Below are 282,853 nucleotides of genomic sequence, written 5' to 3'. Positions count from 1 at the left end.
GCCCAACCTCCTACCTACACAAATGCACAAATCCCTTCCAAAACATCTCTGACAAGTGACCTCAAACTCCTTCAGTGGTGAGAATAGCCCTCTCCTGGTCAGCCACCTCCATTTGGTGTGATGGTGGATAAGCCCACAATTCATATTTTAACAATGTAGAAAGAAGCAAAGCTGGTGGGTTTGATCCTCTCTTTCCTCTTCTCTGCCCACCCCATGGGAAAGGAGACCTGTATTATTTTCCTGTTGCTGCTGTAACAAATTAATGCAAACTTACAGCATTAAATCTACACAAATGTACTTTCTTACAGTTCTGGAGGTCAAAAGTCTGAAATGGGTCTAACGAGGCTAAAATCAAAGCATCAACAGAGCCGTGTTCCCTCTGGAGGCTCTCGGGAAGAATATTTTCTTGCTTTTCCAGCTTCTAGAGACCACCTGCTTTTCTTGGCTCATGGTACCTTCCTCTGTCTTCAAAGCTGGCAGCACAGCATCTTCAAACCCCTCTGACTCTCAGCCCTCCCTATTTCATTATAAAGACCCTTGGGATTACATTGAGTCCTCTCAGATAATCCAAGATAATCTCTCCATTTCAAAATCCTTAACTACATCTGCAAAGTCCCTTTTGCCATATGAAGTTACATATTCACAGTTTCCAGATATTAGGACACGGATGTCTTTGGGAGCCATTAAACCTCTTTTCTTTATAAATTACCTCGTCTTGGTTTTAAAGGCAAGTTGATGGAACACCAGGTGGAACCCTCGTAGGAGCTGAGGAAATAGAGGGCAGGCTTGCAGTGGTAGAGGAAGAAGTAGATGCGACACCCCAGTATCCTGGGAAGAGCCAGGAGATGCTGGATGTTTCACGATGCTGGTAGAAAGGAGCCCTAGGCTGAGGACTCTCAATCTAATCCCAAAGAGTCCTGTTCCAAACTTGGCACAGAAGCAATACAGACTCCCTTCAAGGGATGCCAGAACTTAGACAATGAAGATATCAACAGGGCTCAACGTAGGCTGGAGAACAGGGAACTCTGCCAGAAAAAGCTCCAGGGCTTTTGCATGGCTCAGATGGTGATGAGGGAGCCCCATTGATGGCTGGAGTGGTTCTTCTCTGCATCCTAGCAACTGAGACTTGGGCACTGAGCATAGTGTTAGTATGATTCAGAAAGATTAAATAATGCAACATTTCTTTACCTGAGTGTAGAAATCCCTGATCTACAATTGTGCTTCATTAATGGTTCTACACTGTTAGAATTGCAGCTAAGAATCAGCCTCAGTGTTTTCTTCCAATGACAGCAGCAGAGGGGCAATTCAAGACCCACCTCCAACCCCACCTTCTCTAAATGTCTTCCCTACAACTCTAGCTACAGCAACACCTCTCTCCTCCCCTAGCATTTACTGACTCTCCTAGTATTTGGCATTTGGCTCACATGCCCTTGTGCTGTACTTCTATTGTGTGAGGACACACTCAATATCCCACCTTCTCAATCTAACTGTAGACATTGAGAAGGGCAAGTGTACACGTTGTGCATCCCTGAGTCCCCTTTCAGTGCCTGTACTACCACTAGCATGGTAGATCCTAGAAAAAATGTTTATTCACAATGAAGATTCCAAGGAAGCCCAAGAGGATCACATCTGGAAATGGAATCACAAACCTGTGCAATGGAAACAAGAGCACATGGAGTGATTTAGGATTTGTGGCTTTGGGCTTTGTGACGTTTGGTGTATAGTTTTTCCATTGGCTTAGATTCCCATATGCATTAGGTCATTCTTGCATGACTATAGAGAAATACCGAAGACTGGGTAATTTAAAAAGGAAAGAGGTTTAATTGGCTCACGGTTTTACAGGTTATACAGGAAGCGTGGAGCCAACATCTACTTGGCTTCTGGGGAGGCCTCAGGGAGCTTGCAATCATGGGGGAAGGCAAAGGATCACATGGCAAGAGCAGGAGCAAGAGGGAGTGAAAGGGAAGACCCTAGACTTTTAAACAACTGGATCTCACATGAGCTAACTGAGCAAGAACTCTTCACCAAGGGGATGGCGCCAAGCCATTGATGAAGGATCCGCCCCCATGATCCAGTACCTCCCACCAGACCCCACCTCCAATATTGGGTACACATTTCAACATGAGATTTGGAGGTGACAGACATCTAAACCATAATACCCACTACGCTCCATTCTCCATTTAACTCTTGGCCTGGATTACACAGTATGATCCCTCCTTCAAACCATCCCTTTCCCTTCTCCTCCACTCCCTGCTTCCAGTCACAGAGAACTCCCTCATCTCTGACAATCCCAGCACCTTCTCACAACCCCACACCTTTTCCTACACCCTCTCTGGAAAACTCCTATGGACCATTCATGCAAGCCCCTCTTCCTGGGGAAGTCTGCAGCCCTTCCCCAAGTGGTCATCTCTCCTGACTCAGTAATCAGTCCTGCCCCAGTGCTTCTCAGACCTTAGAGCATGCAAATCCCCCAGGAGATCATCTTAAAATACAGAGCCTGATCCAGGCAGTCTGGGGCTGTGGGGATTCTGCCTTTGTAACAAGCTCGATGATGCTACTGGTTCAAGGCAAGCTCTGAGTCTACAAAATAAACAATGACTTAGTGCATTTTACTATCATTTGTTTGTATGTACACTTCTACCAGAACAGATCCCCAAGGCAGAAACTTGGGTTTCCTGATTCATTCAACCAATATTTGTGAATGGAGGAGTGAATCTCTGGGTCTCCAATGTTTCGCTCTGTGCCTGAAACACAGCAGGTGTTCATTAGGTGTTTATTAAGTGGAGAATAGATGGACTCTACAAATTTTAGGAACAGCTGCCTTTAAAATAATTGGGTTAATTAATTCCATCATCACTTTTCAAATAAAAATATTTGGGAGTACACTTGCATGCTAGACTATCAACCCAGCTTTCCATTTCAACAAGAATAAAAATAAGACCAACTATTTAACTAAAGAAACAGGATATGTGGGGTTTTGCCATTCATTTTAATGAGAAGCAATAACAGAGGCCCTGCTTTCCTCTGCTGGAGTTAGGGCATTAGGAAAGATGACGATGGGACCCTTGCTTTCCAGAATCTTCTGTTCTCCACCAGCTGCTGCCTAATGCCCTTAGTGCCTCTGATAGCAACCTGAGGTCTGGCTCTCTGTGGCTGTTGAGGTTTAACTGTCAACAAATGAAGCTATAGGTGGTCTGACTGATTTGCATATTTCTATATCCTTTTCCACCAACAGGTATGTTATAGTTAAAAAAAACCAACAAACAAACGCCAAGCATACACACTAAAAAGGGATGGAAATTTCCCACAATTTCATTTTGATAAAAGAAAAACTTCAGCTGAATTAAATGTAAAGAAGTTTAATTGAGCAATGAACGATTTGTGAATCGGGCAGCCCCCAGAATCACAGCAGATTCACAGACTCCAGCGCAGCCACGTGGTGGAAGAAGATTTATAGACAAAAAAAGGCAAATAACATACAGCAATCGGAAGTGAGATATACAACGACTGGATTGGTTAAAAGTTGGTGTTTGCCTGATTTGAACACAGTTTGAACACTCAGCAGTGTGTGAATGGTTGAAGTACGGCCGCTGGGATTGGCCAAGACTCAGCCGTTGTTACAGGCACATACTCCTAAGTTAGGTTTTCAATCTTGTCTACCTATTAAGCTACCTTGCAGTTTGTCCACAAGGACTCAAATATACAAGTACGGAGTCCTTCTTAGGCCATATTTAGTTCTCTTTAACAATTTGAAGACCACATTCTCTGGCCCTAAAATGTGTGGATAATAGGATCCTGCTTTTCTCACTTAGCTCCTCCCCAGTCCGTGAACAGAAAGTGCTACAGTTGGGAAGAAGGAGTGAAAATGAGACGCACTGGCTGAGGAATAAGTACAGCCCCCCTTCTCCCCACCCTTAGGATGCGCGTTAGTCCAGGTGCTTTGGTCAAAATCAGTAGAAACAATCTGGCCAACTTGAGCAGAAAAAGAATCGAATGGAAGACGGGAGGCAGCTGATAATCTGGGAGGAAGCCGAAAGGATGAGACTCAGAGCAGACGCTGGGATCTAGGGTGTGGGAACCAAAAGGCTGTCTCCTCCAGAGGCCGCTGCCTGGACGAATCACCCTCCACCATGCTTCATCCTGGCGTCACTCAGCTCAAGACCCACATTCCCTGGCAGGACATTCTGACTGGTGCAGCTTGGGTCACAGGTCCGTCCCTGGAACAAAAGTGAGCAAAGTCCTTGACTAAAATGCCATCAAGCACACCCAATGCAGGGTAGGAGTTTCTCAAGAAGAACTGAGCAATACTGTCAGAAAAAAAGAGGCAGGGAGGCTGAAGCAACAATCGTCTCCCACCACGCACAGCGCTCGACGTCACTCCTAGTGCCTAGAAAGAGGCAATGCTGAAGTAGGGCACTTACAATACAGTCAGTCCTCATTATTCACGAGTTCCGTATTTGTGAGTTTGCCTGCTCAAGTTTGCTTGCTCACTAAAATGCATTTGCAACTCCAAAATCAATACTGTGGGTGTTTTTGAGGTCATTCACAGACATGGGCAGGGTGGTGAAAAATTCGAGTTGCCTGCCACTTACCCAGCTGCAGTGGTACAAGGTAGCACTCTGCCTTCTTGCTTCAGCTCCTCTGCTGTAAAGCAAGTGTCCTTTTCACCGTCTATTTCATACCACTCAATGTTTGTGATTTTGGTAGTGATTTCACTGTGGCCCCCAAGTGTAGTGCTGAAGTGCTGACTTGAGTCTAAGTCCAAGAAGGCTGTGATGTGCCTTACAGAGAATACTCATATGTGTATTAGAGAAGCCTCATTACAGAATGAGTTATGGTGCTGTTGACTGTGAGTTCCATGTTAATGAATCAATGATATGTATTCGATTAGGTGTCTTTAAACAGCAACACACATAAAGCAATGTTATGTATTGGTCTGTTTATGAAAATGTGACCAGAAGCTTGAAGGAACCTAACCCTGTATTTCTCCTGGGAGCAATAGATCAGTATTCATTAATTCAATGTTCAAGTAGCTTTATGGAATATAAGTGCTATGAATAATGAAAATTGACTGTATATATGTTTAGATTCTTGGTCTTTGGTTTTTCGCTTTCTATGCTATGTTTTCCTCAGATTTATAGTTATTTCATTTTACTTCAAACCAGCTCCTTCTCACAATTCTTGCACATTTATGAATTTATTGGCATTTAATTAAATGCCATGTCAACATCTTGAGGCTTCTCACCCTAGGGTAGGGAGAAGAAGAGTTGATTGGGGAGACAGGCATAGTCTTCCTCAGAGTGAGTGTCTTCCTATCAGGTTTAAAAGATGACAATCTTTTTCCCATTTAAGGAAAGCAATCAGCTCAGCTCACACAAATGCTGCATTTCCCTTGCAAATGAACTTCATTACCAGCTTGTTTTATGCTTTTTCTCTTAGCTAGAGTGAGCTTCTTTCTTATGGCTCTGTGTCATAGTAGAAAATGGTCTCAGCCCTGAATTATGTTCCCATCTATAGCCACATTTAATTACGGGTTTTGCCAGGAGAATGTGCTATGAATGCTCTGTGCATGAGCACTTCAGAAGGAGCTCTCTGCTCCTGTGAGACTTCTCTCAGGATTCTCCTGGATTTATAGAAAATATCCTTTCTACATATTTAACTTATCTTCAATGTTAAACCTATTAATTCCAGGCTTATAATTATTAAGAAGCATTAGCAAGTGGCTTGGCTTGAACTAAAATCAAAACCAAAGTGAGTCCAAAAGTCCCAATCTATGTAATTATTCCCTAATGGTACCATGTGACAATTATTAATACTCTAGTCCAGGCATAGACCATTATACAAAATTACTTGTTTGCTTAGGGGGAAATTTTCCTACAATGGTATTGATAGAAAAATTTATTTTAAATACCAATATTTTCTATGTTCAAGCTATCTCATTCTATACTCATTATAAAAACAGGTAATAGGAATGTGTTAGTAATTTACAAAATAAGAAACACGGGTAGTCAATTAACATATAAAAGCATGACTGAGCTAGCCAGTGACAAAATAACATACAAATTTAAACAGGCTATAATTGTTTACCTATTAAGTGGATAAATACTGTTTATTAAGTAATATTAAACCAGTATTGATGGGTGTGAGGACAGACAGGCACACTCGGAAGTTGCCAGACAGCAAGGGGATGGGACAACCTCCTGCAGGGAATCAGGCAGTGTGCGTAAGCACTGTGAGTAATGTACATCTCCATACATTTATCCATGGGAATGGTCATCAGCCATTTGGTTAAACAGTTTTGGTCAAGGATATTCAATGAAGCATTGCTTTTATAGTAAAAATTTGGGAACACACTGCATGTATGATAATAAGGGAAGAGTGACTACATTGTGGCCTCTCCTTGTGACGGGATATTATACATCCACTAAAATTGCATTTTTGAACAATGGGTAAGTGCTAATTAAAACCACAGTGATCTTTACACATTGTATGAATGTATCACATTAGCACATATACCCTGAAAATATGAACAGTTATTATGTATCAATAATAAAAACACAGTGATATGTCATTTTACACCCGTCAGACTGGTGAATATTTAAAAGCCTGAAAATCTTGTGTATTAATAGGAACTTGAAGCAACGAGAATTCTGTACACTGCTTGTGGGAATAAATCTGTTACAACCACACAGAGCTCTGTTGAGCAGTAGCCAGTTAGATAGAAGACACATCTGTCCAAGAATCCCACTCCAGGTATGTTCCCTGGAGAAACTGTCCCACGTATGTGGAGAAGGAAGACGAGTCCAGGAATGGTAGTGGCAAGGGTGTCTGCACCCGAACGAACATGGGGGACATTGAGCATGTGCATGAGCAGGGTGGTGGAAACGTTGCAACTCATTCATACAATGGCACACTGCACACCTGGGAGATGAATGGCCAGGACTGACACACCTCTACATGGATCCATCTCCCAAATAAAATAGTGGAAGACGAAAAGCACACTGAGGAAAAATATGTAGAATAAGACACCATTTAAGTTTAAAAATAATGCTGCATCTTGCTTAAGAATACAAATGTACGAGGGAAAGGTATAAAGAAATGTTTAGGATGATCACCCAAATATAAAAAGAGGTTGCCTCTTAGTTGGGGAAACTGATGCCAGCTGGGAGGTGTGCACAAGGACCTTCAAATGTATTACAGTATTTTATTGCTTTGCTGGAGGGCAACTACAAGAATGTTCTCCCTCTCTTTTTGTAAGCGCTAAACAATGCAAAATATTTTTAAAAGAAGACACAGTGGTATGAGAAGATACAATATAACTGAAATAGGCAAGTACATTCAATAGAATTTCACATATGTGTATAAATGTACATATGTATACACACAAAAATATGTCCATAGCTATTACTTCTAGGCATTGGGCTTATTACTCATGTTCATTTTCTTTTTCTCACATTTATGCATTTCTGAATTAAATATATTATTTCTATCACAAGAAAAAAAGTATTGAAATGTTTTTAATTTAAAACTCGTAGCCTCTTGGGCCCTTGATCAGTGTGTATTTAGTCAGACTCAGGTTAAACTGCAAGCTTCCGGGAGCTCTCAGCAGACGTGCTTCAAGGTCCGTCTCTAATACTGTGGAAGCATTTAGAAAAGGCTCTTAGTGACAAGACACTATTCCCCTCTGAGACGAAAATAACCCTAGCGGTCAGGATTGGGGAGAGACACTTATTAGGAGTTATAAGTCTTAGAAAAGCCATTTATTGAGAGAGGGAAAAACTACATCTGGGGAAAGGGAAGAATGCTGATCTCAGTCATTTTAAATCCCTGCACACTTCCCCAGGAAGCTTCTAGAAATGGTTAATAGTTGGTGCTCTACGAACTGAAGGAAACCTTCAAAATGCTTTTCAACCTGGCTTTGTTTTTCTCTAGCACCTCTTCTTCAAAAAGCGTTCATCCACGACAGAGGGGTTAGAACAGAAAGGAGTGACTCAAAGCCACACACTGTTGAGGGTAGGAAAGGGCCTGGTATCCACCTTCTGAATATCATCGGATGTCAGGCATGGGAGTTTGGGGCAGTTTCACACAGAGAGGCTGGGACTTAGGCAGACTGAGTGATCCCTTGTGTGCGCCTGTTCTGCACAGACCCTCCCTTCGGAATTCTGTTTTAGAATATGTAGGTCACACAAACAAGCAGAATAATAGGGTTCAGTTAGCTCTGCTTATAAACTGCAAAACATTTCCAGTGTGCTAAAAATGCAACATGCATAATTGAGCGAGAGCTACTTTGTTTTCAAATCTGCTCTGGTGATATCTGAGACTTGGAGTCTGGGAAAACTGACAGTATTTTCCTCTCATTTGTCCAGGGTTTTCCACAGTTCTTTTTGACCTGAGGTATACTCTCAGCCAGTGTGCCCAGGTAGTGGCTGCTGGGAACTTGGCAAACCATCACATTTGCCCATTCTGAACATCAAGGATGGGCAAAAGGTGGACACCTTGTGCTGTCTAGGGAGACTCGAGATGTCCAGTGTCTAGCTGAAGAACAAGATGGGGGAAACCCCAAGAATGAATGCTAGTGATGCTCTGATTTGTAAAACGTGATGCTATGTTTATTTGTCAATATTTTACTGAAGGGTAACAAATACAGATGATTGTGAAAATCATTAACATACATCTCAATACATTTTCAAAAGGTAGCAGCAGGTTTTAAATGATGATATGTGTGGATAAGGCAGTGGCTCATCTTTCCTTTTGTCTTCAAGGGAAAACACAGGCTCCTTATAATCATGCCCACGCAGCCTGCACCAGAGGTGAAATCAAAGCAACACAGAGTATTGTACTGCATTTCAGTCCAGGAGGCTCAGTGCAGCCTCTGCAAAATGTATCTGTGAAACGGTCCTCGGCAAATCCTTAGCCCCAAATGTCAAGCCAGCTGGAGCAGCCACTGCCTCCTGCAGACTCCAGGCTCTTGCAGGATAGCTCCTGCCCAGGCCCCTCGTCTCTGCTGCCTCACTCCATTTGGACCCTGGCTTGGCGAGCTGCAGGAGAGAGAGGGATGGTGAGAGAGGAGATCTGATTTGTGTGCTGCCACTGCTCAGGGATGGCGAGGAGAGGGGTAGTGGTGGAGGAGCCAGCAGGGAACACCGCCTGCTCATTCCTGCCCTTGCTGGACATCTCTGCAGCTCCTCTCTGGCTGTATTTCCCAATGTTCCTTCCGCATCCTTCTCTAGTGGCCTGGGCGAGTAGAGCCAAATGACAGTGTGGCTTCTGAGCCTGTGATGACAACCCTCGGGGACGATGTTGAAGGCGGCAAGGATTTCACTTCTTTTCATTCCCTAATGCAGGCTTTGGATGAAGAGAAGTGGTTGGAAGGAGGGAAGTGGAGCATCATGAATGGCTAGACAAATGAACACAGCACCTGCCATGTGCCAACCTTCAGACTGCTGCAGACGGCACCTGAAGCATGATTTTGCCTTACCTTAAAATGTCACCTGTAACAGATCTATGGGTCCTCTGCCTTATCCTCTCGGTCCCAGGCCCACAAAGACTCTCCATAGCCCCTGCTGCGAGGGCTGCCTCGAGGTGCACACTCATGGCCAAGGACTGACAGTTATGAGGGCATAAACCCTGCAGCTTTCCTGCCCCCTGATCAGACACCTGTGGGCATAAGCCTCACTGTCCAGAGCTCCCTGTGGGATTGAGTGGGCATAACCCTGCCTGGGTCTTTGTTGATATTGCAGCTGGTTGGGCTTTCATCCCTCCTCACTCCCCAACAGTGGGGTTTTCTTGTCAATGCTCTCTAAGAAACTCCTTTGAGATGTCACCTCAGGGTCCACTTCTGAGGAAGCCCAAACTAAGACAGTGCTATTTTGATTCCTCATAAATATTTTCAATCCTCCAGTTTTGATTCATGAAACTCAGAAAATGAATCTTAAGTAAATGTCTGCTATTGTCACATCCCATGTGATCTCTAGTTTTACTTTCTTAAGGATTTTCATGGAAACCCTGCCTCGAGGCAGAATTACAAGACGAGTGATATTGAAAAGGAGACAATCTATTATCCACATGACTGTTTTAACCAAATTGCCTTCTAAGTTGTGACACAGGGTCCCTCAAAATTTGAGAAAGAATTTGAGTTCTTGTCATCTGTATTAGTTCACCGAGAATGAATCCTCAAATGATAAATGAAGGGGTAAGAAGATGTGTACAAATGCAAGGCTGCCCTCTGAGCCCCACAGGGTGGTGTCTGCCCTGTACCAAGAGACCCCCTCACCAGGGCCTGCCTCTGCAGCTCCCGTGATCACCAGCAAATCCACCATCCCCCACCACAGACTGTCTTTATTAGATAGAAGTGAAGGCGCAGCAGAGGGGAGCAGGTCTTTCTCCAGCCACTGCACGCATATGTGATCTTTGACCTCATCCCCTGTGCCACCCTGAAGCTCAAGAGAGGCCCAGATGCCATTGATTTTCATGTGCTGATGTCGCTTTGGTACAACAGTCCCCTCAATATATACAATTCATGATTTAAAAAAAATCAAGGCTAAATTTATAAGATGAATTTGCCTAACTCTCTGGTTTTTAAAGCATATTACAGTACTTTTATTGTTGCCAGGAAAGCTGTTGACTTAGGCTTCCTGGTGATGCCATGGAGGTAGGTGAGTTCGTCCAGAGAAGGTAAAAGCTGTAAGAGTTCATTCTTTTGAGCTTTTATACTTTACGCTCTGTGATGTAAAATTTGTAGCAAATTCCCTGTACGTGTTTTTCTTCAGAGTACAGGTGACACATTTCCTGATACCTGCTAAAAGTTGATTTTTAACAGAGTAAAACATTTTGGAAGAAGGTAGCATGGAGTGTCGTGTAAAACTGCACTCTAGACACCCACACCTGCTGCTCTGAGGTGTGTATTCTATTTGATTATTAAAGTAGGGTGGAGGTGTTTGTTAAATATTTGGAGACATGTGATGCTTAGGATGTGTTTGTTTTGTTTTTACATATATCCCTGGTTTACAAGGCAAAAAGATTTTTTAGTATCTCCAAATTATTGTTTTTCTCCATTCTCTTCACCCAATTTCTTTTTCCACTACTTTTTTTCATTTAATCCTGCCCGTAATCTGATATACGGACCACCAAATCATCTCCATTGCAAATCACCTGAGCTCGCTGACTTTCCAGCCAACATATGGACAGCCACTTGCCCCTTTTACCCCCCACACACATGGTGACGGGGCCATTGTTTTACGGCCCAGTTCTGGAGGACATTTTCTCAGTCATCATTCCACAGGCTTTCAACGGGTCTCTGAGAAATATGCTCATCTTCTGGAAGGATAATTTTTTTTCTCTTGTGATAGCCTGAACATCAGTCTTTGGATAGTAATTGTTGTGATTTTTATGATTAACATATTTGGCAGCTCATCCCTTTATTCACTTGCTTATTATTCATGCAACAGGCCTTTATAAGTTTGCTGCATATCATTATTAGACTTTACAAATGGCTGCCAAAAATGACCAGAAATCTTGCGGGATGACAGCACCAAATAGCTCATAGGAAAAGAATAGGAAGTGTGAATTGATCACCTTCCTAACACTTAGGGGTAAACCAGAGAGTTAGCCAAAGAAAAGAAGAAATGAAGATAAACCTAGAATCGCATCCCTCTTCAGATTTGATATACAAGAGACCCTCTTAGCCCATCTCCAACCAACAGGCCAGCTGGACCAATCATCCTTCATGATTTATTGCCCTGGAAAACACACAGACTCAGGCCCAGCATTGGGCTTGTGGCTGGAGGGGCCCCTCCAGGAGACCTAGGTCTGTCTGACCCTACTTGTTGAATCATATGTGTCCCATAAGCAAGTTGTGTTCATTCCCAACTCATTTATGTCCTTTCTTAAAATCGTTCTTTTTCTTATTTATTTATTTATTTATTTATTTATTTATTTATTTGAGATGCGGAGTCTCACTCTGTCGCCCAGGCTGCAGTGCAATGACATGATCTTGGCTCATTGCAACCTCCACCTCCCAGGTTCAAGTGATTCTCGTGCCTCAGCCTCCTAGTAGCTGGGACTACAGGTGCCTGCCACCATGCCTGGCTAATTGTTTTTGTATTTTTAGTAAGAGACTGGGATTCGCCATGTTGGCCAGGCTGATCTTGAACTCCTGACCTCAAGTGATCTGCCCGCCTTGGCCTCCCAAGGTGCTAGGATTACAGGCATGAGCCACCACACCTGGCCTTAAAATTGTTCTTAAATGTTAACTTATTCTTAACATTGTATAATTTGTTTAAACATCTCAACTTATGAAATAGGAGACCAAAAGAAAAGAGAAAAGTTGCTTGAATAAAAAGTAAGTCGAATGTTTGGAAAGAATCATTAGCACTAACCTCAATAATCCACAATTAACTTACATTTATAACACATCGCATACAGACACAGTTCGTAATAATAAAAGAAAACTCTGGGCCAGGCGTGGTGGCTCACTCCTGTAATCCTAGCACTTTGGGAGGCCGAGGCAGGTTAATAACCTGAGGTCAAGAGTTCGAGAGAAGCATGGTCGCATGGTGAAACCCTGTCTCTACTAAAAATACAAACATTAGCCAGGCATGGTGGTGTGTGCCTGTAGTCCCAGCTACTCAGGAGACTGAGGGAGGAGAATTGCTTGAACCTGGGAGATGGAGGTTGCAGTGAACCGAGAGCATGCCAGTGCACTCCAGCCTGGGCAACAGAGTGAGACTCCATTAAAAAAACAAACAAACAAAAAACCCTATGGAGTTATTTTTTAAAAGGTCAACCATTTACATTTTTTAAAGGTTAATATAATTCACAACATAGGCAAATGACAAGAAGAACCAGTTCATAAAAGAAGCCACTATATATTACAGGTAAAAACTTTCATCATAAGTAGTTACTTTAAAAATGCAAATTAAAACTATATTTACTGATAAAACAGGCAGATGAATATTAAAATAGGACTCAGTGCCACATTCTGATTCACTCTTGAGATAAGTCCATCCTGGAAAAAGTTTTCTTACAAGCAACTGGTCCATATGTATCAAGAGCCCTAAAAACCATTAATTCCTTTAAATGCAGTGATTCTACTTCCAGTAATTTATTCTAAATCAATACTCAGATATTTGGCCAAAGATGTATGCACAAAGACATTCATTGTAGCACTATTACAGCAAAAGATTTGAAGTCACCCAAATGTGCTAAATTAGGAGAAATATACTTATGTGTGTGTATATAAATATGTTTTCCATATCAATATATATTATCTCTCTATACACAAAGGTATACAATATATAAATATGTTTGTTGAGTATATATATGAATATTACATAGTCATTAAAAGTTGGATACTTAAACAATAGAAATGATTCATGGAACTGCTCATTTTATAATTTTAAGAGAAAAATAGTTTCTGAAGTTATATATTCAAAATTATACCATTTTTAATTTAAAAGTTACTCTAAAGATTTCTATTTCTAAATTGAAAAAAGAATAAGAAAATATACCAGAATGTTGACTAGGATGTTGAAATTATTTTTCTTCTTTTATATTTTAATTTACTTTTCTAATTTTCTGCAATGAATATATGTATCATATTTAAGAGAAAACTATTTTATTTTTTAAAAGGTGTTAATAAAAGATCTCTCTCTCTCTCTCACACACACACACACACACACACACACACACACACACACATGCTAGGAACAGCTGGTGATGCTTCCTAGTCCAAAAATCCAGCCATGGTAGTTAGAAATGGCAGGTGTCAGAGACAAGGCTCATTTTTGTGCTGGGAAGAACACTGGGTGGCTCTAATCTGGGTGACCACATGATTTCACAAATATTTCCAAAGGCCTTTTTCAGATTAATTTCACTTTCTATAAAGAAAAACACATATAACCATGTTTACAGAACAACTCATTTAAAGCCAGTTAGTGGAGGGTTGAATAATTGGATGCTCCCTCATATTTCACTGGCATTGCAGTCATAAATTCCACCGATTCTCCTGCCTGGACCATCGAAGACTGGAGCCTCTTCCTTGTGACTGTCTATGGTCCCAATGACTTGAACTAGCAAATTGGAATACAAAGACCTTGGTCTGCATCTCAAAATTAAATCCAGCCTAGAGTTAATAATAAAGTGCTGGGATGATTTGTTTCTACTTAACAACTTGATAAATCACCAAACAAGAAATTTACCAAAAAGTACAGAAGGATTTGAAAATGTCTGCAAATTCCATAACTGCAAAATTTAATCTGTGAATCCCATAATTAATTTTGTTTCCAGTTAAGCAACCCAGAAAGCAGCTGAATGCTCCTTTCAATCAACATCACTTAATTACTTGGAGTTCCTTTGTTCGATTATCCTGGTTTTTCCAAACATGACAGTCTGATATGTTTGGAATAGTATACACATTAGAGAATGAGAAATGGGTGAATAGGATATTGGTTTATCTTTAATTCAGAGTTCCAAAGATCTTAACTCCCACTTATCCACATAGAAATAAACTGATTTTAGAAATGGAAGTACTAAAAATTGTTCTTTTTTTAATTAAGTGAAAATATTATTCAAGCAACATAATATTCAAAAGTATAAAACAATTCATACAAAATTTCCCAATTCAAAGTAACCAGACTCTTAAGTAAAATATTTAGAAGAAGCTGGTCCATTTGATTCAATAAAAATTTAAATTAGAAAAACCTCATGCCTGTTAATGGAACTGGGAAGACAACTTGCCTTTTTCTCTGAAAAGGACGTGGGGGCTTTAGATAACCATATGTTTGCTTGGAGTCAAAAATGAGTCATGGCTGCCAAAAAAAGCCAGAGCGATATTAAGCTGTATTAATAAAAGTACAGTGTCCACTGCGAGGGTGATAATAGTCCCTTTGTGGTGTGCACTTGTTGGAGCGCGGCCCATCTGGGGCACTGCAGCCGCTCTGACAAATGAGGCTGCCCGGGCAGAGGCCCCAACGTGCTGGCCGCCTGGAAGGCAAGTCAAATGGTGAGCAGATGCGAGGGCTGGAAAAGGCAAGGGGAAGCAGGGTGGCATGTGACATCCGTATTCTAGCATATGAGGAGCTGTCATGGGGGAGGCGGATTCTGCAGACTGTGTGGTTTCCAGGGCAGAACTAAGAGCCAAAAGATGGAACGTGCAAGGAGGAAGATTTCAGCTCCCCATAATCAGGCTTTGCAGCTCTTAGAGGAAGAGGAGTACTGAACCCCCATCGGCAGAAGCATGGGTGATGGTGGGGACTCAGTATTGGAAATGTGAGGGATTTTGATTCTATAAACTCATCTTTTCTTACATGGAAGAAAACGCAAGTGTATGTTAGCAAAATATTAGTGTTGGAGGAGACCTTTTCATATTTTTTATTTTATTTTATTTTTTTAAGTTCCAGGGTCTATATGAAGGCTGTGCAGGTATGTTACATAAGTAAATGTGTGCCATGGTGGTTTGCTGCACCTATCAATCCATCACCTAGGTGTTAAGCCCAGCATGCACTAACACTTTTCCCTGATGCTCTCCCTTGCCACCCATGGAAGAGACCTGTAAAGATCTTCTGAGACAATCTCCTCACCTTACAAGTGAGAACAGCTTGGCCCACAGCTGTAAAGATCACACACATGTAACTCAGAGGGTTGAGAGGAAACTGGGACCCGCCTCTCCTGATGGTGAAGGTGGTGGCCTTCCATGACCACATAGCATTACTGCTTTATTTTCATTGAAAATAGACAACATTTGCCTCTCCACCTCACATGTTCACATGGGATGCAGGTTGAGCTGGGGATGAACAAATTCTCTAAGTCTCTAATATTTGTGAAGGATGCTGCTCGGCCATAAAATGTGAATGAAAGGTACATTAGGCTAACTCTGACAGTGAAGAGTCTACCATCTGGTTGGAAAGGAGAGAAACTATATACGAGTCAAAATAATCCCATGGCAAGGCAATTTATAAGAGTCAACTAGTCAGTTTGGATGCCAGATGCCCTAGTATTTCAGAGGAGGAGAGGCTGGGCTGGATGAAGGGAGATATAGGACTTGAAGACAGAGTAAGGTGCAAAGAGTAGGTGCAAGGGAGAAAGGCTTAGAGGAGGGAAGGTTGGATCAGGGTGAGGAAGACAGCAGGCGGTCAGGCCCAGGGCAAGTACTTCCTTCCACTATCATTACACAGTCCTGTGGTCATTAAGTAGAAGTGTTCATTAGGGAGGAGTTAATTCACAATGTCAATAGCCAGGAAGATATACCTCACAGCACATTGTCCACATCAAACTCCTCCTTAGGGCTTGCTATTATGTGACCCCCCCCCCCATCAGGAGCTCTCAGGCTCCAGGAGCTGAACGTTTCTTGCCAGTATGGTTTGGACATCACACCATGACCCGCTGGGACCTACATGCAACAATGTCCAATTGGAGAAAGAGACCAGCACATGGAAAATACGTTCACTTTACCCAAACTCGATCAGGCGAGAGATGAGGGTTTATGGTCATCTGAAAAAGAATCTCTGTGGGATTTTTTTGTGTGGCTCCCGAAACTCCAATTGAAAACCTTGACTATTCCCAGCCACAGTGTGAAGCCTATCAGGATGTGATACTCCATTACAGGTGTAGCCAAAGGAAGGCAAGTAGTATGCTTTGTTTAACCAGATAGATTTGTCAAGGCAAAGTAGACAGTAAATGATGCAATCCAAAAGCCAAGGCAAATGGAATGATCAAGAACTATCAGAGTCCTTCTTTCCCAGAATTTTTCTCTTTCCCCGAATACTTAGAACGAGAGCAAGACAGTAAGTTTGAGACTACATAAGCTGCCTCTCATGCACGGTGCATTTTCTTTTTTCCAAACTGAGGCGACAGTGATGGTCCCTAACCCTTCATCATGTTGTAATCACAGGAAGCACAGCTCTGTATAAACATTCCAGTTGATTTTCAGAACAGCCCATCCCGGGTGTCTATAAAATAGCTGTAAGGAAATTCTTGCAAATGAATAACAAACAACTCCAGGTGTTCAAATGAGGAACGTTCCCTAGATGCTAATGCCCAGACAAGCTCGGGTAGTTTTTCCAGGCAAAGTTGGTATTTTTAGTTTAAGAAACCAAGAAATAAAAAATGAAGGTCTTGTTTATACTCCCCTCTTAGTTCTTTGCGAGATCTTGAAAGGGGTGACTGCAGAGGCTGCATTTTAGGGACCCTCGGCTCTTTGAGAACAACACTTTTCTCCCCGTTACAAAGCACTTGTTTGTATTTATCTCCAAATGACACAGTGGCGGTTTATTCAGTGACAATCAAAATCGCAGTTTCTGAAGGGTCCTGACTCCGGGGAGAGAGAGGTCTATTGTCGTCCTCTGTCCACATGCCTGACTGCTTTGAGAGAAAATTAATGACTTTGGAGACTGATATTTCTGCAGACCCCAAGAAAATGACAATTTTCTGTTTTTGCTGACCGGAAAACTCTGGCATGTGATTATTGTACCACAAATGAAACTTCTGGACAAGGATGCTACTTTACCAAGCCTGGGATGGTGCATAACCCACGCGGTGAAGGAAGAGGACTCTGGCTTGCTAAGTGTTTGTTGCCTTGCATTTTCTTGCAAAGATGAGCCGTCCCAGTTATGGTTTCCCAGAATACTGAAAGACACATCCCACTTACTCATGCCCAAGGAGCACAAGCAAACTCCACATCCTTTATTGCCTGGAATGAATTACAGCATGAGAAATTGGAGGGGGAGGCAGGAGTGAGGCGATGGGTTAAGGCAGCTGTGCCTAAATTAAAAATTCACTAGACTTGGCGTCAGAAAACCTGAGTGCGAAACGGTGCCTGGCACGCAGCAGATGTTTAATTCAAACAAAATAATGTCAACAACGAAGGCACAAAACTCACATTTTTAGAGAAAAGCAAACAAAATACCAAACAGGATGACTCGAGTAAGATTTGGCTTCCTTCCTACGAGATGTTTCTTTTTTATTCAGCTTTTCCCAATTTTGAACACCATGGTATTGAACCACGGCAGCCCTTTCTCTTTTCAGACGAATCGGTGTGGACCTCTGTGGTTGCTACCTAGTCTCAGCTGGTTTCAGTAGAAATAAACCTGCATTCAAAGCCGGACTCTGCCACCTCCCAGATGAGTGCCTCTGGACTGCTAACTTCCCTGCTTGCTGCAGTGTGGGTAATAAACCCCAAACAGACAGGACTGTGAAGAATCACTGAGATAATGGGCAAAACGGTGCTAACTATGTGCTCATGGAAGTTCTATGAAATTATAAAACGTGAGAATAGAAGGAGGAGAAAAAAGGACTACCTGTTTCTGGCTGGCCCAGGCCCGCATTTTACTCAAACCGGTGGGCCTCTTGTGAGGTGTGGCGAGCCCAGGGGATCCGCCTTTTGCCACCCCTCCCTGTACTTTATTCTGAGGGCATTTATTTAAAGTGGGTCATCATTCAAGACAACTTTGCTTGCAAGGCCTTGAGAAATGCTTTGTGCTGCCCATGCAGCCACGGCAAAGAGAGGTCCCACCGGGATGGTCTCAAGGTCCCCAACTCCCACATCCAAGGGGGCACCCAGTGAATCAGAGGGAGAGGCCCCTGCTCCCTCTCCTCCCACTCGGGCTCACAGGGAACATTCACTCCCCCACTCCCATCATCTTCATCCACTCCAGCAGAAGCATGAGCATTGCTTCTGAGTCCTGTTACATTCTATCTTGGAAGCAGAAAGCCCACCCCAGGCGGTAAGCATGCTCAGTCGCCAGCATGTCCGCCAGTGTCTCCGGGACCCACTCCTTAGCAGATGGCTCTGGGGACACAGAGAATTTGCTCAGAAAGCAAAATTCTGTTGTTACACTCTGTAAAAGCTTCTGGGAAAATCGTCTTCGGAGTTGTCTTTTAATTAGGGAGTCTTCCATTTTTGCTCGTCTTTAAAATCCACATCACAGTCTGGACTGCTTCCTTCACAAGAGTCATCAGCCTCAAATGAGAGACCACAACGCGCCCTGGGGGCGCAAGGTGTTATGCAGATCCTCCCAGTCACTCTCCCTGCTTCAGGGAGCCGGGTTTGCAGGGCCAGTGTCCCTCTCAGATGATCAGTTCCTGAAAGGCTGGGTGTGGGGGGAGAGGATTCTTATTCATCTTTTGACTTCCCATTTTCTAGTGCACACCTGCTACATAGGAATTAATAATAAATGAATGTGAATGAACAGGACTGTTGTTACACAGTAAAGACAGGATCCAAACAGCTAGCAAGCTGAAGTCCTTGTCGATCAAGAGACAGGAGGCATTGCAGCAGTCAATATGCCTCTTTAACTGTGCACCTACTACATGCAGAGAATATTCCAAAAAAAAAAAAAAGCCTTCACCAGATGTCCCTTATATAGCTTAGACATATATTTTCCAAAAATAGTTGTTCTAAAGCATTTCTCTCACATTGGTTTCTCACTGTAGTCTTGGAGAAGGTATTTCTATAATGTTTAAGGCATGGGAGAGAGGCAGTGAAGAGAGAAAGAAAAACTGGAAATTACTCATCTGATAAAGAATCTATTTTAAGACTCCCATGGACTAAATGAGGCTGCCTCTCACTAAGCTCCTAGCACACCTGATTTGTTCTGTGAAATGAATGCTGCCTCCTCTCTTCAGCTAGTCATAAGGGTGTTAGGATTTGTTCTGCATAGGGACACATCCACTTAAACTGTGATTTCAGTAACAGGAATGTAAACAGATCAATGGCATGACAAACGCCACAATAAACTTAGTGCCTTTAAGCCATGCTACGAAGGACAGCAGGGAACTCTAACATCTCTCCACACCTTTGAGATCATTGATTTCTAGTACCCAGATGATGAATAAAACCATAATCGTTAAGATGGAGCAGATAGGACTCACAACCTTGCTAAATAAGTATTGGCAGTGATCTGTTCCCAGCTTGCATAGAAGGTCCGTGCCAGAGTGGAGAACATTATTGATCTATTTGGAAAGAGTGTGGCTTTCATTTATTTTAGGTCCTTAGCTATTTATCTTCAGGCCTGGCTGGGGGCCGGTAAGACAGGGCCTGGTACGTAATGATTAGAAAGAATTACTTGGCGTGAGGGCTCTGGGCTCAGCCCCAGCCTCTGCCTCTCCTCCTTCTACTTGCACATTGGAAAGTCTCTCAAACCTCCAGGTGTGCAATGGTCAAATGGGAAGAGCAAAGAGCTTTGCACACAATGCAGTTTTGGTCCAATGATAAAAGGCAATGATTCCGGGAGTGCCGAGCATCCCAGAGGGGGCAGCCATATAGTCCATTGCAGTGGGTCTCGGGCGTGTGCTTGCATGGAAATCACACAGGGTGCCGGCTCCCTCCTCCTCGGGCTTCTCGTGCAGTAGGTCTCAAAGGGGACTGAGAACCTGCATTTCGAACAAGTTCCCAGGTGATGTCTGAGCTGCTGGTGCAGGAACCACCTTAAGTACCCCCAAGTCTAATGGCTTTAGTAACCCTAGAGTTGGGTAATGCCTGATTGAAATCCCAGCTCTTCTGCTTCCTGGCGGTGTGATTTTGGCCAACCTTCTCATCCTCTCAAAGCCCCAGATTCCTCATACGTAAAATAGGTAAGAACCCCCACCTGCCTCTAGGGTGGCTGTGAGAATTAAATGAGACGCTGTGAGCAAAGGCCAGTGCCCACGGCTATTCACAGTTCAATATCGCGTTTGTTGCTCCTGTCTGCCATTCCGATGAAAAGTTAGGAGGCTGGGGAGTTTGATCAACTTTGTTGTCCACAGTGAAGTTCAAACACTGTTCCAGAATTTTGTATGCGAGGAATGAATGAGAAGGAACGGAAGTCAGGGTCTCTATGATTGTTGAGGCTTAGACTAAAGCAGATCGGATGCCAGGCAGGAGGACAATGGAATTCCCCGGGAGCCAAATAAGGTGCACAGTGCAAGTCTCAGTGCAACCTTGTGTTGGCAAAGGACCCGCCTCTGGAGCCAGGAGGCCAGGCTCTGGTCCCAGCCTCCCCACTGACCCGCTGTGTGAGACCTCAGTTTCCCTGAACGTCTCTGGGACATGATTTCCTGATTCACAAAATGGGGAGGTTGAATTGGATGACCTCTTCTGCCTCTGAAGTTCCAAGAATCAGACATGGAGAGCAAGGCAGGAAGGAGTGATTCTTGAGAGGGGAGGAGATGGCACAGCCCAGGCCCTGGAGGAGGATGAGGAAGTGCTGGGGCGGGGAGGGAGCGGGAAGGACACAGAAAGGGGTAGGGGAAAGGAAACTGCCTTTGTAATTCTTCCAGCCTCCAGGAAAAAGGAGCATGTCATCTTGTCTCAAGCTGGAATTGGACTGGATTCTGCAAATGGCTCCCATGTCTGGTAGGTGCTCAAGACTGGTGCAGCTAAACCCAGGACAAGTTAAGGCTGCCAAATTACTGGAAAATGAGAGGGACCACAGGGACTACATGCCAAGGCCAATGTCCTTGAGAGGGTTCTTTTTGTTCCAAAAGAATAAAGGAAAAGGACCGAGGTTCTGACAGTCCTTTGGGGATATGTGTGGTCCTTGCAGAGCCAGCACCATCCCAAGAGACCCTGAACACTTGGTGAAATGTCTGTTCTGACCACTTACAGTTGAGATGTAGCTAGTCTTTAAAAAAAAAAAAATGCTGGGCGCAGCGGCTTACGCCTGTAATCCCAACACTTTGAGAGGCCAAGGCGGGCTGATCACCTCGGGTTAGGAGTTCGAGACCAGACTGGCCAACATGGTGAAACTCCATCTCTACTAAAAATTAGCCTGGCGTCATGGCAGGCACCTATAATCCCAACTACTCAGGAGGCTGAGGGAGGAGAATCGCTTGAACCCAGGAAGCCAAGGTTGCAGTGAGTCGAGATTGCGCCATTGCACGCCAACCTGGGCAACAAAAAGGGAAACTGTCTCAAAAAAAAAAAAAAAAGCTGAGCTTTTTGAAAAATATTCCTATTGTGGTTCCAATTTTGCTTTTCCTTAAGGAGAAGGACATGCAATACAATGTACTGATAGAACACAAGCCACCGTGCTCCTTCAAGCCGCTGTGCTCCTTCAAGCCACAGTGCTCCTTCCAATGGATTGAGCTCCAGAGGGCTCTAAATTCATAATCAGCAACTCTTTACCCTCCAATCTGATGAGGAAAGTTGGAGATAGATGATAACAAGAGATCTCTGTCCTCTAACGCCCCTCTCTCTTTGTTTCCTAAGTTCATCTCTCACATTCCCTACATTTGTTCTCTGGCACCACCTGCCTCGGTTTCACACCTCATCTCCTCTGCTGGCCACCTTCTGTCCACCTTACAATCCTGGGACCCAGCAGCCAGCACCATCTCCCTCCTGTATGCATCTGCTCTCCATAGCAACCATTAGCTCTTTGTTATATGAATAGATTATCCTATTCCCTCTCTGTGCTGGCCGGTGTAGCACACTGTCCTATCTAGCTAATTATATGCATAGTTACATCAAGGTAGGATAGCTTACCATCTTGTCCCATGGTTATAACATGTGCATGTGTGTGTTACCTAGCCAGCTTGTTTAAGAGTTCTTCCAGGGCTATACTTTGTAAGAGCTAGTGCAAATGTGAAAAACATAATTAAAATAATAGCTGCAATAGCTGGACAAATAAACTGCGGCACATCCAGTAAATGAAATAGTATTCAGCCCTGAAAAGAATCTATCAAGCCATGAAAAGACATTTAGGAACCTAAATCCATATTAGTAAGTGAAAAAAGCCAATCTGAAAAGACCACATATGGTACAATTCCAACTATATGACATTCTGGAAAAGACAAAACTATGGAGACAGTAAAAAGATTGTTGGTTGTCAGGGGCAAGGCGGAAGGGAGGGATGAATAGGTGAAGCACAGAGGATTTTTAGGGCAGTGAAAATATTCTGTAGGATCCTAGAATGGCAGATACATGTCATGCTACATTTCCTCAAACCTATCGAATGTGAAACACAAGAGTGAACCCTCAAGTAACCTATGGACTTTGGGTGATAATGATGTCTCATTGTTACCTCATCTAATGCAGCAAATGCACTACTCTGGTGGTAGATATTGATAATGGTGGAGCTGTACACATGGGCGGGCACCGGGTAGATGGGAAATCTCTGTAACTTCTGCTCAGCTTTGCTGTGAATCTAAAACTGCTTTAAAAATAAAGTTTATTCAAAACTGTATAATTAGCCAGGCATAGTGGTTCACACCCATAATCCCAGCACTTTGGGAGGCTGAGGTGGGCAGATCACTTGAGGCCAGGGGTTCAAGACCAGCCTGGCCAACATGGTGAAACCCCGTCTCTACTAAAATTAAAAATAAAAATAATTAGCTGGGTTTGGTGGCACACACCTGTAGTCCCAGCTACTTGGGAGGCTGAGGCAGGAGAATTGCTCGAACCTGGGAGGTGGAGGTTGCAATGAGCTGAGATCACACTGCAACACTCCAGCCTTGGTGAGAGGGAGACTTCGTCTCAAAAAAAAATGTATAATTATAAAATGGCTAACATGTATTGAGGACTTCCCCACGCCCTCATATAAAGCACTCTATATGTTATCTCTTTCAGTCCTTAAAACAACTCTCTGAAGTGTATACCATTATTAACGCTGCTTTATATATATGGAAAATAGGGCCCAGAGAGGTTTAGAAACTTGTTCAAGGTCACACAGAAAGGACTGGCTCCATAAGCTAGAGAATGTGGCTTTTTTTTTTTTTTTTACAAAAAAAGCATCTGAGCTAGCATTGAGCACTGAGTTTTCAGCAGATCCTGGAGGCGTCTGCCTCTGCTCTGCATGGATGATGAGCAGCTGATTGTGCTGTCTCCATGTGGATGCAGATGAAGTTTGTTACAGAAAACTGAAAGTACCTCTCCTTGCCGTTGGTAAGCAAACAGTGAGTCACTGACTGGAGCTTGATGGAAATAAGATCACCAGGCACTTGTATATAAACAAGTGTGCTTCTCTCGCCATGACAATGATTCATTTTGAGCAGAGAGCTAGAATTTCTATTCCCACGAGGCCTAACCTGTATTTTTGTGTACGGTCTGCTTCTGCCCTGTTGTTTAGGATAAGCAGCCTCTTAGGTGGTTTAGCCCAGCGGTCCCCAGCCTTTTTGACACCAGGGACCACTTTGGTGGAAGACAATTTTTCCATGGACAAGGGGGTGGGGGGTGACAGTTTCAGGATTATTCAAGCATATCACATTTATTGTGCACTTTATTTCTATTACTGTTACATTGTAATATATAATGAAATAATGATACAAATCACCATAATGTAGAATCAGTGGGAGCCCTGAGCTTGTTTTCCTGCAACTAGACGGTCCCATCTGGGGGTGATGGAAGACAGTGACAGATCATCAGGCATTAGATTCTCATACAGAGCATGCAACCTAGATCTCTTGCATGGGTAGTTCACGATAGGGTTCTCGCTCCTATGAGAATCTAATGTTGCCGATCTGATAGGCGGTGGAGCTCAGGTGGTAAAGCCAGCCATGGGGAGTGGCCATAAATACAGATGAAGATTCGCTTACTCGCCAGCAGCTCACCTCCTGCTGTGCAGCCTGGTTCCTAACAGGCCACAGACCAGTACTGGTACCAGTGTGTGGTACAGGGGTGGGGACCCCTGGTTTAGTCAACTCCTGATTATTCCTGAAAGGTGTTTTATGTGGTACATTGGATTTTCTTTTGAGTTTTTCTGGAAAGTTCTTTCCCAGTTTTTTAGTTGTTAAAATGCACTCCGTAAAGTTTGTTATCCTCATTCCCTCTTTTGATTTCAGTTGAACATAAGCTGTGTAGCCAGTCTCAGGCTGGAGAAGGGTGTGACCAGGCATGTTCAGGGGAGTTTCAGAGGCCTCGTGGTCCAGCCTCACAGGATGGGGGAGCTTTGGTGCCTGTCTGGTGTGAGTGCCTCACTTGTTGATGAGGGCCCCAGGGAGGTTTTCTGACCTGCATAGGCCTCCTCAGTCAGGGACAGACAGGTTTAAAACTCAAGGTCGACCAGGTGCTGTGGCTCATGCCTGTAATCCCAGCACTTTGGGAGGCTGAGGTGGGCAGATTGCTTGAGCCCAGGAGTTCAAGACCAGCCTGGGCAACATGGGGAAATCCAGTCTCTACAAAAAAATATAAAAATTAACCAGGTGTGGTGGCGTGTGCTGCTAATGCCAGCTACTCAGGAGGCTGAGGTGGGAGAATTGCTTGAGCCCAGGAGGTGGAGGTTGCAGTGAGCCAAGATCATGCCACTGTACTACAGCCTGGGCAACAGAGCAAGACCCTCCTTCAAAAAAAAAAAAAAAAACCTACCAGCTGAGGGCTGCTCTCATGCTATGCTCTTTCTCTCCAATTGTCCTCTGAATCTATCCTGTCTTCTCTCACTGTACCACGTGAGTTTAAATTCTGAGCCTTTCAACTACACCTGGGCAGGTCTGCAGGTCCGGCCCGTGCTTAACCCTCCCCGTCTTATCTCACGGCCTGCCCCACCTGCCTGGCTTACGAGCGCAGATGTTTTCAAACTGCTAGGTGCTGAGCAGTGAGTTCTCACCAACTGCTAGGTCAGCTCCCAGAAAGGAAACCAAGTTCTTTATGGACAAATGAAATTGAGCCCTGGAAAGGGCCTTAGCTGGCTGTCCAGTATATTTGCTCCTGGTCTTCCTCGCCACCACAAACCCCAGGAGAGGGAAATTTATTCCAGCGAAGGGAAAAAAAAATTCCCATAAAGTATCTGCCCTAAAATACATGTCTTAAATAGTGACACTGAGTTGCTTGAAAGATCTTTGTTTCATTTAAAGATAAAGCCGCATGGGCGAGCCAGCCAGCTGAGGCTGCGTGCTGGGCCTGTGGCAGCTCCGGAAGCCACAGCAGGACCAATGGAGATGCCTCTCTGAACTGAGTATCAGCTAAGCGGAGACAGGGGTTGCCTGGGTAGAGAGGGCTATTAGCGATTCCTGCTTCCCAGGAGTGGTTTGGTCTTAGACGCACCTAAAGGAATTTTTCACTCCCTGAGCTCTCCCTTAGAGCAGGATGGAAGCAGCTGCTCTTCCACTCCAGGGCTGGATTCCACTGCTTCTCTCCTGCCTCCCCTGACTCTTTTCCTAACCCCTCCAGTGTGGGTGTCCCCACTGGTCCTATTTCAGTTTAAATCTCTCCATGGCAGGAACATACATTCTCAAAAGTCCCGTCTACCTGCAGCCCTGCTTCTTGTCGCTAAAAGTTTGCAATTTGACTGCTGTGGCCTAGCCACCACCCTTCTATGGCCATCAATATGGGTACCTCCCTTGACTCTGCTACCTCCTACTCTTTTTTCCAGGTTTCAGCTCTTTGGAGATGCAGGTAATAGGACTAAGTGTTGAAGGAGGCCTCATGGCCCGTTAAATAAGGCACCACAATTTCATGGCTAATATCTACTCTGAGCTACCTCTAAACACTATTTGTATTAAAAGGGCTGGAGGTGTGGAATTTAGAATTACATCCCAACGGTGACTTGAGGATTATGATTGTGATTGTAGCACTTCAGAGATGTGTGTACTACAGATGGGTGCTCGTTTTCTATCCTGAGCATGGTAAGGAGTGTATGTGTTTGTGGTACCCATGGTTGGGGTAGTGGGTAAGTGTATAGGGATGAAAGATTAGTGCCACAGCCTCCTGGGAAATGGATTTCTGTAACTCAGAGCATGTTCCATGCTGGAACCTGAGACTTTGGTCTGCCAGAAAGTTACAATGGCCTAAGGCCTGGAAAGATAAGATATCACATTGAATATGCTCCTGGGGCAGCCAATTGCATGGAAGCAGATGTGGTTTCTGTAGATAAATGAAACCAGATCCTGACAAGATGACCTCTATAAGATAATCTGAGAAGTAAAATGAACCAGTTTAAAAAAAAAAAAAAAAAGATGTTCTGAGTTTTCAACTCCCCTGCCAAAGCAATGGTAAACCCCTTTTTTCTTTCTTTCCTTTTTTTTTTTTTTTTTTTTTTTTGGAGACAGAGTCTCTGTCATCCAGGCTGGAGTGCAGTGGCATTATGATAATAGCTCACTGCAGCCTCAAACTCCTGGGCTTAAGCAAACCTCCCACCTCAGCCTTCCTAGTAGCTGGGACTATAGGAGAAAGTGACCATGCCTGGCTAATTTAAAAAATTTCTTTGTAGAGACAGGATCTTGCTATGTTGCCCAAGCTGGTCTCGAACTCCTGGGCTCGAGAAATCCTTCCACCTCGGCCTCCCAAAGTGCTGGGATTACAGGCATGAGCCTGGCCTGAAACATTTTTTTAAGTCAAGTTTTAAGGAGGTACTCCCATCATCCAAAATACAACCTACCAAAAACAAGACTCCAGGGTTTAAGTTGGAAGAATATCCATGCAATAATAGAAAGCCACAGGTAAATGAGAAGGTATTTTGTTTATAACTATTTGCTTCATTGTTATTGTTTGTTTGTTTGTTTTTGGAATGTGTATTTGTAGTGATTCTTCTTGATTTCCAAATGGAAGGTCTATAAATACCAGATCTGTTCTTAGTAATCAATATCAGAAAAATCTGGCTGCATGCCGGGTACAATGGCTCATGCCTGTAATCCCAGCACTTTGGGAGGCCAAGGCAGGTGGATCAGTTGAGGTCAGCAGTTCAAGACCAACCTGGCCAACATGGTGAAACCCCATCTCTACTAAAAATACAAAAAAAAAAAAAAAAATTAGCTGGGTGTGGTGGTACACACCTGTAATCCCAGATACTTGGGAGACTGAGACAGGAGAATTGCTTGAACCTGGGAGATAGAGGTTGCAGTGAGCTGAGATTGCGCCACTGCACTCCAGCCTGGGGGATGGAGTGAGATTCTGTCTCAAAAAAAAAGATCTGGCTGCTGAAACTAGTCTGTGAATTGTGGAATTATAGGAGCAGCTTTGAGGAAAACTCAGATAAAATCCAGCTTTCTTTACACAAGTCTAACCGGCTCATGAGAAAGTCATATGACATTATGATCACAGGCTGTAAATGGAATTTTCAAGATGTATCCTTTTGTGCAAATCTTAGTGTTTAGAGAAAGCCTTTGTGATTATATGATCAAAGAAGAGTCTCTTTGCTTTCATTATGACTGAAAAGAGAATTTTGACATAAAAATTTCCATTGCAGTCTAGCAGGGTCCTATGTGGGTCAGGGGAAGGGAAGGAATTCATCTCAGCCTAACTTGAGCTCAGTCTAATGAGCTTCTCTGACTTAATAAAACAACCTTTGTTCTAAAGCTATACTGAATTTTAGCTAAATATTTGGTAAATAATTTTTTCTATAGCATGTCTTATTCATTCTTTGAAAATTTTTGAAAGTTCTTTAAAATCAATTAAATATAGGTTTTTGGTGTAAGCATAAAATTAAATATTTGAAAATAAGTATAACTTATAAAATAAGCAAAGTAATTGTTTTCATAAATTTCTTGCCACATTTTCCTTGAAAGGCATTTAAAAAAGAAATGCTGTGTTTTAATCTAACAAAGGAATATAGAATGCATTTTAATAAAATAAATCTCTATGATCCATAATTTAATATATTTTTTAAAGGCAACTTCTCAAATCTACATGCATTTCATACTAGTAAAATATCATAATGACATGGATATTCCAATACTTTTTCCTTCTCATTTTAAAAAAATTACCTTAACTTTATAATTAAAATTCCAAGGAGGCAAAAACCATGTAATTACAGATCATTGCCAGAGAAAGAATGACTTGCACTTTTAAGGACAAAAACAATTTGAGTGAATCAATGTATTGCATAACAATTGTATTCTACTTTCACATTTTTCCATAATATCATGCAAATAGAGATGGATGGTAAGTACTAGTGTATCTGTTGGGTCTGAAGAGGAGAGAAAACCAAAGTCCACATCCTCTGATATTACTTGTTAAGGAGACTTTTGTATTTTCAAAAAATGATTGGAAAATTATCTTGCATTGGATGGCATCTAATGACATTGTCTTCAATCTCTTCATTCCTAGACATGGAGTTGCAAATGTTCTTGAGTGGGATGGGAAAAACCAGTGATCGACCAGGCCTTGCCTATGTGTGTCTTCACTGTTGCCTGCGTTATGGTATAGGCATGTAGGTACATTGCGAGTTTTGTACCTTCAACCCCAGCCAATGTAGAGGCCAGGGAGAAGCTACTGATGGAGCTGCTTCAAGAAAGATCCCAAGTCTATGCAAATCCATTGAACTCATCCAACTTCTTTTACTGTAGAAGGTAGGTGACCCAGCACTGACACTGCATGGGATGTAGCCAACTGTGAGCAAAAGTCCAGTAGGACACAGAAGACCTTCTTTCTTTCTTTCTTTCTTTCTTTCTTTCTTTCTTTCTCTCTCTCTCTTTCTTTCTCTCTCTCCCTTTCTTTCTTTCCTTCTTTCTTTCTTTTTTCTTTCTTTCTTTCTTTCTTTTTCTTTCTTTTTCTTTCTCTTTCTTTCTCTCCTTCTTTCTTTCTCTCTCTCCCTTTCTTTCTTTCCTTCGTTCTTTCTTTCTTTTTTTTTTTGACAGAGTCCTGCTCTGTTGCCCAGGCTGGAGTGCAGTGGTACGATCTTGGCTCAGTGCAACCTTTGCCTCCCAGGTTCAAGTGATTCTCCTGCCTCAGCCATCCAAGTAGCTGGGATTGCAGGCACATGCCACCACACCTGGCTAATTTTTGCATTTTTAGTAGAGACAGGGTTTTTCATGTTGGCCAGGCTGGTCTCAAACTCCTGCCTGACCTCAAGTGATCCACCTGCCTCGGCCTCCCAAAGTGTTGGGATTACAGGCATCAGCCACCGCACCTGGCCAGAAGATCTTGTTTCTAGTCCCATTTCCAACATTTAATTGTCCATGAAACTTTAGGCAAGAACTCAATTCCTTGGGGATCTTGGTTTTTTCATCTCTAAAATAAGGCGATAGGTCTAGATGGTTCCTGTAGATCTTTCCAGGGGTAAAATTCCATTCTAATTTAAAATAACTGCCATCCAAAATTATACAACGAATAACGTAGACCTAGTTGCAGACCAGTCTCTGACTGAGCAATAATTTCCAAGCATTAACGTATATCTATGTTAAACTTGTTAAACATTAATTTTCCTAACCTAAAGTGAAAGTTGGAAGTCTAGGAGTTAATGCAAAGATGCATAAGTTGTACAAGGAAAGCTAATGGGGTAAGCCATACATCAAAGACATTAGGATTGGGGGTACCACATCTCATATTTTTTAGATAGACTATGTGTTTTCATGGTACAATTCATTGCAGCCTTTTAGTTAAAGGGAAAATAGGGTTGTTGTTTTTTTTCTTATTATTTCAAGTGTCTGTTTTTTTCAGTAACCACTGTCTTCAACAAAGAATTTCTGTTTTTAAAAAGTGCAACTTTAAAAGGATTATACACCATGACCAAGTGGGATTTATTCCTGGAATGCAAATATGGTTCAACATATAAAAATCAATCCGTGTAATAAATCCAATTAACAGAATTAAGGAAAACCCCACATAATCACCTCAATTGATACAGAAAAAGCATTTGACAAAAGTCAACACCCTTTCATGACACAAAGAATCAACAAACTAGGAATAGAAAGACTACTTCAACATAATAAAAGTCATATCTGAAAAGCCCACAGCTAACATCATACTCAATGGTGAAAGACTGAGAGCTTTTTCTCTAAGATCAGGAATAAGACAAGGATGTTCACTCCTGCCACTTTTATTCAATATAGTACTCAGAACTAGATAAAGAAATTAAGCCAGAAAAAAGAAATAAAAGGTATCAAAAATGGAAAGGAAAAAATAAAATTATGTCTTTTTCAGACAACATAATCTTATATGAAGAAAACCCTAAAGATCACACACACACACAAACTGGTAGAACTAATAAAATGAATTCAGCAAAGTTGCAGGACACAAAATCAACATGCAAAAATTAGTTGCATTCCTATACACTAATAATAAATAATCTGAAGAGAAAATTTTAAAAATTCCATTTATAATAGCACCAAATAGAATAAAATACTAAGAATAAACAACCAAAAATACAAAACGCTTGCACACTGAAAACTACAAAACATTGTTGAAAAAAAGGTAAAGAAAGCAAAAGTAATTGGAAAGACAGCTCATGTTCATGTATTGGAAGATTTAACATTGTTAAGATGTTAATACTGCCCAAAGTGAAAAATGAAGTGCAATCCCTGTCCAAATGCTAATAGCATTTTTTCAGAAATAGAAAAATCCATCCTAAGATTCATATGGAATCTCAAGGGACTCTAAGTAGTTGAAACAATCTTGGGAAAGAAGAATAAAGTTAGAGGTCTCACACTTTCTGTTTTCAAAACTAATTATAAAGCTAGAATAATCAAAGCAGTGCAGTACTAGCATAAAGACAGACATGTGGACCAATTGAATAGAATAGAGAGCCCAGAAGTAAACCCTGATGTACATGATCAAATGATTCTTGACAAGGGTGCCAAAACCATTCAATAGGTAAAGGACATTATTTTCAACAAATAGTGCAGGAAAAATGGAATATCCACATACAGAAAAATGAAGCTGAACCCTTACTCCACACCATATACAAATTAACTCAAAATGGATTAAATACCTAAATGTAAGAACTACAACTACAAAACTCTTAGAAGCCCACATAGGGGGAAAACTTCACAACATTGGATTTGGCAACAACTTCTTGGATATGACACCAAAAGCACAAGTAATAACAAAAAAAAGATAGATGAAATGCACTACATCAAAATTTAAAACATTTGTACATTTAAAGAACACAATGAATAGAGTGTAAAGGCAGACTACAGAATGGAAGAAAAATATTTGAAAACCAGATGTCTGTTAAGGGCTTAAGTATTAGTCCATTTTCACACTGCTGTAAAGAACTGCCCAAGACTGGGTAATTTATAAAGAAAGGAGGTTTAATTGACTTAACAGTTCTGCATGGTTGGGGAGGCCTCAGGAAACCTACAATCATGGCGGAAGGGGAAGCAAGCGCATCCTACATAGTGGCATGCAACACAGCGTGTGAAGGAGGAACTGTCAAACACTTATAAAACCATCAGATCTCATGAGAACTCACTCAGTATCATGAGAACAGCACGGAAGAAACCACCGCTATGATCCAATCACCTCCCCCCACCAGGTCACTCCCTCAACATGTAGGGATTATGAGGATTACAATTCAAGATGAGATTTGAGTGGGGACACTAAGCCAAACCGTACCAGCTTAATGCCCAGAATATATAAAGAACTCCTATAACTCAACATCGTCATCAACAACAAAAAATAACCCAATTTTAAAAATTGGCAAAGTACTTGAAGAGACATTTCTCCAAAGAAATTATACAAATAAACAATACACATATGAAAAGATGTTCATCATCACTAATCATTAGGGAAAGGTAAATCAAAGCCAAAATCAGATTTACTTCCACCCATTTGGATGGCTACTATCAAAAAAACAGAAATCAAGTGTTGGCAAGAATGTGGAGAAATTGCAATCCTTGTACGCTGTTGGAATTATAAGATGATGTAGCCGCTATGGAAAACAGTATGGAGATTCTTCAAAAAATTAAAAATAGAATTACCACATGATCCAGCAATTCCACTTCTGCATATATGTCCACAAAAATTGGAAGCAGAGACTTGAGAAGATATTGGCACATTCATGTTCATAGCAGCATTATTCACGTAGCCAAAATAGAAGCAACCCAAGTGTCCATGAACAGATCAATGGAAGAGCAAAATGTGGTATAACAGACAATGGAATATTATTAAGGTGTAAAAGGAAAGGAAATCCTGTTACATGCTGTAACATCGGTGAACCTTGAGGACATTATTCTAAGTGAAATAATCCAGTCAGAGAATGACCAATAGGACTTATAATTCCACTTATATGAGGTACCCAGAGTAGTCAAATTCATAGAGATGAATGTAGATTTTAGAAGGCACATTTTAATTTTAACAGTATTTAACAGCACTGAAAAAATACTATTAACATATCAATCACATAATTCCACTGATAGCTTAGTTCAGCAAGCATCATAAATATGCAAAAATTACTGTAGAAACACTGACCAGAGACACCAGAACCAAGGAAACTTTGATGCTTGGAACAGTTTTGGGAACTATGGTAGGCTTGGTTGGGGGCCGCCGCACAGGGTTTAGAGAGTTGTGTGGGTACTGAGCAGGAATGTAGGGGCCAGCAGGAAGGAATGTTTCCAAAGACAATTTCACGCCCCTCATTCCTCCCTACTTCTGTGGAGTTGCGCTTCCCAACATTCAGACTCCCAGCTAAGTCGTTCTCTAATTCAGTGAAATCATATGTTCAATAGAATTGGTGTTTCATTCACCACATCCCCTTGTTATAAATCCTAGACTATGATGACAGAAAGTAAATCGATGGTTGCCAACTCACAGAGCTTGTGTTGTTGTTGTAGAATGTCATTTGGATGGAAATGTGAAGGTTATACACTCTCATGTCTTGCTCCTTTTGTTCAGCATCATTATTTTGAGAGTCATCGTTGTTATTGCATGAATCACTAATTCATTCCTCAATATTGCTGAGTGTGAGTGCACAACAGCTTGCTTGTCCATTCGTCATCACTTGACGAATATTTGAGTTATTAGGTTTTAGATATTGTGAATAAATCTGTTGTAAACATTTTTGTACAAGTCCTTCATGGAAATTGGTTTTCATTTTTTTTTAGGCACATACCTAGGAGTTGACTTACTGAGTCATGCTGGAGGTGTTTTACCTTACCAGTAACCATCATAAACTCTTCCAAAGTGGCTGTACCACTTTGCACTGCCACCAACAAAATATGAGAGTTATGTTGCTCCATTTCCTCACCAATATTTGTGTTGCTGTTCCTTTCAATTTTAGCCATTGTAGTGGATATGAAGTGGTGGATTTTTAAACTTACATTTCACCTTTCCATGGACTTCCTGTCCATTCATGCATCTTCTTTGGTGAAGTATCTGTTCAAATCTTTTGCTCATTTTTTTAATTGTTAGTCTTTTTTAAAAAAATTGATTTGGAGGAGTTCTTTACATATAAATCCTTTGTCAAATATATATATATATATAATAAATATCTTCTCCCAGTCTGTGGCTCGCATTTTTATTTTTTTAGTGATCCTGTAAAGAGCAGGTCTTTAATTTTTATGAAATTAAAGTAATATTTCTTTTGTGGTTAGTTCTGTTAGTGACCTTTCTAAAAAATGTTTACCTACATCAAGGTCATGAAGACATCTTATGTTTTGTTCTAGAAGCTTTAGAGCTACAGATTTTAGGCTTGATCTATTTTTCTTAAGTTAACTTCTGAGTGTGGTACGAGGTGGGAGTCTTGTTCCTCCCTCACCCCCTACATGTACATAACATACACATTTATCCAGTTGTTGCAGCATCATTTTTTAAATAGGCTATTGTTTCCTCATTAAATTGTTTTGGCACATTTGTCAAAAATCAATTGACTACATAAGTGTGTCTAATTCTGGGCTCACTGACTTCTTTGTCTGTCCTTATGCCAGTATCACACCATCTTAATTAATGTAGCTTTACCCAGAGTACAAGCTACATAATTTATGTAGCTTTATCTTGGAATCAGATAGCATGAGTCTTCCATTGTTTTTTTTTCAAGAATTTGGCCAGTCTAATCCCTATGCCTAGAATTAACTTGTAAATTTTAGAATAAGTTCTGTGGAATTTTGATTGAGATTGAGTTGAATTCTAGATCAAAATGACATCTCATCAGTAATGAGACTTCCAAATAATAAACATGGAATATCTCTTCATTTATTTAAGTAATTAATTTAATTTACTTAAGTTATTAAAATAATTAAGAAATTAATTCATTTTAGCAATATGTCTGTGTACAGGTCTTACACATCTTTTGTTAAATTTAGTCTGAATTATTTTATGGTTTTGATGGGACTTAATATAGAAATAAAATAGAATCTAGGAAATAAAATTGCATAAAGAAATTTTATTAAAAAATTATTTTTGTATATTGACCTTGTATGCTGTGATCTTGCTTAATTTGTTAGTTCTAGCAGTTGTTCTGTAGACTTCAAAAGATTTTTCTATATACACAGTCACATCATCTGTGATTAAAATCAATTTCATACCTCCTTTTAAATCTGGGTCTCTTGTTTTATTTTCTTGTCTTCTCACAGTTAGGGCCTGCAATACAAAGGTAGCTTGTTCCTGAGCACTCAATATTTCACCGTTAAGTATCTATAGAATTTCTGTAAATGCCCTTTATAAGTTTAAGAAAATTCTGTTCATAGTTTGCTGGGAATTTTGATCATGAATGGTTTTGGATTTTGCTGACTGCATTTTCTGCCTCTATTGGGGTAATCACCTATTGTTCTCTTCTAGCTTTGCAATATGATAAGTTACATTGATTGATTTTTCAATGTTAAATTCAGATAAGTCAAACTCCACTTGAACATGATAAATTCTCTTTCAACACTGATGGACTTGATTCATTAGTACTTTATTAATGCGTTTCATTTTTATATTCATGAGGGATATTGGTTTGCAATTTTCTTTCCATGTGATCTGTATGTCAAGTGTGAGTATTAGTGTTATAGTAGCCCACAAGTGTATAGTGTATAGTAGGAAGTGTTTTCTTCTCTTCATTTTCTGAAACTTTGTGTAAAATTGGCATTATTTTTCATCAACCAATTGATAGACTTCATCAGTGAAATTATCTGAGCCTGGAGAGTTTTTCCTGGGAAAGATTTTGATTATGAGTTCAAGTTCTTGAAAGGTCACCAGTTATAGCCCTATTATGAGTTTTCTATTTCTTCATATGTCAGTTATTTCAAGTTGTGTTTTTCAAGAAATTTGATCATTTCATCCAAATTATTGAATTTACTTACATAAAGTTTTCTATAATTTTTTTATTGTCCTTTAAATTCCTACAGGATCTATAATGATAACATTTCTGATTTTCTTAATTTTGTGTTTTGTAACATTTTATCATAATTAGTCTTGCTAGGGGCTGATCAATCTTATTAAACTTTTTCAGGAACTAACTTGTGACTTTGCTTATATTCACTATTATATTTATGTTTTCTATTTCACTTACTTCTGCTTTTATCTTTGTGATTTCCTTCCTTCCATTCACTTTGGCTTTAATTTATTCTTCATTTTTGGCTTCTTAAAGCAAAAGCTTAGATTGTTGATTTTAAGCCTTTCTTCTTTTCTTCTATAGACTTTTAAGCTAAACATTATCTTCTAAGCACTGTGTTAGCTGCTTCTTCCAATTCAATATGTCATGCTTCTTCCAATTCAGTATGTCACGTTTTCATCATTATTCAGGTCAAAGTATTTTCTAATTTCTCTTGTGATTTCTTCTTTGATATATGGGCTATGTAGAAGTGTGTTATTTAATTTCTGCATATTTGTGAATTTTCTAGAGGTCTCATTTTCATATTTCTAATTTAATTTTGTTGTGCTTAGATAGCATTACTTAATCTTTTGAAAACTTTTGTGCTTTATTTTATAACCCAGCACATTATCTAGCTTCATAAACACTTTGTGTATACTTAAAAAAATGCATATTCTGTCCTTGCCGTCTACTTAAGTCAAATCGGTTGATATTGTTGTTCAAATCTGCTATGTCCACATTGATTTGTTTACCTAGTTCTTCTATTAGTTTCTGAGAAAAGGATGTTAAAAATCTTCAAATGAAATTGTGCATTTTCTATTTCTTTCTTTAGTTCTATCATATATTTTGACACTTTATCATCACATACATACATACTTATAAAATGTATCCCTTTATCTCTGGTAATGATCCTTATGTTGAAGTCTACTTTGTCTGTGATTCGTCTAGCCACATAGCTTCTTTTTGCTTGGCTTTTGCATGGTATATTTTCTTTCATTCTTTTTCTTTCCACTTATTAGAGTCTTTAGTGCATTTCTAGTAGGTACCATTAGTTGTGTCTTCCTTTTTTAAATCCAATCCAACAATATCCACCTTTTAATTACTGGTTAGTTTAACTACACTAAATTTAATTAGTTATATAGTAGAATTTAGGTACACCGTTTTGCTATTTATTTTCTATTTGTCCCATGTGACTTTTGCCCTTCTGTTTCTCCATTCTTTTCTCCTTTTGGGTTAATTGAATATTTTTTAATCCTTGAATTTAATTCTCTGTTGGCTTTTTAATTATATATCCTACCATTATTTTTAGTAGTTACTCTAGAAAGTACAATATACATCCTTCGCTTAACACAGCCTACATAGATTTAATATTGTGCCACTTTCTCAGAAAAATATAAGAAATTATGACCAATAGAATTCCATGTTCCACCTTCATTTGTGCTATTTTTGTTATGTTCCTGTGCATCTACACACCATAAAAACCTCACAATGAAGTGCTATGATTTTTGTTTTAAACAGTCAGTTCTTTTAAAGAAGGCAGAGGAAAAAAATGTATCAGCCAGGCGAGGTGGTTCACGCCTGTAATCTCAACACCTTGGGAGGCTGAGGCAGGTGGATCACCTGAAGTCGGGAGTTTGAGACCAGCCTGACCAACATGGAGAAACTCCATCTCTACTAAAAATAAAAAATTAGCCAGGCATGGTGGCTCATGCCTGTAATCCCAGCTACTTGGGAGGCTGAGGCAGGAGAATCACTTGAACCCAGAAGGCAGAGGTTGCCATGAGCCGAGATCACACCATTGCACTACAGCCTGGGCAACAAGAGCAAAACTCTGTCTCAAAAAAAAAAAAAAAAATATATATATATATATATATGTATATATATATATAAACACACTTACCACTTCCAGAGTTCCTCATTCTTTCCCATAGATGTGATGCCAGTTTCATCTGGTATCATTTCCCTTCAGCATGAAGGACTTCTTTTGGTATTTCTTGTAGTGCAAGTCTATTAGCAACAAATTTTCTCAGCTTTCACTTACCTCAAAATGTTTTTTAAATTTCATTCTAATTTGTAAAAGATATTTGTTGCTGGATATAGAATGTTGAGTTTACAGTTACCTTTTGGGTATGGGGGGTGTCTTTTAGAAGATGTTGTTCCACACCCTTCTAGCCATTGCTGTTTCTGATGAGAAGGCATCTTCATGTAGTGTGTATTTTCCGCTGGCTGCTTACAAGAATTTCTCTTTATTTTTGGTTTTGAGCAATTTGACAATTACGTGCCTACATGTGGTTTGGGGATATTTATCCTTAATTTTCAGTGAGACTCTTAGAACTCTAACTTGATGTTTTTCATCTAATTTGAGATATTTTCCACCATTATTTCTTCAAACACTTTTTGTGACTAATTTTCTTTCTTCTTCCCTTTGGGGACTCTAATTATATGCATGTTAGATTCCTTAATTATGCCTCATGAGTTAATGAAATCCTGTACATTTTTTAAAACCTTCTGTCTTTCTATTGTTTACAGTGGAAACTTACTTTTTATTTGTCTATCACATGTTGCTAAAAGCACGCCATGAATGTTTTATTTTAGATATTGAACTTTCAATTCTAGAATTTCCTTCTTGTTCTTTTTTTAATTTACATTTTACTACCATGTTTCTCCATCTCTTCACTCATGAAAACAATCTCCTCCCTTAAGTTCCTTGAACATCTTTAGGCTAACAGCTTCAAAGTCCTCTACTACTAACTCCAGTCTGGATCATCTCAGGTTCATTTTCTATTGACTGTTTTTATTCTTGACTATGATTCACATTTTTCTATTTCTTCATATGTCTAGTATTTTTTTAATTTTATACTGAACATTATAGATGATACATTGCAAAGATTCAACATTCTTTGTTCTTGTTCCAAAGGGCAAAGAATTAAATTGCTGGCCAATCACCTCAAAATTATTGAGACTTGGTTGTATGCTATGTTAGGGCAAGTCTGTTGTGGGTTTCCCCTTAGTACTAGAGTGAATTCTTAGTCCTGGGGCTCAGTATTTACTCCTAAGGCATGGACTTTCTGGGCTTTCAATGGAAAACTCAAGATATTTACCAAACCTTGCCAATTTGTCAGGCCTCAAATTCCAAATTCTGTCTCTTTTGAGGAGGGCAACAGCTAAAATCTCTGGTCACTTCTTTCAGCCTTCCAGTTGTTGCTTTCTGTTGGACTTTTTGGAGACTCCCACCAGCATGAACTGTTGTTCAGTCAAGGCATTGAGGGGCATTATGTGCAGAATTTAGGATTCATCCATTTATGGCTCCTTCCCTCCCAGGTTTCTTCCTTCAGTTCTAGCTACTCAGGCAGCTTTGATACATCAAATTAACATGTAGCTAAGACTGTAGCTTCCTGCCTTTCCCAGCCCATGGACTGGAAATGCCCTTGGGAAAATCTTTATAAATATAGACCTCACCAAGCATGGTTCCCTTCTTTCAAAATTCAGATCTTTTCCAATTTCTCCCTGTTATTCATTGCTTGCTAGTGCCTTCAAATAATTATTTTATTTACAATTTTATTCAGAATATATAGTTGTTAGCTGCAGGATAGTCCAATATAAGCTATTCCACTATACACCAGATTGCTGACTTTTTACAGCATGCCATCATCTTAGCATACATGGAAGAAATCCTTGTAAAACAAAATATCATGTAAATTACCAAAAAAGTTTACATATACATTTCAAAAACAATTACTATCCCAAGATTTAGGTATGTATCTTATCACCTGAAAATTGGTTTGCGTTTCCTTATAAAATTATCTGAACGTGCCATCAAAAATAGATAGACAGCTATAAAAATGATACATGAAGACATTTGTGTTAGGATTCTATTACTGCATGACGAATTACCACAAATTTAGTGACTTAATACAACACTCATTTCTTGCCTCACAGTTTCTACAGATCAGAAGTCTAGTCATGCTGTAATGGGGTCCTCTGCTCCGGGTCTGACATGGCTTCCATCAGAGTGTCAGACAGTCTGCAGTTCTCATCAGGAGCTTGGGGTCCACTTCTAAGATGATTCAGATCATTGGGAGAATTTAATTCCTTGTGGTATAGAACAGATGGCAGCTTTCTTCTTCTTCAAGGCCAGCAGGAGAATGTCTCTCTGATGCTTTACCTTCTTTTAAAAGGATGCCCCGATTAAGTCAGGCTCACCCCAGAGGCCTGACCCTTTCGATTAGCTCAAAGTCAACTGATTAGAGACTTAATCACAGATCCTGCCTACCCTCAAGGGGAAAGGATTATATACGATATATACACCCATGGGCAGGAATCTTGGCAACAGTCTTAGAATTTTGCTCCACCACAATGTTCATTGCAGCATTGCTTGTAGTAGCAAAAATTAGAAACAACCAAAATATCACTCACTGGGAGCTAGATAAATCAATTATAAGTTATAATAAGTACTGTAGTAAGTTTAGTACTAAACTTACTAAGACAAAAAGGGTGCTTAAGATATTTGAAGTGAAAATTGCTCTCGGATTATTATGGTTAGTATAATTCTATTTGTGTAAAAACATACATATATACATGAGATGTGATACATCTTATGCTGTTATTCAACACATAGAGGCCAGAATGATATCTTTCTGCATTTCTCCATGACTGAGCCCAGTTTGGTTCACAAACCCTCACGTCTGCTAATGTCAGAAGGCAAACTTGCCTATTTTAAATGTGAGAAATTCAAGATTTACATTCAAGCCAAGTCCTGATTTTCCCCTCTTCTTTCCCCCTTCCTTCTCCTGAGGGTAGACCACATTTCTTTTTTTTTTTTTTTTTTTTTTCTTTTTTTTTTTTTGAGATGGAGTCTCGCTCTCTCTCCCAGTCTGGAGTGCAGTGGCGCGATCTCGGCTCACTGCAAGCTCCGCCTCCCGGGTTCACGCCATTCTCCTGCCTCAGCCTCCCGAGTAGCTGAGACTACATGCGCCCGCCACCAAGCCCAGCTAATTTTTTGTATTTTTAGTAGAGACGGGGTTTCACCGTGTTAGCCAGGATAGTCTCAATCTCCTGACCTCGTGATGCGCCTGCCTTGGCCTCCCAAAGTGCTGGGATTACAGGCGTGAGCCACCGCGCCTGGCTGGGTAGACCACAGTTCTAAGGCTTTGTCTGTGGCTGGGCATCAGAGGGTGACAGTGCTGTGCTCTGCCCTAGCACCTTCACTGCTATAGTTCATCACTCCTGGCCTGGGTGCTATCCCACACTGGTATCCATTACCCCCATGGTCCTGGGTCCATAGCAAAAGGGCCCCTCAACTCTCCCATTGCCCCCAGTAGAGGAGAGAGGCTGCCCTAGGAAACTTCTGCCCCGGTAGAACCTTAGCAGTTGCCATATTAGATATGAGATTTCACTCTGACACTTGCAGCCTTCAAGGACACACCCTGGGAAAACCAGATAATCCTTCAGACTTCCTTGAAGTTTTCATTGCATTGCATCCTCCCAATGTTGGTGCCTCAGGACGGGCAAGGATAGGTGCTCTCACTGTGTACGACCTGAGCACATCACCTCAATCCTATGACTCATGGCAACTCTCATTTTCTTTGCAGAGAGAAAATCACTATTGCCCCATCCACATTCTTCTCTGTTCCATGTATTTGGCCATAAGCCTCATGGTTTCAGCTATGAAAACAAAGACCACCCAAATGAGAACAAGCAAAGGCTGTTTGTTCAGAGCTTGCTAGAGCAAGGGAGCCGGCCACCATCACTTGTGTTGGCAGAAACTCAGAGGCAGGCAGAGGAGTGGGAAAGCTTCATGTGAAAGGAAGAAGGCTCCAGGTGTGCCCTGATTGGAGACTGTTGGTCTGGAGGAGCTGAAAGGTCCCAACTAGAAATGGGACCTCCTATGTGATTGACTGGGGAGTCATATTTGGCTTTCTCCTGTGGATCCTAAGTTGGAAGTGGGGTGAAAATTAGGGTAGCTGTCAGTTATGAATCAAGTCTTGTCTGTGTGAGCTGATTGTTATGGGTTTATGGTTGGCCTTCCTGGATTGTTGCTAGAGACAGTGGTCTGACTTCCTACAAACATGACTTACAGGCAGCAGGGTAGATTCCTGGGCTGGTTACTGTAGATATTAGGTTGGCTTCTTCGGACGCAGGTGGTGGGTCAAGTTCTATATATATATATATATATATATATATAATTTTTTTTTTTTTGAGACAGAGTCTCGCTCTGTCGCCCATGCTGGAGTGCAGTGGTGTGATCTCGGCTCACTGCGAGCTCCGTCTCCCAGGTTCACACCATTCTCCTGCCTCAGCCTCCCAAGTAGCTGGGACTACAGGCTCCTGCCAGCATGCCCAGCTAATGTTTTGTATTTTTAGTAGAGACGGGCTTTCACTCTGTTAGCCAGGATGGTCTCGATCTCCTGACCTGTGATCTGCCCTCCTCAGCCTCCCAAAGTGCTGGGATTACAGGCATGAGACACTGCGCCTGGCGTCAAGTTCTTTTTTTATATGGTCTGACCATTGCCTGTTTGTATGCTCAGCCTTTTATATCCTTTAGCTGTTTCTATCCATAGGCTTATCTCTCAGAACAAAGCCTGACTCAGGCAAAATGTATCTGTTTTTACTGCAAAATCTTCTTATCAGCATCAGTCACAACCCACTCTAAGACACAGAACCAACCCTGGATATTTCAAACCCAGGGAATTGATCATGGGGGTGTTGGAGGACCAAAAGGGAACCAGAGGATGCTACCAACAACCTCAGAAGCAGCTCCTGCCCTAGGACTGATGTAACATGGGAGAAGAGTGATGTTACCAGGAGCAAGAATGAGGGCTCCGGTTGGGGAAACTCCAGGTAGCTGGCACGCAGGGCTCTCTGGAAGGCACATGACCCAGAAAGTGTGAGAAGACAGCAAAGCTTGTCTTGGTAGCTCAGAGGGGTTCCAGTAAGGTTGGGGCTGGCAGTGCTGAGAGAAGCCCAAGGCTGGGGCCATTGTCTGCTGCTCCTGGGCAAAGCTGGCATCAGAAATAGAGTGGAAATTCCTTCTCTTTCCTCCCACATGCTTACCTCCCATTGACAGAAGCCAACTGGAAGACCTCTGAAAGGAGGGTCTGGGGAACATATAGGCTGCTGTGTTCCAGGGCAGAGGATAGGCTTGGAGCTCAGGGGTGCTTGGTAAAGGAGCCAGTGCCGTAGCTGAGAGGCAGCTTATCCTGGAGCTGCTGTGACCATCTCCATGAGGATATGTGGAAAGAGAGGGGATAAGCATCCTCCATGTCACAAGAAATCATCCTGCCACTGTAACTTGTAGGAGCTGGCTACACACACATAGATTTCCATATACATAGGATCTGATGAGAAGGATTTGCATATCACGCTAAGAGTGCTTCCCTATGGATAGCAGAGAAGAAAGGCCAGGGGAAGTAACGCAGTTAACATCATTGTGTCGTGCTTGGTTTTTTCACAATAAATATATTAACATTACAACTTTTAAAAACCTCAACAATGTCCCTAGCAATGCACATCAAGGCTCTCTCTGACTCATGCTGGCAGCTCACGGTCACAGGGTGCCATGGAAGGTGTGTGGCAGCAGCCCTGGGTGCTGTAGTTTGGAGCCAGCATCAGCCAATAGACCCTGGCTCTCAGCCCAGCTATGCATGCACCTCCATGCTGAGAAGAAGTGAGACCTCGGTGCCTCCATGCTGAGAAGGAGTGAGACCTTGGGGGATGTTCTGTTCTACATGACGTGCCCATGTGTAGAACATTCCAGAACATCTGCAGGAGCTGTGCATCCGCTGATGTTCAGAGAGTTTGTTTAAAGAAAAAGATATGTGCTTGAAAGGAAATGTTGTGGGGAATATGATTTTTCTTATTTCGATTTTCCTTATTTGCCAGCTTTTCCTATTCCTGCCACCTCTCTCTGTCCATCAGAGCCTCCCAGGGTAATCTCTTATTTTATGTCCCTGAATGAACTCACAGTCCATAGTGTACACCACTGGAACGTGCTTCTCAGACTTTCCTGTGCTGTGAGCACCCTCTCCACTCCCCGCCAGGAGCTCGTTTATAAATGAAGATTCCCGGGCCTCCCCTATGATGATCTCATAAAGGACGAGTAAGTGGGGCTCAGAAATCTGCCTTGTAGACACTCTAGGTAATTGTAAGTCCACATTTGAAAAAACAGCTTCAGAGAGGAAAAAAGTCTAATTCAGGAGTCATCACACCCTGTTCTGACACAAGGCCAACATGATTATAGCAGGGATCCCAACTGTGTTGGCTTTATTTCTGTGGGCTATTTGTTATTTTAAAAATAAAGAGTACTTAATGTATTTTGGCCCTAAACTTATGGCTTGGTGAACAGATTTGAGCTAAGTGAAGAAATTGCCGAGCTGGCTGATGGAGGCTTGTGTTCCCTGGGTCCCATCCGCCTTCCCAGGCTGTGCTTCATCAGCTCCGTGAGTCACGTGGGGCAGCTGTTCTAGAAGTGGTGGCTGTGATGGGAGGCTTCATGCAACAAGGCCTTTCCAAAGTGTCATCCAGCAAACGTGAGTGTGCTCCCCTGCCGTCTGCATTTCACATGTTGCTTTCCCCCTTGCTGACACTCATAAGAGTTTGTCTTTTAAATCACAGCATTTTATCTTGCAGTTAATTTTCTCCTTTCATCCTATGCTGAAGTTGTATCCCTGGAGTGGCATCACTGAATTATGGCCGCTTTCATCCCAGCTGTCCATGGCGGTGGATGCACTGCACTGTAATTTTCCTTGAAGGCTATGTGGAGGTCCAATGAACCCATCCCCACGGGCACATGGGGGAGTATTGTTCTGCACTGTTTGAGCGCCCACAGCATATGAGGCAACAAGGAGGCCCTGGGGAACCACATTCACTCTTTTTTTTTTTGAGATGGAGTCTTGCTGTGTCGCTCAGGCTGGAGTGCAGTGGTGCAATCTTGGCTCACTGCAAGCTGCGCCTCCCAGATTCACGCCATTCTCCTGCCTCAGCCTCCTGAGTAGCTGGGACTACAGGAGCCCGCCGCCACGCCCGGCTAATTTTTTGTATTTTTAGTAAAGATGGGGTTTCACCGTGTTAGCCAGGATGGTCTCAATCTCCTGACCTCGTGATCCGCAAGCTTCGGCCTCCCAAAGTGCTGGGATTACAGGCGTGAGCCACCACACCCGGCCCATGTTCACTCTTGAAGAAGACTCCAGTCAGAGTAACACTGGTGAAGAGAAGCCAGGGTTTCAGGAAAGAAGGAACGTGTTGCTTATGACTAATCTTGTCTGGTTTTGGTTTCCAGCCTGATCAAGTGCTGTAGGGGAAACCCTAAGCTGAGCCTTTCATGGCAACTTGTTCATGGAAGAGACTCTGCAGGATTGGTCAGGGAATATTCCAAAGCATCAGCCACACACCCAGCTCAGTGGGAAACCTTCACATGAGTGACCCAGGAGTCTTAGGCATAGTCTTTGTCTTACAGATATGGACTGTGTATAAAACCAACCTGCCCATACGTGAACGTAGTAATATGAAGCATCACATCACAATACGGTTTAAAGTGCCAGGGGAAAGCAGAATGGAAAAAGTCCCTATGAGCTACAAAGGGAATGCTTTGTGGAAATGGAGGGAATTCAAGACAGCAAAGAGTAGATGTGACCAATAGAAGGAAGAAGCATAAGACAGGGGTTTGGTAATAAAGATGGTGATTTCAGCTTGAGCCACAGTCATCTAACATGCTGGGCAAATGCTCCCCGCCGAGGTAAAATTGCTTCCTCCCATTGAGACCACTGAGTTACACATATAAAAACTCCACAAATGATAGCTTGAACAGGTAAGGGATTTCTTTTTTCACAAAGCAAAGACTTCAGAAATCAGAAGTCCAGGGCTGTTTGAGACTGTCTCCTTGCTTGCTTCAGCAGCCTGTTCTCATAGTCACGGGATGGCTGCTGGACCTCTGGCATCACACCCACAGAGCTGGTGGAATGAGAGGGACATCAAAGACAAAAGGCATATGGTAGCCAAGTCTGTCCATGCTTTTTTTTTTTTTTTTTTGAGATGGAGTCTCGCTCTGTCACCTAGGCTAGAGTACAGTGGCAGGATCTCAGCTCACTGCAACCTCTGCCTCCCAGGTTCAAGTAATTCTCTTGCCTAAGCCTCCTGAGTAGCTGGGATTATAGGCATGCACCACCATGCCTGGCTAATTTTTGTATTTTTAGTAGAGATGGGGTTTCACCATGTTGGCCAGGCTGGTCTCAAACTCCTGACCTCATGATCCACCCACCTTGGCCTCCCAAAGTGCTGGGATTACAGGCGTAAGCCACTGCGCCCGGCAAGTCTGTCCATTCTTAATGGTAAGAAAACATGGCTTTCCCTGAAGCCCCACCCTGTGGTTTCCTACATCATCAGATCTACGTGGCCCTGCTTGCTGGCTGCAGTGAAGCTGGGGAAGGGAGTGTTCTCACTGGGCTGCTCTGAACAAACACAGAGCTCTGTTAGCAAAGAAGGAGAAATCGGCATTGGATGCCCAACTGGTAGCGTCAGACACAGCCGCCATCCACTTTCCGCTTCACTTTCACCAAGCGAGTACTTTGTCTCCAGCACTGGGCGAGAGACTGGCTGAGAATGGAAAGATAAGAACAACAGCCACTGTGTGTTGAGCAGCTTCATGTGTTCAGCCCTGTACTCAACCCTTTGCTCACCTTAAAGTACGTGTGTCCAATCTTTTGGCTTCCCTGGGGCACATTGGAAGAGAAAGAATTGTCTTGGGCCACACGTAAGAGAGACTAACGTGAACAATAGCTAATGGGCTGGGGGAAAAAATCACAAAACACTCTCATGTTTTAAGAAAGTTTATGAATTGGCCAGGCGTGGTGGCTCACGCCTGTAATCCCAGCACTTTGGGAGGCCGAGGCGGATGGATCACAAGGTCAGGAGATTGAGACTATCCTGGCCAACATGGTGAAACCCCTTCTCTATTAAAAATACAAAAATTAGCTGGGTGTGGTGGCCTGTGCCCGTAATCCCAGCTACTTGGGAGGCTGAGGCAGAAGAACCTCTTGAACCAGGGAGTCGGAGGCTGTGGTGAGCCAAGATCGCACCACTGCACTCCAGCCTGGTGACAGAGTGAGACTCCACCTCAAAAAAAAAAAAAAAGAAAAAGAAAGAAAGAAAGCTTATGAATTTGTATTGGACTGCATTCAAAGCTGTCCCGGGCCACATGCGGCCCATGGGCTGTGGGTTGGACAAGCTTGCATTAAAGCATGCATTGTCTACCTTTATCTACCTAGAAGATTTTGTCCTTACAATGCTAAAAAAAAAATTGGAGCCCAGGTCAATCCTTCTCCCAAACTGTATTCTCAATATAAAACACTGTCTCCAAGGCAAATTCCTTGTTCTCAAGATGCTGACCAAGGAGTTAGTGTAATTTGCAATAAATACTAATATATGTTCAAGAAGTAGTTGGTGACAGAGAGGACCAGTCTGTTGCCTAAGACACTGTAGGAAGAATCCTAGGGGACATTTAGTCTTAAAGGATCAACAAAGGGGGCCTATGGGCGCTGGGCAAGGAAGACATCTAATTTGCTAAGGATGTGATAGTGGGTGCACGGGTGGGAAGGCACAAGAAACGTTTCTCATCCGGCAGCTGCAAATACTCCATTGTGACTAGTCTGAAAAAGAGATGTGGGAAGATAGCAGGAAATAACTTCTGGAGGCCAGGTCATCACCCAGCTGGCTCTTTTCAGGCGAGAAATAATGAGCCGAGAGCCAAAGCGAGGCAAGTGAGGAAAGAGGGCGGGGGAGGGGAGACATTAGGAATAACAAATAATTTGAACCTATTTTATAGATTTCTAACACAGGTGGCTGGGAAAAAAACATCTATAAGTAATCAGAGTGGAACTAAATTTTGTATTAGAGAGAAGATCATGAAATCCATGTTTTATCACGGAGCTGGGCTGACCAGTGCAAACAGGGTGGCCCCTTGGGTGTGTAGGGCCCTGGAAAATTCTACATGTCTCTGTGTGTATGTGTGTGTGTGTTTGTGTGTGTGTGTGTGTATGGTCTGTTCCTTCATGTTCTTGATTGTCCAACGTGCCACTCCTGCCTGATTTTGTACCTCCCATAGTGGCCTGCCCTGCAAGGCCCCTTTGCATTGGACAACATGCACTTCCTGTTCTTGCAGCTGTCCTACATCATTTACTCAATGCCAGCTCCGGTGACCCAGGATGCTGCGCCATCCACCCTCCCTGTGCCCATGAACGCTGGCTCCCATGAGCTCTCACGGTTTTGCTGTGCTTTGCTGATGACGGCCACAAGTGAAGGGGTTTCCCAGGCTTGCAGGAAACTGTGAATGATTGTTCATTTTCCAGTCATGTCACATTTGCCACTTGGTATTTTATAGCATAAATGGGAAACCATATATCTTCCAACCATGTCTTCTCTTGAACTCTCTGGTCCATCATCACTGTGTCCCCAGAACAAATGTCATTCAGTAGTGACCCCACCCCTGCCTCCCACGCAAGCCACCAGTAGAGAGGGAAGGCTACTCTTGGATCACCCAGCTGCCACTTTCACTACAGAAGCCTTTGAAGCCAAACAATACTCATCCCCACCACATGAGAAGAGAGGTGTTTAAAAATCATTTACTCTAGGATAGGAATAGATGGTAATAGTCTGTTAAGTCCCAGGATGTTTTTTCCTTGCTCCTCTGAGGCATTCTTAAAGACAAATTCCATTTAACATTGGCTTACTCTTGAATATTCAATCATGTTCTAAATGCCAGGGAGAGGAGTGTAAATAAGACATGCTCCTTATCACCAACGTCAGGATATTTAAAACCCCATATAACTGTTTATACTCCGGTCACTTTCTCCTGTCAGAGGCTGTTGGAACACGGAATCAACTCCGAGTGCTGCCAGAGAGGACTCCTGGGGGGCACTGTGGGGCCACTGCCACCTCTGATGGTCTGTCATGTGTAGTTTTATTTTGGGCACCTGCCCTATATGGGAATATCCATATAAGCTGATCCCACCAGTCAGCGCGAGGCACTGGGCTCTGGTGGTGAAACCTCCACTCCTCCAGCTGCTGACGTGGAGCCTCTGCTGGGGTGAATAAATGCTTTGTCTGTGTGCACAGATGCCTACTTTTGTCTTTTCTTTTCTTCTTTGTGAGAACTCTGTCTTTTAGGGATTGTACTTAAAAGCTCTCTTCGGGATCATCTTCCACCCTGTCTCTAATAACTGAAGGAGAAATACGCAATGAGATTTTCAAGACAGTTGCTGCCTTTGTTTCTTGTAAACCAAAATACAGCACTGCCGATTTTTCAGCCAATGGGAAAATGCTTGTATCTTGATAGAAATAGTCTTTGGTTTCATATGAAGGATACTGGAGTGAAAACCAGGCAACATATTCTCTAGATGCTGTTTCCAGGATTTTGGTCACTAGATCAGGAGAGGTCCTTGAAGTTCTGCAAACAAAATCCAAGAACCTCATACTTCAAAAGTTGGGAAACCAAGTCCCAGCTACTCAGGAGGACCACTTGAGCCCAGGAGTTTGAAGTTTGAGACCAGCCTGGACAACATTGAGAGACCGTGCCTCTCAAAAAATAATAATAATAAAAGAAATTGGGAAACAAAGCTTGAGTTTCTCAATTCTATCCTAACACCTGAACCATTTCCTGAACAAAAGTGTTTCTCTCTAGCTGTTAGCCCAGCACATGGCTGCCACAGATGGAGGATCCCTCAGCACCTTTGCCTCATAGCTTTGCAACCATACACTCTCAGGTCCAAGGCCACTTCTGCTGTACACCTTCTCCCTCCCTCCCTCTCTCTCCCTCTCTTTCTTTCTTTCTTCCTCTTTCTTTCTTTCTTTCATCTTTCTTTCTTTCTTTCTTTTTTGACAGGTTTTCACTCTGTTGCCCGCAGTGGAGTACAGTGGCATGATCATAGATCACTGCAGCCTCGAGCTCCTGGGCTCAAGTGATCCTCCTGCCTCAGCCTCCTCAGGTGCTGGGACTACAGGCACATGGCACCATGCCTGGCTAATGTTTTTTACTTTTTGTGGGAATTCAGTCTTGCTATGTTGCCCAGGCTGGTCTCAGACACCTGCCTTGCTGTGTCGCCCAGGCTGGTCTTGAATTCCTGGCCTCAAGCAAGCCTCCCACCTCGTCCGCCCAAAGTGTTGGGATTACGGACATAAGCCACCTTGCCCGGCCACATACAACTTCTCTTTGAACAGAGAATTCAAATACCTCCTAAGCACTCCTTTAGAAAAACTTGCTTCCTAACTCTCCTGCAAATTTGATTCATTTGTAGGCAATGGGCCTTATGCTATTCATTATTATAAAGTCTTGCTTTATCATTACTGTTGAAGAGAAAAGTATTGAACTTTGGCGTTTTGCATTTAAACTCTTTTCTAGGATCCTTGAGCTGAGTGAATGGAAACCTGAAGTCAACCTGGCTACCCTGTCTTTTTGCAGTGTCCCAAGAGCAGACCCTCAACCAGGAGTCTAGGGAAAGTAGTTTATCTCCAAGGAGAGGAGAGAAGAAGGGATGTGGGACAGGGAAAAGAAGAAACCAATAAAAGGTATGTGCTATGGATTGAATGTTTATGTCCTCCCTAAATTCGTTTGCGGATGCCCTAATCTCAATGTGATAGTATTAGCAGGTGGGGTCTTTGGGAGGTGACTAAGTCATAAAGGTAGAGCCCTCATGATGGGTTAGTGTCCTTGTAAGAAGAGATGTGACACATGAGAGCTTGCTTCTCTCTCCTCCATGAGGGCAGAACAAGAAGGACCATCTATGAGCCAGGAAGAAAGTGAGCTCTCACCAGGAACCAACTCCACCAGCACCTTGATAGTGGACTTCCGGGCCTCCACAACCGTGAAAAATAAATGTCTGTTGCCCAAGCCCCCTAGTTCATGGGATTTTTGCTATAGCAGTCCCCGCCAGGACAGAATGCTATTAAGCATTTTACCATTGAAGGCAACTGGTGCTCAGTGAATCTGGGGAGCTCTGACTTTCTGGAACGTGTGTCTCTCATAGGGTGGAGAGGGAGCTGGGGTGTCTATCCATCAACTCAGGTCAGTGGTTGAAGGTTGCTGGGGCTGGCTGGGGTATTAATTTGCTGCTTCTCTGGATTGCTGAATCTCGAGAGTCCGGGAAAGGACCAGAGATGCAGGTGCTGGCGTTGAACCATCCAAGGCTCTGGCTGCAAGGGTAAGGGCTGAGGAGATGGGCAGGGCACTGTTGTGCCTGCTGAACTTCCCCATCACCAACTCATCATGACGTGCAGTCGATTTTCCTTTCTAAGAATTTGCAAGATATTTAGCAGGAAAGCTTTCTAAATTCCCTACTCTCATTCTGCAACATCATCTCCTAACTAAGACTGGTGGGTGGGTGTGTGTGTCTATATATATGTGTGCAATATATGCCTCTTCTCTTTCTCACATATGCAGTGAGTTATATAATACAAGTCAGGCAAATATCGTCACATGGCATTTGTCTGGAAAGCTCCTTCTCCCCGGAGGCCCTTCCCTCCCACTTCAGCCAGGTACCTCCTACTCTTCCTTCCCGTGTTAGCTCAGTCATCACTTCCTTGGTGAAGTCTTGCTAACCTTCCTTCCTGGTTGGGCTCATTCTTACTAATATATGCTCTCAGCACAGCGTATGTCTCTCTTTTGCAGTACTTATTGGTGCTGTGATTTTTGTTTTTATATTCCCTGGACAGTTTATTGTAACCTCTTGTTAAATCACAGGTGACCCTTAATATCTGGCGACATGCAGGCATTTTGATTTTCCTTTATAGGGGTTTGAGGGAGGAAGCAGAAGGTAGAAAGGTGAAGCTGGAGATGACCATGATGTAGAAAACCAGGGAAGTTGCTGATGGGTGTATTTGTCCACATACGTGAGTGATGTATGTCTGCTGCTTTTGTCACGTGTGCACTGTATGTAGGTGAGTCTTCAGATGACTATTATAATATGGCTGTGTGAGTGCCGTGGGGTGGGGCACCATACTGCAAAGTGTACTTATCTGTTGTGAATTTCATTATCTTGGAAAGCACTAACCCAATCAATTGAACTGAGCAATTTCATTTCACTTACATTTACTCCTTTGTTCTTCCCAATTTTGTCTCTTTTCTCTTCACTCCTGTCTACCTTCTATCCTAGAACATCTTTACAATACTTTAATACTTGAAACCCCAAAAGTCATATGCAAGAAACTATGACACCGATTAGGAATCCTGCTTTTCTGCCATGTAATCAGATAAACATACACTTGGGTTGCAGGGCACCATATGTCCCATATTTCCAGGAGCAGACTGGCAGTGAGAGTTACCCACCCATGCCCCTGAGCACCCACCATTCCCTGCATCCTGGAGACAAACATCTGAGCATTTTTCCCAAGGGCTTCCCTGGCAGCCAGAGACCATTGTGCCATGCTAAAGGCAGGCCAGGAGCTCATGAGAGTCGATCCCACGAGGAGGAGCCCTCAGTTAATGTCCCTAATGGGACAGGGTGGATAGATCCCCAGCTCCCTGCCCCTCTGCAGGGGCACCACTGAGGCATGGCCAACACTGTCTATTGTACTTTCCCTGAAGGCTGAGCCGCACTGCCCACGGGATCACTTGCTTCCTAATGCACCTTTTGTTGGCTTTTGCATTCCCTTCTCTGTCTCCTGCCCATGTTTCCAGGGATCCCCTTCCAAAACAAATGGTTAACTTTGAATCTTCGTCTCAAGGTATGCTTCTGGGGAAACTCAGGAAGAGGAAAGCGATTTACACAAACAAAAGGCCTCATTGGTTCTGCAGTTATCTGGCATCTTTTACTTGCTGAATGTGACCCGTCCTCAAAACCATAACTGCCATCAGTCGTGTTATTTTCCACCTGCTACTTTGTTACGGTTCTTCCACCGGCTACTTTGTTATGTTCTTCTTAGCATAGGATGATTTTTAAAATATCCTGAACTCGTGGAAAGAAACTGTCATTACCCTAAATGGAATGAAAACCAGGATTTCCACCTAACACCTAAGACCTTGCAGACTCACTTCCATCCCTTGAGGTTCAGTCTCTGCCTGGGGATTTCTCACTACTTATTGCTGCTGCCTCCTCCAGCCTCTAGAAAGTGACTTCTCTCTTCACCACTCCGGTCCTCAGAATTCCCCAACACCTAGCTGAAGTCAAGCGGGATATTCTGACAGGACTTTGCAAATGCTACGCCATCAGCGGAATGCTTTTGACCTGTGGCCTCAAAGTCCCTTCATTCCCTTGACACATATCTAATGGGTAGCACTGTGCCAGGTACTGCTCTAGAGGCTGGGGAGAAAGCTGTAAATAAAAGAGATAAAACGCCTGCTTTCTTGAGCTCGAAGTAGGATGAAGCAGTAAGGGAGATTAGGGACTGTTGGGTGGTGCAATTTTAAGTAAGATGGCCAGGAAAGTCTCAGCAGGAAGGCAACCCTGGAGCAGAATCCTGCAGGCAGTGAGGGACTTGCAGGTATCAAAGGGCAGAGCATTGCCAAGACCGGGAAGAGCAAGTGCAGAGACTCTGGGTGGAGCTGCCTGGTCAGTTCTGGGCAAGCAAGGACATCAGTGTGGGCGGAGTATGGCGAGCAGAGATGAGAGCTTAGGAAATGGGTCAAGTGGAAACAGGAGACCTGATTAGTAGGGTCTTGTAGGGCCTGAGGAGGACGCTGCCTTCATACTTTGAGTGAAGAGACGTCATTGCAAGACTTGGAGTGAAGAGATGTCATTGCAAGACTTGAGCAGAGCAGTGGCCTGCTCCACTGCAGGATTTAAAGAGAGTACCTGCACTGAGACTGTACTATAGGGAAGAAGGGTGAAAGCCAGGAGACGCCTTAGGAAGCTAATGCAGGATGGTGCTTAGAGCAGGGTGTAGCTGGAGATGTCACCAAAAGTGGCCCCATTGTGGTTGTATTTTGGAGGACAGTTGCTTTAGGATATGCATTAGAAAATGCGTGAGAAGCTTACTGGCTCCGTGAGCCCTGTTCTTGCTAATGGGCAGGGGAAATTGAGGCTGGGGTTGAGAACATCCACTGGGCTTTAGGAGACCTGGGGTCCAGTCCCAGTTCAGCTCTTACCAAAGATTTTGGTGACATGATTTGAGTCAAAACCATTGATTGCTTTGAATTTCAGTTTTCTCGTCTACAAGACGATGGAGGTCACTTGGACTTCAAAAACCCCATGATTCTTTCTCATCAGTAGCCTCACGAATAAGGCCAAAGCAGCCTTTGGAATGTGTCACTGCTACTAGGATTATCTGCAATGGCAGAACACCACTGTCCCTACAGCCTTCCAGAGCAACTCTACACCACTAAATTGGAAAACCTAGAAGAAACTGATAAATTCCTATAAACTTACACCCTATCAAGATTGAAACATGAAGAAATACAAAACCTGAATAGCCCAATGACAAGTAACAAGATATAATAGAAGCAGCAATGAAAAGTTTGTAGGGGCTGGGAGCAGTGGCTCATGCCTGCAATCCCAGTACTTTGGAAGGCCAAAGCGGGCAGATCATTTGAGGCCAGGAGTTACAGACAAGCCTGGCCAACATGATGAAATCCAGTCTTTACTACAAATGCCAAAGGGAAAAATAATTAGCTTGGCGTGGTGGTGCACGCCTGTAATCCCAGCTACTCGGGAGGTTGAGGCACCAGAATCATTTGAACCTGGAAGGTGGAGGTTGCAGTAAGCCAAGAACACCCACTGCACTCCACCCTGGGCAATAGAGCAAGACTCTGTCTCAAAAAAAAAAAGTGTATAGAGGTAAAACATTAGCCATACAAAGCCCACATTTAGTCTTATCTATTTTTTAAAACTCCAGTTTTGGGGAAGGTAAAGAACTACAGAAGAGACAAAGGGAATATGGGTGTAGGGGCCCCCGAATACCATGTCTTCTTGGGAGACAAGAGATCACATCTGTGGTGGATGGGACAAGAAATTGAGAATGAAGAATGTTTGTTGACATGCAAAGGCTACCAACAGAAAAAAGGAATAGAGGGAGAACCCTCTGCGGAGAGAGTGGAGGGAAACAGGTTGTGGTGTAGGTGAGCAAAATCCTTGTGGGTTGATAAACAAAGAAATCTATGTCAAAGTCTATGATTGAGAGGTATGTTGGTGGCCACATGGGTAACCACAACCAGAACAGGTCAAAGTGATTGTCTCTGGGGAGTGGGCTGGGCCCTGGGCTTTTCCAAACCTACACAGAGCTCTGAGAGCTGTGAAGAATGAAAAAGAGATAACCCGGCTAACATCCATGAGTGCTCACTGGCTGCCAGGAATGGTGCTGTGTACTGTCCACGGCATTACATCCTGATAAACCCATCATAAATTGAAAATATTGTAAGTCAAAAATGCATGTCATACACCTAACCTACTGAACATCATAGCTTAGCCTAGCCTACCTTAAACATGCTCAGAAAACTTACGTTAACCTACAGTCAGGCCAAATCATCTAACACAAAGCCTATTTTGTAATAAAGCTTTGCATATCTCATGTACCTTATTGAATACAGTACACTGTAGAGCACAGCATCGGTGGTTTGCCCTTGCGATCGCTTGGCTGGCTAGGAGCTGTGGCTTGCTGCCGCTGCTCAGCAGTGTGAGAGGGCATTGTATTGCACAGAGTAGCCCAGGAAAAGATCAAATTGCAAAGTTTCTACTGAGTGCATTATCACTGCCGCACCATCATAAAGTTGAAAAATCATGTCAGCGACCATCTGTATTCACTTACTTCATCCTTTTCCAACCCTATGAGGTAGATATTACAGACCCACACTCCCTTTTTGGAAACTCTTAACGGGCAAGATAGGTTTCAGAATGCAGAATTTTTCCAATTTTAGAGTGGAAACAGCATGCATATATTGTATGTTACCCAAGCCCCCCAGCAGAGTGTGGGGCAGCACTTCAGCCACACATAATAGATGGGGATTGAAACGTATGGTATTTATAGTCACTGGGATAAATAAAGAGAATAAATAGCCTCTCACTTGATCCTGTGAGGTTTTTCCTGCAGACTCTTAGTTTCCAAACTCTTTAGATTTTAAAATCATGAAACTGTGCCCCAAAGCGTTAAAGAAACTGATGACTAACAGAAATTCTGAAGCTTCTTTTATAGGGAAGTAGATAGGAAAATATCTTGTTGAAGTCCCTTTCACTTACAAAGCAACAAAGTTGGCTGAAACCAGTTGTGTACAATATGGCTGACTGGAGTCTGTGCAGAATGAGTCTTTTGATGTCATAGGCCAAATTCCCACCACATTTCACACTAACCCCTCCCCAAATTTACACATGTGACCCATGAAGAGACATGATGAGATAACTGTGCATGCCCAGGAGACTTTCCAAACTTCCCCTTTTCCTTCACCAATCACTAACCAACCCCAAAACCCTTCCCCAAGCATCCCTCCCTTAAATATACAGCTTTATAGCCAGTATGGGGAGACAGATTTGAGCCTGTCTCCTGTCTTCTTGCTCAGTTGCCTTACAATACATCTTTCTGTCTGCAAAAATCCAGTGCTTCGGTGTCTGGCTTTCTGATGCATGCAGGCAAATGGACCCAGTTCGTTCTGGTAACAATCGCAGGTGAGGAATTAAAAGATAGTGATATTCCCATTTTGCAGGTTATAAAATGGAGATACAGAGAGGTTATGTAAACCAAAGCCATGATCACAGTTAGAACAGGAATTGAGATTTGAGTCCAGTCAAGCCAGTTCCACAGCTCTCAGTCCCTAAGCTATGATTTCACACAAAACAAAACAAAAATCAAAAAGAAAACAGCTAAATTAACATTTATAAATGTTTTATTAAATGTCTACAAAACATATCGTTATGTCAACCTCATTAATTATTAAATTCAATATGCATGAAAATTTTAATATATTTGAAAGCAATTTGTAGATTTTTTCACTTTGCAATAATCCCCTAACAGATACCATGATTTCTGAGTCACCTGAAGATAAATAATCTCAAAAGTAGAATTATAAAAATATTTTAATATTTTAGAGCCAAAAATTACATTTAATAAAGATGAGGGTGCATTTTAATATTTCGGATACAGTATGTTAGGAATCCCAAAAATAATTATACCTAAAATCTGTAAACGTCTTAAGACTTCTTTTGGAAAAAGTGGGACAGAAAAAATATTATCTTTTATTATGAACTCTTCATTCTCTTTCATTTTGAAGCTGTATATTACATTGATTTTTTTAAACATGACAAAACCCTACAGCAGAGAGCACAACTGTGGTTGCCAGAGGCCAGTTTGCAGGAAATGGGGAGATGTTGGTTCAAGGGTATAAATCTTCGGCTATGCAGGGTGAATGAATTCTGGAGACCTAATGTACAGCATGAAGCTATAGTTACCAATACTGTTTTGTATACTCCAAATTTGCTAAGAGGATAGATCTTAAGTGTTCTCACTTAACAAACAATGAAACCAAAAAGTAACTATGTGAGACGATGGATGTGTTAATTAGCCTGATTGTGGTCATCACTTCACAATGTATATGTCTCAAAACATCACATTGAACACTTTAAATTTCTACAATATTTATTTGTCAATTATGCCTCAATAAAGCCGGTGGGGAAAGGATATTAAAGGAATTACAAACTTTAAAAAATGAAACAGAATAGAGAACCCAGAAATAAATTCAAGTATTTACAGTCAACTCACTTTTGACAAAGTTGCCAAGTGAAAAGAACACTGGGAAAAGAACACTGGGAAAAGAACAGTCTTTTCAATAAATGATGCTGGAAAAACTGGATATCCTTACGTAGAAGAATGAAAATAGACCCCCTCTCACTGTATGCAAAAATTAAATCAAAATGGATTAAAGACTTAGGTGTAAGACCTGAAACTATGAAACTACTAGAAGAAAATGTTACAGAAACGTTGCAGAACATTGGCCAGGCAAAGACTTTTTGAGTAAGATCTCAAAAGCACAGGCAACCAAAACAAAAACAGACAAATGAAATTACTTCAATCTCAAAAGCTTCTGCACAGCAAAGGAAACAGTCAACAGAATAAAGAGACAAATTATAGAATAGGAGAAAATATTTGCAAACTGTCCATCTGACAAGGGATTAATAACCAGAATATAATGGCAGGGTAGAGTGGCTCACACCTGTAATCCCAGCACTTTGGGAGGCCAAGATGGGCAGATCACTTGAGGCCAGGAGTTCAAGACCAGCCTGGCCAACATGGCGAAACCCTGTCTCTACCAAAAATACAAAAATTAGCCAGGGGTGGTGGCATGTGCCTGTAGTCTCAGCTACTTAGGAGGCTGAGGCAGGAGAATCACTTGAACCCAGGAGGCAGAGGTTGCAGTGAGCCAAGATCATACCACTGCACTCCAGCCTGGGTGACAGAGTGAGACTCTGTCTAAAACAAAACAAAACAAAACAAAAACAATATAAAAGGAACTCAAACAATTCAATAGTAAAAAAAAAAAACCAAATAATTTAATTTAAAAATGTACAGAAGATTTGAATAGACATCTTTCAAAAGAAGACATACAAATAACCAACAGGTATATGAAAAAATGGTCAACATTGCTAATCATCAGGGAAATGCAAATCAAAGCCACAGTGAAGTATCATCTCACCTCATTTAAAATGGCTATTATTAAAAAGACAGAAAAAGAGATGTTGGCAAGGATGTGGAGAAGGAGGAATGCTTGTACACTGTTGGCGGAAATGTAAATTAGCACAGTCACGGTGAAGAAGAGTATGGAAGTTCTTTACAAAACTAAAACAGAACTGCCATGTGATCCAGCAATCCCAGTACTGGGTATATACCCAAAGGAAAGGAAGTGAGTATATTGAAGAGATATCTACACTCTCATGTTTATTGCAGCATTATTCACAATAGCCAAGAAACAGAATCAACCCAAGTGTCCATTGATGAATGAACGGATTCAAAAATGTGGTGTATATACACAATGGAATATTATTACTATGGAATACTATTCAGCCATAAAAAAGAGTGAAATGCTGTCATTTGCCGCAACATGGATGGAACTGGAGGACATTGTGTTACGTGAAATAAGCCAGGCACAGAAAGACAAATATCACATATTCTGACTCATACGTGGAGGCTAAAAAAGTTGATCTTGTGGTGGTAGAGAGTAGAACAATGGTACCAGAGGCTAGGGTGTTTGGAGCGGGGAGATGAAGAGAGGTTGGTTAATGGATACAAATATCCCATTAAACAGGAGGAATAAGCTCTAGTGTTCAATAGCACGGTAGGGTGACTGTAGTTCACAACAATATATTGTATATTTCAAGAAGCTACAAGAGAAGCTTTGGAATGTTCCCAACACAGAGAAGAGAAAATTATCTGAGGTGACGGATATCCCAATTACCCTGGTTTGATCATTACATATTGTATGCATGTATCAAAATATCACAGGGACCCCATAAATATGCACAACTATTATGTATCAACTTAAAATATGAGAAAAACCTAGCCTTCATATATTCCATGATGACTCAGAATTACAACTGTTAATTAGCATAAATATTTTATGATCTATTTTGATAAAATATGTATTAACTGCCTTATTGAATAACACACTGAATCTGAATGAAATCACGCAACAGCTGATCTGTGCTGTCTGTGGGAAAAAAATGATTTAGGAATTTTTGTTTCTTTCTGGAAACATCCTGGTCACAGCAGTAATGGTAAGCTTCAGATTTGTGTGGTCACTCATTTGTTTTTCTAATCAGCCTTAACTCCGGGCCTACAGCAGGTGGAGTGTGTCGTAGTTTTAGAAGATAAACTGACACGTCGCTGGTAAATTAACTCTATAAATACTGGGAAAATTAACTCTTGTTGCCTGACAACATATTGTCTGGTTTCAAAGTGGAACTTGTCTATTCCTTACTACGCAGCCATAAAAAAGGATGCGTTCATGTTCTTTGCAGGGACATGGATGAAGCTGGAAACCATCATTCTCAGCAAACTATCACAAGGACAGAAAACCAAACACTGCCTGTTCTCACTCATAGGTGTGAGTTGAACAATGAGAACACGTGGACACAGGGCGGGGAACATCACACACCGGGGCCTGTCGTGGGGTTGGGGGATGGAGGAGGGATAGCATTAGGAGAAATACCTAATGTAAATGACAAGTTATGGGTGCAGCAAACCAACATGGCACATGTATACGTATGTAACAAACCTGCACGTTGTGCACATGTACCCTAGAACTTAAAGTATATTAAAAAAAAAGAACTTGACTATTCCTATCGTGGTACGAATGGAGCAAAGTTAATGTGTCCAATGTGTTCTAAATAATTTGAAGTCCACACACAAAAACAATTGCATGGATGACAATATAGAAGCCACCTAAGGGTGTATGCATGACAGAAATTTGGGGGGCTTCCTTGGCACCTGCCTCTCACATTCAATCCACCTGAAGATCCATGTGGCCCTCCCCACCTCTGGTCACATCAAGCCCCTGCCTCAAACCTTGTGCCTTTGCATTGTGTCGGGAATAAACTAAACCCCTCAACGAGGCCCGCGGGAGCCCTGCAGAACCTTGGTCCTGGCCTCAGCTTTCTCCCTGTGCTTCCATCCCTTCCCCACATTCATGGCCCCTTCAGGCTTCAGTTTACCATGTACCGCCTCTGAGGGGCTGCCCAGACCCCACCCTCCACCTAAACCAGGCCCCATTCTAGTTTCCCTTCTCAGCCCACACTGTCCCTTTGCTAAGCCGCATATGGAAGAGTCTCTGCTTCCTGGGCATTTAGAGATGCATTTCTGGCCGGTCGCGGTAGCTCACACCTGTAATCCCAGCACTTTGGGAGGCCAAGGCGGGAGGATCACCTGAGGTCAGGAGTTCAAGACCAGCCTGACCAATATGGTGAAACCCTGTCTCAACTAAAAATGCAAAAATTAGCTGGGCATAGTGGCGGGTGCCTGTAGTCCCAGTTACTCGGGAGGGTGAGGCAGGAGAATTGCTTGAACCAGGGAGATGGAGGTTGCAGTGAGTCGAGACGGCGCTGCTGCACTCCAGTCTGGGTGACAGAGCAATACTCAGTCTCAAAAAAATAAAAAAAATAAAAAGAGAGCGAGAGATGCATTTCTTTCTTTCTCTCTCTCTTTTTTTTTTTTTTTTTTCTTGAGACGGAGTCTCACTCTGTCACCCAGCTGGAGTGCAGTGGTGCTATCTGGGCTCACTGGAAGCTCCACCTCCTGGGTTCAAGCAATTCTCCTGCGTCAGCCTCCCGAGTAGCTGGGACTACAGGTGCCCGCCACCACACCCGGTTAATTTTTTTGCATTTTTAGTAGAGACAGGGTTTCACTGTGTTAGCCAGGATGGTCTCCATCTCCTGACCTCGTGATCCACTGGCCTGGGCCTCCCAAAGTGCTGGGATTACAGGTGTGAGTCACACATCCGGCCCCGATGCATTTCTAATAAAATGTTACTATTTCCATTTATTTTAAAATTTATACCAAAATCTATGATATATTTGTACTGGTCCAAATAATTGCATCCTCGCAGTCATTATGACAAGTGAAAATAAAATTTAATGTTCATATATTGTTTTTGCAGAGAATCACGATAGAAAGACTCTCTGCATAAAATGTATTTCATTAGGATACAATTCTTTCGGGCAAATGGATTGGAAATGTGAGGCCAAAGGGAAAGACATTACATTTGTGAGTGTTAATTAACAGTTTGTTAGTGTGCTTTTGTAAAGGATGAAAGTAGGTATCAAATCTCAGTGTGTTTAGATTCCACTGGTACATTTAAGACAGTGATGCTACAGCTTTACAAATGCTGGAGATGGAATCCTTTGCAACTATTCAACAAGATGAGAAATGAGGGGAGACATGGAAGAGCAAAAGAGTATCAGAGACCCCTGGGCTGTGAGGTGGCTTTTAGGGGTTGGCTTTCAGCTTTATCTGAGCTCTCTGCCAGTGGGAACCCCCCCACCCAGGGCAGCTGTGCCCCCCAGCTCAGCAGGGCTACCCTCTGCCCAAATCTGCTTGGGCGGAACATCCCTGATTGGCTCAGCGCCAGCCCCAGCACCCCCGCTCTCCCAACCTCCGAGTCCCTCCATGTGACACTGCGAGAAGTCTGGGTCCCTTCCACCTCCTCCAACCCCATAGCATGCTGCCTGTGGAGCCCACAGGGCTGGTGGCACCTCCCCTTGTGTGACGTGGCTGCCCATGCTGTCTTTCCATGCTGTCTTTTTAATGTGCATATGTGTATGTTTGGCATGTGCATGTTGTGTGTGTATATTTTGTGTTGTGTATTGTTTCTGTATGTTTTGTACACACGTTTAATTTGTGTATGGTTTTGTGTGTGTGTTCATGTGTTGTGTATGTGTGTGTATGTTTTGCATGTGTGTATGAGTGTGTGGGTGTGTGTCTTGTGTGTTTATGAGTGTGTGTTTGTGTGTGCGTGTGTGTTGAGAAGAATTGGGGCATTCTGCCTCCTATCCTGCTCTCAGCTCTAAGCCCTAACTTCTAGCTCCGAAACCAGGCAGCTCACATTCCTTACACCTTCATTCTCTTCATCACGTTTGTCAATTGTGTGTGTAATTTATTTATATATCAATCTGTTTAATGTACTTCCTCCAGTTGCTCCAGCAATGGATGGAAGAGTGGGTGAATGGTTGGGTGGATGGATGGATGGATGGATGGATGGTTGGGTGGATGGGGGGTGGGTGGATGGGTGGATGGGTAGATGGTTGGATGGATGGACAAATGGATAGACGGACAAATGAACGTATGGACAGGTGGGCAGGTGGATGGATGGGTGGGTGGATGGGAGGATGGATGGATGGATGAATAGATGAATGGGTTGATGGATGAAACCTGCATATGTCTTTGTATATAGATGCCACATGCTTTTGTACCTTTTATTTATTTATTATACCAGTCATTGGTGAGGAGATAAATTTTAATATCATTCCCACCACTTAACCAGTATTAAACACCACTCATTCTAGACTACTTTTATGACATTGAAAGTAATGAGTTTCACTTCAATGTCTCTGATTTAGAAAAATGTGGAAGAAATGAAAAAGAGCCAGTTATCATTCTAATTTTTGAGAATTTTTAAATGATATGCCAAAATTAACACATGGCAGTAAATGAGAATTTGTGTGTTTTTCTATAAGGCTTCAAATTTTCTGCACTTGTCTTTTTCACTATGTGTCTCCAAAGAAATTCAGACCCATTCTTCTCACCATGCTTCTCAGCCATAGGCCTAACGACACACACCTGTCTAGATGATACCAAACATTTCTTGTGGGATGCGGATAAATATTGAGCAACTGTGAACTGTTGCCACAGGACCCTGGTGCTGGAAGCCCAGAGTGCCCCTGCTGTGATCTTCATGGCTAGGACCATCAGCAAGGCTTATTGTGAGCAGTCCCCAAATCTGTGTGTAAGAGAAAAATGAGTATGGACTTCTTTGGAAAGATTCTTTTCTTTCTCTCTATAAGATAACGGTACAATACCAATGAGGGTAAGTTGGCCTGTTCAAGAGGACTAAGTATAAAAGATGTAAAATAATCTATTGCACATTTCATTTGTTTTATGTCCCCCAAAACTAGCATAAAGGACAGATATCAAGCAGGCCACTTTTGTCATGGAACTTGTACACATATTGTATCATACCTGATGGAGATTTACATGCTAAAACAATTATGGCTTTAATAAGAAGAAAGAAAAATGACTAACCCTTGAGCCACACTCTGGATTCAATTTTGCTTGTAGCAAAATAGACTTAAAAGATGTGACTGCCATTCTGAAATAGGGAAGTCAACAATGTTGTTGACTTTCACTCAGAAGTAAATGAATTCACACTGGTGTCCCAGATCTGATTTCCTATGGAACCAGGTGTCCTTCTAATCTAAAAAGAGAGCTGCAGCCTCTGTGTCTCTCTGCAGAATTCATCTCTGCATTCAGTTTGGCAGTGTTAACTGAGAGTCTACTCTGTGTCTGGTAGATGTTTGCAATGTCAGTGCAGACAGAAAATCCTTACCATTCATGGAGCCTTCCTTTTAGTCGGGGAGGGAGGATGAATGACAATAATGACCATAACAAATAAAAATGCACTTGAGGTCTTATGTTAGAAGGTGATAAATGTTAGGAGAACCTTTTTTCAAAAGTAGGCCAGAGAGATTAGACATGGGGGACAGATGTGGATTATAATTATCTAAAAATGGTTAGGAGGGACCTCAAGGTGACATCATCTGAGCGGCAGCTTGCATGAGGTGAGCCAGCTTGCATGGATATCAGAGGGAAGAATGTTCCAGGCAGAGGGAACGGCCAGTGCAAAGGCCCTAAAACTGAAGGCAAGGGCAACCCCAGATGAAGATCAGAGACAGGGTGTTAGAATCAGTGGATTGCAGACCCTGGTGAGGTCAAAGCGTTTCTGGAATGTTTGAGGCACTAGAGGGAAAAAGCAGGACGACAGGAGGAAGTTCATGAGCCTGACCTCTGCGTGGAAAAAAATGCCAACCTTGGTCAGGATGCAACTATGTTCTGTCCACCTCCTCTGCTTCAGCAGTGAGAAGTCAGGATGTGGAGTTCTGCTTAGTTTGCATTACTGACTGCTTATGCGGAACCCATAAGGATGACCTATGCATCACCTCTTCCCTTTGGGAGAGAACAGCAAGTCTCCGCAGCCCAACGTACAGGACACTGCCTGTGGCTGAGCACCTCAGGGAAGGCCTGCTGGCTCTGAGCACCAGCTCACTTTGGTGCAAGAACACTGAGCTTCGCCCACAAAAACAAGCAGGTGTGTTCAACCATGATCAGTCCTTGGAGGCTTGAAGTCTTGGAATTCCCCTCAGCTTTCTCTACTTGCTGCTGACCAAAACAAAACAAAATGAAGCCTCAGTGTGAGCAGCCAAAGAGTGAAACTAACATCCATTTTATTTATCAGGAAACCTTCTGAATAAATGCATGACTTTCTGGAGTATGTTTTACTGGTACTTCCAGATCCTGGGTGTGGAAATGATACATTTCAATCACTACTTGTTTTCAAATAAGTCTTTCACTAAAAATGTGATGGGCCCTGCTCCATGCCAAAAAAAAAAAAAAAGTTACTTGCAATTATTACAAATTATTGCAACAAACCATGCTTTTCAAAATAATTTAATCAGGGCATATTTTGAAGACTTGGTCTTGGCTGTTCGTTTGAAATCATGAAATGAGGCTGCTCTGTTGGACTTGGGAACCCCTCAAATTAAGATTCTGCAGTTGATAGCATAGCCTCTCAGCATGTCCCCTGCTGTCGGTTTTGTAAGTTTCAGATGTCCTTTAAATTGCTCTACCAGACTGACAAAACATCATTCCTGGAGAATATTTGCCTTCGTATGCTCAGAAAAGATAGAGCTAGGGAGATCTGAATTTCAAGTATTTTTTTTAAACCAGATGCTGCAGATTTAGGGGCAATTTTTATTCTTATTTTAAATTCTCTGAGCTTTGGACCTTTCACTGCTTGAAAACGTGCTTCGTGTTTTAACACCGTTTTAGGAGACATTTTCAAATGTCTTGATTTGGTCTCTATTTTAGGTTCTGATATTCCAATATCAAGAGTTTTGTGCCCATTTTTCATCTTAAGTTGTCCCTCTCGTCTTTTGGCATTTGATCCTGGAGAACAGAAAATTTAAGTTTACGAGTCATCATATCAGCTCCGAGATTGACATTTGGTCACACTAACCTTGGGAAGATTCCTGTGATAACAGAAGTGAAATGGCCTTTATCTTTTTGACAATCCCACTTGATTTTATTTTATTTTATTTTATTATTGTTTTGGCCTTCAAAGTGGATGTCCAGACTTGAGAATGCTGAGTGAATTTTGACCTTCAAATTTTTAGATCAAATCAGTCCAATACTTTTCCATCAACCATGGAATTGTTAAAGTATAGAAGGTAATCCTTCTGGCTTATTGAGGCTAAAATGCCATCCATTAAAAATGACTATATATTTACACATATATATAGCAACTGAAAACAATATATTAAGTATGAGTAGAAAAAAAGTTTTAGATTGAGAGTAGTTGTATATGAAAATTAGTCATCTATGTCTTCATTTTCCATTTTTTTTAAATGAAAGGAAAGATTACTTGGTATGTTAAGAAATCTATGAGTTCTTCCTGGGCAATTAGCTCAGAGAGAAAAATTGGTGCTTCATGGATGAGTAGAAGATAAAATTGTAGAGCATTATGGCCAGAACAGATGATAAAATTATTTAGCCAAAGCCCCTTCTCCAACGGAGGGACAGAAGCGCAGTGGGGCACAGGTAGTACTCTCATCCCAACGCCCTTCATCTGTGGACCCATCCATCCTGCCACTCTCAGACCCAGCATGGAATCCATCCAAAGAGGACCAGCATTTGTGAAGAGGCCTCGCTCTGCCTTCATGCTCAAATTGGCTTGCAAACTTTGAGCCCTCTCAGGTCAAAGGCTCTCCGCCATGACCTGTCTCTCCCTGTTGCAATGGCTCTCAAGTCTGCCAGAGCAACTGCACTGTTTGTACTTTACTGCTGGTTACTGGCTGCCCATGCGAGGCTTTTCCCCAGCACTTCCGAGGCCCACATCAACGTTCTTTCCAAACCACCATACTGCTGGGAAGAAGTAATACACAGACATGGAATAAACAGATCTTCAACCATCGAAGGCCATCTTTCCAAAGGCCACTCTGGGCTCACCCTCTCCATCCCTGACTCAGGAATTCACAGGGAGACATCATGGCGGCTGCTGCCCCATGGCATGCTCGCTCCCTTGCGCTCCAAGTTTCACCAGTCTTGTACCTTGTAAAGCAGAAACATGTGGTTTTTTTCTCCCTAGAAATCAGAAATCCCATTTTGAACAAAACAGTTCCGAATATTCTATGTCACTTGACATTGTCCCAAAGCAACTATCAGAGTATTTTCATTTCGCCCACACCCCCTTACATCTGCTTTTCCAATTAGTTTTCACTTCTAATTTGCCTTCCCCATTGAGTGCAGGTGCTCACACAACAGGTGCTGTCTAATATTGTGCTTGACAGAGCATCTCTTTTCACATGTTAGCCATGAATGTGGAGTTAGGCTTTGCATCTAATTTTGCCTATGACATCCTTGGTAGTTGAACACAGCTGACTCACACTGGGCGGAAGATATTTTTTGGTTCGTATAGTTTCATCCCTCAAGGATTTCTAAAGTACATTCTCACCAAAAGATCTATCCTGGAGGACTCAGGTCTGAGAGCCATCCTAACAGCAGGTATTTCATGGCAGGCTCTCCTAGGCTTGGTAGGCACGTCAAGGAGGTTTTGTTTAACCGCGTCTTTATGAAGATGTGGGCTGAGAGTCAACCTCTCTGCCCTCCCCATTGCGTTCTGTCATCCAATCTTGGTCATAAGTAATACAGAAAGAAGGGGAGATTTGGCAATTAGCCAGCTGATTTGATTAATATAGACAGATTACTAAATGCAAATGGATTTTTTTAGACACTAAGCCACTCTACCTTGCTAGTCACGTACATCTATCAAATTAAGTGGAACAGTGCCAAGACTCTACTTCATGTTGTGCTGTGAAGGTACAGCCCAAGAAATGGACCAGATCCTGGGTTACTTGAGGTCTGCAGCAAGGATCGGATGATGATTTCAATTCTGGATCCATACTTAAAATTAGGGCATCATTTTTGGGGTTTTGTTTTTTTATTTTTATTTTTTGCCCAAAACTTTCACACTGAGTCTTAGTTGTAAAATCCTCATACAAATGGAATTTTATTATTTTGTTTTTGGGGTTTTTTTTTGAGGTAAAGTTTTACTCCGCCACCCAGGCTGGAGTGCAGTGGCATGATCTCGGCTAGAATCACAGGCGGGTGCCACCATGCCTGGCTAATTTTTGTACTTTTTTTTTTAAGTAGAGACGGGGTTTCTCCATGTTGGCCAGGCTGGTCTCGAACTCTTGACCTCAAGTGAACCACCTGCCTCGGCCTCCCAAAGTGCTGGGATAACAGGTGTGAGGCACTGTGCTCCGCCACAAATGGAATTTTAGAGAGTAGCCCAAGAGGTTAATGGAGCTGCTCTGATTAGCCACAGACAAAACTCTCCCTATCCCCACAACTCCCCGAAAAGTGTATTTTGAAATGCACTAATTTACACAAAATGTATCATTGACCAAATCCAGTCATACAGTCTGTGGGGGTCAGGAAAAACAAGAAGGAAAATAGATGGTGCACTCAAACAAGGATAATGGGAGGAGGTTTTATTTACAAAGGGACCTTTTTCGAAGGCATGGTGAAGGGTAGGGAGCCATGAGGGGTAAGCATGGGAATTCAGGCCAACAGCTGCAAGACTGCCATCCAGCTCCCACCTCCAGGCCTGGCGGGAGGAGGGGAGGGAGACGTCGCAGAGCCTGGGAGGGGAGAGAGTCGTGCGGAGCAGGCCACTTTGAGAGGACCATCATGCCTTTTTGTTAATGTTGGGGGAACCAGGAAATAAATATCCCAACCCCTTTCCCGCTCCTTCCTTCCAGTCCCCTGCTGGGCTCCTCATTGGCTAAATCCAACCAGACGCCAGAAGGCATGGAACACATTGATGCAAACCGGACAGATCAACTTTATGGGGAAGCCAGCAGAGTGACGTGGAGATGGAGCTGGGGAGCCCACTTGTCTTCACTCTGTCTAGTTCTTCCTTCCCAGTTGCGTGGCGTAGTCTCATGAAAATCTATTGGCTTTCAGCACTGAGTTATTTCAATGGCTTCACAAGAGGCCTTCCCACTTCCATCTTTCTATTACACCATTGTGGATGGTATGATAGTATGATGGTATGATTGTCTTCAAACATCATAGAAAGACAAGGTTGCAAGCTCCTTAAGATGTTCTAGTTTGTCTCACTTCTGATACTTGAACCATGCTAGAACATCTCCATGTGTAATTGTAAAGCCAACACTTAAATCCCTCTTCACCCCAACAGAAGCCGTATCAGCATCGCAGAACTTGAGAGTTTGATAGGTCCCCTGATGTTGAGCTAAAATCTACTTCTCAGAACTTCTCTGTATTGTTCTTAGTTACAGAGATGCAGAGAAAAGCCAATTCTCTCTTTCACACAAGAGCCATTTGCTCATACATCCTAATACCCAGATACCCAGATATCCAGCGACCACCTGCCTGGATATTCCTGCCTGCCCTTCTGAGGAGTAAATCCCATTCACCTCTCTGCATTCTGCAAACAGTCCAACTGATTGCTTATGGCTTTGAATTGATGTTCTTGGCACACAGAAAGCCCACAACAGATATTCCTTAATGAATGAATATATCCTGTAAGTGATTTCTTCTCAGTGATACCCTCCTATTTCAATTATTTAGGAAGCTAAGTAATATGCAACTGCAGCCTGAGGCTCCTGCTGTTTTATTAAACACCAGGACTTGTTATCTTGTAGTGTTATTCCGAACTCCAGTGAATAAGCTTTTCTAAATATTTTTCAAGTCAAAGAATAGACTCTTAGAAAGATTGAGGGGGTCTTAGCCAGACTGGGTGGCTTAAGCAACAGAAGTTTATTGTCTCACATTTCTGGAAGCTAGAAGTCCGAGACCAAGATGGTGACAGAGTTGTTTTCTTCTGAGGCCCCCTGTGCCTTCACATGGTCTTCCCTCTGTGTCTTAATCTCCTCTTCTTATAAGGACACCAGTCACATTGGATTAGGACCCATGCAAAAGACCATGTTGTAACTTAATTACCTCTTTAAAGACCTTAATTCAAACAAGTTTACATTCTAAGTTACTAGGAGTTCCCAGGGCTTCAACATATGAATTTGGCATGGGAAAGGGAACACAATTCAGTCCCTAACAGAGGGTCACCTAACCTGGTCATTGCTCTAGTGCCCTTGCAGGAATGCCTTCCAAAATATCAGTCATAAAAGTAGCTGCCAGACATCTGCTTGGGTCCTTAAAAAGATGGGGACTTCACCATTTCACAAGACAGCCCTTTCCTTTGCTGGGCAACTTTGAGTGTTGGAGTTTTTGCACATGTTGATCGAAAACAAGGATCTGTATGATATTCCCTTTTAGTTTGGTTCTTACTCCAAGAAAAGCATTGGGAGTTCTGCCCTCTCTTCTACATGTTAGCTTTTCCTTTATGAATAGACTTCACCAGCCCATTTCAGGCAAAAGAAGATGCCTTGATTGGATCCCCAACCGCAGGCACTCAGTTCTGATAATCTGATTCCCCAATTCATAGATGTTCATTACTGAAAAGCCTACAGAGGCATTTTTCTCATTCAAAAGTGGAGAGCCACATTGCTGGACCCGAATTCTCCTCCTAACGCTGCATTTTCCCAGGGTGGCTTCAGTTGGAAAAGACCCCCCTCCCTCCCACACATCCCTTAAGGAACGATCCATTCCTGAGTCCCACGCAGGAATCCAGAATCGACATGTCCCTGTGTGTTCGCCAACATTTTCCTAGTGCTTTCATGTTGATGAGAGTTGAATCAATCCCATAAACCTTGGTTAATTCCCTTAGCCACTGGAAGAATAATTAACAGACAGGGCTTTGTTCTTCAGAATAGAGTATCTGCAGCAAGCTCAAACTGCACAGGCAGGACAAGGTCAGGGCAGCTGCCAGCAGATCGCCCACACTCCCAGCCATCATTATCAGCCCTGGGGAGAGCCTCTGACCTGGCAGAGCAGCGCCAAGGCTGGCGTGCATGCAGGAAATCTCCTGCTTCCTCCTGGCCTTAACCAACCTACATACCAATATTTTCCCTCACTTACATTAATTTTAATATCATGACTGTTTAAACATGTTAAAAGCATGACTCTAATCACAATCCCACTCAAAAGCCTCCAGCGGTTTACCACTGCCTATTGAATTTAGGCAAAACTTTCAACCGTGCCTTTAGTGTTGTGCTGGTTATAATCCATTTGCCTCCCTCCACCCCACCCCATACTCATCCTGGGGCTCTAGGAGGCTGATCTCTGAGGGCAGAATTGCCTGGGCTTTCTCCCCTGTGGCTTCTGGTTGGGCTCAACCAACTGGAAGAAGCAACAAGAGATTGATGGACAAGAAGAGAAAGAGGTGGCGTTTGTCTTGCCCACAACTTCCCTGCTCAGTGCTACTGAGCAGTGACTGGATCCCCCCAAGAGCACAGCCCTGCTGGCTGGCCCCTCCTCCAGGGTTCTGCCCCTTCCTTCCCCAGATCTAGGGGTGAGGGGCTGCTCCCTATTGACACTGTCCTGATGCCTTATTATCTCTTGAGTCCCTTAATGCTGACCACAACCTTTGAATCACCAGAGTCTCTTGACCTGACTTTTCCTTCTAGAACAAAATGAGTATAAATGCCCCCAGGTAAATGAACCCAGTCCACTTCTCCATTCTGCTCTCCCATCTTCCTAACTCGTAGCCTGAACCTCAGTTACACTTTTCTACCCGCTGTACCAAAAGTCATAAGTCTTTCAACTCTGACTGCAGAATAGAATAACTTGAAAAAAAATTAAATATCACTGTCTCAACCCCAGCCTCTGAGATTCTGACTCAGTGGACCTGGAGTGGGGAAGAACTGCATGACTGTGCACCAGCAGAGCCCGTGCCAATGGCAAGGATCTGGCTGGGCAGGGGAAGCCCCCAGCACAGGCATGGCTTGTTTAAAGCACTCCAGGTGATTCCCATATACAGCCACGACTGAGGGCCACTGTCCTATAGATCATGTTCCCTGCCACTTTGCATTAGCACATGATTTGCCTCCTCTGTGGAATACATCCATCTGTCCTGCCCATCAGCACGTCATGCAGTCCCACCTTCAAAGCCCATCTCAGATGAACCTTTGCATGAAGCTTTTTAAGTCTGCCCTCAACCCCATCCCAACCAGGTCCACATGTCTGTCCTTTGAAGACCAGTGGCTGTGGGATTTTTTTTCCTCTTTACTTTATATGAGAGTTGGTGACCCAGGCAGCTTTTTCACACAACGGTCTCCGATGATGCTATAGGCATGTACAAGTGAAAGACCTGAGTCCTCTCATCCAACTTCCCACTCAGTGCAGGAAGCGCAGGCTAGGGCGATACTAGGTCAAGTGTCTCTGGTGCCACAGACTTGCATCCTGCCACCACTTTTCCAAATTAAAAAGGCTGGAATTGATTCCAGTTCAAATTCGAAACCCAGCCTCCTTACATTTTCCTAGCTATTTAACTTCACATTCTTTTACAATGTTTTGTAGAAAATCAATTCTATAATCGTGTTGTAGAAGAGCAGTGTTTTGTTTAGCTGTTACATCTGAGTATTAATTAATTGTTACAAATCACAATCAATAGGTACAAATGCTGTGTTCCAAACAATTCAATATTTTCTGTGAAAACCTTGATTTACTTAGTTTTCAGGCCATACTGCAAATACACAAGAATGTGCTTATTATTTTTTAAAAACAGCTTCTTTGGTTCTGGGAGATGAAGCAATATGACAATTTTTCATGCCAGTCTAGGGCTAGATCCTTCCTCAGTTTAATGGTAAATGAGGCAGCCTCATCATCTTTTTTTTTTTTTTTTACCTTCCTTCTCCTCCTCAAACACTTTATATCCATCTCACCTTGCACTGAAGCCTGTGTGCTAGGCTCTCATGCCATAATCACAATTAACTGATAACAGTGAGTGTGAACAGTGGCCACCTGCCCCTCATTAAGGTCCTCCATGCTTTTCTCACTGGTAATAAGTATTCATTCTTCATCACATTGAGGACACCGGCAGTTGTAAGATGCACCATTATTTTCTGTGCCACTAAGGAAGAAAAAAAATCACTGATAAATAAACTGTGGCAAGCTGTCAACTGGAAGGTGTTGTTGATTGCAGTACACATCACAACGTCAGAGATGTTACTATAGGAAAATATGCATGTGTTGGAATCTATGAAATACAGCATTCCACACTGCTATTGCCTCCTTCCTGTGAGCTCCACAGTGATCCTATTTCTGCCTCCAATTATTGTCTAAAGTGGATTCTGGACACCACAATCCTTAACTGTAGCTGCATCACCATCTTCCTCCTCTTATATCTGTAATATCTCATTAGGTTACCTTGCATCCAAAGAGAGATCTCTATTTGGATCTCTCCAAGGGGTAAATTTTCATTGACATCAGAAGCTTATCTTGTATGGTTACAGCATAGTCAAGGGACTAGAAGACATTGTCTTTGAAATAGTCAAGTTCATTGGCAACATGTTTCAGTCCTGGGGGAGTTCTGAAATACTCAATGACTTTTGGGAGAGTAGCTAAAGTTATTTACTATGACAGAAATGTTCATTACATTATTACTATTTTGAAATGTCACAAATTATTTTTTAGTTGAAAAAAGAGTAACATATAAAAGTGCATATTTATTTTCATGTTACCCACAAAGCTGAAATGATTTTTTAATGTTTTTATCTAAACTTTTTTTTTTTTTGAGACAGAGTTTTGCTCTGTCACCCAGGCTGGAGTGCGGTGGCCCAATCTCAGCTCACTGCAGCCTCTACCTCCCAGGTTCAAGCAATTCTCATACCTCAGCCTCCCGAGTAGCTGGGATTACAGGCATGAACCACCATGCCCGGCTTGTATTTTTGGTAGAGACGGGGTTTTGCCATGTTGGTCAGCCTGTTCTCGAACTCGGCCTCCTAAAGTTCTGGGATTACAGATGTGAGCCACCTGTGCAGAATATAATCGAAAATCTATTTTTTCTATGCCTGCAATTTTTTTCTTATAAGATTTCCCACAGGTGCTAAAATACTCAGAGACATTTAAAAAATACTGAGGACACAGGAATGTGTTTTACGTGATTTGACATGGAGGGGCGATTACTAAAAATAGAACTAGATGCCTATTGTAAGCAGCATGCTGCATCAGATGCTGCAAGCAGGCTTCAGTGCTGAGGCCATCACTTGGCAGCAAATTTAGATTTCTCTTTCCAAACTTAGGTCATGTTCTCTTTTGATGTTTATTATTTTTAAACCGTTTAATTTGCCCTCTACAGTGCTAATTTCTGGTAGAGGAAAAGTTTGAGAACTTGCAAATTAAGTACTTTTTTTTCTTGCAGAAGATACCAGTGAGATAGTCTACATTGTGACTAGGAGTTGGAGACCTGGATTCCGTTCTAAACTCTTCCGATTACAAGCTGTGTACCACTGAGAAAGTTGCTATGAGAACCTCAGTTTCCTCATCTATGTAATGGTGAAAATAATAACTATTTCATTTGGTTGTGGTGGTCATAAAATGGGTTATATAATCAGTAACATCTGTCAACATCTTAAATGCACCTTATATTTGGTTCAGTAATTCCAAATGTAGGAATTTGTATAACAGATATATTGGCACAATTGCACAAATGTTATTTATGGAAAGATTTGATATGCTTCTGAATGTGAAAAAAAAACAGAAAGAGATTAAAAGGCCACCTATAATGTGGGGAAAATCTGGAAAAATGATATTTAATACATGAAAGCTCTTAAAATTAATTCAAGAAAAAATATCATATTAGAAAAATGGGCAAAGAATATAAGTATTTAGATAATTAAAGAAGAAATTTAGTTGATTGCTGTGTTAATATTTACCAGGAATAAACAAACACACACACAAAATATAAAATAACTATATACCATTTGTTCATTATAAAATGAGCAAGATTTATAGAGATAATAATAGTCAGCATTTGCATGTGGAACTAGATTTCTCATGCTCTGTTGATGGGGCTATAACCCGCATAGGCATTCTGTATCATATTTTAACAATATGTAAACATCTTAACTTTGTTTTCCCCCTGGTAAAATAGTTCCTCTTCTAGGAATTTGTCTGAGGAAATAAATACATATGTACTCAGAGAAGCACGTACTTCAAAACAGCATTGACAATAGAGGATAAAAAGAAACAAGTGAAATGTGTAATAAGAAATTGGTTCAGAAAAGATTATGTCAATCATGAAAATACACAAAAGTACAAAACTCACTGTTAGAGCAGATACAGAAATGAGAAAAAGAAAGGAGTCAAATGTTATCACTACAAAAAAACTAACAATTGTAAGGTAGGTAATAAAAGAGAAAGAAACAAGAAACAAAGGATAAACAAAATAATCAGAAAAACAATCAACAAAATGACAGGAGTAAGTCCTCACCTGTCTATATGTAAATGGTTTAAATTCCCAAATTAAAAGATGTTAGACTACTGAATGGATTAAGAAAAAAAAGACCCAACTATATGCTGACCAGAAGAAACTCACTTCACCTATAAAGACACACAGAGACTGATAGTGAAGTGATGGAAAAAAATATTCCATGCAAATGGAAACCAAAAGCATGCAGGAGAAGCTATACTTATATCAGACAAAATAGACTTTAAGTAAAACAACAACAACATAAAAAGAGACAACAAAGGTTATTATATAATGATAAAAAAATAAATTCAGCGAGAGGATATGACAATTGTAAATATATATGTACCCAACGCCAGAGCACCCAGATATATAAAACAAATATTATTAGCGCTAGAGACAGAGAGAGAGAGAGATCCCAATACAATAATCGCTGGGGACTTCAACATCCCACTTTCAGCATTGGACAGGTCATCTGGACAGAAAACCAACACAGAATTATCAGACTTAATCTGTCCTATAGGCCAAATAGACCTAACAGACAATTACAGAATAGTTCATTCGGCAGCTGCAGAATACATTTTCTCAAAAGCACATGGAACACTCTCCATGTTAGACCACATGTTGTCCACAAATCAAGTATCAACAAATTTTAAAATATTGAAATCATATCAAGTATCTTTACAGATCACAACAGATGAAACCAGAAATCAATAAGAAGATGAACTTAGGAAGCTGTCTAAAAATATGGAAATTAAACAACATAATCCTAAACAACCAATGGATCAGTGAAGAAATTAAGAAGGAAATAAAAAATTTATTGAAACAGATGAAAACATGAACACAACATATCAAAACCAATAGGATATAGCACAATCAGTTCTAAAAGGAAAGCTTATAGCAATAAACACATCAAAAAAATAGAAACATTTTAAATAAACAGCCTAATGTGGCACCTCAGGGAAATAGGAAAGAAAGAACAAACCAAAGTGAAAATTAGTAGAAGGAAAGAAAGAACAGGGCAAAACTAAATGAAATAGAGACCCCAAAATAACTACAAAAGATCAAGGAAATTAAAAGTCTGGTTTTTGAAAAGAAAAAGAAAATTTTAAAAATCATTAGATAGACTAAGAAAAGGAGACAGAAGATACAAATAAATAAAATCAGAACTGAAAAATGAAACATTACAACAGATACTGCAAAAATGCAAAGTGTCATTAGAAGCAATTATGGACAACTATATATACCAACAAATTCCAAAACCTAGAGGAAATGGACAAAATCCTGGACACCTGTAACCAACCAAGATTGAACCAAGAAGAAATAAAAAACCTGAAGAGACCAGTAATTAGTTACAAGATTGAATCAGTAACAAAAAGTCCTCCCAACAAAGAAAAGCCCAGGACCAGATGGCTTCACTGATGAATTCTACCAAATTTTGAAAGAAAAACGAACACTTCTCAGGTGTTAAAGAAGAAACAATTCTTCTTCAACTGTTCCAAAAGATGGAAGACGAGGGAATTCTTTCAAACTCATTCTATGAGTCCAACAATACCCTGATACCAAAACCAGAGAAGGACACAACAAAAAAAAGGAAATACAAGCCAATATCCCTGATGAGCATAGATGCAGAAATTCTCAACAAAACACCAGCAAACCAAATGCAATAACACTTTAAAACGATAATACATCATGATCAAGTGAGATTTATCCTAGGGATGCAAAGATGGTTCAATACAAGCAAATCAATACATATATTACATTAAAATAACAGAATGAAGAAGAAAACATAAAATTATCTCAGTAGACGCAGAAAAAAATTGATAACATTCAACATCCCTTCATGATAAAAACTCTCAACAAATTATTCTTTTAAGGAGCATACCTCAACATGATAAAGGCCATATATGACAAAGCCTTTCCTCTAAGCACTAAACAAGGATGTCCACTTTCACCATTCTCATTCAGCATAGTACTGCTAGTCCTAACTAGAGCAACCAGATAATAGAAAGACATAAAAAGCCTCCAAATTGGAAAAGAGAAAGTCAAATTGTCCCTGTTTGCAGATGGCATGATCTTATATATACAAAAACCTAAAGACTCCACCAAAAAAGAAAAAAACCTCATAAGAACTGATAAATGAATTCAGTAAGGTTGCAGGACATGACATCAACACGCAAAAGTCAGTAGTATCTCTATATGCTAACTGAACTATCTGGAAAAAATATCAAGAAAACAATCCCATTTACAATAGCTACAAAACATAAGACACCTAGGAATAAATTTAACCAAAGTGATGAAAGACCTCTATACTGAAAACTATAAAACACTGATGAAATGAATTGAAGAGGACAAAAAGAAATGAAAAGATATTCCATGCTCATGGATTGGAAGAATTAATATCAATAAAATGACCATACTACCCAAAGCAATGTACAGATTTAATATGATCTCTATCAAAATATCAATTATATTCCTCACAGAAATAGAAAAAACAATCCTAAAATTTGTGTGGAACCTCAAAAAACCTTGAATAGCCAAAGCAATCCTGAGCCAAAAACAAAACAAAGCAAAAAAAACAAATAACAAAGCTGAAGGCATCACACTACCTGACTTCAAAATGTACCACAAAGTTATAGTAACCAAAACAGCATGGTATTGATATGAAATCAGACACATAGACTAATGGAAAAGAATAGAGAACCCAGAAAAGATCCACGTGTTTACAGCCAACTTATTTTTGACAAAAGTGCCATGAACATTGGGAAAAGGACAGCCTCTTCAATAAATGGAGTAGGGAAACCTGATATTCATGGAGAAACCTGATATTCATTCCTATTTCTCACCATATTAAAAAAATCAACTCAAAATACATTAAAGACATAAACATAAGACCTCAAACTATAAAACTACTAGAAAAAAATATGGGAAATGCTTCAGGACTTGGTCTAGGCAAAGGTTTCATAGCTAAGACCTCAAAAGCACAGGCAACAAAAACGAAAGTAAATAAATGAGACTGTATTAAACTAAGCCACTTCTGCATAGCAAAGGAAACACTCAGCAGTGAGAAGACAGCCCGTAATATAAGAGAAAATAATTACAAACTATTCATCTGACAAGAAATGAATATCTAGAATATTCAAGGAACTCAATTCAGCACCAGAAAAGAAAAATCCCATTAAAAAGTAGGCAAAAGTTTTGAATAGAAATTTCTCACAAGAAGACTACAATTGACCAACAGGCATATAAAAAATATTCCACATCACTGATCATCAGGGAAATGCAAATCAAAACCACAATGAGATATCATCTCACTCCAGTTAAAATGGCTACTATCAAAAAGATAAAAAAATAAGGCCGGGCATGGTGGCTCATGCCTATAATCCCAGCACTTTGGGAGGATGAGGCGGCTAGATCACCTGAGGTTCGGGAGCTTGAGACGAGCATGACCAACATGAAGAAACCCCATCTCTACTAAAAATACAAAATTAGCTGGGCATGGTGGTGCATGCCTGTAATCCCAGCTACTTGGGAGGCCGAGGCAGGAGAATCGCTTGAACCCGGGAGGCGGAGGTTGTGGTGAGCCAAGATCGCACCATTGCACTCCAGCTTGGGCAACAAGAGTGAAACTCCATCTAAAAAAATAAATAAATAATAAAAATAAAAAAGATAAAAAATAACAAATGCTGGTGAGAATGCACAAAAAACTCATCAACAGATGAATAAAGAAAATGTGGTCCATGTACCCAGAGCAATACTATTCAGCTACAACAATGAATGAAATCCTGTCATTTGCAGCAATGTGGATGGAACTGAATGTTAAGTGAAATAAGCCAGACACGGAAAGACAAATATTACATGTTCTGACTCATATATGGGAGTTAAAAAAGTTAATCTCATAGAGGTGGAGAGTAGAATGATAGTTTTCAGGGACTAGGGAAAGGTGGGGGAGGAGGAAGAGAGGTTGGCAAATGGGTACAAACATATAGTTAGATAGAAGGAATGAGTTTTAATGTTCAATAGCAGAGTAGGGTGACTATGGTTAACAACAGCGTATTGTATATTTCAAAATAGGAGAGAATGTTTACAATGTTACCAACACAAAGAAATGATAAATGGTTGAGGCTATTGATATCCTACTCTGATCACTACGCATCATATGCATATATTAAACTGTCACATGTACCCCATAAGTATGTGCAATTAGTATGTATCAATAAAAAATTACAATAATTCCAATTTTTAAAAAAGCAATTAGTTCAATAGATTATATTGAAACACTATTCAGCCACTTAAAATGATGCCACAGAAAGTACTTGTTGATGAGAAAATATGTCATAATTTATTCATGAAAAAAAGAGGAGGAGTTTCCAAATCTGTGCATGGGCATAGCCCTCCCTGCCCCAGTGCCTTTGCCCAGGCTGTTTGCTTCAACTGGGAGTAGTCTTTCCCCTCATCTCTCATCGTTACTGTGACTCTTTGAGATCTGAGCTCACTCCCTGAAATCCGGGCTATGAAAGCTTCCTATTTCACATGCTTGCTGCACTCTGTATGTCTTTTTGGAGGCATGTTACATAATAGTCATTCAATAATTATTTCTTCAATTGGTTTTGATGAGTGACTCCTTCCGGAGCACAAGCTCTAGCAGGGAAGACAGAAGCTGGCTCTGTTTCTCTCTGGAGTAGCCCAGTGTCCACAGTTTAGCAGGCATGGAGGAGATGAACATTAACATGATTCATTCCGGGGAGGAAAAATCTACATGTGTAACAAGAAAATACTTGGAAATATCACTCTGTGTTTTCTCTCACAAAGTTTTCATTTTTTTTCTGTGCTATTCTTGCACATCTTTTGTTTAGTTCATTAGTGGGTATGTTCTTTTTTTTACTATTTTAGGTAATATCTTCTTTCTTAAATTATATTTTCTGTTTGTCGTTATTGTTATATAGCAATGAAATCTTTTAAAATATAGAACTTTTATTTGGCAACTTGATGAACACTATTATGTAGACTTCGATATTATATGTCAAGAATGACACTTTTTTCTTTCAAATCCTTATACTTGGTATTTGTTTTTCTTGCTGTGTTGGCTAGGACTTCTAGTACAATGTGGATTACAAAAAGTGAGAGTGAACATTCTTGCTTCTTCCTGATTTTAAAGGAATATTCATATTATTTCATCACTAAGTATAATTTTTGCTATAGGTTTTTGATACCTATACTTTATCACTTATGCTAAGAGTTTATATAATAATTAGGTGTTGAGTTATAATATATGCTTTTGCAGTCACATATTAAAATGATCTCTGGTTTTTTCTTAATCTGTTAATATAGTAAAATAATAGAATCTACGTTTATGAGTTTGGCCTATATTTCTTCATTCTTGTACTTTTCCTGTCAAATTTTAGGGTCAATGTTATGCTCACCTCAATGAGCTGGGAGTGATCCTTTATTTTCAGTTTTCAGAAAAATTTTGCGTAAGATTAGGATTCCTTGAATACATGGTGGAACCTACATGTAAAACCATATGGGATTGGTGTTCATTTTGTGGGGGCATTTTAAACTACTGATTCAATTTCCTTAACAAGACATTCCAGTTTTCTATTTCTTTTTTGTCAGTTTTTGTGATTTTATGTTTTATTGCTTTTCTTTTTTCTTTATTATATTTTATGAGTTCTTTTCAGAATATTCATGTGGGAAAGGAAGAGTGGTGTGAACTAGCAAAATTTGTATCTTAATCAAAATGAAGGTCTTTATAATGCACAATTGATTGTGTGTGTGAGAGAGAGAGAGAGAAGAGAGAGAGAAAGAGAGACACACGTGGTGGGGGAAAGCGGGTGTTATTGTAATCTTTACTTTTTCAGCCCATGGAAATCAGCAGCTCTAAAGCTAGTCACAATTCAGACTCTGTGTCCTTTATCCAGCCTTACTAACAGCCTGCTTCCTACAAGGATGGCATGTTCATATGCTCTCTCCATCACTGTCTTCATCTGGGACACAGGCAGGCCCTGTGAGGAGCTGTCAGTTTCCCTCCCGCACTTACACACTGTGGAGACTCACGCTCTGCTAACCTTGCCTGAGGATCGTGTCTCTGTGTCCTCTCCCACTCCTGATTCATCTTCAATGCACTTTTTAGGTCTTGATTATAAATTTTAAGTGGGATTTACTGATGTTGTCTACTTTCTTTTAAAAAGTGTCTTATATCAGTTCTCCTATTGTTTGGGAGATTTGCAAGGGGAGAATGGAGTACAAGGGGAGAGATGGAGTACAAATTCAGAACATCACCTTAAAACTGTATGTCACAGTCTGTGTTCTTAAAAAAAAATCTTGCATCCAAATAGTATGCCTTGGTCTTGGCACTCCTTTCATACACTATTTGCCCCAATATTTGTGACCAATTCTCCTTTTGCACTACTCTGTCATTACAAGTACTGTGATGAGGTTTCTATTTGCCTTCTCACATTGCCTGTCCCTCTGAGAAGTACTAAATCACATAATAAATTCCTTCAACCTTTCCTACTTGCCTTCTTTATTTACAAACAAACATTGAAGCATCTGCTGTGCTGATGAATCCTTCCTTTTCAACAGTTCAGATGCTAAAATTTGACCAAAGATGACAAGGGGAAATCACACCAGTGTTTTTCCCCATGAAGAGTACTAAGAAAGGCAAAAGGCTTGAATCCTAACCATCTGGTTTCAAATTCTATTTCCTCCACTTACAGCCGTGGGATCTCCTTTAGATCCTTTACAAAAAGTTTTCTGAGCCTGAATTTACACAGTTGTAATGTAAGGGTAGCAATGATGCAGAATTTTTTTTTTTTTTTTTTGAGAGTCTTGCTTTGTTGACCAGGCTGCAGTGCAGTGGCACAATTTCGGCTCACTGCAACCTCCACTTCCTGGGTTCAAGCGATTCTCCTGTCTCAGCCTCCCGTGTAGCTGGGATTACAGGCTAGCGCCACCATGCCCGGCTAATTTTTGTATTTTTAGTAGAAACAGGGTTTCGCCATGTTGGCCAGGCTGGTCTCGGACTTCTGACCTCAGATGATCCGCCTGCGTTGGCCTCCAAAAGTGCTGGAATTACAGGCGTGAGCCACCGCGCCCTGCCAGAAATGTGATGAGGATTAAGTGAGGAAAGTCTGTGTACAGCGTCTAGCACGTAGGTGCTCAGAAACGTTCCCCTTCTTGTGTGTTGTCACACCTCAGTAATTCTGTAATACATTCTAAAGGACAGCCTTACGCTATCCTTTCCCTAGCTATGGAGTTTAGCATCTCCCTGTGCCTTCATGTGCGCCCAGATATGAATGAGTTAGCAAGAGCACCAAGGAAAGGAAAGCCCGAGACCCAGACATGCGAAAGGAAAAGCGCAGCTGAGAAGCAGGGGAGGGATTCTGAAGTTCCCACCGCCTCTGCCCAGGAGCTCATTCTGCCTGAAGGGACACAGGGGAACGTGGGGAGCAGACCCTTCTTCTGCAATCTTTGCAAAATGAATTTATCAGTAAAAGTCATTTTATAGAACAGCCAAATACTCCCCACAGATTCAGTTATATGGAATAGAATCTGCTGGTGAATGTAAGAAAAGTGTTGCCTGAACTGCGAGGGGAAAATAAATGATTTAATTCCCACCACCTCTCAACAGCTACCTTCTGTTTTAGAGACACTGGTAAAACTTCTGGGGCTCTTACTTGACATACCTACATCGTATTATAGGCCTATTGGTTTCATCAGAATAACATCCTTTCCTCACATAAGTTATTTCTTTCCGTTACTTGCTTGTAGTACAGATTTAAAGGGGCATTCAGGCAGCCTCCAGATGCCATGATGGATTAACTCTCATGTTACACAGTAATGTAGAAGCTTCTCTTCATTCTCAGACTTTATCTGACAATCACTCCTGTATCCCCACCCGCAGCTGAACTTAACCTGAGTTGTTTTGTTTTGCTTGTTATTGTAGTGAAATATACATAACATAAAGTTTGCCATCTTAACCATTAACTCTCCAGTTTTACGGCATTAAGTGCATCCAAATTACTGTGAAACCATCACCACCATCAATCTCCAGAACTTTCTCATTTTTCCCTACTGAAACCATATACGTTCAACCCTAACTCTCCATCCCTCCTCCCTCCAGCCCCTGGCAGCTACCATTCTACTCTCTGTCTCTGTGAATCTGACTGTCCCAGGGACCTCATATAGGTGGAATCATACCTCTTATTTGTTATTCTGTGACTGGATTATTTCACTTAGCGCAATGTCCTCAAGGTTCATCCAGGTTGTAGCCTGTGTCAGAATCTCCTTCCTCTTTAAGACTGAATATTTCATTATGGGTATAGACCAATGGACATTTGGGCTGTTTCCAGTCTTTGGCTACTGTGAACAGGCTGCTATGAAACATCACCTGACAAAAGTTCACTGGGTGACTGGTGTTTAACTACATGGAACATGGACGTGATTGAGCTCAGAGGACCACTAGGAAGGGATTCAGCTGTTTCTGAGCCTCTGTTCTTACCCACTGCATTGACTCATCACTGGTCTGTTCCCAGTTTTCTTTTGGAAATTATTATAGGAGGAAATTATCTGGGGGAGGCTTAATGGAGGTCTACCATATAGTTGTGTATAACACTATCAAATAGCAGAATCAGCTAGAATTCACCACAGAGGCATTGTCACGTTTGTCACCCAGGAGATACTGAGAACATTCAGACCAAACTTTAACAGCTAACATATTGGATATGAAATTCTCAGTGTGTCCTACCTCGATTCTGGCCATTTACCATTGTGGTTTAGGTTTATATTCTCTTTTAAAAGACAAAAATCAATTACAAAACTATAGCCTCCCATGTTATGGTCTGGTCAAATAGTACCCAAAGACAAAAAGCAATATTAATATGAATCAGAATCCAAATGTTCCAGAAAGAGAGTCTTGTTTTTGGCAGCATTATAGAGATATGTTTAAAAGGTTGGTGATTTGGACTTTATTATATGCAATCAAGGCTTATGTGGAGAGCAAAGTCTGGGGTAGCAGAGATTTTATTAGCTAATATTTGTGTAATCTAGGCAGACTTTGTATCCTTGCAACAACTCTGTCAGGTGGTTTTTATTATCTAAATCTTACAGATAAAGAATCAGACACTCCTACTGATTAAGTGATTTCTCTAGCTTTACGCAGCTGGTAATTGGCAGGGCTGGGATTCTAGCCCAGGTTGCTCTGATTCCAAAGCCAATTTCTTTCCCACCTTTAATCAAGTGCTACTGGATTTACAAAAGGTAAAAGAAATTCACAGTCTATGCTTACGTGGACCAGTGGTTCTCAAAGTGTGGCCTGTGGGCCAGCAGCATCAGCATCTCCAAGGAATTACCAAAAAAGCAAATTCTCAGGCTTCGCCCCAGCATTTTGATTTAGACATGCAGGGGCTTGGCCCAGCATCTGTCTTTGGCTTTTTGGGGTGTGTGTGTGTGTGTGTGTGTGTGTGTGTGTGTGTGTGTGTGTGTCTGAGACAGAGTTTTGCTGGAGTGTGGTGGCTGGAGTGTCGTGGAGTGTGGCTGGAGTATGGTGGCTCAATCACAGTTTACTGCAGCCTTGACCTCCCAGGCTCAATTGATCCTCCCACCTCAGCCTTCCAAGTAGCTAGGACTTCAGGTGCACACCACCATACCAGCTCATTTTTATGTATTTTGTAGAGACGGTGTTTCACCAAGTTGCCCAGGCTGCTCTCCAACTCCTGGGCTCAAGTGATTCACCCACCTCAACCTCCCAAAGTGGTGGGATTATAGGCATGAGCCACCATATCCAGCCCAGCATCTGCCTCTAATAAGCACCCCACCCCCCTGGGGGTTCCAGTGGCCACCAAGTGTGAAAGGCCCTGGAGAGATGATTCCCCTGTCAAGGGGGAGCAGTGAGTCATCTGCTGTTCACTGCATTTGGGTACCAAGCAGAGCAGATGGGAATGGCAGGGAGTGCAACACAGGTAGTGTGATACAAATGCTGGCCAGACAGTATTTTGATCCCAAAGAATTTTAGCTCATTTAAGATTGCATTGCGAGTTTCACATGCGTAAGAGTGTTAACGCTGATCTAAATTTTAATTTAGCCAATTTTCCTCCTCCTCCTTCCCCACCCCAGCTGTCACTTCCTGCAGCGAGTTACCTCAGGCATCTGGCATTTATTGAATAGATACCACCTTCCATGTTTGAGGAATGCCAGTTGCATCAGCAAACACTCTCCTGTGGTCTTTTCCTATGTGTACTCATGCTGGAATTTCTGGACACAGATTTTGCTTTTGTTCATGCACAGAGCTTAAGAGGGATCCCTAGCCAAGGAGACAATGCATAGGGACTACTGATAGAGCCATCAGATTCCTGCTGTTCGTTGACATTCTCTTGAGCATCAGAAACAATAAGATAGAGAAGTTCAAATGTTTGAACAAGATTCAGAGGCAATTTTTAGTGGGTCAGATGTCAACAGTGGTAAAAGAGATGAATATGGGGTCTTGATATTTCAAAACCATACAGACCTGAGGAGGTCTTTACAGAAATGCACTGAAATTTAACACCTTCCAGCAGAGCAGGAGCTGACTTTGACATCCTGACATGCCTCTGTTGAATGATTCAAGGTATTGACTCACCCATGCTGCTTGAGCAAAGTGGCCAGATGTGAGCTGGCGAGGTGCTTGGCAGAGAGCGTAAATGATGAAATTGGAAGGAAAGCATTTTCTGGGGTCACTCCATAGGGCTGGGGCTCAACTGAACAGAGGAGAGGACCTTTGGATACACAATACTTGTCCTGACAATCCTGCTGCAAAGCTAGCTTCCAAGAATGCTTTATTTCAATTGTGCCATGTGTTTGCAATGTCACTGTGAGTCTAATAGTCAAACAGGAAGGGTGAAAATAGCTGTGTTACAGTCACAGTGAATTAAGATCTTTGTATGTGCCTAGTCAACAGGGCTGACTCAGCAGAGGCTACTTGTATATTTAGGAACTGGGTGTCCTTTGATAGGGACTTTCACATCCACAAAAACAGAGGTAATATGAATGGATGGGCATTCGCAGGAGGGTAGCATGGTGCAGTAGGGAGAGCCCGGGCAGCCTCTCCAAAACCTGTCTCTCCTGGTTATAGACTGTGCCATGTCAGGGGCCAAGCACCTCACCAGCTCACATCTGGCCATTTTGCTCAAGTCTCCCTGATTTCTTCCTCACTGTTAGAGGGGGATGTTCACCTCCATTCTCACCTCCTCGGACTGTCAGGTAAATAGACACAAGGTGCCAAGGCTCCCAGCTTGCATTCTGTAACTATCAGTTTTCATCATACAAACATTCAGCCCGGTTATTTGAGAACCAGGTGAGTGTTAAGCATCTCTGATATCAACAAAATCTTTTACAAACCACCTCAGGGTGTGGATTTCTTGTATCAATAACACGTCAAATAGTATATAATATTCCAATGATAAGAAGGGAAATTAATATTTACTGTGAGCATAATGGGTCAGGCACACCTGTGTTCCAAATGCTCAAAGTCCTTGCACACATGCACAAACCCGATGACAGTTTGTATTATCCCTAGTTTTAAAATAAAGACACAGAGGGCCAAATATTAAGAAATGTGTCTTGGGTCACAGAGGGCAAGAATTTGAAGCCAGGACGACTCATGCTAGACACCCTGGAGTTCTGTCACACTCCCTTTGACATGTTCTCATGCACATTTTCCCCCAGACCCACCTACCACCCTGGGTCCCAACCAGCCACCAGACAGGTAAACAAGTTGGGGCTCAGACTTCTCTTTTTACCATATGCTCAGAAACAAATCCGTCACAACCTCTTAAGCTCTGCTTGGGGGAATGGACCTTTCTGTCTAAGAGCTCAAGGTTTCATTTTGCAGAAAACACACAACTATCATTTTCGATTCGTTTATGAGTTGGCTCAACTCCAAATGCCATCAGAACGTTAAATCCCCAGCATTTCAGTGGAGGTCGAAGGAAGACAATCCCAGCGGTACTTTCATTATAACACAAATCTCTAGCAGGTGTATGTCAACTAAAAAGCCAACAGCCAGGTCAGACTGTTACAATCAAGCTCTCTGCAGTTAATTTGGAAGGAAAGAAAAATAATGTACTTTCAATAGGTAAATATGGTGTTTGAACAATGTAACTCAACTACAGAATTCCTCAAAAATGCAGAAGACAATCAGAAGCCCATACCATGGCACAGCTTCTATCATTTGGTGATATTTACCTTCGTGTGTCTTCAGTCCTTTCATTGACAAACATGTAAGAAGATGAGGGAGGTGGCACTCGGCATTAGGGAAGCCTGACAGCCTGAAAGAAGGCTGCCAATGTGGGGGACACCCAGGCTATTTAGAGGAAATGGGGGAGATGGGTCTGGGTGAGTTGCAGAGGGTACAATGGGGACAGTGGCCTAGGTGGAGCTGGAAAGGAGCTCAGGGAAAAGGAGTACTGTTCACTCTGCCAGCCCATTTGATGCACCGTAGACACAGCACCCAGGGTACAGACTCATCTGGACCTTTGAGACCCAAAACCGTAGGACTGTCTCTAAAATAAAAGGAAAACTGCAATGGAAGCAAAGAACGTAACGTAATGCTAAGGAGTCAATAATAACCCAGGCCTTCAATAGTTAAACATTGATATGAACATTTCTTTAAAATGCAGCATGGCTGAGACAGGCAGATCACGAGGTCAGGAGATCAAGCCCATCCTGGCTGACAAGGTGAAACCCCATCTCTACTAAAAATACAAAAAAAATTAGCCAGGTGTGGTGGTGAGCACCTGTAGTCCCAGCTATTTGGGAGGCTGAGGCAGGAGAATGGCGTGAACCCGGGAGGTGGAGCTTGCAGTGAGCCAAGATAGCGCCACTGCACTCCAGCCTGGGCAACAGAGCGAGACTCCATCTCAAAAAAAAAAAATGCAGCATGGCTGTGTCTCATCCACCTGTCTACTCAACATCACCACTTGGAGGTCTGGTAGAAATCTAAACTTCACACATCCACCGCAGTTGGTGACAATTACGTCCTTCTAGTTGCTCAAGCCAAAGTGCTTGGAGTCATCCTGGCTTTCTTTTCTCCACTCACATATATCATTAGGTATATGTAGATCTACCTTCAAAGACAGTCGAAATCCAATCATTTCTTACCACCCTAGTGTGAACCACTACCTTTCACCTAGATGTCTGGAAGAGTCCCCAAATTGGTCTCCATGCTTCCACCATTGCCTGCTTGGTGCCATCCTTAGCCCAGGAGAGGAGCTCTTCCAAAACCCAAGTCAGAGCCCCTAAGCTGCTCAGATCCTGCAATGCTGCCCATCTGCCTTGGATCAGAGCCTCGATGTGCCTGCATGACCTGGCCTCATCTGCCACTATGCCCCGGCTCACTCAACCCACTCCAGCCACAGTGACCCCCTGCGATTCTTCCACATGGCAGGCACAATTCCCACCTTGGAGTTCTGCTCTGGTTGTTCCCTCGATCTGGAGCGCTTTTCTCTCAAATACTCACTTAGCTAACTCCATCACTCCCCTTAAGTCTTTCTTCCAATCTCCCCTTCTCAATGAGTTCCTATTCTGACTGTTCTGTTTGATATAATGACCTGCTCCACCCCCCATCCAACTGCCCTGCAGTGCCTTCTAGCCTACTGCACAGTTTCTTGACTTGTGTTTATTGTTTGCCTCCCACCGCCCCATCCCAACTGAAGCATAAGCTCTGTGAGATCAGAAATCTTGATTTTGTTCGGTGAAGTAGCCCATGCCTCTGGAACTATTCCTGGCTGATGGTTAGCACTTGGTAAATATTTGTTGGATAAACAGTGAGCAAATTAATTTGGCAGAAGAGTGGAAGATTTACTGGAAAAGGATAAGGCATATACAGGTAGAGATAGGTACCTGAAATTCAAGATCATGCTGAAAAGACAGAACTGGGCTGAAAATATGGAGTGGACAAAGTAGGCATGGAGAGTGTGACAGCAAAATTAATGTATGTGCAGTGTTGAATCTTACTTTTTCCACTTAAAAAAAAATCAGTCTTTTTGCTATTTGTTGCAGTTTTCATAAGCATTATTTTAAATGACTGAATTCCCCTAAATGGATACATAATAACCATTTGTCTTTCGTTGGGCATCTTGATTCTAATTTTTCATTATTATTAACGGTATTGTTATGAATGTCTTCATGCATATAACCTTTGCTATATTTTGGATCATTTCATTATAATAGATTGAAAAAGGCTAGAAAAAAATAGTTTTATGGTTCTCCTGAAGGGTTATACCCAACTTCATCATTTCAACCTTCTTGGAACATATGGATTACACCATATTATTATCAACATTGCCAATTAATTTATGGAAATGTTGGCATGGTGTTTTCAATATGTATTTCCTTTTCTGTATGATTTTTATTCGTATCCTTTCCTCATTTATTTACTCGAAGCTTACTGTTTTTGTTTTATCAGTTCATATTAATTATTTGCCAATCTGAGAGGTTAAAATGCTATTTTAATTTGCCATTTCTTATTAAGAATAAATTAATGTTCTGGTATATGTTTAAGAGCTATTCCTGTTTCCTTTCCTATGAACTGTCTGTTTCTTTTGTCTGTGACTTCTGTTTTTCATATTCAATTATTAATTCCATTTCATAATTACTTTCCTATATGATGCTAAGAGTTGTTAAGGGAGGAGGTCAGGGCAGGATAGGAGGCTCTGTTCCATAAGATCATCCAGGGATCCAAGCCCCTTCCCTCTAACTGCTCTGTCATCTCCCACATTTTTGTCCTCATCCTCATGGCCACTGCTGGTTTGCCACTGGCAAGTCTGAATTCTAGGTGCTCTGCCATGGGAAGGCAGAAAGAATGAAGACCATGCAGTTTCCTTTTTAAGAAAGTACCCAGGAAGTTGCACTGTTTACCTTCCTGCCAGAAAGCAGGAGGAATGCAGCTGGGCATTGAGGTGCCCTACTAAAACCCAGAGGTTTATTGTTAAAGAGGAATAGGGGAATGAATACTGGGGAAATTACAAGTCATTGCTACAAGATGTAAGTGAATTTTTCCCCGCAAAGTACCAAACACTTATTCCAACACAATTTATTAAACAAGACACTTTCTCCCATTGTTTACAGATTATCCTCTCTTAATATACTATTGATTCCAATAAAAGAGGGCTGGGCATAGTGCCTTACACCTACAATCCTAGCCCTTTGGGAGCCTGAGTTGGGAGGACTGCTTGAAGCCAGGAGTTCAAGACCAGTGTGGACAACAAAGTGAGACCCCCATCTCTACAAAAAATATTTTTAAAAGTAGCCATGCATGGTGGCATGCACCTGTAGTCCCAACTACTCAGGAAGCTGAGGCAGGAGGATCGCTTGAGCCCAGTAGTCTGAGGCTGCAGTGAGCTCTGATCACACAATTGCACTCCAGCCCGGGTGACAGCATGAGACCATGTCTCAAAAAAGAAAGTCTTGTTTTCTTGGACAATATTCTTATTACACCATTGTCATTACTTGTTAATATTTATCAGAGGAATATATAGCTTGTCAATTTACCAAATTTTGCATAATACTTTTGAGTCACCTGAATCAAATTATTTAGGTTGTCAAAGAGAGAACATTTACCTTTTTACAGATGCATCAACAAAAGCAAAACATTATTTTAATCTCAGCGGATAATAATACAGACTTGAAAGACACTTTAAGATTCCAAACCTATCTTGCCAAGAAAATAATAACATTAATAAAATAAATGTGGTACCATATTTAGGGTAGGTATTAGATCCTCCATTTGAGCCTTGAGTAAAAAAAAAACATGGAACAAAGACATGTGCAAATAGGCTACATTAACTTTCTAAATGTGAGTGAATCGAGGTATCATTTCCCTTTACACTGAAAACGGTATTAAGGAATGGTGAAAGATTAATAAAATTTAAAACTTCCATAGCAGAGGTGGTAAGGGTTGATAAAAACTAATAGAAAGTTGTGTTTCTCCTGCGTTGCCAGGGTTCATGTCTGTCTCTAGTGGTTTCCATAGTTCCTGGAAAACACCATCTTTGCCAGTTCTTGCCATCTTTGCCTGGGATAGGGGACACACTGGTTCTGGAAACATAAAAAATCTTGACGTATTGGTTGGGTTGATATGTGGGCTGAGACTGAACATTATAAGAGCTTTAAAAGTAAAGGTCTATTACCTGAGATGAGCTAACTAAAACTTTGAAAAATGTAACTTTGTGGACTTATCTCTTTATTAAGCCTGTTAAGATTTTCCTTGTCTCCAGTCTGGACAAATGGCTTTCCAGATCCTAAAGTCACTCCTTTAGAAAGACTTTGAGCTGTCATCCAATTCATCTTGCTGCTGTAAGGCAGGATCATAATTAAACTGCTCAGAGAAATGGGAATCCATGTTCACTTTAACACTCTTCAGTGAAGACTAGTTTGTGAGGACTTTATCGACAGGTCTCCTCACTTAGGGATGCATCAAGCTCCAGGTGGCTGGAATGAGAGACAGGCAGAAAAGAGCCCTGAAGGACAAGGTCTGGGGAACCTGGATGTCCTCAGGAAGGCTTTCTGACTGTGTCCCTCCCTCAAGCAGAGGAAGCAGCTCAGACACGACAGCTGTGGGCCAGCAGGGTGACCCCCACGTGGACTGAATAATTTTCACAATGGCAACTCAGAAGATAATTTCCAGGCTGGATACATCACAGCTCCTGTAACTTCCTGACCCTCCCACTGCCTAAATTAGAAAGGTGTCCAGCGCTGCTCCAGAGCCTATAGGTGACTGTGCCAGAGTATTCCCGTCGTTTCTAGCATAACACCGCCAACGTGATCAGCTCTTTAAGACAGCACAAAAAAGGAAGGGGTGGTCACCCTGAGCACTTCTCTTCTTCCACCTGCTGCAGAATAGTTCCTGTCTCTGCTCAAATAAGTGGATGAAGTTGGGCAGATGTAAAACTGATATGGCACAGTGGAGGCCCATGAGACAGGGTGACAGAGGGGATAAGAGGAGAGTCTGAGGAGGAAGAAGGGGGTCTTCACCTACTTTAGATTTCATTTGAAATTTTAGAAAATTTAAGCAGCTAAACACAGAACCTTACATTAAATGAATATAATACTTATTAAAATCCTGGCCGGGCACAGTGACTCATGCCTGTAATCCTAGCACTTTGGGAGGCCAAGGTGGGTGGATCACCTGAGGTTGGAAGTTTGAGACCAGCCTGGCCAATATAGTGAAACCCCATCTCTACTAAAAATACAAAAATTAGCTGGACATGGTGGCAGGTGCCTGTAATCCCAGCTACTCAGGAGGCTGAGGCAGGAGAATCGCTTGAACTCGGGAGGCGGAGGTCACAGTGAGCTGAGATCGCACTACAGCATTCCAGCCTGGGCAACAAGAGTGAAACTCTGCCTCAAAAAATAAAATAAAATAAAATCCTGAGGGAGGAATACAGTCGTCCCTATGTATACTCAAGGGGTTGGTCCCAGGCCTCCCTGAATATAACAAACTCAGTGCATGCTCAAGTTCCACAGATGGTCCCGTGGAACCTACCTTAAGGAAGGGTCGGCCCTCCCTCTGCATTGTGTGGGTTTCACATTTCCGTGGATATTGTATTTTCTATCTGGGTTTGATTGAAAAATATCCAGATATAAGTGGACCCGTGTAGCTGAAACCTGTGTCATTCAAGAGTCAACTGTAGTTTCCTCAGCACAGAAGTAACACAGTAAATCATAAAAGAAAAATTTGACCATATAAATATTTAGCACTTTCCATGGAAAACCCAAGGCAAGAAAGCAAAGGATAGACTGGGATGAATGATAGAAAATTGCTCAACATATTTATTAAATAAAAAAAGGTCATATGAGAGCAGAAGAACATTGTAAGCTTGACAGCTAAATGCCAAAGAATACAAGCAGATCATTCATGGGCAGGAAAATAGAACTAATCATCAAAATATGGGGAAAAACTCAGTGATTCTCACTTGTAATCACTGTTAGGTAAATAAAAACAACAAGGTGGCAACATTCTTTACTTTTAAAATTGAATTAACATTACGTATGCATTACCCACTTCTAATCACAGTGTAGTGAAATCTGTACATTCATTGTGACTGTGTTGTGTGTTTTTTAAAGGAACTTGGAAATGTGTATAGCTTTTAAAAAATCATTTCCGTGGTCCAATAATCCCACTTATAAAATTCTAGTTTAAGGGAATGTTCCCAAACATGGAAAAACATATATACAGGAAGATGATTACAAAAGAGGTTACGTGAAAACGTTAGAAAAAATGTCCAGCAGCTGGACTCTGGTATAGTCACTTAGTGGCACATTGTACACAGCAAGCAGTCATTATAACAATTAGAATGTAACATGAGAAAATATTATTGAGTGAAACAAGTGGTGAGAAATTCTATGCAAGATAAGTGCAATGTCTTAGTCCTTTGGGGCTGCTGTAACAGAAATGCCATGAACTAGCTGGCTTAAAACAATAAACATTTATATCTCACAGTTCTGGAGCCACTGACAAATTCGGTGCCTGGTGGGGGCCCATTCCTCATAGATGGTGCCTTCTCCCTGTGTGCTCACAGGGCAGAAGGGAGAAGAAATGCACTCCTGAGCTTCTTTTATAAGGGCACTGATCCCATTCATGAGGGTTCTACCCTCATGACCTAATCACTTCACAAAGGCCCACCTCCTAACACCATCACTTTAGAGATTAGGTTTTAATACAGGAATTTTACACGGACGCAGACCATGGCACATAATGGACCATGAATGTAATATGTGTTTGGAAAAAAAGACTCAAAATGAATATGCCTGTAATCCCAGCCCTTTGGGAGGCTGAGGTGGGCGGATCACCTGAGGTCAGGAGTTCAAGACCAGCCTGGTGAAACTGGTGAAACCCCGTCTCTACTAAAAATGCAAAAAAATTAGTCGAGCATAGTGACACATGCCTACAGTCCCAGCTACTCGGGAGGCTGAGGCAGGAGAATCACTTAAACCCAGGAGGCGGAGGTTGCAGTGAGCCAAGAGTGTGTCATTGCACTCCAGCCGAGGTGACAAGAGCAAAACTCTGTCAAAAAAAAAAAAGAAAGAAAGAAAGAAAGAAAGACATATGCCAAAAAGATAGTAGTGGCTGGATTGCAGCCATGAAACGATCTGGGATTAACTTTCTTTATTTTCAAAAGTTTTGGTGTAAGGTTTATACCACATTTAATTTTTAAAACAGACGAATATAATAGATTCCTTGAAAGGTGGAAATTAGGAGATGCTGGTTACTCAACCAATCAGAGCATGCGGGAGCTGAGAGAGGCCCCCACTCCCTACCATGACCACCCCCACACCTCCAACAGGGTTAAACATCTCGAGTGACCCTAAATCAATGCCTTTGGTCCATTCTATCTTCAGATCCAATCTAATTGCTATAAAATTATTAATTCAAACTAGTTAAAAGATGCATGTATGAACTTCCCATGGCTGCTGCAACAAATTACTGTGAATTTAGTGGCTTAAAACAATGGAAATCTACTATCCTACAGATGCGGAGGCCAGAAGTCTGACGTGGTTTTATGGGTCTTAAAACCATGATGTCAGCAGAGCTGTGTTCTCTCTAGAGGCTCTAGGGGAGCACTGGTTTCGCTGCCTCCTCCAGCCTCTAGGATTTCATCCCCTGAATTCCTTAGATCTTGTCCCTTCCTTCGTCTTTGAAGTCAGTGTATAGCATCCTTTCTCTGACTGTGCTTCCCTCTGCCTCCATCATCACATGACATTTTCTTCTTTCTGTGGTCATATTCCTTCTACCTCCCTCTTAAAACGACACATGGGATTGCACTTAGGGCCCTCCTGGATCATCTGTCCATCTCAAGATCCTCAGCTTGATCACATTTGCAAAGACTCTTTCTCCATGTGGGGCAGTAGTCACAGGTTCCAGGAATCAGGACGTTAGTATTTCTGGGGACTGTTGCTCAGCTTACCACATGACCTTTCTATGTCTTCCAGCCACTGCGGATGTGGAAGAAGGAAGACCTGTGCATGATATGTTCATTTTTCTTGATGATGGTGATGGTTTCTTGGGTGTATAAATATGTCAAAACTATCAAATTGCATAGTTTTTAAAGGTGCAACTTATAAAATGTTAATTCTCCCTCAACAGAGCTGTTAAAAAATAAAGTATAATTTCATGTTACACAATACACATTCTCTGAAAAAATGTGACAATGTTCTTTTTGAATTCGTTTTGTATAATTTTATGGAGTTGGGGGAGTTGTTGGTATCGCTTCACGTAAGAGTCTGCAGGAAGAGCAGATAAAAATCCAAAACCCAGGGGAGCCTTAATTAGTCTTTAACTGAACTTAATTCTCTTTGGAGGGTACAGTCCCCCAGGTGACAGACACTTAACCATCATGACTTTAATGTGCCCTTAGCAACGCACACACACACACTTTTCCTGAGGTTGATCGGCATGTGCAGGTCAGGGGAAGGCACACAGGGCCCTCAGGGTGGTGACGTCCATCGAAGCTGGCACTGCGGGGGTGTCCATCTTCCTGTGGATCCAGGTCACTGTGGAGCATCACACCTTGCAGGGTCAGGCCATCCTTTACCAGCATCCATGCAGTCATCCTCCACTAGGTGAGCTAACGGACTGCTCCTGCACTCCTTTGGGCTATAGGGAGAATCTAGAGGCAATGAGAAGCTCCAGCTGATTGGCCACAGATGAAAGGGTTTTGCTGCTTTCTGGAGCTCCACCTAAGAAAAGTTGCTCAGGACCCCTTGAATCTCAGGACCCCTCGAATCCTTACACCTCTGTGGGATTCTCTTCTTCCCACTGGGGCATGCTTAGGAGAAGCATGGCAGAGTTTCTCACTATCTTCTTGTTCCCTTCTATTTGCTGGAACAGGAAGCCACCAAAGAAACTTCCAAATCTAGTGGGTTTGTCCAGAATTGCCTCAGATTTCAGTACTGTGCTCGGTGTCCTGCTGTGCCACCCTTCCAGAGACCATGATGTGGAGTTCCCTGCATGCAGAATGAGGCTACAGGGAAATGTGGAAAGGGATGGGGAAGCTTGGTTAGAGCTTCCCAAGACTCACCCTATCATGAGTCAGTTGTGTGCACCTGCTCGTCTGTGCCTCCTCTTACACTGCACAACAGATTAATTTGACCTCAGCAGCTTACAGAGCAAAGGTCCATGAAGAATAAACTATTTATCCATTTATCTCTGGCATAAAGATTTCCATGAAAGGCCAGACGCAATGGCTTACGCCTCTAATCCCAGCACTTTGGGAGGCTGAGGCCAGCAGATCACTTGAGGTCAGGAGTTCAAGACCAGCCTGGCCAACATGATGAAAACCTGTCTCTACTAAAAATACAAAAAGTAGCAGGGCATGGTGGCAGGTGCCTGTAATCCCAGCTGCACAGGAGGCTGAGGCACAAGAATCACTTGAACCCAGGAGACAGAGGTTGCAGTGAGCTGAGATCCTGCCACTGCACTCCAGCCTGGGTGAGAGTGCAGAATCAGTCTCAAAAAAATAAAAAATAAAAAACAAAAACAAACCAAAACAAAAAATAAATAATAAAGATCTGCATGAAAGACAAACTTCAGAAATACTGAGCACAGGACATTCAGTATAAAAGAGTTTGATAAATATAAATATATCCTAGATTGCACCCTAAATACTATTTCAGTTACCAAAAAAATACCAAAAAAAGTTAATTCTCTGTTTTGTCAATGCTGAAAATTTGAAGTTGGTTATGTCACATTTACTTTAAAAAAATACAGTTGTATTAAATAAAAATATTTGTTATTATAAATATTTTTAAATTTGAAAATAGGAAGTGGAGATGCTTAGGAATCACACGAGACATAAATAGAGCAGCCCAGATTGAGCAGCTCATCCAAACTCTCTGTCTGCCTTCTGCTTGCTGTCACTCCCTTTCACATGGTTCTGCCCTTTCATCCTCTCTTGAGTTTTCCTCCTAACCTTTTTCCTTAAGCTTTGTCAGCCAGATTTCATTCAAAGTAGAATGATAAACTCCTGGAGCTTATGACAAGGGAATAGGAGAGCCCAGTATCTCCTATGCACTGACAGAGTTGAGAAGTCCAAAGTCATTCATTTATTTGCATGTTTATAGCAGCACAATTTGCAGTTTGCAAAAATATGGAACCACCCAAATGCCCATCAATCAACGAGTGAATAAAGAAAATATGGTGTGTGTGTATATATATATATATATATATATATATATATATATATACACACACCATGGGATACTACTCAGACATAAACAAGAATGAAATATTGGCATTCGCAGCAATCTGGATGGGGGTGGAGACCATTATTCTAAGTGAAGTAACTCAGGAATGGAAAACCAAACATCGTATGAGCTAACCTATGAGGACACAAAGGCATAAGAATGATACAATCGACTTTGAAGACATAGGGGAAAGGGTGGGAAGGGGGTGAGGGGTAAAAGACTACAAATTGGGTACAGTGTACACTGCTCGGGTGATGGATGCACAAAAATCTCAGAAATCACCACTAAAGAGCTTATCCATGTAACCAGACACCACTTGCTCCCCAAAAACCCATTGAAATAAAAAAAAAATAATGTGTGTTTGAAGAGCTACTTGAAGAAGAATCCTAGCAATCTTGTTGCTTCATATGGAGGATTTGATAGAGGATACGCTGCCAATTGTTTGTGTTATAAGCAGCTAATTACCATATTTCAGAATTTCCCTTATTCTTGGTCAAGAATGATTTCTAAAGACTTTAAAAGAGTGTTTAAGATGGACAAGAAGGACACATTAACTTGCCCCAATTTTTAGTCTTAAGTTTAAAGTAATAAAAGTTTACATATTGGGGCTGAAATTAGTTGCATGTCTTTAGTTAATGCATAGAGCCTTAAAATAGTTCTTGACATAAGTCTTTCCACTCCCTGTAATCTGTTCTGAGGGGAGGCAGGGCAGCTCGAATCTCAGGGGATCAAATTGCTACTGCCACTACAGTCACCAGCATTCCCACAGAATTCCAAAAGCTCTGGCAGTTAGGTTTCATTAAGTCTAGTAATGACTGCAACACTGATGTAACTTTGAGAAAGAGAGGTCTTCACTTGGAGTAAGCCTAGGACCACACATCTGCACTGTGTGGTAATGCTAATCAAGGAGAAGCGAAGCCTTTTCTTGTTCTTTGTTGCTAGTCTTAACAGGGGTGACATTTCATCTTGCATCTTGTCCCCAAATGGAGATTATCATCGCCTCTTGTCTACTCTGCATTTCAGGATAAGAGTTAATTTATCATACCAGTCTTTCCATGTAAATATGCATTTTTCAAACATATATCCCGTCCTTTATTTAACCCCATCATGCAGATGCTATTTTTATTAGCAATGGCAGCTGACAGGTGATAGAGCTTTGCCCAGGTGGTGTTTCTTGCAGCTGCTGCTGAAGCAGGAACCTGGGCCATACAGAGATCTTGTCACTGTCAGTTGCTGCTTTCAGTAGCAGCTGAAGCAAGCACAGGACTGAAATCTGGGTGCACACCAATTAGCAAGCTCTAGAAACTACTGAGGCAGCTAGTCAGGGCTGCAAAGGCTTAGCTGCAGGATACCTGCTGCATGTCAACCCTCATTTGTGGAAAGAATTCTTTTAACCTTAAAAAGTCATTGTATGTGCAGTGAGGCATGGTAACGATCTGACAGGTAGGGACAAGGTATGATTAGAGAGGCAGAGAGGTGCTCTAGGCCTCTCATAGCATGCCTTGCAATTTCCACAGAGCAGAGTTTGGCTCTCGATTTCCAGTTCCTGTGGGACACACAGTAAGACTTGCAGGTGCCTGTTAGCTGGGCGTGGTGGCACATGCCTGTAGTCCCAGCTACTCGGGAGGCTGAGGCAGAAGTATTGCTTGAACCTGGGAGACGGAGGTTGCAGTGAGCCGAGATCATGCCACTTCACTCCAGCCTGGGGGACAGAGCGAGATTCTGTCTCAAAAAAAAAAAAAAGACTTGCAGGTGCCTGATGACAAGAGAGTTGGACCCTTCATCACTGCCACCACCACCTTCATGATCGACTTGGATGGCTACAAAATGCTGGCAGAATCAGCATAAGGGAGCTGTACTTCCTTCTCATTTCAGGAACAGATGAATGCCAGCCATCTAGGCCTACTGTGTGGTTCAGGGCTTACTTAGGTTACTGAGAGGTAGGAAGTGGACTGACTGGGCTAACAGGGACTGAGGGAGAGGCATGAGGTTTCTTCATAACATCTCATGGTAGCTGATCTCTGAGATGACCTCCAAACATCCACACCACCTGGGCTGAATGCCCTTGTGTAATCCACTCCCTGTGAGTGTGGGTTGGGCCTCAATACTTGCTTCTAACACATTGTATTAGTCTGATTTCATGCTGCTATAAAGAAATACCCGAGACTGGGTAATTTGTAGAGGGAAGAGATTTAATTGACTCACAGTTCCACATGGTTGGGGAGGCATCAGGAAACTTACAGTCTTGGCCAAGGGCAAACAGGAAGCATGCACCTTCTTCACAAGGTGGCAGGAGAGAGAAAAACGAAGGAGGAACTTCCAAACACTTATAAAACTAACAGATCTCGTGAGAATTCACTCACTATCATGAGAACAGCATGGGGGAACCACCCCCATGATCCGATCACCTCCCTCCCTTGACACATGAAGATTAGAGGTCCCTCCCTGGATACGCGGGGATTACAATTCGAGATGAGATTTGGGAGGGGGCACAGAGCCAAACCATACCACAGATAGAATATGAAAAAAGTGATAGGATGTCATTTTCACGATTAGGGTACAAAACATCTTTGACATCTGTCTCAGATACCCTGGCTTGGTCTTTTCCTTGGTCATTCTGAGCTGCCATGACCATGCCATGTTTTGAGCTGGTCCACGGAGAGGGCCACAGGGAAAGGAGCTGAGGGAGGCCTCCAGCCAACAGCCAGTGAGGAACTGAGGAACTGAGGCCCCCAGCACAACAGCCTGCATGGAAGCAAATTTTGCTAACAATCAGCTGTGTGAGCTTGAAAGCAAATCCTCTTCCTTCAGTGAAGCCTTTGGATGAGACCACAACCATGGCCAACAGCAGGATAGTAATCTCATGGAGATCTTGACTCAGAGGCTCTCAGCTAGGCTGTACCAGGAATTCTGACCCATGCAAACTGTGAGATACTACATGTGTATCACTTTAAACACTAATATTTTAAAGTAATTTGTTGTATAGCAAGGGATAGCTAATACACACCCTGGGGGCAGAAAGCCGTGATCAGGAATACAGGGTATTTCAATTGTGTGATACAAGGTTTCTCTAGAATCTTTTCATCTCACAGATATTTTCATTTTGCAGCAGAAAAGACTAAAATATTGTCCCAGTCAATAATTCTAAAGGTTTACTCCATTAAAAGCTTTTTGTGAGGGTTAACAAAATACCAAAATTAGCTGCTTTCCTTTTTTTTTTTTTTTTTTTTTTTTGTTCAAGATGGAGTCTCACTCTGCTGCCCAGGCAGGAGTGTAGTGGCACCATCTCAGCTCACTGCAAACTCCACCTCCCAGGTTCAAGCAATTCTCATACTTCAGCCTCCTCAGTAGCTGGGATTACAGGTGCCTGCCACCACACCTGGCTAATTTTTGTATTTTCAGTAGAGACGGGGGTCTCACCATGTTGGTCAGACTGGTCTCGAACTCCTGACCTCAAGTGATCTGCCTGCCTCAGCCTCCCAAAGTGCTGGGATTATAGGTGTGAGCCACCGCACCCGGGTTGCTTCCCATTTTTGTTGTTATGTGTAAATTTCTCCATTCATCTTTCAGCAAAAGTATAGATGGGCAGTGAACTAGACCCACAGCAACTAGCTTGAGGGAAGGGAAGTGAGGAATCATAAACTGGGCGATCCAAGAAGCTGGTACCTCTGATTCAGTGATGGTGGACAGCACCTGGATGGCATCAGAGAAGGTAAAGCTGAACTACAAGACAGGAACAGGTGTGTGTGTGTGTGTGCACGTGCACGCGTGCATTTTCGGGATATTTGTCTAATTTAGGTAATATTTCAGTCTTTTGGAAAATGTAGAAATTTGTTTCAAGTTCAAATTAGAGGAGTCAAGTCTTCAAAAAATGAAAGAACCTTAAAAATCAATTGGTCCAGGGATTTTCAAAATATATTTTACCCACAGAAGCTTTGTACAGAAACAAAACTGTAAGTAGAATTCCAATAAGCGAAACATAAAATCTTGTATTTTATTAGCATAAATGTATTTTATACCTTCAAATTCATAACATTTACTCATAAAGCAATTAATTGAGAACAGTAATATGAATACATCATTTAGAGATTGGGACTTAACAGACGTCAGATACAGTCTTATGGCCCCTTCAGTGTGGTTGTACAGTATAGAAATGATTGTGATTCATCAAGACAAGTAGTTCCAAATAGTAAAAGTTTTAAAAATAGCATATCTTGCAATCTAGGATATCTGTCAATTAAACGAATTCAGAAACTTGATACAGAAATAGGCAAATTGTATCTAACAATATCAAATAAACATCACTATTTCTTAATACTTGTTCAATCTGAAGTAAAATACTTGTTTTAATCATTGCTGGGCAAAAGATAATTTTCAAATATACCTTTTGACAAAAAATATTTTACAAACATTAATTTTTCAAAAATCAGAGTTATATACAGTTCTTTGTCAGATAATAATCTAAATAGTCTAATTTGCTTTGTTTTGCATGTTGTGTCCCAACTTTAGCTTTCATATGCACTGCTGACACTTTAGCTGTAATTTTAGACCTGGTGACATAGGGGCCTTTACATTGCCACATTTAGTTCTTTAAAAATATCACCAAGATATGCAAAGGAATGCAATCATGCTATATTTGAGAGTTTTAGCTAAAGATGCTTCTACTACACAATCGTAATTTTCTGTCTCATTTGAAGTAGTCACACTGATGCCTTGCTGCTGTATCACCAGTGAACTTCAATATGAAAAGTAAATGCTGGAATTCACCCCATTTATCACTGTAAATAACTGAAAAGTTTCCAATGCGAAGACAATCCTTTAATAGCGTTGTCAATTTGTATGACATTATCAAACACTTAAAACACAAAGTGGCCTTCTTTGTAACAGGCAGTGCTTATTATGCAAATACACTGCCTGCACACATACTGGCAATACTTTTATGTGAATTGTTTTTCTATCACTGCTGTCACCCATTATAGAGACATTGCTACATTTTTATAAAGTTGTTTCTGGTGTTATTGGAGTTCTAACCAGTTAAAATGTTCTCTTAATAGGTCTGTGGTGAGTGTTTTATAAAGTGATAAATATCCCTTTCTTGCCTGCAAGAATATATAAAAATACAATCAGAATGGGGAAATTACCAACATCCACACACTCATCTACTTGAAATTTAAAGATTTTACTAATCTCAGTCTTTCAGCAAATTATTTAAGAACCTTGGATCTTCACTCTTAGACTCTATTTTAGACTATGTTGGTGGACAATGATGATTACTGTGTTGTGTAAACCTCCTCTCAGTCCACTTTTTATAGGTGACTCCAATGACACAGGATTCAGGGATATTTTCTGAACATCAAGTAGTGTGAAGGGTCTGAGACTTTACCCAACTTGTAAGCTAAACATTTAGCTTGCCATAGTTTTGTGAATGCTACACAGAAGACACGAGATTCCTGGGTCAGAGACAAAGAGCTTTAGTACTCACAGCACAGCAAGTAGCATGAGCTTCATGTCCACTGTGGTTTCCTCTGCCTCCTAAGTCCCATGGGAATAACATGCAGACACCCAGAGAGATACTGGGCACACAGTGTGTTTACATCACTCCTGAGGAACCCAGAGCTCAGGGAACTTCAATATCTTATAATCAGCTGTAGGCAAACAAACCTGCTCACCATTGCACTGGACAGAAAAATTATCTTTATTACACCGAAAAGCAAACAAACTTATTGCTACATTGGGAGACACAGTCTCTATTCTCCAAGGCTCTTTGCTATACAACATCTTTGAAAAGACAATCTGAGACCAAGGTTGCCTGTACAGAGACCAAGATGTGCAGAAATGTGAGACACCCATGGAGAACTGTTCCTCAATACCCATCGGATTTCTCCCCTTCACCTGCAATTTCACAACTTAATTTGTATGATTCTATAAGTGCCTTTTCATTTTCAGATTTCACTCTTCTCTGGAGAATCCTTCAAGTACTTCATGGGAATCTCACATTTTGAAAATCACTGTTTTAGTACAAGCCCTTATTTTACAATAAGGAAACAGAGGTACAAAAAAGAAGTTAAGTGCCTTGTCCAGGTTACAGGTATTTAAGAGTCAACTCCAGGTAATGAAATTATAAATCTAAGAAGTAAGAAGATAACAGCCAAAATGTCCTCTTCTTTTAGCTAGAAATAAGCTATTTAAAGTGTGCAAGGGTAAATGACTTTCTAGGGCACCTTAATGTGGATTCCTTTATACGCAATCTTTGAGACAAGGATTGGAGTACAAGAATGTCATTTGGAAAGGAAGACAATATAAGGTTTGTTATGAAGGAAGTTATTATTGAGGATACCTGAGGCTTAACCTCACTGGAGAGCTCTGGGACCTACTACAGTGTAGGCATCCCAGAGTTATAAGAGAGGGAGGAGCCAGGTTATTTATCAGCTAGTTCCCATCAGTCGTTGGTTGAGGCAACTCTAGAAGGTATAAATGTCCTAGTGCTCCTGCCTTGCCCTGCCTTTGGGTAGAACAGGCTGTGTTGGGCAGAGAGGGCCCGAAGGTAACGTGTTGCAGGTGGGGGCAGTTGGAAGTTAGGTCTGTGTGCAGGGAATGGTACATTCCAAGGGGATATGGCCAGGCACCAGCTACACCTGCTCCACTAGGCAGGGACCCCCACTTAAGACTTAAAAAACATTTGAGTGAATCTTCCTTAGTCTAATTCTTCATCTCTGCATTCAGGTGAAGGTCTTCACATCTGATAGTGACACACGTGGATGGAGTCAAGATGGCTTTTTAATGAAACAGGATTACAAGAAGCAGGCAAAGAATACAGAAAGTGTTGATCAAGGTGAGGGAGGAAAACCAGCTGATTGGAATGAGGCATATAGGCAGGAGAAGAGAGTAAGATAGAAAAGAGGAAGTACGGGACAAGAATAGCTAGAACAAAAGAATTGATGGCATGGTCAATTCCAGTTAAGGAAGCTATTCTAGGGTTGAGGGGGCTGTGGACAGGAAGCAGATTACAGATTCTGTTCTTAGGTCCTGTCCGAGGAGACTCTGCTGAGTGAGAAATGTCTCTTTGTTACCGATGAGAACAAAGACTCCAACATTTTCAGGAGGAGGATGCCTTTTACAGAAACATATTTTTTTGAAGATCTTCATGTGTTTGTGATTGTATGTAGTTGAAATCTCCTTTGATTAAAAAGCATATGGATAAAAGCTACAATGAATTCAGTAACACTGCAAAATGAGTTTGTGTTTTATTCATCATCACAGCATTGCCTATATTTGAAAAATAGTAGTGTATGCATGTGCAAAATGTGAGCTTTGTGCAGACCCCAGGCTGGGAGAGTGCACTGGTTCTGGGACCCACCAAGTGACCCTCCTGTGAGGACGGGCGACGATCTGAAGTCATGAGGGAGGAGCCTGAAAAATGTTCCCCCAAACTGCTTTAGAGATGTGCCAAGAAAACATTACGCAAGGCCCGGAGACAAACTCCCCTGAGTAATCTGTCTCCTGAATTTCCTTCCATCAGTCAAGATTAGTCGTGCACCCACATGTCTTTGTGTAGAACAATGGCAATGGGGGAACAGAAAACAACTGGGTACAGAGAAACCAAAACTCTTGAGTCCATATGTGCATTCTTTTAAGAAAAAATGCTGCCCTTCCACCTCCCAACTTTACTCTGGGGTGGTGTAATGCAAGGCTGTGGGTTATCTGGCTTGGGATGCTCGGTGGCATTTTCTGCTGTGAAGAACCCCTGCTTCGTCAAACCAGGTGTGTGTGTGTGTGTGTGTGTGTGTGTGTGCATGCGTGTGTGTATTCTTTATAACAACTTTAGACATATGCTGTCTTAATTTGGGTTCCAACCCTGAAATAAGGATTTGGGTATAAGTAATTCAGTTGGCCGGTGTTATGGACTAAATTGTGCCCCCTTTCCCATTCAGATGTTGGAGCCCTGACCCTCAATGTGAGCGTATTTGGAGATAGAGCCTTTAAATAGGTAAACAAAGTTACATGAAGTCATAAAGTTGAGGGCCCCTAATATAATAGGACTGATGTCATTACAAGGTGAAGACACCAGGGATGTGCATGCACAGAAGAAAGACTATGTGAGGACATGGCAAGAAGTTGACCATCTGCAAGCCAAGGATAGAGGTCTGTGGAAACCAGACCTACGGGCACCTTGATCTTAGACTTTCAGCCTTCAAAACTGTGAGACGATAAATGTCTGTCATTTAACCCCTTGATCTGTAGGTCTTTTTTCTGGCAGCCTAAGCAGACTAATACAGTAGTTGTCCCAAGAGGCACAGGGAGTGAGATGGGGAAGGAAGGAAGGTCACCAGCGGGTCCCAGCTTTGGACAGCTGGAGCAGTCTCACTGGGGAGTTTCCAGGAGACTGTATAGAACACACCACAGCATTGTCCCTCCAAGAGGAGAGGATGCTGGGCACTTATGAACAGATGCACATTGGGGTGTTCAGGAACGGTTGCTCCCTGGCACTGCTGCCCTGCCCCTACCTAAGGGCCAAGCACACGCCTATAGCCAGAGAAAGCCCCCAGTGACAGCAACCCAGGGCTTGAGAGAGGAAGGCATCGGTGTATAAGGAAGTGGGAGCCCTGTCCAACAAAGCTGCTGGTGACCCCTAGGGAGGATGTCAGGCAGGCACTGACAGCATCTGCTACATACTTAATCTGCATTAAACAGTCATATCTACTTTTAAATTATGTTGGTGTTTATCAAATTAGTACAGGTTTTAGACTAATTTCTTCAACAGCAACACATTTCCCCCCTCCCTGCTTATACTGACTGGATAGGAGAAATAATTTATTGAAGTGAGACCTGCTTGTTTTCACTTTACCTTGGAACTAATCTTTGAATAACATAGAAATCTAGAGGTTTTGAGGTCTAAGGCAAACCACACTAGGAATGTGTGTATATTATTGAAATCAGGCTTAACCCATTTATGCCTAGTGCTTCATTATTGGAAAGCTAAGCTTGTGGGCATTATTTATATCCTGTTATTCAAGGTCATTGCCAAAGTCTGATTTTTTACCAAAAAAAATTGCAACCCCAGGCATAAATGGGTTAAATGATATTCAAGGTTAGCTTGGAAGAGAAGTTACAAAAGGTGGGCTCAGCTATAGGTGAGACCTGATAGACTAAGACGGGGTTGAGGTGGGGTCTGAGGGCCTGGTGGGGTTGAGGGTCTGGGCAGTACCATAGGGCTGCAGACACGGGGGCTCCAACAGGCTGCTGACTTCCAGAATGACTCACTGTTAGCATCAGCAGCACGCGACCCTCAGACATGGTATGAATATCTCAATCAACCCCAAGGCAGCATCCCACAAAAGTTAGAGAAACTGCCCCCTACCTTGCACCCATTCACTACTCCTTTCTTCAGTAATTCAGAGCAGTTTCAGAAGGTTAGCCTGCAAACTTGATAGCCACAGGGACTGTTTTCCTTGGTTGAGAAAGATGTAATTTCTCTTAACATCCAAATGGATGCCCAGATTGTTTCTGGACCAATCCCCCAGTGAGAACAACTAGGAAAAAAAAAAAAAAAAACAGGAAAAAGTAGGAAAACTTTTGTCTGAAGACATGGCTATGGAGTCAGTGAGAAAATTTTAGGGCCAGTGTCTGGGAGGGAATATACTTATAATTCTAGCTTTTTATCCTTGCATGTTTCACCCTGCCCAGGCTCTCCTGTTCCTCTCTTGGCATCACTCCCCAAATGAACTACTCACATACAAGCCTTTGTCTTGGGTTTTAATACCCAGAAATCAGGACATCTGAGGATTTGAGTCCCATCTGATTGGGACTCAAGGCAAAGCAAGGGTGCCAGGACCCTCATGAGCTTAGAGCAGGCTCTGTTTCTTCTGATGCATCTTCTGGATTAAGCAGAACTATAGAATACACATTCCTCTCTTTTGACCCCAGTATGTAGCCAGCGACTTCGTCCTGTCCAGTGTTACCTCATCTGGACCACACACATCCCTCTCTTTCTGTTCATTTCTAGTGTGACCGCCATGGGCAGGGTTCCTCAATCCCATCCAGCCCAATGCTGTGACCTTCACAGCTTCTGTCTGTCTCCACATTTCTTGCACACCCCCACCTGACAATCTTCGCAAATACATCATCAGCATTTCATGTTTTTATTGATAAATGTGACACACCTGCAGAAAACCACAGGAAGCAAATATATGGCCAAATGAACCATTGTAAAGCAAACACTCTTATGACCACAACCCCCTCCAAATCTCCATCTCTTCCCCATCAAGAGTTATCTCTTTCCTTTCTGTTTTGCATGCATCCTTAATCACTGTGGCTCATTTTCTTTTGGTTATTAAAATGTATTTTAGGTCTCTTAACCTACAGGTTCAATGTCCACCTTTGTTTAGTTTTCTTAGCAACATTGGTGGAAGAAGCCAGATCTTTTGTCCTTCAGAATACCACAGTCTGGATTTTGCTGATTGCATTCCCAGTATAGTTGGACGTGTTCTCTGTCCCCTGTGTTTCCTGTAATTTTGTGGTTGGATCCAAAATATCTTCTTAATGCCTCACTTCCTTATTCAAGAAACCACCAGCCTCCCTAAACTTCTCCTCTTGCCTCTTAGGTGGTGTATTAGTTTGTTTTCACACTGCTATAAAGGACTACCTGAGACTGGGTAATTTATAAAGAAAAGAGGTTTAATTGACTTACAGTTCCACATGGCTGGAGAGGCTTCAGGAAACTTACAATCATGGCAGAAGGCAAAGCAGAAGCAAGGCACATCTTGCATGGCAGCAGGAGAGAGAGGGAAACTGCCACACACTTTCAAATCATCAGATCTCGTGAGAACTCACTATCATGAGAACAGCATGGGGAGAACCACCCCCATGATCCAATCCCCTCCCACCAGGTCCCTCCCCCAACACACGGGAATTACAATTAGAGATGAGATTTGGGTGGGGACACAGAACCAAACCATATCAGCTGGGGTGTGTGACTCATAAATGGAGGTGGGCAAAATAAATGCCCCACCTCCTCTAACCCACAATGGTCATCTGGGCCAGGGCCTCCAGAAAGCACTCACAGGAGGATTGACGTGTCCTCATTCTCTTGTATACAGCAGGCTTATTTCCTCCTCAAATTCTCTCTTCCAGTGGTTCCAGAGGCCAGAATCTCTCCCCTTCCTTCTCATCTTCTCAGTGGCATCCTGGTTCTGCCCATGCCCTCCATACAGGATTTAAAGTCTGTCCATGAATAATGCTCCAGAATCATGACCCCTCAAAGATGCCCCTGCCCACAACCCCGGAGCCTGTGAATGTTCCCTTCCATGGCAATGGGACTTTGTAGAGGCTACAAACTTTGAGATGGAGAGACAGCCCTGGATTGTCCAGATGCCATCACAAGTCCTAAAGGGAGGGTGATCTTTCCGGGCTGCAGTGAGAGAGACTCAGAATTGGAAGCAGGATCAGAAAAGACGCATCGCTGCTAGGTTTGAAGGTGGAGGAAAAGGCCATCGCAGAAGGAGTGTGTGTGACCTCCAGAGGCTGGAAAAGGCAAGGAAATGAATGGTCCCCTAGAGCCTCCCAAAGGTAACACAGCCCCACTGCCACCTTGATTTTAGCCCAGAGAGACCTGGGTTGAATTTCTGACTCACAGAACTGAAGGATCACAACTGTGATGTTTAAGGCCCCAACTTTGTGGTGGCTTGCTACGACAGTCATAGGAAACAATACCCCATCCAGTGTGGCTCTGAGTGCTGGCCTTCAGGAGGGGTCACTTCTCCAGAGTCCTTGCAGGTAAACGTGTCAGTCCTCTCTAACACCTCCCTATGCCCTGAGGCCCCTGGCCCAATGCAGACATGGGAAGTGTCTGATAAAACTAGAGTAAAATGGGTGAAATCAGTAACTGTTAAGAATTCTCAACATGAAAGTGATTTAATAGGATATTAAAATAAGTGCAATTTATTGATCATGGTTGCACTTCTCAGATACTTTGTAAATCAATATTAGATATTTGTAGGAGACATCATGAGAAAGAAATCACAGCCATTTGTTTGCTTTGTGACCTTAGACAGGCTTTTTAAAGCTTTTCAACCTCAGTTTCCTTATCTATAAAATGGGGACCTTCATGCCTCCCTCACTGGGGTTGTCAGGATTAGATAGTGTGCTTGGCCAGTTGTAAGAATGCAACAGATGATAGCTATTAACAACTATTGTGTTAATAATAAAAACTTACAATGATATGTAGCTAAACCCATTTGCATTTAAAAAATGTTATTTCTAAATAGTATATTTTTATCCCACGCCTTTCCTTCAAGAATCATCATTAACTGCCAACTTTGTATGAGGTGTCAGTGAGATACTCTGGGGAAGTCAAAGAAATAATTTTGGTGGTTCATGCCTGTAATATAATCCTAGCACTTTGGGAGGCCTAGGCGGGCAGATCACTTGAGGTCAGGAGTTCGAGACCACCCTGGCCAACATGGTGAAACCCCATCTCTACCAAAAATACAAAAATTAGCCAGGCATGGTGGCATGTGCCTGTAGTCCCAGCTACTCAGGAGGCTGAGGCAGGAGAATCACTTGAACCCAGGAGGTGGAGTTTGCAGTGAGCCGAGATCATGCCATTGCACTCCAACCTGGGCAACAGAGTGAAACTCCATCTCCAAGAAAAAAAATATAATAATAATAATTTTGTCCTGAATCAGTTTATGATCTTAAAATATCATATGGACATAAATTACTAGAAAACAAGGCATTTTTGGCTATACGCCCTGGCAGAGTTTCGGAGAATGAGAGGAACTCCAAGGAAAGATAGCTTATAGCATCATGGATGGGAGGGAAGGCAATGCAGACCACAGACAGGAAGCTACACGGGATTATTCCTCAATGCAGCCTACTCTCCACTGGATTTGCATTGAATTCACAGGAGAAAGCCGTCCAGTGCACTGCAGAGTGAAAAAGAGATTATGTTACAGTGTCTCTAAAACATATCTTCCTATTAACCTATTTGTTCTTTAGTGAAGACTGTGATTTTAAAAAAAGCAACATCCCACTTACCAGTACTCTAGTTGAGAATTGCTTTATATTTTAGAAGTCTTCCCTTTCTTTTTTTTTTTTTTAATTTTATTTTTGAGATGAAGTCTCACTTTGTCTCCCAGGATGGAATGCAGTGGCAGGACCTCGGCTCACTGCAACCTCTGCCACCTCCTGGATTCAAGTGATTCTCCTGCCTCAGCCTCCTGAGTGGCTGGGATGACAGGCACGTGCCACCATGTCTGGCTAATTTTTGTATTTTTAGTAAAGGTGGGGTTTCACCATGTTGGCCAGGCTGGTCTTGAACCCCTGACCTCAAGTGATCCACCCACCTCGGCCTCCCAAAGTGTTGAGATTACAGGCATGAGCCACCGCTCCTGCTAGAAGTCTTCCCTTTTAAAACATGCATGTAAGCACTGAATGACTAGGCTGTAAGTAACTGGAGCCCTCACTCAATGGCAATCTCCTACTCAGCACTTTACTTTCAGAAAAAGGTAGCAAATGCAGGAAAACAAGCAAATTTTATTAACTTTTTAAAAAGTAATTTGAGCACATGGCTCTGACTTAGTACAGATTCTTCCACTCAATCTTCTACACACTTAACACTATAAAATGAGGATGCATGTTCAGAATGATGACTCAGAGACATTATGAGGCACCCCACATCAAAAAGGGACTCATTTCATTTACTGTACTGTGCTTTCCAAGGTGAGATATCTGCCTACAATATACATACATATATTTTTAATTTCAACTTATGTTCCAGCTGAAGGGAATTTCTGGTTGATCTTTAACCAACATGAAAATTTAATTTAGCCAAACAACTCCTTCCTGAGGCATTCTGATTAATTGAGGGTTATTGTAGCTAACATAAATGTCTCATCCATGATGTTCACCTAAGGTGGATTTCAAAATGGCAATTTGCATAAAATTTTAGCTTTTCTAAAGGTACAGAGCTCTCTTAAAATTGTTCCTATCTGAAACTAACTCTGCCCTGCTGCTAACAATCAAAAACAATGTAAAGTTGTGATCATTTTTATTTTTCGGCTCAAGCACCTGTTAAATTTTAAAGTTATGATGTGTAACGTTGATCACCACAGGAAGTGTTTGACAAAACACATACTGAAAAACAGGTCAGTGTTTAAGTGCACTTCCGTTCCTTTTTTTTTTTGATACCCTAACTTACATTCAACTTTATAGTGTTACTTCATCTGTTTTTCCTTTATTTACACAATTAGATAAAGCATAGTTACTTCCTGAAGTCCAGATCACAATTCTTAGATAGAGGCAGGAGAATCGTATTGATCATCCATAGAGGACACCCCACTTTTTTGGGGGGTGTTTATGAACTTTAACTCTTTGTAGTGGTGGTTTGTAAAAAGTTAATCCTGCCAGTCACTGAGAGATGGGTTTCATGTGTTTCTAAGCTGCCCCTTCTTGGGTCTGAAGAGGTAGTGAAAAGGTACTTTGTAGTTTGGGTATGAAATCACCGTGCCGTCTTAAGACTCGTCTCTTCCCCATGTTCTCATGTAGGTGAAATGAAATGCAAAAATCTATACGTCCACTGGTACCTGTTTTGAGATTCTCATAGCGAGTTCCTAATGGCCTCTTTTTAAGTCTCTTCACTAATGCTCTCTGTCCTCTTTGACACACTCGTAAGTGTGGAATTTCCATCCATCGTGAAAGATTTGCAAAGTGTCTGTTCTGTACTGGGTAGGCCGGAGAAGGGTCGGGGCTGTACAGGAAAACCAGGCTTGGCTCCTGCCCTCAGGGCGTTCATATCAATGCTGAGATGAATGATACAATTAAAGAGCAATAGGCTCATTACTCCAGCAGGGTATTTATAGTAGTAATAGCAACTTTTCCAGCACAGAGGTACGTGAGGGCAGGAACTGTGGCTTCCTCATTTGTGTACCTCCTGCAGTGCCCTCTCCATGTAGTAAGTTGGCAATAACTATTCATTACATTTAACAAATGTACAAAAACAAAACTGTTCATCCCTCACAAGCCAGTCCTCCCCACTTTTCTATTTCTGATCTCGGCACCGTTGTCTTTGCAGTTTCCCACATCCAAAGCCTCAGGTTATATTTGTGCCCCATTCTCTTTCTCTTTGGTCCCCCACATCCAAGCAGCTGCCAATTCATTTTGAGCCTCCCCTTCCATTTCTCCTAAAACACTTTCCCCATCTACTCATTCCACCCCAGTTGGGGTTATGAACTCTCCTGGAAATGCGAACTTTTGTCTGCTCTTCCTGTCTCCAGCTGTCCTTCCGTGCATGCACCAAATGAGTCTTCCCGGGCTGAGCCCAGATGATGTCCACACTGAACTGCTTTCCTTCTTGGCCTCGCGATCCGCTCTGTGCAGCCTCTGCTCCATTTAGGCAAGTGGGCCATTCTCTGTCCCTACAGGGTCCTCCCACGTCCCCCTGTCTGCCTCAGAGTTCTGAACTCCTGCCACTGGGAATTTTCTCCCTGTCTATCTCCACCTTTCAAAATCCTACCATTTGCATTATTCAGGGGTTTGGGTTCCAAAAAGAGGAAGTGCCTCTGGGTACCTTAAGCAGAACAGGAGAATTTACTAGAAGAATATCAAGTAGCTCACAGGGGAACTGGAGAGCAGAAGGGGTGAGAATGGAGCTGGCTAATTCCTGTGGGAGGGATGTGCTGGGACTATTTCAGCCATGGCAAATTGAATCTCACCCTCTCTTGTCCTTTTCACCCTCACCAGTTTCACAGTCTTGAGTGGGAGGGTTCCATTGGCCAATCCCAGGCTGTTCACTCTCACAGGGCTTCTGGGAATGGAGGGACCAAGGTGCCCATTCTGCCTCCCTCCAGGGTTCAGACAGGCTTCTCTAAAACCAGGAAGGGGCTAGAGAGGGGGGCAGCCAAATTAAAGGCAGCTTCCCACCATGTAGTCTCTCAAGGTCATTGCCAATGCCACCACCTTTCATAAAGCCTAAAGCTTCTCCTGATTCTCTAGACATATTTTCTTTGGTACTGTTCATGTTTAGTTTTATATTATAGTTATTTGTATGCTGGTTTCATCCTTCCTTTTGGGTCTTTCCTCTCCATTTCTCCTAAACTATTTTCCCATCCTTTCACTCTACTCCAGTTTGCGTTATAACCTCTCTGAATAATGCAATCTTATATCTGCTCTTTGCACATCCAGGTGTTCTTTGGTGTCTGCACCAAATGAATGAATCCTGAAGTGGATCTTATAATGCCTTACAAATAGAACTACACCAGATATGCTTAATTGAATTGAGGGTTACAAGAGAAGGTCATGAGAAAGGAGACATGAGTGTTTATCATGTGCTGAACACACAGTTGAGACATGTTTATATTATCTCCTTTAATTCTCACAACGCTTTGCAAGAGCACTATTAATATCTGAGGCTCAGAGAGGTGAAATGACCCCAAGGCACAGGCTCCAAGGTAGGCTTTGAGCCTCTGACGTATGACTTGGACAACACCCTCAACCTTGCTTTGTGTTTTCCGTGAGTCTAAGGAGGGGTTAGAGAAGGCCTTGAATGGAGCTCTGAAAGAGAAGGACGGGGACAGGGAATTCCTAGCTGCCTTCACACCACAGAAGGCTGAAACTAGTGTGACTCAATGTGGCACTGTGGGCAGAGCTGAGTGACTGAAGCAAACAGCTTATACTGGACAGAGGTAAAAAGGAGATTGTATGGCAGGGCTAAGTTTGAGAGGCCTTTGGAAGAGAGATCATAAGGTGTAATGCTGATGTGATTTTAGGCAAAAGTTTACTGCACCTCCTTCCACTCCATGTTTTTTATGCTTTCAATACTTTGTGATTGAAGACAGTAAAACAGATGTGGACACATTAATGGAGTAGAATGCAGAAAAACCTATATATTTTTAGATAAAACATAAGCTTCAAAGAAATGTCTCCCCCATGTTAAGGCTTGCAGTGGGTTGGATGTTGGCCCCAAAAGATATGTTCACCTGGAAGGTGAGAATGCGACCTTATTTGGAAAAAAGGTCTTTGCAGATGTTGTAAGATACGGATGTCGAGATGACATCATGCTGGATTAGAGTGAGCCCTAAATTCAATGATACTTGTCTTTACAAAAAGAGAGAAGGGAAAGGACACAGGGAACCAGGTTGTGTGAAGACAGAGAGGCAGAGGTGGGAGTGACGCTGCCACAAGCCAAGGAATGCCTGCAGCCACCAGAAGCTGGAAGAGGCAGGGAAGGATTGTTCTCTACAGACTTTGGAGAGAGGCTGGTGTCTTGATATCAGACTTCTGAACTCCAGAACTTTGAGAAAATAACCTCTGTTTTGTCACCTAGTTTGCGGTCATTTGTTAAGGCAGCCCGAGGAAACGAACACAGGCCTCTAAGGGCTAAATACCCCAGCCTCTCTGGCGGAAAATGCTCAGTCTTCAGTCATCAGATAACTTTTGAGGAGACTGTGGTGGGCAACGGGGAGCCATGAGAAGTTCTTGAGCACAACCAGGGACAAATGGAAACAATTTATAGGAAGGTTAGGATGACATTGATGTCCACTGTGAGTCTGAGGGATTTAAGAAGGAAGTAATGGGAGACCAGTTGGAAGGCAGTAGTTGTGGGGAATTGAACAAGAGTTTTGGAGTCAGGTACATGCAGTTCTGACCCCAGTTCTTTGATCCACTGTTGAAGTGATTTCATCTGTAAAATGGGGATAATACTATTGTGTGTGGATTAGAGATGATATATGTCAAGAATTCAATCAAGGTACATTATAACTATTGCTAGGAATGATGTGTAAGTTAGGATGCCAGTGATGGATATGGAAAGAAAGGTGCAGTGGAAAAGACGTTTAAGAATCACCAGGACTCAGAACCATGGGGGTAGTCTTCAAGGGGTCTTGGTGTCATTCAGCGCTCTCCCGGCTTTTCTTGGGGAGAGCTCGGAGAGAGGGAAGGAAAAGCCAAGATAACAATGAGGTTTCTCCCAGGAGCTGAGGTGCCTGGTAGACTCTTGGCCAGGCCTGAAACCGTGGGAGGAGGAGCTGGTCTGGGGAGCAGATGAGTTTCATTTTGAACATGGTGACCTAGAAGAGATGCTGGGCCATGTTTAGGGGGTGCAGATTAGCTGGGGAGCTCTGCAGATTAGCAGGGGAGCTCTCTAAGGCTACAGGCCTGGGGGTTAATCAATGAAGGTTTAGACAGGGAGTGTACAAAAAACAATCAACTCTCTCTTAAAAAAAAAAAGGTGCGTATCAGAGTAAAAACAAAGGGCCACCATCTGCCTTGGGGATATCACTTTTACAGGGTGGGAAGACAACAAACTCTCCAGAGGAGGCAGATGGGCAGGTCAGAAAGGTAAGAGAATCAGAACTGGCTGCGTTTGATGAATGAAAAGATGATGGTGTTTCAGGAAATAGCAGAAATGCCACATATTTCAGAAAACTCCACAGGATAAAGATTGATAAAGGGCCACTGGATTTAGATAGAGAATGACATCGGTGACTTCTAAAGAATCAGAGAAAGAAGAGGCATGCAAGAACCACGATTCAGTGAAAGTTTACAAAGCAAACAAGCTACAAACTGGGTCAATATTGCTATACTTATTTTGAGTAAATGAATCTAAAATTGGGCAGACTGATGACTAGAATTTTTCTTTCCTTATTGTAAAGCTAGATATTAGTGACACAAAGCTTGCACAAAAGGATGAACTGAAGTAGCTTCTTTCACAAGGTCAAAACAAGGAAAAATGAGGCTGTTCTGATTCCCTGAGCTTGTACCTGATCCCTGCTCGGTGTACTGTGCCTCCTTCCACTTACTGAGCTATTGAGGGCTACCTACTGCCAGGGTACTTCACATGGGAGGTAGGTAAATATTATCTCCCCATTTGACAGATTTTAGAAAGGCTGAGGACCACCTGTGCAACGTTACACAGTTCAGGAAGTCAACAGTCAAACACTCACCTGTCTGACTTCGAAGCTACGCTGAGTCTAGTTACCTATCCTTGGGTACTTCCCTTCTGGAAGGAAGCAGGAGATGAGTGAATCAAATAATACAGCCTTGTAACCTTGGGTAAATTATTATTGCCTTAATAGTAAGCAGAGACCAGGAGCCTAAGAAAGAATCTCATTAACATGGATGCAGGCTATCCTGCCAGGAAATCAGAATCATTTGAATATTAGGATTTCTTTTGGGAAACCATATGGGGAGGAGAAAAGACATCCGGATGCATGTGTCTGTGAAAGGGAAACTTGTGTCTTTCCCCTTGCTCTTGGGTTTTCATCTTCCAAGTTTGTTTATAGGCTAGCCACAACTCGAGGCTGGGTGAGCTGAACGGTCCCATCATTAGCGACACTCCTTCTAGGGGCACATTCGGGCAGCTCGTCTTCGGGTTCTGCCCCCATGGGTGTGCAACCAGGATTCCACTGGCTGGGGCTGGCCTGGATGCCTGGGAGGCAACAGAGGTCGAGTTTCTTCTTCTTTTAGGAAGTGCCTCGGACAGGGATGATGGACTAAAAACGTGTCTGGTTGGGAAAGTAAATAGATGCAAAGCAAATAAATAAAAATGCCCACAAGCAATTACAGGGAGGAAGTGACATTTTTATTTAAGTCACTTTTCTGATGGACAACAGGCCTGCTTAGCTGAGTGCCGTGGGAATGCTTCCGGGAGGGGGGCGGCTGCCCAGCAACTAGAGCTTCGTGATAAGAACAACGAACAAACAAAAAAGACGACGCAAAGCCCACCCGGCAGTCATCCCAGGCTGGAAGTTGCCGTCTGTGTTTTCACTCTCCTCCCCACCCACCCACCCTGCCCCCCACCGCCCGCACGCAATTTCGGGCGTGGGGACCCTTTCCTGCCCCCGGCGCCGGGCCCGTGCTGCGCCTCCAGAGCGGAGCGTCCTGCAGCCCCGCGCTATCCCGGCGCCCGTACCGGGACCCGGGCGCGGAGCCTGGCGACGACGGGTGGCGCCCCAGGTGGGTCTCGGGTCCCCGCCCCGCGCGCCCGGGCCTGGGCCGGCCCCTGGGCGGCGTCACGGCGCGGCCGGGGAGGAGCGCGGGAGGAGGAGGAAGAGCGCGGAGGAGGCGGGCGCTGCGCGCCGGGGGAGGGTCGCCGCCGCCGCCGCCGCCGCCGCCGCCGCCGCGGGGATCGTCAGGCCGGAGCCGCGCGGCGGAGCGGGCGGCTGGCGGAGGGGAGGGCTTGGCGGCCGGGAGGCTCGCGGCGCCCGGGCCGGCAGGGTCCTCCCGGGCCGGCAGCGTCCGCCCGGCGGCGGGAGGAGGGACCGGCGCAGACAAAGAGCGGCGCCTGGGCGGGCGCAGCGCGGCCACCGCCCCGGGACCCGCGCCGCTGCCCTCCGGCTCCGCGGGCGGCCCACGGCGAGGTAAGCGCGGCCAGGCGGGCGTGGGGCGGGGGCCACAAACTTGGGGCCGTTGGGCGGAGTTGGGAGCGCGGCGGGGCTCGCGGGCCGGGGTGCGCCCGGGAAGGGGCCAGGAGAGCGGGTCCCCTCCGCGCCTCTCCGGTGCTCTCGGCCCCGCCGCGGCCTGGGCGCCCCCGACCGCGGACTGCCGGGCACCTCCCGGCTCTGCACCTTCCTGCCCGCCTTCCCATCCCCAACCCCCACCATCGGGGGCCGGCGCAGGGGCGGGGACGCCAGCCAAGGGCGCGGGCGAGGATCAGAGCAGGGGGCCCGCCTGCGGGGCCCGGGGACTGGAGACCCCCGGGTGCGCAGGCTGCGCCTGGCCTGCAGGCGGGCGGCCGGCACGGAGCTCGGGGCTAGCGTGGGACCGTGCGGTGGCCAGGGTCGCCAGGGCGCGTGTGCCGGGGAAGAATAGCCGCGGATCGCGGGGCCCCGGCGCAGGGACGGGGGAGGCCGCGATCGGCCGGGAGAACTTAACTGTGTTTATTACAACTATTTATGTTCGCGCACAAAGCTGCTGTCACGTCGCATAAAGGAGGTCCTCGCTTCGGCGAAGGGAGCTTTTGTGCCCGGCTTCAGGCTCTGCGCCCTGCCCCAGATTTACAGGACTCTAACAGCCACCTGAATGAACCAAAGTTTCTCACAATCGCTCGGCCCTCTCGGTTTTTTTCAGGGCGATTTAATCACCGAGTGCTTTTGGAAAAATTTGATGTGTGAGTTTTAAGGCATGGACGGTAACTGCCTTATGAGCACAGTTAGCTTGGCATTGTGTGGAGGGGTTTAATTTGCAAAACGCTTTAATTTGTAGACAATAAGGATCTCTGTGAAGGTCTGCGCTGGATGCTAGGGGTCCTTGGCTGGTGGACCCCAGGCACCTGACTTAAACTAGTATTGTAACAGCTTCAGGGACAAAGCCGAGCGTGCGTGGAGTCGGCCTTGGCCACTTCACACAATTCAGGTTGGCAGATTCCTCTTTATTTGGCTTTGTTTATTTTGCCAACAGGTTTAAGGCTGCTTCTGCCAAGTTTGCATCTGCATAATGGGATGAGCAGGCCCCAGTGTGGGCAGGAGGGGGCCTAAAATATCGCACGGGCCAGCTCCATCCCTCGACCCAGAAAGAAACAACCCTGAGAGGCCGGTGGGCGTGGCTTGCTGGGACCTACAGGTAGGGGAGTCCCTTCCTGGCCCAGGCGCAGTCCCCGCTTCTCGGAAGGGATTTTGTGTAGGAATGAAAGTGATTCAGGGTGTTTTTCATGCCTCTGTCTTAGATGTAGTTATCAAGTCTCAAAAGTGACTGAAAATGAAATTAACCTGGGCTGCTTTAACTTACCAAAACGGAACTGTGCTTGTGAACACTCCCTCAATTCACTTTCCAAGCTTCATAGATAAGCAGGTGAATTCGTAACAGGATTCAAGCCTATGCGAGTTTTACGTAAAGAGAATGGCAGTCATCGGACACGTGGAGAAGAAATTGACTTCACCTGGAGATTGGGCTAGACGTGGAGGGTTTTTGACGTTTGGAACAGGGGTTTCCTGAGAAGCAAGTGTTAACCTGCTTGTGAAGAAGAGAACACAAGGGAAAATCCTACCTCAGTATATTCTGCCCTGGAGGTTGGTTAGATGTAGTTTTGATTGGAGAAGGTGGCGGAATCTTAGTGGTCTTCTGGCGGCTACTTGAGGCTGAAATGGAGAACTTTAGGCATAGGAAGCTGTGGAGGTGCCTGGCCCACTTCCTGTCCCGGAGGCCTCGCCTGGATTCTGAGCTTCTTTCCTGCTTCATAAACATTCAGGGGGATTGGTCATGAAACACTGGATGAAATTGGGTCACAAATTGCCATCAGGAAGAGTTGGCTGCTGCATAACCCCCTCTGTCCACTTGTGGAGAAACTGACCCTGTTAACCGTGGGGCTTGCTGAAGGGGCCTTGCAGGTGGCTGTGCTCAGTTTTCATGCTTTGTGTTTTGCTTAGGACACACTGCATACTTAAATCTTCTTCATCCTTGCTCTGTTTGACCCTGCCATATTCCCAGGCTTTGTCATTTACATTTTGGGTTATTTAGCTTTTCCAACAAACAGCAGATCTTATGTACACAGTACTATATTTGAGAAATGCACTATCATCCATATTAAATACACCGGAAATCTTCCTTGCATGTGCACAGACTGGTTAACCTTTTAAAATACCCTAAGACTCCCGGAATGGCGCAGAATGCACTGGAGTCCTTTACTTGATCAGTTGCACTAGCTTAATTTGCCCTGGATAGACCAGGCTGCGTGGCTCTATGGGACACCCATTTTTCTAACTGCTCAAACTGGCTTGCCATGTGCACTGGGGGAGACAGGGCTTGCGGAAATCATTCTCTGACATTAAAAATGAGGCTTAAAGACTGAAGAGCTCAGAATTGCTTGCTGGAACTACAGGGGAGGGTCATGAGTGATGTTTGGAAAAACAAGTAAGCTAACTTTTTTCACAAATGAACTGGAAACTCCCTACAGCTCACTTCAGAGGCCTAGGAAATTAGTTTTCCCATCCAGAGGGTTTGCGAGTGGCACTTCCAAATGGTTTCTGTTTCCTAAAATGAGTGATGGAAATACTTCACGGCACGTTTTCAAAGGGCCTAAGCTAAAATGTGATTTCATGTGTCTTGTTCCATGCCTGAGTTAAGGCAACTCAGAAGAAGGTCATGACGGCCTTTTAACGGGCTATCAAAAGTATGCAGCTAAAGCAAAAACAGTTTTGCATTTCTTTAGGCCATTTAGTAGCACAATTAAAAAATTAGACTCTTTTCTTTTCCTGCATTTTCCTTTGAACATTTCCCGAAGTATGTTTATTTCTAAAGGTAAATGAACGTTAGCAAGTATTACCTCTGCCCAGTGACACACATCCACATGTGCACTGGCACATACATTCCTACCTCAAGAATCTTAGTCCTTGAAACTGTGGAAATGAAAGTTATTTTGATTGAGGTAGCAGTGTCACAGTGATGTCACACGGTGTCACTGTCCCTGACCAGCCTCTGTGTTCCCTCTCAGCTCCTTGGCTCAGTCTCCTCCGTGTCCTGAGTTCTTACTCATCCCAAGGGTCATCTCTTCTTTTCTTCCCCACATGTTATCAACTCCAAACTAGAGGGGATGGCATCATCTTTAAACTTCCACACCACTTTCTTTGTGTCCCTGATTTGTCATCTGTGACATTCTTTCCTGCAGTTTTTTTTTTTTTTTTTTTTTAAGGCAGGGTTTCACCCTGTTACCCAGGCTGGAGTACAGTAGCACGATCACAGCTCACTGCATCCTTGAGCTTCTGGGTTCAGGCCATCTTCCCACCTCAGGCAATCTTCCCACCTCAGCCTCCGAGTAGCTGGGACTACGGGTGTGCACCACCATGCCCAGTGAATTTTTTTATTTTTATTTTTATTTTGTAGAGACAGGGTCTTGCTGCTTTGCCAAGGCTGGTCTCAAACTCCTGGGCTCAAGTGAGCCTCCTGCCTTGACCTCCAAAAGTACTGGGATTACAGGCCAGAGCCACCATACCCTGCCCTATGGTTTTTTTGCCTTCATCTTTTCTTTACTAAATTCTGAACCGCTTGGGGGCAGACTGGTCTTGCCACTTATACACAATGGGTGTGCAACAAATACTTATTGAATATGTGAATAATGAGTGCCCAGCCTGTTAATATTGGGGATCTAGCCTCCCACTGAGATTCAAGTGGTAAGAGACTTCCAGCATTCTTGTAAATCTCAGAACTTCTGTCTACTGTGGAAGGCTTTGACCTCAGGATGTCCAGACAATGGGAGAATTTGGTCTGTGGGCCTCTCTATTTGGCAAATTTTCTGTCACGTGAGTCATTTGTAGTCCTGAAGCTACATTTAAAAACAACAACAGCAACAACAACAACAAAAAAACAAAGCCAAACCCATACTCAACTGTATTACCTGGTGGGCTGGCTGAATGGTTTACTTTTGTAGGTTTGTGTGTTCATATCAACCTGAATTCAAAACGCTGGGCAGACCGTTTGTGATCCTGGCCTGGTAAGTTAGTTATTTGTGTCACCCCTTCTTTCTACTGTTGTATTTGTAATGTTTTTAAGAGAAGAAGCTTCAAGTGCACTCAGAATTTTAAGTATTGCAGTTGCTTCTTTTGAGACAATTTTGGAAGCTGGGGTGCTTATGCTGCCAAATTGTTAGTGAAGACCGAAAATGCCATGATGAGAGAATGACATGTACTAATGCATGCACGCTCATTCATTGTTTGCAAAGTCCTCTTCACATACACCATCATATTTAATAGTCGAATAACATGGCGCACTTGGTTCTGGCCCTCATTTCTAGGTAGGAGACTGGGGATGACAGAGCTTGAATTTAGGTTAAGTCCTTCTGCAGGCCATACATGAGGAACACCAATGTGTTGCTGGGTAGAGTTGTTTTTTTGTGAGGCAGTTTACAGAACACAGTGTCCTTAGGTATCTGCCTTTGCCGTGTCGCAGCTGTGTGTAGATATTGGTGGAGCAGATTCTGGGTGTGAGTTGACTGAGGTTGAGCGGTGTGAGGGGAGGCCGGCAGGAGCAATGTCAGTCTCTCTTGTCCCCACATCCTGGTTATGGGCCAGGGTTACCCTGGAAAGCCTCCTCAAGTTGAGAAAGCTTATTCCTGTTTAGTGCGTGTATTAGTCAGCTCCAGCTGCCTTAAGAGAATAACACACAGAGGCCAGGCACAGTGGCTCACGGCTGTAATCCCAGCTACTCGGGAGGCTGAGTCACGCGAATTGCTTGAACCCAGGAGGCGGAGGTTGCAGGGAGCCGAGATCACAACACTGCACTCCAGCCTGGGTGACAGCATGAGACCCTGTCTCAAAAGCAAACACACACACACACACACACACACACACACACACACACACACAAAACAACAACAACAGAATGGGTGGCTAAAGCTGCAGACATTTATTTTCTCACAGTTCTGGAGGCTGGAAGTCCATGACCCCGGGGCCGGTAGGGCTGGTTTCTGGTGAGGGTCTCTTCCTGGCTTGTCTTCTTGTGTCCTCACTCATGTAGCCTTCCTTCTGTGAATGCACTGAGAGAGAGGTCTGGTGTTTCTTCCTCCTATAAGGACATCTGTCCTGTTGGATTAGGGCCCCACCCTTATGGTGACCTTTTTTAACCTTATTTATGACCTTTTTTAACCTTAATTGCCTCCTGAAGTGTCCTGTCTCCAAATATAGTCACTTAGGGGTTAGGGCTTTACCATATGAATTTAGGGGGGACAATTCAGCCACTCCCAGTGTGTCTGTCTAGGTTCCACAACAGGGTGATGCTTTTAGGAAGACCTGGTGCTCCCATCATCCAGATCTGGGATCTGTGTTTATCTGGGGACACCTACCAGGGATGGTTAGAGTAGTCACAAGTAAGGAGGGAACGTCAGCTCTTTATATATTGGTTGTAGCACCCCATAACAGGGAACAAGCCTTGGTGCTGGCCTTCCAAAGGCTGGAAAGGTTTTAAGTAGAGTGATTGAAGAGAGAGAAAAATCTTGACTTGATTTCATTTATGGAAACTTCTCTTCAACTTAGGTAGGTAGACACTTATTTGGGGATTGGTTTGTCTTTGATAGAGACCATGATAAAATATCAGTGATATGCAAAGGAAAGTCTTTTCTGAACCCTGGATGAAGAGAGCAAAGCAAGAGGTGGGGCCGATGGCAGCCGGGGTGGAGAGGCCGTCTCCTCAGAGCCTGCCATCTCTGTGATTGTGCAGTCTTTGCCACACGAGCAAACATCACTTAGCAGAATGTGCATGACGGTGGTGAGGTGCACCCTGAGCGTGGCTGGAATGTTTATGACCTAGGCCATTTTGCCTTGTTCAGACATAAGGCAGGGGCAATGCCTGCATGACTGACCTCCCTCTAGCTCCAGATCTGTATGTTCATTGATGCTTTGTTTGCTCATTCATTCACATTCACATGAATTATCCAAGTTCTCAGTGGTCATTTCCACCATCCCAAACCATTTGCAGCTTCTCCTGCAACCTGCCCGCCTTCTCAGTTATATTCCCCATCACCGACTCACTCGATTATCCTTGAATTCTCCCTCAGCTCCCAACTAGTTATCAACCCCTATTGATTCTACCTCCAAAAGGTCTAACATCTCAGCCCTGCTGTCCTTTTTCTGTTTCCCCTGGACATCAAAACCGCTTTTTAACCATTCCTGCCAGTCCATCCCAGGGTGACTGCACCCTGACAGTCAGGTCTGGCCATGACCTGCACACGGTGGCTCTCCATCGTACTTGGGTCGGTGACTCAAGTCCCCAGCATGGCAGTCATGGGCTTGCACGACTGGGCTGCCTCTCTGTTTCTCCCAGCATCTAAATATCCCCTTCCCCATATACACACATGCTGAACTACAAGTCATCTGTGGCCACCCACTGATGGTTTGCTAATTGTGATAACAAAACTAAGTTTATACTCAGTTTGTTTTTAAAGACTCTCTCCATTGGGACTGGTTCAGGGTTCTCCTGTGCAGTAATGGCAGGGCTACCCCACTGCAGCTTTGCGTGGAACTGAGCATGGGCCCGGCTCTCTGTCATGGGAGGAGGAGAGACTAACTGCAGAAAATGGTGGGTATGTGTGTTTTAATGTGGACTGTCTCCCTGCAAATGCCATTTGAACTGATGGATTGTCAAGAGCAGTGCTGACCCCTTGAAATACAATGTGAACCACAAATGCAAGCCCCAGATGTATCATAATGTTCTAGCCACATTAAAAATGTAAAACCAAACAAGTATTATTAATTTTCATCCTATATTTTGCCCAATATATATAAACTCTATGTGTAATCAACATAAAATGTAATTAATAAGATAACTCATAGTCTTTTATTTGCGTGAGGGCTTTGAAACTCAGCATATAGTATATACGTTTACTGCACCTCTTGGCTGCCTCTCGCTGCGTTTTGATTGGCCTTGGCCACACGCGACTAGTGGCAGCCTTGTTGCGGAGTGTGAGTCTATACACTTTTCATGATTTAAGCCTCATTTGCTCTCTGTTTTCCAAAGTTGAGATAGCTAAAGAGACAAAGTGGAAACAATGTAGAATAATTATAATGGTCATTATTATTATGCTTTACTGGGAAAGGTGTAACCTTTTTAAATATGAGGAGTAATGTCATCCTTCAGGCACTCAGCGCATGATGTTTTAGAGCGCTAAAATCAGATTCAGTTAAAACTAATATCTATCATCAAAATACCTTGTTCATTTTACAAATATTTTAAAATGTGGTTTGAATTCTAGAAGTTACCAGTGTAAAATAACATTTTTGTATATCAGTATTCAACACATTTCTTTTTAAAAAATGTGTTCAGCACCATAGGAAAGGTAAAAAAACAACATTGTATACAGTGATGGGGTACAGGTGTTATTTTGTTACATAAATTGCCTAAGGGTGAAGTCAGGGCCTTTATTGTATCCATCACTCAAATAACATACATTGTACCCATTGAGTAATCTCTCATCATCCACCCCTTCCCACCCCATCACCCTTCAAGTCTCTGGTTCCGTCTGGATAATGGCCTCCAGTTCCATCTGTGTTGCTGCAAAAGATATGATTTCATTGTTTTTTTATGGCTGAATAGTAGTCTATTTTCTTTATCCAGTCATCTGTAGTATTCATATTTCTGATACATGTTAAGTACAAGCTAAAATCATGTATTTTAAAAGTGAACATTAGCTTCTCTCCCACACGGACACAGACACACACACACATTGTAATCACTGTTCTAAGCACTTTCCATGTAATAACTCATTGAGTCCTCACCAACAGAACGTGTGGTACTTTCTGTTTGTATCTTCATCGCTAAGGAAAGGGAGGCACTGAGGCTGCCATGTCTTAGGTTCCACAGCTAGACTCTGACCAAGCTAGCCACCATCCCTTCATTAAGATGTATCTGAAAATACATAAAACAGAACCGTAGACTTTTATTATCATGTAAGATTTGAGAAACATTGATGGAAAATCATTGATAGGGAGTGTAGCTTGCATACAGTTTCATTCTGGGAACCCCTTATCAGCCAAGTGGTTGGGGAAGGCCCTGGACTTTGGAAGGGCCTAATGAATAACTGGTACCTTGGAGGAGGGGAAGCCTTGGATGGTCATCACTGAGGACCATTGGCCTGGCTGCTCCTCTCCCCCAGCCCCCTTGCTGTGTTCCGTAGGCTGGTGGTCCTCCACCTGCCCAAGTCTCCAATTCTGCAGGAAACACCAGCATTCCCTGGGGAGAACCGCTGCTGGAGGGAACTGCAGTGGCACTGGATGAGGGGGAGTATTTTCTGTTGTAGTCACAGTGTATTAGCTCAAGTGGCCATGCAGGTGCCATTGTAAATGCCTGTGTGATGTGCCTCTTCATCAGTAGCTGTGTGGTGGGTCCCCACCCTTGTCTCCTCCACACTGGGGGCTGAGAAAACAGGAGTGTGTGTCTTCTCACTCTTCCAAGTGGCCCCCGGACCTTTGTGCTGTTGGAATAGCTTGCACAAGGCCATTTTTGCTGCTTCTGTTTTTCCTTAATGAGTTGCTGTTGTTGAAGTAAAGGTAGGCAGGTAGGTTCTTGCTGAAAACTTTGTAGCAGGACGTACCAAATCCTTTTCCTTTGTGCTTTTATGACATCTGGGAAGGTCTTGAAGAATTCCAAGGTGGCTTTGAAATCTGCTTCTGAGGTTGTGAGAGAGGCCAGGTCAAGTCCAAATGTAGATTCTTGGGAGACTGCTGCTACAGGTCCTGATGGAAACTCCGACACTGGCTGCTCTTCCAAGTGAGTTGTCTGTGCCAGCTTCTCGAACCTACCGTTTTGTGTTAGGAGGGCCACTGGGGCCATCAGAGTGTTGAGCAGCCCTCCCTGGAGCAGATGGGACTGAGATAGGATGGTGAGTCTGGCGTCTCTGTTGGGAGAAGCTCCTGCATGTTCCAAGTTTCAGAGGGGCTGCAATTTGGGCAGTTTCTTTCAACTCACAGGTTTAGATTTGCAGTCACACTGCCTCTCATGTGGCCACTTCTATACATAGCAGGTTCCAGGATATGTGGTGGCAAAGAATTGTTTACTTCAACATGCTGAATTTCCCAGCAATGGTGGGGGCAGCCAGGAAGTGAGAAATGAAAAGTAAGTTAGAAGGTGGTGAGATCACAGGGAGATGCCTAGAAAGACGCCCATGCCCATCTTAGAGGACAAAGTCCATCAATGTCTCCTTCGATTTTCCTTAACGGTTGTGTCTCCATTTAATATCTTAAGAATTTTGGTTGTGTGTTTAAGGATGTCTGCAAGTCAACAAATATTTTAATTATGTCACTTATGAGCCTGGCTACAGGAGAGAAGAGCAGTTGCTGTCTCTTCCATGCTTTCCCTCTCATCAGCTGTCTTCATTTTAAGGGCAATCACTTTAAAAGCTTGTATTCCTGTTTGTGTGTGTCTGTGGGAGGTTGGGGGGAGCTGCTGCATTGGTAAGAAAACAGCTCCCCCAACAACTTTTTTTTTTTAACTGCTCTGCATGATGGAAGCCAGCTTGGAGACATTGACATAAAAACCACAAGCTACTTGAGTATTTTTAAGAGACCAAGAAATAACAAGGGATTCAAGGAGTTATTTTGAGACAGTTTTTGGGAAATTTAATATAGGTGAAGAGTGAATTTTCATCAAACGATTAAAAAAAAGTGAAACAGCCTTGGTAGCAGAATCTAGCAAGATGGTTATCGAAACAGATTTTTTTCTTTCCAGCCATTTCCATTCTTTCTTTCCATTCTTCTGGTTCTCCCCTCACTTTTTTGTGTGTGACTCCCCTCACCCCGTCTCTCCCGCCCTGAACACCATTTATCTTAATAGTGTGTGTGTTTCCCATCTGTCTTTGTTACTGCACTCGTATGACTTTTCTTTTATGTGCTTCTGTTATTGTCTTCTTAGGAGCTTCCTAGCTTGGATTTAGAAGGTTCTCTTCCCTTAAATTAAGCCATCTGTCTTGCTTCAGTTCCCTTTTCATAGTTTCCTTACTAGGCCTATTTTACATGGTTCGGTAGATAAGACCCAGCGGTAACTATGAAGAAACGGTGGCATTATCATCTTTTTTAAAAAAGGAGGAGGGTGTCAGACATCGTGCCATTGTGATTTTCATTTTGAAGCTTTGCTGGGTAGAACTAAAGTTCAGTTGATTGATCACCTATAGATTAGGTGTCTAGTGTTGAATTTGTTGCTTCTTAACTTGATTGTGCCGAGCACCTCATCCCTCAGCCATCCCAGTGGGTGCAGCCGATTCCGTCTTCCATAAGAAGTAGGTTCTCCTTTCATGAACGCCTCCGGTTGGTGAGGGTTCCATGTGTAAGGAAGAAAATACGTTTTCAACACATTGCACATTCATGCATGTGGCTTCTCATTCATTTTAGATCTTATCAGTTATTAGACCTAGATTGGGAAGTAGAAACAATTTACTTGTGCAGGTACACAAATACCTTTTTAAACGTTAGTATTTTGAGAGACTTCATTGAGACCCGAACCCATGTCTATAAATTCGTGGTTCTCAGCTGGGGCAGTTTTGCCCATGTGGACATTTGGCGACGTCTGGAGATATTTTTAATCGTCATGCCTGTGGGGTGCTACTGGCATTTAGTGGGATGCTAGACCAGGGATGCTACTAAATACCCTGCAATGTATAGGACAGCCTCCACAACAAAGAATTAACTAGCTCAAAATGTCAGTATTTAAGCAACCTTGATATAAGTGAATGCTGCTCTGCTTTTTTTAAATGTTTAAGTCAGGGGCACATGCATTCCTTCACACAGTTGCCTTTGGAGATCAATTTCTTTTCTTCCATTTTAATAAACATAGTGAAAAAATACATATGTAGAGATCTAAACACAATTTACACATGTATGCAGTTAAATAGGTAAAGGAGAAACTGTCATGTAACTGACTTAGCCATGTTTTTTGTTTATCTGTAATAATATTAGTGTTAAAGTAATGGCATACATTACTTTTTTATTTTCTCATTCAACATATTTGGACCATCAACATACAAAATGCTGATTTTACGGGAAACATTTTGATATCCGGCTGGGATGTCATAAGAGTACATTCCCCTCAGAATGCCCACTGATGTGGAAGTAATGAGGGAGCTTTTATCAATTACTTTTAATAAGTAATTGATTTTCAGAGTTTGGCCTAATCAAAGACATCTGTTTTCTTAGCTCAGAAGCCTTACGTTGGTGATTGTCTACAGAAGAAAATTTGTCTTTGTTGTTACTAAGGTTCATAGGATTCTAGGTTCGGCCTGATAATTTTTGAGCTGGTCACATATGTTAGCTTTTGAATATTTAATTTCCTTCTTTGTATAATTCCAAAATAAACTCCTCAGGGGAGAGAGACTAAAAATATCACAAATTAGACCTTACGAAGGGAAAAGGAAAGGGGAAATTCTAATCTGGCTGTTAGTCGCTGACTCCCAGTGTCTGCAAAGCTGCCTGTTACCTGGCCTAGTATATGATGTTACTGTCTGAATGTACTTTTTTTCTTTAAAACAGGCCCTTACTTGATCAAGTAGGATCAGCCTAGAGATAAAGAGACCTGTCAGTTAGAAGTTCCCTTGGCCTTCTCACTGTCTGCTTTGTAGAAATTATTTCCTGTTCCATTGTTCTTCCTTTTGACTTTGTTGTTTCTTACCCCTCTCTTCCTGTGCTGTTTCTAGGATAAACATGAAATCATCACTTTGCAAAATTTTGAGCTTTCCTTGGTGGAGATAGTTAAAAGTACAATCAATCTTTTCCTTTCTTCAATCATCCTATCTCATATGGACTGAGAAAGACCTGTGAGAAATTAATAGTAATTCTTTGCACAGACTGGAAAGTTCTGAAGTTGCAACTTTGGAACAATGTGTGTTTCTCTTATTACTTGCACACCTTGTATCATTTGATTCTAACTTTGTCAGGTAGAGGGAGGCCAGTGTTGTTAATTATCCCTTTTTTAGATGAGGAAAGTGTGGGTCCCTCACCAGGGCACACTGACTGGCCCACTGGGGTCCTGTGGTGAGTGGCCATGGGGGAATGTCAGGCCCAAGCAGTGTGGTATGTGGGATGGCCCAGCTCCAGAGCAGCAGGCCCTGGACTTCATTCTGGCTTTGTATTGATGTTATTGAAGTCCCCTCGTCCCTCAAAACATTTGCCTTCACGCAGTGACTGCTTGGCTTTCCATTACAATGGGAGCTGGATTCAAAGAGTATCATTCTGAACTTTTTATTTTTTGAGACGGAGTTTCGCTCTTGTCACCCAGGCTGGAGTGCAATGGCATGATCTTGGATCATCACAACCTCCCCCTCCTGGGTTCAAGTGATTCTTCTGCCTCAGCCTCCCGAGTAGCTGGGATTACAGGCATACACCACCATGCCCGGCTAATTTTGTATTTTTAGTAGAGATGGGGTTTCTTCATGTTGGTCAGGCTGGTCTTGAACTCCTGACCTCAGGTGATCCGCCTGCCTCGGCCTCCCAGAGTGCTGGGATTACAAGCGTGAGCTACCACGCCCGGCCCCATTCTGAACTTTCTTAATGGCTCATGTAAATCTGAACTTCAACAATCTTGATTCTTATGAGGAATAGAGATGAGTCTCCTTTTCCTTTGCTACTAATTTGGCTAAGATTGCGTAGCAAAGTTTTAAACTCTCCTGACCTCTGTTTTGTCTTCTGTGAAACTAGGGGTTGCCTGTAATGTACTTTCACAACCTTTTATAGCCCCAACTTTCCCTGTGTTAAAATTGAGATGGGACAGGTCCTTGATTATTAGGGATTTTTTTTTTCTTCAAAGTGGCATGGGGTGAACTGATCTATGTGTAAATTGATGTTGCTGTTGCTTTTCTCTGAGTGTAGTTAGGAGGGCTGGAAGTATATGGGTGCAGAGATGTAGAAAGGCTACGTTGTTCATCCTGCCACCGACAGGTCAGACTGTTCTCCTGGCTGTGTTTTCGCTCAGTTGTGTACCTGCAGTTCATACCTACATAGGACCAGCCATGGGCCAGGCACTGTGCTGGGTGCCGTGGGAAAACCACAGCAAACCAGACAAACACCGGCCTTTGGGGAGCCTGTAAACCAGTGTGGAGATCTTACAAGCTCACAGTCCACTGTAATCTTAATTAACAAGTATGGAAAATAACTTTCGCCATCTCTGGGTGGGGGAAGCACATATGGGAAGTCCCCTTCGAACCTCTAACCCAACCCCCAAGGCCAGGCAGAATTCATTTGAAGCATTCTGGAGGATAATATTTTCTTCAAGATCCTCAGAAGCTCTTCAGTGCACAGGCAACTCCCAGATACTGGAATTGTCACCTGAGCTGAGACATTCCACATGCCAGTTGTAAGCCAGGTCTCCACCACAGCTGGGGTGAAGCACCTCTATTCTCTCATGCCAGGATGGGTGTTATTATTCCAGGGCCTGGATGAAGCTCAGTTAGTTTGCTTAGGATGAACACATGATTTGTGGGTCAATTTTCAGGTAATGTGAACTCTACTTACATGTTGTTTGTTGCTTGAGAGCTTTATCTCTTAAAAATGAGTTAAACTACTTGGCGCTTTGAGTGGAATGCAGGTCTCAGGTAGCACACTAATACTTCCTTATTTTTTTTTTAATTGATAATGGCATAAAGCCATTATGCCATCACATTTGATATAGAGATGTAAGTAATTGAATCACATTACTTCTCTTGGATTAGTAATGAATATTGCACATCAATCCTGTGCACACTTTTTACAGGTTTGTTTTATACTATTGATGGTTTCATTTGAACTGTGTTTGGAAATTTAGTTTATTTCTTACTCCATTGTAGATGTTTGTTTTTGTATTTTTTTTTTTTTTTTTTTTTTGAGACAGAGTCTCGCTCTGTCACCCATGCTGGAGTGCAGTGGCGTGATCTCAGCTCACTGCAACCTCTGCCTTCTGGGTTCAAGCAGTTCTTCTGCCTCAGCCTCTCGAGTAGCTGGTACTACAGGTGCGTACCACCATGCCCGGCTAATTTTTGTATTTTTAGTAGAGACGGGGTTTCACCATATTGGCCAGGCTGGTCTTGAACTCCTGACCTCGTGATCCGCCCGCCTCAGCCTCCCAAAGTGCTGGGATTACAGGTTTGAGCCACTGAGCCCGTCCCGTTTTTGTATTTTTTAAATGCAGTGTTTCACATTCTTGACTTCTACACAGTAGTCAAGACTGATACTTCTACTGTACTGCTCTGACAGTAAGTTGTTACAAAACTATTTTCCAAAGGTTGGAACTGATTTCAGGGTTTACATTTAAGCTCTGTTTAACATCTGAAACTGAATTAATGCTAGCATTCAAAACTAGTAAAATCATTATTAGTGATTCGTCCTCTATTTGACACTGAACCAGCAAACATTTCCCTTAGCTTTTGGTGACATGGATTAAAGTAAAATGGTTTTGGTGATTTACTATAGTTAATTAGTGATAGACTATAATTAATGCTTAGTGTTTTGAATGAACTTAATTTGCAAATAATGATAATTTAAGATCTGAGTTTGATACAATTTTAAAGGTTGATCGAATACCTAGATTCCTGGTTCTTGGGCCTTCAGAAGGAGAGAATTTCACGTGTTAAGTCCTTATTTGGTCTTATTCAAGGGAGCAAGATTTTGTGTTTGTTTATAAACACATGCAGTATATCATTTTACGTATTCAAGTACACCTAGTATGTTCTCTGGGGAAAGCAGAAAATTGTATTGCATTTCAGCCAGGTAATACCCTCACGTTCGTGTATTAAGCTGATCAATAGGGGTATTATCTCCTTTTGTTGAGCACAGTGTTTTAACGTTTCCAAAGTGTAATTTGTTATTGTTGAAAGTCAACCATGTTACCCTATGCATACAGGCTTTTATATAATATTACACATAAAAACATATGGTATATATTTTTTAAGTAAGCGCTTAATTTTAGAATAGATTTTAAATTTACAGAAAAAGTTTCAAAGATAATACAGAGAATTCTGATATAAACTGTGTCTACTTTCCCCTGTGATTCGCATCTTACGTTACTATAGTACATTGGTTACATCTAGTGAACCAGTATTGGTACATTATTGTTAAGTCCATAGTTTATTTGCCCTGACATCCTTTTTCTGTCCCAGGATCCCATCCAGGGCACGTTTCCTTTAGTCTCCGTAGCGCCTCTGATCTGGGACAGTTTCTTAGACTCGCCTTGTTTTTAATGGCTTGACAGCTTTGAGGAGCAAAACTGCTTTTCAGGTGTTGTGTAGACTGTCCCTCAGATGAGAGTTGTCAGATGTTTTTTCATGATTAGTGTAGAGTTACCGGTTTGGGGAGGAAGGCCACCGAGGTCATGTGCCATTTTGTATCAAGGGTCCATGTGATCAGCGTGGCTTATGATGGTTGATGTTGATCTTGATCACCTGGCCCAGGTAGGGTTTGTCAGGGGACTCCACTGTCAAGTGACTCCACTGTCAAGTGACTCTTTTCCCTTCTTTCCATACTGCTGCAGTCTTTGGAAGGAGGTCATTTAAGGAAGAGGGAGTTCAGCTGTACCTCTTGTAGGGGTTGTATTTACATTAGTTATTTAGAATTCTGTCTGACAGATTTATCTATTCTCCCAAAAGGGACCAAGATTTTCAGTGGGGATAGAAGGCACTGTGGCACAGACAGCCCCTCGGCACTGTTGTGGAGGAGGTGATAGGATAGGATGGTGCCCCAGCATGGGGTTTCCAGAATGTGGTCCTGGGCTGTGGAGAAATGCAAATTCCGGGGAACTGCCTGACTTCCCTCGTGGGATAGGTTGGTCTGGAATTCTTCCTGTTGCACGAGTTCCCCAGGTGATTCTGATGCATATTCAAAGTTGAGAGCCTCTGCTGTGGATTAGCACTTGAACCCCAGGTGTGCCGGCCAGGAGTCAGGCCCTCACCTCCATCCTTGCCGTTCACACCTCTTCCCTGCTGGTGGCGCCTAGCTCTAAGGCTCCCCGTGTAACCACTCCTCCCACAGTTTTGACCACCTCTTGGATCTCTCCATCTCAGGCTCCCTTTGTATCAACCAAGGGTCTTGGCTTTCTGGATAACTTCATCCTTCGTTTGGTGGGCCCAGAGTTCCAGTGAAGGGAGAAACCAGTTACAGCTGAGAACCCTATTGTGGAAAGGCCAGTCAGGGCCAGAGTAGGGAGGTCCCTAGATGCCAGGCTTCTCTGAAAATGGTTTTGTTACATGTGAGAGAGAGAGAGAGGCAGAGACACCGAGACCCCACGTGGACTGTGTTCAGGTTTGAGCAAATAAAAAATCACCAAAAAATCTTCATAGTTTCTACATGTGTCATGCCTTGCGCTTTGGGACACCCGTAGCTCTTGGGCACATTCCCTGGTTGAAGTGGGAGGGCAGTGGCCTGAAGAAGTTTCTTTGGGATTGGGATCTGGGTGGCCCTCATCCTGCTGCCACCTGAGGAAGCCCTGGGCTGTGACTGGGCTCAGGAAGTGGTCCCGACCCAGTGTCTGAGGAAGGCATTCTCCTGTCATAGATGGGGGCCAGAGTCTCCCGTGAGGCCATGCTGGTGACCCTGCCCGCCCACCCTACTGGGCCTCTGCTGGGCAGCAGGGTCGTGCCCTACCCGGGTGCTGGGAGGTTCGGGCGTGTATGGGAGCGGAGGTATGGACGGGGCAGGCGTTGGCTCAGAAGCTGGCGTGGGGAGGGTCTTGAAGTGGTCATTTTAACTCCTGGCTGACTGACTTCCAGAGAATCTTTTTTTGGGAAGGAGAAGAGTGGCTCACCTTTCTCTTGGGTACAGAAAAAGTCAGAGTTAAGGCCATTAGCCTGTTTCTCTTTCTGGTCACTGCCTTCTCCCTCCTAGTGATGGGACGATTCCAGGCTTGGGTGGAAGGCCAGGTTGGGGGACACTACTTCCTGCTCCACCCTTCCCAAACCATTATACATAGATGAGAGAGACTCTGTTGTATTCATTCACATAGATATAATTTATAATAATGCATTTTGTTTATTAAAAAATGACTGGGCCAGGCAGAGTGGCTCATAGTGGCTCATGCCTGTAATCCCAGCACTTTGGGAGGCTCAGGTGTGAGGATTGCTTGAGCCCAGGAGTTCAAGACCAGCCTGGGCAACATGGCGAAACCCTGTCTCTACAAGAAATACAAAAAAATGAGCTGGGTATGGTGGCAGGTGCCTGTAGTCCCAGCTACTTAGGAGACTGAGGCAGGAGGATCACTTGAGCCTGGGAGGTCCAGGCTGCAGTGAGCCGTGATCAGGCCACTGTACTCCAGCCTATATGACAGTGAGACCAAAAAAGACTGAATACAGACATGTGCACTGACCCTTTTGAACATTATTTTCTTTTCAATCTCTGCCTCTGTGTTACAGTTTGTTTTCTCTTTTGTCCTGCGGATTTTTGATACATTTTAAAAATATCTTGTCCTTTTTCTAAGTTTTTGCTTTGACTAATTTAAAGTTGCAAGTGTGGGTTTTGGTGGCTTTGTGTAGATGAATCACTTGACCTGAAAACAAGGACTTTCGCTTTACTAGAAAATTAAGGACAGAGTTTGTGGAATGGACTGCTCTTGGGTTTTCCTTAGAAGAAGCTTGTGAGAAGCACAGTTTCTGTGCGTAAGAGTGGGCTTAAACCAGGTGATCTCCGAAGATTTCCTTCAACTCTCAAGTTGAAAGAGGCCTTGCCGAGGAAACAGGCAGCTAATGGGCAGAGCATCAAACCAGGGGGGTCTAGGTCCAGGCCCGGGCGCTTCCTGCTGTCAGACTGCCTCCTCACATCAGCAGGCATTCCTGGGATTCACAGCAACAAAAGAGCCCTCTGCTTTGAAAGGGGTTCAGTCTGTCTCTTCTGTAGTCTGGACTCTGGAATCTAGAGATTCGGTGAAGCTCATATCCCAGGGTCTTGACATAGTGTGAAGTTCTGAGTGATTTCCTAAAGACGGTGTCCTGAACCATGGGCCTGTGGTGGTGAGTGCATGGAGGATATCTGTGAACTTTGGGGTGGGAAAAAACATCCTTATTTCCACCAGCTTTTCACTGAAATTCAGTATTTCCTTCCTGCATGAATGTAGGTAGCACAGCCCATAGCATTTACAGTCATCAGAGAAATGGTCATTATTTTCCTGTTACATAATAGTGATGCACGTGTGTTGAAAGAGTGACTGCTTTTATCATTGCTCTCAAATTATGGTTGTTATTAGCACTGCTGCTACCCTCTCGTTTGGTGTGTTAATAAGGAAATACGTAGATTACTATGTCTCAAGTTTGTTTTTAAGTAATATATTAATAACTGTGTTCCATATAGTTGCATAAAATGAAAATCACTTAAAAGCAACCTGAGGCCAGGCGCAGTGGCTCACGCCTGTAATCCTAGCACTTTGGGAGGCCAACGTAGGCGGATTGCCTGAGCTCAGGAGTTCGAAACCAGCCTGGGCAACACAGTGAAACCCCGTCTCTACTAAAGAATACAAAAGAATTAGCCAGGCGTGGCGGTATGTGCCTGTAGTGCCAACTACTCAGGAGGCTGAGTCAGGAGACTTGCTTGAACCCAGAAGGCAGAGGTTGCAGTGAGCCGAGATCATGCCACCGCACTCCAGCCTGGGTGACAGAACAAGACTCTGTCTCCAAAAAAAACAAAACAAAACAAAACAAAAGCACTCTGAGGAGGAGTCCCTAGCCCTCACCATTCTGCCAAGGGGAGAGCGGGACCTCGCCAGGGACCAGGTGTCACTGTGTCCTCTGATGACCGAGCTGCTGGGACCGAGGCTGCTGGCCAGAGACAGTCTACACAGGCATTGCAGAAAAGTAGCTCAATTTTGCTGCCTAACAGAACTCTTTCCAGTCATGCAGTAACGACAAAACACACCCCAAGTGGGTAAAATGAAAACCTGTTCTCAAAAGAGAATATAGAAAGAATTTTATTTAAATTGGATAAAAGCCTAGTTGTTGTTTTTATAAATTTTATTTAATTAAGTTGTCACAGTGGGAAATATTCAATTTGTTAGTTGAAAAAAATGTAAAATTGTGTTCTGGGATCTGTGATTATTTACTGTTACAGCAGTGGGGTTGGGGTTGGGTTGTGCATTGGGAACTTAGGGGTTTATAATAACTTCCAGTATCAGGACAGTGTAAATGACTTAAAATCTCTTGTGTGAAAAAGTTTGACTTTCTGATTCTCAGGCGTGTTGTGGCAAAATGGTCCCTGGAGTTTTTGACCCTGTGTTTAAAGAAATATGCTATAAAATAAAAAATAATTTGGAAGAAGAATTGGCTCAGACATTACTTTCATTGTGCCTTCTTGCATGTGGAACTATAAATACCAGCTGCTAGAAGTTCCCTTACGATGATGGACTGTGTGAAGGTACATTCTTAAAGTATTCATGTGTCAATAATAATAACTGATATTTATTGAGCACTTAACGTGGCTGAGCATTTCATATGTGTTGCCTAATTTAGTCCTCTCTACAACCCCACGAGGCTGCCCTCAGCCCCGTTTAACCGATGAGGTAGCTGAGATGGAGAAGCTAAGCAATTTGTCCGAGTGCTAGTCCTGCTTCGCTTTGCAGAGCTCTCACGTGGGTGCATGCTGTTTGCACGCCTGTGCAATGATCCTTGGTGTGGGCCACAGCCTTGACCCTTCAGCACCTGCTGGCCTTCAGCACCTGTGGCACCACAGCCTTGACCCTTCAGCACCTTTGCATCCCCACCCTGCAGGTTAAGGAGAGCCTGTGGGCAGACATCCCACATTCTTAATTATTTTAGCCCTACAGCTCGAGTGGAAATGCTTCCTTCTGCAGGGCTGTCTGAGCTCCACATGTTTATCGCCGGCCACCCTCCTAGGACTGCATCCCTGCAGGAGCCTGCAGCCTGCTGTGCTTCGAGGCTCAGCCACAAAGCTGCCTCAAAACCTGATGGCCTGCCTCATCTGACTGAGACAGGTGAGCAGGAGGCAGAATGATACTGGTCACTTGGCTCTGGTCTTCCCAGGTGGGGTTTCAGCAGTACCAGGTAAAAAGATCTTAAAGTGCAAATCAAACACACAGCTGCTTTATGGAGACCTAGATTCCTGAGATGTATTTTTGTGGCATTGCTTTTTCTTGGTGTTAATTTACTTTTAAAGATAGAGATAATATACTGACTCTTAAGCATAGTTTTTGAAAAGCGAGATGCTTCCTGTAATCTCACCATCCTGAAAGAGAAACTTTTCATATTTGCAGCTCATCCTTGTAAGTATTTATAACTTTTGTATAATTTTCTATTCTTCTCACTCTGAATATTTTTTCCACTTTACTAGTTTTTCAAATCCTTTTTTTCCATGTTGTGTGATATCCCATGGAGTTGAAAGTGCCACAGTTGCATAAGTAGTGTGCTGATTTGGACATCTAAATTTTTGCTCCTGTAGACAAGGTGCCTGTGTACGTCTCTGGGTATATTTCTCTTCTTCAGTGGAACCATTTTTTTTTTTAGCGTAAATTCCTTGGAGAGGGATTGCAGAGTTACATGGTATGGACGTCTTTATGGCTCTTGATGCATCTTGCCATAACGCCCTTACAAAGGGTTGTGCCAGTTTTCAGTAGTGTGGAAGTATCAATTTCACCCAAACAATACTGCTTTTGAAAGTCAGTGTAAATGGTCCCTCCATAAAGGCATTTTGGATTGATCTATTCTAGAGGACCGTGTCTCAGAGTGATGATAAAACAGTGTCACTGCTGTTTTGAAAACAAATTGACGAGAATTTGTACATACTGTGACTACCATGTCCTTTTAAAACAGGCTGACTTTAAAATGGCCCTTGAATATCAGGGACTCTGCCAGTAGAGCTCACGGATTTAGCACTCCATCATGGTCATCCTGAGGCCGGCCCCACGGCCAGTTCTTGGCTTTTCCTTTCGAGCTGGTGGTCCCTTCTTTGAAGGGACTCCCTAATGGCAGATGGAACATTCTCAGCCATGGTATGACTTTTCCCTTTAAGGGTGACTTTAGTTTTTGTTAGACTGTTCTGTGGGGACTTGTTTGGGGCATGATGTCGGTGACAGGGCTGGATTATCGTATTTTTGGTCACTGGCTAAATGAGACAGAGGTAGTGGGTTTTTTTTTTTTTAATTACTAATATGTTCCTTAAAGACATTTTCAGAAACAGTTGCAAATATTTTAGATTTTCACACCCGTAACAGGCAGATAGCCTCCCACAGACACAGCTTAGAATAGGGTGTGTGTGTGTGTGTGTGTGTGTCTGTGTGTGTGTGTGTGTAAGTCTGTGGAGGTATGTGTATTAGCTGTCTTTCATTATATAAAAAATTAAGAGTCTAGGTAAGCCACACCCAAACTCCAGACCCACAGAGACAATAAATATGTGGGTGTAAGCTGCTGAATTTGCAGTGACTTGTTACATGGCAGCAGGTGACGCATACTGCACAGGTATGACCAGTTCCTGGTACTCTTGTCCAGACTTTGCTTCCTGCCAAGCAGGACTCCCTGAAATTGCTACCGTGGATAGTAGAAATCGCTTTATACTGTTCCCTTCAAGAGTGTTAAAGGAAACAAAAGAATGAGGGGAGGCGCAGGTGGGGCTGAGTGGGGAAGTGGGGCCTGGGAAGCACATTCTGGTAGCAGGAGAGCCCGGGAATGTGGGGACTCCCCACCTGGGAAAGTCTGTGTTCTGCATGGCTCTGGGAGGGCCTGGAAGGTGGGGAGAACCTGATGTATTTCTTTCTCCTTCTCTCACCTCTTTTAGGTTTTCTTTTTCTTCTTCTATTTAGGAATGGGGCCTTGCTCTGTTGCCCAGGCTGGAGTGCAGTGCCGCCATCATGGCTCAGTGTGGCCTCGACCTCCTGAGCTCAAGCAATCCTCCCACCTCAGTCACCTGAGTAGCTGAGACTACAGGCATACACCAGCCCCAGTAAAGTTTTTAATTTTTGTTGTAGAGATGGAGTCTCACTGTGTTGCCTAGGCTGGTCTCAAACCTCTGGCCTTAAGGGATCCTCCCACCTCAGCCTCCCGAAATGTAGGGATTACAGACTTGAGCCACTGTGCCTGGCCTAGGTTTTCTTTTTCTCCACTGCTTTGTATCTGTTGACTTGTCACCTTTCAGGGTAGTCTGTGAGGGAGAATCCTGGCGGGGGCGGGGTCTGCAGGTGAACATCGAACCAGCCCTGGCTCTGTCCCCAGACCTTTCCTTTACTCGGCTATCCCTCCATCTTGTGGGCATGCAGGATTTTCGTTCCCTCCAAACTATTTCCATCTGTAGTGAGTAGTGTTAGTTTGACTTACGAATTAATATTTAAGCCATCAAATTAGTTTAGTAACTGGCTGGAGGCTTCTGGCTCCATCTTCCTGCTGCCTGTGCAGTGTTGGTGAAACTCAGGAGTGAAGAGAAGATGTGAAGAGACACGCTTGGGAGGAACTCTTCTCACCTGAGGACACCTGCCCAGGTGTGTCACACCTACTCTTATGGTCAGCTACTCGTATGGTCAGCCAGGTTCAGGCCCACACACACCAGTGCTGGGTTCCTGGTGCCTGCTTATCTCTCTGGAGCCAGGGAGGCTCCGACCTGGAAGCCTGGACCCCCGTCTGTGTTTATCTCATAGATACCATTCCATATTCCCAGGTATATGCTTGTAATGTTATTCATGTCACACATACATGTCATGTCATTGAACCAAATGCAATTTGCTGTTAATGTAATACTGCTCGTGACATGGCCTACTTGGATGTCTGATATGAGCTTAGAAGCCTAACAGGAAGTTCACCTGCAAAATTGGACCCTCCCTATTCCCTTGTTTCCACAATAACCTAGTTAGTATTTTGTGAAAGGTGTTCTTTATAAGTGTTACATTCTGGTACACTGATGATACAGTAATTTATTTAGGGATATCTTTGTGGTTACAGTAGAGGTTGGCAAAGTGGCCCATGGACCAAATCCAGTTCACCTGTTTGGGTGTGAATACAGTTTTATTAGAACCCAGCTGGGCTCATTCATTTCCACAGCATCTGTGGCTGCCCCATGTTGCAACAGCAGAAGTGAGGAATTGTGACTATGTGGCCCACAAAGCCTGAAATATCAGGCCTTTTCCAGAAGAAGAACCGCAGCCCCTAGTGTGCAGCAAGGAACAGAAATCAGGAGAGCTGCATTGGAGTCCCTGCTTTGTCCCTTTATTGGCGCGAGGTTTGAGGTTTCCGTGCCCTCACCTGGGAAAGGAGGAGGAGGAGGAGGAGGATACCCATTGTCTCAGGGGATTGCTAGCATGAAATTGTGGGACATACTGGGTGGTTCCCAGCACTTAATATGCACTTAATAAATACTAATTCCTTCCCTCTCTATTACTCACATCCCCGGCTCTCATCCTTAAGTAGTTGCTGTCTTTCTACATGTGAAAAATTTGAGACAAAAAAATGGACATCAGTACCTGTGTTTTCAGAAATGAAGACATCTCAAGCAGCACTGTCCAGCAGAAATAGAACATAAGCTGCCAGTGTGCGCTAGATGTGTAACTTCACCTCTCCCAGTAACCACATGAAAAAGGCTACAAATTTTAAGTCTTCTGTAGTCCAACATAACCAAAATATTTCGACATATACTCAAATAATTGCTAATGCCATTCATTTGCTTTCTTTGCCTGTCTGTAGAGTCCAGTGTGTGTTTGCCCTCACAGCAAGACATAGCTGGACTCGCCACCCCTTGAGTGCTCAGTGGCCGCGTGTGGCCGGTGGCTGTGTTATCAAACAGGTCTCTGATTCTCTGACACCACCTAGGTGTCCCCTAATTTGGTTCAGTTCTGACACTAGCTTCTCAGGGTTCGTGCCGGCCTCACAAGTTTTGAGGGCTAAGTCCCACAAGACCGTCCCCATTTCCGTCACCAGTTGCACGTCCTAAGCCACCTGTACTTCTGATCAACTGGCTGTAAATTGGGGTTCCCATGACCTCACTTCGGGTTCCATAATTTGCCAGGACAACTCACAGAACTCAGAAAGGCACTTTGCTTATTGTTAGTGGTTCCTATAAAGCTAGATTGTCCAACCCGCGGTCCAGGATGGCTTTGAATACGGCCCAACACAAATACTTAAACTTTCTTAAAACATGATGAGTTTTTTTTGAAATTTTCTTTTTCTCATCAGCTGCAGTTAATGTTAGTGTATTTTATGTATGGCCCAAGATGATTCTTACAGTGTGTGTGGCCCAGGGAAGCCAAAAGATTGGACACCCCTGTTTTAAAGGATGCAACTTAGGAACAGCCCAAAGGAAGCGACACACGGGACGAAGGGTGGGAGTCCCCATGCCCCCTGGGGGAGACACCTCCTAGCGCACCATCCCAATGAGTTCATCACGTGGAGGCTCCCCACATCCCATTTTTCAAGAGTTTTTGCAGCCCAGTCTCCTGGCCCCCCACCCCTCCCAGAGGTTGGGGTGTAGGGGGTGCGGAAAGTTCCCACCCTCTAATCACACGTTTTGTCTTTCTGGCAATGACCAGCTCCCCTCCAGGCTATCTAGGGGCACCCCCCCCAACCCCACTGGTCACCTCATTAGCATAAGCTCAGGTGTGGTGCACTGGGGCTCTCTATGAATCACTAAGGGCACTCTTGTTGCTCAGTAAATTCCAAGGGCTTTAGGAGCTCCATGCCAGAAACCAGGGACCAAGACCAGAGATCTTTTTTATTATCCACCTGGGCAGCCCTGTCAGCCTGCTGCCCCACCCCACCCCTCCCCTCCCCATCCCCAGCTGGCTGCGCCCTATTTAAAGCCCTCCTCTCAGTAAAACAGCTGATGCGGTGCCTATTTTACATTCTTTTCTACCCTGGGTCTGACTAATCATGACTCTCACTGTGCTGGTAACTCCCCCGTTCTTGCTTCTCAGGAAGCAAATGTAGGAAAAATATAGTAACATTTCTAAGGAAGCTTAGAGATACAAAATGTTTAAATGTAGCACAAAAATTGTGACTCTACTTATAATAACGTACAGAAGAATAACTCCACAGTAGAAGTTAGGCATCCATGGCTGCAGGTTTTCTAAGAAATAGGACGTGTGGGTGACCCACTGCACTGCCCACTGCCCTCTGGAGGGAACCATGGGGTAATTAGAGTCATTGGCCAAGAAGGGCCAGGGGTCCACGCAGCTTCCGCCCTGAGGAGTTGCACTGTGCAGTATACAGCCAGGCGGCCACAGGAGCCACTGTGGCAGGGAATGCATGTGTCAGTGTGTCAGGCGTGGTCAGTAAAAGGAGTGTAGAAGGTAAACCGGAGAAAAACTCAGATTTTAATCCCTCGGAGTAATCTTTGGCCTCTCCTCCTTCCGTGTGTGATGTTTCTTTGTTTTTAATTTTTTGACCTTCTGCCTTTTGGTTCGGGATTTTGGAGCCAGAATGCCTTGGCCCCGCCATGAGGTCTGGCTTGTGCTGGCTACTTTACCCTCGGTGCCTCCATTTCCTTCACTGGAAAATGGGTGATTGTGCAGAGTGAAGTGAGTCAAACCATTGAGAGTGGTGCCTGGCACACAGCATTATTTAAGTATTTTTGCACTTAATTTCATGTAACATAAAGCACTAATAAGTAAAAAAAAAGAAAAGAAAAAGGTATATTGCAACAAGAAAAAGGATGGTGCTGTGGACATGGGGTGTGGTTGCTAAAGGAATTTCTAAGAATCAGACTTCAAAAAAATTTTAATATTCTGGACAGAATTCTTTTCTACAGAATTCTTTGAACTTTAAGAGCATGATTGAAATTTCTGTTACAGTGTGACTCCAGTTAGAGGTAAACTTAGTGGCTCTATCTAACGCTGAGATCTTTTTAAAGGATGATGTTTGCATCTGGCTTTGATCTTTTGAGAGGTAGATTTATGTGTCCTGATTAAAAAGTACAGTGCTTTTCTTACAACTAAGAAGGCCTGAAACTTACTGTAAGGTTGTGTGTGTGTATGCAAATGTGTGTTTACATAACTGATCATATTTAAAATCATTTTCTTAGAAGTAGAAGGCTATAGAATATCTGTCATTTTTAGAGTGTGTAGATATGCTCTAGAAACAGACCACTGATCTGTAAAATGATCAGGTCAGTGATTCGGATTTGATTCTTGTGTGAATCACAGAGTGCTATATTGCCTAGGATATGGATATCGATATTTAGTAATCTGAATTATTTTTCATTATTTTAAACTTAAAGATCTTTAACAGGTCAAGAAAAATAATACTTCTGAAAATGTATTTCTAGCCCTTTAAAGTATTTCAGATCCAGGAAGTCATTTTGGGTTAGATTAAACAGTTTGGCATTTCAGTTTGCTTATCATTTCAATCTTCAGTGTTTGGCAATTCTGATGTTAATATCACGATTTCTTTTTGTTTGTTTGTTTGTTTTTGTTTTTGTTTTGAGACGGAGTCTCGCTCTGTCACCCAGGCTGGAGTGCAGTGGTGCGATCTCGGCTCACTGCAAGCTCTGCCTCCCAGGTTCACGCCATTCTCCTGCCTCAGCCTCCCAAGTAGCTGGGACTACAGGCGCCCGCCACCATGCCCAGCTACTTTTTTGTATTTTTAGTAGAGACGGGGTTTCACTCTGTTAGCCAGGATGGTCTCGATCTCCTGACCTCGTGATCCGCCCACCTTGGCCTCCCAAAGTGCTGGGATTACAGGCGTGAGCCACCGTGCCCCGCCCAATATCACTATTTCTATCCCCTTTTATATTTTCCATTCTGACTTTCTAGTAAAAAAACATGAGGGCTGGCGGGGTGGCTCACGTGTGTAATCCCAGCACTTTGGGAGGCTGAGGCAGGTGGATCACCTGAGGTCAGGAGTTCAAGACCAGCCTGACCAACATAGTGAATCCCCGTTTCTATTAAAAATATAAAAATTAGGTGGGTGTGGTGGGGGCGCCTGTAATCCCAGCTACTTGGGAGGCTGAGTCAGGAGAATCACTTGACCCGAGAGGTGAATGTTGCAGTAAGCCGAGATTGGGCCATTGTACTCCAGCCTGGGCGACAAGAGTGGAACTCCCTCTCAAAAACAGAAAGACCTAATTTAGACAAATATTTCAAGAAGTTTCCCATTGTTTCTAATCATGTCACTTAGGTAGAAAGTAATGTTCTTTTCTTATCAATAGAAGGCAGCTTTTTTAAAGCTGATGTTTCTCAAATAGAGGCTATTGAGATTTGCTTTGAGTTCATGAAGCTTTCTAGAAAAAGCATGTACCTGGGTTGACCGCTACTGGCAGCTTTTTCTAACCATTGTTTTCTTCTGTCTGAAGTAAAAACCCTCTGGTGTGAAAGCTGCCATTCCTTTGTGAGGCCTGCCCATCACTCAGATCTATATTTTTCTCCGCAGCTGTTCCCAGAAGCTTCCTCAGACTGAGTTCCTCCCTCCCAGGGCTGTTCCAGGGCCTCATTTTCCACTCCCTCCCAGACACCCTTCAAAATTGGATATTGTCGTCAAAGTGTCCAGGAACTCTTCAGCTCTGAGTCTTTGAGAACTCAGCTTGTAAGCTGCGTCCTGCCTGTGGAACTGCCGATCCTGGCTCAGCCGAGGGCAGTGTCTGAAGGGTGGCGGAGGGGGTAGTGTTTGCAGAGGCTGAGAATGCTGTGTTAGCAGTTTCCACCGGTGTCTTCCCAACAGCCTCTCGGAGCCTCCTGGGAACTCTTGATCTCTTTGGCCCTGAGTTTGAGAACCACAGATTTATTTAGACTGTTGATTTTTAACTTTCTCAAGGCTCAGCTCATTATTTGTTTATTCCCAAAGGAGAGCCTTCTGCCCCATGGAATAAACAGCACTAAGCATCCTTCCCATTTGCCTGTGTTTGGTCAGGATGAGAGCCTAGAAAAAGGAAAATGTTCCTTTCTTTGTTCCCAGGGAATGTGGGCATAGCCCTGGGTTTCACTTTAGCCCACCTGATGTCCTGCCTTTTAGATAGCTGATCTAGCCTCACAGATGTGCTTCTCCAGAAGTGGCCGGATCTCTGGTCCTCCTCCCTCCACAGCACTGGGGTCAGCCGCATGTTACTGATGCTGGGTTAAACATTGAGCCAGTACTTGCCTGTCACCGTTGGCTCAGCATGCAGTCATTATTGCAGAGGACATGGGAAGAAGTCAATGACAAAAACACTGTGCTCTGACTTCAGGGAGGCTCAGAGGCATTAGTGACCTCCTACTAGAGTTTTTCCCCGAAACTCTTCTTTCTGGAATTGACTTAGTCTCCCCTCCCATTTTCACAGTGAGTGCAGCTTCCTTTCGTCTGGGAACCAGAGTCCTCCCTGTCCTTGCCCTGCATCTAGGTCTCCTGGTCCTTCCTTCACAGTGTGTTCCTGGCGACCTCCCACATCATCCCACGTGTCCACATTTTTTTTTTTTTTTTGAGATGGTCTCCCTTTGTTGCCCAGGGCTGGAGTGCAGTGGTGTGATCATGGCTCACTGATGCCTTGAACTCCTGGATTCAAGCAATCCTCCTGCCTCTGCCTCCTTAGTAGCTGGGACTACAGGTGTGTAGCACCCCACTCAGCAAATTTTTTTTTTTTAATTTTTCTGTAGAGACAGGCCCTCACTGTGTTATCCAGGCTGGTCTGCAACTCCTGGCCTCAAGCCATCCACCTGCCTCAGCCTCCCAAAGTGTTGGAATTACAGGCATGAGCCACCTACCATCTGGCCGTCACTCACCTTTTTGCCCGTGAGTGCCAAGGCCATTTTTCTTTAACAAACCAACATCAGCAATTGCAGTTGTTTCTCGAATCCTCTGACACTGGCTTAGTTCCCCTTGTCCCTCTCCTTTCCAGCCACCCGCTTGAGGCAGACCTGTCTTCTCGCCGTCTGGTACGCGTGCCGGCCTCCATCAGTCCATGCACCTTTGCTCATGCTGGTTTTTCATCCCTGGAATGCCTCCTTGTTTCCCACATGCTCAGCTCAGGGCCATGGCCACTGCACCTGGAACCTGCTGGGCAGGTAACTTCAGTGTCAGTAGAAAGACCCCATGGTGTCTGGCATCTGTGCTTCATACTTCATGTCTTTCCTTCCCCTTCCCCAGTCCTCTGTCAGCACCCAATACCATAGTATCCCTTTGACACTATGGTTCATTTCTTATATGCTAGAGCATCCTGGTGTATGGATATTTTTTCTTTGGAAGATTTGAAGCAGCAGTCACCCACTCAACAACTATTTGAGCGCCTACCCTGAGCCAGGTGCTATTTCAGGCCCTGGTGATCCTGCGGTGGAAAAGGAGTACCCAAGTGCTTGCTCCCCTGAGCTCGTGTCTGGCAGGCTGCCTGGAGAATCGGTAGTGGTGTGGACTGTTGTCTTTTGCTCTTATGCAGTGTTTTGGGTAGTCCAGCAGTCTTTTCTTTAACTGTTTTTATTTGCCTTAAACAAGACAAAAGCCTCCATTTATAAGAAAGATGTCAGAGGTACCAAAATGAAGTGTGCATCTAGAAGTCCTCATGTGGAAGATGTGGATTTTTCCAGCTATCTTTTTTTTTTTTTTTTTGAGACGGAGTCTCGCCCTGTTGCCCAGGCTGGAGTGCAGTGGCACAATCTTGGCTCACTGCAACCTCTGTCTCCCAGGTTCAAGCAATTCTCATGCCTCAGCTTCCAGAGTAGCTGAGACTACAGGCACGTGCCACCACACCCAGCTAATTTTTGTATTTTTAGTAGAGACAGGTTTTCACCATGTTGGCCAGGCTGGTCTCGAACTCCTGACCTCAAGTTATCCGCCCGCCTCAGTCCTCTAAAGTGCTGGGATTACAGGTGTGAGCCACTGTGCCCAGCCTCCAGCTATCTTAGTAACAGATGTTTTAGGTACCTGAGTCCTCCTCACAGTGGCTGAGCCCTTACAGCAGGCCTTAACTTGGCTGTGTGATGATGGTCTGACTGGTCTGACAGATGCTCAGTATTTTCTGTGTTGGCAAAAATAAAATTGATGTATTGGTCAGAATCTGGTGGCCCTCCCTGTGAATGGACCCCTTGGGCCCTGGTGTGTTGAACCCCTGGAACAATGTATTTGGGTCCCAGAGTCAGATTTGATCGTCTCAATTTGGGCAGGTGTCCACTGCAGGTCTGGTCATGTGGCTGGGGAAGGCACACACACAATGAACTCTAGACCTGGTTATCGGGGCCTGTCCACTCTGTGGTGCGGTAGGGAGAGGAGGTGTCAAGTTGTCTGGGGCCTGGATGACGAAATCTGTGTTCCACAAGTACACTCAATTTTTAACTCACGTTTATTTTGTAACTTTTGTGAAACATTCATTGGACACTGAGTACTGGGTATCATCTATAAAGCCACTTTTCTTTTTGAGTTACGTGTTTAAAGAAATGTGGCTTAATGAGCCGTGTAGATGTACAACTGAAAAAGCGCTTTCTAAAATCATTACCAGTCCAGGCACCGGTGGCTTATGCCTGTAATCCCAGTGCAGGAGGATCATTTGAGGCCAGGAGCCTGAGGCCAGCCTGGGCTGTATAGCAAGGCCCTGTCTCTACAATGATGATAATAATATAATAATAATAATAATAATTACCAGATGGATTCATGTAGAAATTGAGTCACACCATGGTGTCTGAATACCTTGTCATCTGATGTTAGCTTAACTTTAGTTTTTAAAAAATAGTAATAAGTGGTATTTGTTGAGGGGTGGTTTTTACGTGTTAGTCATGTTGTAAGTAATTTGCACTGTGTGTGGCATGTGGGTGCCTAATCAATGAGAATTTGCCTGTTTCTTTGTGGATTTTTAATTTTTCATGATGGGAAATTTCAAAATTTAAGAATCCTGAATCCTGGTGTGCCTGTCACTGGACATCAGTAGTTAACTCACCTCATTCCCTTCCCTGATCTCTGGGCTCCCTGTTAGATTATTCAGATTCCAGGTAGATAGATAATTATTTTTAACCGAAATTTAGTTTTTAAAATTTAACTTCAGATTGATTTTGTTTGAACTTAATCATTTTTCCTCTGACTTGCTTATTTTTTTCAGTTCTCATTGTAGCACCTTGATGTGTTCTTTCTTATCTCCTTTTGCGTTTTAAACATTATTTATGAATTTATGCCTTAACTTAAATTGTCTACAGCTTCTGCTGTAGACAAAGGAGCTGTTTGTTTCATGCAACCTTTCAAGTGAAGAATAATCAGCTAATTACAACTGTTTGAAAATTAGCTTCCTTTTTGTTTGTTTGTTTTTCCTTCCTGCCCTGGGAGCCTGGCTGGCATCACTGGGAGCACCACACCTCCCGGTGTGGTGAGCTTGGGAGCTACCTTGATTCACTTGGATTCTTTTAATGTGTATTTGTGTTTTTGTGCACTAATCAGGCTCATTATTTTCTCATCTGTAAATGAGAAACTTGGAATAGCTGGTCATCAAAAAGTTCCTTTTTGATTTTGTGGTTACCAAAACCAAAACAAAGCACCACCACCAACCAAAAAAACAGTGCGAGGGATAATTGTTGACCGTCAGTTGCTTAGGGAGTTAATGACTTCCACCTGGGAAATAATTTGAAAAAATGTCCCCCTTGTATTTTGGTTTGGCCCAATTTGGTGTGGCCTGGAGCATGTCCCTTACTGCAGGCCACCTCTGGGGGTGTGGGTGCGGAGCAGGCCATGCCTGGCTGGGGACCTCCCCTAGGAATCTCAGTGCTCTGCCCTGCCATTCGCTCCCACTTCCTGTACGTTGCTACAGTGTCCTGGGTGGGGCACCCCAACTTCCGTCCCAGCGACAGAAACCGTACATCCTGGGTTTTCTGTAACACTCAGTTTCTTACCTTTTGCCCTTTATTTCTATAAGTCCTCCAAATATCTTAACATTTCAACATCTTCTGGAAGCAGCCAAAGCACGTTTGGGGGAGGGAGTTCAGAACCCCTGTCACCATGCATATACCAGGTGGGCCCATTTGACTGGGACAGGGTGGCCGCCCTCCAGGGTGTACAGTCACCCAGCTGTGGTTGGGGGCTGCTTCCTGTGCCATGCCATCTGCTGGCCTACCCACCCGTGGAGGGCTCCTGCATGCTGACAGCCTTGGGTTGTCCCCTGGCCTGGCAGGGGACCTCTATGACATTTTGAGCATGATCAGAAAAAGGAACTTGTGGATTTTCTTTTAGGGTTAGCTGGTGAGCAGATGATGCCAGCTAGCAAGCCACCTTCCTCCTCCAGCCAGCCTCCCTCGTTTTAGCTCAGCCATCCCAGCAGGGCTGGACTTAGTCCAGGCTCCGGGCTCCCAGCTCCTGGCTGCAGGGATCTTTAGCAGTCGGACCACACGTGACTATTTGAGGGTACCATAGCCCTCTGGTTTCTTTCTGGTAGTCAGTACTGCTCACCTCACTTTTCAGATAATCTCTGCTCTACTGTGGCCTTGGGGTTCTTCCTGACCCCTTGCAGCCTCTCTCAGTAAATGGAAACCTCCTAGGGGTTTCATATAGGCAGAATCTAGTATGGGGAGTGGCTTCACGAGAGTGTGAAGGGCTGGACAGCCAAAGGCATCTTCCCCAGAGATCAGAGACTAAGAAAGCTGCCGCTGTCCCTAGGTCTGAAGGGCAAAATGAGGCCTTGAGAGTTCCCAGAGCCTGAGAGCAGGTGCTCTCCTCACTGCTGCTGCCGCCGAGCAGGAATTCTGAGCGCACGGCCCTGCGGCTGTCACTGGGCACTCCACCGATGCAGCTGGAACCTTCTACTCTCGTCGCTGCTGCTTTAGGAACCTGCTGTCCCCATAGCCATGAGCCGGGGTGTTGCGGGGGGGCAACGCTTTGCCCTTCCTCCTGCCTTTTAATGTTGCACCTGGTTGTGTCTTTGACAGAACTTAACCAGAATCCAGCTGGCAAGGGTAGCTTTCAGGTACAGAGGAGAGCTGGGGCGGTCCTTACACCAGGAGGCCACATCTTGCACACAGACTCCCGAGAGTGTGGGTAGAATGAAATGACCCAGTGCTCACCACCTGGCACGGCGTGGGTGGAGAGTGGTAGGTGCTGTGCATTTTCTGTATGGATCAATGGAAATGGGATATTGATAATCATGCAGATTATACCCACACACCAAAATGGAAAAACAAAACAAATGAAAAGTTTAACATGACCTGCTTTGGCCAGTGGAAATGACTATAAATGACTTCAGTTGCAGCTGTTCTCCGGGTAATAGTCTGTGGACACCAATGCGCACAATTCCTATCAAGGTCCTGTGTGTAGAGCCGCTGTGGACACTGTGGTTCTCTGGTGCATATGTTGTGGGTGGAGGAGCAGACCACTTGAAGCCCTGGTAGGAACTGTTTGCTCCTGTCAAGCAGGAAACAAACACGTGCATCTTGAAAATGCCGAGCTCCCTTTGCAGTTCTGTGCTCGTATTGAAGAGAGGATCGGTACTGGGGTGACAGCTCACAGGATTCCAGCAGCAGCACCTTGGTTTCGCCTAGCCGTTCAGCCTTTGCCTGTCTTCTTGTCACGGAAAGTTCTTTTGTTTGAGACCTGGACTTTGTGAGTCTCTCCTAGCTCCCTTATTTGCACCTGCCTTTTCTCCTCACCTTCTTCAGCTGTGCTTGGAGGAGCTGCCAAAGTGGCAGTAAAAGAAACCCCATTGAGCTCTGTGAAGTGAGAGAAATTTGTCCTAAGGACAAGATGTCTTGTGAAGGAGATGTTGGCAGGCCTCTGGGACTGGGTCCCGGGCTTAGAGGGGGACTGGGGACCTAGAAAGCCCCCTGCCTCTCAGCTCTATCCCTCTGCACATTACAGACTGGCCGTCCCTATCCCAGCACATGTGGTTAGTGACCTTTGCCAACATCCTGGAGGCATGTGTCTCCAGCAGAGGCTGGAGCCTTCAGGATCTGTTCTGTATTCTAGCCTTCAGGAAAGAGCTGCTTTGGCCCAGTTTGGTCAGCTGCCCACTCTGACCACATCTGCTGACCATCCTCTGTGGCGTGGGAAGTGGTGGTGTGTAAGAACACACCTGCCCTTAACACTGTGTGCATGGGGACCAGGGAAGGGCGGTGATGGCAGAGGGAAGAAGCCCTTGGTTCTGGGCAGCCTCTCCATGGGGATTTGCCTGCAGAGTGAACTCTCACAGAGTAATGCAGGATGCTGGTGGCTGCGTGAACCAAAGGTGCCCCTATTAACTGGAGTTTCTGCACATTTCTCCTTAGGCTGGGAAATCATGCCCTTGTTACTGCACTGGTTATGTGTATCAATTGAGATAATGGTTATTTTTATCTTCTTTCATTTCTTATTATTTTTGTAGAGACAGGATCTCACTCTCTTGCCCAGGCTGGAGTGCAGTGGTGTGATCATAGCTCGCTGCAGCCTCAAACTTCTGGGTTCCAGTGATCCTCCTGCCTCAGCTTCCCAAGTAGCTAGGACTATAGGCACACACCACTATACCAGGCTAATTGAGATAATGGTTATTTTTTTTTTTCAAGAGCTTTAAGAATGTGCTTTAAGAATATCTTTTTTAAACTTGGAAATTCAATATTTAAATATTAAAACAGAAATAATTGAGAATAATTTTCATTAATAATCCATCATAAGGCTGGGCACAGTGGCTCACACCTGTAGTCCCAGCACTTTGGGAGGCTGAGGCAGGTGGATCACTTGAGGTCATGAGTTTTTGGCCAGCCTGGCCAACATGGTGAAACCCTGTCTCTACTAAAAATACAAAAATTAACTGGGCATGGTGGCACATGCCTGTAGTCCTAGCTACTCTGGAGGCTGAGGCATGAGAATCGCTAGAAACTGGGAGACAGAGGTTGCAGTTGCAGTGAGCCGAGATTGTGCCACTGCACTCCAGCCTGGGCAACAGGGTGAGACTCCGTCTCAAAAAAAAAAAAAAAAAAGAAAGAATCCGTCATAAAATGTGTTTATTAAAATCACTCCTGAAGAAAACAGAAAACACCTAGACTCAAGGCTTTTAATCTTTTTTAATTAACTAAAGGGGATACTTTAAGTTGATTGCCATGTGACTGTTACATATAGAGCTTCAATCTGTCTGAATATGGCTGCATCTCTGCCACCTACCAAGTGGTGGGTGGCTGTGTCCAGCTGAACTTGGCTTCCTGGAGCTGGGTGCAGCCTCCTGGCTGGAGACCTGAAAAGGACTGCCCATTCTTTGTGCTTTATACTTGGCCTTGTGGGCAGTTGGAAAAGAGAGCTTGCTCTCCGCCCACGGGAGATGTATGCAGGTGGAGAGAAGGAAAGAGCTTTGATTTTTTTTCCCCACTAATCAGCTTTTGAATTGAGCCTCTTGGTCAGACCATGATTTAAAACGCACACTCACATACATATACATAGTAATTCCCTAGCAGAAATGTAGCTTTGTAGAGTCCTCATGTTCTGTATGATGGATTAATTCCCTTAGTTATAGGAAGGAGAAACTAATATGGGGAAAACAGCCTGAATGCCATAGCCTACGAGACCGCCTTCACCCTCTCCCTCAGGATAGCGTGTACATATCCACATACTTCACAGCTCAGCGAATTCTCAAGACTTCCTGTTTGTGCTTCCTTGGGTTATTTAATTCAATTCTATTCTTTTCATAAACTACTCTAATTTCCGTTTTTCCAGTTTTGCCTTTACCTTATTCAATGGCATTATTTTAACTGAGCATATTTTGGACGTACTAGAAATGAAGCATATTTCCTTTGTTTTAACATTTCTGGTTGCAAGATTAATCAAGAATAATAAATATTTATTGTAGAATATTTGGAAGGTTTTTAAAGTGAAATTTCTATTAATAAAACCATTGCTTCTCAGCATCTAGATTAAGTTGGGACCTGATAGTCATAAATATTTAGATGTCTGTCACATTTATTTCCATAATATGGGAGATACACACACACACACACACACACACACACACACACACACACACACATTCATCTAAAGGACACACACACATACTCTCTCCCTTTCTGGCTCTCTCATTTTCATTTGGTATCTGGGTTAAAATTCTAATGTTCATCCTCAAATCCTGCTTCTCGCTCATGTCCTGTGTCACATCCATATAGATGTTGAATAAAGTGATAACCACATTTTTGTCATCTATACCTGGGCACTATTGAGAGTGGGAGGGGTGCTGTCTGTAATTATGCTGAAACATCAGTCACCAATCAGAGCCCCTGGTCACTGATGTGGTCTGAATGTGCCCCTCTTATGTTGAGATCCTACCCCCCAAGGTGATGGTATTTGGAGGTGGGGCCTTTGGGAGGTGATTAGGTCGTAAGAGGGGAGCGCTTGCAAATGGGATTAATTTCCTTACGGAAGACACCCCAGAGGGCCCCCTCACCCCTTCAGCATGTGAGGACACAGCAAGAAGCCGCCGTGTAGGAACCAGGAAGGAGGCCCTTACCAGACACCGAATTTCCTGGTACTTTGATCTTGGACTTCCAGCTTCCAGAACTGTGGGAAATAACTTCCTTTGTTTATAAGCCACCATTCTGTGGTATTTTGTTACAGCCAGCCAAATGGACTACCACAGTCACCCAGCCTTGAGTAAGTGACCCTCTCTTTTCTCATTGCCCAAATCTAGATTTTGTCTCTCACCTGGTCATGGTCTTCCTGTCTTCTTGCTTTCAGATTTTTCTCCCTCCCACCCACCTATTCCATTGCTACTGGGGTTGGCTTTCAGAGATACAGATCTAATTGTTTTACTTCTCTTCTTATAAACTATTAGCTTCCCATTTCCTGGAGGTGCCTTCATGTTGTCAAAGCACCTTTAAAGTCTGATCTTTGCTCCACCTTCTACCATTCAGCCCTTGTGAATTTTATGAACATGATTACCCTAGGTATTCCCAAGGGAGCCATGCACTTTTTACACCTCTGTGCCTTTGCAGATCCTGTTGCTGACACAGGGGCAGCTTTCTCCCATCTCCGCTTCCACCTCCACCACTCATCCCTTCCCACACTGCAAGACTTGACTAAATGCAATCTCCCTTTTGAAGCCTTCAGGATTCCCCCAGCCAGAACTAGTGACGCTCCTTGGCCTTCTAGTCCATGTACGTCTGTTTCGTAATATTTCTGCACTCATTCCTGGAAGGCAGTACAGCCTAGCAGTTAAGATCTGGTTTGCTGGCATGAATCATGACCTGCCATTGCCATAGTGTGACTTTGGGCTGGCAAAGGTCTTTGTGCATCAGTTTTATTATCTGAAAAATGGAGACAATAGCAGTCTTGTAAGATAGTTGTTAGGTTTATAATAAAGAGCAGTGCATGAAAAGTACAGAGCCTGTGGCTTGGCAAGTGATAATCCTGCAATTTATGTTGTCTGTGACAGAGCTGTCGCCTCTCTGCAGTACGATAATTTGTAGACATGTCTGTTTCTCCAGTTGGAATGAGTCTATGGTAAGGACTCCGGCCACGTAGTGGTGCTCATTAGGCATTTGCTGAATGAACTGGTATATGTGCATATGTATTCTTCCCTCTTTATTTCTTGCCGTAAATGCTTTTAACTGAAATAGGTACATACAGCTGTCAGTTTCCTGACTATGAAGTTGAGAATGTCCAAATTAGTCCAAATTACCTGAAAACCTGAGGCCCATCAGGTCCCTCAAGCTGAGGGAGGAGCTCCAAGACAAAGACCCGGTTTCCCAGGTTTGAGGTCCATTCCTTCCTTACTCTGTTCTTGCTATGACTGCGGGAAGTTGCTTTTGGGCTTCCGCGAGAGTGGGAGCCTATCACCGATCATCTCTTTCCCCTCTCTTTATAGGAGTAAGAGGACAACCCTCCTGGTCTGGCTGTAGGCAGGCGGGGTGGCCGGGCCCAGGGACTCAGGGTGGCCCTTCCTTCTGGTGTAGATGGATGGATTATCAGGCACATCCTGCTGATGGCTTCCACCAGCCCATGGGGATTAGTGATCTGCCTTCTCTCTCTGCCACTAAAAATCTCCCTAAAACTAGTTCCACTCTCTCCACAGCAGGTGTCAGAGTTGGGTTGATGGCCATTTGAGGACTTGAGAAGAAACAGTCTATATAATGAACGCTCTTTTCTTAAGTATTAAAGTTACTTTAAATTCTACACAAAATCTCACTTGAGGAATGCTGGCTATGTGAAGTGTCTTATGTTTTCATCCTCTCACTCTTGAACTCCATGCATAGGTAGTATGTGGTTTTAGTACTTTTTATTTTGTTAGAGCAGTTTTGTTTTCATGGCTAATTTAGCTCTCCTCATGCAATGTCAAATGATAGAACCTGATCATTTCTGAGAGTGGGAGGATCCGGCCCGTTGAAATCATTTGGCAAAATGGGCTGCAGCTGCCTGTAGAGGCGAAGTGGATGTCGGGGAGAAGAGGAGGTTGCAAAGGCTGTTAGGCTTGTGCTCAGCTCTGGCAGCCACAGCACCTGCCTCTCAGAGCTGGCTTCCAGTGACTAGTACTCACTTACTGTCCCCAACGCTCCCAACTGGAGAGGCGTAGGGGGCAGTTACTCCAGACACTTGCGCTCACCGGCTTGGCGAAGAGGGTGGCAGCCTCACCTTTATTTCCGGTGTCATAACAAGCCCCATTTGCAGCCGAGTTGGTCGACTATCATTTGCAACAGGTAAGCCTTGAGGCCAGAGCCTTTTTGGGTACCTGGGATATAACCGTGGAACAAGATAGATGGGGAAGCTGCCTTAGAATAAGAGTTGCAGAAGGCCAGAGCCCTGGGAGGTGGTTTAACTTTCTCTGCAGCACTGCTTTGCTTTCTGCCGCAGCAGCTGAGGAAGCCAATTTAACTTTGAATTTTCTTTAAGATGATATGTAATCTTTTGAAGATGGAAAGTAATGGCAGTGGAATGTTCTGCGTGCTGTTTGTAGCCTCGCTAGAGCTTGGGTGGGCCCCCATCGCCCTCCTCCTTTGGGGAGCCTCTAAGAGTCACTGGAGGAGACTTCCCTGAGCTTCCTTCCTCAGAGTGAGGCATTAAATTGTGCCTGTGTTCTGGGGTAGCACCGTGAAGGCCGGCGTGGAGCATGGTTTTTATTTAGAGTAAAAACAGCTCGATGCAGCGTTGCCTGTCTGAGCCAGACTTAGCTCTTCATCTTCACCTGCTTGTGGGAAGCTTCGTACACCACCAAGGCACGGGTTAATTTGCAGTATTTGCCACCGTGGGTGCAGTTACTAGGAAGGCAGCCGTTCGTGGAGAATAATGGTGTGTTTTTTCCACCTTGTTCCTCTGAGCATCATGAAATACCTTAGCACGAAGAAACCCTGTAAATATTCTGGGTAATAGCCCTACATAAATGTATTCAGATTATGTTTTTTTTCTCTAATAGGTGAAAAATGATGACCTCCACTCTTTCCAAGAGGGGTGGCCTGTTCCTGAGCGACTTCAGTGTGCTTCCCCACAGAGAGGGTTTTGCAGCTGGAAACAAGGGCATTTCTTCCCAGAAAGTGGGAGTTGTTTCGCTTCTCCCTTTATAGTACTGCCTTGTAGCAATCAGAAATGTGGATATATTTGGAATTTGCACGAGAAAATGAAACACCCTTTCTCTGCAGAAGACAGAGTGCCATTGCCTTTGCAGGTCACTGAGTAAGCAGCAGGACCTGCTGAAGCAGGTCCCTTCTGTGGCACCTGGCTGGCCTCAACACCATGCGTGGCATTGGCAGTGATGAAATTCATTTTCATTCAGGAAAGCGTCACTGGGAGCTTTTCTTTTTTGAGAGAGGCTCTCCCTCTGTCACCCAGGCTGGAGTGCAGTGGCGTCATCTCTGTTCACTGCAGCCTCTACCTCTTGGGCTCAAGTAATCCGCCCGCCTCAGCCTCCCAAAATGCTGGGACTACAGGCATGAGACACCACGCCCGGCTGTTATTTCTAATAGGAAGTTGCCATCCCTTTTCTCACCCCAGTGGCATTTCTGGGGAGCAGTTTTCCCACCTGCTGATCGGACTCCTTGTGGTGGTCATATGGGCTTGGGGTGAATCGGGAGGGGAGAGTTTAATTTGCTTACATGTCAAGCTGTTTAAAACAGCCTTTCAGGCTAGTAAGTATTGATGCTGGTTATATTGAGGTGAAGGGGCATGTTAAATTCAAGATACATTTGTGTTTCCACTATGTGCCAGAAACTGTGCTAGAGTCCACAAAGGAATGACATGTCATCCTTGTGGAGAGTACAATGTAGAGAGGTATTCAGGTCTTTACAATGTAGGTGAGCATAAATGCATTTTTATCATTTCTATAATAATCACATTTAAATTGAGCATGTCTGTGGTTAGGCAGGCAGTTACAAATGCTTGCCATAAAAGATTCTCATTTAGTCTAGTGGAAACTATAACACCATCAAACTTGCCCCTGGAGGAGCAGTGTGTCTGTTGAGGTCCATCCGTTCCTCAGCAGCCACTGTTCCAGGCCCATGTTTCCCACACTTCCCATTTCAACATTCTTAGATAATGCATAAAGAGTGTGTCCTCAGATACTGACAGAATAGGATACACGAGTAAAGTTAGGAACACGCGCATGCACTTAGGCAGCCTCCCAATTTGAAATGCTTTCTGAAGCAGGTAGTTGTTTTTTATGTGTTTTTTTGTGTGTGTTTTCATTTTTGTTTTTGTTTTTGTTTGTTTTGAGACGGAGTCTCGCTCTGTCGCCCAGGCTGGAGTGCAGTGGCGCCATCTCAGCTCACTGCAAGCTCCACCTCCTGGGTTCACGCCATTCTCCTGCCTCAGCCTCCTGAGCAACTGGGACTACAGGCGCCCGCCACCACACCTGGCTAATTTTTTGTATTTTTAGTAGAGACGGGGTTTCACCGTGTTAGCCAGGATGGTCTCCATCTCCTGACCTCATGATCCACCCGTCTTGGCCTCCCAAAGTGTTGGGATTACAGGCGTGAGCGGCAGTTGGTTCTTTACGGTGTCACTGGGAGCCGAGGTGGCCGTGCTGTGTGTGTCCAAGCGCAAAAAGAACCAGAGGACGGTTCCCCCGTCCTGGCCAAGGAGGCTAGTGGGAAGCTTCCTGAGATGTCTGTGGACACAGGAAAAAATTGTCGTTGTGTTGTCCTACAGGGAGACATGTGAGTGTAATTCCTGCTATTCAGAAAGATAAAGTTAGAGTCCAAAGTGACACGACCAAAAGACCGCCAATACAAAATCTAATGCCGCCTGCCCAGTCCTCCTTGTAACCTGGTCCCACTGACAGGTTTCCCGCTGTGAACAGTAAAGGGAAAGGCCCAATCTCCAATAGCACCAATAGAGTGGAAGCCACAGGATTGGCTCTGAGCCGCCTCAACATCCGCTCAGGTGTTCGCAGGTATGCCCAGCCAGGGAGTCTGGGGCAGCCTTGCCGAGGTTAAGTTTGCCTTTGTGCTTTATAAGCCGAAGCTTGGGAGAACCTGATCACACCCAAAATGTCATTCTGAGGGTCAGCAGGAGGTTGGGCGCAGGACTCCTAGTAAGTGCTGAGTCTGTTTATTTAGCTGTTCTCATTTGATGTGCTGAAGAAAGTAAATACGATATCTAGTAGCAGTGCAATACTTTTGGTCTGGATGATGCTCCAGGGAGGCCCAAATTATTTAACTTGGGCGACTGGTTCCCTGGACTTAATACCTTTTGCCTGTTTTTTGTGTTTTCGTAAACGTGTGTGTGTCCACTCTTTGCCCATGTGTCAATTTTCTCATTTACCTTCTGCCTTATTTGCCTTATGCTCACGTCCCTTCCACTGCACATCTCTCTATCAGTTAATTAATCCATTCATCCAGCCAGCCTTTTATTGATCATCTGTTGTGTCTAGGGCAGCATGATTAGCGTTGTGGACTGAACGATAAATTACAATCCCAGCACCAGGGATGAAAAAATTATGTGTACAAATGACTCTGATAACAAATGATGCTTATTTTGAATCTATGTAATAACAGTAGTGATCATTAGCTGAGCATGTGCTATGTGCCAGGCCTGGCTCTGAGCACGGACTTGTTCCATCAGCCCTGGGAACGGCCAGTGGGCAGGCTGGGGACAGGATGGGAGTTCGGGAAGTCTGGGAGTGTTGTCTTGGGCCTGTCTGGAAAGGTCTCTGCCTTTGGAGACTTGGCTGCCAGCCTTGGAGGTGGCCCTGGCCGCTGCTGGGATCTTGTGTCTGCTCCTCCCTAAGCATGAGATGCTGAGTCGGTTCCTTTAGCTCAGACTCATCCGCACCTTTAGGAAAAGGAGGTAATGCCGGCCTCGCGCGGTTATGAGAGCGAAATTAAACTCCACATAGCTGGCTCAGGGTGAGGCCTGATAAGCACTGTGTCCCTGTGGTGGCTGTGGCCTGGCCTGACTCTCCTGGGTCCCCGGGCAGGGCTTCCTGTCTCCATCGCTGTCTCTTATTTCTCTGCCTCCTCCAGGTCCAGCTTCTACTGTCTCCTCCCTTCTGCCTCCCCCACGCATTGCTTCCTCCTGGGTTTGTTCCCCTCTGCCTCTCTTGGGCCAGTGCCTTCTACCAGCCCTGCTCCCACCCTAGCCTTAGGCTGACTCCCTTACCTCTGCTGCTCAGGCACCCTCCTTTCTAAAGCATGGTGATAATAGCACCGTCCAGACTCGAAGCAGGGGACCTGTGAAACTTCAGCTGGCGTGGTGCCGCACAGGTGCTCCCTGGCCTTGGTGGCTCTCAATGGGGCGAGCATGTGCCCTGCTTTCCTCTCTTCTGCCCTTTGCTGCACCTCCTCTGCTGTCTTGCTCTGCCCGCTGCAGGCGTGGTGGCACTGGGCAGCTGCTGTTACTCCCACTGCCCTCACCTTTGACCCTCAGCCCTGAGCACTCAGCTGGATTTCTCTTTTCTGGGTTGGTTGTCCTCACACTGAAGGAAGCTCAGCTCAGCGCCGTGGAAGGGGCAGGACCCAGTCTCAGCTCTGACATGGTCATATCTGTAGGCTTGGGCTGAGTCTTCCACCTGCAAGTGCAATGGACCGAAATTTTGTGTCCCCCAGAAATTCACATGGTGAAGCTCTAACCCCCAGTGTGACTATATTTGGAGATGAGCCCTCTGAGGAAATAGGGTTGAGGGTAGGGCCTCCATAATGGGATTCCTGCCCTTCTGAAAAGAGACAGCAGAGAGCTGTCTCTGCCACCTGAGGACATAGCGAGAAGGCAGCCATCGGCAAGCCAGAAAGTGGCCCCCATCAGACTCTGCTGACACTTGGATTCTGGACTTGCAGCCTCCAGAGCTGCGAGAAATGAATACCTGCTGTTGAAGCCCCCAGCCTGTGGTCTTTTGTTAGGGCTGCCTGAGCTGACTCAGGCAGTGAAGCTACCTCAGTCTCTCCCTGCGGTGGAGACTCCACCTCATGGGGTGTCGGGGTACACTGGTGACCACTGCACCTTCCCCATAGGAGCATCTCCACTAGCCAGGTTCCTTCTTGCTGGAAACAAGGCCCATCTTTTCTTGATGACAGTGAGGGAATGGGTAGATGGGAAAATTACGGCCATAACTTGTTTTGCTTTAATTTTGGGCTACATCCATGTTATAAGATGATCTCATTCTGTTAGAAACACGTGCGTATACCGCCCCCCACCCCCACCCCCCCGACTTGTAGATCCCTGGCCCATTGGCAGAAGTGAGTAGACCTGGGCTTCCTGCCCTCCTGGGCTCCACGTGCCACCAGCCAAGGACAAATCAGAGTTGGGATGTGTCTCCTTCCAAGGTTGGATCTGCTTGGATCCATTTTGGATGCAAAAGTGAGGGTGCTAGCTTTGAAAAAGCTTCTCAATTTGACTTTCTTTTCACTTCCGTCAAGTGTAGGGGATTAGAAGTGAGAGTTGGGGAGGAAGGAGGCCAATTCTAGATAAGTTTTTTCATCGGCTATGTGAATTGGGGACAAAAGCTAGAAAACCTAGGTACCAGTACTGTCTTTTGCTTAAAGGATTTTTGTGCCCTTGAAACTTCTACACCCATAAAATGCATTTTCATGGAGTTAAAGCCATTGCTTAAAAGTAGGTTAAAAGGAGAGGGAAATTCTTTTCTCCATGTCTATCAACGCCATTTAGATGATGATGTTTCAGTCTTTTTTCCATGCTTGGATTTCCTTTTTCCTCTGGTTTGTATATTTATAATCGTACTCTATTCAATGAACTTTTCTCATTAATAGGGATTCTGAAACTACTGTTATCTCCATCTCCTCTTGAACAAGTAATACAAGCAATATATATTTTTGATATTTAACATATCTATAGTTGTACTATATTATTAATACAATTATTATACTGTATATTACTTATATATAGGCTAAAGAAGACACTTCTGTTGGCCAGTGCAGAACTTCCTCATCTCTAAATGCCTTCTCCTAGACTTTTCTATTTTTTTGTTTTCTTTCAATATGCTTTATCCATAGAATGCATAATTTTTTTTTGTTCTCCTTCGTTCGTTTTCTTCATTCTTATATAGCTTAAGTCAGTTACAAACAAGCCACTGTAATCCAATACTCTGTACTTTAAACAAAAGCTATCTGTGTTAATTCTGTTGTGTTTTGACAGAGGGTGACTAGTCAGGGCAGCGGATCTCTTATCTGCTGGTTTGGGTTTCTAAAAATGTATCCTGGTTGCATTCAACTTTTTAGAATTCTAAACTGATATAGACAATTGTTATTTAAAACGTGGTATGACTAAACGATTTAATGCACCCTTCTCTGCCAATCTCCCCCTCCTCCCGATGCCCGCAGCCTCACTTGTGCTCAGAGGGTTCCAGCGCCCAAGCGAGCCCCACCCACCTTCCTCAGCTGAGGGCCTGGGACCCTCGGCTCCCATAGCGGGTGTGAGAGGCCAGGTTTGCAGTTAGATGTGGCACTTCACACCATTTTTTTCTTTTTCTTTTTTTGGAGACAGAGTCTTACCCTATTGACCAGGCTGGAGTGCAGTGGCACGATCTCGGCTCACTGCAAACTCTGCCTCCCAGGTTCAAGCGATTCTCCTGCCTCAGCCTCCTGAGTAGCTGGGATTACAAGTGTGCACCACCATGCCCAGCTAATTTTTGTATTTTTAGTAGAGATGGGGTTTCGCCATGTTGGCCAGGCTGGTCTCCCAACTCCTGGCCTCAAGTGATCCACCCGCCTCGGCCTCCCAAAGTGCTGGGCTTACAGGCATGAGCCACCTTGCCTGGCCTCACAACCTTTTTTCAATGAGAAAAACATTAGCCTCATTTTGTTACACATAAGAGAGTTCTTTCTAGTTGAAGAGATGTTTCCCTGAGTCTTTCTGATGAAAATGATCCTCTTGCTACATAAAATCCATATAGGAGCAATAAAACCTGCCTTCGGAACCAGCTGTAAAGCACTTACTGTCCATCATCATCTGCTGGTAAGGACCTTGCTCCCCGGCTTGTGATTCTCAAACCCCAACTTAGGCTTGCTCCCGGTTAACGGGAGGGCTTTTTCTGACACAGACTGCTGCCCCACACACTCCCAGTTTCTGCCTCAGTGGTCTGGGGTGGGCCCCAGTAATTTGCATTTTTAAAAAGTCCCCAGGTGATGCTGGTGCTGGCCAGGGCACACCTCACCATCAGATAACGAACAGGTTGGATATGAGTGGTTGCCAACTAAATGTTCACGAATGGATGTTGTGTTTTGCCATCACTGCCTGGAGGGGGCAGGGGAATCAGAGTCCAACACTAGCGTGTTCATATATTGAGTGCAAGGGAGCAGAATTGGCTTGTCTTCAAAACATCTTAATTTTTATTGCTTCTACTTTGTGGAATGTTACTTCCTATTTGTAGAACGAGAAGAATTAAAAGTTGATTTGTGAGCTAAAAATACGGGCAGCCATTTCTTCTTCATCAAAGCCCACAAATAGACCTGAACATTTAGACATAAAAGTAAACCATTAGAAATAGTGTGCATGTCATTAGGATCTGTTGATTGGATTAAAATGACAGACTCGTTTCTTGGCTTCCTGCAGCTCTCGTCATTGCCCACCACCTATTTTTAGCAGATCTTGCCCTGCTGACTCAGAGTGGGAACAGTTGCTGAGCCCTGGGCTTCTCAGTGCCATAGGCTGGCAAGTAGCCTGACTCCTAGGATGGGTAGCACTCTATGCCTGGGCACCAGGAGAGTCTGTGCCTGTGAGGAGACCCCTCTGCAGGCAGCCTGGGAGCCCGGCCACCCCCGCCTGCCCCATTTCTTGTTACTTCACCCACTGAGAGGAGCCACCTCTGGAGCCCTGGTTTCCTAGGCCCTTTGAGAAGTGTGCCAGGTGTTGCTGCCTGGAGTGTCATCACTTGATGTGACATCTTACTGCATCCCCTGCACCTGTCCTCATCTTAGGTGAAGGCATCAGGCCAGGCCCTTAGTGCCTCCTTCCTCTGTTCTGGGCACCCCTAGGGGAGAAGTGTACATGGGTGGAGCTTGTCTTCAGGAGACTGTACCTGTTTCTTTAAGGCTGCTGTCCAGGTGGGTCACTCGCTGCCAGCTGATGCACATAGGCAAGACTTGGGTGGAGGGAACGGCCTTTGAGCTGTGCCCGAAGAAGGAAGGATGTGGCAGGTCAGCCCGAGGCAAGGGAGGAGAGTCCTCATCTGCAGGGCTTGGTGAGGAGCCAGCCAGAGTCCAACCCCTCCCCTTTATATCACAGATGCACACTGCTAGGGGAGTGCTCCTCGTGTTAGAACCTGCAAGAGTTGGAAGGCACTGCTTAGAGGTTGTCCGCTCCCACTCAGGAAACTTTGGGGCTCTGGAAATGCCCATGAGCAACACAGCTGAGAGGGTAGGTACTGTATGTGGGAGCCACTTGGAAGCCCCTGCGGCCCTGGGCTCAGCCACTCTGCACCCTCATTTTCTCATTTGTTAAATGAAGAGGTGACAGCGGAAGATCTCTAATCCTTCCTTCCAGGATTTAAATTCTAGTAATTCTTAAGAGAATGTTGATTCATCTAGAGAAACCTGAGGCAGTGATGTAAATTACAGCCACACTGATAAGAAACTGGTCATTTTTCACCTCTCCCACGTAACCTCTGTGCCTTCACGTTTTTCTCTTCACTCCAGAAGAAGAGTGACCAGGTGTGGCGGAAGGCTCGGTGGCTTTCACGATGGGAAGGATATACGGTGTAAAGTTCCTAACAACAATGTAGGGAGCGCACCCTCACCCCGTCGCCGTGCTTACCGGCCAGAGTGCTGCTGCAGATTTCTCTTCGCTCACTGTCTTTGGGATGTCCTTATTTGTTCCGTGTATTACGGTGTAGTTTATTGCATGTTTTTAGAGCACTCTTGTGTTCATTTAAACTTCTCTAGAGCAAGGAGCATTTCGAACTGACTCCATAATAGATCTGATCGTAGTGACCTCTTGAAGTGCTTGATATAGGGTTTCGTTTTTCTACTTGACAATTCAGGCAAATCAGTGGTATACATTCTTCGTAGAGCTTGTGAGTTTTGTCTATAATTTGATCCATGTAAAAATGACGCAGCTGCTGGTGGTGGTTGTGTTTTGATAGGCCACTCAATATTTTCATATCTGTTGTATATTTAACACCCGAATAACTTATCAAGATTTTATTGAGTGAACTGATTTTTCTTTTTGGGAGGAGCAGAGGTCAAGCTACCAAAAATGTTTTTTCGATGTTTTGTGTGTATGTTTTTTAAGCATAATCGGAAACAAAAGGAAGAGCCTTAATGGGTTAGCAGTTGATTCTGAAAAGCAAGCTGTTGATTGTGTTGTGGGCTCTGCACAGAGCCGTGGGAACGCTTCCCCAGTCCTGCCTTGGTGACTGGAGAGATGGATGAGATTTTGGAGACCCCTCCTGCTCAGCCTCACCGCTGACCCGCTCCATGCCCTAGGTAGGGAGGTGCTTTGCTCACCTTCATATGTGGAAGATGGTTTGCTGCTTGGTGGTTTCTGATGGCCCTTTCAACTATCACATTTTATGATGATCTTGACATTCTTTGTAAGATGTGATTTCTTAGTTATCAAGATCATCATATTCAGTGTAGTCCTAAGGTAGAATTAGAATAAATTGCCCAGCTTCAGCAGTTATCAATTAATGGCCGATCCTTTATCTAAGCCCCTATAGACTCTAACAGATTATTTCTGAAGTGAATTCCAGACATCAATTCCTGTCATCTGTAAATATTACGGAATTTCAATAACAATAATTACTTAATATTAACAAGTATGCAGTCAGTGTTCAAATTTTCCCACCTGTCTCAAAATGTTATTTACAACTGGTTGTTAAAGTCAGAATCCACGTAAGGTCCACACATGCAGCTGAATGATCTATTGATTTGTCCAAACTCGTTTTTTTTTTTTTTTTTTTTTTTCACCTTCCCCATGCCAGTTGATTTGTTGGCAAAACCCGGTCTTTTGTCATTTGGGCTTCCCACAGTCTGCAGTGTGCTGACTAGGACCCTGAACTTCCTAGAAACTGCACATCAGATCCAGAGCCAGTCTGGTGCGATTTTCTGGCAAGGCTGCCCCTTAGGTGGTGTGCGTGCATCTGTCAGGCCGAGGCCCATGTGAGCAACCTGGATGGCCGTGGCCTCCACCTGTAATACACAGGGGTTGCAAAGTGATGATTTTCTGATTCAGTCACTCCTTCTGCACTTGCTAGCCAGGTGAGGAGAGTATTTGTCAGCTATTACCCCGACGTGCAGTTTAGATGGGAGTCTTTCCCTTTCTTACCAACCGAGTCAGCTTTTCCCTAATGGTGGGATTCTTTCCTGTCCTGTGTCATGAAGCCAACCCATGAAACTGAAGGTGAGCATCAAGCAGTGCAGGCTTTATATGATGGCCGTGGAATTGAGAAGTGGCAGTGTGGCTCGCAAATTGGCTTCTCAGTCCATGAGAGGTGGGAAGCCACAGATGTAGGACATCTTTAATGAAGGGATTGGGCATTAAAAGCCAGGAGAGGAATATTCATGTATTTTCTGGGAATGGGTGGAGAACGTCTGGAAACCAGAGTGCTGCCTGCTTTTTTGTCCCCTTATGGTTTCTTGTCATTGTCATGGTGATTGTCAACTGTCATGGTCCTAGTGGGAGTGTCATTTAGTATGGAAATGAGATGATAATGAAGTTAAAGGTTCTTCAGAGGTCAGGTGAGCTGCCATCTTGGATCCCACTGGTTTCAGCTGGTCTGGTCAGGCAGGGAACTTCTGACCTCGGGCATCCTGTTTCTGAGACAAGTAGAGTTAAGGCAGGGTAGAAATTCACCTAGGTCATGTAGGCATTGCACTGGCTAACAAGTTTATTTGGCAGTTTTCAGAGTAAATAGTTCTGGTTCCCCAGTATCCACCAAAGTGAGCAATGAATTTGTTTATTTCTTTGTTTTTAGTAGCAATTGTGGAACTATGATTTAAGATATTTTGTATGTATTTTTATCCACTGCAGTTGACACCCTCATTGCTGCTCAGGTTGCCCCAGCCTTGGCCAGTGAAAGCTGCCTTAGGTGGCCTTCGTGTTCTCTTGCCACGTGCCTGTAGTCCTTAATAATCACACCAGAAAGCAGGGAACTGTGGGGGTTCCAGGCTCCTTCAGACAGTGCCTACCCCAGCTGGGGTCTGCGTGCCTTCAAAGAACTGTGGGGACCACTACTGTTTATGGGTTGCTTCTGGTTTGGTCATTGTGTCTGAGCCTTTTCAGTGGATAAAAGCTTTTTTTCTTTGGTTTGGTTTGTTTTTAAACATAATCTATTATAAATTCACATTGATACTTATAACTCAAAATTAGGATTCTAAAATATTGTATCTTTTGATTTTTTTTTTTTTTTTTTGGAGACGGAATCTTGCTCTGTTGCCCAGGCTGGAGTGCAGTGGCGCCATTTTGGCTCACTGCAACCTCCACCTGCCAGGTTCTAGTGATTCTCCTGCTTCAGCCTCCCAAGTAGCTGCGATTACAGGCGCCTGCCACCACGCTGGCTAATTTTTGTGTTTTTAGAAGAATTTTCTAAAATTTCACCATGTTGTCCAGACTGGTCTCAAACTCCTGACCGCAAGTGATCCGCCCGCCTCAGCCTCCCAAAGTGCTAGGATTACAGGCATGCGCCACCACGCCTGGCTGAATCCTTTGATTTTATATTTCCTTTATGCTGAAAATCTTTGTCCCTAGGATCGTTTACGTAATGACTTATTTGCTTGCTTGTGTGTTTTATTTATATACAATATATATAAATGTTTAAAATAACCCCAGCAATATAATTGCCAACCATATAAGTACTGAAAACAACGGAAAATGTTTTTGTCCTTAGGGTTTATCTCACAGGGGAAATACAGTCCAATTATTGTATTTCAAAGTCTTTCAGGATAATTCCTCTCTGTACTTAAGCCACCAACTCAATTTATAGTTTGGTTTGTTTCATTCTGCTTTTAATTTTTGGACTTTAAAAAAGTTAATAGTTTATTATTTTATTTATTTATTTATTTATTTATTTATTTATTTATTTTTGAGATGGAGTCTTGCTCTGTCACCCAGGCTGGAGTGCAGTGGTGCAATCTTGGCTCACTGCAACCTCCATCTCCTGGGTTCAAGCCATTCTCCTGCCTCAGCCTCCCGAATAGTTTATTATCTAAACTGTTCGCATGGTTCCGCAGCCAAAGATGGTTATGTCCAGAGAATGATTATTTTGTATGACTACTCTCTCTATCCTCTTGTTTCCCTACTCTTTTCCATCACCATTTTTAAAAGATGTTTTTTTCTTTCCCCTTTTTATTTCTTGCTTTTTAAAAAAAGTTTTATTTTTTAGAGCAGTTTTAGTTTCACAGCAAAACTGAGCAGAAGGTACAGAGTTTTCTCATATATCCAGTTCCCCCACATGAACTAGCAACATCCCCGACAGGGTGCTGCATTTGTTTCTGTGGGTGAAACTGCACTGACAAAAACCAGTCACCCAAAGTCCAGGGGTTATATTTGGGTTCACTCTTTGCGTTGTGCATTCCATGGGTTTGGACAAATGTATAATATTTATTGCTTTTTAATGTGAGCAAACACATATGTGTATACGGTGATATATTTTTAATATTGTTTTCCTCAAATAAGCAATAGCATACTCTATACACTTTTCCCAAGCAAGAGGTCAAAGGTGGTTTTCTAATTATATGGTATATTGTAACTTAATCATGATATTGAGTTAAACGGAATGGGCCTGTTTATTTAGTTATTTTAAAACGGGTAATTATAAAAACTGCTGCATAAATATTAGAGTCATATTCCAAAAGAGTTAGAAAATACATGGATATTCCTGTCTCATTTTTGCTTTAACAAACTTGGTCTATTTAGTTGACATGTATGCTCCGTCAGTGGTTCTCAGCCAGGGTGATTTCATTCCCCAAGGGATATTCAGCAGGCAGTGTCTGCAGGCATTGTTGATTGTCACAATTTAGGCAGGGTGTGGATTGCTGTTAAACATCCTACAACGCAGGGGACAGCTCCACAACAAAGAATTACCGAAACGTCACTATGCCCCTGGTGAGAAACACTGCTCATGTTCAACCAGGTATTTGAGTTATTATTCCTCCCTCTAGACCTCTCCCTCCTCCCTAACTTCCTTCCTTCGCCGCTTCCTCTCATCTTCCACGCACCCTCCCCCCAGTCTTTTTCAGTAAAACTAGGTATTTACATCTAGGACTTTAGGAAAACATGAATCATTTAAAATGAAAAACATCAACGATATATTCTTTATTACCAGTCTTGTAAAAAGAGCAAAACAGTTTAGCATTTGGAAGCTCTATTGTAGTTTGCTGTGATATAAATCATATGTGCAATCAAACTTTTTTTGGAAAGCTAATTCTGTTTTATGATACAGGTCTCAAGAAGACAGAATTGTATTAGGTGCATGCACATGGAATACCAACTTCAGGGTTGAAAGTGACTGAGGTTGATAGTCTGTATTGGCCGCCCTCTGGGCACTGTGACTTCAGGGTTGAAAGACAATCATTTGCAGGCGTGTGTAAGTATATGTGGCTGGTGGGCAGAGTGGTGGCTTTGCTGCTCTTGCAAGGCTGTTTTGTCATTGATGGCACACAGGAGAGTGCTGGAGGTTAGTGTCAGTTTATCTTATCTCTGTACTTCCTGTTGCCTCACTTTAGGATCTTAAGAAATATTCAATTTCCACTGAAAAGAGGAGTGAACAATTCAATGTTTTGCTGTGTTAAGGGTCATGTATGTAAATATGGATGAATGGGGGCATTGGAGCAGGGAGCACATGGGGTATTATTGGCACCGGTTGCAGAGAGGGCCTGGGGACATGAGTGTGTGGCACAGAACGCAGGTGTTCAGATGGGCAGCGTCTGGACTGAGCCTGGGAGCTGGAAGGCTGGAGATGGTGCTTTTTTTCCTTTTGCATTTGGCAAGGAAGAGTATCCCGTAGTTTAGTGTTATTCCAGAAGTTCTCGGCATCATGTTTATTCCCTTTCTTTTTTTTCCCTTGTACTTTCTCATACCTCTATCAGATAAATTAAATGAATTGGAAAAATAAGCATTTCTCTTTGACGCAGGTAAATGCAGTATACATTTGATTCCATGGAAAGGAAATATATATAATTAGAACACTTACAGACATTAGCGGTGACAGTTCACAGGTTAGTCTGCCCTCTCAGGAGTTGTCTTGATAAAATAAATTTTATTAAGCATGTTACTTGTAAGTGTCAGCACTTATCTGTGGTTGGTTCAGTACCCCTAGCTGGGGTGAGTGTTTGCTATGATGATGGTTACAAGCATAGTCTTGCAGAAATGGATTTAGTCATCACAATCCCTTTTTTATTGTAACTTTATGTCTCTAAGACATAAAAATTTATTATCCTTTTTAGGCCTTTGACTCACAGTTTGTACCACCATCTTTTCTTTCAGCATCTCCCCCACCCACAAGAAAAAAGTTGACATTGATTTCTAATCCTTTCTGTCTGGCCAAATTCAGGATCTTAGAAAGGACACCCCTATTTCAGCTCCTATGCTAGTGTTTTAAGGGGAACCTTTAAAATGGGATTCTGAAGCCTTGGCTGATTTTTCTTTTCTGCACAGGAAATAACCAATTTGTGCTATTTCTGGGTGGTGTGTGTTGAACTCACAGTTCTAGGACCGGAAGAGACTGCCAGCCATGCGGTTCCATATTGTGCAATGCAAGGGCAGAAATGGTATCCAGGTCTTTCTAAGGGGGAAAAAACCAGTATGCCCAAGCAGCAGGCTGCCAGGCTGTGCGGGCTAGCAGAAGGGAGGTTCTTAAATTCTCTGCACCCATGTGAGGGAGGCTGCTCTCTTGACAGCGTCTTAGGGTCAGGGTGGCTGGAATGGAGCGTGGAGCCTGGTCTGGTTGGAGTCCCTGTGTGGCCTTTTGGAGATGAGTATGGTAACAGTGAGGCAGGAAGTGGCTGGATTTGCAGCGACTGTGTGGAGCCTCCCTGTTTAGGCTTAGTGAGCTGATGCAAAGTCTTTCGTAACCATGATCAGTTAAAACAAAACGCCTGATGTTGTGGCCTCCTGTCAGCTTTTGTCCTCCTGTAGAAACAAGATGCTTCTAGAAAACCAGTTTGTAAATTTGGCACAGAAAAAAAACCCTTTCAGCAATTTGGTGTGGACTCTGCTTGTTAATTTATGGCTTCGCGACTTTTTTTAAGCTACCGGCACTAACAGCAGATCTTTAAGTGTTTACTCGTCCCAAGTCAGGTTTGACTGTGGGCTGACTAGCTATAGTGATCTAATTTGGTTCATTTCCTAGGAGAATAAAATTATGACCACATTTTTATTAATTTATGGTTTTGATCCATCTATTTTAGACTCAATATTAAATCATCCCCTACTTCCAGAAGATGTGTTTTTGAACATAAGTATCTTTAGGATTTAATATTCTTTGAAAGGAGTAGGAGCTAATGTTCGCTTGTTGTAATGTTTGTTTTCTTCTGATATGATGATTTTGTTGAAAAAATGTATTTGAAAGAGTAACGTGTAGGTAAGAAATAAGTTAGCCAAAACCATACTTCAAGGGAAGCCTCCTTCCTATCCTGGGAGCCCAGATAGCCTCACTGTGGCCTCTTGTTTGTACATCCAGAATATTCTTGAAACTGGGTTAGCTGAGTCATTTTTTTTTCTTCTTTCAGTGTTCTCCTTTTTTCTTTTTATAAAATGAAGAGATCTGTCCACAAGTCTAGCTTTTAACAATGAGAAAAAGCACTGAATTGTACACTTTAAACAGTGAACCAGTTTGGGGTCTGGTTTAGAGAGAAGAAATAAGGGTTAAAATTGTTTTCATCTTCCATATCTGATTCATATAATCAGATATGAATAGTGAAGTTCCCCAAAGATACGTGTAAGCTTGGATTAAAGACAAAACGTATACATTACTTTGATGGGGGAAGCCTGTGGTAAACCCCCTGAGGTTGCTGGTGATTAAGTTTATGTGGACGGTGAATCTCAACAGAATGAAAATAAACTGTGGGTGTCTATTTTGAAGCAGATGAACCAGGCAGCAAAGCAGTAGCTGTGGTTCTTCATAGATAAATACATTTAGGGAAATTAATACAAAGTGTTCTTACCTTATTTTTCTGAGTTGTTCACCGAGCTTCCTCAGATGTTAACATCTTAACCACAGCACAGTTTTGAAAACCAGGAAGTTATACCAGGTTGTTGTCATCACACTTTCTGATCTCCAGTGGTCTGAAAGGTGAGAGGTGATATCTTAGTATCATTTTAGTGAAGTTCAGATGTCCCTTTTCATCAGTTTGAAGGCCTTATATTTTCTTACCTGGTTTTCCTTGGCCCACGGTTTTCTTGGTGTGCTGGTCTTTTCTTGTGTCAAGTTTATTTAAGAAGCTCTCGCTGTGTCCTGTCTGTCCTTCGTGTCCTAAGTTGCAAATGTTTTCTCCTAGCTTTTTATTTGTCTTTGGAATCTATCTGTGGTATATTTTATCATGTAAGAAAATTTTTTATATTTATGTAGTTGAATTCATCCCTCTTTTATGGTTTCTGGAATTTGAGTCCTAGGTTTAAAAAAAAAAAAAAGTTCTTGCTTCAGGATTATAAAGGGTGTTTTCCATATGTCCTTCTATACTTTTACTTTTTCATTGTAAATCTTGGATACCTTTGGAATTTATCCTGTTGTGGGCGTGAGATGTGGCTCCAGCTTTCTTTCAGATGGCCAACCAGAGTACCCCATGGCCATTTATTGAGAAGGCTGTCTCTTCCCTGGGGACTTGACTTGAGATAGTGAATTCATTATCATACACTGAATTCCCAGAGGCCTCTGGGTCTGTTTCCCATGTTCCTGCTTCCTAGTGTTTCGTTAGTCTGTCTATCTGCCACACCAAACATGAGCTGATGAGTTATTTGAAAACTTCCTATTTTAAAGCAGAAAAACAAAACGGAATACCACTATATGAAAGCCTATAAAAAGCTAATTACCATGTTTACATAAATGGTACAATAGCAGCCCAGAGGTCACTGGGTTGTTTTGGCATGGAGGGATGCTTCCCTCTACCTCAAGCCTAAAAGTGGTTAAGATAGATCCATTTCAAGAAGCCATTGGTCCTTACCTGGCCTTCCCCTCCGCCATCTTGCCACTATGTTCTTGGCTATGGAGACAGGATCAGGGAATTTGATGGAAAATCATTAATGACATAACTTTTTTTTTTAACAATGAGAGAAACACTCAAACACTACATTTTGCAAAGTTTGTAAGAATCCCTCCCAAGAGTTTCCTTTGGTCAGTGTAGCTTCTGGTAATAAGGAAATCTGTCATTTGGAAACACCGTCTTTGTTCATGTGGTATCATTAGATGTGTCTTTGCACCAGCATTTGACAGAGACCATGACGGTTTTCCTCCTGAGCCCTTACTTTGTGAGAAGAGAGGGTCAGTGCAGCCATGTAGCCTGGCTGCACCGTATAGTCTGGCTCTCCCTGGTCTCCGGCACGGGGGCCACATGCCCAGGGTGAACACCAAGGAAGGGCTCCTGAGTCCCCAGGCTCCGGTTCCAACTGCACACCTTGTTCTCTGTCCTCCCTGTGCACGCCACCTAATTCTCTGCTGTGAACGGGGTGATGAGGTGTTGTCTTGTTGTAAAGATTGATTGAGATAGTGCATAAAGAGGGCCTAGTCTGGTCTGTGGTACCCAGGATAGGGTTGGTAAATGATTGCCATTAGCATTCATCTGTTTCCTTTCCTCTTTAGAGCATGAAATTCTGAGGTGCACAGTTCCTGATCTTTAAACTTGAGTGCTGAAGGCCAAGGAAAATAGAATACAATTCAGGATTACATGAGAGTGGCACATGTGTGTGTGATTAGCCCACAGAAGGCGGAAACCCAGCTGAGATGGGGTTAGTCTCAAAGTTCTACTAAGGCCTAAGAACAAGAAACATTCATCCTGTTTTTGGTCTGTTTGAGATAAATGGACCGAGAGAGTGGGTTTGGTGCTTGGTTTCTGATGGGACCAGTTGCAGGAGCACAGTTGATCAACTTTCATGAACGTCTGTGTTTTGTTTTGTTTGTTAAAAAGAAGAATCTTGAAAGTAGAGGCTTCAGAACAAATGTCATGAAGAAGGAGTTGAAGCTCAACATGGGAAAAAGTGAGTGGGAGAGCACCTTGCTGCTTTTCGATCCAAGCTCGAGGTTCCACGGGATTACATGCCTGTCCAGGTGGTTGGCAGAAGCCCCTTTAGTATTCTTTGAGGGATCTTGAAGGAGAGGAGAAGTGTCAGAAGATTGGAGACAGGCAAATGTTCTGATTTTCTAAACACAGAAAAAAGCAGAAGCAGGGAAGAGATACTTAAACAGGTTACTGAATGGAGGTGAAAGCTGCGCGTGCTGAGCCCGTCAGCATTTGTTCTCTTTGATGCAGTGTGGCTTGATGTCTGCAGGGTGTCTGGTGATGTTGGACCCTCTTAGGTGAGTGTCCCATAAATCTGTGGTGTTAATATGCCTCCTTACCCTGGGACCTCCCCTCCAACCCTGCTCACTGGCTAGAGGCCTGCCGGGCTGTCGTCTCCTTGGGGACAGGACTGTGATCATTTGCCCCCTTGTTGGACGTCATTGTAGGGATCCCCCAGCCCCAGCCCTTACGTCTGTTGACCGGCTCACTTGGCTTGCCTCCCCTCTTCCCCATGTCATCGTGTGCACCAGCACGTGGTTGAGGGATGTGCTTTTTTCTTTTTTTTTTTTCTTCTCACGGTCTATTTACACAAAACCAGTGCACAACATTAACAGACAAGAAGAAAGACTGAGGGACAAAGCATGACAGAGACCTTTGTCACGTGCTGGCTGTAGCAGTTGAGTGAGGAGAGGGGCCATGGCACAAGGAAAGCTGGAGTTAGGGGGAGGGATGGTCTGAGCTGCATCCGCATTGTCTTGCTGCCTCCTGCTTGGCTTCTTACCTACCCTGTGAGAGCAGCCTCGGGATTGTTCTTTGGCAGGCTCATCTCAAGGGCTGGGTGTTTGGGGACGGAGTGGCCCTCGGCTCAGTCCCTTTAATAATGAGAGTCATTTTCGTGTCCACTCGGGGGAACAAAGTGACATTTTCTGTGAGTGTGCACCAAAAGCACATGGGACTTTACAGAGCGCTTTTTAGAGTATCTGGCTCTAGAGTTAGTCGTCTTGCTGAGAGAAAGTGATGGAGCTGGCATTGCATTCCAAAGCCAGTGTGCATTCACCAGCTCAGGCTGCAGGCCCATCTCCCTGCATGGAGAACTGTTTCGTAGATTGGTAGCGATTGGACAGCCATGCCCTGTCACCTGCTGGTTCAGTGCTCCTCCAGGAAGGCCTCAACTGCCTACTGCCTTTGACCATGATTTGTACAGCAGCTTGGATGAAGAGCTGGAAACCTGCTTATCAGATTTGCAGACGATGCATGGTTAGAGCAATGGGGACCATCTGGGAGTGAGCCAGGATTTAGGACTCTTGAGAAGCTGAACAATGGACGGAAACTGATGTGATGAAGTGGAACGGGAGGATGTGCACGCACCCTCTACCTGTACTCAGAAATCACTTGCCCAAATGTGGTGTGGGAGGCTGGGCCCACTGTGCAGGGATGGTGCTGCCTGCAGAGGCATCCTTAACATGCCTTTAGCATTTGCATTTCCATTTTCCATGGACATCTGTCTTAGTCTGTTTGCATTACTGTAAAGGAATACTTGAGGCTGGGTCATTAATAAAGAAAAGGGTTTATTTGGTTCACGGTTCTGCAGGAGGTACAGGAAGCATGGTGCCAGCATCTACTTCTGGTGAGGACCTCAAGCTGCTTTCCACTCATGGCAGAAGGTGAAGGGGGCCGATGGGTAGAGATCCCATGGCGAGAACACGGAAGCAAGAGAGAGAGGAGGGATGTGCCAGGCTCTTTTTAACCATCACTTCTTACAGGAACTAAATAGAGTGAGAATCCACTCATCACCACGAGGAAGGCACCATGCATGAGGGATCCGCCCTCGTGATGCAGACACCTCCCTTAAAGCCCCACCTCCAACACTGGGGATCAGATTTCAACATGAGAAGGAGTCAGATATTCAAACCGTAGCAACATCCTTGTTTGCCCCCATGTATCACATACATGGGCCATGGATGATGACTGATCATCTGGAATTCCCCTTTTTTGTCGCTTGCCACCCAGTTGTCTGTTTCATCTGCTTCTTTCTCGGGGGTGAGGTGGTGTCAGTGATGTCTGTTGTGTGTATAGCACCAAGCACAGTGCTAGCAGGGGTTAAGTAAATACTTGTTGGATGAATTAACTTGAAGTCTTTCTAGAAGAGAGCAATATTGGGATGGTGAGGTTTAGCAAACCTTGTTGTCATTTTTCAAATTGATGGTTTTCCTTAGAGAAGAGATTATAGTTCCCCTAGCTTTGAAGGTCAGTCTTGGGAAAGCAAGGTTAGGCTTATTTTCTACTGTATCACAAATTAGTTTTTATCTAAGATGGTTGTTAATATAAACATTTATTCTGCTTGTCTCCATCAAATTTTTAAATTCTAAGGCAGATATTTTAGATAGCACACATGTGTTTTAGAAGTTACCTAGAAAAGTTTAGCTCCTGTTTTTTATAGGCACGTTTTCTTGCAGCAGATATCATAAATAGGCACTGCTATGTAGTCTCCTATTTGACTTTGAACTCTAACTAGGCTGAGCTCCTTAAGAAGGGCCGCTTCTGTGCTGTGCCTTATGTATGTACAGCATTTGCACACAGCAGTTGTGCAATACATTTTCATTGAATACGTGTGACTGATTTCATTCTACCAACAAGGTGACTGCTATTGTCTCCAAGGAAACCTAGTTTCTGAGGTTAATTAGCAGCCTTCAATTTCTATAGCTAGGAAAGTGCGGAACTGGCATTAGCATCCAGTTTCAAAGCAAGTCCTCATGCCCCTGCATCATGTGCAGAGACATTGCCAGCTTCACACCCAGGTTAGTCGTCTTTCACACTTGTGGTCCAGTTATGAGGGTTTAGAGACTAAGGCTTTCTGGAATTGGCTCTTCGTCAGTTTCTCTTATTTTCTCTAGAGTAGTGATTCTGAATGGGGCTGGGCCGCATAACCACCTAGAAGCTTTTATAAACCGCACATGTTCTAATTAAGTAGGTCTCAGGTAGGGTCCGTTTGGAATGAATAGTCAGCCCAGAGTCTTTCTGTGTCTGGAATATGTGGTTAAAACACTCCTGGTTCTGGCTGTTGCATGTAAGCTGAGGATACTATGTGCCTTGTGAGTTGTGAATCTGAGTCATGGATTGCAAGGCAGAGGAGTAAATTAACACGTTAAGTGCATCTCTGCCATCCCTCTCCCTCTCAGTTAGGTTTTGGCTTTGCTTGCCCATTTATTACGGGGCAAATTATATGCATAGAGGCAGTGGTGACTCTCAGGATTTACTAATTTCAAGGGTGTACTCTGTAAGGGGTTGGTTGAGTAAAATTTTGGGTCTAGAGGAAGCTTGAGATGTTTTCTGGCCCTGTTTCCTCACTGCACAAAATTTCATTGTGAAGCCGAAGTTGATCATTTCAAAATGTGTGTAAATGAATGGACCAGCGCTTTTCTTTGATGTTTGCACTGGATGAGGATTATCTGAGAAGACCTGGTGGACAAGAAAATGGGTTTGACTTTTTGCCAGATGGTCACTGAATGTCTTTTCTGTCTTTGTGCCCAGTTAAAAGGCTAGGCATGTAGGTTTTCATGCTCTTGTCTGGTTTTGGCTTTGGAAGTGCTTACACAGCTAATCTGGCATTTATGATGATTTCCACTTTGAGCTCAGCAGGAGGCTCTTTGGGGATATTCAGACAGAAATGGCTTAATTGGATTTCAGCCCAGACACAGTATTTGAATGGCTTTATGGATGGCATTAATTGGGCAGCTGCCATAGGAAGTCATATATATGCTTTTGAGCTTTAGAATTTAGAATTACTCTTTGATTCTGTCCCTCTTCATTGACTGCTTGCAAATTTATTTATTGAATGAAATACTCAAGAAAACTAAACTTATAGCCTCGAAATTAAGAAATATGATATGTAAGAACCATTGTTTGGTTTTGGCATAGGTATGTTATTATCTATATTTAAGGCTCCACGTTGATATTCATGGCCTGGCCTAGAGGCACAGTGGTGTAAGGGATTCAGTGTGTCTTAGATTGCAAACTGGGGGACAAGGATTCAATCAGGGCCTAACGTGGCACTAACCGCTGCAGGGTACTGGATAGTCACAGCTGATCTTATAGATGGAACTCAGGAAGTGGAAGTTTATTGAACCATAAATGGGGGAGAAGAGTCATTTTATCCAGAGCCTGCCAGGGGCCTCCCCATATGGGTATCAGGACATGAAAAAGTTGCAGTCCCTTCCCAGAGGCTTTTCCTATCTGGACAGTTATGTAAATGACAGTTGATATTATAAAATAGTGCTTTTTATGGGCACGGAGGCCGGTCTCCTAGAAGAGAGCACGTTTGAGTTCCTTCCTGAATGGTGAGTTGGATTTGATTGCACGATGGCATTGGGAAGCTGAGGTGCAAAGATGTTCCCAGTACGGGGATGAAATAGCAGACGCGAGGGCAAAGAGTTATGAAAGGGTCCAGCATTTGAGGAGAATGTGGGTGAACATACCTTGACCATTTTAGGAATATTTAAAAACTAATTGTACTTCAAGAACTAAGTATACTTAAAGCTAAACATACTTTAAAAACACAGTGATAGTAAAATTTCTATTTAATTGGAATAATAATAAATTTGTTTTCTATAAGTTAAATTTTTATAACTATTAGCCTTTTAAAATTTCATTTATTTTTAAAATTAAACATTTTAAATTAAATTTCCCGAACTTACTCATAACCAAAATTTTGTACCCATCCACCAAAATCCCCCCATTTTCCCTACCTTCCAGCCCCTGTTAACTACCGTTCTACTCTCTATTTCCATGAATTTGACTTCTTTAGATGCCACATATAAATGAGATCATTCAGTATATGTCTTTCTGTACCTGGCTTACTTCAGTTAGCATGATGTCCTCCCAGTTCATCTGCGTTATTGCAAATGGCAGGATTTCCCTTTTTAGGATTGAATAATATTCTTGTGTGTGTGTGTGTATATATAGGGTAAGAATTCCTTAACCCGAATACCTGGAACCAGAAATGTTTCAGGTTTTGGATTTTTCCAGATTTTGGAATATTTGCATAAACATAACGAGAGGTTTTGGGGATGGAGCCAAGTCCAAACATGTAATTCATTTATGTTTCACGTACACCTTATATACATAGCCTGCAGGTAATTTTATTTTTTTTCTTGGGGGTGCTGGGTAAACTGTGTTGTGTGCCTGCGTTTTGACTGTGGCCCTTCCCATGAAGTTAGGTGTCGAATTTTTTACTTGCAGCATCATGTTAGTGCTCAAAAATTATCAGATTTTGGAGCAATTTGTATTTTGTATTTTTAGATTAGGGATGCTCAGCCTTGTATATGTATGTGTGTTTGTGCTTGTGTATGTGTACATATCACACATATCACATTTTCTTTCTCTTTTTTTTTTTTGAGACAGAGTCTCACTCTGTCACCCAGTCTGCAGTGCGGTGGCGCGATCTCGGCTCACTGCAAGCTCCGCCTCCCGGGTTCACGCCATTCTCCTGACTCAGCCTCCCGAGTAGCTGGGACTACAGGCACCCACCACCACGTCCGGCTAACTTTTTGTATTTTTAGTAGAGACGGGGTTTCACCGTGTTAGCCAGGATGGTCTCGATCTCCTGACCTCGTGATCCACCCACCCTTGGCCTCCCAAAGTGCTGGGATTACAGGCGTGAGCCACCACTCCCGGCCACATATATTCTCTTCATTCATCAGTGGACACTTAGATTGTTTCCATATCTTTATTAGCCACTTTTAAATGGAAAATTTTAAATTTCCTTTTTATTCCACATTTGATGGAATTTTATGGAATTCATTTATGGGACACTGTAATATCTATGTGAATATCTGCTACTTAATGAGGGAAAAAATCATGTTGATTCAGTGCTTATCAGAGGAAGAGGATAACATGCAGTGAGGTATTTTCAGTTTCTTAGAAGCAAATCCCATTCCATAGGGGGCTTCGCAGTTACCAGTAATTTACAAAATTAAAAAAAAACCCAACCAACCATCCTACGGAATCTTTCTGAACCTTTTTCTCCAGAGTTTCTTTGTTCTCTACACTTGCAGGTACTTCTCGATGCCCATGGTCATGGGGTGATCTTAGTCTTTCTTAGCCCATCCCTTTGTCTAATTGCTGTAAAACATCCTATCCCACACCCTCATGCTGAAGAGTCCTATTGTGACTTTTCAAATGACCCGTGATGTAATGTGGAATAAAGGTAGAGTCTGAGTAACACTTGGAATCCCTGGAGTACTAAAATTTGCGTCAGCCCTTGTAGCCTGCTCCCTGGAGGACCCAGCTGCCTAATCCTGAGTTAATTAGAACCTGGGCCCTGACCGGAACAGCTCACTCTGGGTGTTTCTGTCCTGTGACGCACATGCGTGTGAAGGGCCGCCCTGGCAGACGTCATGTTCTCTCTAAGATTAATAGGTGGTTCTAAAATCACACCCAGGTGCTCTCCTTGAAGGGCAGGGGAAATAAAGGTTTTGAGGTTTCTGATTTGATTAATTCTGGGCTATGGGAAAGCCCTCCGATTTATATATGACAGTACAAGTTGTTCTTTGTAGAAATAAAAAGTGCAAATTTTCCTTCTTAGGGAAAAAATTATTTAGTAGCATACAGCTAATATCTATGTAATTTGAGAAGTGTAAAATGGCGTTATGTTTCTCAATAGGGTCACTTGGGGACATAAAATGCCTCCTTCCTAGGGTGGTGTGAGGGTGACCATCAGTGACACCAGCCTCTTGGAGTTGGAGTCACGCCGGGCAGCCCTTGAGCCCCTGCGGAGGCTGATCTGACCCACAAGGCAGTTGTTTTTTTCAATCTCTCTCCTTTTTTTTTCTCTTTTCTTTTCTTTTTTCCTTCCTTCCTTCCTTCTTTCCTTCCTTCCTTCCCTCCCTTCTCTCTCTCCCTCCCTTCTCTCCCTCCCTCCCTCCCTTCTCTCCCTCCCTCCCTTCCTTCTCTCTATCCCTCCTTCCCTCTCTCCCTTCTCTCTCCCTCCCTCCCTCCCTTCTATCTCTCCCTCCCTCCCTTCCTTCTCTCTATCTCTCCCTCCCTCCCTCCCTTCTCTCTATCTCTCTCTCTTTCTGTCTCTCTCTGTCTCTGATGAAGTCTCCCTCTGTTGCCAGGCTGGAGTGCAGTGTGCGATCTCAGCTCACTTTAGCCTCCGCCTCCTGGGTTCAAGCCATTCTCCTGCCTTAGCCTCTTGAGTAGCTGGGACTACAGGTGTGTGCAGCTATGCCCAGCTAATTTTTGTATTTTTGGTAGAGACAGGGTTTCACCATGTTGGCCAGGATGGTCTTGATCTGACCTCGTGATCCACCCATCTTGGCCTCCCAAAGTGCTGGGATTACAGGCGTGAGCCACCGTGCCTGGCCTCTTTCTTTGTTTCTTAAGAAAAGAACATGACATCATTCAATGCTTAAGATGATTTTGTAACTTTCAGCCTTAAATTTTCATATACCTTATTCCAGTTGGAAAAGTAGAATGAGGCTTTTCCTTTCTTCTGGAAAGGCTTCAAAAGGGCCATGGACCCTGTAGAAAATCCCATTTGAAAATGACAGCCTGGAAAGAGCTAAGGACAAGGGCTGGACTCCCTGATACATTAGCACCTCTAACTTGTTTCATTTACTAAAACACGGATTAATCGGGTGGTTCTCAGTGCCAAGCACATAGTCAGTGCTGGATCCCTGCTCTTGAGAAAGGATCTTTCATCGAAGGAGCCCCCAGGAGTAACCGCCAGTTTACTACAAATGCCAGGGCTGGGGAGCACGTGAAAAACACCAGAGGGATGGAGTGCCACGTGACTGCAGGGTGGCTCACCCAGCGTCTTCAATGCATTGTCATTAAAATAAAATCGACTTAAAGTGGCCTAAGAGAAAAATTGTAATTTGTGGACATGACTTGGATCCTGATTCAAGTAAATCAGCTACAGAAAGTCATTTATGAGACAGGAAAATCGGGACACTAATGAGATATGAGCTTTATATTAAGGAATTGGTAATGATGTCGGGTGTGATACTGAAGTTGTGCTGATCTGTTGGTGATAAGCACTGAAGTGTTTGTGGGCAAACTAATTTTTGCTTGTGATTTGCTTTAGCCATCTTGTGAGGGCTGGGGTGTGACTGCATGTATAATTGTTGAGATTGGATGAGAAAGTATTTTTACATATAGTGAAACATCACAATTCAAATGCAAAATGGCATGGCTATGTTACAATGTGATGCAGGAGCTTAGCCCAGGAAGCCAGCTGTAGTGCTTAAACTGGGTTTTGAAGAATTAATAGGTGTTGAAAATGGAAGAATCAGTTCTTTCTGGTGTGCAAGAGGAGATACTTGGTAGGTAAAGTGTGGGTCACCTGGTGGTTTTGACCTCGAGTTCTTTCAATTCACTCATCCTTGCATTTGCTCACACAAAGTTTTTCAAGTTCCTGTTGTGTGTGTCATATGTCGTGACACATATGTATGGTTGAGTCTCACAAAAGTCCCAGGCTGCCATGGGAAAGTACCACAGACTGAGGGGCTTACACAGCAATTTATGCTCTCACAGTTCTGAAGGCTGGAAGTCCAAGATCAAGGGCTCAGCAGGGTTGGTTTCTTCTGGGGCCTCTCTCCAGAGCTTGCAGACAGATGCCTTCTTGCTGTGTCTTCATAAGGTCTTTTCAACATGCACACCCTCCTGGTATCTCTTCCTCTCTTAAAAGGCCAGCAGTCCTATTGGATTAGGGTCCCTGATTCATTTTAACCACCTCTTTAAAGACCTTTTCACTGTCACATTATGAAGTACTGGGTGTTGAGACTTTAACATATGAATTTTTTTGGAGGTAGGGCAAGGACACAATTTAGCCCATAGCAGATGGGATGCACTTCATGGTGTAATCAGTACTATATAAGCACTTATGACTTATTCACAGAATAATGAGTACTGTATAAGATGCTAAGGGAACCTGGAGGGAAGAGCGTTTAACTGTCCATGGAGCCATCCAGGAGGTCTTCCTGGAGGAGGGGCTTTTGAAGAGCTTCTTGAATGAGAGATCTTACCTCACCCACTGAGCACTGCTAGAAGAAGAGGGAGTGGTGGAAGGCAGTTCCCAACACTGAGGGGGAGAGGGCAGGCAGGGAAGGGAGCGAGCGGACTCTGTTAGTAGTGGAGGGCTGTGATGACAGAATGGGCCTGAAAGGAGAGTGGGTGCTGAGGTCTCGTTCAGTGACAGGGCCAGGGCTGAGAGGGAGGGAGAAAGAGCACACACATCCCCACTCTTCATTCCTGGGCCTCAGCTTAGCAGAGGATGCAGTGATAGAAACAGGGAAAGGAGTGTGGAATTTTATCTAAAGCTGTGCTTAATTACCAAAGTAAAACATATTATAAAAGTTCAGATGTTATAGAAATTAACCCTTCTCACCCCCAATTCTACTCCCTAAAAGTGTTAAGAATAGTTGTGTCTCACCTTCTGGCCCGCTTCTTAAGATGCTATTTGAAAAAAACAAAAGTGTGTGTGTGAGAGAGAGAGAGCGAGCGAGCAAGCACATAAGCAAGCTGGCAGTAGAGGGAGGGAGAGAGAGAAAAACAGGATTTGCTTCCCTGACTCCTCACTCTTCCCTCCCTCTTTCCTTCCTTCAGAAAAAGGGGGGTTTGCACAGTTTTTATTCAGTAGTGCATTTTAGTGTTTACAGTTTATTTTTGTCAGCATGCTTTTTACTGGTGTTGTCACTACCTAGACAATGGCTGAATCCTGTGCATGCTTAATAAAATGCTGGTGAACCTGTTAAAAAGGCAATATGTAATTAAATTGTCTAGTTATGGCACTGAGGTGTATAGCAAGGTTTTTATGTTGATTACAAAGACAAGTAGCAGTTTGGACTAGAGGAAAAACCTTAGAGAAACACCTGGGCAGACCTTTTAGAGAATGGAGCACTGCTGGATTTAAGAGGCTAGCATTAAATATATCAAGAAAACCCTTTACAAACCTTGTCACAAATTTACAAAATTTGTCACTAATCAAATTCCTATATGTTAGAATTTTTAGGCAGCAGACCGTAAATCTTAAATTTATATTAATATTTGCCCGGCTATGGGCCAGGTGCGGTGGCTCACACCTGTAATCTCAGCACTTTGGGAGGCCCAGGTGGGCGGATCACGAGGTCAAGAGATTGAGACCATCCTGGCCAACATGGTGAAACCCCGTCTCTACTAAAAATACAAAAAATTAGCTGGGTGTGGTGGGGCGTGCCTGTAGTCCCAGCTACTCGGGAGGCTGAGGTAAGAGAATCACTTGAACCTAGGAGGCAGAGGTTGCCGTGAGCCGAGATTGCACCACTGCACTCCAGCCTGGTGACAGAGTGAAAAAAAAAAAAATGCATTATGGCTTTCTTCTATTATTTTAGTAAGCTTTGATACATTTTTGGCACCACATCATCAATTTTTGATAATGTCCATTCCCATATGTCCCAAAGATATAGGATTGGAGTTGAGTGGGGTGGTGGATGAGGGAACAGAGAGGCATTTGGTGGCCAAGTTAGGCCTACAGCCCTGTCATCCTGACCCATGGCCTTGTTGCTTCCTTTTCTGGCTGTATTTTGCTTCTCATTATATATGGATGATGTAGGGTAAACACACCTGACAGCAATAACTTAAGCAGACCCTTAGAATGACCTTGTGTGGCAGACGCACCTGAATGTGTGTTCCCAGCTAGGGAATCCAGAAGTTGCCAGCCTGGAGATTCAGTCCTTGTCTTTAAGGAGCATCTGAGTCCCTGCAGCTTGTCTCGTGGAACAGATGTGATTGAGGCCCTGAGGTTTGGGTTGCATGAAGGATGCCAGGTGGAGGCCCTTTGTCAGGGAGTGTGTTAAGTGAAAATGCTACATGAATTGCATGATGCTTGCAGGCGGGTGCGGGTCTCCTGTCCAGCCCGCTGCCACTGGACTCTCTCCCTTCTCTGTAAGCCCCTAATAAAACCCTGGCTGGCTCTGGATCTCTTCAGCCTCTTGAACCTGGTGCCTCCCCTAGGACGGTTAATAGGGGTTCGGCCCATTGATTGACCTACTGCTTGCTATTTCCTTCTTTTCTCAGTTCTGGAGTATTTGAAGGCAGAAATCATTATTCCAGAACCTAGAACTGACAGACCTTAAACTCTAATCAGTCACTTTTCTCCTGCAAACACCTGCCTTGGCCACTCTTTGGCTTTCTAGAGAATTAGAAATTAGTTCTGTTTTTTCCCTCATGTTTTCATTAACCAGCTTCTAATTAACCTACTAACCAGCATTAATATATGGAATTGATATAATTTCAGCCTAGTGCAGAAAAACTTGATACTTTTACTTTTCAGGACAGCTTTATCTTGAGTGAAAAATCTAATTGCAGTGAGGCTTTTTGAAGCTGCTTCAGCTGTTTCTAAACCCTGCCTGGGAACCACTGTGCACTGGATGATTAAGAGACAGCTGAGGTCATCTCCTTGGACACCTTTAAGTTTCGGATTGATAAACACATCTAAGCTGCTCGGTATCAGTCCACATGGGTTGAACTTTGGCCAAACCACTCAAGGAAACTTGTGTAGCTTTGTTCAGTATCTGAAACCAGCCTTTTCCCACTTGAATAAGGTTCTCTTCCAAGTGGTTCACTAGGAATGAAATATAGCTAGCTCTGCCAGAATTCCCTCAGACAGCGCTGACCCCGTGCTGTGTTGGGCTGGCACTGCCGCCTCCATACTCTGAACGGGAGATCCGCTTGCCAGGCCTCTGCTGGGCCTCCTTGGTCAGGGAGGGAGGAGGAAGGGCAAGACAAGGCATTTGAGAGCTCCGAGGCCTATGCTAATCCATGCTTTTTTGTTTTTCTTTTTAAATAAAAGGAAAAGGACAATTGCCTTAGCTCTGGCTACAGACTAGGGATCTGGAGTGGTTCTCTCCATGTGTAACACAGATTAGATTTGGTTGTGATACACACCCTAGTCCAACATCTGCTCATTACTGACCCAGCCAGGTGACACTATTCAACAAGGCTTTTTTTTTTTTTTTTTCCTCCTGTGCTAACATCTAAGAGAAGCAGTACCATTGAAAACAAACTTGGTGTGTGTACATTCATGGGCTTGCTTCTTGATGTAGCCTGACATGGTTCCTAGCTGATTTGAGAGGTTGCAGCCGGCCACCCAGGGTGGCAGATACCCCAGACAGATGGCAGCAGCAGATGCGATTTGCAGAATGCGACTGTCAAGGTTCTAGCCCTTTCATGGTGATCTTTGTCAGGAGAAAGAGCACTCTGGCTTTAAAATCAGACAAGTGTGCATTCAAATTCTGGTTGTGAGACATCTGGTCATTTGGTTCCTGGGCTGAATGATAAGATGTATCTCCCAGGGTTGCTGTGACGATTCTTGCAGCTGATGCTAAGGTGAAGCCACGGCGAGTGTCTCACTGGAATCAGAACATGTTCTTCTCCCAGCCTGTCACCGTTTCTATCATTTGGACAGTGGGAGAGGAGGGATTCCCTGAGCCTCCTGAAGGCTGACTTTAGCCTCTTGGTGACTTCAGTTTTCTGGACAAATAGGCCACCTCAAAAACAGGTTGAGTGACAGCACCCAGTGGTATTATGTCCACAAAGCTCACAGCCTCGGGCTGTCATCAGAACAAGGCTCATAACTCCCTTCTTAACCCTGAACTGCTCCTCTGGAGTTGCCTTAGTCAGGGACCTCATCACTGGACTTCCCTCTCAGATGCTGATAGTTGGAGGAAACCAGCCCAGGTGCAGCAGAAGACACTGCGCCGGCACCACACAGGCATTGGGGATGCAGAATCGGCCACGACTGCTTGCAGGGGGGCATCTCACTGCCTGGCCCTGCGCCTGGGACAAGTAGTGTGGCCTGGCAGTGCTCAGCACACTCGCCCAACACTGCAGCTAAGTGCTGCTGAAAACACTGGAAAACCCTGGGTTGTGGCTTTAGTGGAAAAAAAGCAAATTTTAAGGTTACAGAGAATTCAGATAATCCCTTGGATTTTGCAATGGTAAAATTTTGTAGTATTAAGGATCCAAATTAAAATGAAGAGATACGTATGGTATCAGTGTTAATTGCCTTCCAGCCCTCCCTCCTTTATTTCTAAAGGGAGATGCACGTAGTGCTAGTGAAGTACTTTTAGAGAAAAGCACACACTCCTTCTATATATTCCTGTCTTGAAGGGGGCTGTAGAAAATCCTTGAATCCTTTGGTGAGGGCCTTCTACAGTCCAAGTGACCATATAGGTGTTTATCTTTCAGGCTGATACTGTTTTTTGCACAAAAGTGTATACTTTCCTGATGGATTTCGATCACTGATTATAATTAAGACCTGCTTTGAAATGCTCTTCCTTAACACAGGTTTTGAATAAGCTAAGAGCCCCATGTTAAACTTGGGCAGTCTTCATTTAAACCCAGAGAGAGAGATGCTGACCACCATGTTTTATTCTACTTAGGGTGTACACTTAACACATGGACAGTTTGTCAGTGGAATGCTTTTCTCAAGGAAAACATCGCATGCAACCTTCACGTTTTACACTTGAATCCCAGATGGCCACTGGCACCTTTCAGTGGATTTTCAGTAGCCTCACTTTTGTTGGAGCTGCTGCATTAGTTCAAGTCCTGCTCCGTTCTGTCTGGCTTTTCCTTTACTGATTGTGCTTGGAGAGGCCGTGTTCTGACTTGCCCACTGTGCCTAGTATCAAAGGACTCAAGTTCTAAATCCAGCTCATTGTTCTTTTGTGGGGTCTGGCAGAGAAGCTGCTCAGGCTTTTGGTTTGCTGTTGGCATAAGGAGTCTCTCCTCTGTTCGCATGCAGAAGAGATTAGAGATGTGCAAAGCCCACTCATCCAGAGTCCAAGGCCTGAGTGATTCCTCACTCTCCAGTCAGTTGGGAAAAACCTTTAGTGTCCCTGAGAAAGTAAACTCCTCTGTAAATTTGGGCATTAGAATCCATCCTGGCAGTGTATCAGAAGGATTAAATCATATTACTCATGAGACACAGGGCACACAGGGGGAGGCCTGTATTTGGACAGCCCAAACAACCGCATAAAACAATTCCTTGCATTTGCCTATGGAAGGCAGACTCTGGGCAAATTCACTTCCCAGTTAAAATCTTAACAATACAACTTAACGTTTATAATAGCCCCTGAAAATGACACATACAGAGGTGGTGTTTGGGGCATGGTGCCCAGCACATTGCCCTGTGCTGATGGCTTTCTTCAGTGGTGTCAGCATGAGAAACAAGAACTCTTGGTCAAGAACTGAGTTCAGATTCCAATACTTCCATTTCAAGAGGACCTGTCATTTTATTATAAACACTTAACAGAGAGAAGGGCAATCTGCCTAGTATACGTTTGAACATCTTGCCCAAAGATGTATTCCCATGGTGTTTGGCCATCACCTTTTCCTTGCCTTAAATTGTATCTGTATTAAAATGATGTGGCCTTTAAAATAATGCTAGAGAATACATAAAAAGGAATTAATTTTTAAATCAAAATTTATGAACTTGCCTTATAACATTTTTATGATAGCCCTATTTGAATTATCTTCTTTTCTTTGACTAAAATAGAATTCGATTTTTCTATGGGGTATTTAACATTTTGGGTCATAATCATGCTAGGGATGAATTAATAGATCTTCTCTGAGTGAACTGTCAAGACAGATCCCCATTGGGTTTGAAATGTAATTAAAAATGTCAGTGAACTCACTTGAAGTCCACAGAGTGCTCCAGGGTCCCCTCGAAAACGTTAGTCAAGGACTGAAAATACTTACCAAGTGCAGTGAACATAACGCAGCTGCCAGCTCTCCACAACCAGGAGGGCGCTGGTCACCTTTGTCAGGCACCTCTCATCTTAACTTCCTTCTAGTTTTGGAGTGTTCGTCTCAGAAGTCTTGAAAGCAGGGGTGCTTTTTAGCCCAAGGCTATGGGTCCGGTTGGTGTCTTCTCAGTAAATGGCTGGTGCAACAGACCTCCAAGAGAGGAACGAGTCTCTAAACAATATCCATGCCCTTGGTAACCCTTCTCCCTCATTAGACTCTCAGACTGGCCACCTTTCCAATTGGCAGACTCCCTTTTATTTCTGGGAGGCTTTTAAAGGTGGGGGTCATTGGGAGGAGGAAGTCTGGAAGGGACTGGGAGCTCAGGCCCCTTGATTATGGGCTGGCTGTTCCCCCCACACCCCATCACCTCCTTCCACCTGCTGTTGACCGGGTGTGTGGTTGGCCCTCCCCACCCGAGTGTCGGAGCTTGCCCAGGGAATGAAAGGTGGGAAGAGGGAGGCCATGTGTGTTGATGGAGGTCTTTAGGCACAGAGCAGCTTTAATCTGGGATATATTTAAAACATTGGTTTCAAAATACATAAAATTAGCCAGGGGTGGTGGCACATGCCTGTGGTCCCAGCTAATGGGGAGACTTAGGCAGGAGGATCACTTGAGCTCAGGAGGTGCAAGTTGCCGTGAAGTAAGATCGTACAACCACACTCCAGCCTGGGTGACAGAGGAGACCCTGTCTCAAAAAAATAATAAATAACAAAAAAACCCATTAGTTTTAGGCAAATAACCAGTTATTTTTAAAAGTGGTTACTTAAAATCAAAGAAGCAAGCAGACCTAATATATGCGTCTTTCTTTTTAGATTTCATGTGTTCCTTGTATACAAGCGACGTCCCAGATTATAATTCTCTGCTGAGATTTGAGTTGGATTTGAGGATTTGGAGAATCCCTGCAGCTTTGTAACTTCAGAGGTGTAATTAGCTGAAAACATCATCGTTTTGAAGAGTTCTGCGTTTTGCCAGTCACCTCTCAACTGTGTGCCAAAGGTAAGTCTGCAGTTTTCTGCTTAAAACAGAAGTTGCAGCTTTTTACCTCAAATGCTTAATTTGGACAGTAAGTTTAGTAAAATATCAGTCAGTGTAGCCTTGATTTGTTGAATCACATTAAATTTAAGCTTTCAATGAGGGAGAAAATTAGATTATCTCTGTTCCTGCTTTAGTGTGTGATGGTTCTGAGTATGTAGCCAGGAAGCAGGATGGTAGACACCTACAAGCCGTAAGATGGTACAGGTACCTCCACGCTCAGATATTACTGACTCTTGAATCCATAACGAATCCTGGTCCCCTGTATTCTGTATGGGACAGGGAGTATAAGGATAAATAACCACTTTTCTGGTGCTTTCAGTCTAGGAAAAGTTGGATTCCAGCTTTGATGCTGAGAAGATAAATCTATGTCAAAGGATAGCTGGGCATGGTGGCGTGCACATGTAGTCTCAGCTATTCGGGAGGCTGAGGCAGGAGAATTACTTGAACCTGGGAGGCGGAGGTTGCAGTGAGCCGAGGTCACACCACTGCACTCCAGCCTGGGCAACACGGCAAGACTTGGTCTCAAAAAAAAAAAAAAAAAAAAAAAAAAAACCTACATCAAATGAGATGCAGACAGATGAAGGATTCTCAGGAAGGTTTTACCTGTTCATATGAAAAACCTACTTGTGTATGTTACAATAAAATCATAACTGATGCAACATGTGGATTCTGGGACCCAGTGGTGCTATCACCACAGGCACCAGACAAAAACATGTCACTGTGCAACAAAAATATTTCTTAGCCCTAACATCTTAAGACATTTAACTTAAAATATGAATTGCTGTTTGTGGTCCAGTTAATCCGGTGTTCTGTTTCTGGCTGGGCAGTAAGAAGTGCTTTATGAGAAGATACATTTTCACCTCCAGAGCTTTGTCTCAGAATGAACTGCAAGAATAACACTAGCTTTCCTTAAAAACTTCTAATTTGCTCAAAAAAATTTACAAGAAAAAAAACAACCCCATCAACAAGTGGGCAAAGGATATGAACAGACACTGCTCAAAAGAAGACATTTATGCAGCCAAAAGGCACATGAAAAAATGCTCATCATCACTGGCCATCAGAGAAATGCAAATCAAAACCACAATGAGATACCATCTCACACCAGTTAGAATGGTGATCATTAAAAAGTCAGGAAACAATAGGTGCTGGAGAGGATGTGGAGAAATAGGAACACTTTTGCACTGTTGGTGGGACTGTAAACTAGTTCAACCATTGTGGAAGACAGTGTGGCGATTCCTCAGGGATCTAGAACTAGAAATACCATTTGACCCAGCCATCCCATTACTGGGTATATACCCAAAGGAATATAAATCATGCTGCTATAAAGACACATGCACACGTATGTTTATTGCGGCATTATTCACAATAGCAAAGACTTGGAACCAACCCAAATGTCCAACAATGATGGACTGATTAAGAAAACGTGGCACATATACACCATGAAATACTATGCAGCCATAAAAAGTGATGAGTTCATGTCCTTTGTAGGGACATGGATGAAGCTGGAAACCATCATTCTCAGCAAACTATCGCAAGGACAAAAAACCAAACACTGCATGTTCTAACTCATAGGTGGGAATTGAACAATGAGAACACTTGGACACAAGAAGGGGAACACCACACACTGGGGCCTGTTTTGGGGTGGGGGGAGGGGGGAGGGATAGCATTAGGAGATATACCTAATGTAAATGACGAGTTAATGGGTGCAGCACACCAACATGGCACATGTATACATATATAACAAACCTGCACATTTTGCACATGTACCCTAGAACTTAAAAGTATAATAAAAATATATATATATAAAAAGATTTTATTCCTTATACTGTAAGATTTTTCCTGTACATCTTACTATGAGCTTATAAGAAATATATATTTCCAACATGGTATATTTAACAGAACAAAATAGAAAAGATTGTTAAATCAAGTATGAAAGCAAACCAAATTTTAATCAAAGCATAACCTAAATTAGTTTTGGTGTCCAACTTTTAGGTGATATGATATGTCTTCTGGTTGTATGAAGAGCAAATGAGAATATTACAGTGGACATTTGTATAAAAAAACTTTAATTTGCTTCTATTATTTGCAGATTGTTTTAAAGTCATCTTGAAACTATCATGTTGGACTATGGAATCTCTTGGTGTGGTGGTTTCTGGAAATTTTCTCCTTTAATATTAAAAGTTAGAATTTCCTCTTACTTGGTCTGCTACTACTACAAACACATCTTGTGAATATGTTCTTTCTCTTCGACCACCTTAAAAGAAAAATCTCTTGGAACATTTTCAATTTCAGTTATGCCCCTTTGATGTGTGGTATTTAGAACAGCATAAGATTAATATGCAATAAGGATAGGATTAAGTGTCTTAGTGTTCTGGTCGTGTTATGCTTTATGTTATCTTTTGGAGAAAATGCCACACTGTCCCTTTGATTTAGGGTGTTGTGTGTTGTGATTTCCAGAGCTAGCTCCTGGTCGGCAGTCGGGGGTTGGCACTCACACTGCATACCTGACTTCACCCCAGCCATTGTTGGCTCTTCTAGCTTTGGGTCCCCTCATGCATTCATAGGGCATTCCCAGGTCTCTCTTCCAGACCTTGTGCAAGACAGACACCATCGGGGTGTTCCTGTTCCAAACCTAGGAGGTTTATCTTACATAAGAAAACTTCTCAAACCCATGGTAACTCCGTTTTCTTTAAAAAAAAAAAAAAAAAAAAGTCATTGGGGTAGAACTTTTTAAAACAGTCATTTGCAAATGCAGTCATGTATCAATCCACTTGTCAGATTTCAAGGGAATGGAGTATAAGCTAGAAATGACAGATCTTCTGATTGGATCATCAGAACTCATTAATAATTTATTAGCATCAGAATCTGACACTACTTCTTTAGAAAGGTCTTGATCGTCAGTGACATTAGCAGACCTGAAGCTGTTGTTGGTGCTGGTTGAGAAGGTGGTGAGGCAGGGGAGTGTGGCATGCTCACCCAGCAGCTCGGTCTGCAGGAGCTCCCAACACACGGGTGCCACGTAGACAAGACGGTACATGGAGACCATGAGAGCTGGCTGGCTTACAAAAATATCTACCCATGTAATTTTAAAGGATTACTTTTATTTCATAAGTTTATAAGTTCCACACAAAACCTTGATTCACCTATTAAAATTTACTTTTGTGGTTTAGAAAAATGTTCATTTGGAAAATCGTGAGATGTAGCCATTCATATAATAAACATCTATTGTGAACACCCCACCTGTATTCTGGGCTATTTTTCTTGCAGTGACTGTTTTAGCAGTTAAAAAAAAAAATAGATAAAATATAGTCCCAGCCACCTTTTCCCATGCCCTTTCGGGATGGGACCCTGACAGTTTGGGACTGTGCTAACTGCTGTAGTGGAGGTTCTTACAGCCAGTCCCTAATACTTGAGGCAGGGATCAACTGACCTTTAGGGGACAGTATGGAAAAGCCAGGAGATGTTATGTTGGGAACAAGTTTTAAAGAAAGAGGAGACGTGTACAGAGGTATAATGTGTTTCCTTGGAACAGGGCAGGCTGATTGGACCAGCTGGGTCATGGTTCCTGGAGACTGCAGGTCATTCAGACAATACTGGCTTGGGGACCAGGCATTTGCCATTTGGTCGGTGGTCCTTGAAGTGCCAACAGGGAAAGCAACAGCTCGGTCAGCCATACACTTCGGCATGTCAGAAAGAAATGAAATAAATGCTGGCCTGGTAGAACAGTAAGCGGGATGTCAGCCTTGGATGCATTTCCCAGTTATTGGACACTCAAGGTTTGCGTGCCTGGGGCTGGGCTGAGAGCAGCTTGAGGAGGATGGCGGTGTCTGAGGGCTTGAATAACGTCTCAGCCCATTTCCACGTGGTGCATTTCCCTACCCTGTTTTCTGGTCTCCCCATTGAAGTTAAGGAACAAAGTCTTGGGACCCTGCGGCTCTGACCCTGCCTTCGTTGGGGGAGCGGAGACCATAGGAAGAGCCAGAAGGCCACCAGAGTTGTCATTTTGGCAAACGCATAATCTGCACTTAATTCTTCCCGTGTGTACTTGAAAAGTGACCGTAATTGATTGTTGGAGGCTGGCCGTTTCTAGGGACGGAAGATGCAGAGGGCCTTGTCTGCTATGCTGCAGATTCGTTTGACTTTTGAAAAGCTTTTGGAGGCTTTTTCATGACAGACATGTCCTAATGGACAGAAGGATGGTGTAGTGGGATAGGAAGGACAGTGGCTTAGATGACACAACTCAAGTTTGAGTAAAGTAAACAGGACGGGATTTCACAAACCGAGTCAGTTGGTGATGTGCATGTCCAGCGTGTAAATGTCAGCAGTGAGCCTACACACATCTTTTCCATTTTGTGATAGAAGCAGCAGCAGCTGTGTTGAACTGAGCAGTGAGCATGAGAAGATGAAACACTGAGCATGTCACTCTTACATCCATAAAAACGCTATCCAGTAATATTTATTTAACTACTAAAGTTTACTACTTCATATTATCCTCAATTTATTTCAGAACAATTTTTCCTAGGGTGTGTACACTTGGAAAAGTCATCTAGAATTTACTACTCACTTTTATCATATCCTGGTTGTTTGGTATTTTGGAGATTGCTGGTAGCTGACTTTGGCCCCAACACGTTATTTAGAAAGATTTTTTACACGCAAAGCCCAGTGCTCAGTTATTAAGTTTTTAGGGCTAAAGCTTCTGTTGAGGGTGTAGCTCTGGAGGTCTCATGATACCTGGAAGTAACTTGTGGAGTTTCTGCCCAAATAAATGGGCCCATCTCAGCCTCCTTCTGCCTCACACTGGACCCCTGGGTGATCTGGGGGAACAGTCTCTGCAGTTTGGACTGATTGTTTCTTCTGTACAGTGTACCGAATATAAAGAGATGGCCACAGCCTTTAATGCTGTGGATAAATCTGTGGTAATTGGTTAAATAATTGCCCAGTAAGTATTGACAGCTGCTGGGAAAACATATTGCCATATTGATTCCACAGTGCCCCGGCGGCGCAGTCAGTGGAAGCAGCTGTAATCTATGGGGTCATCGTTGGCAGGTGCCCGGCACAGGGCTTGTCACTGCTTGTATATTATCTCTAGTCGCAAATGCAGATGTTACTGCCCCCATTTAATAGATGGGGACACAAAGCCTCAGGAGAGGTTAAGGAGACTGTCCACAGCTGTGCATGCTCAACTCTGTGACTCTGGAGAGTCCCCTTAACCTCTCCTGTGGCTTTGTGTCCCCATCTATTAACAGCAGCCCGGGAAGCAGAAGGTCTATTGCTTACCAGCCCACGTTCCTTCTGCTTCCCGGGCTGCTGTCTCTGACACATGATGGTGGTGACATGGTAACGACCCATTCTCCAAGTGCTTACCTTAAACTGAGATGTGAGGCTCTGGGAGATTAAATGACTTGGCCGGGGCTCCTAGGTGGCAGAGCAGGCTGGGAGCTCCCATTTCCTGACCCAAAAAAGCCTTTCTTTCTTACTGTACCAGGAATTTCGTGAGATTTATTTTTTTCTCCCCTAGAAAAATCTCCTGCAACTAAGTAGTTTGGAGAGTCTCTTTGGAAACGTAAGGGTGTGTGAAGGAAGACTTTGGGAGGTTTGAGAAGGGGGCACGAGCTGGGAACCTGAATCCCCCGAGGGCCTCTGCTGCTCCTGAAGCACCAGGATCAGCTTAACAGCTCCTGTGGCTTCCAGCTCTGCCCATGGAGGCCCAAGATGGTGCTCAGAGTCGCCTTGTGTTGGGGATCCCCAGCTTAACATCAGACCTGCCAAAAGAGAAGTTCTCTGTACAGGCCAGGGGACTTTGTATTTAACAGCCACTCCCTGTGTGCTGAGGCCATCTCTAAGGTCCCTGACGCTTCCCACAGCACCCCTGTTCAGGGTGAAACATCATAAAATTGTGATTTAACGTTCTTGCATAGTCAATAACATAATTATTTTCTCTTAGTTGTGGTGGTGATCAAGGTTATGCCAAGCATTTTTTTCTTTTCTGTCATAGCTGCTACACCCTAGCAGTGTGGCTTCCTAGAAAGCTGAAGAAACAAAAACAAAAAAGCCAATTCTGTACCCCTCGACCTTCTTTTCCTTAGATAGAAACTGAACACATAACATTCCATTCATTTTTCAGTGATTCTCTGAATTGTACCTTAGAATTTACAAAGGAATTTTCATGAATTCTCTTTAATGCCAGGTAATATGGATAGTCCTCCCCTGAATTGTATAGCAGAAAATGAGCCCAGAGAGGTTACTGTCCTTGCCTAGTACGGCCCAGCGTTGGATGGTGACCTGTGTCTCACACCTGAATGTTGGATTCCAGATACTCTGTCCTTGTCCTTAAGAGGCCCTGGGCCGGCCGTGTGACAGATGTGTATGTAAGAGAACAGCATTAAATAAACAGGCCACACAGAGCTTGAAATGAGCGCATTGCTGCAGTTGAGGTTCTCAAACTAGGAAAAGCAGAGAGAAATTTTTCTTGACTTCCTCCAGAAAAACAAAAAGTCCTCTCATGCTCTGTGTGTGTGTGTGTGTGTGTGTGTGTGTGTGTGTGTGTGTCACGATGGAGGGGGTGTTGTAGGGCTTTTAGTAAACTGGACCTTGAACAGGTAATTACAAACAAGCCCCAGTAGGAGAATACTTTCTGGGATTACCACTGGGATGTACAGAACTGAAGGGAACACGTGGAACTGCAGAAGTGTCATTCAAGTTGGGCGTGTCTGGTGGAGGGTGTGGGAGGGGAGTGTGTCCCAGTGCCCTTGTGCTCCCCATTCCCGTGCTGCGGGTGCCTCACTGGACACACCAAAAGCATTTTGAGTTTGAGATTTCTGCCTATCAGAATCAATTTTCCGGTTGACTTTTATTATAACTAACGTTGAAATGGTTTCTTTAGAAATGTTCCTGGCTCCAGGATGTCAAAATGGTTATAAAACATGATGAATAAATCAGATCATAAGAGGTCACAGTTTATGGGGAATGAATTCTGGGACCATGTTAACAAGCAGTATATTAACAAGATGCCAGTTTTGGATGGAAACGAATAACCCTTAGTGCTTGTTGGGGCAGAAGGTACCCAGGCCTTCCTGTAAGGTCCGTGGCCATAGAGGCAGGCCTTGTATCTCCCTGGAAAGTAAAATATGCCTTCTCAGCTTTTCAGAGTCACACCTGACCAACAGTCACACTGACAAGTTAATTGGTGAGATTTGAGCTTGATTGCTGCCTGCGAGAAGTAAGGATGATCCTAATTATGCATCTGCTCTGGCTGTTTCGTGATCAAACGCCTTGTTCCGTGACCTTCCCGTGTGAAGGTCTACCCAGGTCACAGTGTGAACAAGCCGTGGTCTGGAGCAGTCCCTGGCCGGCGTGAACTCCAAGTCAGGAGTCTGCAGTGGTGACGTCCCTCTTGAGTGTCCTCAGGTAGTCTCTCCCTTACAGGGATGTGGCCAGGGACAGGGAGAGGCTCTAGAGTTGACGTTTTTAGTAGTTTTTCTAAATTGCTTATCTTTTTTGCCAACATTCCATTTTGGGTTTTGCTTGTGATTGTTATCTGATTTCACATGTGTAAGTGCCTCCTCCCTTTATTGACCACATAGCAGAATGCCCCGTCCGTAAATGTCACGTTTCCATAGAATACTGCTTTCCACTTGGGCCCCTGACGGTGCTCACAGGGAATGAGCGGGAAATGCAGCAGATCTGACAGTGAGAGCCCAGTCACTCCTCAGTCAGACTTGTTTTATTTAGTGCCTTCCGGAATATGCCACTTATGATCTTACCCAGAGGTTATGTTGAAGATTTTGTTGTGTTCACAAAGAGCAAGGTCAGAAGTACTTGGGAAAGACAGGGATTCCAGGAGCCAGAGACAGGACCGTCTTCCCTGCCTGGAGCCTGGGTCTGGTACAGGCCTTTCTTGTGGGAGAAGCTAAATGTAACCGTATCTTCCAACCTGAGAGCTCATTTAGTAACGTTTTTGTAATAATACATTGGTCATTTTCCCAGTCGTTAAGTACCACGTCTCGGCAGCGTGTGCTTAGAACAGAGGTCTCTGGAGGAATCACTGGGGTGTGCTCATGTGTGGGTGTTGTGCTTTCATGGCTGGGTTTTAACTTCCGGCCTTGGTTCCTTTGGCAGTGACATGGAGGGAGAGGGTAGATGAAGTTGGGTGTGTGAACTTGGAATTCTAAGGACAGTCCTGCACAGGCAGGACAGTAACACAGACCTGGTTGCCATGCCCCGCAGAATTCAGTGGGAAAACATGCTCAGCATTTGTGGGACACCAGTGTCGCCCTCTCCACCACTGCAGTAAGATCAGGAGCCCATCTCCCACCTGAGTCTCAATTCCAGGAAAGAGCATCAGGGATTCCCCCAAGCTGCAGGTAAGTGATGCTGCCCATATTTGCTGGCTGAGTGGGGCCAGGTATGGAGGGAGATGAGTGGGCACTCGAGGTGCTTGGGGACGGAGTGGAGGTAGACGTGGCCTGGCTCCTGCCTCCTCCTCTCCCTCCAGGCTTTGGAGCTCTGTGAGTCCATGCCTACCAGCTGTAATGTAATGGGGATCATCTGGGATGCTTGGGGGTGACTTAGGATGCTCAGGGTCCACTCCCCACTAATCTCGAGTGGGCAGACAGGACCTGGGCATCTGTGCTGTTAACGCTGATCTTCCCTAAAGGGGCCTTCTACTCTAAGGGCTTTCATTTGCGAGTTTTCATGTATTCACACCTGAGATAATTCATCATAAATTTAAAAATCCCATTCCATTACTAGTGTTTAGTTCTGATCTTTGATCCTTACAGCGAGCTGACCCTCAGTGGAGACTTGTCTTATGCTCAGAAATTTAACAAAATATAATGGAGAAGTAGGAAGCAGCACTGGGCACTGCAGCACTTTAGAACATAGCAGATATGGGAATGCTAATAATTTCTTCCCACACCTTGTGTTTTCCACTTTGGAGATTCTGGCTTGGGGGATGGTGGGTTCCTGAAAAAGGGTCAGCAGAGAAATCACATAGCAATGTCCATGTTATCACATAGCAGAGAATGATAATTTCTCGTTTTATTAGAGATTTTTTACGGAGCCCTTATTTTTGCCCAGCAGGGCTATTATCTGGGTCACCAGCAAGGCACAGAGGGATGGGAAATGTTTGTAACTTTACAGAAGGCAGTAAATATACACTCTGCTCTGTCAGTTACAGTATAACCCAAAAACCTTTGTAATGAGTTTTGTTACATAACCAGACCCTCTAGTCCTCAGGACTGGAGTTCCTTATGCAGTCATAGTGTCCTGGTGATCCGTCAGGTTTGGAGTTCCTGGCTCCATTAGATCTTGATGGAGATTCTGATTAACCAAAGTGATTGCATTACATCCTTTATAACTCTAGAGCAGATTGCTAGGATGGTCCACATCCGTTAGAAGGCTGATACTGTGTATTAGTCTGTTTTCCTACTGCAATAAAGAACTACCCGAGACTGGGTTATTTATACAGGAAAGGGATTTAATTTAGTCACAGTTCAGCATAACTGGGAGGCCTCAGGAAACTTAATCATGGCAGAAGGTGAAGGGGAAGCAAGGCACCTTCTTCACAGGGTGGCAAGAAGAAGTGCTGAGCAAAGGGGGAAGAGCGGCTTATCAAACCATCAGATCTCCTGAGAACTCAGTATCACCAAGACAGCATGGGGGAAACCGCCCCCATGACTCAATTACCTCCACTGGTCTCTCTGTTAACACATGGGGATTATAGGGATTACAATTCAATTCAAGATAAGATTTGGGTGGGGACACAAAGCCTAACCCTACCACCCTTCGAGGACCAATTCTCTCTGCTCAGGTAGTTTGCTTGTAGTGTGGATGATATGTTAGTTGGGAGGCCTGTGATTGTGACTATCTCAGGAATGGAAAACTTAAAGAGATTTATATATAGAATACCTGATTGGTTATGTTTTTTAATGCAAAAATGTAACTAATAAAGCAAGAATTTCTTATTCCCAAATTAGAGCCAAATTCCAAATGGATTGCATGGTAAAGGCCTCTGGATTTGGGTTCTAGGCCCCCTGGATTTGGGTCATTACTGAGTTATCCTCACAGTATCCTTCTCTCTCAATTCCAAGTTCTGGCCAAGTAAATATCCTTTCTTCTGAGCAGCTTCCCTAGCTCCCCTGCCTTATCCTGGCACATTTTAGAGACAGTTTATATATGTGTATATATATATATGTATGTGTGTGTATATATATGTTGAAAATAAAAGGATGGAAAAAGATATACAATGCAAATACTAATCAAAAGAAAACAGAAATTGTTATATTAATATCAGATAAAGAACTTTTAAAAGTAGAGAGTTACCAGGGACATAAAAGAGTGTTCATCAAGAAGACATAGCGTTCTTTTTTATTTTTTATTTTTTATTTTTTTTTGAGACGGAGTCTCGCTCTGTTGCCCAGGCTGGAGTGCAGTGGCACGATCTCGGCTCACTGCAAGCTCTGCCTCCCACGTTCACGCCATTCTCCTGCCTCAGCCTCCTGAGTAGCTGGGACTACAGGCGCCCGCCACCACGCCCGGCTAATTTTTGGTATTTTTAGTAGAGATGGGGTTTCACCATGTTAGCCAGGATGGTCTGGATCTCCTGACCTCGTGATCTACCCGCCTTGGCCTCCCAAAGTGCTGGGTTTACAGGCGTGAGCCACCGCGCCTGGCTGACATAGCATTCTTAAGTATGCATGCACCAAACAACAGAGCTGTGAAATAAGAAGTGAAAACTGCTAGAACTACAAGGAGAAACAGACATACCCATGATTATACTTGAAGGTCTCCATACCCTTCTCAACAGTTGATAGAACAACCACACAGAAAGTACACAGAAAGTCAGCAAGGCTATAGGAACACTCACCACCATCAATTAATATTATCTAATTGACATTTATAACACTCCACCCAAAAGTAGCAGAATACACATTCTTTTTAGGCACCCACAGAGCATTTGCCATGTTAGGGCATGTCCTGAGCCAAAAAACAAACTAACAAATTTCAAAGCATTGAAATCATACAGAGTGTCTTCTATCTTTTAATAGAATTTCTTCTTTTTGCTTTAAAACGAGTCTCAAATGGTCACACATATTGTATGATTCCATTTATATAACATTCTCAAAATGACGAAATTACAGAGATAGAGAGCAGATTAGTGTTTACAAGGGGTTGGTGATGGTTGTCGGAAAGGGAGGTGGGTGTGACTATACAAGGGATAATGTCAGAGAGATTTCTGTGATGATGAAATAGTCTTGATTGGCGTGGTGGTTATAGGAGTTTACACACATGATGAAATGACAGAACCATATATACTCATTATACTAATGTCAGTTTCCTGGTTTCGATATTTTACTGCAGTTATGTAGAATGTAGCCATTAGGAGGAACAAGGTGAAGAGCACAAGGGACCACTCTGCACACCCTTTGGAATTTCCTGTGAACCTATACTTATCTCAAAATTAAAAGTTTAAACTTTTTTAAAAAGAAAAAAATGTTGAAAGATCAACTCATTTCCTCTTTTTTATAGTAGTTTGTAGTTTGGGATCTAAGAAGTGTGCAGGCTTACATAGCAGTAGATGAATAAGTCATAAAAGGAAGATGGAAATAGGAGAGGGGCCAGGGAGAATTGGGCACCGTTCAAGATTGCTGAAAATGTTTTTGTTATCAACGAATTTCCCTGTTCCCTGCTTTGGAACAATATGGCCTAACCATATTTTTGTTGTTGTTGTTTTGATATACAATTATAATTCACAATAATTTACCTGTAATTAATGTTGGTCAAATTTAAAAAATGGCACTGACCACAAGAATACTACAATTAAAGCCCCATGACAGCACACTCACCCACCGCAGATCAGTGTGGAGTGCAGAATTTAAGCATGTGATAGGTAATGACTTTGTCTCGACTCTGAAGTCTAAGAAACAAGGCTGAAAACAGTAGAAGGCTCTGCAAATCATGGCAGCTACTGCAAATGAAATACCTATTTTCATGAATCTAGACACACAAGCACTAACCCTGGGGTCAAGAGACCCAGGAAGAGGTCTCAGCTTGTCTTTGATCACCTATGACATCTTGAGCAGGTCACCACTTCCCCCTTGGGGCTGGTGTAGGAGTGAAATAGGATGCTGCTGTGTTGACCTCTTAGTAAACTAGGCGTGCTCTCTACAGGGAAGGACCATCCCTCACTCATCTTTTCAGCTGTACCCAGTGGCCACTGTCTGAAATGTCATCTTTTAATAGAAACCATAGCTCTTAGTATGAGTTCACACACTCCATCTCTCTGAGGCTTCCACCTTTCCCAAAATAGGCATTATTTTTATTAGAGCCCAAATGAGCTGATTCTTTATTTCAGACCCCCAGCTCTGAGTGATATAGTTGGATGGAGTAGAGTGCCAGGCCTAGGGGCATAGCCATGCTGACTGGCATTTTGGGGAGGTTCAGCAAGTGCTAGCTGGTGAAGTACTCTTATTGTCCCTTTCTGCTTGGCCTGTATGCTTTCTTTTTAAAATTTCCATTTGTGATATTTGATAGGTACAAAATACGTAGGTGTCATTTATGTACTTATGGGGCATAATAATAAGACAAATGCCTGTGAACCTACCTCCCAACTTAAAAACTAGAATATTCGCAATACTGTTCTCTACCTCCTCTTTTCCCATTGCCTTTTCCCCCAGAAGTTATTTTAGAACACTTTTAGATTTACAGAAGGCTTATGAAGATAGCCTAAAAAGTTCTCATATATTTAGCATCTAGTTACCCTTATGATGAACTAAAATTGGTCCATTATTAAGTAAGGTCTGTACTTTATTTGGATTTAAAACTTTTTTTAACCTAATGTTCATTTTCTGTCCCAGGATTCCATCCAAGATGCCACACTAGTTAGTTGTCATGTCTCTTTGAGCTCTTCTTGGCTGTGACAGTTTCTCAGACTTTCCTTGTTTTGTTGACTTTGACAGTTTTGAGGAGTCGGGTATTTTTTACAAAGTCCCCCAATTGAGAGTTGTCTGATGATTTTCTCATGAGGGTTTTGGGAGGAAGACCACAGAGGCAACATATCCTACTCATCTCATCACATCAAGAGTCCATTCTGTCAGAATTCTTCACTCCATACTGACTCCCTCTCCCCCTTTCCCTATGTACTCTTTGAAGGAAGTCTCCGGGTGCACCCCATAGTTAAGGGAGGGGAGTTCACTGCTTCATCTCCTTGAAGATGGAGTGTCTACATAAGTTATTTAGAGTTATTCTTCCAACAAGATTTGTCTCTTTCACTTATTTACTAGTCATTCATTCTCTTTGTTTTTTTGAGTTGATACATTTTGTTTTCTTCACTGGATCTGTTTACTAATTCATTCTAATTGTACCTATTAATAGGTAAAGAGTGGCATTTTGATACCTGTATATAGTGTGTAATGATCAAATCAGGGTAATTAGCATATTCATTACCTCAAACATTTATTTTCTGTGTTGGGAACATTCAAAATCCTCTCTTCTAGTTATTTTAAAGTCACCCTACAGTGCTATCAAACACTAGAACTTATTCCTCCTATCTAGCTGTAATTTTAAAGTCACCCTACAGTGCTATCAAACACTAGAACTTATTCCTCCTATCTAGCTGTAATTTTGAATCCCATTAACCAACCTTTTCCTATTCCTCCCTCTCCCCACCCTTCCCCACCTCTAGTAACCTCTATTCTATTCTCTACTTTTATGCATCAGCTTTTGTAGCTCCCACGTGAGTGAGAACTCTGGTATTTATCTTTCTTTGCCTGACTTATTTCATGTAATATAATAACATTATCCAGGCTTATCCATGTTGCCATGAGTGACGAGTGACAGAATTTTATTTTTTTTCTGGCTGAATAGTATTCCACTGTGTATATGTACCACATTTTCTTTATCCATTAATCTGTTAATGGACACTTAGGTTGATTACATATCTTGGCTATTGTGAATAGTGCTGCAGTTAACATGGGAGTGCAGCTGTCACATCAATATACTCATTTCCTTTTCTGTGGGTAAATGCCCAGCAGTGGGATTGCTAGATCATTTGCACCAGTGGTCAATTAGTGTTCCTCTTTGTTTGCATCCTTGCCAGGAATTTGTTGTGTGTGTGTGTGTGTGTGTGTGTGTGTGTGTGTGTGTGTGTGTGTGTGTTTGGTCTGATAATACCATTCTCATTGAGATGATACCTTATTGTGGCTTTGATTTGCATTTCCCTGATGATTAGTGATATTGAGCATTTTTTTTGCTATACTTATTGGCCATTTGTGTATCTTCTTTTGAGAAATGTTTATTCAGATCCTTTGATCATTTTTAAAACCAGATTATTTGGTCATTTTTAAAACCAGATTATTTGGGTTTTTCTTTTTGTTTTGCTGCTGAGTTTTTGAATTCCTTGAATATTTTGGATAATAAATAGTCCCTTATTGGATGAATAGTTTGCAAATACTTTCCCCTATTCCAGAGTGTCTCTTCATTTGATTATTTCCTTTGCTGTGCAAAAGCTTTTTAGTTTGATATAGTCCCATTTGTCTATGTTTGCTTTTATTGCCTCTGCTGTTGAAGTCTTAACTATAAAATGAAAAGATATCCCATATTCATGGATTAGAAGAATTATAATATTGTTAAAATGACTATAGTACCTAAAGTGATCTATACATTCAGTGCAATCCCTATCAAAATACAATGATATTTTTCACAGAAATGGAAAAGACAGTCCTAAGATTTGTAGGAAACCACAAAAGAACCCTGAATAGCCAAAGCAATATTGAGCAAAAAGAACAAAGCTGGAGGCACATGGTGCTTGACTGGAAAATACGCTACAAAGCTACCAAATAAGCATGATATCTTTTTTTTTTTTTTGTCTTTTTGATAATATCATTCTATGCTGTAAAATCTTTGCCCAGACCAATGTCCTAATGTATTTCCCCTATATTTTCTTCTAGTAGATTTATAGTTTGGGGGCTTACATTTAAGTCTTTAATCAATTTTGAGTAGATTTTTGTATGTAGTGAAAGATAGGGACCTAGTTTTATTCTTCTGCATATGGATATCCAGTTTTCCTACCACCATTTATTGAAGAGGCTCTCCTTTTCCCTAATCTATGTTCTTGACACCTTTGTTGAAAATTATTTGGCTGTAAATACATGGATTTATTTCTGGGTTCTCTATTCTGTTCCCTTGGTCAATGTGTCTGTTTTTATGCCAATACCATGCTGTTTTGATTACTATAGCTTGTAGTATATTTTGAGGTCATGTGGTGTGATGCCTCAAACTTTGTTCTTTTTGCTCAGTATTTCTTTGGCTATTTGAGGTCTTTTGTGGTTGCATAGAAATTTTAGGATTTCTTTTTCTATTTCTGTGAAAAAGTCACTGATATATTGATAGGGATCACATTGAAAATGTAGATTGCTTTGGATGTAATGGTCATTTTAACAGTATTATTCAAATTCATTAACATGGGATATCTTTTCATTTGTTTATGTCCTCTTCAACTTCTTTTATCGGTATTTTGTAGTTTTTAATGTAGACATCTTTCACTTTCTTGGTTAAATTTGTTCTTAGGTATTTGGCTTTTTTTCTTTTATTTTTAGCTATTATAAACGAGATTGGTTTCTTTATTTCATTTTCAGCTAGTTTGTTATTGGTATATAGAAGAAACACTACTGATTTTTGTATGTTGATTTTAGTATCTTGCAATTTCACCGGATCTGTTTACCAATTCTACAGTATTTTGCTGGAATTTTTAGTTTTCTTTTCCAGTATGACTGCCCTTTCTTTTTCTTGCATAATTGCTTTGGCTAGGACTATAAACAATACATTGAATAAGAGTCATGAAAGAATAGGCATTCTTATATTTTTCCAGTTGTTAGAGGAAAAGTTTTCAGCTTTTGCCTATTCAGTATGATGTTAGCTGTGCATTTGTCATTAAGGCTCGTATTACCTAATTTGTTCAGAGTTGTTATGAAGGAATACTGAATTTTATCAAAATGGTTTTCTACATTTATCGAGATGATCATATGGTTTTTGTTCTTCATTTTGTTGATGTGAGGTATCACATTTATTGATTTGCATTTGTTGAACACATCCTTGCATTTCTGGAATGTGTCCCACTTGATCATGGTGTATTGTCTTTTTGATATGCTGTTGGATTTACTTTGCCAGTATTTTTTTTTTTTTTTGAGGATTTTTGCATCTATGTTCATCAGGCACATTGGCCTGTAGTTTTTGTTGTTGTTGTTGTGTCCTTGTCTGTTTCAGGTGTCAGGATAATACTGGCCTCTTAGAGTGAGTTAGGAAGAATTCTCTTCTCTTTGTTTTTTTATTTTGTTTCGTTTCGTTTTTGTTTTGTTTTGTTTTGTTTTTTGGAATAGTTTGAAAAGAATTGGTGTTAGTTTGTCTTTATAAGTTTGGAAAAATTCAGCACTAAGGCCATCCAGTCCTGGTCTTTTCTTTGTTGTGAGACTTTTTTTTTTTTTTTTTTAATGGATTCAGTCTTGTTGCTCATTATTAGTTTGTTCAGGTCTCCCCTCCCCTCCCCTCCTTTTTCTTTTCTTTTTCTTCTTCTTTTCTTTTTTTTGAGACAAAGTCTCACTGTTGTTGCCCAGGCTGGAGTGTAGTGGCGTGACCTCTGCTCACTGCAACTTCCACCTCCCGGGTTCAAACGATTTTCCTGCCTCAATCTCCCGAGTAGCTGGGATTCCAGGCATGCAGCACCATGCCTGGCTAATTCTTTTGTACTTTTACTAGAGATGAGCTTTCACCTTGTTGGCCAGGCTGATCTCGAACTCCTGGCCTCAGGTGATCCACCCACTTCCCAAAGTGCTGGGATTACAGGTGTGAGCCACTGCACCCAGCCAGGTTTTCTATTTCTTTCTGCTTCATTGTCAGGAAGTTATGTGTGTCTAAGAATTTACTTGTTTTCCTTGGGTTTTCTAAGTTATTGGTGTATCATTGTTCATATTAGTCTCTAATGATCTTTTATATTTCTGTGGTAACTTGTAAAATGTCTTCTGATATTATTTATTTGATATTCTGATATTATTTATTTGGCTTTTCTGTTTTTCATAGTCTAGATAATTGGCAATTTTCATATTTTTAAATAAACAACTTTTTATTTAATTGATCTTTTGCATTTTTTTGGCCTCTTTTGTTCAGTTCTCTGGTCTTTATTATTTCTTTCTACTAATTTTGGGTTTGGTTTGTTCTCACTTTTCTAGCATCTTTCTACTTTTTTGATGTGGGCATTTATTGCTATACACATCCCTCTTAGCACTGCTTTTGATGTATCCCATAGTTTTTGGTATACTGTGTTTCCATTTTTATGTTGTTTAAAGATTTTTTATTTCCTTCTTAATTTCTTCATTGACTCATTGTTCATTCAAGAGCAAGTTGTTTAATTTGCAGATATTTATACAATTTCCAAAGTTGTTACTGATTTTTAGTTTTATTCTATTGTGTTCTGAGATAATACCTGACTTTGATTTATAAAAATTTCTTATGACTTGGTTTATGACCAAACATACTGTAAATCCTAGAGAATGTCCCATGTGCTGATGAAAGGGTGTATATTCTGTAGCTGTTAGATGAAATTTTCTGTAAATGTCTGTTAGGTGAGTTTGATACATAGTGCAGTTTAAGTCTGATGCTTCTTTGTTGATTTTCTGCCTAGATGATCTGTCCGGTGTTTGTAGTGGGGTGTTGAAGCCCCCAGCTGTTGTTCTATTGGGGTCTATCTCTCTCGTTAGCTCTAATAATATTTGCTTATATATGTGGGTGCCCTGTTGTTGGGTACATATATATTTACAATTGTTATGTCTTTTTGAATTCACTCCTTTATCATTACGTAATGACTTTCTTTGCCACTTTATGTTTTTTGACTTAAAGTCTATTTTATCTAAATTATATTTTGTCTGGTATAAGTATAGGTACTCTTGCTTACTTTTAGTTTTCATTTCTGTGGAAGATTTTTTTTTCATCCTTTCCCTTTCAGTCTCTGTGTGTCTTTATAGGTAATGTTTTTTGTAAGCAGCATATAGTTAGGTGGTGTTTTTTAATCCATCTGTCCAGTCTATATCTTTTAATTGGGAAATTTAATTCATTTACATTAAAGGTTTTTTTTTCAATTTTAATTTTTATTTTTTTAGAGACAGGGTCTCGTTCTCTTACTGAAGCTAGAGTGCAGTGGCATGACCATAGCTCCCTGTAGCCTTGAACTGTTGGGTTCAAGTGACTGTCCCCCTGCTTCAGCCTCCCGGGTAGCTGGGCCTACAGGTAGGTGTGTGCTACCATGTCTGGCTAAATTTTATTTTTATTTTTGTAGAGATGGGGTCTCATTGTATTGCCCAGGCTGGTCTTGAACTCCTGGCCTCAAGCAATCCTCCCATCCCAGCCTCCAAAAGTACTGGGATTACAAGCATGATCCACTATGCCTAGCCCTACATTCAAGGTTGTTATTGAGAGATGAAGGCAAACTCTTGTAACTATGTTAAGTATTTTCTGGTTGCTTTGTATATCCTTTGTTTCTTTCTTCCTCTCATTGTTTTTCTTTGTGGTTTGCTGGTTTTCTTCAGTGGTAATATTTGATTCCTTTCACTTCCTCATTTATGTTTTTGCACTGCCAGTGAGTTTTATACTTTTGTGTGTTTCCATGATGGCAGATATCATTCTTTTGCTTCCAAATGTAGGGTTTCCTTAAGCATTCCTCATAGGGCCAGCCTACTGGTGATGAATTCCTTCAATTTTTGCTTGTCTGGGAAAGACTTTTATTTCTTCTTCCTTTTTGAAGGATAGCTTTGCTGGGTATAGTATTCTTGGCTGGCTACATATATATATTATATATGATATATATTATATATATATTATATATATTATATATATCATATATAATATTATATATGATATATAATATATCATATATTATATATGATATATATTATATATCATATATATTATATATGATATATAATATATATAAAATATATATAATATATATATATATTTTTTTTTTTGGTCAGCATTTTGAATATATCATAGTGAACTCTCCTGGCCTGTAAGGTTTCTGCTGAGAAATCTGCTGTTATTTTGATGAGGATTCTGTTTTATTTTACTTGATGTTTTTCTCCTGCTGTTTTCAGACTTCTCACTTTGTCTTACTTTTGACAGTTGAACTGCAATGTGCCTTGGAGAGGACTTTCTTAGGTTGAATATATTTAAGGATCTTAGGGTTTCCTGGATCTGGATTCTTTCTCCCACAAAGGGAAGTTTCCTGCTATTACTTTATTAAAGAGGGTTTCTATGCTTTTCTCCATCTCTCCTCCATTTAGAAATCCCAAAATATGAATATATGTTTGCTTAATAGGATCCCACATGTCAGGTAGGCTTTCTTCATTCTTTTTTATTCTTTTTTTTCTGAATTCTGGTTTGACTAGGATATTTCAAAAGACCTGTCTCTATGTTCAGAAATTCTTTCTTCTGCTTGATCTAGTCTCTTTTTGAGGCTCTCAATTTTTTTAATTCATTTAATTATTCAGTTCCAAGACTTTTTGTGATAAATATCTCTGTTGAATTTCTCCATGAATTCTCATGAATTGTTTTTCTGATTTCATTGAATTTTCCATGTTCCCATGTATCTCACTGAGTTTCCTTAAGATCATTATTTTAGATTCTTTTTTAGGCATTTTGTGGATTTCCTTTTCTTTGTTCTGTTATTGGAGAATTACTGTGTTTCTTTGGAGGTTTTATTGTTTCCTTGCTTTTTCGTGTTTCTTGTATCTGTACGTTGATATCTGCACTGTTAGCGAAATAGTTTCTTTTTTTCAGTTTCATGGAGTGTCTTTCATAGGGAACAGAGTTTTTTGTAGATGTATGCTATAGTATCATTTGGGTAGGATGCTTTGGGTTTGATTCTGGGTGAGCGTAAAAGTGTAGTCTTCGTATGATTTCTTGGACTGTAATCACTGTCAGTGGTGTCTGCAAGTGCCTCAGTGGCTTAAGCTGCAGTTGGTTTTGGAGGCGTGGTGTGGCTTTACTGAAAACAAGGACAGTGGGTGGGCTGGTTTTCAGGCCTCCAGGCTGCATATGTGGCAGCTTACTGCTGGAGGGAGCAAAGTTGTTGGTGGAGGTAGTAGCAGGCCCCATGCAGTCAGCTTTCAGGCTCTGGGGAGACTGTGCATTGGCTCCCTTTGTTCTAGGGGAAGCCTTCCTTCTGTGCTGGACCACCTGTTCTACAGGGTGTAGGATGCTGCTTGAGTTCAGGTGTTGGGATTAGAGCTGCACTGCTGGGTCCAGCTGGTATCAAAACACTGCAGCTCTTTGGGTGGATATGGTGAGATGTTGACAGGACCCCAGGGATGTGGAGATGCTGGGGCCCCTAAGAGGATGCACTCTAGTGTGAATCCAGTCTCCAAATGGTGCCTTGCTGCAGCAGCCTGGGACTCAGGGAGTAGGGGCTACCCAGCATGAATTGTCTTTCTAGAGTAAAACAACTGCATGGATGCCAGGTACCTCACTTTATGGGGCTCAAGGCCTATGATGGCTCTGGCTAAGATTGTAGGCATCCGTGGTGTGAATGTGGTCTGCTGTGGACCTTTAGCTTACTTTTTCCTATAACAGGGAGTCCCCCTTGGCTCTGAGTCAGTCCTGGCTGGCTGCTTTTCTTTCCTCTGTGCTGCCATCCTGAGCTTCTGTCCCTCGGAGGGTCTTGTTACTTCTTTGCTGAATTCCAGTGTTCTCCCTTGGACATTTTACTTGCTGTGTGGTTATCTATTGTTTTATTTCTTTGTGGAGGAGGTGATTGTTGGGTGTGTCTCTAGTAGGCCATCTTAATGACGTCAAGCTCCTTGATTTTTAACGTTAGTTTTAGCACATATGTAAGTCTAAACTACATTGTTTAATTTTGCTTGTTTTAGGGCTTTATGAAAATGGATCTATGTAGTATGCAGTCCTTTGACTTCCCCAACCCCTCCCCAATTGCATATTGTTTCTCCAAGTCATCTGTGTGATTGTGTGGGGGTGGTGATTTCTTGGTTTTCACTTTCTTGGTATGATAGTGAATCATGTGACTATACCACCTATGTATCTTCCCTCCATCAGGGTTCTCTTCTTTAACTGTCATAAGCAGTACTGCCCTGAGCATTGTGCATGTCCCCGAGGCACAGTGCAAGAGTTTCTGTACTGCATATAAGTAGAAGTGGAGTTGCTGCCTTGTACGTATGTCAGTATTCTGCATTACAAGATAAGCCCACATTGGTTCCAAAGTAGTGATTCTGTTTTACTTTCTCCAGCACATTATGTATATTCCCATTGATTTTCAACCTTCCTAACACGTTATCAACCTTTTTCATTTTTACCCATCTACTATAAAATGGGATCGTATTGTGGTCTCAGATTATGAATGAACTTGAGTTATTTTTATGTTTATTCACCATTTGTGCTGCCTGTCCTTGCAATGAATGTATTTTGCCTGCTGCCTAATTGAGTTATTGGTCTTTTTGTTGTTGAATTGTAGGAGTTCTTATATATTCAACACCAGTCCTGTACGATTATATGTGCTGTTTGCAACAGTTTCTTTACAAGTATATTTAATCCTATTTTGATCTATGAAAATCAATAATTCCTACATGAGAATTCACTGTTAAGCCAGACTTTCTGTTTAACTAGAACAGTCCTTTTTTTTTTTGTACCAGCAATAGATAACCACTATTTATAAACTTGAGCATTTTCAAGTAACAAGAAAATCTTGTGTTCTCACAGCTGTGCCGAAAGGGCTATATGCATTTTGTTTTGTTTCAATGTTCAGCAGCATATTTTAAAATTAAATTTTGGAGTTGATAAAGATAAATGCAAATTTTTAAATGCTGGAATTTTATTAAAATGTTTTTTTTTTTTTTTTTTGGCCAGGTAACTAGTCTTAGACAATTGCCTTCTCAGTCATTTAATGAGCTTTCCTAAACTTTATCTTTCATTATCTGTGGCTGCACTAATCATTTGCTAAAAAGAATTGGAAGATTCACTCTTTATTATTGATCTGTATTTCATGAATATTTATGTATACTCCCTGTACTTTCACCCTTTTACCAAAGTAGCTGAATAATATAAAATTTAAATTTTTAATGGAATTATTTTATGGCTCCCGTATGAATAAAAGACCCCTTATTATGTAGAATAACAATGAATATATCAAGAAGTGGGATTGTTTTAAATGAAGCACCTTAAATTTGAATCCACATGCAAGGTAGGGCCTCAGTGTAGGATGGAATAGTTTGTAGGCATCTTGTATCTGTGTGTCTACTGTGGTGATGGAGACCATCAACACCTACTGATGGAGGCCGACCGTAGGCCTTTCATCCACTCTCTCTTTCACATGTTTGCTGAGTATATATATGCATGCTAGGCACCCATCTAAGTCTTGGCTTACAAAGGGACAAAGTCCTTGTCTTCAAGGAGTTAAGTGCAGTCAGAGAAAATAAACGATAAATAAATTAAAATGTGTGTGAAGTACTGGTAAGGGCCATGGAAAAAGCGAAAACAGAAGAAAGGAATGGAGAGTGGTGCGGCAGCTATTTTATATGAGGTGGGGCAGGTTTGGCTTGGCAGAGAATTGGATGGAATCAGAGAAGGACTATGAGAGAGGCAGGGAGAGCAAGGGAGGGGACATTTGAACGGCGGCTTGAACAAAGTAACAGAACAAAGAGTCCTGCAGAGAGCTGGGGAAGAGCATTCCAATGCGAAGACCCCAAGGTGAGAATCAGAGTTTGGAAAAACTGCCCAGGGTCAAGGTCTTTTAGGCTTTGGTGCAGCTTTGGATTTGGTTCTGTTTGGGTGGGAAGCTGCACTGGGGTTTGCAGAGAGAACTGACACAAATACCTTTAGTTTTTAAAGTTCCCCAAAGCTGCTGTTAGGGAGCTGGCCTGGAGTGCCAGGAGGGTAGAACAGAGAGACTGGTAGACTGGAGAGGGGCTGTTGGTCTGGAGTGAAGTGCATGGGAGAGAAGGGGTGGATCTGAGGCATATTTTGAAGGCAAGTCTGTGGGGTTTGCTGCTGGAAAGAATGGGGAGTGAGAGACAAGAGCCTGAGGGATGAGTCTCAGATTGGGGGCTGGGTCAGCCCACTTAATGGTTGTCTAATACCCACTTACTCAGAAGGGCAGACTGAGGGAGGCACAGGAGGTAGTTTGTTTATTTGATTGGTTTCCTTTTGTTTTTCGTGGGGAGAATGAAGAGCTTAGTTTTAGATGTGAGATTTGAAGTGCATGTTAGACATCCAGATGCAGATGTTCAGCAGGTAGCTGGGTGCAGGAGTCTGGCATTTGGGGATAGAGCAGGTTGGAGACCAACATTTGGCAGCAACAGATGGATGACACTCAAAGCCAAGAGGGCGGATGGAGGGGGAGGCTCCTAGACAGCCTGGCTACCCCTCCATCTTTAGTTCAGAAGCACAAGTAGAGTGAGCCAAAAAACTAAGAAGGAAGGGTCAGCAAGGGACAGGCAGCAGGGTTGTGTGATCTCCGCGCAGCTGGTGGATGGTGTGTTTCACAGAAAGGCTGGTCAGCAGTGTCTGCTGTAGTGGACATGCAGGTAACAAGAGGACCTTTGGATCTGGCAGTATGGTAGGGACAAAAGCCAATTAGTGGAGGCTCAAAGATCAGGTCGGGGAGGAAGTGGAGATGGCAAGAGGAGACAGCTTCTGGTAGAGTATCCCCTCTATAAAGGAGAGTTGGTGGGGTTAGGGGCAAGGGAATGTAATCACCATATGGAGGAGAATTTAGCACGTCTTATGCTAAATGAGATGATCCAGAAAGACACAATAGCTCCAGGGAATAATTATAGGAGCAGGTTCCTTCCAGAGGTGGGATTCAGTCCACGGAGGAGGACAGGCCTCAGAGAGGCACCCCAGACAGCTCACCCCTATAACACGTGGGACACATGGAGATGTTTTCTTCTGATTGCCTGAATTTCTGTTAATGAAATAAGGAGGGCAAGTGGAAAAATATGCAGTTTCTCCTACTCTACTCTACTCTCACAACACACTTCTGTCAGCACATGTCTGGGTATCTCTCCCCAACAGCAAGTAAGCAGTTGCTTCTGCAGCAGATGCCACTGAGGGTCTGCTAATTTAATTCAGTTCTGACACTGTTTACCTGGAGATAGCATCAGTCCCATAGTTTGAGGACTCAGTCCTCAAGACTGCCCCTCCACCCCCACTTCAGATGCCAGTTGCACGTCCCAGGTTGTTTTAACCAGTAATTCTGGCTATAAACTGGGGTTCCCGTGTTGCCTTCCTCAGGTTCAATTAACTTGCTAGAGCAGCACACAGAACTCAGGGAAACACATTTACTGTGTTTTGTAAGGGAAAATAAAAAATCTCAGGATCTCCTGCTAAACTACTTATGCAGAAGGGTGGCTTAGGCCCAGAGGCTGAATCTTGCATCCCCCTTTTCCTAATGAACAGCTGTTGCCAGCATTATGCATCAGCCAGGTCCCCACGGAAAGGTAAAAGGCCGTGGGCATCTGAAAGGCTGCCCCCACAGATCATTCTTAAGTAAATCCTTTCCTGGCTTCCCAGAAACAAGGACAGACCGGTTGTAACTTTAGGTCAGTAATTGAGGTCTACCTTCTAATTCTCCACACTGATAATGTGGATTACAAGCTTATCTTCCCAGGTGCAGAACAAGTCCAGACTCATTTCTTCCACCTACCCAGAGATGACTGCATAATTGTCTCTTCCTTTTTTCTCTTCCGACATTCACTTTATCTGATGTAAAATGTAGATTTACTGGGCACTAACCAAAGTCTCACAGGCATGTAACCTTTTCGCCTTAACCGCCAACCTACCTTCCCCTACTTTAAGGAAATGTCTAAATACTAAATTTGAAAACCTCTTTGGAAAAACAGATGGCTCTGTGGCTTATGTTTTTTCCCTCGAAAAGCCCTAAAGTTGGCTTAATGAACTTCTATGATTGAATGTCTACCTCAGTCACTCATTTTGGATGTCACTATAAAGGATATTTTTAAGGATACAGATGTAGAGGTGTAGGTAGGGTGAGGTACAGGGGAAGGGGCACGGAGCTTCCATGCCTTCTCCAGGAACCTCCCCGTGTCCAGATATCTGGAAGCCCATCTGAACCCTGTCTTTTTGGGTTTTTATGGAAGCTTCACTGCATAGGCATGACTGGTTAAACCCTTGGCCATGGATAATCAACTTGACCTCAGCCCCTCTCCCCTTCTTGGAGGGTGGAGGGTGGGGTTGAAAGTCCCAACCCTCTAATCCTGCCTTGGTCTTTCTGGTGACCAACCCCATCCTGAAGCTGCCTAGGGGCTGCCAGCCACCAGTCACCTCATTTGCATACAAAAAGACACTTACATTTGAGGCTAAGCCAGGAAATGGGAAGATGACCAAATGTGTTTTATACAGTATTATAGAAGGTCATTCATCAACTGAGGCTACAGAAAGGGAAGGAGATATTAGAGGATGGAAAAGAAAGATATTAATAGACCCTTCGGAGAGGGGAAGGGAGCTCGCTTAGAAAATGGAGTTAAGTTGCCAGGAGGCACCAAGAGACCACTTGAGGCCAGAGATCAGAAATGTAAAATGGCACTAGCTGCCCTGGGGCAGGTGTGAAGTAGGTGAGAGTTAGATTTAAGCAGACCTGAGATGTGGTGAAGGGAAAGTAGTAATAGTATTTGTGGGGTTTTTTTTCTTTTTTTTTTTTTTGAGCCGGAGTTTCTCTCGTTTCCCAGGCTGGAGTGCAATGGCGCGACCTCGGCTCACTGCAACCTCTGCCTCCCGGTTTCAAGTGATTCTCCTGCCTCAGCCTCCCAAGTAGCTAGGATTAAAGGATGCACCACCATGCCAGCTAACTTTTTTGTATTTTTAGTAGAGACAGGGTTTTGCCATGTTAGTCAGGCTAGTCTCGAACTCCTGACCTCAGGTGATCTACCTGCCTCAGCCTCTCAAAGTGTTGGGATTACAGGCGTGAGCCACTGCGCCCAGCTTGTTTTTTTTCTCATAAAAAGTGTAGAAATCCTAAACACTGAGGAAAGTTCGTAACATTTTTTCCTATATACACCAATACTTAATGAAAATATATACATTAAAAAAATAAAAATCTGAATCATATTATACATATGCTTTATGACTGTATTGTCTGCCCTGCTATCAGAGTTGTTTAAATTTCCCCTTGGTCCTTTTGGCAGCAACATCTGACTCTTGAGTTACAGCCACTGAGATCTCTCTAAGTGCTCTTGACTCGACTTGTGTCATTATGTTTTGTTGCCCCTAAGTCAAGGGTACAAGTAATTATACATGGAGTGGTGTGAAGTACTCACAGCAAAGACTGCAGGTGGGCTCTGGGAGGCCTGACTGGGTTGGGGACAGTGAGTGCAGAGGTGGGGACGGGACCCAGCCCGTGGCAGGAGAGGGCGGCTGTGGTTTTGGAGGAATGAGTTTTCAGGGGGGGTGGAAGCTGTGAGAAATATGATAGGCAACCAGTGGGTGGTGGGGCGGGGGGGTTCTTACTGCTTGCCATTGCTTAGCAGGAGGGACAGTCTAGTGGAGATCCAATACCATCAGGCTTCACAGCACAGTTTTATTATTTTCTTCAACAGCATGTGGCCCAGGAGTGGGCTAGAGTCTGCATAGGAGAAATCTTAAGTTCTAGTTAAGTATACCTTATCCTAAGTGCTTGGGATCAGAGTGTTAGGGCATTCCGAATTTTTTGAGGTTTTGGAATATCTACATATACATAAATGAGATATCTTGGGAATGGGACTCAAGTCTAAATGCTAAACTTACGTTTCATATATACCTTATTTATGTTTCATATATACATAGCCCGAAGGTAATTTCATATAATATTTTTCATAATATGTGTGACCCATCACATGAGGTTGGATGTGGAATTTTTCACCTGTAGTGCTCAAGTTTTGGATTCGGAGCATTTTGGATTTTGGAGTTTTGAATTAGGGATTCTTAGCCTGTATTTCTGTACTGTGGTCCCATAAGAAAAAAAAAAAAAAAAAACCTAGCCCTCCCCTCTTTATTTTGTAAAGCATTCACGTGTAAAAAGTGGACTACAGGTACTGCTGGTTACAATCAAGGCAGATATACTGATTCTGGGACTGGGGTAGAAAATATGCAAGAAAAGCCCAGAGCATCTTGTGGTGCCAGAAAGTAAGGATGTGCTCAAAGAAACAAACGAACGAACACTCGCAGTGATGGTGATACGTCACAGGGACACAGTAGCCAGCTGAAAACGCTCCCATACACAAAGCTGGAACAATTTAAGAAAAAGCAATATTGGATGGTAGCCCAGAGTATAAAACAGCCGTAAGATCACAGTGATATAAATGATGGAATACGTTAATTAGTAGGGGAAGAGAAATCTCCTGTGCAAAAGGTTTCCAGATAATTCATGTAGATGCTTTGCCCTCAAGGAGATGGAAGACTTAACTCCCCACCCTTAAGCGTGGGCTGTTCCTGGAGACTTCCTTCCAAAGAGCATAGCATGGAAGGGGGCAAGTGTAACTTCAGTGGAGAATCCTGACAAACACCGCCTCAGCCAGGTGATCAAGGTCAACATCAGCAGTCTGCAGTCCTAAGCCATGTTGACCTTTGATATGGTAAGATGAGAATAGCATGTTGCCTCTGTGGTCTTCCTACCAAAAGCTAATACTGGAGCACTGATCAGGTATTTTGCAGAAGGTCCCCCACTTAGGATTTGTCTGATGTTTTTCTTATGACATCAGACAAATCCTAACGGGTGGGGGGACATTCTTTAAATACCTGACCAATGCTCTTCAAAAAAAGGGAAGTCTGAGAACTGCCACAGTCAAGAGGCGCCTAAGCAGACGTGACAACTAAATGTAGTGTGGGATCCTGGGTGGGATCTTGGGACAAGAAAAGGACATTAAGGGAAAGCTAAGGACATCTGAATAAACCATGAACTTTAGTTAATGTATGGGTAGTGGTTCATTAATTGTAACATGCTTATCATACTAATGTAATATGTTAATAATAAAGGAACCTATTTTAGTCTAAAAAATATTTTTGGGCCAGGCATGGTGGCTCACGCCTGTAATCTCAGCACTTTAGGAGGCTGAGGCGGGCGGATTATGAAGTCAGGAGTTGGAGACCAGCCTGGCCGACATGGTGAAACCCCCATCTCTACTAAAAGTAGAAAAAAACAAAACAAAAAAACAGCTGGGCGTGGAGGCTCTTACCTGTAATTGCAGCTACTCGGGAGGGTGAGGCAGAATTGCTTGAACCCAGGAGGCGGAGGTTGCAGTGAGCTGAGATCGCACCACTGCACTCCAGCCTGAGCGACAGAGTAAGACTCTGTCTTGGGGCGGGGGGGGGGGGTTGAATATATATATATGTGTGTGTGTGTGTGTGTGTATATATATATATGTATGTATGTGAAAGAATATATATATACATAAAAATATATATATACTTTGAAATATCAAGCACAGATGCTAGAAACCTTTATTTCCTCATTTTGTTTTCTTAAATGATAGGGATGGTTCTTTAACAGAATTCTACATTTGGAATAAATATTAGCATTTATTGTTCCAAACTCATTTATAGAGGTGTCTATAGTAATTAAACCCAAAGTAATCCATGTCCCCTCTCCTACACAGGGTCCCTGCTGGCAGGTAGGTACAGGTTCTTGTCCCTAGAGCGGGGTGCAGAGGGGCTTTCTATAATCCACTCTCCCACTTCAATAGGAAAATCTAAAGCATAGATACCATGCTTAGGAATGTGGGCATAAACCATATAAATCTGCAGAACTAAAATGATTTTAGTAGCCTAATCATATTTTAACATTATGAGACCTGGGTAGTGTGGAATCTGTTTTTAAAAGTCACTGTGCTTCTTGTTTCAACCTTGCATGTTTCAAAATCAGGCAGGGAATCGTGAGTAACAAGGTGGCAAGGAAAAAGGTCAGATATTGATTAATGTAGCTGAATTCATTTGTAAGAACTGAGGAAACTCATGACATTTATATTTTGATTTTTTTTTTTTTTTTGAGATGAGTCTTACTCTGTCACCCAGGTTGGAGTGCAGTGACTGATCTTTACTCACTGCATCCTCTGCCTCTTGAGCTCAAGTGATTCTCCTGCCTCAGCCTCCTGAGTAGCTGAAATTACAGGCATGTACCAGCATGCCCGGCTAATTTTTTGTATTTTTAGTAGAGGTGAGGTTTCAGATGTTGGCCAGGCTGGTCTCGAACTCCTGACCTCAGATGATCCACCCACCTCAGCCTCCCAAAGTGCCAGGATTACAGATGTGAGCCACCACGCCCAGCCGAGGTTTTTTTGAAGTAGATGTTTAAGTTACAAAATTTACAAGTACCTTACAGCTGTGAAAAAAAAAATAGGAAGGCCTGATAAACCGCTAAAAATGGTGACTGTTATCCGTCTACTTTGGGAGCAGGGAGTATGCACTACCTGAAAAGAGCTCACTTGTGTTTCCTAAGAAGCCAAGTTCCACCAAAGACATCTATGTCCATTTTCATACGTGGGTATTTTCCCATTGCTGGTATTTCCTCTTCACCCCTTCACCATGCTGTCTTCTGGCTTGGCAGAAGGCAGTGTTGATTCCAGTGCAGTTATATGGAATTTCATTTGTTTACAGTTAACATCATGTAAGAAAATTGGCTTATTAAATTTATGTTGATTTTCCAAAATGCTGGCACCAGGGAATCACTTGACAGTCGCAGCCTTCCTCCCAGTGTGATTAGTGTCTAAGACACCAACGAGAAAGCCAAGGAAGGTTACAAAATTGTGTACTTTTGTAGCTGGAGTGGTAAATTATGTGTAAAATAGCATTTCCCAGATTCTAGTTGAAGCGACAGTGCCACCACTTCTTTTTTTTTTTTCTGTAAAATTTCCCAGACACTAATGAGCTATGTTGACTTAGAGTCTAGTCTGCAGAACGCTAGTGTGTCTTGGCATTTCAGAGAGTAAATGAGTTGCTCAATGATGAACTCCTGAAAACTGGATGATAAACTCACATTTTAAGGCATTTTTCTTCTATAATTTTGAGGGGTAACCTGGTCCTGGCAGTAAAGATAAATTAATGGTAGATACTCACTGAAAAAAAAAAAAAAATAGGAGGGTGTAGCAGAAAACTGTAGATGATCTTTATGATCAGTATAAAATTTTTGTTTTTATTGAGAATTGCTATGTGCTAATAAATTCTATTGAGGATGCAGTACAAATACTCTTCAGTTAAGAAATTGATGTATACGTTACACCCAATAGGATGACTGCTGTCAAAAAGCAGACAGTAACAGGCGTTGACAAGGATGTAGAGAACTTGGTACCCTTGTGTACTGTTGGTGGAATTGTAGATGCAGCCTCCGTGGAAGACATTAGGGCAATCCCTCAAAAAATTAAAACTAGAATTACCATATGACCCAGCAGTTTCACTTCTAGGTATACACCCAATGGACTGGAAAGCAGGGACCTGAAGAGATATTTGCATACTCATGTTCATAGCATTATTGACAACAGCCCAAAGGTGGAAGCAACACAAATGTCGATTGATGGATGAACGGACCAACAAAATGTGGTATATGCATACATTGGAATGTTATTCAGCCTTAAGGGAATTCTGACACATGCTACCAAATGATGAACCTGGAAGGCATCATGCTAAGTGTAATTAGCCAGTCACAAATAGACGGACAAGTGATTCCACTTAAATGAGGTACCTGGAGTTGTCAAATTCGCGGGGACAGAAAGTAAAATAGTGGTTGCCAGGGACTGGGGGAAGGGAGAAATTGAGAGTTAGTGTTCAGTGGGTACCTATTCCAGTTTTTCAAGATGAAAATAGTTCTGCAGATAGATGATGTTGATGTTTGCACAACAGGGTGAATGTACTTGAGGCCACTGAACTGTACACTTAAAAATGGTTAATCTGCAGGGGTTGGGTGAAAAAAAATTAAAAAGAATATGGTTAAAATGTTAAACTTTGTTAAATATATTTTATCACAACTTTGTAGAAAAGAAATGATGTGGGATATTGTGTGCTTGAACTTTTGCTGAATAATACGTACTATAATTACTGTTTAAGCAGTGGTGAATACCGCTGTAGGGTCCTGGCCTGTGTCCCGGCGGGCAGGTGGAAATGCAGGTGTGCAGCGGAACTGGCCTCCCTAGAAGTAAAGACCTGGAACAAGAGCCAGCCAGCCAATGGGAAGTGGATGAGCTTACAGGGGGCTCCCAGGGTGGGAGAGGGGCCTGGTGGGACACACAGGGTACATCAGGGAAGGAGCAGATGGCAAAGAGGGAGGAGAATTCACTGGATAATCACCCATCCCAAGTACTTAAGCATAATTTTTTCATTGACTGGTTCTCTAAAATGAACAACAAATAGTTTAAATCTACATTTTATAATAGCTTGACTACACCTCTTTGTTTGTAAAATGTATTCTGTTAGATGCTGTGGTTGCATCAAAGCTTTTCTAGGCTAGCTAGATACAAGCTGATAGCATTAGCATTAGCCACACTGGGAGCATTAAAAAAAGGGAGCTGTGACCCAAGACTTATTGGGATCTCTTCGTAAAACCTCACAGAACTATGTCATCCCAATTTTACTACCTTTGAGTGTTGGCACATCTTTCTGTTTAAGTTTTCTCTTTTTCAATGACATAATCTATTGCACATACGTTTTTGAGTCCCCGTGAACCTTACGTTCAAGCCATTGAGCCTAGTGATGACTGGACATTATAATGGCTAACACTTGTCCATCACAGACTAAGTGTTAGGTATTTCCTATAGACTGGCTCATTTAATCCTCACCGAAGCTCTGACCCATCTGCAAACACAGAAATGGGGGGCAGAGTGGTCAAGCACCTTCCCCCAAAGTCACCCAGATGGTTGATATGAAGCTGGCTTTTCAAACCCTGGCTTTCTGCAGCTGAAGAGGATCTTTCACAAAAGTGGTCCTATCAGTGTCCACAGAGGAAACCTCTGTAATTTCAACGGTCGGAAGAGAGTTTACAGGCAGCAGATTTTGACCATTACCCAATAAAAACAGAAGACAGATCATGAAAGGACTCTCTCCAAAGTAACATACTGAGCAAAGGTCTTACTGACCAGAAGCTGCTGCCTTGTAAGAGTCAGCCATGCTCAGTGGGAGCAGCCACAGAGAAGATGCTTCTTTGCTCCCGAGAATAGCAGTGCACACAGCCTGCCTCCAACACGCTGCAAGAGAGAGGGGGCGAGAGGAACTGAGTTCGTGGATGTGTGCTTTAGATTCAGTAAACTTCTTTCAATTAGGCCTGCCTTCCTCTACCCCTCCCCAGTAAAATATTGAAACAAGCCCCTTCCCAAATGGTATCTACTAAAAGCCTGTATTTGAATGAGTTTCCATAAATTGATCAGTTGCATTTTAAGGCATGAGATATTACAAAGAAAAAAGTCTTAAGGAGCCACAGCGAAGTAGATTGTGTTATTTGAATAATTCAGACTGCATGTTGAAAATCAAGGTAGGGATGACAGTATTTTTCATATAGACTCAATTTTTTTTTACTAACTGAACTCTAAGCCAATTATTTGCACATAGACAAATATATTTTGGTATGTACATGTGTGCACATATGTATTTTTGAAATTTCAAGTTAATATCCTGGAAGTAACATGTTAGACTTGTTTTTGTCTCTCTGTGCATATATTTTGAATTAAGTTTAAGAAATCAAGACCAGGTGTAATGGCTCACACCTGTAATCCAGCGCTGTGGGAGGCCAAGACAGGAGGATCCCTTGAGGCCAGAAGGTTGAGACCAGCCTAGGCAACATAGATATTTTTTGTAGATAACCCCATATCTACAAAAAGTAAAAAACTAGCAGGGCGTGGTGGTGCACACCTGTAGTCCCAGCTACTCAGGAGGCTGAGGCAGATGGATCGCTTGAGCCCAGGAGTTGGAGGCTACAGTGAGCTGTGATTGTGCCACTGCACTCCAGCCTGGGTGACACAATGAGATGCCATCAGAAAGAAGGAAAGGAGGAGGGAGGGAAGACTCTGGTCTTCTCTGTGGGGATAAATTGGTTAGTCAGTGGAAAGGTGAATGAGGCAGGTGGATATTAACCTGGAATCATCAGTCTGCCTTCTCCTTCAGCTTCCCATTAAACCAGGTGGCTGAAGCCTAAACACCCATTGTCAATACACAGTGGGGCCTCCTAGACAATAAGTAAGTGACCAGGTGGTCTCTGGTGCTAAATGCTCTAATGCTCTTCAGGAAGTCAGACAAGAGGGCTAGGAGAGTGACACTTTGATGGGTATCTCTGAAGCAGTACTGCTTGTTCACTGGCTTGAATCACAGAAGAGCAGACACTGGGCCTGTCTTACTCTGCAAGGAACCTGGTGCTTAGAAAACTCAGTAAATCCTAGTTAAATGAAGCAGAGATGGGTAGAACATGGCCCCTCCTGACAGGTATGACATAAATATTCAGAGGGTATTCATTATGACTGTAGTTGCCATTCTTAAGTCTCTCTTAATGCTGGCACATCCGGCCTCAGGACTTTGTTTACAAGCTCCTCAATGAGGTATTACCCTGGGCTGTTGAAGAGGCAGCTGGGCTAAGGTGGTAGTAAGGCCCACACCTATATAATGTTAAACCTTGCCCTCTAAAGCACTTTGTATTCATGTTTCTCCTGAGCATCAGAAGTATCTTCTGAGGCAAGTGGCGGTGTCCCATTTTACAGAAGAAACTGAAATCCAAGGAGAACATACAAATGGTTCAGCTAAGCTTGAATCTCAGACCCTTAATTCCTTTCTTCTGTAATATTTGGTTCACCTTGATCCCCGTGACCTCTTTGGAAATCTCTATGACCATTTTTTAATGTTGTAGGGACACTGGCTACTAGCAGGAGTGTGTTAACCTAGCAAGACACGGTTAATAGGATTGTCTTTAGAAAGAAAATAGGGTCTTAAGAGTAGGATTGCTCGTATTTTAGGCGTTAGTGAAAACTGTTGAGCTGAGAAAGTTTTTATACCTATCCTATTTGTTTTTAAACCCATTCCCATCCAAGACTTGAAACAGCAGCTTAGCTCATGAGGTTCTGAGAGCTGTTTTTCCAGCATAACTTGGGGGTCTTGCTAAGCTGTGTTTTAGAGTGGTCACATGACATACAAGATGTAATCTGGCTATATAATATCAAATTTGTAGCCCTTCTCTCTTTGGGCTAGACCTGAGTAATAAACTTAACTAGCTGTAGTAATGAAGCCAAAAATTAGGTTTCCTTGAACTGCTAAGCTAGAGAGAAAAACATGCGTTGTTCTTTGGATCAGACTTCTATGATGGTCTTGCCTAGACTAAATCAGAATACCATCTCTGACTTAAAATTTCAGTAGTCAATTAGCTGGAATGCATTTTTTTTCAGACTTTCTTCTGTTGAGGCTTTTTCACATTGGAAATTTGTCAGTTTGTATGTCTAATTTTATTGTAGAATAATGGTTCATCTGCAGTCTCTTTCTGTTCAAATCCATCCTGCACCATAGCAAATTACTCTTAACTGAAAATACCACATGGTCCTGTTGGGTTTTAAGAAACAGCATCCAAGGGATGCAACCTCAACTCTCGGCCAACAAGACCCTCCAGATGGGCTTCCAGCCAGCCTTTCCAACCTGTGTTGGCAAAGAGAGAAAAGACCGAAGCCTGTGAGGATGCAGGGTGATGGGGCACTCTTCCTTCCCACTTGTTTTGGGGTCTCTGAGGGCAGCAGCCCAGCCCGGCTGTGTAAATGAGGGAGCCATTGTTGTATCAGTGCATGGCCATAACTCAGCTTCAGAACAAAAAACTGTAGGGGGTGCCTCCTTCATTGAGGATACCGGGCTGCTAAGTCGGTGTCCGGCACAGAGCTGAGCTTTTTTTTTTTTTTCTGAGACGGAGTCTCGCTCTGTCGCCTAGGCTGGAGTGCAGTGGCGCGATCTCGGCTCACTGCAACCTCCGCCTCCCGGGTTCAAGCGATTCTCCTGCCTCAGCCTCCGGAGTAGCTGGGACTACAGGAGCGTGCCACCACCCCCGGCTGCTCTTCTTGTATTAGAGACAGGTTTCACCGTGTTAGCCAGGATGGTTTCCATCTCCTGACCTCGTGAAGCGCCTGCCTGGGGCTCCCAAAGTGCTGGGATTACAGGCGTGAGCCACCGCACCCGGCCGGAGCTGAGCTTTCTAAGGGTCTTGGGAAGTGTGGCTTCCAGTGCTCCAGGAGTTTCAGAAGCGGAAGCGTTCAGGGATTGGTTAACCTTTAGCTACTGAGGCGTGATTACGCCAATGGAGCTGTCATTGATTGGCTGTCCCTCTGAAGCAGTCTCACTGCAGTGAGGCAGTTGTTGATTGGCTGGCCCTCTGGTGTGACTTAGTTGTTGATTGGTGGATTTCACTGGAGTGAAGTGGTCGTTTATTGGCTGGCCCTCTGATATGAGGTGGTGGTGAATTGGTGGGCGTCAGTGCAGTAAGTGAGCGAGCCGGACGTCGATTGACTGGTCTTCAGAAGCAGGTTCGGTTTTGTTTTGTTTTGGTTTGGTTTAAATTGATGTGGGCTGTCATTGAGCCATTAAAATAGGGTTAAACCCATTGCAATGGCTAACCAATAGGCAGTCATTTCCTAGTTGTATGGGAACTTTTAATTTTCACGTGTCCTAGAATCTTAGAATTCTGAGTTGGAATAAGCCTATCAAAATGCAGACCACGCATCGGACGGTTGGGCGGGTCGGGGAGGGGAGGTCCACAGGCCTGGGCTCAAATCCTGACTGTCATTAAATAAGGCATTCAATCTCTGTGACACAGTCTCCTAAAGGATGACACCTCCCTGAAAGGTGGGTGTTTTCCCAAGATCAAACGCCTTGGCATGTGGCAGGTGCGCATCACTGCTCAACATTTACTTCCCATTGCATTTCGCAGAGCTCAGGGTTGTGGCCCAGGGGAAGTTCTGTGGGGTGTTGTTTCGTGGCTCGGTTCTCTCACTTGGCCTTTCCCATCTAAGGCTCGGAAGAATTACATGGCAAGATGTAAAACTCCTTGGATGCTCAGGCCTCTTTCATAAAGATACTGATATAATTGGCTTGCAGTAGGGCTCAGGCAGTGGAATTTTTAAAGCTTCTATATGATGTTCGGTGTGCGTGAAAATAGATCCTGCCCAGCCAGCTCTTTACTTAACTACCCTTCATGCAGTGGGAAATATTAATAAACAGCTTTGATTGGCGAGATCTTGACTGGCCTTAAGCGATGGGCTGCTCTTGTTAAAACCTTGTGGAAATTGTGTAATTAAGAAAGAAATGTGGTATTCAGATGGAATATTCTCTGAATATTCCATTCCTGTTACTGCTATTGCTCTTATTCTTGTTACTTAGAAAATCTGCCTTTATGACTTTCAAAAGTCTAATCTGACATAAAGCTCAGGTTAGTGAGTTCTACATGGTATGCACTTGAGATTTTCTGAAAGTGGATAACAAAATTGTCTCCAGTTCTGATAGGAGCTTCATGTAAACTTTATCCTCTTAAATATTGTATATATTATGCAGAGGCTTTCCTCCTTCCCAAAAGGTTTGTTATCTTTAAATTTGGAAGTTAATTCATGAAAGAAACGTGTATTATAAAAAAATTTTTTTAGCATCTAGTAGAAAATATGTTATTTAAAAATGGTATTTATGCTTCCATGGAGTCAATGTGCATAGGTCCCCTGTAATCCTAAAGTCATCCCTATACAATAATGAGAACTTCTCTCTGTCAGGGAGGAAGGGGATTTTAGTCCTGAGTGTTTTCATCATTCATTTCTCCCTAGTTTGGAGAAATGTCTAGTTAGTTTAAGGACTGAATATTGAATTTTTCTGCTTAAAGAATATTGGTTCATCTTCTACCTAAGAAGTACAGAGTTGCTAAAACAGTTGATTATTTATTTTATTTATTCAGCCACACTTTTGCTATTTATTACTTCCAAAATTGACTTTAGTGGATATATAATACACGCATCTATTTATTGTTGTTTTGATAAACTTTTCATTTTGGAAAAATGTTATGTTCACTTTTGATGTTGCACATTTTATAGATTTTAACAAATGTATAATGACAGGTGTCCGCCATTATAGTATTGAGCAGAGTAGTTTCACAGCCTTAAAAATCCTGTGCTTCACCCTTGCATCCCTCCCTTCCCTCTTGCCCCAGGCAAGCACTTATTTTCTTACTGTCTCCATAGATTTGTCTTTTCCAGTATGTCATACCGTTTTAAAGAAAAAACTTATTCATGACATTTGTTGAAGAACAGTAAGGCAGATTTTATTCCGAGGGACTACTACAGTAGGGTTTTGCAGTCAAGAAAGAGATTGGGTTTGACTCCTAATATTAAGACAACAAGGAAGAGTGGGCATTTATAGGCAAGGAGCAAAATAAGGGAGTTGGTGGGTGGAAAATTACTAAGAGGAAACATCAGGGGTGGAGCGTGGGGATTCTGGCTAAACTGACCGAACAGGATTCTTCTGAAGGCAGGACGGGGTGATCAGCTGTCACCTGGGGGATGGTAGAGGATGAGGAACCTGATCAGATGTTGAGAGTGGAGGATTCCAGCTAGAGCACCTTAGCAGGAGAGTCTTGCAAAAATTGGGCAATGCAGAGATGGACACGGAAGTGCAAAAGTTGAGGCCTTAATGGGAAGAAGATTCAAAGAATTTGGCTGAAGTTTGGTTAAGGATAAACTGTCAGAATCACACAGTGTGTAGCCTTTTCAGATTGGCTTCTTTCACCTAGCAGTATGCGTTTAAGGTTCCGCTATGTCTTTTCATGGCTTGATAGCTCATTTCTTTTTGGTACTGAATAATATTTCATTGTCTGGATATACCACAGTTTATGTATCTATAAACTGTGTCCTACTAAAGGACATTTTGCTTGCTTCCAAATTTGAGCAATTATGAATAAAGCTGCTACAGACGTCTCTGCACAGGTTTTTGTGTGAATGAAAGTTTTGGGGAATAATTTTATATTTATAAAAAAGTTTCCAATATAGTACAGAACATTCCCTTATACCCTTTACCTGGTTTCTCATTGTGTTAACATCTTACGTGAATGCAGTAACATCTTACTGGTGTGTTGTCCCAACTAAGAGATTGACAATTATTTATTGTTATTGTTATTATTAGACTTTATTTTGATTTCACCAGTATTTCCATTAATTTTCTTTTTCTGTTTCATGATCCAATCCAGGATACCACCTTGTTATTAGTACAATGTTAATTTTAATTTATAGGAGTAGTTTGGTTATGTTGATTTATTAAATATGTTTATAAGACACAGCATATCCTGAGAAAATGAGTGTAAACCTAACAGTTATCAGGAGGCAGTGTTACTTAATGAAATGGACTCATTTAATTATAATGTTATTTAGAATTTTTTTCAAGTTTGTTTTTGTTAGAGGGTCAGATTTCCCCATGTACAGCAAACAGTAACATAGGATTTGTTTTATAAGGTTGCTGTTTCTAAACCAAATACTAAAGCTTGTTGAAAGAAGGTCATTTTAAAGTTGAGCATTTCAAGACCCAGGAGAAAACCGGTTGCAGAGTTGTAATAAAAGCTGTCAGTGCCTAATTTTTCAAGTTGGTGCAAAGGATGAAGTGTCCGGGTAGTTCTCTAATGAGCGTCTCCAAATGTTTTGCTGGCAGAAGGACTCCATGAAAGATGACAGAAGAAGTTATTGTGATAGCCAAGTGGGACTACACCGCCCAGCAGGACCAGGAGCTGGACATCAAGAAGAACGAGCGGCTGTGGTTGCTGGACGACTCCAAGACGTGGTGGCGGGTGAGGAACGCGGCCAACAGGACGGGCTATGTGCCGTCCAACTACGTGGAGCGGAAGAACAGCCTGAAGAAGGGCTCCCTCGTGAAGAACCTGAAGGACACACTAGGTGAGTGTTTCACCCTCTGGAGAGAGGAAGCCTTGTGCATTTCAAGGGACACTGTTCATCTTTCTAGTTAGTTTGCTGTTTCAACAACAACAACAAAAAAGTCTGTTTTAAAAGTTAATATCTTCCTAGTTGTCTTTTTTAATAATCTAAGAATTAAGAGATGAAGATGGAGAAAGAGGATGTTTTTCATTTCCTGGAGATTCTGGAGTTTGGGGTCCTGTGTATGGAGACACTTCTGTGTGCTTGGGACCCCTGCACAGGTATCTCCTTGTATCAAGACGTTAGAGGAGCCTGACTTGGAATTCTCACCTCTAAGTCTACCCAGCTCTGCCAGTGTCGTGACATGAAGTTCTTTCTCTCTTATAAAATCCTGTCCATTTGGCCTACATGCCTAGAGCAGGGGACAGCCAAAGCACTTTTTCCCTCTCTGAAATGGATGCTACATCACACCACAGTCCTGGGTGCTGTTAGCTAAGAGGGCAGCTTTGTGACATCAGAGGCCGCTCCAGGGTGGGGGCCTAGTTCAGCCATACTGTTGTCCCCGTGTGCCTCTTTTTTTTTTTTTTTTTTTTTTTGAGACAGAGTCTCACACTTTTGCCCAGGCTGGAGTGCAGTGGCGTGATCTCGCCTCACTGCAAGCTCCACCTCCCGGGTTCACACCATTCTCCTGCCTCAGCCTCCCGAGTAGCTGGGACTACAGGCACCCGCCACCACGTCCGGCTAATTTTTTGTATTTTTAGTAGAGATGGGGTTTCACCGTGTTAGCCAGGATGGTCTCGATCTCTTGACCTTGTGATCCGCCCACCTTGGCCTCCCAAAGTGCTGGGATTACAGGCGTGAGCCACCGTGCCTGGCTCCCCATGTGCCTCTTGTTTTCCCAGGTGTTGTCAGGTTATGGGCAGTGCCCTCCTGGAGTTACACAAAGTTAACAGTATCCAGTCTTGCCTTTACATGCACACGGAACTGACTTACAGTATTTACTGCCTCAGATTACCTGAGAAAATAATTGCGAGGACTTTTTTGAAGAATGACTCATCTGAGCTGACATTTAAAACGTTGTTATCTTCTTATGAGTATAATGTTGTCTGTATCCAAGACTGCAGGTTATCACTTAAGGGCTTGCTAGTGAAATGAGTTAATATTATCACCTGTGTCACATTTACTTGGGGTTTTAAAAAAATTTCTAACAAGAGGATTTGTTTTCTTTCGGGGAATGGAGAATGAGGAATACGTAGGAAAACTGAAAGTAAAATTATACACCAAATGTGGTGGGTGTTGCAAAATGTTCATCTTTTCTTTTCTGCCATCTTGAAAAGTCTAAACTCCCTTTGCAAAATCATCGAAAGCCTTCATGTATTAGGTAGTATTTTTGTGTATGGATTAGGTTCTTACCATGATTTGGAGAGATAAGTGAGACATGGAACTTCGTATGAATCATACCAGCTCACTGGCCATCATAGATTCTCAGCCTGATGGAGAAATTTCATTTTTGATTAGCAATATGCTCCTTCTCCACTGAGCTGCCTCCCTTTCATCTTTTCTTCCCCCACATAAGCATGCCACTTGAAAGAAACACTGTTTTATGCTTATAACTCTTAATTAACTGTGGTTACCAAAAAAAGAGGGTAGCATGAATAGAGAAAAACTTGAAGGTTGTCCTGAGCTTTATTTTTCCAATTTCTACCTTTCACCAAAGTACCATCTTTTTAGTGATGCCAAACATTGTTACATTGTTGACTTGTTGTGTGTCTTTTTTTTTTTTTTTTTTTTTTTTTTTGTATTTACAAGATTCCAGTAAAGCATGAAGTGCTTAGAGACTTGTAGGAAGTAGAACAAGGCCAGGCGAGTTCTCTGGGTGACCTGGAAATTCCCTTGAAAACCTTGTCAGTTTTCTTCCTCAGTTTTCTAGAAGGAGAAAAGACAAAGCCACAAATTAAAACTATGAACCACATCTTCCGCCCAGCATGCTTAGTTTTTTCATGAGCTGTGATCGGTTCAGCCAATGCGTGTACTCCCAGGCTCTCAGACTGAGCCAGCCGCCCGTCCTGGAGCCGGCACTGGGCCCGCGCCCGTCCCCGACAGATGGCCATCCAGCCCTGCTGGAGCGCAGCGTCGGTTCGAGTAGGCCAATCCCATTTTTGGAGAAAACAGATTGTTAGAAAGCTCTTCCTTAAATAGAATCAGATTTCTACATTTCTTTAACTTTCTTCCTTCCTTTGGCTCTTATTCTGCCCTCTAGGCCTGTGCTGAGTAGGTCAGATCCTCTTCTGTAGAGTGTCAGCCCTCCCATAGGCTTGGTCTCAGTTCAGGCAAGCAGTTCTTGGGAAACATTCCTGTTAAGCATTAGCTATTGTAAAAATACAGAAAAAATGATGTTCTGAACCCCTGTATTGAGTATAGCAGTTGATCTTCATAGCCAAAAGGCCCTTGGGGATCAGTATCCCCATCATGAGGGAGAAATATCCCCATGGTTAGTATATATTTTTTGTTTTGATCTCTTTATCGTGCTCACCTGGAGGTTTTTGTTGGACAAAGGGATCTTGTTATCTCAGCATGAGTTTTCCCTTGCCCTGTTGAGCTGCATCCAGTGGAAGAGGAGGCACCCCCTGATCAGGTCTCACCATCATGCAGTAACTTCTGTGCAGTTCTGTGCGAAGCTTATAGATGTGGCGTTGCCAAGAAGGAAAGTGAGAATGCTTTCCATAGCCCCTCCTGCCTCTCATTAGTTGCATTTGTGTGTGTGTGTGTTTTGTTTTTTGTTCTTTGTTTTTTGGGTTTTTTTTTTTTTTTTTTGCTGAAAAGATAGGAGCCAAAGTGTTCATGGCTTCCTATTACTGTTGGTGATGATAATTAAATAGGTATACCATCAGAATGACAGTATGACTTTAGGCCAATTGTGCAGCCCGCAGAAATTATCCCTGCTGTGTATTAGGCGTGGAAACAGCATCAAAAATACACCACATGTATACTGACCACGGTTTGTTTTTGTTTTTTGAGACAGGGCCTCACTCTGTTGCCTAGGCTGGAGTGCAGTGGCACAATCCCTGCTTACTGTAGTATTGACCTCAGGTGATCCTCCCACCTTAGCCTCCCGAGTATCTGGGACTACGGGCATGCACTACCACACCTAGCTATTTTGTATTTTTTATAGAGACAGGATTTTGCCATGTTGCCCAGGCTGATCTTTAACTCCTGGGATCAATCTAGTAACTACTCATGGCACCACCCACATTTGCCATTTTTACTGCTTTGGGAGTCCACCTAATTCATAAATCCATGGTAAGATTCCTTCCTGCTTTGGAATAAAATGGCACCAGCCTCCCCAGCAAAACCACAGTGTTGTGTATTGCATCTCCAACTGTAGATTACCCTAACTCTGTGTAGTTCTCTCCTGCTTTCTTGTACTCATTTGCTGTCCTGAAGTTGTTAATAAACTTAATTTTGTCACATACAGTACTTTGTTAAGAGTAGCTTGAGGAAAGACGTGAGAACCTATGACAAAAAGCTCTCTCATGAAAGTATTTACCTGCTTTCTTTCTCTGCAATAATTTAAAATTGAATAAAGCAACCTGAGCTCTTATTTTCACATGGGCAAAACATTTGTATACTGGATCTCTTCTCATATTCAGCTTATGATCATGAATAGTCAGAACTTTGCCACAGATAACAGGGAATGATGATCAAGAACTGTTTCTGCTGGCAGAATCCAGTAGATGTTTTTGAAGGGCTCAGACTGCACAGCTCTGAGCTCAGCGGAGAGCGGTCCTGGGCTGAGGTCTGGCCTTAATACTGCAACTCCACTTAGAAAATTGTGCAGGCGAGGTGTTGTAAAAGCACTATGCTACATCTTTTGAGATGGGGAAGCTGCTCCCAGAGAGGTATTTTTCAAAGATTTTCCCTCAAGCTACTGAAGAGCAGTTTTTTGTTACTACTTTATGACACCAGCTGGAGCCTTGCAAAGCCCCAAAGGTTAATTCTCTTTTCGGTGGTTAACATAGGCTTAAGGGCTGACTCACATTACCCAAAAAGTTACGGTTCCGTTTACAACCTGATCATATCCTCAGGAGGGTTTGTTCACAGGCCCACCTGCCTGTGGCTCACCCTGCCACCCTACCTACCTGGGACTTCTGCATCCAGCGTCACCTGCCCCAGGGCTCACTCCTCAGCATTCCTCCCAGCAGGACCACACCTAGGCCTAGGGTGGTTAGAAACTTGCATGATCAGCCCCAGAACTCCTGCCTCTGTGATCCAACCCAGACCTGGGAGCACAGAGGCTACTGAGAGGGCTCCCTAATGCTAACTGTGAAATAGCCTTTGCACTGGTTTGAGCTGATGCTTTTGGATGGGGACAGGGTGGCTGGCACCCATGGGTGAAATTGACAGGGTTCTGAGAGGCATATCCCTGCTAGGATCAACTTTGGAATTGAACTGATCAAAGTCACAAGGAGTACAGCTGTAGGATTGTTACGTAAGATCCAAAAGCAGTGAAAAGCAACACTTGGTATTAGAATTAAGATTACAGTACTCTGGAGGGAGGGAGGCAGAGCCTCAGTGAAGGTACAGGGGCTTCTGTCTTGGTGATCTGCCCTGGGGTCTGTGGGGCAGGCTCATGGGCACACCTGCCTTGGAGGAGTTTGCAAAGCTGACTGCTTATTTCTGTTGGTATTATACTTTCGTTTTTAAGAAATTTATTTTAGAAAAATGTCAGTTCAAAACAACGATCAGGGCTGGGCACGATGATTTATGCCTGTAATCCCAGTGCTTTGGGAGGCTGAGGTAGAAGGATCAGTTGAGGCCACGAATTTGAGACCAGCCTGGGGAACATAGTAAGACTTCATCTCTACAAAAAAATTTTTTTTTAAATAGAGCATGGTGTCATGTGCCTGTGGTCCCAGCTACTCAAGAGGCTCAGTTGGGAGGACTGCTTGAGTCCAGAAGTTGGAGGCTGCAGTGAGCAGTGATTGCAACACTGCACTCCAGCCTGGGCCACAGAGTGAGACTCTGTCTCAAAAAATGAGCCATAAAAAAACAAAAACAACCATCAGAACAACAAAATGTCAGAACTTTTAAAGTTCCTGCATCCACAAGGGGACCCTACCCACCAAGTGCCAGCCTCCGTCCCAGAGGTCAGGATGGACAGAGCTCCTGCTCTGGTGGAGTGTGTATGTTCCACACAGGCTCAGGGACCTGCTAAGCCGTAGGCGTCTCAGAATGAGGAGGGGCGTCGCATTGCTGGAGTGAAGTTCATAGCGGGGCATGGAGGATGAGCGAGCATGTAGTCAGAACCGCATGGGGAGGCCTTCCTGGGCTGTGCACAGGACTCAAGCATCTCCACTGGGTGATCACAAACAGTTGAAGATTTGAGCAGGGGCATCCCATGTTCCTCTGCAGAGCTGGGGAGGAATTGGGGATGAAGAAACGTGGAAAGCTCAGAGAGGAGAACACACTGGTCCATAGAGAGCCGTGGATGCCGGCGGCACTGTAATGGAGATGGAGGAGTGTAGATCCGTGCCCCGCCCGCCTGTGCATTTACCAGGATTGCCTCTCGTGCCTGGATTAACCATTCCTTGTGACTGCAACTTGTGGGGCACACGAGATGGGGAATTTTCTCTCTACTTCTTCCAAGTTTCCACTCAGTGAAGCCGTGGATGGAGCCCCAAGGGCACTGTTGCTACACTGGAGGAACCCAAGGTCGTTGTGGATCCCGAAAGAAGGGACTTGGGGCAGGTGGCTTAGGAGAGTCAAACCTGGTGTGGAAACCCTCCAGGCAGCAGTGAAGGTAACAATGTTTACGGAAAACTATCAACCATTTTCTAAATTGAGTTCTTGTGAAAGTAAAATATAGATATGCCTTTGCTAGGGAGAAGAGAGCAATTTGAATTACATTCTTCAGTTACTTTTTACACCTTTATGGAGTCTGATTTTAGATTTTAAGTGGACTAACAAATTCCTCGTTATGTAAAAAATAAATATCTGCCTAGTTTTAACAATAGATGCCCTTACAACATTTTTAAAGCATTAAGATCATGCATGATCTTTAAAGACAGTGTATACAGACGTCACATGTCTTGTGAAAGGAAGTCTGGCTCGTGCACCAGGTTCTGACCACCTCTCTATGGGGAAGGAAGCCCACATTAGGTGCTGCGTGCTGGATCCAGGAGCCAAGTCGCTTTCCTTCTGGTATAGCTACCTGCTGAAAGTGATAGTGGCTGTTGGTGCCGTTGAGGTTTTTCTCTTTTTTTTTAGACGGAGTCTCGCTCTGTCACCTAGGCTGGAGTGCAGTGGCACAATCTTGGCTCACTGCAACCTCCACCTCCCAGGTTCAAGCGATTCTCCTGCTTCAGCCTCCCTAGTAGCTGGGACTACAGGTGTGTATCACCATACCCAGCTAATTTTTGTATTTTTAGTACAGATGGGGTTTTACCATGTTGGCCAGGCTGGTCTCGAACTCCTGACCTCAAATAATCCACCTCCCTCAGCCTCCCAAAGTCCTGGGATTATAGGCATGAGCCACCGCACCCGGCCAGTTTCTCTCATTTTAGAGCACACGAAGTCTTACCACAAGAATCATGCTCAGCAATTTATCTTAAGATCAGACTGGCCTGGAATTCTTTCCTCCCTCCCTCCTGCCCGCTCCCCCCTTCCCTTTCTTCCACCTGCATAATGGCTACAAGAAGTAGCAGGTGGGGATCAGGGTAACGGGCTGTAACTGCAACCAGAGAAGGCAGCCCTGCCCCGGGTAACTAAAGGCCCTTTAGTTAGGGTTAGCCTGCATAAATACATGTAATGAGAGCAGCAACAGCTTGCAGTTTATACAGCACTTTGCAATTTACCAGGCGGCTTAACACTTACAGGCATTTTTTTATATCAGTGGTAAAGACTCTAGAATTATGTCTAGGAAGAATTAGAGGGCTTCAGACTAGTGGGAAGGGGGTCAGTCTTGAGCCTGTGCTTCATACTAAGCATGCTGATTTTACTTAGATCGAAAGACCCAGGTTAGTCGAGTAGTCAAGCAAGATTTTAGTTACATGGTACATAAATTTATGAAAATGTCCAGTTCATATGAAAATATGTAATAGCACCCCAGGCCAGCCTCAGTAGTGTTACTAATCACAGATGAAAAAACGAAGCCTGAGAACACAGCAGTCACAGGTACGAGACCCAGAGGGGACTTCAGATCTAATCCGAATTATTTTTCCTCTACCAAATTGACTATCTGGATTTAGTGGTAGGCCGCTTTGTACATCTGGGGGGACTCTGTCCCAGAGTCAGAATTATACCAAGTTCTTTGTTTTAGAAATGAGAAACCTCGGGACTAACTAGCAAGCCTAGAAAGGGGTTCAAGGGTTAGGTGATAATCATGTATTGATATAAATTAACTGATTTTGATGAATGCCCTTATTTGTGGAAATACACATAAAGTATTCGGGTAATGGAACATCGTCTTGGCAGCTTAGTCTCAAATGGCTTGGGGAAAATAATGTTTTTTGCGCCGTTTTTGTAATTTTCCTGTGCACTAAAACAAGCAGACATATCAGCAGTGGTTTAGAGACTACCCTAGGCCGTAAAGGTAGCTGGTAGTCTGGAGACTTGGGCTCCCCTGCTGTGCCTGGGCAGTGCCCTAAGTTTGGCATAAGCCTTTAAGAGGCCAGAAAGAATCATCGAGTATCTGCTGCAGTTGGACTTAGAACATGAGAATAATACCAGATGTCAGCTGATGCTTCACAGAATGGTTCTAACAGTACATGATTCAGAACTTTCTCTAATTATTCATCATATCCATATCCCCAGCATGCAAGTGAAAACCATCTCTGCTTCTTGCTGGGTCACCCCAGGCTGTTTTGAGCTCCTAGGCTCACAGCCTCTGTGATTGCTGGGAAATCGGAAATTCTCATTTCGGCATTATAGGATTGTGGGTCTGTCATCGTGATTATAAATATTCTCACAGGTCTCAACAAGGGCAGAGCTGTTCATCTCTGAAATGAAATGTGGGTAACAAATGCAGCAGCCTGGTTCTCATGGAAGCCGAGTCTAAGCTTCAGTTGTCCCTTTCTCTATCCCTTGGAAATCCCGTCTGAGCCACTGCATTCTCTGCTGTGAGTGACCTTTGAGAACAGTAACCAAAGGCTTTGAAATAGGGATGCAGACATGATGCAGCAACCCCAACAGTGTAATAGGGTGTGTTCCGATCAGAAGGGGGAGCCTGGTCAGATGTTATTTCATCTGGTCGGGATGTGAAGGAAGGATAAGGCTTAGTCCCTGACTTTCTGAAGCTTGTATTTGTAATATAATTGGGAAAATAATACTGGCACAAGATGGACAGTCCTCATTCAAACAATAGCACTGTCCCTTCCTGTCCAACGGGAAACTAGGGCTGAGTTATGCAGCTCGGGCACCTGTGCTTTCAGAGAGCATGTAGCATTGTGGGCAGGAGGGAGGACTCTGGAGTCTTCGATCACCTACATTCAAATACAGGCTTTGCCACCTACTGCTGTTAATCATTGAGTGACTTTGAACAAGCCGTTGAAGCTTCTGAGCCTCAGTTGCATCATCTGTATAACGGGATACGTGACTGCTTGTCTCATAAAGTTTTTGAGAACTTGAAGGAAGTCATTCATGTGAAGAATACTCTGAGCTGGGTTGAGACTTGGCGAGGGGAGGTGGGGTCTCACTTGAGGGATGGAGAGTGCAAGTGAGGATGTGTAGACAGAAACCCATAGGTGTGGGAAGGCCATCGGCAAGCCAGCCGGACTGGGGTGAGCAAGAGGGCTGGGGCAGCCTCTGGGGTGGGGCATGCCACACCATAAAGGCCCTGGGTGTGAAAAAAGAACCCTCGGAGGTTTCCACAGGGCTTAAGGGGGAGATGAGTGCTGGGGTGTCCGGCAGGGGTCCTGATCCTTGTCTTCAGGACACGACTGGAAGGGCCTGAGCCTGGCAGTGGGAGGTGGGGGACGGGGCCTGAGAGTGACCCAGGGTGACATCCCAAGCCCTGAGCTCAGCTGTGGGGATGGAGAACAAAAGAGAAGAGGAAGATTTTGAAGGAAAACCCCTAGGACTCTGTTGACTGGATGGGGAACACCTCGGAGAAGTGTTAGAATGACTCAAGAGTTTCCAGCCTGAAGGACCAACAGTGACCCAGAGAGTAGGGGAAGTAAGAGGAGACTGAGCCACGGTGCCTAGTGGAGTCTGAGGTTAGGGTGGGACGTCAGTAGGATGCAGAGAAGGCTGCAGGTGTGAATCTCAGGCTTGGGAGGTACACAGTTATCCTTATGACATACTTCTTTATGTCAGTGAATTTTCATTTTCAGATGTGTAAAGATAATGTAATCCAGGGCCTACCTCGGAGAGCTGGCACTTCTGAGGCAGCTGATTAGGTACCTCAGCCAGGCATTCAATTTCTTTCATGTTAAGGACTGGACCTGGCCTTCTCTCTTTTGGATTCTTCTTTGTCCCTTTCACACATGAGTTTGGCCCTCCGAACCCATGGGAAAGATCTGTAACCTCTAGCTCGCATGTGCTTATACACACACACACACACACACACACACACACATCCCTGCAAATGGATGCTGGCCCTCCGAACCCATGGGAAAGATCTGTAACCTCTAGCTCGCATGTGCATGTACACACACACACACACACACACGCACACGCGCGCGCGGTTCCCTGCAAATGGATGACTTTAGATGCAGTTAACACCATCCAAATAATACTAGAAAGAATAACACTGGAATAACACCATCCAAATAACACGAGTACCTTCAACTAAAAAGCGGTCACCAGAGCCCTCCCCAGCAGGAGGCCTCTTGGTAGCTGGTGTCAGGGCGGCAGGCTCCCCCAGCCAGCATCAGTGCTCCCTGCCCTCCCTGCTGAGGAGTATGTGGCTTCCACCCTGAAGCCAAACAGAAAGCTCATGCAGTAGAAAAGCCTAAACCAAGTCCCCCGAACTAATCTCACATGCGTTTTCCCAGCGAATGGGCCGTGATAATTATTTCTCCTCGAGTGCCTAAAGTGTGCTAGGTACCTGCTAGGTGCCTGAATATGTTTTTATTTCATCTTCACAGTAAGCCTACTAGGGAAATCATAATAGCCTCGTTTTGCATGTGAAAAAACTGATACTCAGAAGTTAAGTGAGGCGCCCAAGAACACACAGTACGTGCTGGGACTGACACTTGAGCCCAGTGTGGCCTGACTCCGCCTCTTGTGATTGCTGTTCAGTCTCAGGAATTGGGGGTGCTGATTGGTGTGGGAGGGAGATGCAGTTCCTGCTAGGCATCAATACTGGCGACTCTCACCCACACGACTGTTGAGGTTATTTGCTGCCCTTGCGCTAGCCCCCAAAATGCTAAGGGAACAGTTCCCCAGTTCTCCCTGGACCCTAGGGATTCACGTCTTTGTAACTTTTCCTGGTTCCTTAATGTTGAGGTGAGCAAGAGCCATTAATCAAAATAACTGAGAAGCTGAGTGTCATAGGAGTATACTCCTTTTCCGTAATTGAGTTTAATCTGGGAGCAGTTTTGTCAGCACACATGTGCCGCTGCTGCATGAGTCATCTTCAGCATCTTTGTCATCAGTTTCTTTGTATGGCACAGTTTTCTGCAAACAGATATTCCTCAGAATCATAATCTCTAAAATGCCTGAGTTTTATAAAACTATTAATCAGTTGTCTTCACTCTTAAAGACAGAGATATTATTGTTATTATTATTATTATTATTTGAGACAGAGTTTCATTCTTGTTGCCCAGGCTGAAGTGCAATGGCAATATCTTGGCTCACCGCAACCTCCGCCTACCAGGTTCGAGCAATTCTCCTGCCTCAGCTTCCCAAGTAGCTGGGATTACAGGCATGCGCCGCCACACCCAGTTGATTTTGTATTTTTAGTAGAGACAAGGTTTCTCCATGTTGGCCAGGCTGGTCTCGAACTCCTGACCTCAGGTGATCCACCCACCTTGGCCTCCCAAAGTGCTGGGATTACAGGCGTGAGCCACCGTGGCCAGCTGGGATATTACTTTTAAAATTTGGAAACTATAGAAAAGCATAAAAGAGAAAAGCAAATGCTCCGTGATCTTATCACTCAGAAGTAATCACGGTTGACATCGTGTCTCTTTTCCCAGTGTTAATATAAGTATATAATCAAGATCCTGTTACACAGATGGCTTCTTGCTGTTGTCAGTACTAGCTGTCACAGTGCAGTTCATCTGTAACAGCAGTCCCCAAACTTTTTGGCACCAGGAACTGGTTTCGTGGAGGACAGTTTTTCCACGGATGGTGGCAGGAGGTGGGGGCGATGGCTTCAGGATGAAACTGTTCCACCTCAGATCATCAGCATTAGATAGATGCTCAAAAGGAGCTCACAAGCTAGATCCCTCACAGGCATAGTTCACAATAGGGTTTGCGCTCCTGTGAGAATCTAATGCTGCACCGCCTGACAGGAGGCAGAGCTCTGGTGGTAATGCTCGCCAGCCCACTGCTCATCTCCTGCCGTGCAGCCCATTCCTAACAGGCCACAGAGGTACTGGTCTGTGGCCCCGGGGGGTTGGGGACCCCTGGTCTAGAGAACATCAGGCTTTTCCCACAGGGTACTTGGTCCTGACACAGGCTGGAAATGAGATGTACCCAGTAATTTTTGGTATATATGCTTCCTGGGTGTTGAGTGGTTGGGATGCTCAGTGTGGCTTATATATTCTGTGAGTCATGTAAAAGGAGAAGCTGATTCTTTATGGTGCATTTGTCTTAGAAGTAGTTTGTTTTTCTGAGTTGAATGTTCTTCAAGAATGAGAAAATTCCTGTTAATCATCCTATATACCATTCAGACATGCTTTCTAAACTATGCCGCTCTCCAAGGAACCACTTTTTCCTTTCAAATCAGTACAAAGCCAAACTGTTCCCCTTAAAATGTTTGTATGTAACATAAGGGGAAAAAAATTCAGCTATCTTAATTCTGTTTTAAATGTTCCGCTTCTCCAACAAATTGTTTATCGTCTCTTTATCACGCTAAGACAGGGACTCTGTGGGTTTTCAGAGATGCATTTAACACTTCACGTTTACTTTTCATGTCTCTGTTGTATAATTTACCATTGTATGAACATGAATTAAATATAATGTATCAGAATTTAGAATTCATTAAAATTCTGTCTTGCAAGATTGTTCATAATAGGAAGGGCCCACATAACATGGAATCTTCGGCAGTAGTTGTGGTGCCAGACACCCCAAAATAAATGTGGGTTTGTTTTTGTGTATCTTTAGCTTCCAAGTATTTAGAACCAAAAATGTAAAACAAATCACAACAGATTAGTGGGAGGATACTTTGAGAGAAAATAGACACGGGTTGTCTAAAAAGATTTCTAATGGGGGACAAGGCAGGAGAGACCCTGGGAAGTGAAGGTGGTGTCCGTACCCTTGGAATACTAAGGAGAATCAGATGTGGAGTTCACAGTGGGGTGTGTGGAATTCACATTGCTGTGTGCGCTTGGCTGGGTGAGAGCCAGTCGTGTCCTGGTGAAAGGCAAAACATTAGGCAGAGCATTTCCTAGGAACTGGCATCTTGGTTGCTTCTTACTAAGATGATCTCACCCTGCTTCAGCTTCCTAAAGATCACCCCTTCCTAACTAATTACTTGAGTTACTCAAGCGGGAGTCTTAAGTTTACGAATAAAGAAACGTGAACCAAATATGCCAGGGAATTAGAGAACCATCTTCCTAGCATGTTTCTGTCTGCATTTACCCATACGGTGTGCTTTCTTTTTTAGGTGCTATCCATATGTCTAAAATGTTCCTTTGCTCTATTCCATTTTAATGTCTGTTTCCTGGAAGCAGGTATGAGGCTACTGAGAGAGCGCTCGTTTACTGGCTTGATGTGTGAAGCTGCCTGCCTGCAAGCAGGTGGGCATCTGTAGGGCTCCTGCATGGCCCACGTGCTGCCTTGGTGTAACTGATGGACCTTGGCAAGTATGGGTGGAGTTGGGTGTATTTCTGCACATCAGCCTACATTGACTCATGTCAGTTTTTGCCCAGAAGTCTGTCCCTATGATCAACTCCTCCAGGCTGATGTGGGTTTTTCTTTATAACTTCCCCTTCCGTTTGGGAATTCACAGATTTTGGGCACGCACTCAGGTTGTCCTCAGTGACCCCCACAGCTGTGAGAGCCACCCAGAGGGCAACTGTTCATAAGTTAAAGGCTGGGGTGGCCTGTGTTTCTTCCTGGAAGCAGGCCGTGCTGAGGCAGCTGTTTATGGGGAATCTTGCTTGGTTTTGTGTTTTTGTTTTTTTAAGGAACATAGTTGTTGATTGTCTGATTTGTGAAATTTACAAGTGGGTGTTCGTAAAGTAGAGATGAATTAGTGGTAAACATGCAGTTCGTTCTAATGCTGCTAATTGAAGTTGACTAAATCTGTAATGTTTAACCGGGTGTGCCAAGAAACTTCATTCAGCGGTGAGAAAGGTTGGCTGTGTGGTGTCCAAAAGGACCACTTGATCCCCTTGTGGTTCTACTGTGGGTTTTCTTTTTTCTTCAAAGCCTGCTATACACAGTTATGTTTAAAAAGTGAAGTTAATCGATAGTTTGCACTATCTGTAGAATTCTGGAAAGGCGACAGCCTGGCTCAGCGCTTTTCTATGAAAATGAAGCAGTTGACCCAGGTCAGACGAGCGACTTGGCCAGGGCTATGGGTCTGCCTCACAGCAAGGCCAGGAGTGGGCCCCTCGCAGCCCAGGTTTGGAGGCTGGAGCCCAGTTCCATCAAGGCCCTTCTCCAAAGCACGGAACAGGTGGACCGCACCCAGGCACTCCAGAGCACTTATGTCTCAGTAACCCTTGTTTGTCCAAAGCAGCATACGATCCAGCCCCGCTGCCCACCCTTACCTGGGAAACGGGGCTCCTCTCATAGACCCACAGTGCTCCCCCTAGCCCGTTCATAAGTGCCCTCACATCTGAGCTGCTCCTGACCCTGAGAGCCGAAGTGAGCTGAGACTCACCCCTCTGGAGCTTTTTAGGGAGGATAGAGGTGTGTGCATACCTTGTTGAGAAAGTGCCACACCGGATCCTGCGTGTGTCCCCAGCCATATAACAGCAAACTGGTATGAGGATGACAACACAATGGCAGCCATCACCTGGGCTCCTGCTGCGTGTCAACACCACACTAAGTGCCATCCTCAGTTACTGGGCCCTCATAACAGCCCCACGGGTACCAGGGGTTTCCTTGTGTTACAGATGAAGACATGTAGATGTAGAGAGATGTTACAGAAAGTGCCAAAGCCAAGCACGAGGAGGCAGAGAGGCTGGGCTCCAGAGTGTTCTGAGAAGCTGGCACAGGTACAGTTCGGCTGTGTCTTTGCCAACCACGTGCCACCTGCGTGTTCCCCCGTGAATGTGCTGTCTCTTTTTGTGTATTCATCACATTTCACTTTCCTGAGCAGGTGTGGTCCTGCAGAACAGCAGGCGTGCTGAACTTTTGCCAGTGGATTGACACTTTAAGCAGTGCTCCAGAATGCCGTGTCTCATCCTTGCCGCGTCTTGTACACTCTTTTGCATATTCAAAAACGCTTGGGCTCATGGATCTGGTATATGTGTTGAGAGGTACTAAATATGTATTTTTAATTAAAAATTATAATGAAAAAAATTTTTAATTCTCTTCATTGGCATCTGTGTTCCCATTTGACTTTCACATTTGTGAGAAAATTCTATACTTTTAGACCATTTTTTTTTCAGGTTTAAATATTCCATCATTTTGTTTGCCTGCCTGCTCACAAAGGAATGGGCTTTCTTATGACTGGAGTGGAAAGTCAGGTTCAGAGCCCTGGACACAAGGACCCATGTGGTGGTCGGGAGGGTGGGTCCTTTGCCCCAACACCTCCCTTTCAGAGCTGGTTCCTGGTGTGCCCACCCACTGGCAAAGGGACTACCTGCGCATAGAGATGTTGGAAGACACTCGGCCCCACCTGTATGGGCTGAAGTCCATCAGTGAGACCACAGTGCCACGGGGCCAAGCAGGGGCCCTACAGGTGCTCCTCCTACCCTCCCCTTCAGAAAGCAGCCAGCTGGAGGCTGAGGAGGCAGGGGGCCAGCAGCCCTAACCCCTACCCAGGCAGGGTGACTGCTTGGGGTTTCCCTCAGGGATGGCAACTCCCTTCTGTGGCATGAGGCTCCTTCCTCCCTGCCATCCTGTGGCAGTCCCTTCCTGAACTTGGGGATTTTGAATGGCACACAGTAGAATGTTTCATTATGGGGTATGCATGCCTAGAAATAAGAAAAGTCAGGCCAGGCACAGTGGCTCACACCTGTAATTCCCAGCACAGTGGGAGGCCGAGGTGGGCAGATCACTTGAGGTCAAGAGCTCGAGACCAGCCTGGCCAACATGGTGAAACCCCGTCTCTACTAAAAATATAAAAATTAGCCAGGGTGGTGGCACATACCTGCAATCTCAGCTACTTGGGAGACGGAGGCACAAGAATCGCTTGAACCTGGGAGGCGGAGGTTGCAGCCAAGATCGCGCCATCTCACTCCAGCCTGGGTGACACAGTGAGACCCTGTCTCAAAAAAGAAAGAAAGAAAGAATAAAGGTAAATATCCTGGAATTATTCCAGTCTGGGGAAATTCAGGGTGGTTCAGGAAATAATGTACCACAGAGCCACCAGACACAGCCAGTGACAGCAGTGCTTTCACCCTAGGAGCGACATCACTGACATACGGGTGTGTGAGTGCCCAGCACATCGTAGGATCTTTGTGGAAGGGAAGGAGGAAGAAATAGCTGCAGAGAAGGGTCAGCGTGGTGTGTGCTTGGGAGGTCTGCTCATTGTGATCCTGGCCTCCTACTTTCGCTCACACCCCTGGCAGTGTAGGTGCCTGTCACTGCAGACACAGGCCTGGAGGGTCTGATGAGTGCGTGTGAAATCGGGGTGATGAGACAGCGAGTGGGGTTTATTAATTAGCAGATGTGTATTGAATGCCTGCTCCATGCCCAGATCTGAGGCCACGATGGTGACTTCATTTGTCCTTCCCAAGGAGATAAATACAGAGAGATGAGGAGGATGGTGAGATGAGCACCAGTGAGCGCTCCCACAGCCTGCGGGAGACAGGCCTTTAGACAGGCAAGGTGCTGTCAGGCGCTGCACCACGTTATTGTAGTGCTGGTTACTGATCAAGGTGCTCCGCACGCTTTGGGATCAACCCTCATTTTACCATGGAGGGAAGGCCAGTGGTGTTTCCCCATGGGCTGTGTTGCCTGCAGTCTGCTCAGGGAGATGGGGATTTGCTAAGCTTTTGAAAAAGATAATGGTTTTTCTTTTTTCTTTTTTTTTGAGACAGAGTCTCCCTCTGTCGCCCAGGCTGGAGTGCAGTGGCGCGATCTCGGCTCACTGCAACCTCCGACTCCCAGGTTCAAGCGATTCTCCTGCCTCAGCCTCCCCAGTGGCTGGGATCATAGGCATGTGCCACCACACCCAGCTAATTTTTTTGTATTTTTAGTAGAGACAGGGTTTCACCATTTTGGCCAGGCTGGTCTTGAACTCCTGACCTCAAGTGATCTGCCCACCTTGGCCTCCCAAAGTGCTGGGATTACAGGCATCAGCCACTGTGCCCGGCCTGGTTTTTGTTTTCTAAAGCTAAACTACTAGAGGTAAAAAGTTTCCTGGGTCAACTTCCTAAGGTCAATTAGGACCTTAGAGAGCAGGGAGGAAACTACATGACACCTGACAACAACAGGAACCTGAAGGGACAGTTTTGGAGATGGGCTGAGATTTCGTGCAAGGGAAATTGGTGCCCAAAAGGGACATGGAAGACTGGGGAAGCTGTCAAGAATACATTTACTGCTTTTTCTCCATGGTGGTTAGGAATTTAGAATTTCTTCTTCCTTAAATGTACGCACTTCTTAATGGTGAGATTATTTTCTGCCAGCAGGACACTTGGAAGAGAAAGGTCAGTTGACGAATATTTTTGCTTTGCTCGACACGTTTCTGCCAGCCTCAGCTGGAGAGCTCTATGCTCCTGCCCTGCCCAGATCCCTCTCTGCAGCTACGGGATCAGCTGAAGGTGCCTGCTGCTGCTTGCACGCTGTCCCCTGCTACCTTCCCCCCTACACCAGGCCTGCCCTGTGCCCTTGCTGTTCACAGTGTGGCCCTAACACCTCCTTCACATCACTGAATGGCTCTGAGTCCTTCTGCTCACAGCCGTGGTGTAGCTTGTCTTCCTTGCCACGGGTACTTCCTGTCCTCACCTGAGCGCCTCCGTGTCCTGCGGGACCGAAAGAGACATGCTCAGGGAGGTCCTCCCTGACCTCCTGCTCTTTATTGCGATTGTCACCGTTGGTCATCTGCAACTTGGGTTTGTGTAAGTGACTCTCTATTGCACTAGTCTGTGAGGTTTAGGAGGCTGGGTAGGTTCTTCACACTTTCCCTCAGGCTGAGCATTAAACAACAAATGAGCAAAGAACCCTTCTTGAGAACTCTGAAGAAATGAAGAAAGAGGTACAGCCAGAGGTGGCATTTGTAGGTATTCTAGTGTAAACTCATGGCAGAGCCAAGGGACAGCATTTCAGGAAGGATTGGAGAGCATCGTGATCTGTTAGTTGACTGAAAGTTTTTGCACCTTAAATGCCGTTTGTTGCTAGGGAGGAGTCAGAAATGATTCGGAGAAATCTCTGAAAAAGTAACTGAGTCCCCTTTCTCCTTCATCCGGGTACACCTCTGTTGAGCAGTGAGTACACTCTGATGCCCTTCCCGGAAGTGGACATTAGCAGCGCCTGTCCTCTGCCTGTCTTGGCAGGTGTGCTGTGACCCTGGGTGGGGCCAGACCAGTGGCATCTGGTGCCCTCACCCGGCTGCCAGGAAAGGTCAGTGTCCTTCCATATCCCACACCCCCCGTTCCATGATCCTTGGCCAGCAGTCAGTGTCATGTCTGAGCCTCCATATGACAAAAGGAATGGGTGTCAGCTGAAGCAGCTAGCTGATGGCATTTGTGCGTGAGTCTCTTCCAACTTAAATTTGACCTTGTCTGAAATCGATTTGTACCCAAAAGTCTGTCCCACTCTCATGAGCCACTCTCAGGATGTTCTCTGACCACTGTGCCTAAGATACTGGCCCCAGTGAATTCATGTGGGCCCACCCTAAGTCAACTCTGAGAGCTCCCAGAAAATCGAGGTTACATCATGTTGGTCTGTGAGGCCTAATGGATGTGGCCTCCCAGCATCACAGGTTTCTCATTATTACTCCTGCAGTAAATATTTTAAGCCCAGATTCTCCAGGCTTAGGAAACATGCACGCCACCCAGCTATGAATTATGTCTGCTGATCCACCGCCACCACCACCCTCACTCCCACACCCAAAACCCTTGGTCACTGTGTTCTTTTCAGCTCACCCATATTTACCACGTTTTCAGATGGGAATCAACAGTTTGGCTCGTTTAAGGGGATGGTTGGGGAGAGGAACAGTGAGGCTGGGGGAAGGGTGGTTTTATTTTTTGGGGGGCTCTTAATTGAAGAGACTGAAAGTCAACTCAAAAGTAACAGAAGGGGAAAAAAAGAAAATGAAAAGTTGGCTCAGATGATTGGGAAGTACGATTGGATCCAGGGGTGCAACTCTTGGTTGGGGCCTGTCTCTCTGAGCCTCTCCCTGCTCACCTCTGCCCTTCACTCCTTACATGAACCTCTGCAGCGTGGGCAGATGCTGCTGCAGCCCTGGCCATGTCCTCCTAGGGAGGGTATTTCCCCCATGACTGTAGCAAGGGTCCCGGGAGTGCCCTGACCACACAGATATGAGTCATGGGCCTTCCCCCATGGCCAGCAAAGGCGGGGGAAGGCTCGGGGTGAGATGGGGCCCTTCACAGAGAGGAATTTTGTTTGACTAAGAGAAGGGACAAAGGGTTCTGAACAGATTAAGACAACAGAACCACGACATTAATCTCATGTGGCCGCCCTTTCAAAAAATCCTTAAGTTGAGTGAATTTGAGTTTTTTCCCTTTACCTATTGAAATATTATGATGATAAATTTGTGCCCTTCGTACTCTGACTAGTGGAAGCTAATCTTAGTAGCATAACTAAAAAAGTAGATGCAAATTAAATGAATATACAGCAACACAAAAACTTGTAGAAGCTGAGCTGAACATTAGTTATATTCTAACTCTTATATGGAAATGTACTTTGGTCACTTTATACCATAATCAGATCTTATCATATCTCCATAGTATTTAATAAAAGCTTTTTGTAATATTTAGCTGACTTTAATAATAGGTTCTGACTCTAGTGGGGGAAACCCCCACAGATCAATAATCTCGATTCTTAGCAAAAATAGCATTTTCAATAAAAGGAAGTTTTCTGATTAAATTTGGTTTATGTTACACATCTGATCAGTAGCAAAAATTAAATGATTTTGCCATAGAGCTCCCAAAACTTGAGCACACCCTGTCTAAACGAATTGGCTTGAATATGTTTCTGAAGTACCAAGTTTGTTTGACGCTTTATCTTAAATCTCCAGAACTCCAGCTGGAAGACAACAGCCAGAGCATGTTTTAAAGTCATCTGTTATTACATCTCTTCATCTGAAAGGGGATATAAAAGATTTTGACTTTAAATTTACTGACATTAATAATGTATGACATATTCAGGCTTTTATTAGAACCCAATCTTTAATGTCTGTAATTTTATTCAGGAAAGTTAAAATGTGCTTATTATCAATAAAAATAAAACTTGTGATCAGAGATCCAATAGCTTGATGCTGCAAAATCACCACCAAAGCAGAAACTATAGTTTACCTTTAAATCCAAGTCAGCTATTTGCCACTTAAAATTATACTATCTGTCTGCTCACCAAGTAACAAATGTTATTACCTACAGTACACATGTTATTTTATTATTATGAAATGCAGATAAAGTCATGGCACAGTTGGTGGCTGGTCTTTAATGTGGCACCTGTGGAGGTAGCTTGGTTAAGGAGCTTGTTCACACTCCTTGCTGTCCATCTTGGGCAGCTCTATGCTCAGGAGCTCTGTGTCCTTGCCCTCCAACCTGGCTGCTGACTGGCCTGGGAGACCTCAGGCAAATGCTCAGTCTCTCCAAGCCTCTGTCACTTGTCTCATCTGTGGAGCACACTGTCAAGCGCCTAGGGCCCCTGTGTAGAGCAAACAGAACATTGCAGCTGCTGGAGGTGCTGGCGGTACGGGGTCTCCTGCCCCGCCCAGTCCCCTGGGCTGCACACACATGGAATCCTGGGACTCATTTCCCACAGCAGCAGCCTGAGAACAACTGGCCAAGCTGCTGCAGACTGAACTACAACTGGCCAAGCTGCCTCAGATCGTGTTCCCCCCATTCATATGTTGAAATCCTAACCCGTAATATGATGGTATTGGGAGGTGATTATGTCATGAGAGTGATGCCCTCATGAATGGGATTCGTGCCCTTATAAAAGAGACCTCAGAGAGCACCCTCGCTGCTTCTGCCATGTGAGGACACAGCAAGGAGGCACCATCTGTGAACTAGGAAATGGCCCCTCACCAGACACCGAATCTCCTGGGGCCTTGACATGGGGCTTCCAGCCTCCAGAATGGTGAGAAATAAATGTCTGTAATTTTACTTTATAAGTCAGTTGGTTTACAGTAGTTTGTTGTAGGCGCCTGAACCAATTAAGATACCATCAGATCTCTAAGGTTTCTAATAGAACTTAAACACCGTAATTTTATGATGATAGATTTAAAGAGCTTGAGATGCTTTTCAAAGTAAGAGTTAAAATCCTGCTCACTGCTGAGCATGTCTATGAAACAGCATCTTGCTTTTTTTTAGTTACTTTCATTCTTTCATTCTTTTTCATGCAAAGATATAGCAGTTTATACATTATTGAACAAGCTGTAGATAAAGTCATTACTTTGTGAGAAAATGCTGCTTCATCTAATACACAGCATGCCAGCCATTGGAAGGGTTTTGTAACGGTCACATTCTAGATATGACCATCACAATATGATTTATCCAAAGCACGCTGCTGTGACACCTCCAACCAAAATGCTCGAAACCAGGTAAATTCTGTGCAGTAGGATTTTATGATTAACTTGAGAATTGAAAGAAAAATACATCATTTCATCTCTTGTCTCAAGTCTTGCTAAAACACATGACCGCACACCATGCCTTGGTAAGGGCAGGATGGGAGGCATTGGAACTGTCTGGGTGTTCTGCATGGGTGAGGACCCACCTACCTCACGTCTCCCTGAAGGATCCACCTGGCCTGCAGCCTGCTTTGGAGTTCACTGTTGACCCCGAGGTGAGCAGGCTCCAGGGACATGCTAGCAAATGTGCTCTTCCAAAATGCAACATAGAAAGACTGGTAAGCAGGGGCCCTGGATGATGGGGGCTTCCAGTCTGCCATGTTCTGGTTGCCTATGGTTTCATTATGGTAGCTAAAGACAGCCCGAATCTGAGAAGTGGGTATGAGGATTTGCCTGTCTTGTTGAGAAAATATGTAAAATTCTATGAGAAAAGAATCATGTTACCCTGTTAAACACACATTGGACTTCAAATTGTGCTTCTGTTACAACTGGAAGCAGTAGGTGGTTTTACTTTAATGAAAGATGAGGCGATGAAGCGGAGATGTGTAGAAAAACTACACACAGAGAATGAAAGGAAACTGGGATCTGGGTGCCGCCTCTTTACCTACAAGGTAATGAGTTTGCCTTCGAATTAGAGAGAAGCAGTCGCTTAGAGCCTGGACCACTCAGGGACTTGCCCTCGGTCTGGACGCACAGCTGCAGTGCTCCGTCTCCCAGACACGCATGAATCCCTGCTTGTTCTGCAGCAGAAACCTTCCCTTTGAGATGTCCCGGCTGCCACCTGGCTGGGTCACAGCTCCAGGTGAAGTCCAGGCAAGAGGAGAAGGATGAGGGATCGCTGAGTCCCCTAAGCCTGCCCCCATGTAAAGGCTCTCCTGACTCTAGGGTTGCAGTTTACTTAATTATCCTCACACAGAAAGGCCACCTGCACTCTTGGTGCATTTTTCTCTTCCCACTCCTCCTCCTACCACTGAGACACCTTGCCCAGGCACCCTTCCCCTCCCTTCCCCTGGCCACAGCTTTCTTGCTCTGGTATCCTTAGCAGTCAGGAGGGCTGCGCACATTAAATCTTCATATGCCAGCATTCAGGATCTCCCATCCCTTCTGTTCTAGATGACCCTGGCTCTGGCCATTGGGCAGGATCAGGGTGCAGGGAGGAGAAGGGACCTGCTTTCTCAGCAACCCAGCAACTTGGTCCCATTGACGCCTTTCCCACACAGTACCCCTCCAGCCTGCCGAGACCTATTAACTGCTGTTCTGGGGCCCTGGCCTGTCACTGGTATTACACTTCTTATCCAAAATCTTCATTATCTGAACCTCAGCCCCTCTTCCATCTGGAGACACAGGGGCCTCTTCATTCTGTAGAGAAAGAGAAAAGGTTTCTCTCTGCTTGGGCATGCAAGCAGGCAGGGAGGGAGTGGAGTAGATTCTTGGCACCCCAATTCAGAGTCGTAGTTTCATTTCCTATAGAAATCATATTACAGATGATAATGCTTTCCATAAAAACCATTCTGGACACCAGCCGCTATCAGAACTATGCTTCTTGACTATTATGGATCGAATGGGAATTTACTGGGTGTACAGTCTGTGCCACATCACTGGTGGGTATGTTGGGCCAATTCCTTTACCTCCTGTAGCCTCAGTTTCCTTATTTCCACAAATTAAGAAGTTGCCCACTTTGTCACAGGACTGTTGTGAGGGTTTAGATAACATAGGTGTCAGTAAAGTCAGGTCCCTCTCCATCTCCAGACACCTGCCTCTTGAATTTCACTGCACCAGCAGCTACATACAACATTGCTCCCATGGAAGAGTGTTTGCTTCCCAGGTGTCAAAGTCTGGCAGGCAGGCTTTCTATTTTGATGGCCATCCAACACTGGTAGGATCATGGCCAAGTGTTTTTAAAGAGGACTTTGGCCCTCTTTTGGTAAAGTATTGTTCAGAGCAACAAGAAAGCCACAGCTTAGTTAATGAGGGTAATCATTGTTATCCACAGAGCACTTCCTGTGCTTTATAGCGTCAGCTGAACGCTGGTGCCTGTCATGGGCCAGACTGCATCTTCCTGAAATTCATACGAAGTCCCAATCCCCAGGACCTCAGAATGGGACTATGTTTGGAGACAAAGCCTTTACAGGGGTGATTAAGTTAAAATGAAGTCACTGGGGTGGGCCCTCATCCAGTCTAACTGGTGTTCTTATAAGAAAAGGAGATTGGAACACAGACACACTCAGAGGGAAGACCATGTGAAGACACACAGGAAGAAGACAGCATCTGCAGGTCCAGGAGAGAGGCCTTGCAAGGAACCAACCCTGCCCACACCTTGATTTGGACTTCCAGCCTCCACAACTGTGAGGAAATAAATGTCTGTTGTTTAAGCCACCCAGTCTATGGTACTTATGATGGTAGCCTGAGCAGACTAGTATGTTCACATTTGGGGGGTAAGAAAACCAGTACACAGAGAGACATTTGTTAAGTAATTTGACTAAGAGCATGCAGCTCTCTGTCAGTCTGCACTGACCCTCTGAGTTGCGCCAAAGACTATTTAGATCACATTCAAGCAAAACAGGTAAAATTTCCGCTGCATGCTTGCTATGTGCAATGTTCCAGTCTTGATGGAGAAGTATAAGCTCTATGCAGGCAGAAAGCATGCCTGTCTGCTCATTTCACCACTCACCAAAGTCTAGATTGCTGCCTGGTATGTCTCAGGAACTCAGTGGCTGTATTAATTAGATTACTGTATTTTGTTTTTGAAAGAAGTCACTAAAGTAGAATATTCGTCTATCAGTTATAGAGTGTCTTTATAACATATTGTGATGGCCACTATCAAATGTCTTTTCTGCTGATCTTTTCACCTTTATCTTCATGGCCTGATGAATATTCCGAAACCCGCTCTTCCACAGGCGTTTTTTCTCAAGTAGCTTTTGTAATTTACATGTTTGCAAAGGTCTATTAAAAGTTTATTGTTCAGTGTTATTTCTTGACATCATTGTTGCCAATAAAAGTTGGCCTCAGCGTAGCCCTCGCGCCCCGGCTTGCTAGCTGTTTTGATAAGGCCGTAAGGCCTTCCTGGTTGAGCTTCGGGCACCACTGCCTTCTGGACAAAGAAGTTTGCTTTCATGGATGGCCTGCCGTCCGGATTGTGGAGCTGTGGCAGTATCATGGTGCTTTCATTGTGTAGTTGAACCATCCTGCATTTGAAATCCTATGAAAGGATGAGTTCTCAGATTTAGAGGTTTGCGTTTTTATGTAAGTTAACACAAAGTAGAAATCTAAGCGTTTCACCTGTTCTAATATTCTGGCTTACTCTTGTGTTTCCCATGCACATGCATAAAATGTGGTACAAAGAGAAACGGCAGAGGCCATTAGCATAAATGAATCAGTGTATTTGCTCTGAAACGTACGTGGCCTCACATGCCTCCTGGCGCCGCGTGGGTGCATGTCCCAGGGCAGTGGCAGTGGGAGGGGGGCAGCAGCCCAGCTCTCCACCATTGAGGACAATCAGCCTTTTTACCCTCTTGACCTCCTGCCCACTCAGCAAGGCCATACAAGCACAAGTAATTCTTAGGACTGATCGCCCTTTACTCTAGTTTAAGGAAGAAAAGGAGAAAGGGGTACAAGCTACCCATGGAAGTGCTTGGTGGAAGTCATTTTGAGGAGTCTACAAATGACTAAACCTCCACACTGATTAAGGTAGAGGTTGAAGCAGAGCTGTGGTGGGAGCACTCATCTCTCAGGACAGCTGAGGAAGGCCAGTCTGCTTGTGTGGGGTGTGTCCCCAGCTCTGGGGCTGACATGCTTTCCTCTCCTAGAATGTTCCGGAATTCCGTGCATTTTAACACAGTTAAAACATTTTTACCTTAGGGCTTTTCTAGCATTTTTCCTCATGCACAGGAAGAAATGTTTCTCAATCTGATTCGATACTCATATCTGTGACTGAAGAAACAGTACTTACTGTAATTGTGTTTGATGCACTGAAATTTTCTACTTTATTCCCTTAAATTCAACACATACCTATAGGCTGGTTGCAGCCCATTAAAGTGATTTTTTATGATCCACTAGTGGGCTTTGAATCACAGTATGAAAAATTTTGCCTTCGATTGAAGGTATCAGCTAAGTTTTCCTAAGGCACTCATCACAATCTGTTGTGGGAAATTAGTCTGCTGTTTTGAAAGAAGAGAAGGAGTGTAAGAAGAGAAGAAAGGTGAAGATGATGGGTTTTGCCCAGTAGGGCTGTTAGGCTGCCCAGGGGTGAGGGTGGGGGCAGTGAGTGTCCCAGGAGTGGAGGAGGCAGCGGCAAGGCAGCTGGGGGCAGGGCAGGTTATACAGGCTGCGTTCCCTAAGACTGGATGGTCTTAGAGTTCTAACGGGTCTTTGAATTCATTTAGTCTGACTTCCCACCCATTCTAGGAATGAAAAAGATATTTTCTCTGCATTTATACTTTATTTTTCTGAGAGGCGCAGGGATGCTCTAAAAATGGTTATTTCAGAAGGAAACCACCTACTCTTCTCGTTATCTTTTGTGTCACTGGTACTCCCGCATTTTTTGGTTTCACAGGGCCTCACTCTGTTGCACAGGCTGGAGTGCAGTGGAGCGGTCATGGCTCACTGCAGTCTCAACTCTGGCTCAAGCCATCCTCCCACCTCAGCCTCTCCAGTAGCTGGGGCCACAGATGTGCACCACAGGTGGCTAATTTTTCTTTTTTTCTTTTTTTCTTTTTTTTTTTTTTTTTTTTTTTTTTGGCAGACGCGGTCTCGCTATGTTGCTTAGGCTGGTCTCAGACTCCTGGCCTCAAGCAATCTTCCCGCCTGGGCCTCTCAAAGGCTGGGATTCCAGGCGTGAGCCACTGTGCTGGCCCTGTGACATGTTTTTATGGATAAAATAGATCAATTTAATTCTCAACTTTAAGTAACTTCGCAACTACAGGAGGCAGCTGCCAGCAACCGTATTTTTCTCATGGTAATTACAGTTTGTAAGCACTGTCCATGTGTGTGCCCCCTTATATTTAACCGCCAGAGAAACTGCGTGGAAATCCCGGTAGGCTAGGGAGTGTGGTGGTGCCCAAGTGCCCCGCGCCACTGAGCCTTGCTGTGTCTCCACAGGCCTCGGCAAGACGCGCAGGAAGACCAGCGCGCGGGATGCGTCCCCCACGCCCAGCACGGACGCCGAGTACCCCGCCAATGGCAGCGGCGCCGACCGCATCTACGACCTCAACATCCCGGCCTTCGTCAAGTTCGCCTATGTGGCCGAGCGGGAGGATGAGTTGTCCCTGGTGAAGGGGTCGCGCGTCACCGTCATGGAGAAGTGCAGCGACGGTTGGTGGCGGGGCAGCTACAACGGGCAGATCGGCTGGTTCCCCTCCAACTACGTCTTGGAGGAGGTGGACGAGGCGGCTGCGGAGTCCCCAAGCTTCCTGAGCCTGCGCAAGGGCGCCTCGCTGAGCAATGGCCAGGGCTCCCGCGTGCTGCATGTGGTCCAGACGCTGTACCCCTTCAGCTCAGTCACCGAGGAGGAGCTCAACTTCGAGAAGGGGGAGACCATGGAGGTGATTGAGAAGCCCGAGAACGACCCCGAGTGGTGGAAATGCAAAAATGCCCGGGGGCAGGTGGGCCTCGTCCCCAAAAACTACGTGGTGGTCCTCAGTGACGGGCCTGCCCTGCACCCTGCGCACGCCCCACAGATAAGCTACACCGGGCCCTCGTCCAGCGGGCGCTTCGCGGGCAGAGAGTGGTACTACGGGAACGTGACGCGGCACCAGGCCGAGTGCGCCCTCAACGAGCGGGGCGTGGAGGGCGACTTTCTCATTAGGGACAGCGAGTCCTCGGTAAGTGCGCTGCGCCCACGGCTCCGGCTGCAGGCAGTAAATGCGCCTTGCGCAGTGGGTCTGTGTGCCACGCCCTTTTCACATTGTGTGAGTACACTAGAAAGAGCGGGAGACGCAGATGAATGCAATTTAGTATAATGTTTGCTACTCCGTGATTTACTTGCATCTGTTTTGGGGATAGTGGGTGTCCATTTCTGGAGGTGGGAGATTAACTAAAAAAATGTTTTTAGCTCACAAAGGTGGTTCTGCTTCTCTCCCAAGATTCCCCCTCTTGTATTTCACAGGCTCAAACATCATTTTCTCTCCTGGTTGCCCATTCTGTGTACGTAGAAGGCCCGAGTGATTTACTTTGTTTCTATTCGGTCTGTGTCCCAGAGAAAGCATTCTTTGCAAGACTGATGGCTGGTTTCTGACACCGCCTTTTGTTGTTTGCTTGCTTTCTCTTTGTAAACCATATAGTCCCAAGGTCATTGCCACGGCAAGCAGCGCCACTGAGTTCATCTCTCAAAAGCTTTTAAAGCACTTACGAGATAAATTGAAAAGAAAACAGGGGTTCTTGGGAGAGATGAGTTTTGTTTGTGTGCAGTGAGTCGGAGATATGAGGCCACTCGACTGGGGCAGCAGACCCAGTTCCAGCGGTGGGCAGGCTGGGGGCGGTGAGTTTCAGGCATGGGGTCAAGCCTGCATCCCAGAAGGCAGGCTTTTCGTGTGTGAAGGAAATACTCGACCAGTTTTGCAAACGTCTTTCCGAATACACCTTCTACAATCGAGAGACTTCCAAAACAAGCATTTAGGAGATAGAGTTTAATGTATTTGAATTGTATTGGTTGTAGGAGGCTTCAATTTCATTTTTAAATGCACGCTATAAGACTAGTAAGTATGTACTACCTGCTGCCACTGCTGTCCTCTGAAAAGATTACTGGCACAATGAATAAGTGCTCATTCAAGGGTCCTGTTGACTGATCAGAGAGGCATTCAAAGCCCTCCAGAGAGAGGCGACTGGGATGTGCTCCTCTTTGAGGACGGAGCATCGTGGTGGTGGAAACTGGACTCCTTTATGGTGTCATCAATTTTGCGGAGCCTTACATGTGCTTGGGCGGGAATGCCAGGCTGAAAGCTAACTTCATCTGAAATCTGAACTCTGAGATTTATCAAGTCACCAGAGTTTATCATTCCTGGCAAGACATCACATTGAATTGTTCTCACGTGACGAGAGCTCTGTGCACCACTTCCTTTAGATCGTGTTTGAAGCCTTAAGCAAATTAAGGACAGCAGCGCTTTTAACTCAATCGAGCAGAAACTTAGAGAAAGCACTGGAAAACCAGTTACAATATTAAGTGCTTGGTCCAGAGTCCTTAAGGGCTAAGTATAATGCACAAAATATGATCTTGGCTTAAAATTTTTTGAGTTTGAGGAGACTTCTCAGAAGGAAGTCCTGCAGTGTGGAGACATTGGTCCCAGTCATTATTCTTTCTGCCTAAGATTTGGGGAAAAGAGGAAAGACTTTAGAGGGTAGATGAAAAAGGTGTTCTCCGGGGTTGCTGGCCTTAGGGAGGACCTATGGCTTTTCTGTGGAACATGCACAGGTGGTCATTGCTGTCTGAATTCAGGGACCAGGTCCCTTTGGATAAGGAGGAATGCATGCATTGTCTGGGTTTCATCTCAGAACTCTGCACCCCACTGTCTCAGTTGTCTTGTACTGTTAGAGAATGAGCTAACTTTTTCTAAAGAACTAAAGCACGAATTGTTTGTATTTCCTTTTAACAGTTATTTAATGGGGGCCTTTCAGGGTTTTTTGCATTCTCTCCTAACTTAGAAAGTCAAGGAACAACATATATGATTCTAGGAATATAGGGTGGAAAGAGCCTTACTGGGACTTGCATCGGCTCTGCACACATAGCAGCACCGTCTTCATCTGAGGCTCCACGTGGCCTGATGCTGTGCAGGGCAGCTTGTCCTGATGGATCTTGCCGTGACACGGGCCATTTTCAGCTGTTAGTGTGCATGCCTTGTTCCATGGGGATTCTGCAAGAGCCCTGAGGTGTGTGTGGCTTCTTTTCTCCTGACAGCAGAACCATGCCAGGTTTGCTGTATTTCCTGTTCATAACCAAGGCGTTCTCAGCTGTCATCTGTGACTACCGGGGACCTGTCCTGGCGGACAAGTGGACAAGTCCTTTGCTTGTTTTTTTCCCACCATCCACTGCCTCCCCCCATCCCCATGTGTTTTCCTGCTCATTTTGGCATTTCTCAGGTTAGAGCTGGCTTTCACAGCCACCAATAGGCCACCAAGAGCCCTTAGGTTCATGATCTGACATAATTCCTTCGCAGCATGCCAGGATGGAAAGGTTTCTGAGGGGTTCAGCCTCCCTGCAGGACTCAGTCAGGCATCTTTATTTAATTTCCTTTTTTTCTTGCAATCTTTGGGCCTGGGCCTTTAATTGAGGTTATCACATGAGGCCTGGCTTCTGGATAAGCACAGCTGGTTTTTTTGGAATGGATCTTCAATAAAATATCCTGAGTGATTGCAGTGTAAATGAGCTAGACCCTTGCTTGACGATATTGAGAGGTGCGTATTTCAGGGAAGACAAACATTGCCACATGCTACGCTATCCACTATCAGTAAGTGCTGGGTATTTCAGAAGTATCTGTTGGATATGTTAGATGAATCAGTGAACCAACAAACGAACGAACCTGTTGGACCCTCTTTCCTGTCCTGAACTTCAGTACCTACTGCTTGTCCTTCCGTTTCTTCCTCCTCCCTCGCTCTCCTCTCTCATCTACAATTGTCATTTATCCTTAGCAGCTAAAGGTGATGCATTGTTGTTGCTTATTCTCCATATTTCGTTATCATACCTTCACCTGTGAGCCATACCTGCTTAAATCCAGAAAACTCAGAAATCCTACTCACCCTGTGTGTGTCCATTATAAATCCTTTTGTATTACATTTTGTCCACATTGATTCTGTGGATGTGGCTAGAAAGCTGTACTTAAAATGAACAGTAACCCTTTACTGGGTTTCTGGTAAACTGTACAAGTTGTCAATATTTTATTTTCTTAATTGCTGCATCTCCCATCCTTGTAAAGCTTGTTCAGAAAATGACAGATCACAACTAGGATATGGTTGGAAAAGGTCCAGAGCTGGCCTGGGTGACTTGCTGGACAGCATCAGCCACAAGTGCGGGAGGCCATTTTCCCCTGTAAGATTTTAGATCCCGAAGATATCATGTATTTATTATGTCCTGCAATAGTATTAGATACTAATATTTTTTGTCATACAGTACTTTTTTTCCAGTAGAGAAAAACTGTCTCGCTAAGGATAATTTAATGCACATATTTGTTTCATTTCTCTTTTTTAAAATATATGAAAAGTATTTGGCTAGGAAGTAAAATAGAATAGCTCCTTTCTGTATTTTTTAAGTTATAATATTTCTTATAGAAATTATAACTTTTACCCAAAACTCTATTTTCAGGCAATTTCATCATTCCATTTCTCTAAATAATGATTCTCTAACTGTATGTAGTGTGTATCAGAATTGCCTTGAAGCTTGTTAAAACAAATTGCTGGGTCCTACCTGAAATGGTACTGATTCAGGAGGTCTGGGGCCCAAGAATTTGCATTTCTATTAATAGCATGTTTCTTGGTGGTGATGCTGCTGCTTTTGGGACCACACTTTGAAAACCCTTGATCCCTATGATGCATTCCTAGTGGTTTTATATATTCTCGCAGCTGTTATTAAAACCATTTCTGCGTAATACTACATTTCAAAGAATTATAAAAATATTGTCATAAAGCTGAACTTCATTTAGAACTGAAGCTTTTGTTGAGTGGGATTTATCTCTTGAAGTGTATTTCTGTTGAGTTTTTTGGGGGGCTTTTTTGTGTTTTTGTTTGTTTGTTTTTTACTGTTTAGAGTTTGAAAATAAACGTGCTGTATTTGCTGTGTTTCTGCTGATGAATTAGGAGGAGGTAGATTGTCAGAGCAATGTGAAAGCTGCTTCCAGGGTTTCATGGTTAGGCTCCGTGATCCATGATGTTTCTTCATAAATGAGTTGATGTTAAGATGACTTAACCTTAGGTTGCTGTGAGCAGTGCCTGTAGGCATCTTTCCAGTTTCAAAGATAACAAGTTATTTTTAATTGCCAGGCTATTTGCCCAGTACCAAATGGAAGTTTTAAGCCTGGATTGTTGTAATAGTTCTAATTTTAAGCATATTTAACTCTTGAAGATGGAAAGGCCTGCAAGATCATGCAGTACAGGCTGTTATCTGGAAGTTTAGTGCTCATCACCTGATTCTGATTCTCAAATGGGCCAGAGCCCTTGAAGACTCTGCCTTCTCACTCTGGCTGGCTCTTCAATGCTGACCTTTAAAACAGACAACATCCAGCATCACCAGCAAACTTGCTAGAATGCAGATTGCCCCAGCTTGCTGACTTCGAATCTCTGGGGTAGGGCTCTGCAACCTTGGTTTGAAGAAGCCCTCTGAGTCCTTTTTTTGTTCCAAATCCTGAGAACCTATGAACTCCTGAATAATTCTGATGCTCCAATTTGAGAACCACTGCGTTGTGGAGTATGCACTTGATTCCAGACCTTTTGCATACTGTTGTGTAATATGGTAAAATTCTGACTTAAATTATCACTCAGTCACATCAGGTATGACACTATGGAAAGACAAAGAATAACAAGGACAATATTCTACAGGTCTATATGGTGAGGTATTACATGTGACTTTAGGAAATACATTTGGGGATAGGGAGGGCTAAACACACACATGCATACTAACTGGAAAGTGGACAGGGAACGCTCCATTTGCCTAGATTAGGTAGATGGGACTTGGACAGCTGCTCTGTAGTTGATGATTGACTTTTCATTTATGTAAATAAGATTACTTCCAAAGTTAATGAGATGAATATTTGAACATGTCAGTGTGGATTGGCTTCAGGCCTGTGGAGTAAATATTTTATAGAGTGAACATTGATAGGAGAATAGGAAAAGCTGGTGAGACTCTTCACACTTGGGGCAAGGAAGAGATAATCTGATGTAAAAACAAAGAACATAGGGTCAACTGACAGCTAGCAGCATAAGTATAGGCAGGAGTAATTTTTATTAAAAGAAGGCTACCTTAGACAACTAGGGCAGGTGACCAAATAGAATGGTAAAACTGAAAGGCAGTTTTTCTGAGATAAAAACAGAGAAACTATTAATCAGTGGATCACGATTTGCCTCTAACCCATTTGTTCTCACTTTTGGGAGGTAAATGAACCACTTCTGTGGACAGAAGAGTGCCTTCTGTAAAGAAGTAAAAGGGGAAAAACATGTCTTTACCAAAAGAAAAGAATGATACAACTTGTGATAAGAAACCAACAGGGTGACCTCTCTCTGGGGGTAGAAGGAGATGTGCAGATTATTGATGCTTGGAGACTTCGGGGTGGCTGGAGATCAGTCCAGGGTCTGTGTGGAAGGCCTGGTGAATCACACAAAGGGCATTTCTACCCTCATCATTTCATAAAGTCCAAAGTGAAAGATAAGGAGAAGTTTTAAGGTTTAAAGAACCAAAAGTACCTGGAGCAAGGCCCCTCCCTCCCGTTTCCTCATGACTATTGTGCTTAGAAGAAAATCGCATTAATACATAAGCTTTCAGGAATGGAGGAGGAAATAAAGGATATTAAAGTCTGTCCTCAGCATTCATTTTTTTCCTTCTATGAGAAAACAATGATTAAATCTTGAGAGAGGGAGAGGCGTATCTGATCAGGACATCTGTTTTATAAAACTGCAAAGGTGCTTTTCAGCAAGTATTTGAGGCAATGGATCAAGCTGGCAAAGCCATAGAGATGGGATCAAAGAGTGTGCTCTCTACTGTTCTTTTCTGAAAGTACCCACTTATCGCAAGCACAAATTGCAAAGAGATGAGGTGTAAGAATTACCTAAAGGAATGAATAATGGAAGAGGTAGTCAAAATTAGAAATTTTTAAGTCTGCACGTTTGTTGAACACCAGATACTCTGAGCCCGGTGTGGGGATGTGGAGTTAAATAGGGTTCTTGCACTTATTTGTATTCAAACACAGAATCTAAAGCCTAAACAAAAGTAATGATGATAGAGGCCCCGAGAGAGGTTGGTTTTCCGCCAATCTATTAATTGTCCTTAGATTCCACTTGGAAAATGACTTTCTGAAAAGAAGGGTCGAATGAATGGGTTGTACTAATTGTTCATTCTCCAGAACCATTGATTCAAAAACTATGAGAATGGAAAAATCATTCCTTATAAGGAGTACTCATAGAAGGACATAACAGGAAGAAGTGGTCTGATGTTTGAAAATTTGAAGAATTTGCCCAGTAGTCAGCACAGAGAAATTACTATATACCAAGTAAGTACAGTGTTTGGAGATGGAAAGTGTAGGAAATGCGGACAGTGGGAGGTAGCACAAAGGTGGCAATTAAAGAGGAGAAATCAAAGGGGAGATGTTTCAAAACCCAGGGACTGAGTCTACTTAGATTTTAGTCCAATCATAGAAAATTTTAATGAGTGTCCTGTCCATCTATGATGGCTTAAAAAGATGTCCATAAATTCTTTGGTACTCTTTGCTTCAGAAGGTGGAGCCTGACCCTCTTCCCTTGAGCATGGGCTGCACTGAGCAACTCACTTCTAATGACCAAGATGTGGCAGAAGCAATGGAGGGCAGCTTCCGAGATGGGCATTGTGGCTGCCTCTTTGCTCTCTCTTGGGTCACTTGATCTAGGGTGAGCCAGCTGTCATGTTGAGAGTACATTCAGGCAGCCCTACAGAGCCCCCTGGGGGTTCATGTGAGCGCACTGCCTTGGAAGTAGAGCCTGCATCCCCAGTCGAGCCTTCAGATGACTGCAGCCTCAGCCAGCATCTTGACTGCATGTTTCAAAAATGTGTTAAGATTCTCTGACAAGCTTAAATGTAGAGTACTCTACCATACTATCAGTACTCTAGTACTTGTTGAGGAGCAAGTGTGGCATGGTCCTTTTTCATCTGATTTCTTGAAATCTGTTCTAGAAAGCCAACCGTGGAAGGACTGCAACAGATGAGAACAGGACTGAGGGAGTTGCTTTCATGGGAATCATTCCCTGGCTCCCTCTGGAGGCAGAGTTGTTTTGGGTCAGGAGTAACTCCATCTCCATCAGATGCAGGGACTGGTGGCTCACTTTGAAAGGAAGAGACCATACAGCAGTGTCCCAGCTGTCCCTTCAGGGGAAATTCCCTATGAGAGATGTCTGGAGCAGAGCCAGAGTCCTCAGGACAGAATTGGAAAAGTATCCACAGACTGGAGCTCCCTCCATCATGGGCTGCTTTGCCCATAAATGGCATTCCCATCTTTTTCTGGTGACCAAACATTTGTTGGTGGCTCCAATACTGCTGATGTTTGTTCCAGATTTTCTTTCTTCCAGTTCTCAAACTGCATCAGAGTCCCCTGAAGGGCTTATTAAAACACACGGTGCTGGAGGTTAAAACACAGATGGCTGGGCTCCACCCCAGAATTTCTGCTGCAGCAGGGTTGAGGCAGAGCCTGAGAATTTGCATTTCTTTTTTTTTTTTTTATTTAATTATTTTGAGATAGGGTCTCACTCTGTCATCTAGGCTGGAGTGCAGTGGCCCTATCATACCTCACTGTTGCCTTGACCTCCCGGGCTCAAATGATCCTCCCACCCTGGCCTCCCAAGTAGCTGGGACCACAGGTGTGCATCACCACACCTGGCTAATTATTTTAAATTTTATGTAGAGATAGGGTCCCACTGTGTTGCCCAGGCTGATCTCAAAGTCCTGGCCTCAAGTAATCCTGCCACCATGGCGTCCCAAAGGGCAGGGATTACAGGTGTGAGCTGCCATGGCTGGCCCTTGAGAATATGCTTCCTAACCAGTTCTCAGAGGATGCTCATGCTGCTGGTCTTGAGAGCACACTTGGAGAACATCTTAAGTAGTTCATCTTCACACGTCACTTAGAGGTGTTCAGTGGTCACATGTAACGGTGTATGTTAGTATACAGATTGTTCTTTTTCAGATTTCCTACAGAAAATCTACTTAGTTTAAATTAAAGAACACTCCCCAACTTTTAGCACTCCTGCTTGGCATAAATTGGTTCTACATCCTTAACTTTTAAAGGTTTCTGCTCAGGAGCCCACGAAATTAAAAATTACCTCTTCTGCTGCGAAAATTTTATTGCTGCAACTCATGCATGCATACAGGCACACACACACCATGATGTTAAATTAAGGAGCTTGAATTAAAAGCAAATTTCCTGTATGTAGAAAGTCATCTGTTGATCATTTGGCTTAATTAAAATTGGGTGTATCTTACATTTACCATGATTCACTCCCATACTGCCTCCACTAAAAATGATGCCACATTATCTCTAAATTGAGCCTGGCTTATAGTAAACTCTATAAGTGAGACTGCCCTTCATCTTTTCCTAAACATACAACTTCTAGTACAGAATATTAATCATCTATAGGCTGAGGCCTAATCTGAGATTAACCTTCTGGTTTCTTCTGGAGTTTCATCCAGGAGTATGCCCTGGGCCTCACATGGGGATGAGATGGGGCTTTTCCCCTCAAAGGTTTGTTCTTATTTGGTCTATTTGAGACAGAGGCATGCATAAATACAAACTATACTTACAATTGTTCCTTTCATTCTTTTCTGTTAACAGCTATGGCTGGTGGGTGAGCCCAGCTGCCTTGCACAATTTGAGTCTTCTCAGACACTCATTCCCCTGAGTTGTCATTGGTATAAATGGAGTGATTCCTTGTTTTGCAAGGGTTGCACACTTCTTATCAAACATTTATTTGGGCTTTTGTGAACTCTGTAATAGACAATGGCCTAGTCCTTTGTTAACTGTCTGGAGGTCCTGCTGGGAGGTCGCAGAGCAGGGCTGAGCTGCTGGACCCTCAGAGCAGGAAGTTTCTGGGCTTTGAGAAAAGCAGAAAACTGGTCTGGGAATTCCATGAAGAATTTCGGATGTTAGGCTGTGGTCCTGCCACTGGCCAGGCATGTCCGAGGTACCAGCCCTGCCTCGGAGAGCACAGGCTCAGCTCCACATTGTCCAGAGGGCTCTCCTGCCCCCACACGCATTTATACATTCACACAGATGAACTCACACGCTACGCATACTCTCACATACTCTCAATACTCACATACTCCCTCTCACATCTGCGCACGCTCACACACTCTCACACACTTAGAGCTGTGGTATCTCATGCTCCTCTTTCATGCAACTCTGTTTTTTTTGTTTGTTTTCTTTTTTTTTTTTTCCCATAGAACTTACTGCCCTGTGCAGCCATCTGTACACCTCTATTCATCTGTTCCCCACACCAGATTGTCACAGAGCATATGTCCTGCATGCACACACATGTATCCAGGGCACCGCCTGCCTGGCATGTGTTAGTAACTAATTGTTATTCATTTAATGAATTGATCAAAACTTGATATTTTTGTACAAAGAACATTTATCATTCAGTATCTTCTTTCCTGCATGTTTTTCAGCAAATGAGATAAAAGACCAATTTTTTTTTTTTTTTTTGAGATAGAGTTTTCGCTCTTGTTGCCCAGACCAGAGTGCAGTGGCGTGATCTCAGCTTACAACTTCCACCTCCCAGGTTCAAGCGATTCTCCTGCCTCAGCCTCCCAAGTAGCTGGGATTACAGGCACACCACCACCATGCCTGGCTAATTTTGTATTTTTTAGCAGAGATGAGGTTTCACCATGTTGGCCAGGCTGGTCTCAAAGTCCTGACCACTGGTGATCCACCTGCCTCGGCCTCCCAAAGTGCTGAGATTACAGGCGTGAGCTACTCCACCTGGCCAATAAAAGACACATTTTAATTAAAATAATGACATGTTTCTAAAATATTCTGAAATATAAGGCACATCACAGAATTTAAATATTTTTCAATAAAATCTGTAATCAAACCATAGTTCAGCTTCCTCTGGGATATTGTGAACTATGTTTAAAATGCGACCGGAATTTTCCACTGCTGTTCATATTTTTAAATGCTTAGAATTAGAAAAATTAGCCAGGCATGGTGGCACATCGGGAGGCTGAGGCAGGAGAATCTGCTTGAACCTGGGAGGCGGAGGTTGCAGTGAGCCAAGATCACACCATTGCACTCTAGCCTGGGCAACAAAAGCAAAACTGCGTCTCAAAAAAAACAAGAATTAGAAAAATTTTGATGTCTTAATTTCTAATAGGGTTAGACATCAGAAGTAGTAAAATTTCTAGCTACTGCCTGCATGCAAACCACTCTTAATAAATTCCCAGTTTATCAAAAAATAGTTTGGGAAATGAAAAACAGCAAATTTCTTGAGCAGTCAGGGCAACACTGTATATTCCATAGTGAAGTGCTGTATATTCCATAATGAGTTTGCACTTTTCAAATAACTAAAACGCATTTAGCACTGAAACTGGGCTAAGCAGAATTTATTTTTTCTTTGGTTCAGAATTTCAGAATCGTGGACTGCCTCCAGGTCTTTCTGAACATCAGATGCCATTCTAGATATAAAACAGAGACCCGGCTGGGCGTGGTGGCTCATGCCTGTAATCCCAGCAATTTGGAAGGCTGAGGCTGGGAGGGGGGTGGGGATCACCTGAGGTCAGAAGTTCAAGACCAGCCTGGCCAACATGGTGAAACCCTGTCTCTACTAAAAATACAAATATTAGCTGGGCGTGGTGGCAGGTTCCTGTAATCCCAGCTACTCGGGAGGCCGAGACAGGAGAATCGCTTGAACCCGTGAGGCAGAGGTTGCAGTGAGCCGAGATTGGGCCACTACACTACAGCCTGGGCAAAAGAGTGAAACTCCATCTCAAAAAAAAAAAAAAAAAAAAGCAGAGACCCAGTGTTTGAGCAATGGGTGGTTTGGATTTAGACACACAAGAGATGTGGATGGATTTAGACACAGCTCCCCGCTGTGGCCCGGCTGTAACTGTGTTCTGTTTCCTCCCCAGCCCAGCGACTTCTCCGTGTCCCTTAAAGCGTCAGGGAAGAACAAACACTTCAAGGTGCAGCTCGTGGACAATGTCTACTGCATTGGGCAGCGGCGCTTCCACACCATGGACGAGCTGGTGGAACACTACAAAAAGGCGCCCATCTTCACCAGCGAGCACGGGGAGAAGCTCTACCTCGTCAGGGCCCTGCAGTGACGGCGCCCCGGCCCCACACTCGCCTCCCGGGCCCCACGGTGGAGCTGCCCGCCCGGCCTTGTGGCAGAGGCTCCTCCCGCGGGGACGGCCCCGACGGCTTCTCTGCGAGTCTCTCTTTATGTTCAGGTCGCTTGGTCGGTTTGTCTCCCATTTGCCATCCAGGCCTCACACCCACACTCGAGCCCACCCGGCCGGCCAGCTTTAGAGGAGGGGAGGAGCAGGGTGAGTTCACATTATTCCTTTTCCATCGGAAATGGCGCTCGTGCATTCAACTCGTTCCCGCTCATGGAACCCCTCTTTAAAAAGACGCAGGGCACCTGTGAGCGCAGGAGCGAGCCTAAGGCCACCCAGCGGCAGCGCCCGTGTCCTGGGCACTCAGCGTGCTGGGCAGAGCAGGTGCGATGGCCCCAGTCCTAGCAGCCCTCGCCCATGTCCTGTGCCCTTACATGGCTCCCGGACTGTGCAGGGAGCCGACACGTTTGCTGATAGCAATACTGGAACCACCGGGTGCGATGGCAGTGAGGAGACTGCCCAGTGCCTTTGGGGCTGTGCTTGCAATAAAGAAAGAATTTCCTGGAAAGGCAGTCTGCAAAAGAGGGAACCGGTGACTCAGAAAGACAGATGTTTTGGTAATTTACCCCAAATGTGCCATCCACATAGTGCTTTTTCCTCTTGCCCTTCGGCTTGTTTGAATCTCACAATTATGTATTTAATTCTCAAAGAAATATGTATCTGTAGCCGTTTGTTGACACTAATACAGATGATTAAGGAAAACAGCTGATCTTTGGGGAAGGGAGCTACCAACACTTTATACACACACACACGTGCACACACACACACACACACACTATATATATATATTATTTACAGGGAAATTTTTCAGGGTTTACAAAAGAGTATGTGATTGGTAGTAAGAGACACACAGAATGTTTATGAAGAAATTGCATTTTCTTTTTCCTTTACATTTGAACTTCTTTATAGTTTAAATATACAGTCTTGAGATGGCACATTCCTACGATTGAAGAAGGGGTCTTGAGATCCCCTAAACTTGCATACCCAGTTTTTTGGATATTGTAATAAAAAAAAGTATTATGACAAGGCTCTGTGTGTATTTATCTTTGGGAAAACTCAGACTCAATCATGGGAGAGTAATTACTGAAGCATTCACTCATTGCAGTGTGGAAATCATTTTTAGAGAAGAGCTTAACATTTATTACTTGTGTGTTTTCATTTTCTGCCCCCACATTTTTGTATATTGAAATAATGAGTTTTAATTAGTGAAACTCCAAGGGAACCCAGAATCTCAAGCTTGGTCTGAACTTTGCTCTTTGGAAAGTATTTGTTTAGAAATATGTTGCTGAACTCTTGGCAGCCAGCGCTCTCACACTGTGTGTCCCCCACGACTGACTCTCGATTTGTCCTCTTGATCGGGAGCATTTATATTGATGTGCCAGGCCCTGGGGGTGCAGAGTCACATGACTTGGCATTTGTGCCCTCCTAGGCCAATCACGTATCAAGCGCTCCCTCTGCACCATGCTCTGCGCCCCCATTTGTTCCTCATCACAGCCCCATGAGGTGGGACCTGCTATCGTCCCCATTTTATAGATGGGGAAAGTGAGGTCTACAGGCAGTGCACCCAACACGTGGCTGCTGCGTGGTGGAGCCAGGATGCACAGCCAAGGATCTGCACTAGCGCTGGACCCTTCCAACCGCAGCGTAGGAAGGTGTTCGGGAGAAGCGAGGTGTTGCACACTTACTCTGCCATGCGAGTTCCCTGTGAGGAAATTGTATCTTTTTGCTGCTGCCTTAGATTACAATAAATTAGAACTCTGGTGTCTTGTACCTGAGGTTGGTGGCACCCAGTCATTGTGAATAGACATTCAGGTGAGTGAGAGAGATCATTACATGAGACAGAATACATCCAGGGAAAAACCAGTTCCTCCAGACTCTTTCGGGTCTCACTAATGAGAATGACATTTTGACCTGATGCTGGAATCCCACTAAATATTGAGTGCCTGGACAGCTGAATGACTTTGATGTACACATAGCAATTCAGGTATAGCCGAGCAATTAAAGGACCAAAGACAGATGTACATTTTGGCTTCAGGAACTTACTTAAGGCTCATAGTTGTAGGTGACAGTTATTTTCAGTCTTGTCATGCTGGCTTGTGGGCGTCCTCGGTCTGCCTGCAGGAGGTCAAGATTAGTATTTTTATATTAAGGAACCGGCACCCCAGGATGTCAGATGGACCACTGGAGGGTGAATTGATAGTCCCGTGATGAGCCACTAGTCAGAGTGGGAGGTCCAGGCAGGGTCCCCACGTCGCTTGGAGTGTGGCCACTGATGCTCTGGCCAGGCGGGCCAATGCCATCAATCTTCCTGGACAGATCTTGTTTTGCTGTTCTGTTGCCTCTTTGCACAGACAGCAAGGGACAATAAAGGTTAGTCATTCTGTACTCAGGTAACTTTGCTCACTTGTTTGTATCTAAATATGCCTTTTAGGTAAACATCGTGCCATCCTGCTGGCACGTAACCACCAAGACCGTCACGTATGGTTTATGGCCCAGTGCCATTAAATGATGTTTCTTGTGAGCTACAACTGGCCAACTTTTTTCCCAAACTGCATCACAAATTAAAATCTTCTAGTCTTTATAATGGCTGAAACCAATGTTTCCAAATCATGTTCAGTGCTAGTTCAACTGTGTCTTGCTTTCTATGTGCTAACCAGTTTACAATCTACTTTTCTACAATTCCTACTGCTCAACATCAGAATACCAAAGTAATTTCTTAAGACCAAAGTTCAGAACTGAAAGGATAGAAAAGTTTGAAAGTATTATTTAAATCTTACATTTCAATAAACATGAGTCTGGTTTTGGCCTTTTCTTACTAGAATGCAGCACTGTTTATTGTTGGCATCTGTGTCATTGATGTGGTTATTTCGTTTCTAACGTCTTGCCACATGCTGGCTGCTCTCCTGAGGAGCGGCAATCCAGGCTTTGGTTACCTGTTTAAGCCAGGCACGATGGCAGTGCCTAGCTGTCCTTACCGGCCCTGGGACTTCAAGCAAATTACTCAGCATCTCTGAATGTGTTTGCTCCCGAGTCAAATGGGGCTGCCCTGTTGAGGGTGCTTGTGCAAGTGCTACCTAACAGTGACAGATGCCTTTGGGGGTGGCCTGCGTGTGTCAAGGGATCTACTCAACATTTTTCTCACTTGGAACTAACTCATTGGTGCCCTGTTAGCCAGGGGCTTCCTCAGGGACCCCCTGAAGAGCCGACTGCCTCAGACCGTCAGTGTGATCCTTCCCTAGCAGTCTTAGGGCCAATGCACCCCTGCTTCTTAAAGCTTAAGACTCCTCGAGTGTTGAAGAGGGGTTGCTTCAACAAACTGTTGAGCTGTCTTTCTTAAATTAGAAGCCCAAACCAAAAGCCACACTCAGCCATACTCAGCACTGGCCTTCTTACCTGCAGTGGTTGGTGAATTCACATCCCTAAAAATGATCCTCTTCAGGGTAGGAAGTATCTTTGTTTTCTCCTTAGGGGTTGGGAGTAGGGTGGGATGGTGGGAAAAAGAAGTCCATTAAATCAACCAGTATTCCACAAATGTTGGGATGTTCCCCGCAGGCTTCAAGTAGATGAGAGTAGAACCCAAAGTCAGGTCTAAACCCCCTCATGAGAACCTCCCGCTGGAACATTCTCAGCCCAAGTGACACAGTGCCTATTGAGCATTGGGCAAAAGTTCAGTAAGCCAACTAGTGTCCAGAAAACCTGTGTCCACCCCTACCCCCAGCAGACGGCATTCCCACTGCTGAGGAAGCCGGCCGTTCCTGAGTGTAGCCCACTTGGACCTCCAGCCATTAGGAAATGTGCTCCTTCTTGTGCTGTTCCTCAGACTCTGATTTGCAGGGCAACAGGGCAGTCATCTATTTTTTTTTTTTATAACTTGTAAGTTCAGGGGCACGTGTACAGGTTTGTTAGGTAGGTAAACTTGTGTCATAGGGATTTGTTGTACAGACTATTTTGTTCCCCAGGTACTAAGCCTACTACCAATTATTTTTTCTAATCCCCTTCCTCTTCCCAGCCTCCACCTTCCAGTAGGCCCCAGTGTGTGTGGTTCCCCTCTGTGTCCATGTATTCTCATCATTTAGCTCCCACTTACAAGTGAGAACATGCTGTCTATGGTTTTCTGTTCCTGCATTAGTTTGCTAAGGATAATGGCCTCCAGCTCCATCCATGTCCCTGCAAAGGACATGATCTTGTTCTTTCTTACGGCTGCATAGTATTCCGTGGTGTGTATGTACCACATTTTCTTTTTCCAGTCTACAATTGGTGGGCACTTAGGTTGATACCATGTCTTTGCTATTGTGAATAATGCTGCAATGAACATATGTGTGCATGTATCTTTATGATACAGCAATTTATATTCCTTTGGATATTTACCTGCTAATAAGATTGCTGGGTTAAATGGTAGTTCTGTTTTTAGGTCTTTGAGGAATCACCACACTGCTTTTTGCAATGATTGAACTAATTTACATTCCCACTAACAGTGTAAAAGTGTTCCTTTTTCTCTGTGACCTCACCAGCATCTGTTCTTTTTTGACTTTTTAATAGTAGCCATTCTGACTGGTGTGGGATGGTATCTCATTGTGGTTTTGGTTTGCATTTCTCTAATGACCAGTGATGTTGAGCTTTTTTTCATGTTTCTTGGCCACATGTATGTCTTATTTTGAAAAGTGTCTGTTCATGTCTTTTGCCCACTTTTTATTGAGGTGGGTTTTTTTCTTGTAAATTTGTTTAAGATCCTTATAGATACTGAATATTAGACCTTTGTCAGATGCAGAATTTGCGAAAATGTTCTGCCATTCTGTAGGTTGTCTGTTTACTCTGTGGATAGTTTCTTTCGCTGTGAAGAAGCTCTTTAGTTTACTTAGATCTCATTTGTCAACTTTTGCTTTAGTTGCAATTGCTTTTGGTATCTTTGTCATGAAATCCTTGCCTGTTCCTATGTCCAGAGTGGTATTGCCTAGGTTGTCTTCCAGAGTTTTTATGATTTTGGGTTTCACATGTTAAGTCTTTAATCCATCTTCAATTGATTTTTGTATATGGTGTAAGGAAGGGGTCCAGTTTCAATCTTCTTCACCAGCCAGCCGGTTATCCCAGCAGCATTTATTGAATAAGGAGTCCTTTCCCCATTGCTTGTCATTTGTCAACTTTGTCAAAAATCAGATGGTTGCATGTGTAGTGGCCTTATTCTTTGGCTCTCTATTCTGCTCCTCCATTGGTCTATATGTCTGTTATTTTTACCAGTACCATGCTGTTTTGGTTACTGTAGCCCTGTAGTATAGTTTGAAGTCAGGTAGCATGATGCCTCCAGCTTTCTTCTTTTTGCTTAGGATTGCCTTGGCTATTTCAGCTCTTTTTTGGTTCCATATGAATTTTAAAATTTTTTTTATAGTTCTGTAAAGAATGTCAATGGCAGTTTAATAGGAATAACACTGAATCTATAAATTGCTTTGGGCAGTATGGCCATTTTAACAATATTGATTCTTCCTATCCAGGAGCATGAATTTTTTTTCCATTTGTTGGTGTCATTTCTTTAAGCAGTGTTTTGCAGGTCTTCTTGTAGAGCTCTTTCACCTCCCTGGTTAGCTGTATTCCTAGGTATTTTATTCTTTTTGTGGCAATTGTGAATGGGATTCTGTTGCTGATTTGGCTCTTGGCTTGACTGTTGTTGGTGTGTAAGAATGCTAGTGATTTTTGTATGTTGACTTTATGGAAGTTGTTTATAAGCTGAAGGATCTTTGCAGAAGTTGTTTATCAGCTGAAGGAGCTTTTGGGCTGAGACTATGGGTTTTTCTAGATATGGGGTCATGTCATCTGCAAACAGGGATAGTTTGACTTCTCTCTTCCTATTTGGATGCCCTTTATTTCTTTCTCTTGCCTGACTGCTCTGGCCAGAACTTTCAATACTATGTTAAATAGGAGAGAGGGCATCTTTGTCTTGTGCTAGTTTCCAAGGGCAATGCTTCCAGCTTTTGCCCATTCAATATGATATAGGCTGTTGGTTTGTCATAGATCACTTATTTTGAGATATGTTCCCTCAATACCTCATTTATTGGGAGTTTTTAACATGAAGTTGTGTTAAATTTTATTGAAAGCCTTTTCTGCATCTATTGAGATAATTGTCTTTTGTCTTTAGTTCAGTTTATGTGATGAATCACATTTATTCATTTGCATATGTTGAACCAACCTTGCATCCCAGGGATAAAGCCTACTTGATCATGGTGGATAAGTTTTTTGATGTGCTGTTGGATTTGGTTTGCCTGTATTTTGTTGAGGATTTTTGTGTCAATATTTATCAAGGATACTGGCCTAAAGTTTGCTTTTTTTGTTGTGTCTCTGCCAGGTTTTGGTATCAGGGTGATGCTGGCCTTATAGATGAGTTAGGAGTCCCTCCTACTCAATTTTTTAGAATGGTTTCAGTAGGAATGGGTACCAGCTCTTCTGTGTATGTCTGGTAGAATTCAGCTGTGAATCCATCTGGTCCTGGGCTTTTTTTGTTAGGTAGGCTTCCTGATTCAATTTCAGAGCTCATTATTGGTCTGTTCAGGGATCCAGTTTCTTCCCTTTGCAGTTTTGTGGGGTGTATGTGTCTAGGAATTTTTCCATTTCTTCCAGATTTTCTAGTTTATGTGCATAGAGGTATTAATAATATTCTCTGATGATTTGTATTTCTGTGGGGTCAGTGGCAGTATCCCCTTTGTCATTTCTAATTGTGTTTATTTGGATCTTCTCTCTTCTTTATTAGTCTAGTTAGCAGTCTATCTGCTTTATTAATTTTTTTTCAGGAAACCAACTCCTGGATTTGTTCATCTTTTGAATTTTTTTGTGTGTCTTTATCTCCTTCAGTTCAGCTCTGATCTTGGTTATTTCTTGTCATCTGCTAGCTTTGGGGTTGGTTTGCTCTTGGTTCTCTAGTTCTTTTAGTTGTGATATTAGGTTGTTAAATTAAGATCTTTCTAACTTGATGTGGGCATTTAGTGCTATAAATTTCCCTCACAACACTGTCTTCGCTGTGTCCCAGAGATTCTGGCATGTTGTATCTTTGTTCTTATTAGTTTCAGACAACTTTGTGATTTCTGCCTTAATTTCATTATCTACCCAAAAGTCATTCAGGAGCAGGTTATTCAATTTCTTTGTAATTATATGGTTTTCAGCAATTTCCTTAGTCTTGATCTTTAATATTATTGTGCTGTGGTCTAAGAAAGCGGTTGTTTTGATTTCAGTTCTTTTGCATTTGCTGAGGAGTATTTTGTGTCCAATTATGGGGCTGATTTTAAAATATGTCTCATGTGCAGATAAGAATGTATATTCTGTTGTTTTGAGGTAGAGAGTTCTGTAGATGTCTATCTGGTCCATTTGGTCCAATGTTGAGTTTGGGTCCTGAATATCGTTGCTAGTTTTCTTCCTTGATCTGCCTAATACTATCAGTAGGGTGTTGAAGTCTCCCACTATTATTGCATGGGAATCTAAGTCTCTTTGAAGGTCTCTAAGAACTTGCTTTATGAATCTGGGTGTCCTGTGTTGGGTACCTATATATTTAGGATAGTTACGTCTTCTTGTTGAATGGAACCCTTTACAATTATGTAATGCCCTTCTTTGTCTTTTTAAATTTTTGTTAAAGTCTGTTTTGTCTGAAATTAGGATTGCAACCCCTGCTTTTTTTGTTTTCCATTTGCTTGGTAGATTTTTCTCCATCTCTTTATTTTAAGCCTATGGGTGTCACTACATGTGAGATGGGTCTCTTGAATACAGCATACCAATGGGTCTTAGATTTTGTTTTGTTTTGTTTTGTTTTTTGTTTTTTTGTTTTTAATCCAGCTTGCCACTCTGTGCCTTTTATTTGGGGCATTTAGCCCATTTACATTCAAGGTTGGTATTGATATGTGTGGATTTGACCCTGCCATCATGATGTTAGCTGGTTATTAAGACTTGTTTGTGTGGTTGCTTTATAGAGTCACTGTTCTGTGTACGTCAGTGTATTTTTGTGTTGGCTGGTAACAGTCTTTCATATTTAGTGCTCCTTTCAAGATATCTTGTAAGGCGGGCCCAGTGGTAACAAACTCCCTCAGCATTTGCTTATCTGAAAAGGATCTTATTTCCCCTTCTCTTATGAAGCTTAATTTGGCTGGATATGAAATTCTTGGTTGAAGATTATGTTTCTTGAGGAACGTTGAATATAGGCCCCCAATCTCTTCTAGCTTGTAGAGTTTCTACTGAGAGGTCTGCTGTTAGCCTGATGGGATTCCCTTTGTAGGTGACTTGCCCTCTCCCTCTAGCTGACTTTAGCATTCTTTCTTGCATTTCAACCTTGGAAAATCTGATGATTACGTGTTGTGGGATTGATCTTATTTTGAAGTATCTTACTGGGGTTCTCTGCATTTCCTGAATTTGAATGTTGGCCTCTCTAGCTAGTTGAAGAAGATTCACTCCTGTGGCAGTGTTGGATGCATGCAGACATGCTTACTGACAGGGCAGGGAAGGCAAAACCTGCTGGCACACACACTCTGGCAAAGCAATGTTGGGGGTGGCTATGGGCCTTGGGGAAGCTGCTGTTGGGGGAGGAAGCAAGCAGGTTGCTGCATGGCCGTGGGGGACACCTCACTGGAATTCTCCACTAGTCAGCCATGGTGCACCAGTGCAGGATGTGGGCCCCCAAGGTAGCTGAGGCTTTCCTGCAAGTGGACTCAGCCAGGCTGGGGCCTCAGGAGAGGCCAGCAGACCAAGGGCGCTGAGGTCCAGACTGGCCCTGTCTGATGGGCAAGACAGCTCTGCAGAGTTCAGGTCTGACAGTTCCCAGAGGGCTAAAGTCTCCTATGAGAACAAGTCGAGCCTAGGTGGCTGGGCATCCCTGACCATGCTCCACTGCAGATGCTCCCACACCAAACCCTCTGGGCTCTGCATCAGTTGGCATGCCCCACTACCACTTCTCTAAGCAGCTCTCCCTGCAAACTCGAGTGTCCAGAGTGGTCGAAGGGTCTCCTGCCAGGATTCCAGGTGCCCGTGGTGAGAGCAGGTTGCTCCTTGTCAGTTCAATTCACCCATTACCCCAGAGTCACTGGGGGCCAGGAGTGAGTCCTGGTGTGCAGTAGCCCTTCCATTCAGGGTTCTCAACTTCCTCCCCATTCAGCTCAGCTTCTGTATCTTCCCTCCATGTACTCTCAGAGCCTTCCCTCTGAAGATCTGTTAGGACTGTGCCAGTGGTCTTGGTCCCTCAGTGGCAGCTGTTCCACCTGGCTGCATCTAGTTGGCCTTCTTGCCCCAAAAAATCTCTATCTACATTTTTAACATGCTGCTGGAAGATTCCAATGAGGTGGTTTGGACCTGCACTTTGGGTTCTAGTCTAGTCTACTTGAAACCTCTAGGGAAACACGTTGCTCTCAATGCATGCCATCTACAGCATGTCCTTCTCCTTGGGCCATATAGAATAGGGGTCCCTAACCCCTGGACCATGGACCACTACTGGTCCATGGCCTGTTAGGAACCAGGCTTCACAGCAGGAAGTGAGCAGCAGGCAAGCGAGTGAGCATTACTCCCTGAGCTCCGCCTCCTGTCAGATCCGTGGCAGCATTAGATTCTCATAGGAGTGCAAACCCTATTGTGAACTGTGCATACAAGGGACCTAGGTTGTGCACTCGTTATGAGAATGTAACTAATGCCTGATGATCTGAGGTGGAACAGTTTCATCCCCAAACCGTCACACACACACACGCACACACACAGGTTTGTGGAAAAGTTGTCTTCCACAAAGCCAATCCAGGTTGGGGACTACTGATATAGAAAGAAATGTCTGATCTTTAAGGCCCAGAGTGATTTTTTTTCTCTTTTGTTAACTGTCTTACTTGCCTTAACCTCCATCAGGTTTCCCACAGCACAGCTACTAGCCATACAAACTCACTGGAAAGACTCGTGCTGTTCTATCTTTGGCAGATCCTGCTACCTGACACTAAATGACTATTGAAGATAGACAAGCCTGACAGCTGGTGTGAAAGCTCGCCTTTGACAGCTTTCAAAAAATCCCTGAGCTCCTCTCCAGTGGCCAGCATTTGGTGAGGAACCAGGGCACCAGGGCCTTGTCCTCAAGCTCCTGCTGGTTGGTGGGGGCATGTGGCCTTCCAAGATTAGGTCATGGCCCAAGGAAGCCCCTAGTCCAGAAAGTCAGTGGACTTGTGTAAAGCAAAGGCCTGTGCACATTGTGGTGGGTGCTCCTCACCAGCGGCTTGACCTCCAGCCAGTGCTGAGAACTCTGTACCTCCAAAACACTGGTGCAGAGCTGCATTTTTTAATACAGTCATTTGAGGGGGATATTAGAGTTGTTAGGCGTTGTTGTACATTTAGACAATGTAAATTGCGTAATGTGAAATACTTAGCGCATTTGTATAGCTGGTTAAATGGGCTTAATGAAAATGAAAAAAATAGGTTAATGTGCTAAATTATTATCTAAATGAAGCTAGTAGTGACTTATACAAGATTTCAGACCACATCTACATGTAGTACCATAGAGACACTGTGTTCAAATGATTTTAACCTCGAACTCCATCCAGTCCCACAGGGAATGGGATGTCAGTAGTATTCATTTCCACAAGTGCCAGGGAGGTCCTGTCCAGTGCAGTGAAGAGCAGAGAATAAAAAGATGCGGGAGGCTTGACATTGAGGTAATGAAACTAAAATACTTGCCCAATCAGAATGCAAACATCTGGCCAGGCACGGTGGCTCACGCCTGTAATCCCAGCACTTTGGGAGGCCAAGGTAGGTGGATCACTTGAGGCCAGGAGTTCGAGACCAGCCTGGCCAACATGGCAAAACCCCACCTCTACTAAAAATACAAAAATCAGTGGGGCGTGGTGGCGCACACCTGTAATCCCAGCTACTCAGGAGGCTGAGGCTGGAGAATCGCTTGAACCTGGGAGGTGGAGGTTGCAGTGAGCTGAGATCACATCACTGCACTCCAGCTTGGGCGAAAGAGCAAGACTCCATCTCAAAAAATAAAAATAAAAAAATAAAAACTGCAGACGTCCAAATAGCATTCATATCCCGTTAGTTCTATGACAGTGGTGGCTTGAGGTGTTGGAGAATAATAGGTGCTGTCTTTGTTAAAGGTGCATTTGGAATTTGTCTTTGGGAACTGCCCACCCATATACTGTGGGGTAGACTTGGATTATCTGTGGTGGAAAATCTTTCAGGTTGTGCTTTTTTTGAGGTAGGGAAAGTGACACTAGTTACAAATCCATTTAGAAATAAATCATTTGGAGGAATTTTAATTTTCTTCACTTTTTTATACATCTTTTTAAATTATCTGGATGAAAAATATAGAGAAAAAAGTTGAATGTATTTTAAATTGCATGGAAACCAAATTTAAGTTGAGTAAAAGTAGATATTCATATTGGTTATACTGGTGGTAGGAAAATAGGAGAAAGATTTCTGCTCTGGAATTTGTTTGGTTTCCCGGTGGTATTAGAAAATAATTTTCTGGCAGGGTGTAGTGGCTCACACCTGTAATCCCAGCAATTTGCAGAATCACTTGAACCCAGAAGGTGGAGGTCGCAGTGAGCCCAGATTGCACCATTGCACTCCAGCCTGGGCAACAAGAGAGAAACTCCAACTCAAAAAAAAAAAGAAAATAATTTTCTCTTTAGTCAGTATTTTCACCAAAAGTGCTTGTTAACATGATTTGCAAATTTCAGAATATAATGAAGTCAATGAACAGATTGGTGTTGCAAAATACTGAATTCCTAATCTAGGTAATCTAGAAAAAATGTTTTGGTTCCCTTCTTGGTGAAGTCTACCATGACTATCCCATTAATAATGAAACTTGCCCTCTTCTCTTTCATCTTTCCCCTGTAGTACTTATCAACTTCTAATATGAATAATTTACTTACTAGGGTTATTATTCTCTCTGTCAACACACACACAGCTAGCACGAAGTTCCATACAGGCAGCGACATTTGTTTTGTTAACTGATGTAGCCTAAATAGACCAGTGCTTGGCATCTAGTAGGTGCTCAATAAATTAGTTGAAAAGCACTGAATGAATCAACCTGAGAAAAAGAGAACAGTGTACTCTGAGTCCTTTAATATCTGAAAATACCTTTATATTGCCCTTGAAAACAAACGCTTGCTTAGCTGGACATGGTTCATGCATCACATTCTTTTCTTGCAAAATGCTACATAGTATTCTATCATCTTTTGGGATTTAGTCAAGCCGAGTCAGATGCCATGACTATCCTCGTGACTTGGGTCAAAGGCTCACTTGTGTCACTGATTCCTGCCTTTCTCATTTAGTGGCTGCCTCACACATCTGCCTCCAACTCCAGCACCACCTTTTTCCTTCATAAGGTCCTTACCCACCCCCTTGGTCCCCAGTGCATAATTTCCTATTCTCAACCTCCAGGCAATTGGTCTGTTTTCTTACTGCTTTCTGCCAGACTAAATAGTCATTTTTAATGGCACAGCCATCCTATAATTTCTTTCTTCTGCAGTCTTTCCTTTCTGAACCTCTGCTGTACTCTCATCACTTCACTGCCATCAAGGAAGGCTCACTGGTTCCCTCCTGTCCCATGGGGATAGAGGATGAGATCCAAACTAGCAGACAACCCAAGCCGCAGACTGCTAATGTGCTTCAACTTCCCTTCCAACCTCAGTTTCTCACATCTCCTAATTAGAAACTGTGTTTTCGAAATTCCACAAAGAGGCCTGGCACCGGCATTCACCTTTCCCTGTCGGGTTCATGCTCTTCCCCACGCACTTTTGTGATATGGGGGACTTGCTCTGCCTTCAAGCCCTGATGTCCCAGCTCCTCCTTTCTCATGCTGCTCCTTCTCCTGGGAGACCAGCAGTATTTATGTGGCACCAGGGCTACACTTGATTGTCGCTGGCCAGCTTTCCTTGTATCTCTCTGTGTCTTTTCTCCTTCATCAGACTATCAACAATTCGACTTGATATGATATTGCCATTTTTTATCAAAATGATTGAATATTCTCAATTTCATGGTTCACAAAAAAACTTAAACTTTTCCCAAAGTTAATATGTACTCTCTGTAAATGGTAGGTGCTTAACAGACATTTGTTGACTGATGAACAACAGGAAAAGAGAACCTATAAAATAAGGTAGCAGGCTTCTCTCTAGCTTAATTGGAGGTAAGCCAAACCCACTTTAAGTCACTAGAAAGGTTTACCCACCCCTTAATTAAGCCAACGTTTAACGAAGACAACTTAAGCATTAGCTAAAAAGTATATTCTAGGTTTCAGTGGTACTTTCATTTACCTTGAGTTTGCACATGCGAGCCTTGGAGAGGACAGACCACTGGGCCTCCTGTGTCTCCACCATTGCTGAAGACCATATGGCATCTGAGAATGAGCTCCACTGAGTTGGATCTTCAAGCCCAGGGTGTCATTAGCTAGTGCTGTTATTTCTTGTCTGTCTAAATCTACCACAGAACTTTTGAAAAATCCTTTAAGTTGGGTACCAGATGTGGTCCGTGATACTTTTTAAGATTGTAGGAAAATGTGCATACCATAAAGTTTGCCATCATAACTACTTTTAACTGTACACAGCTCAGTGGTGGTAAATACATCCACACTGTTGTACAACCATCATCACCATCCATCTCCAGAACTTCTTCATTTTCACAAACAGAAACTCTGTCCCCATTAAACAACAACAACTCATCCCCAGCCCTGCAGCCCCCCAGCCCCTGGCAACTATCATTCTACTTTTTCTATGAATTTGACTATTCTAGGTACCTCATAGAAGTGGAATCATACAGTGTTTAACTTTTCTGCAACAGGCTTGCTTCACTTAGCATAATGTTCTCAAAGGTCATCCATGTTATAGCATGTGTCAGAATTTCCTTCCTATTTCAGGTTGAATAATATTCCATTCTATGGATAGAGCACATTTTGTTTATTCATCTTTCAATAGACATTTGTGTGGCTTCCACCTTTCCAGCTACTGCCAATAATGCTGCTGTGAACGTGTGTGTGCAAATATCTGTTTGAGTTCCTGCTTTCAGTTCTTTGAGGTATGCAGCCATAAGTGGAATTGCTGGATCATATGATAATGTTATTTTTAAATTTTTAAGGAGCTGCCAAATTGTTTTCCATAGCAGCTGTACCATTTTACTTCCTACTAACAGTGGATAAGCGTTCCAATTTCTCCACATCCTTGTCAACACTTATTTTCTGTTGTTGTTGTTGTTTTTTTTTTTCAGGGTAGCCATTCTAATGGGTATCACAATTGTGACACTTTTATAAAGTGCAGAAGAAGTGTCATTCCATTACAACTTAATCTCACGTCTGTAACTGGGTGTGGGAACTTAAACTTCAGTGTCTGCATATCCTCAAACCAACACACATCTTGGCATTAAAAAGTACATTCTACTTACATGATATAGTACCATCTTGAAAGATTAATTTGTAGCTACCTTAACCCACAGGTGATGTGCACGGAGTCCAGTTTACCCAAATTTGGAAAAGTGGAAATCTGAAAGAAAATTAGCAGAAGACTGGAGATTAGTTCTAAAAGTTGTTGCTAGAAGATAATTAGCATTTAAATTGGCCAAGTTGAGCAATAAAAATAAAAGTATTTTAAAAATTTTTAAGTATAAAAGTATAAAAGGAAAAATAAAAGTAGTCTTAGCCATCACCATTTCCCCTCTGCCTGTAACTTTAATGGATTTAATCCTCTCGGATAGGAGCAGGCAACCCAGCCCCACTGGGACAGTCGGACTGGAAAGTTTTATCTGTCTCTGCACACTTTAGACCCCCTTTCTCTTTCACGCACATCTGTAGCTCTTCATTCAGCCATTGTTGAGATGTTGGTTCCTGTGCTAGGCCATGGGTTGCAGTAGCAAAAAAATATACACAGATCTCTGCCCTCAGGGAGCTTGCATTTTATGGGAATCCGTATATGAGAAAACAAATCATGCAAGTTATGGATTGATGGAGAAACAAAGTCGTGATGGAAAATGAGAGGGCCGGGTGTGGTGGCTCACGCCTGTAATCCCGGCACTTTGGGAGGCCAAGGCAGGGGGATCACTTGAGGTCAGGAGTTCGAGACCAGCCTGGCCCTGGTTCGAGACCAACATGGTGAAATCCCATCTCTATTAAAAATACAAAAATTAGCCAGGAGTGGTGGTGCCTGCCGTAATCCCAGCTAATCAGGGCTAAGGCAGGAGAATCGATTGAACTGGGAGGCAAAAATGAGGTGGCTGCCTAACTTAATCAGGATGATTTAAAAACAAAAATAGAGAAATTTTATTCATTTATTTTTGTGTTGCCAAGATACAGACATAGAAATTTTATTTTTTTAGACAGGGTCTCACTTTGTCACCCAGGCTGGAGTACAGTGGCACAAACACGGTTCAGTGAGCCTCGACCTCCTGGGCTCAAGTGATACTCCCGCCTCAGCCCCACAAGTAGCTGGGACCAAAAATGCACACCACCATGCCCAGCTAATTTTTGTATTTTCTGTAGAGATGGGGTCTCACTGTGTTGCCCAGGCTGGTCTTAAACTCCTGGGCTCGAGTGGTCCACCCGCCTCGGCCTCCCAAAGTGCTGGGATTATAGGCTTGAGCCACCATACCTAGCCCTGGAGTGAATTTTTAACACAGCCTCTTTGAAGAGTTACTATTTAACTCTTTAACATTTAGAGACTTCGAAGGAGCCAGTTATTCCCAAAGACAAAGCACGAAGCAGGACAGGCTCTGTGTGGGCCCTGAGGGAAATGGGGATAAACTTGGAGCATGCAGTGCTTGAAGGTAGTGTGGAAGGGGTCTGGCCAGCTTGAAGAAGGCTGAGGCAGAAATAGTTCAAAGTAGAAAAATGTTCATCAAGTGTTCAGTTTTAAATGTTCGTTTTACCAAGTTTTAATCATGGTAAATCTGAGATGCTGTGAGCCCTAAAAGGGAGTTGTCAAAGACAGTTGCAATGTGCCAATCTTGGTACCAAATGTGGGACTTCTCGGGGTACAGATGGCATTTAAAGCCAAGGAAGTAAGTGGGCTGTCCAGGTAGAGGACACAGAGAAAGAGGAAGGGGAGGTTCAGAAGCAATGTCCACTTAGACTTGGAGACTAAGAAGAGGATTAGAGGGACAGGAAGAGAGAGAGAGAGAGGGAGGGAGGGCCAGACGGAAGTCAAGTCAGATGAGGATAGAGACAAAACCCCCTGGGACAGCAACAGAAAAGCCAGTGACCTTGACATGACAAGT

The 282,853-nt window shown here is 43.5% G+C and overlaps 1 protein-coding gene across 6 annotated transcripts; it reads left to right on the top strand.

Annotated features, from left to right (window-relative positions):
- Window positions 1–116,835: 116,835 nt before the first annotated feature.
- Window positions 116,836–267,685, top strand: NCK2 (NCK adaptor protein 2). Of its 6 annotated transcripts, XM_016949222.4 has the most exons (6): window positions 117,208–117,479; window positions 189,471–189,654; window positions 197,920–198,056; window positions 228,355–228,596; window positions 254,713–255,434; window positions 266,393–267,685. In XM_016949222.4, exons 4-6 carry the CDS (start codon window positions 228,371–228,373, stop codon window positions 266,585–266,587), a joined length of 1,143 nt encoding a protein of 380 aa, XP_016804711.1. In that variant the 5' UTR covers window positions 117,208–117,479; window positions 189,471–189,654; window positions 197,920–198,056; window positions 228,355–228,370; the 3' UTR covers window positions 266,588–267,685. The 6 variants fall into 6 exon arrangements, with proteins under 6 accessions (XP_054534663.1, XP_054534664.1, XP_016804709.1 ...); XM_054678688.1 differs by lacking the exons at window positions 117,208–117,479; window positions 197,920–198,056 and adding an exon at window positions 116,836–117,075; XM_054678689.1 differs by lacking the exons at window positions 117,208–117,479; window positions 197,920–198,056 and adding an exon at window positions 116,958–117,075 and having other exon boundaries at window positions 228,358–228,596.
- The last annotated feature ends 15,168 nt before the right edge of the window (window positions 267,686–282,853 follow it).

The sequence above is a fragment of the Pan troglodytes genome, chromosome 12, assembly GCF_028858775.2.
Source record: "Pan troglodytes isolate AG18354 chromosome 12, NHGRI_mPanTro3-v2.0_pri, whole genome shotgun sequence".
NCBI classification, from domain to species: Eukaryota; Metazoa; Chordata; class Mammalia; order Primates; family Hominidae; genus Pan; species Pan troglodytes.
This window is presented reverse-complemented; position numbering and strand designations above follow the sequence as displayed.

Bases quoted from the DNA above. Each gene is read 5' to 3' on its own strand.
- NCK2 (XM_054678688.1), top strand. From the start codon at position 228,371: ATGACAGAAGAAGTTATTGTGATAGCCAAGTGGGACTACACCGCCCAG. The intron at 228,597-254,712 runs GTGAGTGTTTCA...GTGTCTCCACAG, and splicing joins GAACCTGAAGGACACACTAG to GCCTCGGCAAGACGCGCAGG. The intron at 255,435-266,392 runs GTAAGTGCGCTG...TTTCCTCCCCAG, and splicing joins TTAGGGACAGCGAGTCCTCG to CCCAGCGACTTCTCCGTGTC.